The following is a 288,358-nucleotide window of genomic DNA, read 5'->3' as shown; positions in this document are numbered from 1 at the left end:
AAGTCAATTCTCTCATATAGGTTTTCTATTTCAGCCAGAAATGATAAGCAGAAACCCACAATATGACCTAAACAATATTACCAACATCACACTTTTTGTTTTTCCGTGTAATTTTTATTTTAAGTCAATACACAGAACCTGATATTTTAAACAGCAGTCTCGGGTTTTTTTCAACTGCTTCAGAATACATTTTTATAGATGAAGATTTGATAGCTTCATGGACTAGTATTACAAACTTGTGAAAAATCACAAGGAAAGCCCAAAAGGTAAAATAACTCTCAGTGACTTAGCTGCACTGGTAGCGAGCAGTAGCTGTTGACCTTGGACCTAGATCATGCTAAAGAACCAGTGGTTGTTAGAAAAAATAAATTAAGGAGATGTATGAAATCTATTTATAGGTAAAGGCACAGATGACCATGGCCTGAAATACACTGGTCACATTTCTCAGTGTTAATGTCTTTGCTGTGATAAGTTTTTTGTCAGGATGTAAATTCTGCTAGTATGATCTCTTTACAGCCTCATAGCACAGCTAATGAAGAGTTCCTTTAGATGTGTATTTTCTTTCTACTCATCCAAATTATATAATGTAAACTCCAAGCTATCAGGAAAATTAGCTGAAGTAAATAAAACATACTGTCTGCTAAAATACTTTTTGTATTCTCTCTTTAGTCTTAGAAATATTTAAATTCATGATAAATATAATATCTTTTGCAGATACTTATGAAAATGCAGACAAGCAAATTCCTTTCATGGTCAGATAGATGATTATAAAAAACAAGACTAAATTCAAACAAATATGGTTAGCTGGATCACAGTTTGAGTGAGGTCATAACCCTGAACAATTTTCTTAGGTAATATCATCAGTAATACTTCTAATATAAGGGCTGAGCATTCTTTACAAATGGTCACAGTTTATAGGAACAATAACCTACAATAAAATTGTATATATATGACCTTCTTTGTTGGTATAAAAGCAGGATTAGTTCATAATTGGCCCATGAGCTTCGAGAAGGTACAAGGCAGAACATGAAAATGTTGGTGTGGTAGACGTAAGCCTGGATAATTTGAACGGAAGAAGACGTTCCCTGGTAGGGTAATAATAAATATTTGCGCTAGGTCATGAAAAGGGTAAGTGTCCCTTCTCACTTACCCTTTTCTAGTTGATGACTAAATTATTCTCACACCGTTAGTTTGGAAGGACAATCTCTGGAGAAGTAAAATCACACCAATTCTCTGAGATGGATCTGTTTTCTGAATAAATGCTGTTATTGTCTGTTATTCTCTTATTCAATTTTTTCTAAGATTCAGTATTTACTGTTGACTGTCTCCACAATTTTCAATTTAAGCACTGTCTCTCTTCTCCTCTCTCCACACCGCCACCCACCCCCCATATACGTGTGTGTGTGTTTAATGTGTGTGTGAATGTTTATATTTAAGGCCTCAGTGAAGTGCCCAAGTCCAGAGTCACCAGAGCCACATTTTACTTTTGTCAGAAGTGGTGTAAGACCTTGAAGAGCATGTTGAAAATGTTGTAGATAGAGAAGCTCCCTGTGTAGATTAATTCAGTGCACAGCTGGGTCTGGGAGGGCAAGCCCATTCTAGGGAATGAAGAATGGCCGATCAGGGGTGGAGCTGCCCGCCTCCCTCTCCACAATGTACTAATCCTCAATTTGGCACTGCTTTAAAAGAAAAGAAATCTAAATTGAGGCCAGCTGATTTCTTACTGAATCAGCCAGCTGGATGTGGAGCCAATTTCCGCAGCTTCCACGCTGTGGTAGCCAGGAAATATTTTAATTGAAAGAACTCTATGTTGACAAATACCAAAGACAACCTATTTATAACTTTTAACCAATATTTATGGAATTCCCTGATTTAATAACATATTCCTTTAAACTCAATTACAAACTAGAATAATTGTTAGTCTAGAACCAAAGCTAAATGATGTGCAAACAAAATACAACAAAAGTAAAGAAAAAGGAAAGAAGAACTAGTAAATGATGTACACAAATCAACAGGCATGTGTAATTGAGGTTGATAATATACATATATTCAGCAAAAGTAGTTTCAAGTCATAAATCGTGGTGATTTTTAAAACACTTATAGTTTAGAAGATTTGATATTATACAGTCAGTGAAGGTATCTTTTTAAGCACTTATAGTTTTAACAGCTAGGTATAAATAAACATATTAGGTAGAGGTTTTTTTTTTTTTTTTTTTTGCTAGCCAATCTGAATGATTTCTTATTTCTTCCCCCTTTAAAGTGAAATTAGCTGTGCTTTAAATGACTCTAAAACAAAAACAAAATCCAATAGGAACTTTCTCTCTTCCTGAACATCAGTGATTAAAAGTGCTTAATTATATGGATGACATAACGTTATAAACTTTTAAATATATAGTCTCCTTTTAAAAAATTGTGATGAAGTTTATTGACCTTGCATCATAATTAAAGCTATTCAGTTTTGTAGTTGTTTTCCCATGAGTGATTTTTTAATGTTTGAAAGCAGTGCTTTGTCCTGGTAAGTTTTCTCTTCTTTGTATATTTTTTTCTTAAATAACTCAACTTTTTACAATGTTTAATGTAGTGCATGTAGTGACTTGTTTTTTTTTTCTTATAATCAGAGATATTATCATAAACTACTTTTACTCACCCGAGGAGAAGTGATGAATTAGAGTGTAAGAATGGTTTGCAACATGGTTCATTTCATATTAAAGTGGTAGCAAAGTGTAAATTGATGATTTATGCAGTTCTATTTACCTGCGAATCACATATAAAATCACACAATTATATTGGATTTAGGAAGATATTATTATCAAATTCATCTGTTTTGGAAAAGCTACTGTTGTTTTCTCCATTACTGTTACTGGTGATAGAGAATTATCAAATGTGGTAATGCTGATAGCTGTGGTGTGCTGTAAGGCAGCTCTCCCTAGTGGACACAGCTATACCCATGCTCAGTCTATGCCTCAAAAGTGAAGAATGTCCCCATGAACTTTTTGAGTATAATTATAGATAAATAAATATCAAAGTGTTAGGTATAATATATATGCATTTAAAAATATTGTTATCTCAAATGAAAAATTTGTTTCGTGGTAGGGATAGTAAAATTCAATGTTTATACATCTCTCAAAATAGAGAAAGTGTATTTGGACATCATGACCCACCAAATTAGTTATTTATTGAAGTAAATAATAAAAAGTGACAAGAGAAACATTTTACATTATTGTAGGAGAGATAAGAGGGTAAGAGGAATACTGACCTTTATGAAATCCAGGGTAAAAACATTAGCAAATAAAACCCAAGTGTAAATTTAAAAAGAAAATGGTGGAGAACTGTTGGGAATTAATCATAGAAGAATGTGCCTGCCACAGAATTTCGTAAGTAATTTTATTGGAGAAAAAGATGCACCTCATTACTCATTATCCATTCTTATGAAATGTTCATCCACCTGCACAATGATGCATTTGGAGACTTACACCCTCTTTGAAAAAAAAGGCATTTTGCATTTAAATTGCTCTTCCATTTCTAAAGTAGCTGTAAGGAGGAGAGTGTCAGCCTCAAAAGAATAATATGTAATAAAAATAGCTAAAACAACATTGAACATAGTTTGAAACAATGCATTGTGTTTTAATTTATAATAATTAATTTATTAGATTCTTTTAATTTGATTCCATAAAGTTATGGACAATAATTATAGGGGGAACAACCTCTCATACAGTACTTGAGGCAAAGTGATAGGTAATGGTCTACTGTCTCTGGGAGTATAGTCAGCAAGAAAAAGGCCCATTAGGCACATAATCTATGTCCATTTATGGATATTCACAACTTCTCATTTAAAAAGTAAGAAAAAAGAGACAGACATAAAAGCAGAATCACTCCATCTGCAACCCTCAACACCCATCTAATTGTTTTTCATTCCTGAAAACCTTAACCTTTGTTCTGAAAAAGCATGTAGAAAGGAATTACCCAGCTTTGTTTCTATGTCATTGTTAAGGGAAGTAAGATGGTGTTCTTAGTATTCTTTTAGGAAAGTGGGAGCTCCATCAGCCCTTAGGACTATCAAATAGGGTTCAAACAGTGGAGTATACACGCTTATTGAATGGTGGACCATTTGACCAAATCTATGAATAAGTAAACACTATGTAAAGAAAGGAGAAATTCCATTTCCCAATCCACCTCTGCCTCTATGTAGGTTTTTTTGTTTGTTTGTTTTGGATCAGTTTCAATTGAAGAAGAGATTAGAAGAACAAGATCAGGATTAAAGATGTAGCCTCTCATTCAAAGTAACATGGAGGCCTCCAATTAGCATGTCATTAAAAAAAACAGGAAACATAGTATTCATATTGTGAAAATGATCATTATTTAAAATTTGGGGCCAACAAATGTTTATTAAAAAAGAAGATAGAGAGAGAGAGGAAAGGTAGAGGAGGGAGGGGGAAAAAATAGAAATATTTTCGGAAGAGGAAACCAGCACTCGCTGGCCTGCCGTGGATTAGCTAAGATCTAAACCTTCCACAGATTTCTGAGGTGGTGATTCTCATATGGAGAAATTGAGAAAGGAAACAAAGCAGTTTCCTTATCACTTAGAAAGACTCAGGTGACTGGGGTGTGGGCACTCCTTAAAAAGGGATTTTTTTTTCTCTATCTACATGGACTAAAAGGGCATATCTGCAAAAAAGCTACATGAAAGTGGAATGTGTTCTGGTGTATACACGAGCAGGAAAATACATAATGCACTAGATAAGCACATTAGAAAAATAATTGTTACTGCACCTGTGAGAAGACTTCTCTATCCTGTGTTTATGCCAAACTCTCCTTTTCAGAGGGCAGGTTGGCGTTAAAAAAGAATCATTGATGCTACATATGCGTATGAAGTCTTGGGTTTCTCACTTTCTCCTATACTTTGTATGAGGTTAAAAAAATTAGCATTTTATCATCATATTAAACTTTATTATCAATGTGTATTTCCTGATTTAATTTTTAATGATTTCGAATATGAGAAGTAATGCAGCAAGTGAGCTTTAGTCTATATTTGTTATACATACAGATTAGCTACTATTGATTAATTTTCTTAATTGTCATTGTCAGAAAATTTAGAATTGTTCAATAATTTCTTGATATTAGATTATTAACTATATTAATATGCTTTTCCCAACTTTTAAAAAATAGTACTTGAATTGCAAGTATAAGAACATGGCATACCTTCAAAGTAACTACTTACACGACTATGATTATACTCTTCACGTTTAATATTTTAACCTGTTGTCTAAGTGTTTTTCAAGGCTATCATTTTATTCAATAATACAACTACTTCCTTTAGAAGTGCTAGATTTAGTAGTGATTTCTATATATCTATATTATTGTAATACGAGAAATGTAGCATTTCTTATTTTTTCAGAAATGTACATTTCATTTCTTATAAGTACTATTTACAACAGTAGGCATATGACGATCTTTAATAACATTGGTATTTTGCAGGCTCAATTATCTATGTTAAATATGGCAGCAACAGAACCAAAACTCTGTTCACCCACAGAGGAGTAACTCTTCTTGTCATTAAAAACAAAACAAAACAAAACAAAACAAACATACAAAAAACCTGCCTGATAAACTACAGTGCTACATTTTTATTTTATTTTATTTTTATTTTTTGAGACGGAGTCTCGCTCTGTCGCCCAGGCCAGAGTGCAGTGGCGCGATCTCGGCTCACTGCAAGCTCCACCTCCGGGGTTCACGCCATTCTCCTGCCTCAGCCTCTCGAGTAGCAGGGACTACAGGCACCCGCCACCGCGCCCGGCTAATTTTTTGTATTTTTAGTAGAGACGGGGTTTCACCGTGTTGGCCAGGATGGTCTTGATCTCCTGACCTCGTGATCCGCCCGCCTCGGCCTCCGAAAGTGCGGGGACTACAGGGGTGAGACACCGCGCCCCGCCCTACAGTGCTACATTTTTATTCCTGTGAAAAAATTTCCAGGTGTTCCCTAAATGAGCTGTATCCTTTCTCAAACAGTGAAAAGCAACATGCTATAGAATATGAGGTAGTGAAGCCCAGTAATAGCAAATGTTATAAATATTACTAAGTATAGATGATTGCTAATTGATTAATAAAAATATATCTAGCCATTGTTGTAAGCAAGTATTATTTTTAGATATGAGTCTAAAACTTCATTTGACATTATTTAAAGGTAATATAGTGTTTCTGTTTTAATATTTTCCAAATGTCTTAAAGTCTTTCCATACTATCGCACAAAAATTTTCAGAAAGAAAATTTAAATAGCCCTTAAGACCATGAAATTATTGAATGAATAACTTTGTTTTGACTATTAGCGACACTGGCCCTTTAAAGGGCAATAACACATAATCAGCCATTCCTTGACCATTCAAATAGAAATCTAAGTATGTTTTACAGTTGAATAGTTGCATTGCAATGTGAAATGGGGTGTATCAACAGAAATAACCCTTTTCATTTTACCTAATCCCAGGAAATAAAAGCTTTAGCTAATGATAACCCATCCTTACATTAGAAATGTAATTCTAGTAACGGAAAAATCTGAAATAGCTGACCACATACCATTCATCATAGAATGTCAAACAGCCATCAGTTCAAGAATAGAATCAAGTTGCCAAACTAGTAGATATGAAAGTACTTTATTTGCAGATCCTCTCTTTGTGAGAAGAGAACAACAGTGGAAGACTCCCAAGCCCACCCGCTTTGAAGTGTTGGCATTGATGTTGAAGTCAGAAATACCAAGCACTCGAATGTATATTGGATTTCTTCCATTTATCATTTTAAAATACTTATCTGACACATATGTTTTGTAACCCAGCTGAATTAAAGGAGCTTCCATACAGAAACATAAAAAAGACATGTTAAAAATTATCAGCCAACTTTGAACAAGGTATTACTGTATAACTTGAGAAAACAAATTTGCTGAAATAGCAACTGTAACTACCTTTCATCTCATTCGCAAAAGGCTCATAGATTAAACCACTGAACAGTAGACTATTTGATTTTTTAATATATTTAAGTATTATTTTTAATAGTTTCTATGACATTGTTTTAAGCATTTGATTTTATATGTGTATGTTTTCTAATGACTGCATGTGTGTGTGTGTGTGTGTATGCATGCCATTTATTGCTTTTAATTTACTGTGCTTTAAAATAAACATGCTAACCTGCACCCATTCAATTTCCATAAAGCAGTAAGTTAATACAAATTTGTAGAAGTAACAAAAGGGTATAATAAGAGATGTTACTAAGGTTCTCCACTTTAAAATAAGATTTATAGATTAAAATTTTACACACATACATAAGCAACAATTTAAGTAAATATGAAGGAAGGTAAAAAATTAAGACATTACCTACTGATTGGTAGCCTTGCCCATGTCTCTATTTTTGTCTTAATCTGTCTCCTCCCACCCACGTGCTGATTTCTACATTTTTTTTGCTTTTTTTAGAAAATGCTTTTTGCATTTTAAAATGTATCTATAAATAATGTGGTTTAATTTTTGCCTATTTTCAGAATCTGTAAAAAAAAGAGTCACAATTTAATTACTTCTTGTTTCTTGTTTTCCCTTTTGAAGTTATGTTTGTAAGATTCATCAATATTATTTGATATAGCTCTAGCTGATCATTTTACATTGTTGTATATGTACCTCCATTTAGTTATTTATTCCTCTGTTGATAGCCATTTAAGTTTTTTCCAGTTTCAGGCAATTGTTTCTTTAACTATTCTTATAGATGTATCCTAGAACCTGTAAGATGTATTTATCTCGGTTACATATTTGAGAGTGCAATTAATTAGGACATCTCAGCATACGTAGTTCTTTAATATTGGAATAAAGCACAGATTTTAAAGTAGTTGTGACAATTTTCATCCTTACTAGCAATATGAGTTCCTGAGATCAAAGTTTTGACAAATGCATAAACCTGTGTAACTCAATGTCTAGATTTTGAAATCTAGAAATCTAGAAATCTTGTCTTCATTCCAGAAAGTTTCCTCATGCCGTTTCCCAGTTGATGTTTAGTTCCACCTCAACAGAAGCATCCACTAATACGAATTTTCTTCACTGTAGATTAGCTGTTCCTTCTTTAGAAATTTATATAAGAGAAATTCTACAGTATATATTATTTTAGGCAAAGATATTTTTCTTTCTTTTACCTGGAATAATCAGTCATTTGGAGATTCATCCAAATATTGTGTGTATTAGAAGTTTGGTGATTTTTATTGACAGATAGTATTCCATTGTATGCATATACAAATATTTGATTATCCACTCTCCTCTTGTGTGGCAACAGGGCTCTTCTTAGTTCTGGAGCATTAGGAATAAAGTTACTGTTAACATTCTTGGTCAAGTCTTTTGTTTCTAATGTATGTTGCATTAATTTTTTCTTAGAGACCTAGATGTGAAGTTGTTGGATCATAGGGTATATACAGATTTACCTTTCAAAAAAGCACTTCCAGACATTTTACATAGTGCTAGTACCTCTTTACTCCTGTCAGTAAAGTATGAAATTTTGTATTACTCTATGTTCTTGCCAAATGTTAGTGTTGACAATCTTTTAATTTTAGCTATTCTGATTGGTGTGTTGTGGTAACTCATGGATATTAGAATTTGCAATTCGCTGATGGCTAATTATTTGACTACTTTTTATGCAATTACTAGCTATTGTACTTTTTATTTTGTGCAGTGCACACGCAGTTATTTTGGCCAGATATTTTAAAAAATGGGTCATCTATCTTCTTATTTCTAAGTATATAAATTCTTTATATATCCAAGATAGGAATCCTTAGTTAGATACCTATCTTGCAAATATCTTTTTTCCCAGACTATGAATTTTGTCTTGATTTTCTGAATGATGTTGTTTTAGTGTGCAGAGCTTTAAATATTTTTCCATTTAAAAAGAAACTGGGGTGAAACTTACATAATAAAATTACACATTTAAAATGGAAAATTCGTTTGCATCCAGCGGCATTCAGTACATTCAGAATGTTGCACAGTGACCACTTTTATTTAATTCCTATAGCCTAAAACAACAACAACAAAAAAATCCGTTTCCTATTAAGCACTTATTACCTATTCCCATTTCTCTTCAGCCACTGGCAACCATTCATCTTTTTTTTAATCTCTGAAGACTTACCTATTCTAACTATGCAGGCATAAAAAAGAACGAGATGGTGTCCTTCGCGGGAACGTGGATGGAGCTGGAGGCCATTATCCTTAGCAAACCAACGCAGCAACAGAAAACCAAATACTGCATGATCTCATTTAAATGTATAAGCTAAATGATGAGAACTCATGAGCACATAGAGAATAACGACAGACACGGGGCCTGTTGAAGGCTGGAGGGTGGGAAAAGAGAAAGGATCGGGAAAAATAACTAATGCATACTAAGCTTAATACCTCGGTGACAATCTGTACAACAAACCCCCATGACACAAGTTTACCCATATAATAAATCTGCACATGTACTCCTGAACTTAAAGGTTAAAAAAAAAAAAAGACTTAACCTATTCTAGATACTTAATATAAATGTAACAAGCAAAATAGTTGCCGTTTTGTCTCTGACTTCTTTCGCTTAGCAAAGTGTTTTCAAGTTTCATCCAGTAGCATGTATCAGCACCACATTTTTATGGCTGAGTAATATTCCATTGTGTGTATATATCATATTTTGTTTGTGAACAAAATCTGCTGATGGACACTTGGGTTGCTTCCACCTTTTAACTATTGTGGTTAGAAGCCTTTAATTTGGATAAAGCTGAATTTTTAATTTTCAGTAATGATCATTGTGTTCTGTTTCTTTTCTAAAAATTATTAGAGTGCCCCAAGAAAGTAAAATTCTTTTCTTACACTTTCTTTAAGCCTTTTATTGTTTTCCTTTCAAAGTTAGGCCTAGAATTCATCTCAAATTAATGTTTATGTCCTGTGTGAAGTAAGAATCAAGGTTTTTCTTCCTCCTCCTCTTCTTTCTCCTCCTTCTCCTTCCCTATATTCCAATTTTTCCAGACCCACTTTTGGAAAAGACTTTTCTTGCCCTTTGGGATGACCTTGGTTTTTTTGTCAGTAATCAAATATGAATCTACTTTTGGTCTGTCAATATCATTTCAATGTTTTACTCGTTAATTTTAATTCCCACATTATATTGTCTTGATTACTATAGCATCCTAACAAAACAGGTAATATGACATTTCAACTTTATTCTTTCATTAAATATTGCTCTATTGTATACTTTTTGAATTCCATATAATTTTTAGAATCAGCTGGTCAATTTCTCCAAAAATGTCTGGTCTGATTATGGTTGAGATAAAATGAAATCAATACATCAGTCTGTGGAGAACTGATTTTTTACAACATAAAGCCTTTTAATTCATAAACTGAGTATATATTTACATATATTTAGTTTTACTTTAATTACTTGCAGCAAAGTATTGTAGTTTTAATGTAGAATTCTTGCATATCTTTTGTTAAATTTGTTTCTAATTTTTTCATGTTTTTGAATACAAATGTAAATAAACTTTTAAAAAATTGTGCTTTTTTGAATATTTTGATGGTACTATATAGGAAAACAACTGGATTTTGTTACCTTGAGTATTAAAACTTTGCTAAATTTGCTTATTTTATTAACAATTCTTTTACAGATTTCCTAGGATTTTCTAGGTAAGAACTCATGTTATTCCAGTTAGAAAGTTTGACATCTTTTCTAAACTTTATGCTTTTTACTTCCTTCTCCTGACCTACTGCAATGGCTAAATCCTTCATTACAGTGTTGAAATGAAAGCTGAGAGTAAAAATTATGAATTTTTAAAGTAGTTTTGGGCAAAAACATGCAACATTGCATAATTAAGCATGACATTTACCCCAGAATATGTAGACAAACTTTATCAGATTTATGAAGTTTCTTTATAATCTTAGATTGCTGAGTTTATATCACAAACACATTTAATCAAAATGCTTTTTCCATATCTGTTAAAATAATCATATGGGTTTTCTGATTTATTAATGGGATGATTTATGTGATTTAATTTCAAAGGTGAATACAATATTGCATTGTTGGACCACTTGACATCAAGTATTATCCTTTTTATTTTTCTGGATTAAATTTCATATATTGTTAAGTATTTTTGCTTTGTATAAATATATATATATATATTTATACATATTGGTATTTCTCCTCAAATATTTGTTATAATTCACAAATGCAACCATTTACTCCTGGAGATTTCTTTATGAAAATGTTTGAAAACCAACTCTATTTACTTAATTTACCATATCAGCTATCAACATATGTTTTTCCTCATTATATAATATTTTGTTTTTATCAATCACTGCTTTAAAGAATTCCTGGTTATCATTGGTTTCAAGGAATTTTCCATGCAGCCAAACACCACCTGTTCCCCCAACTATGAAAATAAAAATATCAATAAATTTTAGTAGGATATGCTAGTTATAGTTCTCTTTATACTTACTCTGCTTGGTATTCACTGGACTCCATTAACTTAAAATTTAATAAATTTTAGGTACTTTTGGCTATATTTTTTCAATCTTTTTTATTCTCATTTCTCTCTCTTGTTCTCATGTGATTTTGATTCCATACCTACTATAAGCTGCTTGATGTTGCCCTCATGAAGCCCTGCTCATTTTTTTCTAAACACGTTTCCTCTATGTATTTCAGATTAGATGATTTCCATTACTGTATTGTTATGAACTGAGTGTTTATGTTTCCCAAAAATTTGTATGTTGACATTTTTTTAATAGAGACAGAGTATCTCTCTGTCACCCAGGCTGGAGTGATTGATACAATCATAATTTACTGTAACCTTGAACTCTTGGGCTTAAGTGATCATTCCACCTCAGTCTCTTGAGTAGCTAGGACTACTGTGCACACTACCACATCCAGTTAATTAAAAAAATATATTTTGTAGAGACAAGGTCTCACTATGTTGACTGGGTTGGTCTCAAACTCCTGGCCTCAAGTAATCTTCTTGCCTCAGCCTCTCAAAGGTGCTGTGATTACAGGTATGAGCCACCACACCTGGGCATATGTTGAAATCTTAATCCCCAATGAGATGGTATTAAAGGTCAGGCTTTTGTGTGTCATTAGGTCATAAGGGTGGAGTCCTTGTTGTGGGATTAGTGCTGTTATAAAAGAATCCTCTCTCACTTTTTCCACCATGTGAAGGTATAAGAGTTCAGCAGTCTTCAAGCTGAAAAAGAGCTCTCACCCAACCATGAGATCACGCTGGTTACCTGGCTTTCACTTTCCAGAACAGTGAAATATACATTTCCATTGATTATTAGCTACCCATTGGGTGGTACATTGTTATAGCAACCTGAACTAAGACTTTTATCTTTTAAATCATTGGCCCTTCCGTTCCCATTTTCTTTATTATGTTAAACCCATTAATTAATGTTTCATTTCAGACATCTTTTGTTCAGAATTCCTATTTTGTTTATTGATAGTATTTCCAATGTTATACTAGGTTTCTGTGCATTCATTTATTATGTCAAATTTTCCTTTATGTTTTGATATATTGTTAATAATAATTTAACATCTTTATCTACAAAATCTAATACCTGAGTCATCTCAGAGTTATTTCCTCTTAACTGTATTTTGTTTTTTGTCTTTGGATCACATTTTCCCATTTATTTAAATCTTCTGTATATTTAAAAATATATTTTGGACACTAGAAATAATATACTGTAGAGAATTTGGTTTCTTTAATTTTTCTATGTGAAGTTTTGACTTTTGTAACAACAGGCACTTAACTGATGTGAACCCATTATCCACACTGTTTTCATTGTAGTAGGCAGCAACTGAAACTGCCTGTTTCATTTAATTTTTCAGCTGCTCCTTTTGGCAGGCAAATTTGTAAATACATTTTAGCCTAGAGTTTGAGTTGGTGAATTATGTGCTAGCTGGATTTCAACTCTGACACTCCTTTTTGTCCAGTGCCCTCTTCCTGTGCCAAACTGCAAAACCATTTCTTTAGTGAAGGCTTAATAAAGTGATTTTACCATAAAATGAATGAGTTTGGTATAAATTAAAATCTCTCATTGGCCCCCCAATTATGTAAATAGATATTTATACTATATGATACGGTTTGGCTGTTTCCCCACCCAAATCACATCTTGAATTGTAGCTCCCATAATCCCCATGTGTCATGGGAGAGACCCAGTGGGAGGTAATTGAGTCATGGGAGCAAGCTTTTCCCATGCAGTTCTCACTATAGTAAGTGTCATGAGATCTGATGGTTTTACAAAGGGCAGTTCCCCTGCACACACTCTCTTGCCTGACACTATGTAAGATGTACCTTTGCTGCTCCTTTGCTGCTCCTTTGCCTTTCGCCATGATTGTGAGGCCTCTCCAGTCATGTGGAACAGTGAGTTCATTAAACCTCTTTTTCTTTATAAATTACCCAGTCTCAGGTATGTCCTTATGGCAGTGTGAGAATGAACTAATATACTATACTCTAGGTTTTAAGCATAGACTAAGTTGATCCCACACTTGGGTGTGTGTTAAGCCATTGTAATAGAAGACGGACTTTAAGTAGTAACTATAAATGCATAAGGATGTAAGGAAATGAACAGGAAATGTATAGTGGCCCATATCAGTTTTCTACGTAGGCTTTGCCCACATTTTTGCTCTTATCACTGATCCAGAAATGTTTCGATAGTGGCTTTTATTCAAATTGTCCTTTTTAGAGCTATTTTATGTATAGCTTTTTGTTAATTGTCACTGTAGTTAAAAAAGAAACCTGAAACATTTTTGTAAGATAAAGTTAAAATGATACTGATATTAATGCCATAGTAAGTCTGAAATAAACTCATTTTTACTTTCTGCTTTAAGATTTTAATATAAATAAATGACAAAACAAGAAGCAAATAAGGTTCTAAGAGACTTAAAGTATAGTCGCAAATCCAAGAAAAGTTTTCAAATATTGAAATATTTTCTTGTTTTAATTTTGTTTCTTTTTCACTCTTTCTGGGTTTCACACACAGCTAATTCATTAGGCTATTATGTGTGATTGTAGAGAGAATCTGGAAGTTATATCCTTGCTTTATATTTCAGAAATCAAAAGCCTTTGGTGTTGAAACTACATTTTTGAGATATATAAAATATGGTAATATATAAGACAGAACTATTAACACAGCTATTAGCTGTTGTTAAAAGCCAGAAAGAATGGTAGTGACTAAAAGTTAGAGCAAATGGTGCTTCCCAAGCACTGGTAATATTCTGCTTTTTGATATCGTTGCTCATTCCATGACCATGTTTAGTGTGTGAAAATTCATAAATTGGTGCAATTATATTTTTACTGTTCTACACGTATAAATAATGTGGTGTGTATATACATAGATATAACCTTATGTTTAATTAGAATAGATGCATGGATTAGAAGAAGCGAGAGAGACATGGATTAAAGTTGAAAGGCTCTTAAGATAATTAAGAAATAAATAATTTCAGATTGGCTAAAAATGATAGTAAAGGGGATAAAAGAAAGTGAATGACGCACTGTATATTGAAAGTAAAGTTCATAGGGCTTGGTAAGTTGAACTGGGAAGAATTAGTATTGTCTCAATTATCTCTGTCTTTTTTTTTTTTTTTTTTTTTTGAGTTAGAATCTCACTGTGTCGCCCAGGCTGGAGTGCAGTGGCACGATCTCGGCTCACTGCAACCTCCACCTCCCAGGTTCAAGCAATTCTCCTGCTTCAGCCTACTGAGTAGCTAGGATTACAAGCATGCGCCACCACGCCTGGTTAATTTTTGTATTTTTGGTAGAGACAGGGTTTCACCATGTTGGTCAGGCTGGTCTCGAACTCCTGACCTCGTGATCCCCCTGCCTTGGCCTCCCAAACTGCTGGGATTACAGCTCATGGTTTTTTATATGCCATAAGACATGACACTGCTATTTTCTGAGACTATAAAAATATATGGAGGAGTAGCTAATTTTGAAGGAAAAAGCAAGAATTTATTTTTATCTATGATAAATTGAGATGCATGAGAAAGTAAAAAGGTGTCAAGTAGTCAGTTGACAATATATTTGAGTTCAAAGTTAAAAAGAGAAGTTTTGTCTGGGAATAACATATTAGGAATTATTGGTCTATAGTTAATATTCAAATGTGGGGAGCAATGAGTTCACCTAGGAGATTATTGAAATAATAGTAATACTAAGACAATGCATAGAGAAAAATAAATAATAAAAGAGATTGGTAAAGGTACGGCAAGTGGTGGATTAGAAACTACCTGAATGTGCCATGGGAGTCAATAATATTTTCAAGAAAAATGGAATGTTAATTATATAGAATGTTGCTGAATGGTCAGGTCAAATAAGATATTAAAAATATTGTCTAAAGATTTTAGCATTGCCAGGTGTGGTGGCTCATATCTGTAATCCCAGCACTCAAGGATGAGGAGGCTGGCAGATCTTGAGGCCAGGAGTTCCAAACCAGCCTGGCCAACATGGTGAAACTCTCTCTCTACTAAAAATACAAAAATTTGTAGGGCATGGTGGCATGCACCTGTAGTCCCAGCTACTCAGGAGGCTGAAGCACAAGAATTGCCTGAGCAATGGGGCAGAGGTTGCGGTGAACCGAGGTTGTGCCACTGCATTCCAGCCTGGGTGACATAGTGAGACTCTGTCTCAAAATAAATAAATAAACAAACAAATAAATAGCATAAAATGGTCTATAGGGACTTTGGCCACAAGAGGTTATAGTGATATGTTAGAAATCAAATAAAAATAAGAGTCTGTTGAAGAAAGAATGAGAGATGAGGAAGAGAAGATGGACTATATAGATAAGAACTGTTTGAATTTTATAGAAGAGGTAGAGCTGTAGCAACAGCTTTATATGGGATACACAAAATGATATATAAGGGCTGGTAGGAGTAATTCATAAAAATGAGATGTTAAAAATGGAGAAATGTGAAAGGATAAGATGAATAAAGTACCTCAAAGAGATGGCAGGTTCAGGAATCCAGAACAAATATTAATGATCTTGCCTTTATTAGGCAGAGAGATAGTTATTACATTTGGGGTAAAAAATAAGAAAATACAGTCGGGGTAAAAAATAAGGAAAGCCCCGAAACCCAGTGCAACTGCAGGTGGATTATTGTAGATTATTGGAGGGAAAATAAGTAAGTTGCCATCTGAAGTCTTCTTAGCTTACAAAGGGATTCAGTGGGGAAAAGGATAGGAACTGGTTGTTTAAAAAGAATATAGACCATATTAAATAGAATCATAATGCTGACTGAATCCAGCATTGGCCTTAGCAGTAAATAAGTTAAACAAACTGAAGGTGCCTAGAGAGAATAAGGGCAAGGAACTTAGAGATCAGTTGAACCATGTGTGTTTACCATGGCCTTGGAAGCCCTTCATAATGATGACAAGAGCTGTGATGGAGAGATAATCACCATTATCTTCAATGAGCAAGGTGTAAGTTACATATTCCCTAGATGACAGCAATGAGGAGGTGGAAACTGGAAAAAGCCTGATAGAGTGGAGCTCAAATTTTCATTAAAATAAAGAAGACTTAATGGCCCGGGACAACAAATAGAAAAGATGACACCAATATTGCTTTCAGACTAAACGCAAAGAAGAAAGTTCCCATTTAAGAAGACCACAAGGAAGCAAGGCTTATTCCCACTAAAGACATGGTAGAGTTCAGAGAGTGTATTAAACTGCAGAAAAGTCTGAATGCTACAAATCAAGACTTCAGGGGATACAATAGGAGAGTGTGAGAGGAGGGTAAGTGTGGAAGGGTTGGGTCAATGCAACAGATGCCCAAAATATTATGGGATGAAGGATTACGAGTTCATTCTGACATGAGGCCTTTGTTTTGGCAACGACTAGTGTAAACGTGTTGAGGTTCAGTGGATTCAGTGGGGATAAAGTCTTAGAACAACAGCTTCTCTATCTGTGTGTTTGTTTCAGAGACAGGAGGTTTTGTTTTGCTTTGTTTTTGTGTAGTCAAGTTTTTCACTAATAGTATGAATGTGCAAGAAAAAGTATTATTGAGAATGATAAACACTGATAATAATAATAAGAAATTTAGGTATTAATGCCTAATTGTAATAGAACCAGTCTTCATTCTATATGTTAATTTTTGAAGTGATGATTGGGGGTGTCTGGTGAATGTGATGCTCTTTCTCTCTATATACAATTAGAGGTAGTCTTAGATTGAAAAAAGATGGACGGCATGTTAGAATAATATAGGTGCTACTCATGGGGAAACTGCTTTCTCTTAGAGGGTGAAATTCTATGATCAAATAGAATAAATATATCACTTTAACCTAACCCTATCCCCATCCCCCTGAGAGTGCTAAAAAAACATTTTTATCTATCCTCCTATATTTTGATATTTTAATGCAAAGAAATATTTATGAAGACATAATATCTTACAGATATATAAAAGGGAGTAAGATTTGTAATTATTTTTCCTAAGTCAGAAACACAAATAAATGTGATAAGTTTCTATTTGAATCTTAAATGTTGCCAAGAATCAGGTTTCTTCTCCTTCACTTCTTCAGAATTATCTATCAGTCTGACAGTGAAAGGACACTCTAATTCCTGTGTAATACCCTGGGGAGTGACATTTGTGTGGAATGTCAAGTTCTGAGAACTAGCTGTTAATTACTATGCTTTCCAAGATATTTTTAATTTAATATGAATTGGTAGATTTGTGTCAGTATCTTCCTTTTTTACATGATACAATATTATTTCCAACTTATTTCATGCTTTAGCCCCCATCAAATTTCAAAGTGACCTTTTGTTGCACTGGCAGATCTAAGATTATATCAATTACGAATTACAATGTCTTATCAATCAAAACGTTACATATCAGGCTAACTTTCTGCCATGATCAAATATATCCTTAGAAGGTTCCATACTATATATGAAAATATAATATGAAGAGTTTTATTCTCCTATCAATGAATGCACAGAAATTTTATTTCCACATATATTAATGGGAAAATTACACATTAGTGTCAAGCGTAGAAATAAACCTAAAAAGAATATTAGATAAAGAAAGATTTATTGTTACTTTTTTTAAAAGAGGATTAAAAGGTGAAATGCCTTAGCAGATTTTAATATATAAATGATTGTAACTAATTACAACTAAAGATGTTTATAATTTGACAAAGGCATTTTAAAATTATATAACTATTCCAGTTATAGTCAATATGAGGCTTCGTGTTAGCCAGTATTTCAAAATTGAAGCAAACACTTTACATATATTCATTGACTTAGAGACTGAAGATTTGGTTTCCAGGCAAAATTGATCATTCTGCCGAGATGCATGGTGGTCTACAAATGTTGGGTTGGAAGCATATTTTCTTATAAACAAAAATAAACAGAAGTAAATGTTATATTTCAGTGTTTTTTCTATTATTTTTACAGCAATTTTCTTGCAATTCAATGATTTTGAAGTTTGATGTGTATTGGAACATTCTGTAGAACTTCTTTAAAAGGCAAAGGAAAGACGGTCTCTCCAATCCTAGTTCTGTGCCTGTCTAGGGCTTTACAATAAATCTTTTGACATCCATTTGACATAATTTTGTACTTCTTGAATTCAAAGAAACGCCTTTTCTTTTTCACAATTTACACACATATTTAGTACAGTAATATTTATTTTCTTCCTCTGTCCAACCTGTTTTCAGCTCAATTATGCATTCTATAATCAGTGGTCATTAGGATTTAGAATATGAGGGAACACCCAAGGAAACACCGCTACTACACTTCACTACGCTTTATATATTCTTCCGGGCTAGGCTTCAAGTCTTGGTGAGGAAATATAACCGAACTTCATCCCCTACACTCTGTTGTCCAGTGCCTTTGCACAGTGACAGACTGCATAACCCGAAAGTGAGTGAATTTGATAAAAATGTACTCTTTTCTTAAATTAGGTAAATAGATACTTAAGACCTAATGTGGTTCTAAGTTAAAGTTTCCTTACCTGATTTCTCATTTTCTGCTTCCTGCTAGTCTCTTAGTTTTCCATATTGTCATCCTTTGTAGAATGATCTATTGAGACTGTCATGGGTATTAAGTTTAAGGTATGATAAACTTCTTCAGTGTCTCCAAATGCTTAGAAAGATATTATGTATGAAGTGCACAGTTTTCATAGCCTGAAATTTATTTCTGGACTTCCCTGGTGCACTGAATTGGTCCATCATCAGATACAGAGATCTGTTCCAGCAGTCAGATATCATGTGCCTATTATAAAACCTCACAGCAAACTCAGTCTCGGAGATGCAGCTCCATTATTTTATCCACTTGTCATGGTCTTTTTTTCCCCATAGTTTTGTGGTATACTCAGCCACTGCTACAGCCAACTGATGTGTATTCTTCCAAATTGTATACTTCAACTGCACATTACACTGGCTAATTCTGTCTCTTTTGAATTCCTTGATCCTCTTATTGTAGTCTCAAAACAACAGTGAGTAAGTAAGTAGGAACCCCATTCAAATACAAATTGAAAAAAAAGATATTGTTTTTGTGGATACTGCATATATACATTAAGACATTTATATAACAAACCCATGATCTTTGCTGACCTAAATGACTGATTTTACCTCAACCAGGCTCATGCCAGTGTTCTTAGAATGGGGCCTAGAGGAGACTGCATGTGCACCACCTGCGAATTTGGCACCAATAATAAATGTTGCATGCTAGTCATACAGAACTGGTAAGAGGCATGAACCTGTGACAGGCAAACAGCACTGGCAGAGCTACAAGCCGGTGGTTGTTTTCACGTATGTTTGAAAGGGCACTATTTGCAGGGTCCTCCTGAAATATATCTCTGACAGCCCACTCAAGACTTAATCTCCAGTGATGAATATAATATTGCATGTTACTGTGTGGTAGGCATTGACTGAATAATACCATGGATTTCCTGGCTCTCTCTCTCATGCCACCATGTAAAGAAGGTCCTTGCTTCCCCTTCACCTTCTGCCATGATTGTAAGTTTCCCGAGGCCTCCCAGTCATGCTTCCTCTTAAGCCTGTAAAAATGTGAGTTAACTAAACCTCTTTTCTTCATAAATTACCCAGTCTCAGGTAGTTCTTTATAGTAGTGTGAAAACAAACTAATACAGCTGGCAAATCAAGGCATTAAAAAAAAAACAACAACAGAGTGTTTTATATCCCCTCTTAGATGTGCTAGCATGAGACATGTCCAAAAATTGGATAAAATGGAGGAGAAGATCATTTGAGTGGCACCAAACCACCAGAGGTGAAGTGAAGCACCGTAAGATTGGGGAAATTTGAGGTTGAAACAGTTACAGCAATGTCATGCATTGAAACCTAAAAGGCAGAACAAGGAGAGAAGTAGGTGAACAAGTACCTACCAAAAGCAAGCACAGAATGAGAACAGATTTCGGGATTACATCCACAAATGTGATAGAGGATTTATTCTGTTAGCTGAAGCAGAGACTGGAGCACCTGTTTACCTTCTGTCCTGTGGAAATAGACCATATTGTCAAAGAAGCCATGCTAAGTTAGACACTAAATTGTGTCCCCTTTCAGACATTTTGGTCTTTACAGGCGACTTCAGTTTCTCCTTTTTAACTGAACTCTTCTCCTTGCAGATTGTTTCAGGTGATTCTCAGTGTTTTGGGTTCTAATTTTCTTCTCTTTGTCAAACTCTTATTGGATCCATTCGAAATATCAGTGATAAAATTCAATTTTTTCCCTTGTGTCTTTCAGTCAATTTCAAACCCAGGTTCCATCATTCAAAATATTCTTATAGCCCATATCCATTTTTCTCTCTTTTTTTTTTCTTAGTAACTTCTCTGATCAAATGTTTCTTTTTTCCCCTTTGCATATTTATTCTTTTTACTCCTGAGTAAATCATCTTTTTCCTGCACATCTGTCAAATGCTCTGTCTTTTCTCCTTTAGTTCTTTACTGCCACAGAGCTTAGTCTTACACATCTAACGACCAAGGTTGAGTCAGCAGAGACTGATGAGGAATCAAAGAAATAAGAGACCACACCTTCATGGACTTGTCTTTTCCATCTATTATTTTACTACTTTTTAAAATTTTTTATTTTATTTTTTATTTTTTGAGACGGAGTCTCGCTCTGTCTTCCAGGCTGGAGTGCAGTGGCACGATCTGGGCTCACTGCAAGCTCTGCCTCCCGGGTTCATGCCATTCTCCTGCCTCAGGCTCCCGAGTAGCTGGGATTACAGGCGCCTGGCACCTCGCCCGGCTAATTTTTTGTATTTTTAGTAGAGATGGGGTTTCACTGTGTTAGCCAGGATGGTCTCGATCTCCTGACCTTGTGATCTGCCCACCTCAGCCTCCCAAAGTGCTGGGATTACAGGCTTGAGCCGCTGCGCCCAGCCAATTTTTATTCTTTTAATCATAAGTCTATTAATCTTCCCATTGCTATTACTCATGGAACAGAAGAAGTTAGCATCATCCACTTAATTGTTTTTTTTGTTGTTGTTTAACGGCTTATATTAAAAAGTTTGTTTCTTTTACATGTTCATTTCAGAGGGACAAAAAAGAAAAACTCCAACATTTAAAAAGTGCCAAGCAAAATAAAAATGCTAAACCATACACAAGTAATGAGGAAAAATTTTGTTGTTTGGTTGAGTACAATTTAATAGCATGCTGGATTTGACAAGTTTTTTCTTTTTAAAAGATTATTCTCTTCAAAGCCTTTCTTCTACAGAAGAGTAAAAGAAAGCTAAGACAGATAAACGCTATATCTAAGTGGCTGGTATGAGAATCTGTTTCTCCTGACTTTAAACTCATTGCTTCAGAAAATTAACAACACAAAATTAACAACAGAAATAATATATATATTATATATATACTATAATACATTATATATAATATATGTAATATATATTATTATACATAATATATAATATATAATATATATTATACATAATATATAATATATAATATATATTTATTATACATAATATATAATATATACATATAATATATAATATATATAATATATACATATAATATATAATATATATAATATATTTATATATTATATAATTTATATAATATATAATATATAATATATAATATATAATATATAATATATAATATATATAATATATCTACATATAATATATAATATATCTATATATATAATATATATATATTATTACATATAATATATAATATATATATATATATATAATATATATTATATATATAAAATATATATTATATATAATATATATATAATATATATTATATATATTAATATACATTATATATAATATATATTTTAGATATTAAATTATTACATTAACAAAGTAATCTTTGAGTCAAATTTTACAAACAAATTTCACAGATAGGAGGTAAACAATGAGTTAGACTTATAAAGACTGGAATGCTTGCTTGAGTTCTAAAAATGATTTCAGGCAATATTAACTGAAAATTAATTTCTCTTAGCCTAGGTAAGAATGTGACAAGACCCAAGACTGACTAAAAAAAATGATAAATGGCTATTTATTGAGCTGAGGTGTTAGATACCTAGTAGGGTGATGCAAAAATCAATGTAAGATAGGTTTTATTTAATATCGTCATTATGCTTCAAAACTGTAGTAACAAAAATGACAAAGGATCTTCAAAGATCGATTCATGAGAAAAAGATTAAAATCACATAGTATTTATAGCTTTGCCAAGAATGACTTGTGGGGAACAATAAATATTTACAACGATTGTGATTAATTATTTAAAAGGATGAAGCTAGATAAAAATAAGCTAATTTGTTTTTCAATTGCTTTTAGTGTGCTAGAACATCATGTATCTTCTCCAGCCCCAAATTGTGAAGAACATTTTTTAAGATTAGAAATCATAATAACAGCAAGCATGCACTGAGCTTTTATTATGTGGTAGATATTGTTCTAAAGTGCCTTACATTTATTAACTCCTTTAGTCCTCATGACAATCCTAAAAGATGGGCACTATCATCTGCAATTGCAGAGAACACTGAGGCACAACATAGTAATACATATTAATAGTAATATGACTTCTTAAAGATGCCTCACACCTTGAACAATGTAGATGCATAATTTAAAACTAGGCAGGCCTACTCAGTGTGGGGATAACTAACCGTTACCCTATACTGTCTCAGATTCAATTTCACAGTAAGTATAAAGTAGCTGCAGGAATTATTTGGTACCAGATGTGGGAGATTCAATGCATTCCATTTCTATTATATTTATTGAGCACATAATACATTCAAGAATTGATGGGAGGAACATAGACTCTGATGGAAAAATCAAGTCTCAAGTTACATGTTTTATTTTCTTTCATTAAGAGAATATTAAGTCACACCAAGTCACATCTAGGAAGAAATGACTAATAATAAGTAGCATTTTTATTTTAGTAGCCCATAGTTGCTTTCCTCAGAGAAATAAACCCTCAAAGTCTTAGCATTAACTGCGGAGAGGTATTTTGAGTGAGAGTCTTTCCAAGGCCTGTATAGTTTATAACTTTAGCAGAAAAAAACATGACTTTCCATAAATAAGCCCTTCTTTCTTGGGGTGTGTCTAGAATTGTTTGAGACACCCAGGCATAGGCCCAGTTGAGTTCCTTTCGGTTTACCTTCTGTCCTGTCCTGCTTATTTGATTTGTGCACTTACATACCCCAAATCCTGGGAGAAAGGAGTTGTGAAATTCTTACAGAATATTATTTTTAATTGAATGTGCCCTCTTAAAAGAGCATTTTAATTGAGATTTAATAACTCCATAAAGGATAAATCTAGCTACCATGTAATAAATAGTAATTAATTAGTTAATATCAATTAAATACTAAAAATATTAATTTACATTTAATGTCCAACTACTGTAATTTGCTATAGCTATCTTATTAAATGCTAATTAAATTCTTGAATATTCTTACAAATTTAATGCATTAATAACAAGAACGTAAGTACATATTTACTGTATCTGCACTTCTGAGTTCATTACATGGCAACAAGATTTATCTCTTTTACAGTAATTAAATATACTAAGCAAACCTCAGTAACTTTTTCTAACACATACCATAGCTGTTTTATTAATTTCAAATTAAATGCTCATTTAGGGTTTCTAATCTACAACTGCCCCAAACAATTTTCTACTGGCAGACCAAAGGTTATTATATGTTTAATTAAGCTTTATTTTTTAAACTTTGGTTTGAAGCTGTCTCAACATGACTTGGTTTCTTATCGTAGTATTAACCTTTTGATAACAATATTTATTAACATTTTCTATATATACCATGATTTTCCTCTCTGCTACCTTTGTACCTTTGTTCACCTTCTACTAAGTCTGTAACTACTAGTGTCTTTTTTTCTCTGTTTAATACAAGCCAGCATTTTTCTTTCTTTATTTTCCATCATTAAGGAATACAGCTCTTACTAGCATCCTCTTCAGGGCTCTTTTATTTTCATTAATTACTACTTTATCTGTAGGTGAACATTCCCGTAAGAATTTTCTTTAAAAAAGAAGAAGGAAAGAAAGAAAAGGGTCATGTGATATTTGTAAGCAAAAGTGAGTCCAGTTGGAAAGGCTGCAACAGCAGCAACGCTCTGCCAAGGTTTCAGCCTCAGGATGATTTCTGAAAGACTAAGGAAAAATACAGTCCTTGCATGTATCAAATGATTTAGAATCTTCAGTCCTTCCAGATATGATGGGGGATGTCATAAAGACAGGAGACTGCTGTGCAGCAAGGAAAGCACATTAGCTATTAACCTTCCCCCAGCCGATCAACTTTATTTTGCAATCTTCCCTCAGAACCATTAGAATACCCTGAAGAAATAACTTTCCAATTAAAAAGGATCTCGGAGAACAAAGCCATTTTATCTCTGACTCCTGGTGTTCTTTATTCCAATAATTTAAATTGGAATTGATTTTTCAATTTAGCCGTTGACTTGCTATGGACACACAGCTGAAAAGGCCGAATGGAATTGCATGGCTGAAATATTTGTCTTTGTGATGCACTTCTCATAAATTCAGAGAAGCACCCCCCTCTCCTCCTTTTAAATGCATTTTCTTTCGCTGTTTTGCCTTAGACAACAGCTTTTTAGCACAGCATGGGCAAACTGAGAAAACACGTCCACCGTGACCTCGGGGGCCTCATCCTCCATTCCTCATAGATCTATCTAATTGTTACATCTCCTGGAAAATAAATAAATCCAGTCTATCCAAAATGATAGCAATTCTTGAAGCCTGATTATTTGTTTTCAAATATACATAGGAGGCTTAATTTCTTGAAAAAAGAGAATGCCTTTTTAGGATATTTCACCCCAAAAATATGTTGTAATGGAGACTGAACTCTCCTATAATTGCTTTAATTATTGGTAGCTAAAAATAATAGATTTTCAATTAACACTTAATAATTTTGAATTAAATACTCCAAATATTAAATTGTTCTTTATTACCCTTTTATATTTCATAATAAAAGGACTAGAGATATCCAATTATTAAAGCACTTGATTAGCAGGCATAACTTTCTTGTCTATTCACATTTCTGATGGTTTTCTCTGCGTGACCTTAGAAGAAATGCCAGTCTTTGTCATAGTCTCCTTCCTGCTTCCTCACCCTGTCACTCCAGCAGGTGTCTCTACTTTCCTTTGTCTTATAGGCTGAAGTCCTGTTCTGAGATCAGGACTGATGTGAATAGCAGGTATGGAAGGAAATCCTGAGCAGCTCACAACATTGTTTAATTTTTACCAAACACCGTCTTGCTTATTACTCACACCCCTTGAGGTTTTTGCTACTCATTGTCTTTTATATGGTTTTCTGAATGCATGATCTCAGAACCTGTCCTCGACAATTGGCACGACAATGTCTTTCACAATATCAAGAGCAAAAGAGAACATAGGACCCACTAGAAGGTAAATGCCATGATAACATGATCTTTATAAGTACTACTCACCATTCTCTTCCGTATGCCAAAACAAGGCTTGATGCCTACTTGGTATTTAAAAATCTGCTGAATGTATGTATGAATTATATTGTGTATTCCATCTGACTTTTCTTTCCTATCAGTTATAAATTAATGCAGTGAGAAAAAATACTTGTAGTAAACATGATAAATGTACTTTTGTATTCACTGACTGCTGTAACAAGTACATGTTAGTTATCACTACACATTTCCCATAGCAGTATGATAAGGTTTTGGCGTTGGTCCTGCACCTCTGGGTATCGCATGACCTACACTTTTAAATGCATCATGATTAAACAACATCAGCAACACCTGGTGGCGTTGGTCACATGCCAAGCAGGAGCATGAGTTTCTTGCCAACCAACATCAGATTGCAGAAGAAAAGGTTTTACAGCATTCATTCATTCAACACATTTACTGAGTCCCATCATGTGCTTGACATTGCACTAAGCGCTGGGGGACACCAACAAATAAACTCAACAGAAACTGCTATCTTTGTGTAGTTTACAACCTAATGAAATGAGGCACATATAAACAATCATAATTTAAATTATGATAGTAAGTTGAATCATTTTAAGAGATTACAGATGATGCAGTAGGTTAAAACGTGAATAGAGCAGCATAGGAGGTTCTGGAGTGGGACAGGGAGAGTTGCTGCAATTGAAAAATGTCTGGTCTCATGGCAAAGGTACTTGAGCAAAGCCTTGTGGCAGGTGAGCGAGGGAGCCTCTTAGATAATCTGGGGCAAGAGCCTTCCAGGAAGGAGCAGATTGCACAGGCCCTAACCCAGGAGTGTCCGTGGGAGACTTGGCAGCAGGAAGCCAGGGTGGCTGGCACAGAGTGAATGGAGCTAGGAGGAGTTTAGGTCAGAGTGTAACTGATGCCAGATTCTAAAGGACCTTGTAAGCCACTGTAGGGACTTTGGCTTTTATCCTGTGAGAGAAATGGAGAACCATTGCCAGATGCTCCCCAATTGATCTGGCCTACTTTGAGTAAGCAAAGTGTTCGCTGCCATAATACCTGGTTATGCACATCCTTGCCATAATACCTGGTTATTGCCATAATACCTGGTTATGCACATCCTTGCCATAATACCTGGTTATGCACATCCTTGCTTTTGCAGGAGGTGAGGGAAGGATTGAGACCATCTCTTAAAACGAGCTTGTATCTTCAGACTGATCTTAAGTTTTTCAGAGATTGCACCTTTCATACTCCTCGTCCCTCTTGGCTCTAAGCACCCACTTTGCCCAACTCTGCTCTTCTTTGTTAAACAGGAGGGAGAGAATCTTTTTACATTCTTTCCTCACCAAAATGGAGACTATTTGAGGATAGTGGCCACTTTTCATTTGTGAATCTCTGGGGTCTGACACAGAATAAGGGCTTCATATGTGTTTGATGAAATATTTATCCTATTATCCAAAAAAGAAGAAAAACAAATTGTGTAATTACTGCAACTTGGAAAAATTGTGGGGACTTCCTGCTTAAATTGCCTCACTAGATTTTTTTTCTCTTGTTACCCTAGTGAGAAAAATTTCCTGGAGTCTTCCTAATGTAGACAATAATTATATTCCAAGTATCGTTCAGCATTCATTCAGAATGCCGAAAAATTTACTAATTTAAGATTTCCCTAACTTCTGCCATTTCAGGAAGTTTGTTTGCTGTCTGTATTCAATCAAATTTATTCACTCTCATAGAAAACCTCTATTTTCCTGACTTTAGATTCTCTATTTAGTTAATGACAGAGAGTGGATATGAAACTTAGCTCATTCTTCTGAGGATTCTGTGAAAACTCCAATCTATAGAAAAGCTCCTTAACGCACAAGACAGATGAGGAAAGTGAGGAGCGAGAATCTTTCACCTTCTGTACATTAATATATAGAATAGCATACACACACACACACACGCACACACACACTTTGAAAATTCAGTCCCTGAGTTGCTTGTCCTGAACCTTTGTCCAATATTCAATAACATAGACTATCAGTGGATGGGAGGCTACTTGCTCAACATGACAACAGCGTGGCACATCATGTCATCATAATGACGTTCCACAGTGTCACAGGTTAAGACCCTTCATTATATTTCATGAGACATTTTCATCAGTCAGTTGGAGTTGCTGTAACAAAATACCATATGGTGATTTAAACAACAAACATTTATTTCTGACAGTTCTAGAAGCTGGAAGTCTGATATCAGGGTGCCAGTATGACTGGGTTCTTGATGAGAGCCCTCTTCCTGGTTCACAAATGACTGCTTTCTTGCTGTGTCCTCACATAGGAGAGAGAGAGATAGAGCTCTGGTCCATTTATCTTCTTATAAGGGCACTAATCCCATCGTGAAGGTTCTACCCTGACACCCTCATCTAAATTTAATCACCTCCCAAAGACCTCACTTCCAAATACTGTCACGCTGGGGAGTAGGGCTTCAACATATGCATTCTGGAGGGACACCAACATTCAGTCCATAGCAATATTTAACTCTATATAAAAGAGAATATTTAAAGAGCCATTTATAAATTGAGTTGCATGAATTGAAAAGATGCCCAGTTAAGAAGAATTGCAGCAAAATTCCACATTGACAATTTTATATATACATATATATGTATATATATATGTATATATAAATGTCTCCTCTAAATTTCAGTGGTATGTATCTAAGGGGATATATATATATATATATACATACACACACACACACACACTATACATATATATGCGTATGTATAGTGTATATATAATATATCCCAGGATATTAACTTCACCACAAGAAATTCAACTAGAAATAATATAACAAAATGGGTGTGGATACATATCTACTATCTACTACAAAGCAGCAAATCTAAACCATTATGGTGAACTGAAGATTCACCTGACTCTCTAATCTGCTCCTGCCTGGATCATTCATATTTCAGACTCTACTGCTCTTTATCCTTATATTTCATAATATTTCTTCATATGAAGATGTCCCTGATGCAGTATATCCTATCTCCTTTTGACTTCTCCAGGAGCATTGCTTCAACAGTCTTCCCATCTCTATTCCGTATAATCTTGTATATTTTCCCTCTTTATTGGATTATTTCTATCGGAATTAAAACGTACTGAAATTTCAGCCCAAAGCCCCAAATCTCTCTTGACCTTCCACCCTCCTCCAGCTACTATACTACTTCTTTGCTTTTCTTTACAGCAAAGTTCCTAATAAAAAGTCATTTACAATTTCTGGCCAGGCGCAGTGGCTCACGCCTGTAATCCGGCACTTTGGGAGGCTGAGGCAGGCGGATCACAAGGTCAAGAGATCGAGACCATCCTGGCTAACATGGTGAAACCCTGTCTCTACTAAAAAATACAAAAAATTACCCGGGCGTGGTAGCAGGCGCCTGTAATCCCAGCTACTTGGGAGGCTGAGGCAGGAGAATCACTTGAACCAGGGAGGCGGAGGTTGCAGTGAGCTGAGATTCACGCCATTGCACTCCAGCTTGGGCAAAAAGAGCGAAACTCCATCTCAAAAAAAAAAAAAAAAGTCATTTATAATTTCTATAAGCCAGTTGGCTTTGCCCTATTTTCTTTTTAAACTAATTCTAATAAAGTTATTATCCTAACTACTTTACTGAAAATACCCTTGTCAAAGTAACGGGTGGCCTACATCTTACTAAACCCAAAGCTTGAATTCCTATTACTGACCATCAATTAAACTGTGCTTGACCCAGTTGATTGCTCCTTCCTCATTAAACATTTTCCACAATTGTTTTTCCAGACACCACATACTGCTACTTCCCTTTTCCTCACTAGCCTCCTCCCTGACCTTGAACATTTGCAGTGATCCACAGCTTTTCTCTCCTTTACTTAGATGCATCTCCTTGGTGCTCTCATTATTTCTTGTGGTTTTAAGTATTCATGAACTGATGCTCCCAGCCTGGACTACTCCTCTGAACTTTAGAATTATATATCTAATTGTCTATTTGCCAACATTATTCCATTTTGATAGAAGACATCTCCATATTAACACAACAAAAACTTAAGATCTGATCTATCTGTCCAGATTGGGTGTTAGGGGACTCTTTCACAATCTCTCTCATCTAAGAAAATGGCCATTCTGTTATTCTAGCTGTTCATGCCAATAAATTTAAGTCATTATGGAATCTTCTTTCTCTGCCTCAATTTAATCTATCAGGAAATCATGCTAGCTCTACCTTCAAAATACATGCAGAATCCAACCATTTATCACCATCTCAGATGCAGCCACTCTGACGCAAGTTATCAGCATCTCTCATTTTGTCTACTGCAGTGATCTTCTAATTGGCCTCAGAATTCATCTTCTACTTTTAAGAACCTATTTGTAACAGAGCAGCCGGAGCAAACCTTTTAATATGAAAGGCAAACCACTTCCCTCCTCTGCTCAGAACTGCCAGTGGGTTTTATCTTACTTAGAGGGAAAGTGAAGTCCTCACAATGCCCTACAAGTTACTCTTGATAATACTGTACATAGCCTACATTAATGAGGTGAGAAATATTTAATGAGGGGAAAACCCAAGCTGCCACAATGTGCATTTGGCTTCTCCTCTTCACTTTCTTCCAGCTACCCTGATCTTACCTTTCTTTAAACAAGTTGGACAGGAGTCTGCCTCAGGGCCTTCACACTCTCTGTTCCTTCTCCCTCACCCACTTTAACTCACTTCGTCATTTTCTTCAGGAATTTTTTCAAATGTCTCTTCTCAAATACAGTGATATGTATACAAGGGGGACATATTCCAAGACCCCAGTGGATGCCTGAAACGACAGATAATACTGAGCCGTATGTTTTTATTCCTATATATGCTCACCTATGATAAAGTTCAATTTATAAATTTAGCATAGTAAGAGATAACAATAAAGTGGAAAAATTACAGCAATATACAGTATTGAAAGTTATGCAAATGTAATTTTTCTCTTTCTCTCAAAATATCTTATCATAATCTATTCACGCTTTTTTTCTTGTTATCATATGAGATTATACAATGCCTGTGTGATAAGATAAAGTGAAGTCAATGATGTAGGCATTGTGGAATACAGTAGGCTGCGATTGACCTCAAACACAAGCACTGCCATATGGGACAGGTAATCTTATAAGAAAGGTGGCTACTAGATGACTGACAAGTAGGTAGTGTACACAGTGTCATGTGCTGGACAAAGGGAGGACTCACTCCTGTCTCAGGCAGGATGGCTTGAGATGGTTTGAGATTTCATCACACTACTCAGAATGGTGCACGATTTAAAACTTATAAATTGTTTATTTTGGAAATTTTTCTTTTAATATTTTGGGACTGTGGTTGACTACGGTAACTGAAACTATGGAAAGTGAAACTGTGGGTAATGAGGACTATACAATACCTTCTCTCACCACATTTCAGTGTACCCCTTTCTCTGTGTCTCAATATCCACTCTCCTAATATATATTTTCCTCACATTTATCACCATCTGACATACTATATTTTTATTTACTTACAATTATTTGTCTCAGATCTCTAAAATATAAAGTACATGTAGGCAGAGATTTCTGTACATTTTTTCTTTGTGGTAAATATTTCCTGAAAGACTAAATGATTGAAATCAGTTTAAGAGCTTTTTTGTAGATAACTTATACTTGTGGCTAAAAAATAACTTCACATTTAATTTTAATTGATGTCTTTTTTAATTTCTTTGGAGATTTGTTCTCTGTTATGTACCAAATAAATGCATACTAAAATTTATATATTAACCTAGGAATAATTTATTTCTCTCTAATACTTTTATTTGAACTTACATTTGTGTTCTCTGTCATAAACATATTTTGACATGGAGAATCAAGTTATATTTGGGTTGGAACAAAATATAAACTTTTGAATTAAGCAGAAAATTATATTTTGGCATCTAATAAACTATTTCTCTCCAGATTTGTGTAGACTGTCTACTAAAAATTAATTATTTCCAATTTATTTTAATTAACCAATAATTTTGCAACATGGTTTTATGTTATGTCAGTGTGTTCTTTTTTTTTTTTTGAGGTTTTTTCTAAAACTATTTTAGTAATAGTTGTAAAGTGACTTAAGGCATCTAATATTAAGTGCTGGGCTCCAAAATAACAAATTCATCTAAATTTTTTTCAGGTGAATTTCTCTAAATGTAAAGCCATGGTGATAAAAACAGCATTATTGCTAATGTGAAAAAGAGACAGCATTGTTAACCTGAAAATAAAATTTTATACAAAAATACTTCCCTGTGTTTCCCAACATTTTGAGGTTTAAGTAATTAATGATGGGACCATTGCTTTAAATGCAGAGGTACTTTACCAAAAAATATGCCTAAGTGTAGAGTAAAAGCATTTTGGGCACATTATTTGAAAATGGAACTGATACACTCTTTAAAAATAAGATTATTCTACATTGCCATTTGGGACAGTAGCTCTTATAACAAAGATGACTACTATGCTATGTTTCCTGACTTTATGACATACTGTTATAAACAAAACTTGATAATTAATCAGAGCTAAAAGGAAAAAGTTCACTTTCTTGATAATGTAGATATAAGTGGCTAGTGGATAGAAATTGGGAAATAGAAGAAGAAATAAATGGTTAAGGGAAGAGTAAACAGATAAACATCCTCAAGAAAGATAACTTGAAAGAATCAAGACATTTTATTTATTATGGAAGAAGAAGAACATTTCTGGAAGTCTTGAAAAACCAAAATTTCACAAAAGCAAAACAATAGATCTATTAGAAATTAGGAGAAGGAGGCAGTGATAGTCCGAGTTATCTAAATCTTCCTTTATTTGGCCACAATATGATCTAACATTAGTAAATCTATGAATAAATATATAAGACTGTTGTATAATATGATGAAGAAAATCAATAAATAAAATCAGAAATCATTTAAAAATGGGTTACATAATTGAAATAGCAGTGAGATGAAGTGATTTTATCGTTATTGCTTCTGATATGGTTTGGTTCTGTGTCCCTGACCAAGTCTCATGTCAAATTGTAATCCCCAATGTTGGAGGTGAAGCCTGGAGGGAGGTGAATGGGTCATGGGGGAATATTTCTCCTTTAGTGCTATTCTTGTGATAGTGAGTGAGTTGTGGCAAGATCTGGTTGTTAAGTATATAGCACCGCCCTGAACTCTCTCTTCCTCCTGCTTGGGTCCTGTAAGATGTGCCTGCTTCCCCTTCTCCTTCCACCATGATTGTAAGTTTCCTAAGCCTCCGCCACCACCAACCATGCCTCCTGTACAGCCTGCAGAACTGTGAGCCAATTAAATCTCTTTTCTTTATAAATTACCCAGTCTCAGGTATTTCTTTATAGCAGTGCAAGAGCAGACTAATACAGGTTCTGAACTTTTTGTTTCCTATGTGCATACTATCATTTTGACAAAGATTTTAAAAGTAAATAGAAAAAAATAAGCTTTGTAAAGGATGGCATTAACTAAATCACACTCCCAATGTGTATTCAAAATAATGTGCGTTAAGAACTAGAAACCTATGTGCAAATATACATTAAAAGCATAGAAACTTCTTTTAACATGTTCTCACTTTAAGAAATATTTGTGAATGTATGCTAAAGTGAGAACTAACCTCAATATTTAAACGTTTTTAATTGTGAATTGTGTCTTTCTTTTCCCTCAGCTCTAAGTGTGGAAAGAAAAAAAAATCCCTACTTATTATTATGTTCACCAACTGCCAAGAAAAATATTGGATTTGGATCAGATATCTAGCAACAGAAAGCATTAGATTTGCTCCAGAAAAAATAATGATTTGGCAGGATATTTTTAGTAGAAAAATAGGAAATGATTTGGAAAATAAACATTAAAATAGAGAAAGCTGAAAACAACAGCTGGATTATTTGATCCTCAATGACTTTTCCATTGAAGTCTGAGTGACTGATGGAAAAGGAGAAGAATAAAGTAGGGCTGGGATATGAGATCAGGAGAGAAAGGAAGCTTCTATTTTTTTCACCTGAGTTAACTTTTGAAGGCTATTATGACATTTTCCTACAGGTAAATCTCAGTTCAGATTGAAAAATAAAATTCAGTGAATAAAACTCTTTGTATAAGACCCAAAACTATTCAAATCCCTAGAAGGAAACTGTACTTTCAAAATAAAAATCTTGGAATATTTCGATGTTTCTTCTAAATAATTTTAACACACATTTTTTAAATCATCAAGGAAGCAAGAAATGGCTGCTCTGATTCCACAGGGGTCTGCTTGTCTACTTCAAAATGCCTACTCTTCCAAAAACTTATTTTACTCTACTCGTTGTCTGTTGCTACACTGAAATTGACAGTAGTGTTAGTGAATAGCAGGCGTGCAGAATGATTTGTTTAAGAGATTGAATAATGTAAGAGAAAAGACAGATTGTGAGCATGTGTAAGATTATAAACATGAACAGATTAATGCAGTTAAAGATCTCCTTCCTGTGACTAACTTGGACTATCCTGGGAAATAGCTTTGGAGAACATGTGACATCTTTTAGTGGAAATGTGGAGACTTCATTTCCTGGGTAACTCCCTATTCACTTGCTCTTTCTATCTATAGGTAGAAAAAAGTTGGTTAGAAATCTAGCTGCTAATACTTGATGTTCCTTGACTCTGTAAATGTGGATCTAATGTGTCACCCTCCCAAATTTCAATTCTGTTGTAGGTTGGATTATTGTTTCCATCATTTTTTATTTTCTGCATAAGTGGTTTATATATCCTCACCTTTGCCATGGAACTTTGTAGTACCTTACCTCTAGGCAGAAAATGCTGGCCTACTCTACTGGTTTTGGGCATAGTCATCTGACTTGCTTTGACTAATGAAATGTGAGCAGACATGGAGCCAAACCAAGAGCAGAACTCAACTGAGCACAGGTAAATTTAGCCAAGCCTAGTCAAGCCTAATAGAGCCCAGCTAAATTCAACAGCAGCCAGCCAAGCTCCTAAAAGGGTACAGCTGTAATGTGACATCAGCCAGAAACCAAAGTTTGCAGTTACAAGCCACTGAGAACTTGGACTTGTTCATTGGTGCAGCAAATGGTGACTAATGCATGCTACTATTTCTGTAAATGATAACCATTGATACATACAAAAAATATATATTTTTTAATGAAATAGCAAATAATGAGTTGGGAATGGGGATCAATAGATAGAGACATAATTTTAAAAATTGTCAGAAATTGTTGCTCTTGGTCTTCACTCAAATATGTATTAACTGAAGCCTGATCTTGAAGTTTTCTTTCCTAAATTCATTCTTTGAGAATATGATGGCAAACTCTGTAATTCTAATTGGAAGTGAGCCTGCCCAATAATGTGTGAATTGGAAGCAATACCAAGTTATGTAAACTTTGACCTGAGGTGGATTTCAGTTTACAAACTACTAGGGTTGCACAAGCAGTCAGGTCACGTTGTCTAGCCTTGGAGTGATTGGTATACATACTTTGAACCCTCTTCTTAGGTACTTGATACAATAGGCATCCCTCGTGTTTTTTATTTCTTTGTCCATAGACTTTTTTTTTCCTTGATTCAATTCAATAAATATAAACTATCTATGGCTACAAGCCAGTACTCTTTTATTAGTAAATTACCGAACCTATTCATTCTAGCTTTTACAAAGCTGAAGTTTCATCAAATCACATGCTGGGGACATCCAAATGGCATCTAGACTCAAATAATGATCCTGATCACGCTTGCCTCCCAAATAACAGCTTTCACAGTTTTCTTAACTCTACGTCTTTTTACATGCTGGCCTCCTTCTTCCCTGACGAAATAAGGCTATCTCAATGTAATGTGAAAGATGGCTGCTGAGCCTCAAGCTAACACATGTAGGTCTACATTCCAAAAATAGTGAACAGTCTTGCTACCTAGCTTTAGAGAAAAGCTCCAGGGAGATCTCTGATTGGTTCAACATGAGCAACTTATCCCAGGGAGAGTTCTTATTGGCTCAACCTGGACCCTTTGTCTACCCCTGTGACCCATTGTTTTCCATGCTTTTACTAATTGTCCCAATGAAAACACATAGAATAATTAAGGATTGTCACAAATGAATCAGAAGAATAGACTTTATAAAAGACTCCTGCCTGTAATCCCAGCACTTTGGGAGGCCGAAGCAGGCAGATCACGAGGTCAAGAGATCGAGACCATCCTGATCAACATGGTGAAACGCCATCTCTACTAAAAATACAAAAATTACCTGGGCGTGGTGGCACACGTCTGTAGTCTCAGCTACTCGTGGGGCTGAGGCAGGAGAATCGCTTGAACCTGGGAGGTGGAGGTTGCAGTGAACAGAGATCACGCCACTGCACTCCAGTCTGGCGACAGAGCGAGACTCCATCAAAAAAAAAAAAAAAAAAAAAGACTCCCAAGTAGGCCAAATTTTAAATTATTCCTCTCTAACAAAAACCCACTGCCAATGCACTTAATCGGCTCCTGTCTCAGAGGGAGAAAAACACGTATCTTGCCATTATTCCCATTTTTCTTACTTTGAGTAGCTATGACTTTGGCCCTTGGGATTCTTGCCCTTACTTCAACTCTAGTCTGTCTATTTATTTTGTTTTGTAAATAACTTGCTCTAGCTAAAGCTATTTCTACCTTGGGTGATAAGAATAGTTTCAAACTAGTATATGGGCTTATGAAACAAGTGAGAAAATGTTCTACAATAACAATCATCAATTTCTTGTATAAGGTAATAGTATATGTGCTTGTCAATGAAAAGTCAGATGTTGGGGATTAGAGTAAAAGATATTTGACATTTACCAGGAAGAAAGAGGGGAAGAATGGGAAGAAAGAGAAAAGTTCAATGGGGCATTGGAACCAACCTAACTGCTTAAAGACACTATGCTCCTAAATATAATCCTTCCCAACTACCCCAGATCTTTACTATACTTATTAAAAATCAAGAAATGACTGTAATATGTGAACTTGTGCAGGAGAAAAATAAGGGACTGCTTTTTGCATTTAGATAGAGTCAAGCTAAGTTGGCACAACGGGCAATGGGGTGGTCCTCAAGGCAGGAAAGAATGAAGAAAAAATATGAACTATATGCAATTTTCAAAATGGTGTAGAGGACTGTGGCTTCTCCTAAGATGTACATCTTGGGGGGTCACCAAAGCTAACAAAATATCTGAGGAGCAGGAAAGCCATAATTGACTTCTCATTTAGCAATGTCTTAAATCAATATCTCTATAGACTGATCAAGGAAATCTGAAGTTTTTTAGTCTCACGACTGCAAACTATTTTTCACTACTATTTCCTGGCACCCCACAAAGTATAAACACCCTAAAATATTGGGTGAATGAAAAAGAAATCCTCTTGTGTGTATCACATATTGCTTCTATCACATAGTGTTTGGTCCGATCTACTCTAGTTTAATGTAGTGTTTAACTTAGCAGCTTGAAACAATCATTTATATTCTCATGATTCTGTGCATCAGCCATTTAGGCTGAGTTTCACTGTGCTCAATCATACATTTGGACCTCAGCTAGAATAGAGGAGACGTCTGGGACCTCTCTCTCCATATCCTTTGTTACCCTTTAATATACTAGCCCTGGTTGTTTTGTTGTTTGTTTTTCTTTGTTTGTTTGTTTTTTAATTTTCCACACCAAAACAAAAGGGTTCCCAAAAGCAAGAGAAAGCAAGGCGAAATGCACAGGTACTTTAAGTCTCTGCTTGTACCACAACTGTAATAGCTCATTGATTGAAACAAGTCTTATGCTCCGGCTCAGAATCAATGTGGGTAAGGACTAGACATGAAAACCGATAATGTAACAGTCTACCAAAAACATGTCATTACTGATTATGAGAACTTCTGAGTCAGTGCTACAAGTTTAGTTTCTTTAACGAAGACTATCTTTGAGGATAAGGGAGGGTTTGTGTGCGTATAGATTATCTGAGGCTAACATACAGAGGAAGAAAGTTGCATTAGCCTGTTCTCATGCTGCTAATAAAGACATACCGAGACTGGGTAATTTATAAAGATAAAAGGTTTATTAGACACACAGTTTCACATGGCTGTGGAAACCTCACAATCATTGCAGAAGGCGAAAAAGGAGCAAAGACACGTCTTACATGGCAGCAGGCAAGAGAGTGTGTCCAGGGGAACTGCCCTTTTATAAAACCATCAATTCTTGTGAGACTTATTCACTGTCACTAGAACAGCAAGGGAAAAACCCACCACCATGATTCAGTTACCTCCCACTGGGTCCCTCTCAAGACATGTGGGGATTATGGAAACTACAACTCAAGTTGAGACCTGGGTGGGGACACAGCCAAAGCATAGCAACAGTTAAGCCCTTTTGCAAAAGGCTTTACTTCTCCTTAGAGAATGAAATGAAAAATTGACCCTATGAAGTTTTTAAGACGAACACAGCAATAGTTCTGTGTCCACATATTCTTTCAGAACTTTTCTACTACTATCTGACCAAATGGAGTAGTCTCCCCTTAAAATTGGACTGGATTTTGTGATTGTCTCATGGATAAAATGCAATGAAGTGATGTATGTGACTTTTAAGATTAGGTCTTAAAAGGTGGCAGAGTATTTCTCTCTTTCTCTCTCCTCTCACCAATGAAACCTAGGGCACCATGCTGTGAGGAAGCCTCAGCCACCTGGAGAGGCCATATATAGAAGTTCCAACCAACTACCTAGCTAAGGTCCTGACCAGCGTTCAGCCCAGCCAACATGTAGTAACAAACACCAGAAATATAAGTCAATACACTTATATTTCTTCACATGATTATGTAACTTAGCTTTGGAGCCACCTCACTTGCTGCCAATTGAAACATAGTTGAACTCTCCACAAAGCCTTGCCCAAATTGCAGACTCATGAGCAAAATAAATGTTGGTGTTGTTTTAAGCAACTATGCTTTGGAGCAATTAGTTATACAGCATTAAATAACCACAGCAGACCACCTCTCTCTTTCTACAGTCAACCTTTCTGTGAAAATCAGTGAAAGATTCTTAGGATTAGGGTAGTTGTGAAGTCCACTGTTTATCTCCACATGTGTAATAACACACAAAGTATGAAAGTGTCTGTATTTTATGGAGAAAATAAAATAATGTCACACAAACTTAAAGCATGCATAGCATAAAATGCCATTAAATGCTACAAAATAAAGTTAAGGAAAGAGAAGGCTTCATCCAATAATGAAATTGTCAAATCAATGATAGGTTTTCAGAATTTTTGAATTTGTAAGTACAAATACATAAAATCATTGTCAAAATAAAAGATTTCTCTTTAGGTATTTACAATTTCTTAAGGTGTAATGAAGAGATGTACAGGTAATTTCAGAGATAATCTAGGTTAAAGAAGGAAAGTTGGGACACAGGGATGTTAAATCCTTGTATGATTACTAAAGCAGTAGTGCAAAAAACGAAATTCAGATCTTTTGCTTGATATTCATTTTGTTTTATGCTATGATACTTGTCTTTTTATTATTTTTCTTAATTGCTAGTAAGTATGATTTCCTTCTCTTTTTACTTGTGTGTGTGTGTTTGGAGGGTATGTTTAATCTCTACTAGGCTAGACATTACTTAAAAAATATAGAGCCTAAAATCACATTGACATTTACAATAATTATAAAGAATGAATGATTAATTTATAGTTTTATTGATCTTGTGTGATCTCCCTCAATTTAAGAGAGATGTGTTGACACAATTGGGTATTTTAAACCTATTTGAGGAATGGAGCAAGTCATAATTTTATTTAATGAGGTATAACCTGAGTTTTCTAATGTATAGTACTTTAAATACTTAGCTTTCTCACTGTAAGTGGAGTTACAGCAAGGCATCTGGCTAGGGGAAAAAAATCAAACAAGTTATATCGTGTGACATCGTTGGCCTTATGCAGAGACGTTGGGCTAGGTATAAGTGAGATTTGCTTAAGCAGTGCTTCTCAAAATTTGATGTATATACAAATCAACTTCTGAATTTTTAAACAAGAGTGTTCTGATTTAGTAGACATTGGGTGGAGCGTGAGGTTCTGACTGTCTAACAAGCTCATAAGTGACACCTATGCTGCTGGTCACTGGGCCACACTGTTAGTTGTAATGGACTAGAGATAGGAGGTCAGATACTCATCAGATACTTTATCAGTTGTATCTCAGAAGCAAACCTGACAAGTGGTTAAAGAGCTTCTGATCACCTATATGAGTAATGAAATGTTCTCCACTTGGAAGCCCTCTGAGTCAATTTCTGTGAGCAAGCTCAAGCCTTTTCAGTATATTCATACTTCTCTTGGTAGATATAGCTTTGCACTTGCCTTTTGGGGTACTGATCCTTGGAGGTCTTCAATTTATTGCTCCTACCATTACTCTTCTTCCTCTTCCTTTTTCTCTTCATTATGCTGTCATCGCACTTTGTTGTCAAATGAGAACAGAACATTTATTTGTCTTGGGTATTATGCTTTCACTGAGTTTGAATTCCAGGGTCGAAGTTTGTTTCTGTCCATTCTAATGGTCTTTCTTAAAATTAGAATCTTCCTTCTTTGAGGCCCTCTGCTATCTCCTGGCTTCACAGAGGTTAAATGTTGTAAAGGCTTTGACTGAAGTTTATGTTTTATTCTACAATTTTCCACTAGATATGAAGAGACTTATATACATTATAGAAAATACCTTAATGTTAAAAATATTATTTACAATTTAAATGTCTTCCTATTCTCTTCAGTCAGAAGTTGATCTTTAAATATATGGGCAAGACATAGACATTACATGTGAAGGCTTTTCTCTCCATTTTATGGTACATAGCACACAGCTTAGAACATGTTAGATGCTAAATATTAGCTTGAGCAAATGAATGAGTAAACTTATAAGTTAGTGGATGAATTATGGAATAGATTACAAAAGAGAATTATCTGGTCAGGTATTTAAAATATTCTATTTAAAAGAAACACAAGTAATTTGTTTTAAATGTAAAAATGTAATAAAACTGTTTTTAATCTCTAGACATAGCCTGAAAGCAATGCAATACACATGACATTTTATTTAACATGAAATTAGCTTAAAGACAAAATAAATTCTTCTGTCTGCTTATTTACCTAACATATACTTGCTTCCTTGGAAGTCATAGGCATCCACATATCTTCAGCCACAACTTGGTATTTCTAATATAATTCTTATTTTTGAACTCCTAAACTTTCTGGTAGAAATCTTCAGTTGAAAATATCCTGGCAAGTAAAATTAGAAACTTCCAGAAATGTACTTATTTCTATTATGTTGTTTTATTTCTGAACATTGTGCCCAACATTCTTTTCTACATACTTGCCCAAATCGGAAAACTAGGGTTCTGAGTTTCCGCCTCCATCATTGCCCACATTTAATTCACCCTAATAATACCTGACATCTTTCAAGTTCATTTTCTACTATCTATTCCCATGGCCATTATCTTGGTTTGAAACTTCATTATCTCTATAGATTAAAAACAAAAACAAAATGCATACAAACAAAAACAAATAACATACAAAAAAAACCCACTTAACTCATCTTTCTTTATGTAGTCAGTTCTCCCTCTCTAGTTTTTCCAGACTTCCTAAACCTAAATCTGATTGTGACTATCCCCTTCTAAATGTATTTAATCAGCATACCCCTTCAATAAATCCACTAACCTTTCTTGTTATCCAAGACAGTTTGTCATCTGTCTTGGATAACAAGTTGCAGACTCCATCCAATGCCATTTTCCCCTAGAAATACACATAACGGCACTATAGGAACAATGATCTTCACATGCCTCGTGCATTGGTAATTTTTTTTATTATACTTTAAGTTTTAGGGTACATGTGCACAACGTGCAGGTTTGTTACATGCATATACATGTGCCATGTTGGTGTGCTGCACCCATTAACTCATCATTTACATTAGTTATATCTCCTAATGCTATCCCTCCCTCCTCCCCCCACCCCACAACAGGCCCCGGGGTGTGATGTTCCCCTTCCTCTGTCCAAGTGTTCTCATTGTTCAATTCCCACCTATGAGTGAGAACATGCAGTGTTTGGTTTTTTGTCCTTGCGATAGTTTGCTGAGAATGATGGTTTCCAGCTTCATCCATGTCCCTACAAAGGACATGAGCTCATCGTTTTTTATGGCTGCATAGTAGTCCATGGTGTATATGTGCCACATTTTCTTAATCCAGTCTATCATTTTTGGACATTTGGGTTGGTTGCATTGGTAATTTTTTTAACCTTTGCTAGAAATGTTCTGCTCCACTCTACTCCTCCACCACCCATTCTACCCCGCCTTACACTACCTCTTTTCCCATTTAGATCTTCCATTCTATATCTCCTTGCATGAAATTGTCCATACCTTCTTAATACTCATCTCATTATTTTGTGATTGTGTGCATATCTGTTCACATGATTTCTTATGGAAGTTATTAAGCATTTTGATTTCTGTTTCAGTAAGATTTCCAACAGAGAAGTAGAACCAGTAGAAAATATATCTTAAGACACTTATTGCAAGGAATTATCTTACATGGTTGTGGGAACCGGCTTAGCCAACCTAAAATTTATATGGCTGACTATCAAAAAATACAGGCTGGAACTCTGAGGCACAGGCAGAAGTTGCTGTTCACGGGTGAAATTTGTTCTTTATCCTGGAAGCCTAGGCTCTGCTCTTTAGATTAGCAGCTGACTGAATCAAGTCCACCTAGATTACCTAGGGTAATCTTGTTTATGATTATGATTATCACTACCAGTTATCAACTGATTTTGAACTTCATTCATATCTACAAAATACCTTCATAGTAACATCTAGATCAGTGTTTGATTAAATAACTGTCAACTGTAGCCTAGCCATGTTGACCCATCAAAAGACCATCACAATTGCTGATATAAGTTTAATACAATTTGCAACATTTTCAAATGGAAGAATTGAGAAAAGGGAAGGGGGCTGACTTTTCACTTTAGAATTTATTACGCATTAATTTAAAGTAAGTAATAATTATGTAGGTGATTATTTAGATATTTTAACCTACTTAATTTAGAAAATCATTTAAAATCATTTTTGTTAAGACTACAAAATGATTTTGGGTAAAAAAAAATTTACCAAATATCAAGATCACAATAATCACTTAAAATAGTGACATGTGTAGAGATATATATACAGGAAAGTATGAACTAGGATCTGCTTTGCTATGCTAGAGAATTAAACATAAAAGTTAAATGTAGGATATAAAAAATAAAGATACAGAATTTTATCAAGTTTACAAAAAGGTTTTCATTGAAAAAACTTTTTACTGAAAACTTACTGACTGTGTGAATTAATTATGAAATATCAGGATAATGAACAAAGACATTTACCATTCTAAATAAGCTGATATTATTGTGAATAATTATATGTAACAATTATTTTACTGATTATGTGCAAAATGGCATTTTTTAGAAATAAATGTATCTTACCTTTGAACAATGTACACCTAACATATACTACTTGCAATGTGTCAAATTAGTTTTACAGCTAAGAATGAATCCTGGATTATAACTTTAGGCACCAAGATAATTAAATGGAAACATATCAGATCTATGTAATTTAAATATTCCAATGATTAATGATCTTGATAGTCTAATTATTATTTTTTTAAAAATTTAAAATCTTAAATAAATAAAAATACTGGTATACATTTTATTGCTTAAAAATACACATTTTACACCATACTAACACATGGCTATTGTAATACATGAATACATATTATAAATAATAGTAAAATAAATAATCTTGTGCATGTGTTAATTTTAATATCTATCACTGCTATAATTATGTCATAAATAACAGGGTGGCTTAATAGCAAAAATATTTGAAAATAATTTGAAAAGGGACCCAAAGAAAAATAAGTTTACAATTTATGTGTTTAAAAGTTAATGTAGACTTTTAGGGCATTCACAGGTAGAAGAAGGCAACAGATACACTCCCCTAGTCTAGCACATCCATACTCATAACATCTATTTGCTTTGCTTTGTCAAAACATATGAAAAATCATTAAAGTGTTTTAATAAATGTCTGGTTTTCCTGCTCATTCATCTTATAAATATTAATTAGCCATGGATCAGGCAATTAAAGTTTAATCAATTTGCACTAATTAGCACCACATACTTGCATAAAAAGATAAAACCAACTCCTGCATCTGGCTGTTATTTGCAGTTTTTGTCAAGTGCTGATGAGTTTAATCTTGAAGGGAAGATTAAGAAGAAAAGAAAAAAATAAATCAAGAAAGTAGTGTTAATTTTATTAAATTTTCACTCAAAGCAGTGGTCACGAGTATCATGGAGATAATGCCAGCAACATTACACTTTTTAAAAATCTAAACCTGATTCCCCCAACTGCTTCTTCATAGCCTTGTCCAATAAGGAGGGGGCCACATATCTTCTGTTTCTGACGCTGCTATTTGCTTTTCATTTAACCTTTTTGATAAATCCAAATCTGACTCAGTTCTATCCTTTGTGACTTAAAAATTTAAAAATGAATGGTCATCACAACCATAGCCTTTAAGGATCAACTCTCTTCCTTCAGAGTGAATGTGAATGTCCACATTGAAGATACAATTTAAACATTGTAGCTTTATAAATGAAATTGAAATGTTCTTTACTAAATATTATGTGTGAGTGTGATGGTAAGAGAGAACTCCGGAAGATTTAAAATTTGTATTCTGATTTTTTGTGCATATATCACAGCTCAACATGTTTTTGTCCCACATAGACTTTAGGAGACTGACTCCTGCTTCTCTGTCTTTGACTTCTGAATTTGATTAAATAAATTACACTGCCAATCTAGTAAGGAGACATTGTACAGTGCATTTGCATTACTATTTTGTGTTTTAATAACCAGAGAAAATAAAGTGTTCCATTACTGCCTATTCATATAATTGACAAGGATTATAGGGAATGGAACTAGTCTTTAATCACTGATGGAAATTCATCTTAGGCTTGGCAGGTAAAACTACACGTTTTTAAGAAGATTTAGCATTATACTAAAAAATAGAGCATGATTCATAAAAAAAGCTAAGGATCATTTATATAGGGATTTTTATTCAGTTTATGCAAGAATAGACCAGTGAATAGTTATTGATATTTTTCAAATAAAGTATGTATGATTCATTAAACTCCCTATTCCCTTGTGAAGCCACTGCTCTGTTAAGCCCTCCTGGAGTACATATCCCATAAAGAAAGCACAGGCAGAAAAGGAGAATGTCTTGCTTCAATGCCTTCTTTTTTAAAAAGTGCCTAAAAACGAGATCACTTACAGTAACAGATAACTCTCTAAACTACCATCTGGATTTTAATACATGCGATTTTCACATGGTTGTTGAAAAAGTGTGAATATGTTTTTTGTTAGTACATTACATGCATGCTGGTCTAGAGACATACACATCTGTATACACTTTAAAAGTAAGACTTCAAACCAAAATTCAATGCTCTAGAATCTTTCTGCTATGAATGAAATAGTATATGAATAAAATGCATATAAAATCTAAATTACTATTAAATAAATAGCTTCATGGGCAAAGAAAGAAGTTGTCACTGCTATGCTTCAGTAGCCTCCTAATGAACACATTCCCTATCTTCTTATATTAATAATATTTAACATCCCCAGCCTTATATTTACAGGTTAAGGGGAGCTAGAATAATATGCTAAGAAGATCTGAATTTTCATTAATTCTCTGTCCCCTTCAAGGCTAAAGACTTTAGGAAATGTTTTTACTTTCCTATCTTTCTAATTTTCTTTTAATTCCTGTCTTTTCCCATACACATAGGGGTTTATTTTCTACTTTGTTCGACAAGTATTTTTTGGCTTCACATTTGTGCATGGCAGTGGTATAGGGAACCAAAAAAATATCACTTGAGAAATGATAAAAGTAAATCAGTATGCTAAGCCTGGAAGGATGGATGTTACAATTTTCTTCAAATATCTAAGTATTTATAACATGGAAGAAGACTTAAATCTTACTCCCTTTTATTCCAGGAAGAAGAGATGGATAGAAGCCATAGGAAAACAAACATTTACTTTGTGTAAAAAATAACCCTTGAAGATAAATGTGTGACATTTAAATGGTTTGTCATGGGAAGCAATGACTCCAATCGATCCTTTACAAAGATGCTTTGTGAGGAATATCGCTAAAGAATAGAATTGAAGACCAGTTGTAAGATCCCATGCAAAAATTAAAATATGATATAATTATTTAAAACATCATTGGATAATATCCTCCCCTCAGAAAATAAATTTATAAATTGCTAAATATGATACACAAATAATGAGGTATAATTTCCCTATCCATTTAATTTTAACACAAAGAAATTCCCATTGACATTATTAACCTGGGTCTTCAAAATAATACACTCTCCTTTGTAAGTTGAGGGCCAGATACTGACGAGTTCCCTGTTTGGTGAGCTATCTCTGCATAGCCAGAATAAGCCAGTGTTTTTAAAATAGACGACGAAAAAGGAGAGCTAAGCACAATTAATGTAGCCCAGCTTTCTGACACTATGGGCCTTACAAATCTCAGATTCTACATTTCTCTGAGAGAAGAAAGTCCACGTAAAAGTAATGTTGGCTTTAATTTTTCTTCTCAGGCCATTTCCATCCATATATATTTTTGTGAGAATATAACTGAGAAATAATTGGATTTTTATAGCTTACTCTAGCCTACTCAATAGGTTTTTTTCTCTTCTGTTTATATACTATTTACTAGAGGGATCAAAACTATAGAGTGGAAGAAATCTTCTCTTCTCCAGACAATTAAAAATACCATTGTTCATTATCTGAAAAAAGTCATCAGGCACAAGTGATAAAATCAGATATATTTAAAGAAAGCAAATGAAAGCAAGAATAGTCAAAGGATAAAGATGGCACATATACTTGAATTTGTTGATATTTTGTCCTATTTTTAAATAATATAATTTGTAAGCATTGCATACAATTATTAATTATGAAGATATAAAATAACCTATTAAATGCTAGTAAAGTTGGTAGGTTTAAAAAAGAAATCCGTCTGTTGTAGCTTTTTATAAAACTGAATGGCATAATAATTCTTTTTTATCTGAATCAAATTTAAATGCACATCATAAAAAAATACAGCAGTTGTGTTATTTCTTTAAAACAGTAGAAATTATCTAACTTTCTACTTATTTCAAGAGATAGGTGAATCAAAATTGCTTCTCAGGACAGATACAGATGCAAATATATCATACCTATACATATCTTCCATATGAGTTCATTTTGTAATAAGTTTCTTCTGTAACTTATTACAAAAGAATTATACATATTTACATAACTGTCTTACATAACTAAAAGATTATTTGTCCTGTTATCAAATTATATTTTTCTTTTTAAGATTTCATGTTGAAGACTTCTTAAGTGAATTCTTTGAATATAATATCTTTGGAGTGTGAATGAATTTTCAAAATCACAAATGAAATCTCTCTGGCAACTAGTATAAAAGATCTTATTTGCCCCTTGGTACATACTTTTACATCCCATTAAGATGTAAGGAGGAATAATCATGCAGGGAAAAAATGTAATAGAATTTTAAATACAAAAAGATTTGTATTCCTCCCCAAATGATATTTAACTTGACTTAATTTCATTTTAATAAAATTTCATTTTAATAAAATATACTTAGTTTAATTTTTAAATTGTGCATTAATTAATTTTTGTTAAAGATAGTTTTGACAATTTTTGTGCAATCTAGTTTGAGGAATTGCAGGAGATGGAAAAATTTTGGCAGGAAGAAAGTATGTTTTCAGCAAAAAAAACCAAATTGACATCAAATACTATTATATTACAAACCAGCATCCTGACAGTCACCAACATTTATTTGAAATTCCACTGTGGGATTGTTATAGTTTGAATGTGTCCTTTCCAAAATTTAGGTGTTGCCAATGCAATAGTACTAAGAAGCAGGATCTTCAAGAGGTGATTAGGCCATGAATTTCCCTCTCTCATGAATGCAATTAAGGTCCTTATAAAAGAAGCTTCACAGGGTTCCCTTAAGCCTTCCCCCTACTGCCACATGAGAACACAGCATTCCTCCCCTGGGAGGAAGTAACCATCTTGGAAGGAGAAAGCAGCATTCACCAGATAACCACACCTGCCAACACCTTGACCTTGGTTTTGCCAGACTCAAGAACTGTGAGAAAATAAATTTTTGTTCTTTATAAATTACTAGTCTCAAGAATTTTGTTATAGCAGCACAAATGGACAGGTTCCAAATAGCTGTGGTTATTCTCCAGAATTTAATGGCTTCCCATGACTGGAAAAGCATCCTTCTTCATTCTTTTGTAACACCATTTATAATTTTTTTTTAGAATTCCCTCTCTTATTAATAAAAAACCAATTACTAAGAAATCCCTTTGGTCTTTTGTAACCCTTTCTTATATTTAAACATCATACTCTTTACGTACTCCATGAGTATTTTGCATTTATCATGTCATCCCATGAGAAAACATGCCTAATTAAAACAACTTGTACAGTGCCAAGAACTCCACACATACTTAAGAAACATGAAACATGTTAGAAATGATTGTGATGCTTTTCCATCCAACATTGCTTGAGAATGACCAGTATTTATAAGCAATTGTAATAGGAAAAAAAGTTTAATATGTTTGTAATGATTAAGGGAAACCTAGGAGCCAGATATGGTAATGAATCTAGAACAGACCTTGTTAAACATATTTTTTAAAAGTGGTTAGGAAGGATTATTTTTAATTGAGACCATTTGTTGCCTTAAATAAAAATCAAGAAATTCTGAAATAAAATACAATTGGTAGAAGGAATATGACTGCAATTTCCCTTCTTTTCAAGAAATAGATTAGTGTGTAGTTTTTGGTTACTATATTCAACTAAAAGATAGTTTGCAAACTGTTTACTTAATACATGAATCTGATAGCAGGATAAGCTTTTGAATGAATTCTGATGTTGGCAAAAGGTCTATTTAGGGATATCTCTAATTTCCTTTAAGGCACATGCCTCCTCAAAATCCCACATGCCTGTGGCCTGTCTAACCAGGGCCACATACTCTTTTTGACATCTTCTTACCAGTACCTGGTCTTGAAACATTTTATAGTGTTTTCCACCAAGCTCCAATCAAAATGTATCCCATTATTTCCCATTTCCATGAGACCAGTCTGCCCACAGTCTTATCTTGTTTCAGGTAAAACTTTCTCTTACCTCCTAGACAACTGGGGAATAGACTCTTATCACCTACCTGAAGGAACAACCTTTTAATTTTGTCAAAGAATTCAGGGGGGTGTATAGGGATGACTTGTTTCAGTTCCTCCACGCCTGGAGACTAAGCTGGGGAGCCAGTATAGATCAATTGGGGATATATACCTCTAGGGCCTCAGTTCTTACTCTTACTTTGGTTGGCTGGAAGGCCCAAGAAGCTTTCATTCATACGTTTGATATCTCAGTTCTTTCTACATAGTCTCTCACTTTCTGTGTGGCTAGGCTGGTCTTCTGAGTATGGAAGTGTCAAGGTAGTTGGACACGGCAGCTGTTTTCCAAGAGGAAGGAGCAGAAGTTGTCAAATCTTCTTACAGACATCAGCCAGAAAAGGACACATCATCACTTCCACTGTGTTTTATTGGTTAAAGCATAAAGCCAGCCCATATTCTGCCTCTGGAAAAGATGGGTGGCAAAGAATTTGCAGCCACCACCGACCACAAGTTATTTTATATTCTTGCTACTTTTAAAATGCACTCAGACCATCCCAAGATGCCAAAAGTCTCATCTTGTAAGACATCAGAAACTAGTCTGGGAACTTACCATCTAAATAGTTCCAAGAGTAGGTTAGCCTCTTCTGGCATGGTTTCTCATGTGTAATTCCTTAGGTGTGACTCCTCATGACCTGATAATTGTGAAAGGAGATTATCTGGCTTCTACAAATACATGCATTTTATAAGACATGGATGGGAACACTTCAACACATACCTTTATTCAAAAAGGGGGCAACACAAGACACACTGCTGTTACTAGTAGCAGTTCTCAAATCCTATCAAGTTCCTACTGCTGGATTTTTGGTTCTCTGTGCCTCTTGTCTCTATCTTCTGACTCATTCTTTCTTTTCTGTAAAAAAAGTGACCATGTTTGATGCTGAGTAGCTTTCTTATTCTATTTTATTGTTGGAGAAGTTCTGGAACCTAAATGCCCTCCTTTCGTTTTGAGCTGTCTTTGTCACTTACAGACCAAGTTGGTATAATTTCCTTAATATTTCTTTCTTCTCTTTTGTGTTACATGTTAATTCACATGCTTGGACAGAAGCCACACTCAGAAATCTGTTTTGAGACAGGGCTGTCTCTGCCTTGGGTTGAGAATCAGAGTGCTGTTGGGCAATGCCCTTATAATTCTTAGAAATCTTTCAGTCTCACTGAACAGATTGGCTATGCACTGCCATAAATATTTTGATGTATTAACAAAGAGTCTTGCTGGCTGAGGTTATTTCTTATCTGAGAGTTTTTCTAGGGGTGAGAAATATGCAATTATAGGGCAGTTCGTTTTGAATCCAGTAGGTTCTGTTTCAGAAATATTTTCTCTATATCTGGCTTGAAACTGAACAGCTCCTTCTTTAGTTCATGTCTCCCTGGACATACTTGATTAAATACAGCTAAAATAAATGCATTGGCACATTAAACACTCCGAGTGGCAATCTCTTTAGATAATTTCACTAGTAAATTAGGCTTATTTCTATTTTCCAGAGTTTTGCCAAATTTTTGTCACCATTTAACACGTCTCTTTTTATTCAGCCTCTAATGGCAATTTTCTCTCTGTCCTTTAGCCTTTAACTAATCTCTTGTTGGTATCTTATTGTTTGAAGATCACCATTTCATCCCAAAGACAGTGCCATGTATTTGAGGTTATTGTAATGGACATACTCCACATCCCTGGTAAGAAATCCTATTTCAGTTATCAATTGCTGCATAAACACCCCCATTGCCCAGAAAAAAACACAATACTAAAACAACTTATGATTCGCTTTCACAGTTCTATAATTTGAACAGCACAGCTGGCCAATTGGGAGCTCTTTATACAGTTCAATTAGAGGTGGTAGGAGTTGGAGTCATCTGGATGTTCAACTGGGCTTGTAGCTTAACTTATTCACACTTTACTCATGTAATGATGGACAGTTTTAGGTGCTTGTAAAATGTAGAGGCAAACTCTCTCTTTCTTTCTCTCACTCTCTCTTTCCCTCTGTTGGTCTCTCCTTTTCTGTCTTCACGTGGGCCACTGACACGGCTATCTCGAGCTTTCTCAAAGCATGGTAGCTAAGTTTTCCTGGAGTAAGCATTTCAAGAGATTTTGTCAGAAGCTGCACGTCATCTTATTACCTAAAATTGAAAGTCATGTGTCATACTATATCATTCTGCATTCTATCAAAAGGGAGTAAGCAAGGCCAGCCCAGGTTCCAGGGTATGCATATTGTGCGGCACTGCTCATTGTAGTAGGACTGCAGGGTCATCTTTCAAGGCTAGCTTCCAGAACGAGAATATCTATTTCAAAAAATTATTAGATCACCTCTAAATAAGCCGTTTTCTCACTTTCATACTTATTTTTAAACTAATCAAATTGTATACATTAGATATGTATAGGCTTTTGATGTTAATCACACCTCAAAAAAGTGTTTTGTTTTAAAAGAATTGCTTTGTCAGTTCTATAACTTAACAGAAGAACTTTCTCTTCAGGGTATAGCCATAAATTCCCATTTGAGCTAACCTATTTCACTGATGAAAAGCCCAGAACCCAATGCAATAGGTTTTATGGCTATAGTAATCACTACAGCAAGACCCAGATTTAGAGACACCAGGAAATGACAAATAGTGACACTGAATCACCTGTTGATTTGGAATACTGAAAATTTTGATAATTTATGTCTTTGAGATGGCATAAACATAATTTAGAAAATTTTTACATTAAAAATTAATTTAAAAATCTTGATTGTTTAGCTTTAGAATTTTGTGCTGAATCCAGGTTCAGATATATATATAGTGTTTTTGTGCTATGCTGTAATTCCGAAGTTATTTATCTGAAATGTTTCATGTAAACTAATAAGTGACCCACTCAGAATTGGTGACTATATAATGTTTATGCCTACAAAGACAGAAAGAATATGTTGATTTTATTTTAGTCAAAAGATTAAAAGGCTAATAACTCTCCTCTTCTTGCATTACTACTTTGATAATGTTGACAATTTATTGTATTCTTAAAATCACAGCTACCATACACAACACAGTAGACTCATCTGTTAAATTACTGTGCGTTTTTTCCCCTTTTGAAAAGAAGAATGAGATATTAAAATTCAATCCTTATGGTAGAAATAAATATAATGACATTTTTGATTACTCAGATAATTTTAGTTTTAAAAACAATTTCAGATCAGGAATTAATACAAGCAATCAAATGTGATAATAAAATTGCAAACTTTATCTAAAGTCAAAGTATACACATGGCATTTATAGAACATTTCAACTTATATAAAGATTACAACCAAGCAAATACTGATAAGGAGATTGTTGCACATGTTGGTTTCTAATCCATTCAGGGTGAATGAAATAATCAACGATATGAAAACACCAAAGGAGGAAGGAGAGAGAAAAAGAAAATAGGAGAGAAAATGCCATAGATGTACAGGGCACTTCTATTGGAAATCATGATATTTAGAAGTATTGACTATTACAACTGAAAGAAAGCTGTAAGGTTATTTTGCAAATCTTGATAGTGCCTCCAGAAGTAGTATCCTTGTTGTGGTCATCCTCTCATCCCCAGCTCAAAATTTGGTTTTGCTCTTAAAATTGGTGATGTGAAATAGCCACCAAGAGAGTATGAAAAGGTTTGCTACTGTAGTAATAATAGTGTGGATGATGAAAGCATCAATAGTGCAAGCTCTTAGCTTACCAAGTAACTTTCACAAATTTAATTAAGGTAAAAGGGTCTTGTACTATGTGGAAGGTAATATCCCATCCCATTTTTTTGAGCTACTGTGTAAGTTTAAAATGAATTTCCTTGGATAAGAATGTTATTGATATTGACATGAGGCAGGGAAATACTGAGTAGAAGAGGGTATTTCCCTGGCAAAGGCCCCACTCTCAGGCCTGGAAACCCATGGCCCTAAATGGGAGCAGGTATTCCTGTTATCATGCCCAAATGTTGCCTTTTCCAAGACCACTGGGGCATACCACTCCCCTATCCTGTACCCATATAAACCCCAAACCTCAGTCTCCATAAGCAGAAGAGTGGCGAGGCAGAGAAGGAGATAAGAGAAGGAGCACCTGAACGTTGAGAGGAGTTTGGCTGGAGATGGTTGGAGAGGAGACTGGATGTGGGACAGCCAAACTCCTGAGAAAGACCATCTTCCCACTCCATCCCTTTCCAGTTCCCTATCCATCCCAACTCCATCACTTAATAAAGTCTCCAAATTTACCAACCTTCAAGTCTGTGTGACCTGATTCTTCTTGGACACTGGACAACGACTTAGGTACCAAGAAGGCAGTGTGTAAAGGGCTGTCCACACTGACTCTCCACTAGCTGGTTTAACACTTAGCTGTCTGAGGATGGCAGATGCTAAAAGCATTAATTGTAACACACCCCTACATGTTACCATGGGGCTGGAGCCCAAAAGTACTTGCCCCAGCTTCTGCACCTGCCCATCTACATGCTCCCCATCCTTAAGAGGTTTAAGCATACAGCAGCTGAGCAAACAAGTCACACCCCTGTCACAAGTCCCATGACGGGGTCAGGGAACTCTCTCATCTCATCATCAGTGTGATCTCAGAATTGTACCCTTGAGAAAAGTTAGATGTGGCTACGATCTTACCTACATAATCTTGCCTGCCAACTCTTGCCTGCCATTTTGTGCAATGGCAGAGCCTTTGAGGAATCCAAAAGGGTAGCTGGGAAAAGGTATATTATGTTTCTTCAAAGATGAAGTCAGGCTGTGGCTGAGACACTGTTCAAATTGGTCTTGAACGGAACATACTAGCCATATCTTTTCAGTGGCTTATTGGATAGAGTCAGTGATTTCAATAATATTGGATATGGGATCTTAATTGACTGTTCTATGGCATTAAAGTTGGGATAATCCAGGGTGAGTCACTATTTGTTCTCTCCAGTTTTAAAAACAGGCCCACTTGGAATGTCAAACAGAGAAACAATGGGAATAATCACCCTTTCCTTAAATACATATTTTATAATGAGCTTCAATCCTCAAGCTAGTCAACAGGCAGCAGCTTAAGGTGCATACGGGAGAGCAGCAACAGAGTCAGTGAACAGACCAAAGAAAGAGAATAGGACTCCACTGATAGTGGGTCTCCCAAGACAAATTGCTCACTGTGCCAATTGTTATGGGTGACGGACTCTCCACCCAAACATTGGTTTAGATGTAAAACCAATGATGATGCCACCCATATATCCACACAGGCCAAGAGGAGGTTTCTGGTGAAAGAAGGGTGGACTTCAAGCAGCCCCCCCCACCCCCCAAAAAAAGAAAAAAAAAGCTTGAGGGAACAAAAACAAGGTAACTGGCTTGGGGTTTTATTATGATTGGGGTTGGGACTGAGGTGATGGTTTCCTTACAAGGGCTACGGATTGCATGGTGCAAGTTTCTTGCTGGTGCCAAAGGAGTGAGCACTGGACTTTCACAGCTTGTCCAGATGTGGGAAAGAAGTGGACAAAGGAGCACTGGGGCCTGAAAGCTGTCAGCAGTCAAATATAAAAATAGAGTCTCATTCTTTATTACAAACCTAAAGCAGTCTCATAACCTCTGCAGTGATGGGGTAAAAAAAGATGTGGTATCTACTTAGATTTACTGTTCCCAAGGTCATAAGCTCATTCATTAAGCTGACAGTATTTACACAGTATTTACAGAAATAATTCTTTTTTGTTTGTTTGTTTGTTTGTTTGTTTTGAGACAGAAGCTTGCTCTGTCACCCAGGCTGGAGTGCCATGGCGTGATCTCAGCCCACTGAAACCCTTGGGTTTAAGCAATCCTGCCTTAGCCTCCTCAGTAGCTGGGACTACAGGTGCACACCAACACGCCCAGGTAATTTTTGTATTTTTAGTAGGGATAAGGTTTTCCTACGTTGGCCAAGCTGGTCTCAAACTCCTGACCTCAAGTGATCAGCCCGCCTTTGGCTCCCAAAATGCTGGGATTACAGGCATGAGCCACTGTGCTAGGCCAAAAATAATTCCTTAAACTAAATAAGGCACACAAATTTGGAAGAAGCTATCAGGTTTAAAATTTAGAGAATCTCTCAAATTCCAATGGAAGCTCTAGCTTCAGGGTGTTTTTTAAACTGCAGCTAGTCCATTTTTTAAAATGTCAACTTCCCAAGAAGGAGTCGACTGCTTCTTGTATTCTTAGAATTGTGCTTAAAGTATAGTGGCAAGCAAGAGAGTGTCAGTCTTTGTACATACAGTTTATGTTGAAGAGTGTCTCAAGCTTCAGACTTCCAGAGAGTGGACATATACGTAAATACCTGAAGCAGCTTGGAATAAGATAAAAGGAAGTTGTAGAAACTGGTTAACTAGACAGCACGTGCCCCAGCTATAGACATTCCAATTCAAATTGCTAAAACTGTCTGACAAAACAAAACATAGCCTTGGAGACCCTTAATTAACAAGCTTACTTTGGAGCTTAATTCAAAAAGTTCTCAGATTTTAATTCTTGATGGTAGGATTTGAATGATACATATCTACTTCCTGTTCCTACCAGTTTTCTGGGGTCCCATCTAGAGAGCTTTGCCATATGATCTCTATTCCATTGTGCAGATTCCTTAAAATTTAGACTATTGTTCTTAGTGTATATGGCTATCAATGTGGAATTGTTTTCCTGGTCCAAAAGACGGTCCAAAGAAACTGAACTTCAACAATTTCTTCAAGATCCCTCAATTAGTTTGAAACCCCGGCTAGAATGGAACTAGGATATTTTACTTTCTCATGTCTATCAGTGCTGTGTTTTGCTCTTAGATCTGGGATAGCATAGAAATAGATAAATATGCAAATTGGAGGTTGAGGGGGCAAAGAGGGTAAATTCACCTATATTAATCAAATACAGTCTAAGCCTCTTGCTCTCTAGTTACTCTCTTTGATTTTTCACATCTTTTCTCATCTGTAATTTCTTCATCCTCTACTTTATATTTATTTCTCTTTGCTAAAAATTTTGTTTGACAGCTGTACACATACTGAAATTGCATCAGTAAGTCATTGCTTAGTGGGTACAGTGTGAAAGTTATCATAATTTTGCTTCATTGTACATTTCCTGCTTTGTTTTTTAGCAAACTGGGGAGAGGGTTTTATTTATATAATCTGCAAAAGACCTATGAAAGCTAGTAGCCTATTATCATTGTGTTGGTTTTTTACAACTGTTTAGTCACAGTAATAGTAAACAAACAGAACTATTTCAAGAGAATCAATAGCAAACACATTCGTTTTCTTTACAGGCCATCCAAATCCCTACAAATTCCTCCTTTGCTCGAAATGAACTAGACAGTCCCTGTGACATTTCTGGACATTATAGGATATTGCAAAAATCTTTCTTCAATTTTAGATGTAAAAAAATTGTAGATCAAAAATCAATATTTTCAACTCAATGTAGTAATAAAATACATTCAAATCCCATTTAATGTTAAACCTTTTGCTCATTTCTTTTATATATTAGTATATAATATATAATTATATTTAAATATATTTATATATATACCTTTTATTTATTTATTTATTTTTAAAATTATACTTTTAAGTTCTAGGATACATGTGCACAATGTGCAGGTTTGATACATAGGTACACATGTGCCATGCTGGTTTGCTGCAGTCATCAACTCATCATTTACATTAGCTATTTCTCCTAATGCTATCCCTCCTCGATCCCCAGACCCCCCAACAGGCCTTGGTGTGTGATGTTCCCCGCCCTGTGTCCAAGTGCTCTCATTGTTCAAGTCCCATCTATGAGTGAGAACATGCGGTGTTTGATTTTCTGTCCCTATGTTAGTTTGCTGAGAATGATGGTTTCCAGCTTCATCCATGCCCCTGCAAAGGACATGAACTCATCCTTTTTTTATGGCTGCATAGTATTCCATGGTGTATATGTGCCACATTTTCTTAATCCAGTCTATCATCGATGGACATTTGGGTTGGTTCCAAGTCTTTGTTATTGTGAATAGTGTCCTAATAAACATGTATGTGCATGTGTCTTTATAGTAGCATGATTTATAATCCTTTGGGTATATACTCAGTAATGGGATTGCTAGGTCAAACAGTAATTCTAGTTCTAGATCCTTGAGAAATTGCCACACTGACTTCCACAATGGTTGAACTAGTTTACAGTCCCACCAACAATGTAAAAGAGTTCCTATTTCTCCACATCCTCTCCAGCATCTGTTGTTTCCTGACTTTTTAATGATTGCCATTCTAACTGGCATGAGATGGTATCTCATTATGGTTTTGATTTGCATTTCTCTAATGACCAGTGATGATGAGCATTTTTTCATGTGTCTGCTGGCTGCATAGATGTCTTCTTTTGAGAAGTGTCTGTTCACAGCCTTTGCACATTTTTTGATGGGGTTGGTTGTTTTTTTAATTGTAAATTTGTCTCAGTTCTTTGTAAATTCTGGATATTAGTCCTTTGTCAGATGGGTAGATTGCAAAATTTTCTCCCATTCTGTAGGTTGCCTGTTCACTCTGATGGTAGTTTCTTTTGCTGTGCAGAAGCTCTTTAGTTTAATTAGATCCAATTTGTCAATTTTGGCTTTTGTTGCCATTGCTTTTGGTGTTTTAGTCATGAACTCTTTGTCCATGCTTATGTCGTGAATGGTATTGCATAGGTTTTCTTCTAGAGTTTTTGTGGTTTTAGGGCTAACATTTAAGTTTTTAATCCATCTTGAATTAATTTTTGTATAAGGGGTAAGGAAGTGATCCAGTTTCAGCTTTCTACATATGGCTAGCCGGTTTTCCCAGCACCATTTATTAAATAGGGAATCCTTTCCCCATTTCTTGTTTTTGTCAGATTTTTCAATGATCAGATGGTTGTAGATGTGTGGTGTTATTTCTGAGGCATTTGTTCTATTCCATTGGTCTATATCTCTGTTTTGGTACCAGTATCATGCTGTTTTGGCTACTGTAGCCTTGTAGTATAGTTTAAAGTCAGGTAGTATAATGTCTCCGCTTTGTTCTTTTAGCTTAGGATTATCTTGGCAATGCGGGCTCTTTTTTGGATCCATATGAACTTTAAAGTAGTTTTTTCCAATTCTGTGAAGAAAGTCATTGGTAGCTTGATGGGGATGGCATTGAATCTATAAATTACTTTGGGCAGTATGGCCATTTTCATGATATTGATTCTGCCTATCCATGAGCATGGAATATTCTTCCATTTGTTTGTGTCCTCTTTTATTTCATTGAACAGTGGTTTGTAGTTCTCCTTGAAGAGGTCCTTCACATCCCTTGTAAGTTGGATTCCTAGGTATTTTATTCTCTTTGTAGCAATTGTGAATGAGAGTTCACTCACAATTTGGCTCTCAGTTTGTCTGTTAATGATTTATTATTACCGACCTTCTGAAGCCTACTTCTGTGAACTCATAAAAGTCATTATCCATCCAGTTTTGTTCCGTTGCTGGCGAGGAGCTGCAGTCCTTTGGATAAGAAGAAGCGCTTTGATTTTTAGAATTTTCAGCTTTTCTGCTCTGGTTTATCCCCATCTTTGTGGTTTTATCTACATTTGGTCTTTGATGTTAGTGACCTACAGATGGGGTTTTGGTGTTTATGACCTTTTTGTTGATGTTGATGCTATTCCTTTCTGTTTGTTAGTTTTCCTGCTAACAGTAAGGTCCCTCAGCTGCAGGTCTGTTGTAGTTTGCTGGATGTCCACTCCAGACCTTGTTTGCCTGAGAATCACCAGCAGAGGCTGCAGAACAGAAAATATTGCAGAACAGCAAATATTGCTGCCTAATCCTTCCTCTGGAAGCTTTGTCCCAGAGGGGCAGCCTCCTATATGAGGTGTCTGTTGGCCCCTACGGGGAGGTGTCTCCCAGTTAGGCTACACGGGGATCAGGGAGCCACTTGAGGAGGCAGTCTGTCCATTCTCAGAGATCAAATGCTCTGCTGGGAGAACTATTGCTCTCTTCAGAGTTGTCAGACAGGGATGTTTAAGTCTGCAGAAGTTATCTGCTGCCTTTTGTTCAGCTATGCCCTGCCCACAGAGGTGGAATCTAGAGGCAGTGGGCCTTGTTGAGCTGCGATGGGCTCTGCCCAGTTTAAGCTTACCAGCCGCTTTCTTTACCTACTCAAGCCTCAGCAATGGTGGACACCCCTCCCCCAGCCAGGCTGCTGCCTTGCAGTTCTATCTCAGACTGCTGTGTTAGCAGTGAGCAAGGCTCTGTGGACATGGGACCAGCCAAGCTAGGCATGGAAGAAAAACTCCTTGTCTGCCAGTTGCTAAGACCTTGGGAAAAGCACAGTATTTGGGTGGGAGTGTCCCGTTTTTCCAGGTAGTCTGTCATGGCTTCCCTTGGCTAGGAAAGGGAAATCCCCTGACTCCTTGTGCTTCCTGGGTGAGGCGATGCTCTGCCCTTCTTCAGCTCGCCCTCCATGGGCTGCACCCACTGTCCAACCAGTCCCAATGAGATGAACCAGGTATCTCAGTTGGAAATGCAGAAATCAATCACCTGTCTTCTGCATTGATCACGCTGGGAGCTGCAGACCAGAGCTGTCATATTTGGCCATCTTGGAATGACCCTAATTTTTATATTTTTAGTAGAGATTGGGTTTCACCATGTTGGCCAGTCTGGTCTCGAACTGATGACCTCAAGCGATCCATCTGCCTTGCCCTCCAAAACTGCTGGGATTACAGGCATGAGCCACCGCACCCAGACTTAATAGAATTTTATGTTAATTCACTTTTATGGTATGATACATATTCTCTTAGGTCTTTCTTCTTTCACCGGACACACCAATTTTGAGATTTACAAATATTGTTGTGTGCGCTGGCACACAACATTCTGGGCTTTTTTTTTTTTTTTTTTCAGAGTAGCGTTCTACTGTATGGACATACCTGTGTGTAGACATTGGTTTTTCAGTTTTGAAAATTAAGCTGGTATGAACATTCATGAACAAATCTATGCATGGGCATATATTTTCATCATTCCTCCTGGGTAAATACCTAGAAGTAGAATGGCCAGGTAACTGAATATTATAATTTGAATAGGCTCCCAGTGTTTCAAAGTGATTGTAAGTTTCAGTTGCCTCGTATTCTCACTGACACTTAAAATTATCAATCTGTTTGTTTTAGCTATTTTAGTAAGTGTGTCATAACATATCTCTGAAAATATATTTGTCTTTGCCCTTGGCTGATTTCTTCAAATTGAATGGAATGTTTTGATGATTTTATATATTTTAGATACAAATCTTTCATCAGATAGATTTGTATTTTATTGTAAATGTTTCCCACCATTTTATGCTGACCTTTTCAATTTCTTTTATCTTCCTTTTTTTTTTTTTTTTTTTTTTTGAGATGAAGTCTCACTCTGTCACCCAGCCTGGAGTACAGTGGTGCAATCTCAGCTGACTGCAACCTCCACCTCCCAGGTTCAAGCAATTCTCCTGCCTCAGCCTCCCTAGTAGCTGGGACTATTGGCATGCACCATCATGCCTGGCTAATTTTTGTATTTTTAGTAGCGATGAGATTTCACCATGTTTGTCAGGGTAGTATTGAACTCCTGACCTCAGGTAATCCACCTGCCTTGGCTTTCCAAAATACTGGGGTTACAGACATGAGCCACAGCACCTGGCATTCATTTCTTTAATAATATTTTTTGAAAAGAAAAAGTCTTTATTTTGAATAGTTTCTAGTTGTTAATTTTTATGTGTGGTGCTTTCTGCACTTTAATTTTAAAGATAAACATTTGCTTAAATAAACATTTAAGACAAATATTTATTTTAAAGTATTTGCTTATCTCAGGTTGCAAAGATGTTCTCTTGATTTTTCAGTATTCTTATACTGTTAGCTTTTATATATAATAAATTTCTTGCTAAACTGTGTGTACTATTGACATGGACAGGAGGCAGGGAAATATTGGGTAAAAAAGGGCAGTCCCTGGTGAGGGTCACACCATTAAGCCTGGACCAATGGCCCAAAGTGAGAACATGCAATCCTGTTTTCCTGCCCAAATGTTGCCTTTTCCGAAACCAACCTAGCCCAACCCACCCCCTATCATGTACCTGTAAAATCCCCAGGTCCCACTGGTGGAGCAACAGAATATCAGAGAAGGAAAGAGAAGAAGCAGCCGGACATTGAAGAGAAGCAGCTTGACTTTTAGAGGGATCACTTGACAGTGGGACCTCAGAGAGGGTTTGGCCAGAGATGCCCAAACTCCAGAGGAAGACCACCTTCCCACTCTATCCCCTTTCCAGCTCCCCATCCAGCTAGAGCCATTTCCACCACTCAGTAAAATTTTCCACATTCGCCACCCTTCAATTCATTCGAGTGACCTGATTCTACCTGGATGCTGGACAAGGGCCCAGGTGTGGGCCCTTGCAAGAGGCATGTTTAACATTTAAGCTGTCCATAGATGGCAAAGCTAAAAGAGCACTCTCTAACACATGCCCTCTGGGACTCTGGGGATTGTGAGCAATCCCCAGACACTGCTGTGGGCCCACACAGAGTCCTGCTCCTGCCAATTGCCCAGATATGCTTGTCCCAGCCTCTGCACCCATTCACTTGCACGTTCCTCCTCCTGCAAGGGGTTGAGAGCAGTGCGCTAAGTAAACAAGCCAACCCCTTTGCAAATCTCACAAAGGGGTCAAGGGAACTATCCTGTTTCACTATGGTCTAGGGTTCATATTTATCTTATTTCATATGAATATCTAGTAGTTCTAATAGCATTTGTTGTAAAGACTTTTTTGCCTTTGAATTACATAGGGACCTATGTAACTGTTAATTTTCCAAATACTTCGTCTATTTTAGGTCATTTGCAAAATTGAGTTAAGACAGCAGGAATGATTTACTTTATTCCACTCTTGTGAGCTGGCAATACAAAATTGTAATTTGACAATTACAAAACTAGATACTATTTGTGAATTACACAAGAAAAGCCTTCTGGGCTTTTTATTAGGAATCTGTTAAATGTAGATCAAATTAGGAAGAATTAACACCTAAAGAATCCAGAAACATAATCTCTCTTTTTATTATTTAGGTCTTTTAAAAATGATTTTAGTAAAGTTCTGTAGGTTTTATAATAGATGTCTCACATTTCTTTGTAAAAATTTATTTGGAAATATTTTATGTTTTTGGCAAGACGACAGAATTTTAAAATTCGTTTTTCATTTTTTCCTGCTAGCATATAAAATACAAATTATTTTTTATAGTAAACTCGTATTATGAAAACTTGCCAAATTCATTTATTCTAATAGCTGTCTTGTAGATTTTTAAGATTGTATAGGTAAGCTATCATGTCAATAAGAATCAATTTTACTACTTCTTTTCTGCTACTTATGTCATTTATTTCTTTTACATGCCTATTTTGCTATAGCCAAGACTACTAGTGGAATACTGAATAAAAATAGCCATTCTTGCATGTTTTCAATTTTAGGAGGAAAGCATATGATATTTTACCATGAAGTAGCATAAGTGCAGGTTTTCCATAAATGCCCTGAATCAGAAAGAAAAAATCTTGTCTGAAAGTCTATATCAAAATGGTTACTGAACTTTGTCAACTTCTTTATTGCATCTTTGAAAATGAACATCCGTTTTTTCATTTGATTCTGTGAATATGGTTAGGTTATATTATTTGATTTGTGACTATTGCACCCATGTTACATTCCTGGAACAAATTCTATTTAATCATGATGCATTATCATTTTTACATATTTTATATTCAATTTGATAATATTTTGTTAAGAAATATAACTATGTTTATGTAGGAAGTTAGTCTGTATGCTATTTTTTGCAATGTCTTTTTGGGTTTTATTTTTAGGTTCATGCCAACTTTTTATATAAAAATGGTAAACAACCATTCTTTCTTGTGAAAGAGTTGTAAGACTGAATTTTTTTTTTTTTTTTTTTTTTTTTTTTTTTTGAGATGGAGTCTCACTCTGTCGCCCAGGCTGGAGTGCAGTGGCGCAATCTCAGCTCACTGCAAGCTCCGCCTCCCGGGTTCACGCCATTCTCCTGCCTCAGCCTCTCCGAGTAGCTGGGACTACAGCCGCCCGCCACCACGCCTGGCTAATTTTTTTGCATTTTTAGTAGAGACGGGGTTTCACTGTGGTCTCGATCTCCTGACCTAGTGATCTACCCACCTCGGCCTCCCAAAGTGCTGGGATTACAAGCGTGCGCCACCGCGCCCAGCCAAGATTGAATATTTTACTGTGAATATTTATTAGAATTTGCCTGAAAAACCATGAAGTCCTAGAAAATTTTTCTTTTAATGCAGAAAGATAATGAACTCAATTTCTTCAATTGATATTGAAATATTCAGACAGTGTGTTTCATCTTTGTCAGTTAGGATATTTTATTTCTCAAAAAAACTATACATTTCATCAAAGTTGTGAAATTTTTTGGTCTATATTTATTCACATTATTCTATTATTACTGTTTTCAAATTTTCAGGATCTGTAATAGTAACGCATCTTTAAATACTGATATAACTACTTTCTGTTATATTTTCCCTTGGTAATTCTAGACAGGGATTTATTGATTTTTTCTAAATTCAAATTTTTGGCCTTGTTCATATTCTAGATTTTTATCTTTTTTATATTCCACTGTTTTTCTTTTTTCTTTTTTTTTTTTTTTTTGAGACAGAGTCTTGCTCTGTCGCCCAGGCTGGAGTGCAGTGGCGCAATCTCGGCTCACTGCAAGCTCCGCCTCCCAGGTTCACGCCATTCTCCTGCCTCAGCCTCTCCGAGTAGCTGGGACTACAGGCGCCCGACACCACGCCCGGCTAATTTTTTGTATTTTTAGTAGAGACGGGGTTTCACCATGGTCTCGATCTCCTGACCTCAGGATCCGCCCGCCTCGGCCTCCCAAAGTGCTGGGATCACAAGCATGAGCCACCGCGCCCGGCCTATATTCCACTCTTTTTCTATTAAATATTTTATTTCTGTCTATTTTGGCTTTATTTTGATTCTGGGACTTTAAGAAACCTACGTAAGGTATTATGTCTGGATTACTAAGTTCAGCCCTTTCTTCCTTTTCAATATTATCATTTCAAGCTAAGATTTTCCTCTGAGCACAAATTTAGATGCAGCTATCAAATCTTTATATTTTTATTTTATTATAATTTAGTTTTCATTATTTTCTGCTTTCCTGGTTTATTTTTCTTAACTCGTGAATTATTTAGAAGTGTGTTGTTAAATTTTCTTACTTTTTGGGCAGGAGTTTCTTAAATACCTTATTTGTATTGTTTTCTAATTCAGTTCCATTGCAGTCAGAGAATATACTCTATATGATACCAAAAATTTTAAGTTTATTATTACTTGCTTTAAGATTCATTATATGGCTTACTTGGTGAATGAACCATGTATGCATATTTACTTGAAAATAATTATTCTGCACTTATTGAGTAGTGCTCCATACGGTGCTTAATAGTACGGTTTAGATGATTTATGTATTTGCTGATTTTTTTTATCTAGTTCTTCCATTGGTTGCCCAGAAAGAATTGTTAAGATATCCTGTTATAATGATGAAATTGTTTATTCTATGAGTTTTTGCCTCATGTATTTTTAGGCTCTGCTTACATATTTATAATTATTAGCTCTCCCTTATGAATAAAGCCTTAAACTTTATATAATGTTCCTTTTTATCTCTAGCAATAATTTTTATCTTGAAATATGATTTTTGCTAATATTTAAGTAGTCACTATATCCTTCCTAAATTTATTATTTGCAAAGTGCATATTTATTTTTTCCACCTATTTTCAACTTTTAATTTAAAGTGGCCCTTATAACCATTTGCTTTGCTCTTGCCTATTTCATCTTTTTGGTAATCTGGTAATCTGTGCCTTTAATTAGGGTATTTACTTGATACAATTAAATGTAGATCCTTATAGAGTTGGATTTAGAGCTATCACTTTATTACCGTTTTCTCATCTGATTTATCTTCTATTTCGCATTTTCTAACTTCAACTGAATTACTGAAATAGTTTTAGAATTATATTAATTTGTTGACTTGTGTGTGATACTGTTAATCATAATCCTTTGGAATACTGTAGCATGAGAACAACTTCAAAGGAATGTTTCAGCTTGATGAATTAGGGAAGGATTCTTACAGAGGTTTACTATGAGTGGTCAGCTGAAGTCCCACTAGTTAGGGAAATAATTGTCTAAAGATGTTTCTCTAAGACAGAGGGATTATTCTGTGGCTCAGCAGCCATTCATTGGGCAGTTAGGAGGGACGGTTATGACAGCCAAAGTCATATGTAGGCTAGCATGAACAATTTTTAGTATGTTGGAGTTTTTACATTACCCTACTTTATTTTGACTCAATCTATTTCACTTGTACTCGTAGTATTTCCATTCTAAATATTTTACCTACTTATTCACTTCCTTTGTATCATTTGTTTGTCTCTTTGGAATGGAATCTTCATAAAAGCAGAGCTCCTGTTTATCCTGTTCTAAGTGTTGCCCATGTCTACATCAGTGCCTAGCACTTAATAGAAATTCCAGAAATATTGCTTGAATTAAATTGCCTGAATGAATGGATGATCTTTTGTTACTACTCTCAGATTCCCTATCATGCACAGAAACTAACTCTTTAAATTTTAGATAAATTCTTTCTTTTATTGCCTTCCAGTTCCCTCAAGTTCTGACTTTTTACAACATGAGGACTTAAGTTCAATTATATTTTTTCTATTCAGTAGACAGTGGTATACCAAGGAGACAGCAAACAAGCAAATAAGGAGAAAGAAACAAATGGGTATAGACATTAGGATGCAGAATGTGCCCCTCCTTCACAGGGTATTGGGCTCATTCCGGTTTGAAGTAGAGTCCAAGTTTGTTTTAAAATATCTGGAGGAATGAGAGAAGAAACTAGATGGAAAGGTAATAACTTATCTCCTCTCTGATACAGATGAGATTTGTAATTTCCATTGAGCTTAAAACACCTTTTTATACTTTGAAGTCAAAATTATCTTTACTTGCATTCTAAATTATACATTACTATAGACCCATATTTGCATTTTAAACTAGACAATGCTACTTTCCTATCCTAATCTTTATAGTTTCACTTAAATTTGCAGTCACTTTTAAGGGAAGTCATACTTTCTCATAGTAGTTTCCCCCCGAGAAATTTATTCTATTTCAAAACACATTTTGAACTGTGTTGTTATGTTTTCTCTCCTATGTTCATTCCTTTCTTCCTCCAGGACCAGATTGTGTGATTCTATGCCTGCAACCCATTTCTTACATTCCTTAGCTCCTTCTTTCATACTTTGTGTGGTCATATTTAATGTTTCATACCATTAGATTTTAATTATACCAAAAAGCAAAAAGATTTTAAAATGGAGATACAGAATTCTGAATACATAGCTAGTGTCCTATTTTAACAATTCTTAGTAAATAAATACGTTGCAACACAAATTTGCTTACAGTATAATTGTTTTTATCAACGTTGACGCTCTAGACAAGAAGTTCTGAAAGAAGTTCCTCGTTATTCCATTTTGTCTGGCAAATGTCTTTACATTGTAATTTTTCCAAGTTTGATTAGACACCTCTAAAGATTTCTGAATAATTAAAATCTTTTTCTAACACATTTTCCTCAAGTTATATTTCTATTTGTTTACAGGCTTGATCTCGGTTTGTGACTTGCCTGCAATGTTTTCCATTACCGTGCACTGTTTGAAAATGCCTTGGTGGTGATAATCACTGGGCTCCTGGAGTGCGATTGGTGTGGTGAGCATCGCTGACTTGCCTTTTTAATTTTCTTCATTTTTCCACAGTTAAACAGATTTTAGTCTTTTTTACAACTGGCCTCTTGCTTTTAATTTTTTTGTCAACTGAGTGGTGTCATTACTTTCAGTATAATTTTGTAATATGTGATTTTCATTTTCTTCAAACTTCTATCCTATGATTTTTTTCTAACTGCCAATTGACTACTGAAACTAATTGGCAGTAAAACGTAGGGATAAATTTCATGAATTTTATTCATGCAAATTTTCTTGCTGTCTCTTTTCATATAATCCTTTTGCCTTAAATGGTAATGTTGCTATGCTTTATGTAAGATAACATTTTATTTATATTACTTATCTTCTCGTCCCAGTCTATGATTCTTTTAAGCAATACCTATAAGTTTCTGTGTGAGAGAACTGTTAAGCCGTTTCTAAAGCAGCAATGCATGTGCAATGCATAAAACAGATCCAATCATGCTGACCTCTTTACTAATTCTTTCCATAGCATCTTCAAGCTAATCTTTCTTAATTCTTCTGTCTAAATCGCATTGCTCCAAGGTTTCTTCCACAGCATTGAGATATTCCTTTATGTAACTCTGCATCTACAATAAGCCAATAACTGTTCAAATTATAGGACTAAGTATGATTTTCATTGCTTTTCTCTGTTTGATTTTGAATTGTATACACATTAAAGTGCTACATTTTATTGGTTAATTTTATGAACTACAAATTACATTCCAAAAGTCATATTCAAATTGACTTGTTTTAAAAATTGTACTCTTTCTTTAGTTGTTCAAAACATGAAAGAACCAATTCAAATGTTTCTTTTTACACACACACACACACACACACGTGATCATTTATGCTAAATAGGTCATTGACCTAAATAGGCTTGTGATAATAACAAGAGAGACCATTTAAAATAAAAGATTACTATTATTTTATACAAGTTTATTTTTTTCACAGTAAAGTCCAGCTCTGTTTTGGCAAATATTTTGTTGAAAGTTCTGTTTTCTTATGAGGCATATTCAAATGCCTTTAAAAAATTTTAGGTAATTTACTGAGTAAGATACCAAAGGAGTCTTGTAATTTTAAGAAGTACGTTGTCTTGTTTGTGGATCTCAAAGGCCTATTTGTCATAGGAATCCTTTTGAGCCATCTGTACCCAGCCTGTCTGTGAGAACCCTGAAATTTTATTAAGCAGGTAGGCACAAACTGTTAGGTTGGCAAGATAGGCAAAATCAAGAGTTTTATAGCAGGTGTATATCAAGAAACATCCAAGCAATAACAATAGTGTTACCAATTTACAGGCTCTTTAGCTTCCAGGTCTGATAATTTGTTTGATTTTAGACATGATTCATACTACCTACAAATATTCTCTTTATATAGTACACTTGTAGAAAAATGATTTGACAACTTCTAGAATTTCTCTTAAGGGTGAGATACAAAACATTGAGGTCAGATCTGATTGGCTGGCAACAATAAGAACACTGTAATGGTGTCATTTGGAATAAACAACAAAAAAACTTTTGACAAAGAAGAAGGAGACTTTAGAGGACAAAATACATATTTGTTAGTAACTTTCCATGTGTTATTTAACTTATTCCTCAGAAAACCCCTACAAATTAGGTATTCCCATTTTACAGATGAGGAAAGATTAATCAGTCAGACCCTGCAGGGATGGGGCCTCAGTGGCTTTTATTATTAATGTATGTATGTATGTATGTATGTATGTATTTATTTATTTATTTATTTATTTTGAGATGGAGTCTCTGTCTCCCAGGCTAGAGTGAAGTGGCGCGATCTCGGCTCACTGTAACCTCCGCCTCCGGGGTTCAAGCGATTCTCCTGCCTCACAGTGTCGCAGCTGGGACTACAGACGCAGACCGCCATGCCCAGCTAATTTTTGTGTGTTTTTAGTAGAGACGGTGTTTTGCCACGTTGGCCAAGCTGGTCTCGAGCTCCTGACCTTAGGTGATCCACCTGCCTTGGCCTCCCAAAGCGCTGGGATTACAGACGTGAGTCACCGCGCCCGGCCGGTTTTTCTTTCTTTTCTTTTCTTTTTCTTTCTTCTTTTTTTTTTTTTTTTTTTTTTTGAGACGAAGCTCACTCTGTCGCCGAAGCTGCAGTGAGATGGTGCAATCTCGGCTCAGTGCAACCTCCACCTCCTGGGCTCAAGTGATTTTCCTGCTTCAGTGTCCCGAGTTGCTTGGACTACAAACACTCCACCACGCCTGACTAAGTTTTATATTTTTAGTAGACACAGGGTTTCCCAATGTTGGTCAGGCTGGTCTCAAACTCCTGACCTCTGGTGATCCGCCAGCCTTGGCCTCTCAAAGTGCTGAGATTACAGATGTGAACCGCCGCGCCCGGCCCTCCAGTGGCTTACTGATTCTCCCATGCAAGCCCCTGTGTCCACCCGCTGATAAATGTAATTTGAGCCCAGCCTGAGGTTCCTGATGGGGAACTGGACACAGTGGAGTGGGCGGAGTCAGAGACATGATGAGGCCTTAAAAAGGTGAAGCTAGGATTTGAGCCCAGGTGTATCTTGCTTCAAAGGACTGCATTTTAATACACCGCCTTCTGACCGAAGTAAAAATCAATTTATTAATCAAGTTAATGGTCTTTTAAACTTGTAATACGTTATAAAAGTAGTTATTGATCATATGCTATAAGCCAAGAGCTCTGAAGGATTATCGCGTATGTGTTATTCTTCCCTTCCCAATTTCCAGTTCTCAGTAAAGTGTGTATGTGTGTGTTTGTATGTGTGTGTGTGTATATATATACACACACACATTATGTATATACATATATACCCACATATGTGTGTATATATGTGTATGTATACATATGCATGTACATACATATACACATACATATATGTGTATGTACATATACATCTGAGAGATTGTGTATATATTATTCTTCCCTTTCCAATTTCTGATTTTCAGTAAAGCATGTATGTGTGTGTATATATCTACATACATATACACATGCATGTGTACATATCTGAACACATATATGTATATTTATTGAATCTTGTGTACATATACATAAATATACATATACATACATATATACACACATGTATGTCTATACTTTCATGTTTTTTATGTGTGTGCACATGAGCATATACACAAAAAATAGCAGAATGAGGAAATAACTTTCCAAATTTCAATCCCTCGGAAGGTTGAGGCAAGAGCCACAGTGACCAAAACATCATAGGTAACCTCTCATCCTCCATCTCCCAACTTCTAAGAATTTGAATGAGTATCAGGATAGCTGTGGACTTACCACAATATTTGGAGTAAATATTTTATTTAATTTTGTGTAGGCATTAAGGGATAAGATATTGAAACTGAAGTCTGAATTATAAATATTTTAGAACTTGCCAGTTTCTAAAAAATTGGTATGTTTTGCACTTCACTGATTAATCTGCATCTTAATTTGAATTCATTGATATATTAAGATTAAGAAGATTAAACTGATATCTTCTGCTGCTGTAAATAAGTAGCCCTTGCCATCCCAAAGGAAAAATTCTGTAGGAATATCTGAAAGGATTTCTACAGACAATATACAATTTTATAGTATAATTTAAGGAAATAATTAAAAGTTAATAAGAGCAAGATAATTTGGTATTTTAAATGGCAGAATGAAACTTCCTGTCTACAACTCTTAGCAAATCAAAACTCTCTCTATGCCAACTAAGCAACATATGTGTGGTAGTCAGAGCAATGTCCCAATGGACTAATCCCCAGAACCCATTAATAGGTCAGGTTTTGAGGTAAAGGAAATTAAGATAGCAGACGAATGAAGTTCATTGGTCACCAAATCTTAATATAGGAAGATTATTTTAGATTATCTGAGGGCTCCAATGTAAACCTTGTCCCGAAAAGTGGAAAAGAGAGCAGAAGCATGTTAGAGTGATGGAGTGTGAAAATAGTTATTGATAAATTTGAAGATGGAAGGACACCACTAGACAAGGAATGCAGGGGGCTTCTAGAAGCTGGAAAAGACAGCAGAACAAATTATTCTGTAGTGTGTCCATAAAGGAGCACAACCCTACCAACACACTGATTTTAGCCCTATAAGACCCTTTTCTTACTTACAGCCTCAAGAACTATAAGACAATGCATTTTCGTGGGTTTTAGCCACTACGTTTGTGGTAATTTGTTACAGCGGTAGGAAGCTAAGTTCCTGAGTAGTGCTCTGAAGTATTGTGTTGCATAGCTGCTGAACATGTGTTCATTGGCTAAAGACAGAGAAATTAGGCTGGGCGAGGTGGCTCACGTCGGTAACCCCAGCATTTTGGGAGGCCGAGGTAGGTGGATCACTTGAGGCCAGGAGTTGGAGACCAGCCTGGCCAACATGGCAAAACCACATCTCTACTGGAAAAAAAAAAAAAAAAAAAAAAAAAAGCCAGGGGTTGTGGAACGCGCCTGTAATCCCAGATTCTTGGGATGCTAAGGGACGAGGATTGCTTTAATCTGGGAGATGGAGGCTTCAGTGAGCTGAGATTGAGTCACTGCACTCCAGCCTGGGTGACAGAGTGAGACTCTGTCTCAATAAATATGTAATATAAATAAATAAATAAATAAATAAATAAGACAGAGAAATTTAGTGCAATTTTGGAAATTTTATAGAAAGACAAATTTATATTTTTTGATTTTTTGTGTCGTGTTTTTAAACCTCAGAGATAACTTTTTTGCCACGTGAGTAGTAATGAAACACAACCAATTTTCATATCTGTTTCTATCTGTATGTGAATATATGGGCTTTCAGAAAATCTGGAAAAACCTTAGATTAAGAGTTCCAGAATTCACATTTGTTATGGTCAACTCTCTACTGTATCCACTTACAGCCCCAAACGTCAGGTATTAAACCATGCTGACACACAATAAATATCCAATCAACTTTTAGCATGGTTCATTCAGAACCTTGCAACAGATAATTAAAACCTGATTATCTCTTCTTTGAGGTTTTATTCAATGCTTCACTTCAGTGCCTAGATTAGTGCTTCACATGTGGTAGTGTCTCAAAAATATTTATCAGCTGAATGAGTGAAGACAGGTACTGCTGAGTGTACTAAGTATTCTCTTTAGGCATTTTCTTGAGGCAGCTTTTGTTCAGGCACCGCCAGGGTCCCTGATGACTGTGTCTATTCCTTGGCCTTCCACAACACATTTCAGAAGTGCTCAAATGTATGCAAAGGCTTTCATTTCCACATTTTGCTAATTTAAGTTCTCTTCAGGTATTTATACTCTCAATGTCTCAAAGGTTTTTGGTGTGTAATGGCTCTTTCGGTTTTCACCTATCCTTTTCTGAGCATTCTTACCTAAGACGTAGCCATCAATCCATCCAATAACTGGACTGGTATTGTACTGTACTAACAACCACTTTCACTCTAATTCAAGATTTTTTTTTCTCAAAAACAACCTCTCCAGTTCCTCATTTTAGTAGCGCTCTTTTGAGCTTACCTCAGTAGTCCTCTAAAATATAGCCCTACAGTGTAAAATCAAAGTATAAATGTAGGTTAGGTGCAAGCTAATACTACCATTGCTTTAGCTTCAAGTGGATTCTTTATTTACCATTAGTAACCTTGAAAATACTCATGCCATCATAAAATGCCTTTAACACAAAGCCTGATACAAAGTAGACCTTGAAAAGTATTAATTTTCCCACTCTTTTCTATGAACCATTAAATACTGTAGTAGAGTAATTATGCTTATATTCATATGAATATAGTGTTTTGAATTTTTAAAGTCATAAACCCAGTGAGACAACTATTTAATATGATTTTCTAACAGATCTGTAGTTAATTTGAACAAAGTATGTAAAAAGATGGAAGAATTTCTGTATATAATAGCTTGAGCTTTTGAAGTCCCATTGCAGAATTCTCCGTCGTTACGAAGAACAGAAAGATTATCCTTTATGTTAATTCACCACTAAATTAAAAAAATAGCTTTGGCTCTAAATTACAACTTCAAATTTGCAACTGAAGCTAATAATTAACTTAGTCAATACAGTTTCTGTAATAAAGTTTTAAACTTTATTCTTCTAAGAATAGGACAATAATACAAATATGTTTGTTTGAAGATTTGCCTTGATCTTCTTACTTTATTTCAAAAGTACTCCTTTTTTTTGTAGGAGTGGTCAAAATATATTAGAAGTTATGAGAGAAAGCTTTATTTAATTTCAAGCCTTTTATTGAGTGTAAGCCATTTAACTTTTTTAAAAAAGCCCACAATCTAAAATATGTTGACATATATAGCATTTTTTTATATTCTAATGGGATTAAGCATACTTTTTGTGAAAATAAAACTCCTAGACCCCAGGCATTATAAATATAGAGAGTTAGTGTTTTATAAATATGTTAGCAATTTTTCCACTATTTTAAATGTGTTTCAAATGGTGCCTATGTTTAATCATAGAGAAAAATAATAACTTTACAGTGAAAAAAACTGGTGGACACCATCTTAACCAAGTGATAGAAGTTATCATTACCAATAAAAGGACAAATCAATGTCATGTGCCTCCGGATGTGATACACTGAAAAAGACACTTTGTCATTTATGTGATATTCCTGAGCCCATATTCATTACCTGAATCCAGTTATAAGGATATATTACACAATCCAAACTGAGAGACATTCTACAAAATAACTGCCTGCAGTCTTTGAAAGTGTCAGGGTCATGAAAGTAGAAGTACAACTGAGGAACCGTTCCAGACTGAATGAAACCAGAGACCAGACAGCTAAATGCAATGTGAGATACTACATCGGTGGCTAAATCAGGAGAAAAGAATAGTTCTAAAGGATATTATTTGGACAACTGATGAATTAGATTTGAATACAGAGTGCAGATTATAGTATGGTATTAATGTTATATTTCCCAATTTTGAAAATTGTACTCTGGTCATATAAGAGAATGTTCTTGGTCATAGGAAATACACAAAAGACTTTCTGGCTGGAAGACACCATGTTTCCAATTGAGCTAAATAATATTAAAATATATAGAGAACTAGTACTAGTAATGATAATTACAAAGCAATTGTGGTAAAATCTAAGCAATTAGGTGCAGCTGGCTAAAGAGGGCAGAAGCTCTTTGTACAATTTTTATAACTTTTCCCTAATTTTGAGATATCAAAATAAAAAGTTTAAAGAATAGGGAGTCTGGGAAGTGTACATTATTTAACCTTATAAGGAAAGTGTAGTGTATATATTTAAAAAATAAAGATTTGAATATTAGATAAACTCATTTTACTTTTTAGAAAATACGTAGTCTGGAAGATACGTTCCAATAGAGAATGTGTATTAGTATTCTACTTGCTTCTAAACAGCAGGTGATAACAATTTTAGTAAAAGCGCTGTTGTTTGTAATATTTTTGTTCTTTTCTTATTTCAAAGATCAAGGAAATAGCTCTCTTTTAAAACAGTTATGAGTCAAGGTGAATTCAAACCAGATGTTTAGAGAGTCTCATTTCACTTGAAGATTTCTGATACACTCTGTAGAGAACGTCTAAGACATAATGACCAGCCAACATTTTTTATTTAAGATTGGATATTCATGGGTCAGCCTTCAATGTTTGTTTTTCTAACTGTTTTACAGTGAAGTTTGGTTAAAAGACTTGGCACAGTGCTCTTCAGTTTAATTTTCAGCCTGACAGAAATGCTGGCCTCAGTGTGTGTATGTGTGTAATTTAGTTGCTGTGCTACTGGAAGTCTATGGAAGATTAATGAATGGTGAGGCTCCGTGGCAGTTGTGAGGGGATGCAGGATACAGAAAACCAGCCACCATCTGTTCAGAATGCCTTTTGTAGTGCTTTTAAGGAAAACAGTTACCAGCAGGAGACAGAGGCAAACAATGGCTTTAAATATTAATGTTTCTGTTCTCACAAATATTGTAATTGTTCTTCTATTATCTTAACAAATAAATATGCATATTAGGTTGCAACCATGTTGTATATTCAATTCTCCAAAGCAGGAAAATTACCAGTAATTTAATATACTTACCAATACTTCCTTTCAATTAGGATCTTCAAGGTATGATATATATAGAATCCAAAGAAAAGCTCAGTAAATCATCTTCTGCTTTGGAATTAATGTTTATCCTTAGAAGCACCTCCACCATCGTTTCATACAATTTATACAATATGCATTAATTATGTTCTCATAGATTCATTATCCCAATCACACCTTCAAATCTTTTCAAAAGTGTCACTCTATACCTGGAATGCTAACTGTTATTTATTAATATGCTCACTAGGAAAACTCCAGACTAGTGCTTTTCAAACTTTAATTGAAAACAAATCACCTGGGGTCTTTTAAAATGCAGATTCTGATCAGTAAGTTTTGGCTTAAACCTGACATGATGAATTTCTAATAAACTTCCAGGTGATGCTGATGTTGCTAATCTATGGGTTACACAAAGATTAGTATAGATTAATCTGTCTGATGTTTTTTGCTGCTAAGAATAATGGAGGGGTTCATTCAAAAAAGGTAAAAATATACACACCCACCTGAATGTTGGTATCTACTTGGCTCGGTCATTGCCAGTGGTGGTGGAATGTCAACCACCTATTCTGCAACTGGGTCGTTAATATTCACCCAGTCACCAAATAACAATAACGACAACAACAACAATAATAATAGGAACTCCTTAATGCTAATCGAATGTCATTAGAATCAGTATTGGGTGCTTTTATCGACACTTTTTGTTATATCAGGAAGTCATAAAATATATACATAAAAACTTGTACATTTTATCTTAATTAAAAAACTTAAATGTTAATTCTTTCACCTATATTTGATCCCAGGCCAAGGTATTTTATTTTAGTATAAGTCAGCAGATTAGATTTCCTTGTCATCTTTCTTACATAAAAGGGACCCATAATTCATCACCTCAGATTTCCAGTTTTCATTTATTTCAAGTGGAGCAATAACTTAAGTGCACTTGCAAAGAACTGCGATTAGAAGATTTACAGTAACTTTCAGTTTGTTACAATTAGCTTCTGTATACCTAATTCAAGTGTAATTATTTTAGAGAAGTCAACTTTATTAGGAGGATCCAAATCACCCAACATAATTACCATAAAAACAAAAAATTATTCTTCTTTTTGTTTTACTTGTTATTATTGCTATACATAATGATTAATTAAATTATAGCTTCAGGGACAAATATAGCCAAAATTTTTAACTCATTACTAAACAATGGTAGCAGAACTATGTGCATAAACTATGCAACTGATTAGCTATAAGTGTAATTGTGCCATTAGTATCCATCAGTTTGTTTTACAGAAGGTAGAGAGAATAATAACTGATCAAGAAGGTGGTGGATAGTTAAGAAAGCTTCTAATCTTCAAGAAAATCCAAAGCATATCTGCAACATTTAAAAAACATTAAAGGGATTAAATTCATAATCTTCAGAAATGTTTCTCATAATCTCTTCTGATACTTCCCAATTCTGTCGTACATTTGGCTCATTTTTTCTTCCCATATTGAGTCATATTTTCTTTTCCATCACCCTTTTACCACTGTCAGGCTTTATTTTGAGTTGTGTTTGTGTGTTTCTGTGTGTATATGTGTGTGTGTGTGTGTGTGTGTGTGTGTGTGTATCACTTTAGCCACTTTACATTCTTAAACTTTTTCTCCATTTTCTCAAGTCTCACCTCTAATTCTTCTTTAGAATCATGAAATATCTGGGGGAAAATGGGAAAAAAGGGCAGTCTAAAATTATTTTCTTGGTAATTAAACTTTTATATCTTACAGATATTTGCCAAATTTATTATTTGCCTGATCCATCAACGAGCTAAGGTAGTAGTCTTTAAGGCTCCTGCGTCCCAATAGAGTAAATTAAAGCAACACTGCTGTTTGCTAGTAGAGAATGCCTTATATGATAAAGATCATTCAAATAATATAAAATTGGAAAGTCATTAAATACAACACAAATAAATACATATGAAAGAATTGCCTGGAAATAAAAAGCCAGCCTAGGAGGTTTTGTTCTTAATATAATTACCTTAGTGCCACCAACTAATGTTAAGATCATGAAATATGAGCAAAATATAACTATATTTTTCACTCTTTTCTCTTAAAAATATGTGATTTTTCATTATTCACGATTCTCATCAGAGAAAGTAAACAAGAGCAAAATTAATTAAAAAAATGAAAGTATGCTATAGTCAAAATTTCAATAGAACTATGCTAGAAAAATATTACCAAAGAAACTTCAAATATTTGGAAAAAATACATATATAAGTTAGCTTAATTACTACTTATGCAAGAGATTGGTTGTAGGTTTTTTTTTTTTTTTTTTTTGGGCGGAGTCTTTCTCTGTCGCCCAGGCTGCAGCGATCTTGGCTCACTGCAAGCTCCGCCTCCCGGGTTCACGCCATTCTCCTGCCTCAGTCTCCCGAGTAGCTGGGACTACAGGCGCCCGCCAACACGCCCAGCTAATTTTTTGTATCTTTAGTAGAGACGGGGCTTCACCTTGTTAGCCAGGATGGTCTCGATCTCCTGACCTCGTGATCCGCCCACCTCGGCCTCCCAAAGTGCTGGGATTACAGGCTTGAGCCACCGCGCCCGGCCTTGGTTGTAGGTTTTATGTCTACCTAATAATGTCATGATTTAGTGAAAAAAGTATTGAATTGAAATTCTGAAAACTTCAATTATGTGCCTTTTAAAATTTTTATTTTCAGAATAAAATCTGTTGTAAAATATTTAAAAGATAAAACAGACAAAAAAATTTTTAAGGAAAGATTCTTATATTATTATACATAAGCAGAAATTTAGGTTCTAATTAGAATATGGAAAACAAATGGTTTTAATCATCTATTTTCCTGATAAATAGCAAAATAGTTTTGTAACATTAGATGTTTTATTCAATATCTTTTTGTTAATGATTAGAAGAAGTTAAGAGGAAGCCTCTCTAGGTCCAGAAATTAGACAATTACAGTATTTATCAGCATACAGTTGTCTTTCTAAGGCTTTTGATGTACAGCCAGCCGTACACACCAAGAGACACACAAACCTGCAAACACAGACAAAGCTACCAACTGATGTGCCTATGAATGGATGATATTCTACTTTATTCACTATTGGTTTGATCTCTTTAAATAAGTCATGCATTGTTTACAGGGCACTGTATTAGCAAAACTGATTCAATGTGATATTCAGGTTTCTATTTCAGAAGTCATAAACAGTGCAAATTTGGATTAGTGAAACTGTTCTTGCCTATAAATGATTTTCCAATAGAAATAGCTCAATCAAACAGTAAATCAAAAGCAAAAACTACCCTCAGAGAATTATCATCCTCTAACATAGACACAGCATTAAGGAAAAGAAACCCACCAAAACCTCTTACCAGATTTAATATATTTTCTTGTAGAATATTTTTACCAAGTTTTCCATGTAAATTGTGCTTATTAAGATATAGATATTTAATTGAAATCTAAATGTAGAAGAATTTGCAATCATAGTTATGTCTACCTTACCTTAAGAACAAAATAAATATTGCATAACAATAAAATGAATCTAAAAATTCCTAAAAAAAAAAAAAAAAAAAATGTAAGCAACTGGCCGGGCTCAGTGGCTCATGCCTGTAATCCCAGCACTTTGGGAGGCGAAGGCGAGGGGGGATCACCTGAGGTCAGGAGTTCGAGACCAGCCTGGCCAACATGGTGAAATCCCGTCTCTACTAAAAATACAAAAATTAGCTGGGCAAGATGGCAGGCACCTGAAATCTCAGCTACTCGGGAGGCTGAGGCAGGAGAATCACTTGAACCTGGGAGGCAGAGGTTGCAGCGAGCTAAGATTGTGCCATCGCACTCCAGTCTGGGTGAAACGAGCAAAACTTGGTCTCAAAAAAAAAAAAAAAAAAAAAAAAAGAGTAAGGAACTAATGTTAAAAATAGCTTAGCTAGCTCACACTGTCTATGACCATTCTACAAAACTGTAGACATAAAGCAAAACTAATATCTGATGTTCTCAAGTTCCTTTCAAAGATTGCGTTATCTTGGTGTATCCCTCAAGAGACTGTACATTTAACTGAAATCACTCAATATCAGTAACTTTAGAAGTACTTTTCCTACATTCCGAAAACAAAACTATTTATATTAGTTAGAACCTGTGAATATGATTTCTTACATGGCAAAGTGTAATTAGGTTTAGAGACCTTGAGGTGAGAAAACTAACCTGATACCCAGGTAGACCAAATCTAATCACATGATTCCTTCAAAGCAGAGAACTGATCCCAGCTGTGTGCAGAGAGATGGCAGCATGAGAAGGATTGGATTGGACCACATCCAGTTGCTGCTTCTAATATGTATGGGGCTGTGTGCAAGGAATTGAATTGTGCCAACAACCAGAATGAGGGAGGAAATGGATCCCCCACTCTCACCCCGAGTCTTCAGAAAGAAATGCGACCATGCCAAAACTTTGGCTTCAGCTGGAGTGAGATTAGTATTGAAATTCCGACCTATAGAAAATAATACAGTTGAGTTATTTTAAGCAACTAGGTTTGTGGTCATTTATTAGGACAGCAAAAGAAAACGAATACAATTCCAAATCATATGTCTGGTTTAGTTGCCATGTCTCTTTAGTCTATTTCATTTGGCAGTTTTTTCAGTCTTCCATTGACTTTCATGACCTTAACACTTTCGAAGATTGTAGACAGATTAGAATGTCCTTCAATATGGGTTTCAGTGTCCATACTATTAGATTTAGGTTATGAGCATTTGGCAGATTACCACAGAAAGAATACTACAAGTCTTCTCATTGTATTTTGTCAGATAGAGAATGATTTTGATTCTGTCCATTGCTGATGATATTCACTCTGACCACTTAAATAAGTTATCTGCCAGGATTCTCCAACTGTGAAGTGACTATTTTTCCTTTGGTAATTCTTTAAAGTTTTGGAGTGAGCACTTTGAACTATGTAGTTATCACATGTGTCACCAGACTGTCACCAGACTGTTAATTAATTTATGTATTAAAGTATGGGCTCCTGGTTTCCTCTTTAATTCGAGGGTTACAGTCATTGCTTTTATTTAGATGTCTCTATGTCTCTCCAGTGGATATTCTCCTGACTGTTTTTGGATTCCCCCTCGGGCTACCTGGCTATGAGGATATTCTGTTCACACCACTGGGTTCCATGACTCCACACCAGGTTACCCCAGATCATGCCTTCCTATGGACATCACTTTCACTACTTCTTGGGCTCTGATGTTTCTCACCAGCCACCCCCACCCCCCACATAGATACCCACCTCACTTTACTGGGCTGTGACTCTTAATTTTCACAATTTTTAAAACTAAGTTAAAACTTCACTTGTTCCTTATGGAACCCAATAACTTAGTGTTGAAAATGTATCAGTTACTAACTGGTACATGGTTTCAGGATACCATGGGATCAGTTGCAAAATACTATGAATAAAAATTAGATTATTAATCTAATTTAATCAGTGATTAAGGGGAGTTGTTTTTAGTTTTGCTCATATATCCTACAGAGTTAGAGTGAAACTTTTCAAATTATTTAATGTGATACAAACATTACATTCTAGAAAATTTCACAATTGCATTTGGTAAACTTTAGTAAGAAAGTAGAGTATGAATGTTTATTCATCTCTTACTTAAAATGTTAACATACAACACAAAAGAATCATCAGCGTCAACAAGTTTAAATGAAAAGTATTCTAAATGCTTGGTCAGAAACCCTAGATTCAAATATATACCCTCTAATTTACCATGGGCAAATTAATTACTCTTTTTTTCGCATTTATAAATAGAATAATCTTTGTCTTGTTCACAGTGGAAAGCTTATGAGCTTTCAAGTCAGATAAGTTTGGGTTTGGGTTTGGATCTCTGTTTCGACATCAATAGTTATGTGACTTTTGACAAGTTATTTAATTTACCACATCTTCTATTTCATCATCAGTAACATGAAGATAGTAATTGCTACCTTAGCAATCAGTCTGAAGTAGGAATGAGATGGGACAATATGTGTAAATACCTAAGCCAGTAGCTGTTAGGTGCTTATAGTGTGTGACAGTAGTATCAACAATTGAACAAAAAAAGAGAGAAATATCAAAAATATTTTGTGAATTTTAAGATGTTATAAATATGTTATTTATTTTATTTTTAAAAATATTTTCCTAACACTTTGCATTTCTCCTTTTAGGCATTATGGGAAAGGTAATAATTTATTTTCTAGTATTTTTAAGGCCATATTCCCTACTGAAATTTAATGGAAGAAAAGAACCACGTTTGTGCTCAATGTCCTAATATTCACCTATAACATTTTATCATAGTTATTTGTGTGCATCTGTATCTTCTTTCACTTGAGAGTAAACTCTCTACAGGAAGTGTCTGTCATGAGGTTTAACTTATGAGTAAGTGTCAAATGGATGTGAAATAAAGAAACGAAAAAAGTATGTGTTAAGTTCACATATATTGATAGAAGCAAACAGCAGTATTGGTTCACATTCAGAACCATCTTTCTAGTTCAGATCTACTGAACATAGAATATTTTAATAAAACCATAGAACATCTGTATTTTAAAAAATCTGTTTGAATATGAGAAAATGCATGTTATCTTATAAGAATTTCAAACTAATTTTGAATATGTAAGATAATCGTTTTGTATTTAATAAAACTGAATTCACTTCCATTACTAGAAATAAAAACAAATAGGCCAGGCGCAGTGGCTCACGCCTGTAATGCCAGCACTTTGGGAGGCTGAGGCAGGTGGATCACGAGGTCAGGAGATTGAGACCATCCTGGCTAACACCGTGAATCCCCATCTCTACTAAAAATACAAAAATTAGCTGGGCGTGATGGCGGGCACCTATAGTCCCAGCTACTCGGGAGGCTGAGGCAGGAGAATGGCGTGAACACGGGAGGCAGAGGTTGTAGTGAGCCCAGATGTGCCACTGTACTCCAGCCTGGGCGACAGAGCAAGATTCCGTCTCAAAAAAAAAATAAATGAATAAAAAATAAAAAAATAAAAAAATAAAACAAATAACTAAAATTAATGTGTACTTTTTTTAAGTTAAACAGTTTTTTTTAGAGACAACATCTCAGGTGTATCACTATTTGCCCAGGCTGGAATCAAACTCATGAGCTCAAATAATCCTCTCATCTCAGCCTCCCGAGTAGCTGGGACTACGGGCATTTACCATTCTGCCTGGCTTGTACTTTAAAACCCAAAGTGAATGTCTAGAGACAATTAAGGAACTGTGTCCAGTTCAAAACTGTAAGAAAGGAGTAGCTTGAAAAACAAGTTTGTTATTTCCACTAATCATTTTATTAAATTCCTCAATATTAGCAAAACTGAAAATCCTAATAATTTTATCACTACTATTACTGTTAGAAGTGTTTATAGTTTTCTTGCTCTTAAATCTTTCCCTATAAAGTTGTAAAAATATTGAGATTTTACTTTAGTTACTTTATCTGGAAAAAGTAGTACATGTTAAATTTTTGAAAAGGGCATGTAGCATTGGCCCAGAAAGCTAAATAACTTGTTATCCAATATGGTTGAGGAGAGTGAGTGTTGGGTATCTAAGTGAATGTTGCAAATTCCAGAAATGGAGCCAGAATGAGAACTTAGGGTCACCAGAGTGAGAGAGAGGTAATCATTATGTCATACATCATACCCCTACTACAACACTAGAATGATCTTTCAAACATTTCTAGGAATCATTTGGCCAGTGGAGCATTTTTAGATGGACTAACCTAAATACTAGTAATTGCTGAATAGCATATAATACTGGGTACCTGGAACCTAGTTTTAAAACCCAGTTTATATTTTAATGAAATTTATTTTATTTATATTTTAATGTTACCTTATGACAAGGTAACATTATTTCTTTGATCAAAAAAACTGACATTATAAAATAAACTACTTCTTTCCCATCCATGCTATTATACAAAATTATTTTTAAAAATTCATTTTTGCTATCGTGTCTTCTCTGATATTCCAAACTAGTGGCAAACATTGTCAAATGCATTTTAATGTAACACGATCATTTACAAAGTAAATCTTGTTTTTCAGAGAGATGCATTGATATCTAGAAATAATTCACTCGACATGTGATAAAAGGAATTTAGATAGTTTTGGATTTTTAAACAAGGGCCACTGACATTTAGGGATTTCTATCAAGTGCTCAAGGAAGTCCATTTAGTAATGAGACAAATTATGAGTACTACACATGGGAATATCATTTGTAGTCCACAAGGACTTTCGAGTCTACCTAAAAATAATAACAGTTAACACAGGTTGGAATTTAATTAAAAGACCGATGAGAAGCAACAAGAGCAAGCGGGAAGATGGAAAAAAGATCCCTTAGTGCTTAAGAGTAAAGAATTACGTGTAGCATTTTAGGGACAGTGGTTTGAAGGGTTAGGATGGTCCAGGACAAATTCAAGGCCGTCATACCCTTCTGCCTCTGCATCTTTCCACTAAGACTGGAAAGTGAAGTATCTTACAATCTATGCTCCCTGCTTCTGGTGCTTTTCAGTGATAGCCTGAAAATTATCAAGCTTCCCAAAAACCTAGTACAAGAAATTTCACTTAGTTTTACTGTGATTTGGATCATTATTGCACAGAATATGTTATTGAAAGCATACAAATACTTGTAAGTTGTTGCTAGGCAATTGACATTTAAAATGAATGTCTTTAAATTAGTTTTCAAGACTACAAGTGTCAATAGTGGGGAGAGAAAATGAGGAGTTTAGGTTTTAAGTGATCCATTTTTTCACCTGCAGTTTTAAGTTTCCCCAGAAAAATCTTCCAAATTCTTTAAAAGGCAAACTTGTTAATATAGCCTTCCTGGTTAATATTCTTCTATGACTCTTAATTAAACAAGATAAAACCCAAATTCCTCAGAATATAGTCAGCAGGATTCTGCCCACTTTCCTGTTTCTGTTTAGGCATTTCTCACCAACCCTTTGAAAGTCGATCTCAGCAAGCTGCTTATTGCTTTCTTTATGCATTTTATGTGATGTTCTCTCTGCCTCGACTAACCCATTTATTTACTCAGTGAGTGCATACCCATAGGAAAACACCTCAACTCATAGCCCTGTACCTTTGTGAATGCTTACAAGCTCAGGCAGGTGTGGCGCTTTCTCCTTTGTGTCTCCCATGTCTCTAATGACATTCCTGTAATTATGCTTAGGTGTTCATGTCTTCCGTTAGTCTGCAAATGCCTCAAAAAGAGAGATCATGTTCTATACCTCCATGATCCTCTCGTGCCTAGACAGAATACGTGTTTTGTAAAGCATTGTTGGAAAAACGAATGAGTGACATATACGGAAGAGAAATATTACTAAGATGCCAAATAGGTTCAGAACATAGACAAACGAGACGGTCCTAAGAATAACAATTCATTTACTTGACAATTTTCTTAGGGCCAACGAATCTAACTTTCCTTGCAAAACCACCTTCCCCATTCCATGCATAAAGAGTAGAATAAAAATGGTGCCATTACATTCAGTGCACCCTAGTGGCTACAGAGAATCGACAGCACTTAAACATAGGGTTTCACTCCCCTAATACTTTATCACACCTCATCTCTACAGCTCAGCCCACTCCTTAACAATTGAAAAATGTTTGAGTGATTTTGTTTATTTGAATATTTATAAGATCTGCCATTTGTAATTTCTTGAGGTTTTTTATTGCTTATATAAAATGACATCTATAATGCTTTTAATCAACTTCTGTATCTAGCGCTCAAATGCTGTTGACATTAAGGTAAACAGTATAATTTGTACTAACACTATGGAAACCTTTAAGTTCATATATACACAATATGTTATCTTCTGCAAAATTTTATGGAAATATCTTTTTTTATTTTAACACAGTAGACAGGTACTTGAACAAAAATGACCTTTTTATATCCTAAGTTCCTCAAATCCTCTACTGTGATTCAGTTTTGCATATTGCACCTGCTGAGTTCCTAATGCAAACCATCACAGTGTGTGGTCCCTGCTACTATAACATGAATTCTCTCATTGTGATTTCATATCTTCAGCACTGATTATAATGATTCTTTGTCAGCTCAAAACTGTCAACATTGTTCTCAAAGGACTACAATCTTAGCTAAAAAAAAATACTGGGAGCTAGTCACATGGAATTAAAGGTGGACTAGTGTTCTCAAAAAAAGAAAAGGAAGACAAATGTTTCTCTACTTTCTCACTGACAAGAAAAAAATGAACTGTACAGTTTTGGTTTTGTCATATCACCTTATTAATGAAACTTAATATTTTTTAATGAAACACGACATCACTTCTATTTTTTCTTATCCTACTACAGCAATATTCTAAATATAAGACACTGATAGTTATTTTTCTGCTTAATCCTCCTTAACACATTTCCCTTTTCATAAAAAGTGATAAACTACACAGACACTCAACTGCCTGATTACGCAAATACCTCTACTAATTTGCCAAGGTTAGCAGAAATGGTGCGTACAGTATTTTGTTGGCTATGCATGGATGAAGGGTGCAGAAACAGCACAAGGCTATATATTTCACACTCCATAAACAAAATGGTGAAACATACACTAGAAAGGTGCAATACTTATCTAATTTAAATTCAGGCAACATCAGTAGCTTTGATCTCTATTAGGTTAAATCACTGTCTCTTCAAGGAATGACCAAATCATTAACCCAACAAACCAGTTGACGAAAATACTCACATATATGAATACTGAGTAAGCAATATTTCTGATACAGTGAGAAATAACTCCACATAGTTGAGCATAATAATGACTGGAATAGCTTTAAAGTTTTATCCTTTTTTTTCCATTTATTTGTCTATTCATACAAAAAATGTATTAAACATCTCTGAACTGAGCAAAGTGCTAGGCATTAAAATAACAAAGATAAATAGCAATTTTTAATGCAATTAATCTCATAGTTTAGTGGGAAGAGCTAGCTCTATAGACAAATTAGTAATACAGAACATTGTTAGAACTCTTATTAGTAAGGATAATCTCAGGCATAACAAATGACTCCCAAATTGCAGTGGTTTACAAAAACTGATATTGTCTTCATCGTTGGGTTATGATTCTCCTCTATATTATATGCACTATGGAACTCAAGCTAAAAGAAATATTCTCTGTGAAATATTTCTGACTCTTTATTTTTATCTGGAAGGGACACATGCCGATTTCACTTATATTTCACTGGAGAGACCAGATAACATGGCCAAGACTGACATTAATGTGGTAGTAAAGTATTATTCTCACTCCACAAGGGGCAAGAAAAAAATTGGAAATAACTATTCAGCTCTAATAGTACTATAAAACAGAGGTGGACCAAGCACTTTTGGAAGACACTGGGCAAATCAGTGTTAGTTCTGGAAGAATCTGAGGTGAAGAGGACATCACGGAGGAGGTGACAATTAAAGGACAATAAATATACCCTGTCAATATTACCTTCTCACATTATTAAGAGGTTCGGGGGTGTAATTCTCTACAGAAATTTAGTGGTCTAGAAGTACAAAAGAGAATGCTATGTTTGGACGGGAGTGGAAAGTTCAGGACCCAAAATACAATATTTTGCAGAGTAGGAGAGGTAGTGACTTCGGGGGAAAAATAAAATGTCTTCAAGACTAGATTATGGGGACTGGACTACATTTTATTAGCTCTGGAGAGTGGGAAATATCTAAACAAAAAAGGGACATGGACTGTAACAAGGTCCCCGAGACCTTCTAGGGGAATGGGAAATACTGAGCAGTTAGATTGTTCTCAAGAAGAAGATGAAGGCCTAAAATAGAAAGGAACAGTAAGAATGGGAAAAGGTGACTTGCTGCTTCCTGGGAAGTTTTAATTTCAGATGTATTAGTTGATAATTGGGACTTTAACTAGTCTGTCTTTGATAATAAAATGAAATACAAAGATATAAAGACATTTATTGAGTGACTGCAACTGATTTTAAACGTTATGCTAGTAAAACGTTATTATTTAATGTTTTAATAAATTATGTTAAATGTTATGGGAAAATATATATGAAATTTACCATTTTCACCATTTTTAAGTGTATAGTTCAGTGGCATTAGGTATAGTCACATAGTTGTGCTACCAACACCACCATCTATCCACAGAATATTTTTCATCTTGCAAAACTGAAACTATGTACTCATTACACAGCTACTCATTCCATCCTTCCCCAGTCCCTGGCAATCATTATTCTACTTCCTGTCTCTATGAATTTGACTAGACTAAATACCTCATATGAGTGTTTTAATTGTATTAAAAGAAGGAAAATTATAATTCTATGAAGTATATCTTTTTTGAGAGTACATCACTGATTATCATAAACCAATTCATGAAATTATTATGAAATGTGCTATTTTGTAGACCAATGACTGCACAAGCTCACTAATTCACTGGAAGGACTCATGTAACTAAACATAAAGTTATATACAATAGTTAACAGTTATTGCAGCAAAGCATATAGTGAAAGATTACAGGAAAAAGACACGCAATAGGCAACAGGGAATGGTCACAAACACAGGCTTTCTTGCCTTCACTTTATGGGTATCACATAATAGATGCATCATTTTCTCCACCTGCAAATTGTAGATTATGTGGGAGCAATCTTCACCCAGGAAAGCCCACTTGAGTCTTGGACTCCAACACAGTGCAGACCCCAAACCAGGCATTAGATGCACATCATGAATCTTCATGTTTACTCTGAACACGCTGACAGCCTGGTCCATCTTTATGCACTTGGGATGCATAGATGTACAGAATGCTTGGGATGTATAGAAAGAACATCACTACTCAGTAGCTACAAAAAAAAAATTCAAGTTGTTTTGTTCTCAGAGTTTGCATGTAATCACGATTACCTATAGGCAAGAATAGAATAAAACAAGACTGCTGCATTAACTTTTTCCATATATGTGTATGTATATATGCATATATCTTTTATAACAAAATATACAAATATTTCAAAGTCTAGCAGCTTTCTTATTTTTAATTTCATTTAGTCATCTATTTTTAAAAATATTTAGACAAAGACTTTGCAAATCATTTTTGATACATGTTGGATCTCTTGAAAAATTTTTTGAGTTCCTGGCATGACGTTCATTGTGCATGTAAGTCAAGAGGACTTTGACCACTAGTCACAGAGACAAGTTTATCTCATTAATTAATAGTTACTCCAGTCAAAAATATTATTGTATAGTCCAACTTTCTCTTCAGAATATAGAGAGAGCAAAGGGCACATGAAGGACAATTCCGGGTGCAGAAAGTTGGGTAGGGAGCATTAGCACAATATTCCTTGGAGCCTCAAATTTCAAAATTATGCCACTGAGTCTTCCCTCATTACTATAAATAAAATGCTTCTCTTTGCCTAGCCAGTCTGCCTGTGTTAACTTCTCTCTACCACATTAAGGTGATGTGAACAAGAAATTTCGGTGCATTGGCTTATGATTTACTCACAAATACAGATTTTGGGGGGGAAATCAAAGTAGAATCACAGACTTTTACTTTATTTCTTTTTTTTTAGATGATGTGGAAGCTTACTATCAGAGAGACTTGTCCAAGCAGTGTCATATAATCAAAGGCAAAGGGCAGGATCTCACACTAGCATTGGCTGGAGCCAGGTTTACCAGGAAAGATTAGCTCCAGGAGGAGGAGGAGCTGTGGCACTGCTGTGCACTGTATTCCAAATAGTGCTCAGAGATCTGAAGAGGCTCGCTGTCAGCCTGCGGAGGAGAGGCGCTGACCCTTGGTCTATCGAGTTTTTGAATTACAGCCTTCGTTGGGAAGCAGTAGCTCCACCTCTGTTTTGATCGGGGGTTAGTAGCATTATGAAGTGGCAGAACCTTGGCTCCTGCTCTAGTCCATTAGAACAGCAGTAATGATTTGGTGAGCACCAGGCCTGCTTCTGGAGTGATCAGGAGCTCAAATTCAAAGCTTATGAATGCAATTGATATAACCTAGGGGGTGGATAAACTGGATTCCATCTTGATACCATTCCAGATTGATTTCACAGAACATCACAGGAGGCCAACATGAAGACACTAGAGTTACTCCTTATTGCTTACTTCTCAGTCACCCAGTTAATTTGAGAGCTGGATGAAAATTCTTCTTATGTCTGTTCATTCAGTCTTTCAAGTAAATATAATATCTGATGAGCCCCAACCATGTACTAGGCAATAGGAATATGACAATGAATAAACATTGTCTCTATCCTCAAAAATTTGATGTCAGGTGTTAAATATAAATAAGTCACCAGGTGATTTCAACATGGAGTATAATAGGGACTATGATGAAAGAGGGATACTGTAGCACAAAAAAAGAGATACCTACTTCAGTCTCTGAGAATCAAGAAAATTAGAGTGATTTTTAACAGCTGAAGTACAAGTTATTTCTGTTAGAGTATGCTTCTTCCTAGTAGCTGTTTTGAGCTAGGAAGGAGCTAAATGTTAAGAATTAATGAAGATAAAGAATATAACAGACATGAGGGTCTACTTGAGGATAGAGGGTGGGAGGAGGCAGAGAACCAGCAAAGATAACTATTGGGTAGTGGGCTTTATACAGGGTGATGAAATCATACGTACAACAAACTCCTGCTACCTGTGTTTACCTATGTAACAAACCTTCACATGTACCCCTGAACCTAAACTAAAAGTTAACAATTAAAAATAAACGATTGAGAGTTGGGAATATAACTTATTGAAGATGATTGTTGGATTTTCTATTTCAACTTTCAATTCTGCCAGTTTTTGCTTCAACTATTTTGGACTTTGTGATACAGAATGTATCACTGTGATTTAGTTTTTGTTTTAAAATTTCCATTATGATCCTCAAACATTGTCCAGTTTTTTGCATTTATGGTTAGATTATTTATCTTGGTAGTGGACCATTCCTAGTTCTCAGGAGAGTAGATCAAGGTTATTTTCCCAGTTTCTAAATTATTTTTATCACTCACTAGCTTTGGCACCACACTAACATGTTGCCAAAAATTTGTTCATAGTGTCCCTCTATTATTCCTTTATTATCTGTTTGGTTGTTAATAATAACATTTTCTCTTTTATTCTTTTGCTGGTAATGTGTGCCTTGTCTCTTATTTTCTTGATCTAACTTGCTAAAGGTTTGTCAGTTTTGTTTAACATTTCAAAAAAAACAAACTTTTGGTTTCATTGATTTCTTTATTGATGCTGTTTTCAGTTTTATTAACTTATGCTCCGATCATTATGTCTATGCTGCTTGCCTTTGCTTGCTTTTTACTTAGTTTGCCTTTTTTTCTAGTTTCTTAAAGCAGGAGCTTGGCTATTGATTGAGGGTTTTTTTTTTTCTTCTTTACTGATACAGGGATTTCAGGATATAAATTTACATTTAGATACTGCTTTAGCTACATCTCATAAGTTTTAAGGTGTGTTTTAATTTTTGTTCAGTTCAAAATCTTATCTATTTCCTTTGTAATTTATTCTTTGAGCCATTTTTTTAAAATGTTGTTTATTTTCCAAATGTTTAGTATTTTTCAGATTCTTGTTTCTGTTGTAGAATTCTAATTTAATTCTGGTCAGAAAACATATTTTATATGATTTCAATATTTTAAAACTTATTCAGACTTATTTTGTGGCTAAACACATGGTCCATCCAGGAGAATATTTCATATGCAATTGAAAGAACTTGTATACTGCAGACTTTGGATTGTGTTAAAAATTTTAATTTTTACAATTTATCAATTTAGTTGATAATGTTGTTTAAGTCTTGTGTATTCTTGATGATTTTTAGTTGAGTTTATAAAAGAACCTGAGTAGCTAAGGCAATTCTAAGCAAACAGAACAAAGCTGGAGGCATCACATTACCCAACTTCAAACTATACTACAAGGCTACAGTAACCCAAACAGCATGGTACTGGTATGAAAACAAGCACATAGACTAATGGAACAGAATAGAAAACCCAGAAATAAGGCTGCACATCTACGACCATCTTACAAAAACGAGCAATGGAGAAAAGACTCCCTATTCAATAAATGGTGCTGGGTTAGCTGGCTAGACACATGCAGAAGATTGAAGCTGAACCCCTTCCTAACACCATACACAAAGTTAACTCAAGATGGAATAAAGACTTAAGTGTAAAACTCAAAGTTATAAAAACCCTGGAAGACAACCTTGGCAATACCATCCTTAATATAGTAACGGACAAAGATTTCATGATAAAGACACCAAAAGCAATGCCAAGTGGAATATAATTAAACTTAAGAGCTTCTGCACAGCAAAAGAAACTATCAACAGAGTAACCAGACAACGTACAGAATGGGAGAAGATTTTTGCAAACTATGCATCTGACAAAGATCTAATATCCACCATCCATAAGGAACTTAATCAAATTTATAAGAGAAAAACAAACAACCCCATTAAAAGTGGGCAAAGGATATAAACAAATATTTCTCAAAAGAAGACATACTTCATACAACAATCACATAAAAAAGGCTCAATATCACTGATCATTGGGGAAATGCAAATCAAAACTGCAATGAGATACCATCTCATACTAGTTAGAATTAAAAAGTCAGAAAATAACAGATGCTGGTGAGGTAGAGGAGAAAGGGCACTGTTGGTGGGAGTGTTAATTAGTTCAACCATTGTGGAATGCAGTATGGTGTTTCCTCAAAAGCTAAAAGCAGAATTACCATTGGACCTGGTAATCCCATTACTGGGTATATACTCAGAGGCATATAAATTGTTCTACCATATACACACCTGCACGTGAATGTTCATTGAAACACTATTTACAATAGCAAAGATATAGAATTAACCTAAATGTCCATCAATGACTGGATAAAGAAAATATGGTACATATATACCATGGAATACCACACAGCCATATAAAAGAATGAGATCCTGTCTTTTGTGGGAACATGGATGGAGCTGGAGGCTATTTATCCTTAGCAAACTAACAAAGGAACAGAAAACCAAATACTGCATGTTCTTTCTTATAAGTGGGAGCTAAATGTTAAGAATTAATGAAGATAAAGAATATAACAGACATGAGGCTCTACTTGAGGATAGAGGGTGGGAGGAGGCAGAGAACCAGCAAAGATAACTATTGGGTAGTGGGCTTTATACAGGGTGATGAAATCATACGTTCAACAAACTCCTGCTACCTGTGTTTACCTATGTAACAAACCTTCACATGTACCCCTGAACCTAAACTAAAAGTTAACAATTAAAAATAAACGATTGAGAGTTGGGAATATAACTTATTGAAGATGATTGTTGGATTTCCTATTTCAACTTTCAATTCTGCCAGTTTTTGCTTCAACTATTTTGGACTTTGTTGTTAGGTGCATAAACGTTTATTTTCCTCCCCTGAGTTTATCCTTTCATCATTATGAACACTGGACCCTTTTGTCACTCTTTATCTCTTTATCATAATGTCTCTTTTCTTAAAGTCTCTCGTATCTTAATGCAGCCACTCCAGCTCTTCTGTGGTTATTTTTTGACAGATATATGTATATCTTTTGCCATTCTTTTATTTTCAACTTATTTGTGCTTTTGAATCTATGGTATGTCTCTCAAAAACACCATATAGTTAAATCTTGATTTTTTTAACCCAATTTGATGATCATTACCTTTTTACTTAACTTATATTGTGGAATTTACATCTATCATTTTCATATTTGCTTTCAATTTGTCTTGTGTCTTTGTTGTTCTTTTGTGATTACTTTACTGCCTTATATTGAGTTAAATAAATAGTTTTATTTCTCTGTTGATTTTTTTTTTTAAGGCAGAGTTCACTCCATCGCCCAGGCTGGAGTGCAATGGTGTGATCTCGGTTTACTGCAAACTCCGCCACCCGGGTTCAAGCGATTCTCCTGCCTCAGCCTCCCGAATAGCTGTGATTTTTTTAAACTATATAATTTTGACTTTTCTTAGTAGTTGCTCTAGAGATTGCAATAGAATTTTAATTTAATTCTGGTAAAACACCCAACCTTGGCCCCAAGTAGCTCAACTTCTCTCCTCCTTTGTGCTATATTGAAATCCCAGGTATTAATTGTTTAGGATAAATATAATTGGAAGCCACGGAAGTGTTTTGAGTAAGGGAGAGCTAAGTTCAGATCTGCACACCCATGTTCATAGGAGACCACATTTATGAAAAGGTCCTTACACACACACACAAACACACACCACACACACACACACACACACACACACACACACACACTTCCTGTTACCTAATAGGTGCATTTCATGCTGCTGGAAGAGCAAGAATTTCTGAGTGAAAAAGTACGGTTCTATTCCAGCTGTTATATTGTTAAGTCATATAACATTGTAGAGTTAGTCCTTCTTGTAAAAAGGAGCTTGTGTTCCATAGACTTTTATGGCTCAGTCTGTGATAACATATATCAGCTTATGCTGCATCTTTGGCTGAAATATAATCATCACAGAGGTTAGTGCCCATATCCCTAGGTACCCAAGCAGCAAGTGCTAACTGCTCTGTTCTGTCAGCCAGATCTTGGCTCTTGCCCTGAACCCTCTTCTTTTGCCAGCTTTTGTATACAGTGTAGAAAATGACTGAATTAATTTGTTACCCTGAATATGGTGGGTTTTAGCCTTACTGGTAAATCGTCTTTAAGACAAATTTTCTTTTCCAGAAGAAATATCATTTCTTCTATGTAAATATTAGTAATTACATTTCAAGGAAAGAACAATTTGTTGGATGGCTATGTGTTATCAATGAGTAATTACAAAAAATTGTTAATTTCATTCTCAGTGGTAGACATATAATTCCAAAATAATATTTTGGTTTTTTTGTTTTGTTTGAGACAGAGTTTTACTCTTTCACCCAGACTGGAGTGAAGTGGTGTGATCTCAGCTCACTGCAACCTCTGGCCCCCCAGGTTCAAGCGATTCTCCTGCCTCAGCCTCACAGGTAGCTGGGATTACAGGCGCCTGCAACCATGCGCAGCTAATTTTTGTATTTTTAGTGGAGATGGGGTTTCTCCATGTTAGCCAGGCTGATCTCGACCTCCTGACCTCAGGTGATCCACACACCTTGGCCTCCCAAAGTGCCAGGATTACAGGCATGAGCCACCGTGCCTGGCCAATTTTTTTTTATAACAAAATTTTCAACAAAATCAGATTGTATATGACAAGTTCTCCATTGTTCTTTTCATAAAGTAACTTGCAGGAACTGACTCAAGAGTCTCTTCATACGAAGAAAAATTGCATGTCAGAGCTAAGGACAACCAGGACATTGAGGTGGAGGATGAATTACAGTCAGAGAAATCAAGTGATTAGCCATTTTCAGATGGACCATAGCAGATCTAAAATCCACATAAAAAAGTAGTATTGATATAAAGGATTTATGGGAAATAACAGACAGAAGTCAGGAGGAAAATAAACTCAGGATCCAGACTGTTTCCTTAAATGTGTTATTTCTGCTGACTATCTGAGCCCTAAATATGTACAGGCAGATTCTCCTTTAGGGAGTATTTGGGATTCTGATCTGTTGCATAATTTAGTGCATTTAATATGACATATAAAATGAGTAAAGTTAGACATTTATTGTGCTATGTCCACATCATATTTAGAAATTACAGAGTCCTACTTTTAATAGGACAACATCAGGGATTGTATCTACTAAAGACAGAAAGCCCTTCTTACTATAATCTTTTCCTTAGAGAATTATGAATCATATGACCCATTGGAATGTCTGGAAATGATACATTCCTATATTTTAGTTCTTATTGTGTATACTAAATAGATTTTAGAGAAGAAGTTTAAAAAGAAAGAAAGGAGTTGTAGAGTATTCACTCTAACCATGAAATTAGGGTGATGTGTGGAACTGAAATAAAAGAAAGAGGAGCATATGAACTGGAATGTAGATTACTCTAATTCCTTCAATAGCAAGAATGCACGAAATGATGCCAACACTGACCTTCTTCATTTTACCCATTTCCTGCAAATGAGAAACACACTAAAGAAGATCTTTGAATCCTGATCAGTAAGAGGTAAGAACAAAGTAGGAGAAGACATTAGAACATTTGATCATATTAGAGGAGGTGGACTTTCCAGTATTTCTGTGAATTCTTTGTAAATCAGAGGGCTTCACATCTTCTTTCCTGTGTATGGTGTAATTGTCTAGATGTGCCAGGATGAGGCTCATCATTTTACAAGCACAATATATAAACATATAGGATAGTTAGAGTTTTTAATGTGAAAAATAAATTAACATTATATCACATAATTTATGGGAAATGTGCAATATATTTTATTGACTGCTTGTAGAACTTGGAAATATGATTTATATGAATTTGCTATTTCAGCATGATGAATTGATTGTCACATTGAGGATTATGGAATTATCTGGAAGAACAGATGATTAACCACCACAGCATTTTGGCTAGTGAAGTTTTACCTTCTGATTTTTGAACATTAATAAATCATACTTCAGCATATGGGATTATTTTGGCAATAGAGTCACTTATCAATTTAATCATTTCAAACTAGAGTAATGTGTAAGTTGCAAATGCTGCAGACATGAAAACCAGTTCCTGAGAACAATTGAGTATTATTCTTATAGTCACATTAATTACAGCTGAAACAAACCTTGAAGAGCTAAGAAAACTTAGCACAACTTATCTACTATTTACTAGAAAAAAAAAAAAGAAATCGATACGGCCATTAATTGCACAAATAGCAATAAATACTTTGGCTGCTCTCCAGGAATTGTACCAACTGAGAGAATTTTTTGTACTGCTGGTTTCATTACACAGATCATAGTCACAGTAAAGTGGGCAATGGACTGCTGTTCAATAAACTAAATTTAGTGTTACTCAATTATGATCATCGTGCTCAGATATAATACTAATAGGAATGTCAACCGCTATTACATTTTCAGATTTATGTAAAATAATTCAAATGCCATTTGCTATCCCTCAGATACAAGGTTCCTCCGGTTTTTTATGCAGTTGGTTGATATTGATCGTGCACAGCAGGTAGCATAGTAGAGGCCCAATGGCAAGTATATATAACATCCCCTGTGCCAACAGCTAGGGTGCTATGCCAAGCACCAGGGGCAGCATGCCAAGTCATCAAGCAGATAGCGCACCTCTGCAAAGCTGCCTTGTTTTTTTTTTTTTTGACAATATTTCTTTGAATTGCTCACATGTGCCGTGAATAATTCTTGCCAACATTACCCAGCATGAAACAGAAATGAAAGCAGGAAAATGTCTTTCTTAGAGAATTCTTTGCAAAGCTAAATGAATCCAGAGAAGATATCACTCTGGCATGATTATATGTTGTTATGTGTGGCTGGGGCTGTGTCATTTAGCAAAAAATGTTGCAAAAAACAGTTCAGTGGGCTGAACAGCTCGTACATATGATTTTGTATACCACCTGCAAAAAATATGCCAAACCATATAATCAACCACCTGGCCAAGTAAGTAGGGTAGCTAAACACTGCTTTGTTGTTGTACCCACATTTTCAGGAAGTTTGAGAACATAAACAGACACAGGCACAATGAACATGTGTACACGATAAGGCTTGTTAAAGCTTTTCTGTTCAATAAAGCATACAGTGCCTGCTGTTCGGAGTACTGTTGAACAGATTTGCTTTATTTCTAATGAAGGTGTTTGGGCATTTTCCTGGCACAAATGGAGTGAAATTATGTACTTAAAACAACATTTTAAAACAACAACACAACAAACCACCACTTCTATTGCACTGCAACAGATTGGAAAAATTGAAAACAGATATAAACTGAAAGTCAATAATGAATTAGTGTTGTTACTATGGATGAATCATTCATTTAGGAGAATCTTGCTTAGTTTTGGACAACCTACATGTCTAGCAACTTCCACTGAATTCCTTGCTGCCTAAAACATGTGTTTATTATAACAGTCTCCATACCATTGCTCGTGGGGAAAATACTTTACAGGTGGCCTCTTTACTTATTTGGCTATAAGTGAATATGAGAGTAATTTGATTGTAAACTAATCTTTATATCACCAGATTTCCAGTGTCAGCAATGTCAATCTCATTATCTCACCTTTTCAGTAGCTCAGCACCAGCTTGCTTTCTGTGGCGATGCACCTTTTAAAATTCTAGTCCCTCATTGTTTGACAGATTACTGGAGGAAGAACTAATAACTAGATGAGGGTATTCAACGTGAAACAAAGGGAGTTGCTGCTTACAGACCAAGGTCTCTTGCTCTCATTATCTCTGTGGCTCTGAGTTTAAGCTCATTAGATTCTCCCTTTTGTCTCTTTTTAATACAGAAAGACTGATTTGGGACTTGTTGACTCCATCCCAACTCCTTAAGAAAAACGTTAGGATTTTGAACATATAGAGAAGTTCTGCTGTGTAGTATTAGTTTTCTACTTAAAAATCTTTTTTATTTTGGGTGATTTGGTTACCTCTTACCCCAATGTTTTTCCATCTTTCATTTGAGAAGAAGTTTCCCACATGGGAGCTTTTAAAAGTGCATTTGCTTTGTGAGAATATATAGAGGTATTTTGCTAGTCATTTCAAATGTTCATGTTTACTTCTATTTCTTCAAGAAAAAAAGAAAATAGAAAAGAAAAAAAGAACTTTTAAAACCGATTAATAAATATACTGTGTATATTAAATGAAAAAACTAGAATAAGGACAACATGATTTTCTTTTAATTCAAAATGATCTCTAGAACAGAAGAGTCTAAGAATAAAATAAATTTCTTATAAGCATATAATTAAAATGTTACATAATGTTCTTAAAATTAAAAAAATCAACTTGGACATTTATGTTTAATGCTCAGTATGAGATAAAGAATTTCTCCTCATTATATAACCTCCCATCTTTCCTCCTGTCTACATTTTTTTGGTTTTGTTATGTATATTTTCACTTTATAATTTTTAACTTCTGCTGTATGCTTTGAAATATTAAGAACATTATCTACTTTTTAAATTTTTGGTTGACATTGAATATATTATGCTTGAATATATTATGATGTTGAATATCAATCACTTCAGAGCCCTGTATTACAGTTAGACTAACTTGAGAAAAGAAAATAATCCATAAGTCCCTAAACTTTGCCAAAGTACATTTTTCTAAACATCCAGGACAACTACTTTTCAAAAATGTATTTTCACTTATTTTTCTTCATCCCAAAGTCATTCTGTCAGTATTTTTTCTGCCTCATATCAACGTTCTCATATTCCTACTTCCACTTTTTTTTTTTCTTTTCCAAGATAATCTTTCAGAATATTTAATTTTGTTTTTTTTCCGGAGTCTCACTCTGTCACCAAGGCTGGAGTGCAGTGGTGCCATCTTGGCTCACTGCAACCTCCGCCTCCCGGGTTCAAGCAATTCTCCTGCCTCAGTTTCCCGAGTAGTAGGGACTACAGGCGCATGCCACCACACCCAGCTAATTTTTGTATTTTTATGATTTTTGTTTTTTTGTAATTTTGTATTGTTAGTTTCACCATATTGGCCAGGATGGTCTCGATCTCTTGACTTCATGATCCGCTCGCCTCAGCCTCCGAAAGTGCTGGGATTACAGGCATGAGCCACCGCACCCGGCCAGAATATTTAGTTTTATATAAGATAATGGTAATGAGCACTCTCATTACTTTATGACTGAAAATGTTTTTATTTTGCTTTACACTACAATATATTAACTTAGAATTTGAAGTTCAAAATTGTTTGCTTGCACAGTTTTCAAAACTTTCAAGACCTCGCTACACAGATTTGCAGAATCTGGTGTTATAAGCACTGTATTAGGTCAGTCTGATTTCTAACCCTTGTGGGTAGCATATTTTTGTATATACATTATTTCTTTTATCTTGCTTCCGTAATTTGTGAACAGTCAAATCTTTGAAGACCATGTTCGGGAGATTTTCCGGAGATTTTGTGTTTTCTATTTTGTTTGTAGTATTTGTGTTTTCTATCTTTTTTCTATCACATTCTCAGCTCTAAACCATAGGCAATTGTTAAACAACTGGAAGTAAGTCTCCTTGTTAACTCTTCTCTTACGTCTGCTTTCTTTTTTCTTTTTTCTTTGGCTCTTTATATTAGGATATGTTTTCAGTTTATTGTTCACGTCAGTAGCTGGCCCTTTAAACTTATCTCTTTCTCTTATCTTTCTAGCTATATATTGATAATATTGTTAATTTCCAGAAACCCTTTGTTACTCTTGTTACTTTCTTTCCTTAATTCCTTCATTATTCCATCTCCTCCTCACTTCCTCCCTCCCTTTCTCCTGTCCCCTCTTCTTCTATTGTTTCCTTCCTTTCCTCTTTCCATTCTTCCTCCTTTCTTTCCTTTCAAATATGTAGTAGACTATTCTGGTTTTCTCGAAGTAACTACCTATCATATTTCCCTGATGATGTCAAAAGGAGTTTTTTCAATCTAGATGCAAATATTAATGTAAAATGTTATTTTCGTTCTTTATTCTGTTACTGAAAAATATTTAATTATATTTAGACAATCTTGGGGATCTGAATCTACTTTCTCAATTTGTTTTATTATATGTAAATAAATTAAGTATTTCTGATAAAAAGTTAGCACCTGAAATTGAGATAGAATATAAGTGTAAAATCATGCTGGATTTGGAAGAACAGTAAAAGAAAGGAAAATATATCATTAATAGTTTTATATTGATTTTATTTTGAAATATTTTAAATATATTTAAAAATGAAATATATTATTAAAATTACTTTTACCTTCTTCTTTGTGCTTTTTATGTGGCTACTAGAAAATTAAAATACATGTATGTTTCTTATATTTTTGCCCGACAGCACTATATATACCACAATATATACCACATGGCTGGTATATATTTTTATATATATATATATATATATATATATATATATATATATTCCTATCAATAAATTCAATCAATCTGAAACCATGTTATGTCTATTTTGGTCTAGTGTTCCCAGAAATTACTTTTACCCACAATTTTTTTTTTGCCGTATATGTATTAATATTATAATCTTTTTTATGGTGTGTAAATGTTCTGATCCTTTGGGACTCAGCATGCTTAATCTGACCTTAGTAGAGGCCCTGTTAGCACTGACAGGCAGTGGAGGTGGACATGAGGTAATGCCCCTTCAGAGTCTATAAGCAAGGCGTGACTCTGCGGGCAAGTGAGGCTTCGTGGGAGTGGGAGTTTCAGAGTCACTTAAATCAAATAAATCATTTCAAATATCATCATTCTCAGTATCAGTCTCCAACTCTTTACAAATGAATACTATAATTAGTGCATAAGATACTAGAAGATTTTGTGAATTTTATGTATGTTGTAATTTCTCAACCCAGAGCATCTGGCTCTGAATTTTTTTAGAGTAGTCATAGAAATGTTTTTCTTCCTACCATGGCTTTTTTTTTTTTTTAAATAAAAAAAAGACTTAAAGCCTGTCGTTATTGCCACTTTAAACTCACCAGTGTGTAAAACAACCATTCATCCTTATGGTGTTATATTCCTCATTTCCAGTGTGATGGTATGGCAGCATCCATTCAGTCTGCCAAGGAGAGACTGCGAATGATAATTTAAGCAAATCATTTGCAATCTGCATGTAGAGGGTACTGGTACTCTATTTGAAAATAATTTAATCACTGCCATGGAGATCAACAAGGAATCAATTCCAGATTCCTATCACCAGAGTGGTGCTGTAAGTTACTGCATTATGTGAGTTGCATGACAGATAGAATCTACTCTAGATAGTTTAACAAGAAAGAAATTTAAGAGAAGAAATTAAGTTTAACATTGTTGGGTGATACAGTGTAATATCCAGAAATGACTGCCAGAGCAATGCTTCAGAACTGCCTACCCATGGGAGCTATAAACTCTACCACTTCTGAAAATGTAAGAATGAAGGAGCTATCATCACAACTTCTATTTTCTAATTACATTGTCATTGTTGTTACGAAATAAATATCTGCGTAGGGTTTTGTGAACCATCTGCAGTATTTCTTCATACTAGTTTCCAAGAACAGGAAACTTAGAACCAGAGAAGTAAATTTGTGAGCAGACGCTGTAGAAATTCAGGAAAAAAGGTACTAATATGAAGAATATTATTATAGATAAAGAGAGGCACCAAATAATAGCAAAAGCATTTATACAGAAAGATATTATAATTCTAAACTCGTGATTAAAATATGCAGCACAAAAAAGATATAAACACATAGAGAAATAGACAAATGTACCATCAGAGTGGATGATTTAATATACCTGTCACAGTAATTGATAAATCAAGCAGGCCAAAAAAAATCTATAAGGGTATAGGCAATTTGAATAACATAATTAACAAGCTTGATTTACATATATAAATACATATATTCCGAAAAGTAACCTTAATATAAATAGTAATGAATATACATTTTTCTGAAAAGAAATAATAATAATAATTTGTTGTTCAAGCACATATGGATATTAAGCTTTAAGCATGCTTGCCTTTTACTCCACAGGGAGACATTACGTCTGTCTTCCAAGGCTGTTTACTATGCAAAAATCATTTAAAAGATAATCCTGGACAAAGGATAGTCATTGCCTTGCTTGCATGACATAAAGACCCATGGAGAATTGCCTACTAATAATGGCATGACTGAAAGATGGCAGTTTTGAGATTACTCACTAAATTTCTTAAATGCATATCATCAAATGTGTCTTATGTTGCCTTTGAACTCTTAAAACACTTGCCACAAGTAGTTTTACAATTTTATTGTGGTAAAGTAGTACACCGGTGCACTAAATTCTCTTTCACCTTTGAGGGTTTACTGGGCAGTATCATGTGTTTAGAATTCTCCTTTTGCCTTTGCTCTTGCTATGGTTTATAGTGGGTGTAGTATAATTCCCTGCCTCATTGGCATTGGGCTTGGACATATAATTTTCTTTGGCCAATGAAAGATGAGTTAGCTTCACACATGCTTCTGTGGACCTGCCCGGTTTAGCTTACACTCTAGGTGCCCTGCTCCGTGCCTTGAAAAAGAAAAATACCTTAGATAGTGATCGCTTCTTCAGCTTAGACCTTGTTTTAGTCCATTTAGTGTGGTAATAACAGATAACCTAAAACTGGATAATATATTTAAAAAGTTTATTTGGCTTATAATTCTGGTGGCTGGAAAGTTCAAGACCAGACAACTGCATCTGGTGAGATCCTCTGGCTGTTCCAGTTCATGTCAGAAAGCACAAGAGGATCTCTTTGCATGTGCAAAGAGATCACATGGACAGAGGGGAAGGTGGGGAAGTGTCAAGAACTTTTTCATAACCAGCTCTACCAGAAACGAATAGTGTGAAAGCTCCCTCACCCCCAGGGAGGACATATTCATGAGGGTTCTACCCACCTGACCCAAACACTGCCCACCAGCCCCACCTCCCAACATTAACACATAGGAGATCAAATTCCCACATGAGGTTCAGAGGGCACAAACATCCAAACCACAGCAGTCCTAAAATGAAACATAAGCAGAACTGAACTGAGCCCATTCTTCAGGCTGAAACACAGGTGCTGCAGCCCCTCCACAGAGCTGTGTACCAAAGAAAAAAAAAAAAAAGAAAAAAAACGCTTGTGTTGTAAGCCACTGAGATTTTGGAGACTACTATGCAGAATTATCGAAACATAAATTGACTAATTTGGAGGGAATGTTTTGTTATTTCCCAGACCACTGGACACCCAGAACATTTACTTAAGTCCAAATGTCTGAGTTTTCATGGGAATTAGCTCATGTATTGTTCCAAATAAAGAATATTTCAGAAATTTTGTCTAAAATTGGGCATGGTTTTCAGTGCTCAAATCTAATTACTTCATTGGGTATGTTGTGTGGCAATTTTCTTCACCTCAACTCTCACACACATAATATGTGAAAATTGAAGCCTCTGTATCTGAGGTGTGGCTCATAAGCAGAGCAATTAAATTCCAACCTCAGGACCTCCTACTTAATTGGGGAATTCACTAACAATATCCATTAAAGTGAGGCTTTCTTACTGCTAATCCAGTTCCTGGGTAATTGCTTTGAGTTCTACAGAGGAAATCTTCTAATCCTCCAATTTATAGTAGAAATGATTTGTTTCAAAGTAATTTCATATGGCTCTTTCTTTTTTAAAAAATGTTAATCATAACAATATTATACAATAATTATTACTTCCATTTTATATATAGATTATTAATATAATTCATAATATTTTATTAATAAATATTTTCATTTTACGTATAAAGTATAATGAAAAATTACATCATACCAGTGTGAGTGTGGGAAATATTCTTTGGATAATGAGGGAATATTTTTTAAAAACATGCTATCAATGGATAAAACTCTAACTTGCAAATGAAGATTAAAGAAATGTCTGAATGAAACAGATTTGAGTTTTGGTGTTTATACAAGACTTCAATTTCATGAACTATCATTATAAAATATTTTTTTGTAAATAGGTTGGAGTCTATATATCTACATATTTACATCTATATCCTTATGAAACTCTCTAGAATTTTCAAAAATATTTAATATATATCCATTATCTATGTCTTAAAGAGTTCATCTAAAGTAAGAAAAAGCAACTAGTAAATAACTAATGTCAGTAAAGACCCACCTGCTATTACTTAATCATACCCATATTCTGCAGCAAAACAGCCATGTCAGGGTCATTACTGAGAAGAATGTCAAATTGGCCGATTTAATGTTACTTAGGGCTTACTTTATCTATATAACTGTCTCAGATAAGAATTGCAAGCTAATAATAATTACATTAGTGTCAGAAGTGTAGGGGACACCTATGGTTTATTTAGTAGGGAAAGATAGTTTTAATGTTTAAATTGAATTTTACTGTCTACTTTAAGATAGTTAAAATAGCATATGTAAAATATTCAGCACCCCCCTTTAATGGTTGATAGCTGAAAAATACAATATTGTTTGAAATAGCTTGTCTGCTGCTACCTCAGTCAAAGTTGCTTGTCTAAAGGCATGTGGTAGCTTAACTTGGTTATTCACAGATATAAATAATGTTACTATATTTTTATGAAGTACATTTTTAAAACATTATTATTATTATTAGAGACAGAGTCTAACCCTGTTACCCAGGCTGCAGTGCAGTGGTGAGATCTTGGCTCACTGCAACCTCCCCCTCCCATATTCAAGTGATTCTCCTGCCTCAGCCTTCTGAGTAGCTGGGACTACAAGTGTGCACCACCAAGCCTGGCTAATTTTTGTATTTTTAGTAGGGATGGGCTTCACCATGTTGGCCATGCTAGTCTGGAATTCCTGGCCTCAAGTAATCTGCCAGCCTCAGCCTCCCAAAGTGATGAGATTACAGGCATGAGCTACTGAGACCAGCCACATTTTTAAAATATCTTATTATTAAAAGTTACCAGCCATCTGTACTTCATTTGTACCCTGTGAATTTAAAAACATTATTCCTTTTGGTATAATGATGCATTTTCCAAATTCATATACCTAATAGGGAAAAAACTTTACAAAGGTAAATTTGTATATAATAACCTTTAAAGTAATGTGATCTACATATGATCATGGTTCTGATGCACAGAGACAACACACACACACACACACATACACTCACACATTCCATATTTGACATCGAGCCACCAGAAGCAATTATGAAAGAGTAAAAAATAATACAGAAAACTGGTACAACCTGAAAAACTATTTTGGAAATGGAGCTTATCTATATAATTTTTAGAAATTCTTAATTTTCAAAGTCAGTTAAGATTCCCCAATATATATGTATCACTCATACAAACTAAGTAACAACCACCTTAAAAATATTTGCCATCGCCACAATAGTAGGTTGTTTTTGTTTTAAAACTTTCCTATCTTTAAAATGATAAAAATGATTTTTTACCACATCTTCATTCATAATAGAAATGTTGAATGTGGAGAATAGCAACAAAATTTATGTTGATAATAGGTAAAGAGAAACAATTAGATGTACATGTGATTGATTCAAAGTTAGCACAAATCTATACTAAATAATCTAGCACGGCAGAGGGCAGTGATACCAGAGGACTTTTGGAGGATGTTGCTCTTTTCTATTTGGAAAAAAATACATTGGAATTGACAGCAAAGAGAGACTTTGTTTCCATTGCTACATCAACCAATTCAGTAGTAGTTAGAAAGATTAAATGCAAAGATGTCTGAGGGGGTCCATGTTAGTCTTTCTCCTTCATGTGAAGCTCAGCTGTCAAATCTGTCAGAATAACTGGTCCAAATGTCCAGCGAGTGCTTGGCCAGGAACAACAGTTAACAGAACAACATATTTATGTAGTGTTTTATAGTTTACAAGGTGTTTCGCTACACGTTATCCTCTTTGTTCCTCACAACCACCCAGAGAGATTGATACATTGAGTATTGTATTTTTCAAGTTCAAAGCTAAAAGCTGAATGAGTTTAAGTAATTCACATATGAGCACATAGCTTCTGATAGCATATTCAGTACCTAGATCAAAGTTTTCTGATTCTAATCACAGACTTACTTCGATTGCATCTGCTCTGTGAGAAGATTCAAATCATATATTTCATCAAGACATAAGGTATATCATAAGTTTGTTAAATGTCAAATATGTGAAAATTTTTCTAGATGACTTCAAGTTGCCCATGAACTTATTTTGCTTAATATTAATTAACATCGTGAAATATCGATTCTGCAAAGCATATGAAAACAAAACGTGCATACAATGGGCTTCCTACTTGAATGTTAGCTGTGTTAGTGGTATGATAAATTGTTTACTTGGGGTAAGATAACTTGCAACGTTTTTTACAAATATACTTAGGGAAATCATTCTAAAAGCAAAAACAAACAAAATGAAATGTAAAGATATAGGTGTTTCTCTGTGAGTGTGTGCACGTGTGAACATTTCTCACTTCAACCTATAGGGTGCTTCCTATACCAAGTTTCAAGCTAGACCCTGGAAATGCAACAAAAGAGTGAGTTTTATTAGCCGTGAGTTTTATTAGTAGTAGCAAGTGCTACTCCTACACATAAGCTCAGTTTCATAAGGGAGACTGATATTAATCAAATAATCATTTTTTTATTTGTTCTTTAATTCAGCTAACATTATACAGCATTAAGCAATGGGAAATTACTCTAAGTGCTACAGATTCAATTGCCTAAATATAAATGCATTACTCACAGATATGAAGTAACAGAGTTTTTACCTTCATATATTCTATAACTGGAACACACAACCGGATCTGCCTGAAAGCAGAGGCTCGTGAAAAGTTCACCATACCACAGCCCTTTTTCGCATACCTAGAAAGTGCCAACTCAAGCTGGAAATTTATTTGAAGCATCTTTTTCGGCTCAAAAAATGTATGTAAGTTTGCATTATTAAAATATATGTAAATATGTATTTATACCATATAATAGTATATATATATTATTATAGTATAAAGACATACAGAATTTACCTCCAAATTTTTGAGTAAAATTGATTCTTGGAGTAGATGTTCTACTGAGACATATTTGGGGAGTGGGAAGCAATTATTTCCTTTGCAATATTGTTTTAAGATATATTTTTAAAAGTACTGGAATTAAGACTGAGAGACATAGAATAAGAAACTGTTCTGAAGACCCAGAAATGCAAAGATGGAATAACATACTCAGAAGGACTTATTGCATTCTTTTTTCATGGTATTAGAGTGATTAATACCTATCTTGCAGAAAACCAATGAAATAATATATGTAAAGGCAGTTCTCAGAACCTAGGACATATAATAAAAAATCAATCAATATTAAAATATATTCTTGGCTGCTTTTTGCAATAGCTCAGTTTGGAAGTGATGAGGCGCTCATTAAAGAGAGAGATATTGGGGATGTAACATCTCTGGCATATGTCCTGTCTCTTCTTCTTCAATATCTGTGCCCCAATTCAATATAAGAACAAGGAAAAGATAACCCCATTGTTAGGAATCAGAGTGACTGTACAAAAGATAATGAATAGAATTAAGAATGCCAGTGAGCTGGGTCCAGTTTGCTGGTATAGGTGAAAAAATACATGTTGTTTTATTTAACTCTTAATAAGAAACTTGTTTTTATTTAATAACAAAGTAAAATACTGAAGTTCCTCCTATTATTTTTGAAAACTATTTGGAAAAATTATTTTCATCATTATCCCCCCAGGTGCAGCATGATAGCGGTGATGAATGCTTGATCTGTAATAAATGACCACCTTTTATCTCACAGGTAATTTTACATAACCAGAGAAAGCTGTCAACATTTCAAAATGGGAAGTATGATGATGTAACAGATATTAAGTCTTACAAGGGTTAATTATAAACATGGTCCTACAAGTCTATGGTTCAAATATAAAATCAAAAAGTCTTTGTTAGTTATTTCCAAAAACAAAATTGTAATTCTTTACTAGGTGGAAGTATAAAGTGGGACTTTCAAAGTTAGTGCAGCAGTCATGTGTAACATGACTTGTACTCCTATGCATTATATAGCCCAATGTCATAGAACGCTGGATTGAATTTTGTTTATTATTTTTATATTATTTTATAGTTTATACTGCCAGGCACATCTGGATATGATATTATCCTTTATATCCTATCTAGATTCAAATATCACTTATTTCTTTAATATTTCTCTAGTTTACCTAGACGTATCATTACTGATTTCTCTAACATTTTTAGAATATTGGCACTTTCCCCTTATCATTTGATTTTCTCTAGTTATTATAATTAGAGATTTTATCTTCAATCCAACTTTCTCCTTTAGGAGAGACTGCTAAAAATTGGAATGGCTTCTCTTTTTGCCAATTCAGATTTTCAAATGGCTAACAGTTTACAAGTATTAAACTTATCAGAATCCTTTAATTTCTCGAAAATAGTTTCCTTCATATAGAATAGCCTCCTATTACCTCTGAAAAAATCAGTAGCCTCAATATTTTGTAGACCAACATGGAGATAAAGGGGTCCGGAATATTCTTCAAATTGTTTTCTAATTGGTTCTATGGTGGTGGTGGTGGTGATGGTGTGTGTGTGTGTGTGTGTGTGTGTGCACGCGTGTTTGACGTACACACAATAGTGTTCAATCTCTGTCTGTTGGTGGTGGTAAAGTACTTCTTTCTCCCTTTTCAAATGAAAATGTCTTATTGTAAAGAAGACACATAAACTATCAAATGTAATGTGATGTTTTTGTTAAATAATAAGCAACAGAAGCATACAGAAATAAATATTTCTCATGGAGCTAAAATATATACAACTATAAAATCATAAATATACTGGAGAATTATAATATGAATTTGTAAATTGTATGCAAATAGCTTGAAACCAGATCTATAAAGACATAAATAAAGCAACAAGACTGAAAGGTTTATATGTTGGCTTGTTTATAGAGTAGCACAAACATTTTTCTTTTTTAATTGGCAATTAATTTTCGGCAGCCATCTAGGTACTTTCATGTCAAATTACTTTCCCTACACTAAACAAGATTAGGCATCCAAGCAGCAAAGCACTTATGTGAAAGTGAGAAACTGACTGTCAAGTAGATATTTTCCACCTATAACCAATTAAAATGTTTCCTTTTTGATGAATGGGTGCTGTAATATCACATTTTGTATTTTTACCTAAGTACATACCTGTATAACGTTCTGGTTCACAAGTGTTAAAAAAGATGGGTACTGAGATTTCTGTTATTTTCTTCATGCAATTTACCTTCAGAATAAAATGAACGAGCATTTTCCATGGAGGTGAAGGAACACTTTAAAAGACAAGCTTTCTCACACTGCTGCACACAAATATACAATAGAACATATATATAGGTTTATGGGTTTGTGTAAAAACATATAGAGAGATGCATATATATTTGTTTTAAGCAATAAACTTCAAAAAATATTTTCATCAAATGATTTTAGCCTCTCAGTTCCTTGCAGATTATCATTTTACATTAAAATGTAAATATGCCTGTATTTAAAAATTAGATCACTGACACATAAGGTAAAAAAAGTAATGTATTATTGATAATCTTGAAGTGAATGACATAAAAAGAAAAATATTGATTTTTTGAAGATGTCTCATTTTTCTTACTTCACAGAAGACTGATGCAGGTTCATGAGCCTATCAATATTATTTGAATTAATGCATATTCCTTACTATTGATTGTTTTAATAATGATTGTCATAACTGATTTATGGGCACTTATGCCTGTTAAATATTTTAAAAAGTAAATATCAAATTTGTATATATAAGTAGATTGAGTTGAATAAACAACAAAGTTAGATGTTAATATTATGCCTTTTGATTCAATCCATGTTGTTATACATTATGCAAGACGCACTTTTAAGATAGTAGCAAAAATCCAACTAAAAGTTGATATTTGATCACACTGCTCATTAGAATTAAGTATAATGAAGTATTTTCAATTTTGAGGCAGTGGTTCTCATGTTACTTGAAAATATACTTATCATCTGTGAGAACAGCTAAGATTTATTAAACCGAAACATAAAATTTCAGCATACTCTTAATATATTTAAAATGGATTTGTTACTATAGCTTAGAATAGAATATAGGATTACAATTCTTATTTTCAGCTTTCTGTGAAGACTGATACCCAATACTTCCCCCATTCTCCCATTCAATGGGCTGTCTTTTCATGCCCTTGATGACATCATTTGCAGTACAAATATTTTAATTTTCATTTAGCTAGATTTGTCTATTTTTTTATCACTTATGTTTTTGATATCAAACCTAAGAAATTGTAATCTAATCCAAGGGCATAAGGACGTATTTCTAAGTATGCCTCTAAGTGTTTTATAGTGCTAGCATTTATGTTTAGATCTATGATCTATTTTGAGTGAATTTTTGTATACGGCGTGAGGTAGGAGTTTGAATTCATTCTTTTATATGGGAATATTGTCTCAGTGGTAGATTTCAATCATTTGTTGAAATGATTCATTTCCCCAATGATTTGTTGTTTCCCTATTTGTCTTGGTGTCATTGCCAAAAATTAACTGATCTAAATATAAAAGGGGTACCAAAAGGCTGTCAATTCTACTCCATTTATTATATCCACACACACACACACACATATGCACATATATATACACATATATACACACGTATATATATATACATATACACACATATATATACATATATACACGTATATATGTACATATATACGTATATACATATATACACGTATATATGTACATATATACGTATATATATACATATATACATATATATGTATATATAAAATCATCTGTATCCTTATACTGATACTACACAGTCTTGATTATCCTGGCTGTATAGTAAGTTTTAAAATAGAGAAATGTGATTTTTTTCAAATATATTCTTCTTTTTCAAGGTTATCCTCCTTATCTTTAGTAAAAACTTTTGTTTGAAAATCAAAAACTTTTGTCAGAGAGTAGTATAGCCACTCCACATCTTTTTTGATTGTTATGTTTATAGTATCTTTTTAAATCCTTTTACTTTCAATCTATTTAGATCTTTGGATATAAAGTGTATACCTACAGAGAGCAAAAGGCTGGTTCTTATCTTTTAAAGAAATACAGTCTGTTAACCTCTGCATTTTGACTGATTGTTAATTCATTAACATTCCTGTTATTACTGCTATAGTTGAATTTGCATTTGCCATTTTTATTTTTGTTTTATATATGTCTTATGTCTTTTTTGTTCATATGTTCTTACTTTACTGTCTTCTCTAATTTTAAATTGATATTGTCAACTGTCACAATTCCATTAGTAATTTTATAATTCTAATTTGAAATTATTATCTTCAAGTTTGTTCTAGGACATACTATAAATATCTAAATTTTTGAAAATCGACTTCAGATTTATACTAATTTAATACCAATGAACACATAATCTTCATTCTTATATAGTGCCCCTCCTTCCTGTTTTTTGTGCATTTTTGTTAAACGTATTGTTATGAGTGTTTTCCTCCAAAAAGATATATTGATGTTCAAACCCTCTATACTACAGAATGTGATCTTAATTGGAAATATAGTCATTGCAGATGTAATTAGTTAAGCTAAGATAAGGTCATACTGCAGTAAAGTGAGAGTTTAATCTGATATGACTGAAGTCCTTACAGGAAGAAGGTGTGATGACATAGATTCTCAAGGGCAATGCCAAGTGATGACAGACACAGCCATTGGAGTGATACAGCCATAAGCCCAGGAACACTAAGGATCCACGACCACTATCAGAAGCCACGAAGATGCAAGAAAGGATTCTGTGCTACATGTTTTGGAGGAAGCGTGGTTCTGCAGCCACATTTATTTCAGACTTCTAGTTTCCACAATTATAAGAATTAATTTCTGTTGTTTGATTTTCTTAACTATATATTAGTTGTTTTTACTATTATTCTTAGAAAAATTCTTAAGGAGACATATTTTTTAATTGTGGTAAAGTATATATAATGTAAAATTTACCATCGTAACCATTTTTAAGTGTACAGTTTAGTAGTGTTAAGTGCATTCATACTGTGGTGCAAACAATCTCCAGAGCTCTTTTTATCTTGCAAACCTGAAACTCTTTATACCCATAAAACACTAAGCTCACATTGCCTCCTGCCTCCCAGTCCATGAGAGCCACCATTCTATTTTCCATCTCTGTGAACTTGCCTGTTCTAAATACCTCATATAAATGGAATCATACAGGGTTTGCCTTTTTGTGACTGGCTCATTTCACTTAGCAAAATGTCCTCAAAGTTTACTCATGTTGTAGCATGTATCAGACTTTCCTTCCTATTTAGGATGAATAGTATTCCATTCCATGCGTATATTGCATTTTGTTTGCTTACAGACGTTTGGGTTAGTGCTATCTGTTGGCTATTGTGAATAATGCTGCTGTGAATATGAGTGTATAAATCTCTCTCCAAGACTCTAGTTAAATTATTTTTGGTATATACCAAGAAGTGCAATTGCTAAATAATATAGACGTCAACAGAAAGAGTCAAACTTCTTTTTTCTGTTGTTTTAATCAACTCAGTTTGTGGTATTTTGTTATAGCAGTCCTAGGAAACTGATGCACATGTTATGTCTATGTATGTTACAAATCTAATAATGAATTGTTATAACTTTATGTATTAGTAACAAGCTGCCATAGATTTAGTGGATTAACAGTTCATATTAATTATCTTATTGTTCTGTGGGTTAAAAGTTGGACATAGGTATCATTATGCTAAAATCAAGGTGTTGGCTGAGCCACATTCATTTTTGTAGGCTCTTGGGAACAATCAATTGCTTTCCTTTTTCTAGCTTCCAGATAACACCTGCATTTCTAGGCTGATGGCCTCCTACCTCCATCTTGAAAACCAGTAGCAATGAATTAACAGTTTGTGTCTGTGTGTGTCTGTAGGTTTGCATTCCCATGTGTTGCCACTGGTTTTAGCCTGAAGGACTTCTTTAGTATTTCTTGCAAGGCAGATATTTTTTAGTGAAAAATTCAGTTTTTGCTTATCTTACGATGATTTTATTTTGTCTTCATTTTTTGAGAAATAGTTTTTTCTGGGTATTAGATTATTTATTTCCTCCTTTCTCCCTTTCTTATTCTCTCTTTTCTCCCTTCTTCTCTCCCTCTTTCTCTCTTAGACTTCAAATAAATCATCCCACTGTCTATTGTCTTCTGAGAAGTAGCTGTTAATCTTAATGGAGCTTTCTGGTATGTAATGAGTTCTTTTTCTCTTAATGTTTAAAACGTCTTATTTTTACCTTTGGCTTTCAGCATTTTGGCCGTTATGCCTGGCTGTGGATCTTTGCATTTTGGCTGTTATGTCTGGCTGTGGATCTCTGCATTTTTTCTAATTGAAGTTTGCTGAACTTTTTGAATATGTAGATTGTTATTATTTTTAATCAAATCTGGCAGATTTTCAATTACTATTTCCTCAAAAAGTTTTCCTTCCACTTTATTTTCTTCTCTCCTTCTGGCACTCCCAGAAGCATTTGTCAATGCACTTAATGATGTCCCACATTTCTCTAAGAGTGCTTATTTGTCTATATTTTTTTTTCTACTTGGTCTTCAGATTGCATAATCTCTATTGACCTATATTCAAGTGTGCTGAGATTTTCTTCTGCCACTCCAAATCTACTATGAGACTTCTACTATATTTTTTATTTTATGTGATTTTCAACTACAAAACTTCCATTTGTTTCCTTTTTATAATTTATAAAAGTTCATGGATATTTTCTGTGTGATATTCTCTATTGAATGAGACATTGCCATTGTAGCATCATTAATTCCTTAAGCATGATTATATTCAGTTCTTTGAACATATTTATAATGGCTGCTTTGAATCTATCTGCTAATGCCAACCTCTGGGTCTATTTTTTCTATATACACATTTCGTATTTTCCCTTTTTCATGTCTTATGATTTCTTCTTGAAATCTGGATGTTTTGGGTAATATATTGTAACAACCCAGAACCATAACTCTTCCCACCCCTTTGAAGTTAATGTTTTGTGTTTGTTTAGTTGTCATTATTTGTTTAGTGATCTGGCTGAAATTACTCTGTATAGTCTTTTTCATTTCAATGTGAAGTCTCGCATGACCTTCCTTAGGTTTTGTTTCATTTTTTTCTTTGGCTGACTACATAGGGATTGCCCAGGGACAGCATAAACCACTTATTGGTCAAATGTTGCGCTTAATTCCCACTGGAACTCTAGATGTTTACTCTTTAAAATTTAATGTATATGTAGGTGGAAGCTGCTCTCCGAGGTCCAGAAGTTTACATCTCCTCCACCTGCCATTTAGTCCTGAGGTAGTAGCATAAATTTGTCACTCCTTAGAGGCAGCCTTGGGTATGTACACATTATTCCAGACTGACAACATTGTGTGAAATTTTATTTTATTTATTTATTATTTTGAGATGGAGTTTTGTTCTTGTTGCCCAGGCTGGAGTGCAATGGCACGAACTCGGCTCACTGTAACTTCTGCCTCCGGGGTTCAAGCAATTCTCCTGCCTCAGCCTCCTGAGTAGCTGGGATTACAGCCGCCCACCACTGCACCCTGCTAATTTTTGCATTTTTAGTAGGGCCGGGTTTCACCATGTTGGCTAGGCTGGTCTCAAAGTCCTGACCTCAGGTGATCCACCTGCCCCTGGCTTCTTAGTAATTGCTTCCGGCTCAGAGTAACCTATGTTCAGCTAGTGTTTGGTCAGAGGTTATTTTTAATCCCCTAGGTCCAGTGGGGCTTTTGCCCTGTTATCTGTGTGTAACTTTTGAATGTTTTCAATTTTGTCTGCTTCCCTGTTCTTAATGTGCCTCAGTTGGATTAGCCTAGGGCTTGTTCATAGTTTTCCTGTATCTCACAGTTAAATGTGATATCAGTAGATATTTTTCTTGGATATTTCCTTCCCTGATTCTTTCTGTTACATGTATGATTGCTGTGCCATTTCACTTTTTGCTACTATTATAATAGAGCTATGTGTGCCCTCTTAGTTGCTCTTTACCAAGGTCTCCATTGTTGTGGACATCTCCCCTTTCTCCCATGGGCATGGAATCCTTCACACTGTTACAAATGAAGTCATTTCTCTCATGAAGACCTGTGAAGCATTTTGTTCTTATGACATGTCTGTCCTGGTGGGCATAACCTCTACAGAGCTGCCAAAGAGCTGGAAGCAGAGACAATGGCTCATTTCTCCTGGAGTTACACAACCCTGCTCTATGAAAACATGCTGCGCACATGCGGGGTATGGTCTCCAGTCTCCTTGGCTGCCCCCCCCCCTGTGTAACCTCCACCCTAAAAGCAAGATGAAATGGAATGATCAGGCCCCAGTATTCTTATCCTGTGTTTTCTGCAATAGACATTTTGCCCTGTGATTGGGACTGTGTGCTAGAAGGGAGCCCTTTGGCTATGCCTACCCATAATAGAGTTTCGGCAACATAAAGTTGAGGGAAATGAGAAATACCAGTAGTCTCCCCATCTCATGGTAAAGCAGTTGCTGAGACTGAAGGAAAGGGAGCCCCCATAAAGTAAAGCTTGTTGAGTATGGGGAAGAAATTGATTGTGACTGAAATGCTGTGACTGAAATGTTCATTGTAGTTACTAAAATTAAGGAGATTTAACTGGACGAATATTTTCCCATTTGCTGTACGCCCTTAGAACAATTTCTAGAGGCATAGAGGAATTGTTCTTCATAATTTTATATATATATTGGCGTGAGAATCTTCTATATTCCTTATTCTGCCATTCTAGAAGTAAGTTTCTCATGGAACCAAAATCATTCTTGACATAATTTTAATTAATAATTTATAGTCTAATTGCTAATCTCATTCTGTACTAATTTATAATTCTACCTATGCCATAAATATGAATGGATAGTTTCCAATCATACAATATCAAGCATTCATTCAAGGACTTCCTTTAATTACTTCCATTATTACCGATCCTGTGGTGTAGGTGGGAGAAATTTGGGCAACCCTTTGGATGTTACCAATGTTTTATGTGTCAAAATTGGATTAGATACCATGCATAACGCAAATAACCATGTAATTATTTTGAATTTACAATGTATTTACTATGTAATTGCATAGTAAGTACCATATAATTACAAGATGATTACATGATTATTTCTGCCTTTTACACAGCTTTAAAAGCAAAAGATTTTGTTGCAATTATTATTGGCATTTATTGGTGAGTGTTACATAGTAGAGAACAAAATATTTATCATGCAATCAACCAAGCAAGCGACTGTTATTGGCTCCTTTCAGTTGCAAATTTATATTTAAAAGTCATTGTTGTGAATTTAAAATTACTCTAAACATAAAGGTTATTGATTAAAAAAGTTATTGTACTTGAGAAGTGCAATGCGCAATTTGTTATCTCAAAAATAACAGATTATTCTGTACATTATTGTTTGACTATTATGACTGTATAATTTGAAGTTCTGAATTTCAGATTTTTAAAAAAATATCCGAAGAAAATAGTTTCTTAGACTTTTTACACACATATACAATAATGCCATTACTGTAACTGCTTAGCATATAAGTAATGATTTCATTCAAAGTTGAAAGATGAGGCTATAATTTTTATTTATGTATTAGAGCCAAATATAATAATTCTAAGAATAATGAAAAATGTAGACTAAGATAAGAAAGAAAATAAGACTGCTATTTAAGGAATCTGTTTAGTTCCAAAAAAACAAACAAAAAAACAAGTCAAAGATTCAGAGTAAGTCACTCCTATTATATACACATAATTAAAGACACAAGAGAGAGCTTACTATTCTTTTGATTTAAGTTCTTGTGATGATTTTTAAAAAAACATTGCAATGTGAGATCTAATTAGATAACATATCTGAAAGTAATAAAAACAAATCAACAAAATAATTTAGGAAATGAAAAAAGCATTAAGAGAAATAAAAAAATAAAAGAGATTCCATCTTGGGGAAAATAGCTATATTCTTCCCCACCTGGCAACGCCTACTCAAATGCCTGTTGCTGACTCTGAATGCTGAATGCTTCTCTATTTCTCACATTGTATTCTGAGTCATTCGGCAACCTTTTAAATACATACAGAATTTAAGCACTGCTCAACTATCCACACTACTAATACCATAGGCTAAACAACATTTTCTTTTACCTGCCTTGCCATAACTGCTAATATGCCCCTTCACTTTCCCCTACACCCCCAGGCAGTTTATTCTCAACATGGCCACCGATTGATTCATTTCAAACATCAGGTAGATCACATCACTGCTCTATTCAAACTTTTCAGTGGCTTTTTACCCCACCCAGAGTAAACTCTAAATTTGTACTAGGTCCTACAAGACTTTTCACAGACTAGCCTCCTGTTCCTTCTCTAATCATCACACTTCTATTCTTGTCCCCTGCTTATCCTGGTCCTCAACCTGACAGCCATGCCCCACGCTCAAGGGCTTTGGTGTTTCCCAGGCTGCTCCTCCAGAACTCCACAAGTGTTGCTCTCCTACCAAATTCAGGCCTTTGATCAAATGTCCCCTTCACAGTCAGTCCTTTATTGACTGTCCTAAAGTAGTAACCACCCTTTCCCCACACTTCCTCTTCTCCTCTCTTATTTTGTCTTTCTCCATAGCCCTTATTATTATCTGACATGAAATATATTTTTCTTCTTTGTTGTTGATACTATCCTATGTTAATTTAAGCTTGAAGGAAACATGTTCTTTTTAAGGGATCTTTTTGTTTATTTCTGTATGCCTAATACTTGGAAGAGGGCTTGATAACTCAAAACAAAAATACAAAGGATCGGGATTATCACTAAAAATAAAGTACATCTAAAAGAAAAATTCAGATAATCTTACAATAAAATTATAATAGTTCAACAGCAAAGAGAAGAAGATAGGAGAAGAGATAATAGGCAAAATAAATTCCTATAATGTTTTTCAGATTAAAAGTCCACATCAAACGCCTGGCACATTCACAAATTTATAAATAGATTTATAGACTGTAGCAATAAAAAGAAAATTCTAGAAAATTCTAGAATAGGTTATCTACATAGAACCAGAATTAGACTGCCATAGTTTTAAAAACTGAAATTTAAAATACCTATAGCAATCTTTATGGACTTATAATAGAAATAACTGTGATTCTAGAAGACTATGAACATATTTATAAGGGGGACTAAAGCAACTGAGGAAGCTCCCCACTTGTGATGGACACTACTACCAGCCACTTCCATAGTGCTAAGTTGGTACCTGGGCCATGCATGCACACCTGCCCTCACCCCCACCCTCTGGTTAGCAGATGCCATGTAACTGAGCTATTGACAGTGAGATAAGAATCAATGTGATATGTACTGGATTTATGGCCTAAGGCCTCCGGGTGTGCTTTGTTCACCACCTTCTTTTCCTTCCCAGTTTCTACTTTCTAGAAAATTCATTGCTAAACAGTATTTAAAAGGAACCTGGATTTTTGATAAAATTCAAAAGGCAGAGATCCCTTAAACTTGCAGAAAATTCACATCAATGCAGCAAAGAAGAAACCGTCCAGAAATACGGAACCCTTGTTTCCGAGCTTCAGTGGGCAGATCAAGAGCCAGGCAAAATCAAGGATGAAAATACACACACAGATATATGTCCAGGTATAGTTCTGAAATCCAAGGCAAGAAAAATACAATTTTCAGTTGTTTAGCCCCTGAATTTTGAGTGTTTCCATCATAAAATATAGTCTTCCTGGAAAATAGTATGCTCCCCATTTGCCTTTCTCTTTATAAAGATTATTTAATCAAATGTTTCATGGGAAATAAGAATAACTTTTACTTTTAAATATACTCTTCTAACATTGTCATGATGTGAGTTATTTTTTACTTTTTTTCTAATAATAATATTGACTGTAGAAGAAAGTTAATAATCCATAATTCTAGTATAGGATGTCTAGTCAAATAATTTAGCTGAATTGGCTATTAAAAAGGGAAAATAACCAAAACAATCAATATTTCAGAATGCTTCTTGTGGCTCTTGCATACTTAAAATAGTCTATTCCCTCAATCATTCAGCCTCAAATGATTTTTCCTTCCTTCTCTTTTTGATCTATATTTATATATCAAATATGTGTGTGTATATATATACATGTATTTTTCCTTAGCCTATGAGACTCAATTCAAATATCACCTTCACATGATGTTAAGTGAAATAAGCCAGGCACAGAAAGACAAATACTGTGTGATCTCACTTATATATGAAATGTAAGAAGTCAAACTCATATAAGCAGAGAGTGGAATGATGATTACCAGGGGCTATGGAAATGGGAGAGTTGGGTGAGGTGTTGGTCAAAGGGTACAAAATTCCAATTAAACAAGAGGAATAAGTTCAATAGCTGTATTGTACAACATAGTAACTATAGTTAATAACAATGTATTATATATTTTAAAATTGCTATGACAGTAGATTTTAAGTGGTTTCTTTCTACAATTAGATAAGTATGTGAGGCAATGCATATGTTAATTGGCTTTATTTAGCCATTGCACAATGTATAAATATTTTAAAGAATCATGTTGAACACTGTACATATAGCCATTTTTATTTGCCAATTAAAACTTTACGAATGCAGAAAAAAAACATAGATCACCTTCTCCCATAATGTTCATACTACATTATAACTTTTGTAGCACATGATTTTATAATAATTTGTTTAAATGGTACTTTCTCATTCTAGCTGTGGAAACCTTGAGACAAGAAATGTATCCTAGGATGACATCAATGCCTACAGTTTCAGTTTCTCTCCCAAAATTGAAAGGATGACCAAAAGGGCGTTAAATTAAGTATAGCTTAAACCTGCCTCTTTACATATTTTAAAGGTTTCTCCATACATAGTGAACTATAACCTACCTGGATGTATAAACAGACTGTAATCTACTCTTGTGTCAATCACCAAATATTAGCCAATTTTAGTCACGGACAGCCACTGTTTAAACTGTGTTCAAACAAGGCAAACAATCCAGCCCTTTCTTTACCTCCCTTCTGTTTTCTGTACATCACTTTCCTTTTTTTTGTCCATAAATCTTCTTCCACCACGTGGCTGCACTGCGGTCTCTCTGAGCCTACTCTGGTTTGGGAGGCTGCCCCATTCATGAATCTTCTTTGCTCAATTTAACTGTGTTTAATTAAAAGAAAGAAGGAAGGAAGGAAGGAAAGAAAGAAAGAAAGAAAGAAAGAAAGAAAGAAAGAAAGAAAGAAAGAAGAAAGAAAGAAAGTCCTGTGCTGTTATTTAATGAAGAAATACCCTTGACAATTATGTTCACTGTGCATACCTACTATTCCTAAGAGATACATTATATCATGTGCTATAAAAACTAAGCCAATATTGGTAAGACAAGAATAGATGAAAAACGTAAATTCTTATATTTGAGTTCAAAATAGCAATTTTACAAGCGCAGGAAGAATTGGGCCTAGGTTAACCACAGTTCATATAAAATGGCTTATGAGATTCCGTTAAGTACACAGCATGTGAGTCAACAATGTACCATGGCTGCCAAAATAAGCAGTAAGCACAATAAAAATGTTTCCTTCTGCCAGATTCAATAAACATTATTTTGCTGTTCTGATGTTCTCTAATTAGGATAATTAAGGACTGAAGTGTCAACATTGGCCTCATCTACTCATTTCCTGATTGTTCATGGACTTTAGCCACTCGACATTCTGTTGCTCTGCATTCTGCCACGCTGATCTTTTTACACTGCCTAAGAAAGACCTATCACTTACTTACTTGTAGCTGTTTCACTGCATTTGTTAGACAGTTTTCTGTCAATGTCTATATAGACGTGATAAGATATACAGTTCTAAGAGCTAGCAGGAGATAATAAGAATTTTGCCTTAATATCAGTTGCATCTTCTGTCCAACAGTGGCTCTAAGACTTTCTGATCAGCACTAAAATTGACATGATAGATAGGAAGTATTCATTAAGACAGGATACAGTGTTGTTTGATAGGGGTCTAATGGAAAAGTAGAAATTTAAAAATTGGGGGAAAATTTTTTAAAATTACATAGTGAAAGGAAAATGTGAGAGATGTGCCTAACTGTGGTGTTGAGGAACAGGAAGTCTACATATCTGCATGTATTTCAAAGCTAACAGGCTCTCTAATGCCTAGTTATTGGTTATACAGATTGCATAATGCCACTCAATTAATATTTTTATTTAAAGTACCTTATAAGCATATTAATTTAAAATGATGGGTGTATTTTCTAATAATCTAGATTGTAATAGAAAACAAAAATGAATCAAAAAAGTAAATTTCAACTAGGACTTCTAAATTTTTTTAAAAAACTTAATCTACAAGCCAATTGCATTTTAATTGGGCCCTTGGAGTCATCCATATATATGTGTGTGTATATATATATTTATATATACATATACGTGTGTATACATATATATAGAGATCATCCATATATATGTGAGTGTATATATGTGTGTGTGTGTATATATACACAGACACTATGTTTATATATATATATATATATAAACTATGTGTGTATGTGTAGTGTATTCATTTCCACAAGATACTGAAAATTTTGTGTCATCTTTGTATCCTTATATATTTCCATGTAATTATTAATAATACAGAATTGTATCAGGTGAGTTAGAACAATATTAAAACATGAGCCATACAAACACACACACAATACTCTTATTTTCTCTACTTTAAACCATGAAAAACATATTGACCTTTAGAAGCAACTGCAGATCTTCAACTCCTACCTCAAAAATACCTTTCTAAGCAAAACACGACTTACTAGAAACTACAAAAACAAGCTAATGTATTTTGACTAAAGATTATTGATAAAACTAAGACAAACTGAAATATAAAATATTCATTTCACTCAAATTAGCTTTTCTATTGCCTTGAATCATAAGGTATATTGAAATGTATTGGTTCTTTCTTTCATAACCAGCCCAAAATCTTCTACCCCTTTCTTCTGATTTGACCAAATCTTGAATATAATGACTGGTCTTTAATTTGCAGCTCATTTCATAATTTTTAAATTCAAAATCATAATGATTTCAAGGAGTTAATTCACCTACTCATGCATAATTGGATACAAATGAAAAATATACTAATTCTACAAATAAGTACTAGAAAGGTCCAAGGAATATTTGTTAATGTCTTTCATTTTATGGTGCTTCTTTAAAGGTGACTGATTAATCCTAAATCCTGGACAAATTCTAGTCCAATTTGATATATGAACAATAAATACATTTAAAATATTTATAGGGACAGACTACATTCCATTCTGAAAGACAAAACAGGGTGGTTAAGAACATCAAGTGTTCTGAATCACTTCAACTCTATTCACTTCAGATCTGATCAGTGACTTCCATTTATGTAATAATTTGCCACTTGTGCCTGTGGTAACAACAAAAAAAGATGTTGTCTACATGTTTTAAATATAGTAGATTAATCATATGGTAATATTTTTAAAACAAGTAAATCTTTTCAAAGTCACACAGCTAACTGAAAGTATAAAATGTTCCTTGATATATGGCTTATTATAGTTGTCTGCCTAAATGTTTCATTATGTCATCATTAATTAACACTTGTTGAACTCTTTAAAATGAGTTACCTTATAATCACTACACGTAAGTGCATACATTTAGAGAGAATAAGGGCTTTTCCAAATTTGTGAACCTGGAGCTAAATGAATTAAATTTGTTTCTTATAATTATTTTACCATTGGGTAATACTCAAAATGCCAATTAAAATTATATTAAATAATGTCCCAGTTCAAATGATAAAATAATGTTTATCCATCCTAGAAGGTCAAGAGATCAATAACTCAGAGAATACCTTTCATGATATTCTCAAATTGTCATTCTTCCATCTTTGACCAAAAACTCCCCCTCTTTTGAAGCACAGAAAATCTACTTACACTATTATGTATAAATCTTTGCCATTAAATTTGTCAACCTTAAGAGCCACTCTTCCAGATAACTGAAAATTTGGGTTCTTAACTCATATTTATCTCCCCTAAAGTGTTTGCCCTCACTTCAGCAAATTCAAAAATTCAAATATTTTGGATAACCTATCAACATCCTAAATATAGCATATTGATTTTCTCAGGTCCAATACAATTTATGCAAATTATACATGATATAGCCATTGTAATGTACACGTTTTTGACCTTCTTAATATCTAAGAGTTTTCTACTTTTAAATTTTTGAATTATAATGACCCAATCTCTAACTTATATATTTTTTTCTCTTTCATTTTCCTTCTTCTCCTTTATATAACCAAACCTCCATTTCCATTTCTATAAGTCTTTCTGTCACACGGTTATCAGTTCTTTCTAGATTCACTTTATATCTTCTTCTGCCAAAAATGCCATGTTCTGTTTTTTGAATGACTGTATTTTCATTGGCTTCCCAGGTTTATTTGGTGTCAATATTTTTGTGGCACACCTACATATACATCAGCAGTTCTAAAAAGTCTGTTTTATAATCTGTTCTTACTGTGATTCCTGCATTGGGTCTCTTGTATGCTCCAAGAAAAGTGTGACTAATGGAAAGATTATAGTGTAACTACAAATTCATATCATTGTTCACATGGGCCTTCATTGTTACTTTCATTTATTTACTCACTCCCTTAAGCTTTCTCTCAGTTTCTGCTTTCTTTTCAATTAAAGGGATGATCTTGCTTTATCCGTTTTGTCATGAAGACAGAGAAGAACTCTTCCAACATATTTTGTCCTTAAATTTTAGTTAAATGTCTTATCTAAATCAGAGTAGAAGGTATCTCATCTCCTGCCTGGGGATCAATTTTTACATGTTAACTTCTCCAAAATCCATAAACTACTTGAAGTTTTTCCCATATTAGAAACAAAAATTCTTTATTTTCCCTGACCTGCTCCCCGATTCCAGATGTATAAGTCTTAGGTGGGAAACATGAGACAAGAAACAGAGCCTGAAATACGTGACTGGGGACACATAATTTATCAAGGAAATAATTTTCAAGAAAACCTCAAGGGAGGAAGTAGATGAGGATAAAGAAAGGGAAAGTGCCAAACAGGAATGTGGATTCAGGCCAAACCTAGTCTTTGCCTGACCTACATGGTGAAAGGAGAGAGATTAGGAGAATAAAGGGCTCTGCTGCATTGCCCATATTTGAGCCTAGAGGTTCACCGTTTAAAACTCCATATCAGGTGTTAATTGATTGTGATCTTCCCTCAGAGTTTATGCAAGGATGTATAACTTCCAAGGACAATTTTCCATAAAACGAGTGACATCTACTTGTGACAGCAGACAACATACACAGCAGCTCAGAAAATAGTCCATGACCACAGCAACAAGAATTCTGAAAGAAGCATAGCTTTTTCAGGATTTTGTGGTCAGTATTCCCGAGACATTTACAAGAGGACAGTTCCTGGCATAACTACAGTCCACCAACACCAATGCTGCAGTTAGTGCTAAGGCTGTAACTAAGTTTGTAGTTTCCCTTTTTTACAACCCCTTCAGATCACCCTCTCTCAGATAATACTGTTGCTGGATGAGTGACTTGCAACACAGGATGACTCACACCCCAATACTGGAAGATCTTAGTGTCTGTGCCTCAGTTTACCCTGCTCTTGTCAGATATAGATGTGCTTGCTCATTTACAGTTAAAATTGGCCAGGTGGATACCACCAGTTGCCCAAGTGCATCATTTGAATATCAGATATATTTTTTCCTTTCCTAATTTTAAAGCAGCAGTCTTACCTCCGATAATAATCAGGATCAATTATCCCTACCAGCCTGTATACTGGCATAAGGAGTCCAAAGTGATACTGCAGCCACCCTATTGGGGCTCTTATTGTGTCCCCTGTTAGAAAGATCACCCCTCTGAGAATGAGGAAGAGACTTATACATTCTTCAAGAGGTACTCATAAGTAGGGTGTTACAGGCTAAATTGTGTCTCCCCAAAAACGTGTATGTTGAAGCTTTTACCAAAGTACCTCCGAATGTGACTATATTTAGAATAGGCTCTTTGAAAAGGTGATTACATTAAAATGAATTTGTTACTGTTGAGTCTTAATCAAATCTGACTGATGTCCTTATAAGAAGAGGAAATTTGAACACACCAAGAGACACTGGGGATGCTTGCACACAGAGGAAATGCCACGTAAGAATGGTCCCGGAAGCAATCATCTGCAACTCAAAGATGGGCCTCAAAGGAAACCAAACCTCACAACATCTTGATTCTAGCATACAGAATGATGAGAAATAAATTTCTCTCATTTAAGCCACCCGGAAAGGTGGTATATTGTTATAGCAGCAACACCAAATGAATGCATGGGGAATACTTTTTCTTTTACCCCCTTATTTCTAGACTCACATATTCTGTCTACAGGGGACACAGTGACATAATGGTTAATGTTTTAAGGAGTATATTAGAGTGGTGCCTTTTCTGGGCAATGCATTATTTCTTTCAGGCAAGCATCTTCTGGGTGATACAGTGGTGGTGAGACCAGTGGATTCCATGGTTGTGAGTGTGCTGCCATATAATTTTACTGTGAAATGGGTGCCTTTGTCTAAGGTGACATCAGGTGATATCCCATGTCAAAGAGAAATGACACTTGCAGAATGGTGGAATAAAGGGATGTGCAAAATAGCACTCATTAAAAAAAAAACTCACAGTAAACTGGAAAAAAATTACTTAAAGAATAAAAGAAAAATATTTCAATTCTCTAGAATTAAAAAAAAACCCAACAAATTGCAAAGCATTTGTTCAAAAAACATCAGAAATTTGTGTAAGAACAGTGAGAATCCATGGGGTTTTAGCCTGAGATTGATCACATCCTATCCCTTTCACCCAGTCTCCCTCAAAAGTAGGTCTATTGAGGCAGGGCAAGCCATGAAAACTAGCAGTCTAACTTTGTTGCCGGACAGAGCTAACTTGATTAGAAATAAAGCATCCAAAACTCCATGGCCAAGATTACTGTTGAAAATAATATTGTTCTTGACGCAACCAATCAGGTAAGGCCAATCTTGCAGATGTCTGAAGTTGCAATATTGGTTGGGGCAAGAAATGGACAAACTGATATGCTAGGAGTTTATCAAGGAGATCTGTGGAATGAGACAGCCATAGTGGGCTTGATATGCTACCACCTATCCTAAGTGGTCTTGAAGGCTGTTCAGACATCTCCACAATGGTGCACACAAACCTAGGGGAGAGTATGTGAGACTATGTGCAGGTGCGTGAAAGACATAAAAAGACCCAGCAAGAGGTAAAAACTGAGGAACGTTCGTCAACTGCCCGAGATACAAATGTGTGGGCCAGTCTTCCATAAATTCATTGACCAATAATGGAAATTTTACTGAATCTAGATATTGAAGCACAATCTCTGGCCCATCATTGCCTGACAACTAAATTACGTTAACTTACATCTGACCACTAGCATCCCAAACTTAATAATAAAAATAAACAAATAAATAGATAAACTAAGAAGATATTTCACTGCCTACATACTCCAGAAGAAGCAAACTATAGAATTATTCCAGGTCAGTCAATAAAAATATAAACATTAAACAACAATAACCTACAGATGAAAAAGGGATGGATGACAAAATCCAGAGTTGCTGAAATATGTTATTCAAAATGTTCAATTTTCGACAAAAATTATTAGATATGCAAAAATAATGAATGTGATATATATGTAAGAAAATAAATAAATATAATTGATTATGTAAAAAATAAATATAATTGAATATGTAAAAGTCTGGATGTTGGAATTTACAAAAGTTTCAAAAGAGCTATTATAAATATGTTCAAGGAACTAAAGGAAACCATGTATAAGAAATGAAAGAAAAATAAGACAATGATTCATCAAATACTGAATATCAATAAAGATATTGGAATTATAACAAACAAACCAGTAGAAATTCTTGCATGGAAAAACACAAAAACTGAGATAAAAAATACACTAGAATTATGTGAAATAAAGATACAAATTATGAAAATCTGTTATGAGATAGGGATCTACAAACCCTTCAGAAATGAAACAACTATAAGGGAATAATAGGAAGAACTTTTTCCCAACAATTTGAACAAGTTGGATGGAATGCAATTACTAGAAAGACTCAGATTACTCAAATTTACTGAAGATAAAATAGAAAATTTAAATAGACCTTTAACAGCTAAACAAATTGAATTAATAATTAAAAATCTTCCCAAAATAAAAGCCTAGATTTTCCTTTAAATGACATCATATATTAAAAGCATAAACAAAAGTAATCATTCACAAACTCTTGTAGAAAATAAAGGAAGGACTACTTCTCAAGTCATTATGAGGTCAATAGAATTCTCTCAATATTAAAGCTAACCAAAGTCATCACAAGAAAAAAGCAAATCTACAGACCATTATCACTCACAGAGAGACAGAAAAATCCTCCAAATATTAGCAAATTAAGACCAGCAACATATAATAAGCATTATATTAATATACTATGACCACGTGGGATTTATCTCAGGAATGTGAGATTGGCTTAACAATAGAATACACCATACTAATAGAATAAGAACAAAAAAAGTATGATCATCCCATGCATAAAAAGCTTTTGACAATATTATTTCTTCATGCTGGGTCATGTTTTCTGCATTTTTATATGTTTGATCATTTTTTTTTTTTTTTTTTTTTTGAGACGGAGTCTCGCTCTATCGCCCAGGCTGGAGTGCAGTGGCGCAATCTCGGCTCACTGCAAGCTCCGCCTCCCGGGTTCACGCCATTCTCCTGCCTCAGCCTCTCCGAGTAGCTGGGACTACAGGCGCCCGCCACCACGCCCGGCTAATTTTTTGTATTTTTAGTAGAGACGGGGTTTCACCGTGGTCTCGATCTCCTGACCTAGTGATCCGCCCGCCTCGGCCTCCCAAAGTGCTGGGATTACAAGCGTGAGCCACTGCGCCCGGCATGTTTGATCATTTTTATTTCAATGATGGAAGTGTGTCTTCCATTAGTCTTCTTGTGTGAAGGTCGGGTCAATGCATTCGGTAGTTGAACTGGTTCTGGAATTTGTTGTTTCTTTGGTTAGATTCAGCTCACCACCACATGCTCTAAATTACATGAGGATAGTATCCAGTCTTCCCTTTTCAAGGATCTGAGTGGCTGAAAGGTTGATTTCTGTTCTCATGCCTTCAATTTTCAGCCGACCTTGTTGTTCACCCAAGAGGGGTTTCTTCTCAGCTCTCCTCTTCCTGCCACTCTAGTTGCTGTCACTTCTTGTGGGCTGCCTCTCCCAATGTAAGACCTAAAATGTCTTTTGATTACCTTTCAGTTCTCCCTTTTTTTTTTCCCTCCAGGTTTATTGAGATACAATAGACAAATCAAAATTCAAGGTGCGATGATTTTATATGCATGTACATCGTGAAATTGTTACTAGAGTCAAGCAGATTAACAACTGCATCACCTTATATAATTACCATTTTTTTGTGTTAAGAACACTTGGATCCACTCTCTTAGCAAGTTTTAAGTAAATGGTACACTATCATTAATTATAGTCACCATGATATCCTTTAGATCCCCAGAACTTATTCATTTTACAGCTAAAAGTCTGTACAATTTGACCAATATCTCACCCACTTTCTGCACCCAACATCCAAGTCCCTGGCAACCATCATTCTATTCTACTTCTATGATTCAACTTCTTAAAATTTCCACATAAAAGTGAGACCATAGAGTGTTCCTTTTTCATATTCAGAATTTAGGGATGCTCCAATGCTATGTCTCAGAGAGTTTCTTCTCAGATCCCTTGTCTCTCTGCCAGACATTGATGGTAACTGTTGGCTACTTAAATAAGACCCAGAGTGCTTATGAAGTTTGTTTCTCTTAGTTCTCCTTTTCCACCTTAGAATTCTGCATGCCCTGAAAGCCTGAACCATAGTGTCAATCTCTGTCAGTCTTCCTAACCTGACTGAATTTCTCTTAAAAACACTCAGTGAAGCATTCTGGAGAAGTTGACAGATAGAAGTCGATTCACCTTGCATCATATCACATTATATTGAGCTTTTAATTTTTCTGTTAATGTTCAGCTTTTTTCTTCTTACCCCTGTCTATGGCAGCTTTTTGGCTTCCCATTAGTTTGCAATCGTCAAACAGCAATTATTGACTTCTCTTTTAAGAGGTATTCATCATTTTTCCCTTTCATTACATTAGGATTATTTGTTATGTCAACATTCTAATGGAGTTTTTTAAACTATGATTTTTTAAAAAGGCTATCTGCTTTATTCCAATGGTCAGATTCGGAGAAAAATTCTCTCATGAATTTCTACATCCTAAGTGGAATGGAAGTCCTGTTTCATTGATTTTTGCTCTTATTTTTCTTGTTTGTTTTCCTTCTATATGATTTGGGCTTCCTTTGATTATAACTGTTTAGCTTCTTAAAATGAGAATTTAGGTCATTCATTTTTGTTTCTCCTAAAGAGCCTTTGTATTATGGTCCTCTAGGAAACAGACCAATAGAATCTATTATCTATCTATCTATCTATCTATCTATCTATCTATCTATCTATCATCTATCTACCTACCTATCCATCTTTCCATATAATGAGAAGTCGGCTCAAGTGATTATGGAAGCTGAAAAGTCCCACCATCTGCTATCTGTTAATCTGCAAGCTGGAGACCCAGGGAAGCCAGTGATATCATTCAGTGTAAGTCTGAAGTCCTGAGATTCAAGGGAGACAATGGTGTAAATAATAGCTCAAAGGCACAAAGGGATGAGATGAGATGTACTAGCTCCAGCAGTGAGGCAGAAGAAAAGGGGGCAGGAGAATTCCCTCCAAGATTGGATGATGCCCACCCACACGCACACATTGAAGAGGACCATCTACTTCGCTCAGTCTACCAATTCAAGTGCTTATCTCTTCTTAAAACACCCTCACAAACACATCCAAAAGTAATGTTATCTGGGCATCTCATGACTCAGCCAAGCTTACACATGAAATTGATCATCACGGTCTATAAATTTTCATTTTAGCACAAATTTATCTACAGTCCATAGCTTCTTTGTGTTTTGCAATCATTTAGTTAAAAATATTTTTATAATTTTCTTTAACTCAAATGATTTAGAAGGCTCTTGCTTAATTTTAAAATCAAGATATATCTAACTTATTAATTTTTAATTTAATTGTCACAGAACATAACATTTATGATTTTAGATATTTTTTGAAATATATTGTCAATCATTTTAGGGTCCACTTTATGATGTATTATGGTGAATGTTCCATTTGTCTATGGAAACAATTTTTCCTGTAGTTATTGAGTGTTGTGTTCAGTAAATAACAACTAGGTAATCTTGGTTGATAGTGTTGTTTGAGTCTTTTATAGACTCATTAACTTGCTCTTCTAGTTTTATTGGTTACTGTGACTGGGATGTTAAAATCTTCAATGTCGTGGCTAATGCAGTGAAACCCCGTCTCTACTAAAAATACAAAAAATTAGCCGGGCATGGTGGCGGGTGCCTGTAGTCCCAGCTACTCGAGAGGCTGAGGCAGGAGAATGGCCTGAACCCAGGAGGCGGAGCATACAGTGAGCCCAGATCACGCCACTGCACTCCAGCCTGGGCTACAGTGCAAGACTGTCTCAAAAAAAAAAAAAAAAAAAACCTTCAATGATGATTCTGTGCCTATTTTTGTCTTTAGTTCTCCCAATTTTTATTCACGTTTTGAATCTTTGTGCAACCACACTTAGAACTATTAAGTCTTCCTAATGTAGTGACCATTTTACAATTAAAATATATTATTCTTTGTCTTTTTAAATACTCTATGATTAGATTTCTATTTAGCTTCTTTTTTGTGTTTATGACTATTGTGGTGTGGCTTTGCCTTTTTTCATCTATTACTGTTTGATTTAGATGGATCTATATTTACTGTATGTCTTTTGTAGAAAGCATATGGTTGTTTCATTGGTTTAAAATCTGGTATAACATCCTCTGCTCCATAATTGAGGGGTTTAGTCCCTTTACATTTAATATCATCATGGATATAATCTGATTTAAGCCTACCATCTCACTATTTATTTTCAGTTTTCCAACCTGATTTGTGTTCTTCTTTCCTTTATACTTTCTTGGGGGTACTATTTTTTTTTAGTACAGTTATATGCCTCATAATAATGCTTTGCTCAATGACAAACTACATATATGACAGAAGTCCCATAATATTATAATACCATAGTTCTAGTGAACATTTTCTATGCTTAATTACACAAATACTTACAATTTTAGTACAGTTGGCTACGCTATTCAGTACAGTAACATACTGTACAGGTTCATAGCCTAGAAACAATAGACTAGGCTATACCATCTAGGTTTGTGTAAATACACTATGATTTTCACCTAACAACATATTTCTCAAAACATATCCCAATTGTTTAGTGATACATAACTATATATTAATTTCTTTATTGACTGGCTTTTGAACTATACCTTTTTCTATCATTTTCTCAGTGTTTGTTATAGGAATTAAACATGCATTTTTATCACAGTTTATTTAAAGTTAATATTGTTTCACTTCACCTACAATGTAAAAACATAAAACCTGCATAATTCTATTTAATACCCTCCTGTCCTTTGTACTAGTTTATCATATAATTTACTTTTTCATGCATTATAAAATCTACAATATAATTATTATATTAAAAATTGTCTTAAAAATTTTTAATGATAAAAAGTAGCCTGTTTACTTACCCAAATATTTACTATTTCTGGTGTTCTTCGCTCTTTCCTACTAATTAGTTCCTTTTTTAAAAGTGATTTCTCATCATCTTTCTTTAACTACTTAGGCGTAATCTTTAGCATTTTTTAAGGAAGGGCTTGCTGGTGCTGTTTTTGTTTATTCAATATTTTCATTTTGCAATTACATTTGAAAGATATTTTTCCTGCATGTGGAATTCTGGGTATACTTTTTTATTTTTCTTTCAACAATTCAAAGATTTTTTTCTTTGTATTTGTGACCCCATTTTATCAGATGCTTTATCAGTTGTCATTTGTTTTTGTACAACGTGTATTCTTAAGCTGATTTTCTGATGTATTTTTTATCTATTGTTTTCATCAGTTTGATTAAAATATTCCCAGGTGTGGCATTCTGTTTATGTATACTGATTGGCTTCACTGAGCTTTTTAAATTAGCAGGATATTTTTCACCAAATTTGGGGAATTTTTGGACATTATTTGTTCAAATATGTTTTATACTCTTTATCTCTTTCCTTTCTCTTTAGACCCCAGTTAATCTGTTAGACTGGTTGATACTGTTTCACGAATCACTGAAGCTCTATTTACTTTTATTGTATGCTGTTCAGATTTACTATATCTTCCCATCTATCTTCACTTTCACTACTTTCTTCTTCTAACTCCAGTCTACAGTTAAGCTTATTCTTTGAAAAAAAAATATATATATATGTATATGTGTGTGTGTGTACATATATATATGTGTTTGCGTGTATTTTTAGACTTCTAGAATTTGCTTTTTTTCTCTTTCTAATAGTTTTCATTTATTTGATGATATTCTCCTCTTTTCACACATTATGTCTTCATTTTTTATTTTTTTTTTTCTTGAGACAGGGTCTCACTCTATTGCCTGGGTTGAAGTGCAATGGTGCAATCATAGCTCACTGCAGCTTCAACCTCTTGAGCTCAAGTGATCCTCCCACCTCAGCCCCTCAAGTAGCTGGGTCTACAGGTACACATGAACACACCTGACTAATTTTTGTATTTTTTGTAGAGAGGAGGTCCCATTATGTTGCCCAGGCTGGTCTCAAACTCTTGAGCTAAGTTGATCTGCCCACCTTGGCCTCCCAAATTGCTAGGATTATAGGCATGAGCCACAGCACCTGGTCTATATCTCCATTTTTAATAACATTGAACCTATTTATCATAGCTGTTTTAAAGTCATTGTTTGATAATTTCCACACCTGGGTTTTCTTGAGGTCTATTTCTATTGATTACTCCCAGCTGAATTGATTACAGGGCACATTTTCAGGCTTCCTCAAATCAATAGATATATTTTATTTTATGTTGGTGATATGGGTTGAACTGTGTTCTCTAGGAATTTAAATGTTGATGTCCTAAATCCCAAAGCCTCAGAATGTAACATTATTTGGAGAAAAAAATGTTTACAGAGTTAATTAACAGAGTTAATTAATGTAAAATGAAATTATTCAGCATGTATGGTATTTTTACAAAAAAGGAGAAATTTGGAGAGAGACACACACTCAGGAAGAAGACCAAGTATGTACTGGTGATATGCCCACAGCCCTTAAAAGGAACTTATCGTGGGATGTCTTGATTTTGACCTAGCCTCCAAAACTTTGATACAAAGTATTGTTTTTTTAAGTCAATTAGTTTGTGGCACTTTGTTATAGCAAACTAATGACAGCTGAACATTGTGAATGAGATTTTATAGAGAGTCAGAATTATTTTAACTTTTTTTTGTTGGTGGAGACAAGTTATTGCTATATTTCCCAGGCTTGTCTTGAACTCTTGAGCTCAAGTGATCCTTTTGCCTCAACCTCCCAAATACTTTTAAAAGGTATCAATTTTTGTGCTGACAGTTAAATAACTACTGGATAATTTTAATCTTAGTGGGCTTAGTCCATTTTGATTCTGATCTTATTCTGAGTGCAGTAACTACTCTAGAGTACAGCCCTTCTAATGTCTAACCTTTCCAGGGCCTCAATTGATTGCCTGATGTACCCAGCATGTTCTGTACACTCTGGCTGGCTGCGATCTACACTTTTTCTCAACACATATGTCCTCTGTTAGCTCTTTTGAGCTTTTATTCCTAAAGAATCTTCTTTCTGTAAAGCCTCAGGGATTATCACTCTATATATTGATAGTCTAGCCCTTAGCCAAAGACCTGTAGAAGGCCTCCTTCAGCCACCAGATTTGTAGGCTTTCTTATCCTGGGAAGTTCCTTCCTCTCAGACACCTTGACTCACGAATTTCAGTCCATTCAGAAGCCCTAAACTTTCATCTCTTCCTCCTCAGGTCAGCATGGCATTTGTACTCTAATTGTACTCTAACAACCTGCTCTGTGATCTGAAACATGTTCCAAGGTAGAAATTCAGATCCCCTTCAGAAGGCCTAATTCCAATCTCTTCTTCCCCAGATCAGCATAACAGCATGTTGCAAATGGGAAACACTTTGTGTCATGGTCCAGAAGGTGTTCCAGGATGAAAGGCGGATCCAACATGTGTTCACCTTATGGAATTCCCTTTGCTTATGGATAACAGTCTCTTCTCTTCTGTGGACCAGTACTAAAAATAGTTGCCCGTGTAATAGCTGCTCATGATTGGAGGGTAAAATATACCAATTATTCCACCATGGTAGTAGAAATCTGCCTATTTATTGTCTATCTGTCTATATCTATATCTATCTATATCTATCTATCTATCTATCTATCTATCTATCTATCTATCTATCTATCATCTATCTATCTTTTATCTATCCACATATCTAGATATACCCCAGCTCAAATGTTTCAGCCCAAATCTCTCAGCTCCAGAGAGAGAGAAAGAAAAAGCGTGAAAGAGAGAGAGAGTGAATGTGCCCTGTTGAACTGTTTTTAAGCTGAGATATTGGTTCGGTCATAGGACTTTAACTGAAACTTCACACATTTCTGGAACTTAAGCCTGCCAGCCTTTGAACTTGAACTATACTACTGGCTCTCTTGGGTCTCCAGGTTGTCTACTGCAGATCTTGGGTCTTGTCGACCTCAATAATCATATGAATCAATTTCTAGTACTTGTAATAAATCTCACATTATATTGGTTCTGTTTCTCTTGAGAGTTCTGACAAATACAGATTTTGGCACTGGGAATGGTTCAATTCAGATTTTTAAATTAAAAATTTTAAAAAAATGTATTACTCCTCCATAAAAATAAATGATAGAAACAGAATATTTTTAAGGATGAATTTTCTGATTTAGTTCTAGGGTTTCTGGAATTGGCTTTCTAATCTAATTAAAGACAATAATGACTGTCTTTCCAGCATTAAAGAGAATGCTGAAAGTCCATGGCATGTTCTAGCGGTGGAGGTATACAAAATATCAGCCAGTTACAGGAAAGAAGAATCTGGGTGACTGTGTATTTGTGTCAAATTAATGAATATAATAAGATCGCTTAGTTAATTCTAATATCACTGGACAAAATGGGGCAAGAAAAAGATGATCTCAGAGATTTAAATTCCCAAATAAAGTTCAGCAAACATGACCTGAAAGTTTCTATGTGTGCTCTGAAGGAGACCTTTATCTCCTGGAGCTGCAGTGCTCAGACTGTTCAAAGTTAAATGCAGAATCTCATCCTTCTACTGGCTCAGTTACAACAATTTGAGTTCCCCGCAAGAGTGTCTCACTTAAAGTGAGAGCAGTGATTGGGAAGGAATTAGGTGCTGAAAGTTGGAACAGGGATGTGTGGAGAAACTTAGAGGAAGCCAGGGACATTGAGCCTCTAAGTGGATCAGAATCTCAGAATCCTTCTTACTGGTGGAAGCAGTCTCGCTACCCCTAGTGAAAGAAATGTCTCCACTCTAGTAGAAGTGGTCTCACCGAACACTTGGACACAGGAAGGGGAACATCACACACCAGGGCCTGTTGTGGGGTGGGGGTGGGGGTGGGGATAGCATTAGGAGATATACCTAATGTAAATGACGAGTTAATGGGTGCAGCACACCAACATGGCACATGTATACATATGTAACAAACCTGCACATTGTGCACATGTACCCTAGAACTTAAAGTATAATTAAAAAAAATAAATAAATAAGAAGTGGTCTCACCACTCCCGTTGGGAGGATTAGCTCTGCATTGCCTGAGGAAACCGTACAGAATTGAGGATCTTTGTAAATGTTTCCAAAGAGGCCCTGTGACTCTCAAATTCTACTTTAAAGTTAGAATAATTACTCTCAACTTGTTAATATGTCTCTTAATATCTCAATGGTGCTCCAAAAGAGCCACTGATTTTATACTCCTTTTTATTACCATTTATCGCATACAATTCAAATACCAGTGATATTGTATTAACCTCTTCTAATAGGGCTGCCAGATTAACAAATAAAAATAAAAGACATTCAACTAAATTTGAATTTTAAGTAAATAATGAATAGATGTTTAGTATAAATATATCCCATATGTAAGTATATATCATACATGAAATAAAATATACATTTATTAGACATATGTATACATGAGTATAAGTATACATATTTATGAGTCACACATATAAGAGATGTATATTATATATTAGGATATACTTATGGGACATACTTATACATAAGATGTATTTATACTAGAAAAAATGATTGTTTACCTGAAATTTGAATTTGGTTGGGTGTCTTGTATTTTATCTGACAGCTTTGTCTTGTATCTTTATTTCTTCCCAGTTGACCAAAGATAAAAGCACATCTACTTTCTGCTAGGGACTATCAGTAGTTTACCTACCACAGGTGATGTTGTCATTATGATCTGGGCATTGAGTTATCCAAAATGAAATCCTTTCCTTGTGATTCCTCCTAACAACAATTATCTGAAGCTTGGATAACTAAAACCTGAGCTTGTGACAGGGATTACATGCATGTGATTTACTGGAGGAGTGATCCCCATAAAAAGAAAAAACTTGTAAGAAAATGAATGAATCAAATTGGTGAGGTAGGAGAGAGCTAAACAAAAATGCCAAGTCAAGTAAAGTCCATCCTTAGCCTGATTCATGTGGGGAAACATATAAAAAGTATCACAGAGTTGTTCCTAGTAAGCCCACTTCCATCTGATATAAGCAGAAATTATCTATGGGCCTTTTCTGAAAGTGGGGGAAGGAACGTATTTCTAGCTTTCAATAGCTGAGAGCAATTCTCCGGAGAAAGGAAATGTCAGGCCTCTGAGCCCAAGCCAAGCCATCGCATCCCCTGTGACTTGCACGTATATGCCCAGATGGCCAGAATTAACTGAAGAATCACAAAAGAAGTGAATATGCCCTGCCCCACCTTAACTGATGACATTCCACCACAAAAGAAGTGTAAATGGCCGGTCCTTGCCTTAAGTGATGACATTACCTTGTGAAAGTCCTTTTCCTGGCTCATCCTGGCTCAAAAAGGGCCCCCACTGAGCACCTGGCGACCCCTACTCCTGCCTACCAGAGAACAAACCCCCTTTGACTGTAATTTTCCTTTACCTACCCAAATCCTATAAAATGGCCCCAGCCTTATCTCCCTTCGCTGACTCTCTTTTCGGACTCAGCCCGCCTGCACCCAGGTGATTAAAAGCTTTATTGCTCACACAAAACCTGTTTGGTGGTCTCTTCACACTGACACGCATGAAAGGAAACACTTTTGTACTGTTAACAGTCACAATGGACAGCAGCTGGAAGATGGGCACGGAGTCCAGGGAAATGGGATTCTGGTGTAATAACACAGCATCTGCTAGGACATCATCGTCTTGGTGGGATGCCATGGCTCGAGGCTATAATTCTAGCACTTCGGAAGGCCGAGACAGGAGGATTTTTTGAGCCCAAGAGTTTGAGACCAATCTAGGCAACGTAGTGAGACTCTTCTTTACAAAACAAATGAAAAAATTGGCTGGACACGCACGGTGGCATATGCCTATAGTCTCAAGTAATTGGGAGGCTGAAGTGGGAGGATGGTTTGAGTCTGGGAGGTGGAGGTTGCAGTGTTGCAGTGAGCTGTGATTGCACCACTGCACTCCAGTCTTGGCTACAGAGTAAGACCCTGTCTCAAAATAAAAAAAAAAAAAAAAAAAAAGACTATCATTGTCTTTTATTCCATTTTCATTCTTACTTCTGAAAACATAATTTACTCTTTCCCTAGTATTTAGAAATCAATGTTTTGTTTTCCTTATTCAAATAAAAATGTTTTGCTAAATTAACGAGTCACCTTATGAATTGGGAAATATGGTGGACACTATTGAATCCTTATTTCACATCATTTATGATATAGAATATTTTCATATTCATGAAAATGTATTTAATATATTACATTCTGGTTCTCATCCAGCTTTTCCCTATCCCTTCATTGAGAGTTTTCTAAGCTGTATCTTTTATCTTTCTATCTTCTAAATGTCATCCATCTTGTACTTAGCCTTTTATTCTACCCACCACCCTTTGGAAATTTCAAAGAGGTACTTCCATTATTTTACTACCATTTACTTACAAGCCTATTATTGCCAATTCTATTTTTTCTTTCCTTGCTTTTCTTTCTGTGCTCAAAATTCACACATAGACCCACCTAATGAATGTTCTACAGACACTTCAAATATAAAATAAAACATTTTCTTCACAATTCTTCACAATGCCTGCTCTTCCTTCTTTATATTAGTTAACAGCATTTATACAATTCAGAACTGTAGTTTTATGAATATCCTTTCTGATCTTCTATCATAATTAATTATGTACTTATAAACGTATTTCAAATTCACCATAGGATTTACATTCCCGCCCACTATTACCATCTAATATCAAGCCTTCATTATCTGTTGCCTGGGTTATTTTAAGAGACATCTAGTGGTTTCTATGACTTCAGTTTGGTAGTTCTTCAAACTATCTTCAGTGCAAGGCTAGCCGCTTTAACAACAGAAAATCTTGATGGCTTTATGTGATAAAATTTAGTTCTCAGGTCAGGTGGGTAGGAATGGGGGATTGTATTAGTCAGGGTTCTCTAGAAGGACATAACTAATAGGATCGATGTATATATGAAAGGGAGTTTATTAAGGAGAATTGACTCACACAACCACACGGTGAAGTCCCACAATAGGCTACGCAAGCTGAGGAGCAAAGAAGCCAGTAGTGGATCAATCCAAGTTGCAAAACCTCAAAAGTAGGGCAGCTGACAGTGCAGCCTTCAGTCTGTGGCCAAAGGCTTGAGACCACCAGGCAAACCAGTGGTGTAAGTCCAAGAGTCCAAAAGCCGAAGAACTTGGAGTCTGATGTTTGAGGGGCAGGGAGCATTCAAGATAGGAGAAATATGAAGGCTGGAAGACTCAGCAAGTATGCTCATTAAACCTTCTTCTGCCTCCTTTTTCTAGCCTCCCTGGCAGCCAGTGGTATGATGCCCACCCAGATTAAGGGTGGGTCTGCCTCTCCCAGTCCAGTGACTCAGTTGTTAATATCCTGTAGCAACATCCTCACGGACACACCCAGAAACAACACTTTGCATCCTTCAATCCAATCTAAGTTTGACACTTAATACTAACCATCACAGGGATCGTGTGTTATTGTTCCATGCAATCATTAAGGGAACCATGGAGTCTCTGCTATTTTCAACCTGTGGCTCCGCAATCCTTTTTGGTATCAGGATCCTCTGCTGGAATATCTGCATGTAGCTAGTGGACAGAGAAAGAAAATGGAAATGGCATACCTTCGGTTTGGGTACAATCCACTGATATGGTATTTGTTCACACATGGCTACGAGAAAGGCAAGAACATATTGTATAGCTGTGTACGAGGATGGAAATGCTTTAATGAGCAACATAGCCCACGCTTCATGCTAAAAAAATTTTAATTTTCTCCTCTTTCCATACATGGAACACATTCAACTTCCTTTATAAGAGAGATGGCTCAAAGTCCCTTGTAATCACAGCACCTAGCTCAAAGTCCACAATATCTACATGATGCACAGTGTTTAATTTGGTTTTTGGTATGTGATGTCAATAATTCCAGGAACTAAAAATGAAGTATCTTTGTTCTTGCCACCACTCAACACACACGCAGACGCATGCACACGCACACACACACACACATACTCTTCATTTGGAAAGACTAAAATGGGAGATACTAAAGTCATGGTGCTCAATAATCTTGAAATTCTTTTTGGTGGATATCACTAAATCCCGTACCCTGAAGACAGGGGAAGGCTTTGATTGCATCCTGATTATACTTTGTGGGAAGAATTCTTTTATCTGCTGTTTTTTCTCAAGCCAGTATGTTATTTCATGTCTATTACCCAGTGTGGCCATGACTGAAATGCATGTTGAGAGGCATTCCTCTGAGAACTGTACAGTGTTTTAGTCATTATTTTTAGATAGCTTCTTGCCAGTGCAAGTTTGAGATCAAAGAGTCAAAATGTGTTAGTGTGAGTTTATAGTTTCATTGATAATACACTTTTCTCAAGTACTTACTGGGTTCTAATCTATCTACTTCCAGCAAGTTTCAAATCCCAGAAAACACATCCCGAGTTATTTCCCAGACATAATTTTCCAACCTGATTATTTGTTTCCTTACTCCCATGCCTCTGTCTCAACTTAATGGTGTTAGCCTTAGGCTATCTGAAATAATAGACTTGATTGGAAAGGCTAAATCCTTAATCAGAACTTTTCGGCCAGGGTCTTTTTCTCTTAAAAATCTTACTCAATTTTATTTTTTTATCATTTGGATTCTCAAAGAATACTTTTTGTTTTCTAATCCAGCAAAGCTGCACAAATCTGAACTCTATCATTCCTTTGTATTGTTCACAAGCTAAACAATTCTTACACAAGTTTTTGTTTTTTTACTAATCATACCAATGTCGTGTATTCGGATCTCTGTTGCAGTCCCACCCAGTTTTAAGGTACTAATGTCTTTACATAGAGAAGTAGTGCTAGCTATTGTAAGAGATACATTTCCAAATTTCAGTGGTTCAATACAATATGTTTGATTCCTGATTACATAAAGTCCAACGCATGGAATGGGCAAAACTCTATTGAGTTAAAGTGACCCATATTGATAGAGACCCTGACAGCTTCACCATATTTGGCAAACAAATATCCTGTTTCTGCCAGTTTTCTTTCTGAAATGCAAATCTAACAATATAATTTTTATTGTTGAAATCTTACTATAAATTTCTTACCGTCTTGAGAATAAAATCCAAGACCCTTAATATACCACAGAAAAATTATTTTGTTTTGAACTCTTCTACGTCTCATACAAATATAGGCCCTGCAGTATAGAGCAGCATAAATATATCTGCATTTCCAAACTCTTTAGCTTATCATATAATGTTCCCCTTCGGAAATTTCCTCCTCCATGACTGTTATGCACCGCCATATTTGTCCAGCAGAATCTAGCTCAATGTCCTCTCTTCCTGGATAGCTTTTCCAAAATCCACATCTGCCAAAGACAATTGACTTTTCTTTGTATAATCTCTTGAAGTTAGTTTTTGTTTTGTGCTAACAATGATGCATTCTCTACATTTTTATAATTTCTTCTTATTGACCTTATACAAGTTCTAAAATTACACATTTTCCTTAACATCTAGCTTAGAGCTGAAGTGAAAGAAGCCGAAGAGATATTTATTGCGATCTGCTGCATTCTTAAAATTTTCTAAGATACATTATAGCATTATTTATTTTGCACTAAAGGTTTAATACTTTTAAGACTTGTGAATTATAATGCTGAGATTCAGAGTACTTATATTTATAAATGTAATTAATCATTTGCATTTTATTTAACTCCATAATAATTTGTCTTGGAGTTCAATGTCTTTTGTTTGTTTTTCAGAATAAAGAAATGTCCCTGTTTTCTTGTAATTTGCTTTAATATTATGATAAATTGCAAAATTTAAGGCTGTATATATCATGGAGATATTTGTATATGTAGTATTTTAACATGATTTTTGAAGCATTTTTACATGTCTGAATGCTTCAGAAAAGTTAATTCTGAGTCAAGAATAAGGCTGGGTCACTGAGATTTGGCTGTGTTTGAATTTAGTTTCAGAAATGCATTGATCTGTATGATGGCCAGTTTTATGTGTCAACTAGACTAGTCTAAGGGATGCTCAGATATCTGACAAAACATTATTTCTGGGTGCATCTGTGAGGGTATTTCTGGAAGAGATTAGCATTTGATTCAGTAGACTGAGTAAAGAAGATCTGCCCTGACTAATGTTGGTAGGTATCTTCCAATCCACTGTGGGTCCAAAAAGAGCAAAAAGGCAGGGTAAGGGTGAATTTACTCTCTATTTCAGCTGGGACATCTATCTGCTACTGCATCCAATATTAGCACTCCTATTTTGGGGCATTCAGACTCAGACTAAATCATGCCACCAGCTTGTCTGGTTCTCCAGCTTGTAGATGGTAGGTGGTGGGACATCTTGGCCTCTGCAATGGGGTGGGCCAATCCCTGTAATATATCTATCATCTGTCTATCTCTTATTGGTGCTTTTTCTCTGGAGAACCCTGACTAATACATCTGTCTTCTACTAGATATAAAGAAATATGTTAGGCTCTTAGAGAGATAGAATAAAACATTTCCTGCTTTCATGATGTTTTGGTGCGGACCATATTGGATTAGAGGATTTGAGAACAAGAGTCAATTTGTCTTTGATATTTTCAGAGATGACTCTATGGCTCATACTTTTAATTTTCTATCTCCAAAAGGTTAATTTTGATTTTCACTAATTATTAAGATGCTTCATAACAAATATTTTTTTTTCTTTAAAATCATCCTTCTCAGAGATTGAGCTTTGCATCTTTCATTTCTGATTTACTACTGACTAAATCAACAATACAAATACTGAAAGGATAGCATGGTAATTCTTGTCTCTGAAGTGTCTGTGTGTGATGTTATGTGATGGATAACACATTTTGCATCAAGAGACCTGACTTTCCTTTCCTACTTCTTTATTAACCAGTTATATAGTGTCTAATGAATTGAGTCACTGAATCTTCATTTTATTATCTTGAAAATTCAATGCACAATGACTAAATTGCAATAAATGAGATAATATATAAAAATGTTATGCATATATTCCAGCAATATGAGATATTTTTGGAAGCTGATAAGTCACTTCAATTTCATTTTGGAATTAACATGAAATAGCTGCTAAATTGATAAATAAATGAATATCAAATATCAAAATTATTGGCCACATATTTCTGATTCTCCCTCAGAATGAGAAATTGCTTATCAATAAGTGTTTTATGATTTGCCATGTTTTTTCTTTCAATATACACAAAAATAACATACAAATAAATCAAATATTTTTCCCCTCCCTTTCTGGTAATATGCTATAGACATAAATCTAGCTTATTGAACAGCTCTTCTGTGTTAGGAGGTACAATCACCCACGTGTGACTATGGTTCATTCTTCTCAAATATATACAATATTTCCCATAAAACTCTTTGAAATAACAGAAATGAACCAGAGATTTTTTAAAGACTATGTTTCCTTTGGATTTTTAAGAAATGATAACAAACATATAAAGAGAAACTAGGTGACTATTAAGTTAATTAATTTTAAGTATATTATTTAAAGACTACTCTTTGTTCAAGAAAACGAAGCTTATTTTATATGTGCTTCAATTATCTATAAATTATAGTGGAACTGATATTGGTAGCACTTCACATACTCTTAAACCGGTCTTCTTTGTAGCTTTCAAAATATTTACACCTCTAATATGCTATTTAGTCATCACAACAACTAAACAAGAAATATTTTCTCCTTACATGTGAGAAAAAAGATATTTTAAAAATCAAGATTTTTTTTATTATATATTGAGAAAATTGTAGTATAAGGCATCAAACATACATCTTCCAATTCCAAACCTTCACTATTTAAACAAAAAATAAACAAGAACTTCAAAGCTAATACCAGGAAAAGACTAGTACTCTCACTCCCTGAGGCTTCGAAGATGAGGACTAAATCCTGCCAATTCTAACCGTCTCATTTATTCAAAGAGCTAGAATAGAAAGTTCAGAAATCTTTGGGGACCCACTCCAAAGGCACCGGATTTGGCACTGAAAATATTCCTAAAGCACAGATTGAAGCAGGAACAAGAAAAGGGAAACATTTGCAGTGTGTGACTTGTATTTTAAGATCCATTTTATTATGATTTTATTAAAGTATTTGCAGTAGCATCAAGGATCAGGATAAACTCAAGCATAAAGACCTTTGGGATAAGGGTTACGGCAAGTTAAAGTCTGGCCTATGGACAGCAAAAGCATCTTCCTTTGTAAAAACAATAAAAACAAGTCAGATGAGGCAGTGGGGGATAGTAAATCTAAGGCCTGTATCTCTGCCAAAAGATTCAATACAAACAGCCACATTTCTCCCAACTCTGCTGTTTGTGTTGTTGTTGCCAAATTCACCAGTGTAATGTCCATTAAAATAACATCTTTGGGAAAATAGCACAGTATCAGTGTTGTCTATGAAAATGACAAAAACAGAAAGAAAACGGCACTTGTGACAATCTCTAGATGAGTAACTGCGGGGAATCAAATTTCTAAAGAAAAAAAATAGTGGTAAGAAGTGGATAAAAGGAAACAATTGTTGCAGAGGTCAAAATAAGTTTTAAATTATCCAGCCTTGGGTTTTTCTTCATAGCAGCATGAGAACGGACTAATACAACTTCATTGAATTTAATCACAGTTCAAACATCAAAAATCGGGTGGATCACCATCTCATTGATTTATGACTCAGTTACTTCCTTCATTTTTCAAAGCAATAATACAGAAACTTCTGTACATCAATGGTCCATGAGAATCATCACTTACTATATGATAGTTATTCAATTCAACATCTTCTGACTTTTCAAAATTGCTCACATAACCATCACATGTTGATGAAGTCACGTCTCAAACGCTTGAGCCAATTCTTTCTTAAAAAAGCAAGGTTCAGGTGAGTAGCTCATGACATCAGTAGTGACAATTTACTCTTGAATCTGCTCTAAATTTCCTCAGAGCCATTGTTGTCTCTGGTTCCCCAGTGACTACATTCTTCCTGAATTTCTACTCTTCAAAGCAGTGTGCCATGCTGTACCAACCCCAATACGTGCTTCTGACCATCTATCCTCTTCCTCTATCAAAACCTACCTTGTATTTCAACACAGTCTAGGATTTTGACAAATATTTATACTAATATTATAATTTTTCAAGCTATATCTAAAAATTCATATTTTCCATATAATTCCTTGCCATCCTGTGATCTCTGCTTGACACGCTCTCATAGTTCTGTTTCCCTTCTCAGCCCTGACCTTCCAGAGTGCCCACTCCAGGCAAGTTTCATTATTCAAGTCATAGAGAAATATTTTCTCTTCGAGGTAAGATAGTATCTGTGATGATTAATTTTATATGTCAGCTTGCCTAGACCATGGGTTTCCCATATATTTGGTCAAAAATTATTTTTGGTATTTCTATGAGGGTATTTTTGATATAGGAGTTAAAAAGAAATGACTTAGACAGATAGTGAGGGTATGAAGTCCTTGGTAAGGTGTTCCTTTTAGTGAAAAGCAGCCCCAAATCATTTTCCTTTCTAACAAGGAGCAGCCTGTAAAATCGAGCCACAGATAACAGATGCCAGCAGAGGAATACTACTGGGGACTAGGCATGTTCAAAATGGCGGCTCCATCTTCTCTTCTTGCCAGCCATGTGTACAGTAACGAGCAGATAAGATGGTGCTGGTCAAGTGGAGGGCCCATTTGCATAATAACATTGGGTGGGGTGGCCAGCCCTCCATGCAGGCTATGTAAATGGCACACCTGATCAAACCAATCTGTGAGCCCTATCTAAATCAGACACACCGCCTCCTCAAGCCTGCCTATAAAATCTGGCAAACTCCACAGGAGGCCTATCTTTCCCTTCCAGAAGCCCCTGTCTCTCACTAAAGAGAGAGTTGTTCTCCTTTCTCTTTCTCTGCCTATTAAACCTCTGCTTCTCAACTCCTCGTGTGTATCCATCTCCTAAATTTTCTTGGTGCAAGACAACGAACCCTGGATATTTACCCCAGAAAACATAGCTGCTTCATTTTGAATGAGATTAAACTTTAAATCAGTGGACTTTGAGTAAAACAGATTTCTCTCCATTGTGTCGTGGACCTTGTACAGCAGTTGAAGGTCTAAATAGAACAAAAATGACAGGCTTCCCGCAAGCAAGAGAAAATTTTCAAGCAGATAGTATTTGGACTTCATCTGCAATATAGGCTTTTGCTGAACAGCCTTTGGACTTACCTGAAACATTGGTTCTTCTGGGTCTCCAGCTTGCTGGCCCACCCTGCAGATTTTGGTCTTGCTAGATTCCATAATCATGAGAGCCAATTTCTTCTTATAAATCTCTGCCTATATGTATATATAAACATCCTATTCTGCTTCTCATTCTGTTTCTCTGGAAAATGCTAATTACAGTACTTTTTTTTAAAGCAATGTATTCATATTCATACAAAATAGTACTATAATAACATGGAAAACCTTAAAAATTAAAACCGTACCACTCTTTTACTTTCATGATCATTCTCCTATAGCACTTTCCTCTTGGTCTAAATTAATATATTTTTATAAAATTATTATAGGTACTGACAGTTTACATTATAATGTTATTATAAATGTTTTCTAAGTTCTGCATTCAACATTATTTCATAAATAACACATTGGATAGTTTTATTACAATTAGTGTTTGTATAACTACTAGACTTTATTATGGGTTTTGAAATATGTGGATTTAATTTTTTAATATTTAAGAAAAATTGATGATAAATTGCCTATATATGCAATTTCAATAAGTAGAATTATTAGATTAAAAGTTATGAGCATTTGAATTATTTTCTAAAAACTGTGATAATGCCTGTACATGTGACTAAGTATTAAACTGTCAGCAGTATGCAAGTACTCATGTGACACAGAACACTAATATATATTATATATTGTCATCTATGAAATTCATTTGATAGATGAATGACAATGAAATGCATTTAAAATATTATCGAACGTTATTACCAAAACGTCACAATACCCCATGGTCTTTACTTTTTATACTTAAGTATTGCATTATCTATAATTTAAATTGGAGGTTAAGTGTTAAAGATCAAAGCCTTTGTGAATCTAATCAATCGTGTTAATTTTTTATAGCTTCTAATAAATTATAGTGATTTTTTCCTCTGAGCATTGTTTGGTTTATATCTAATGTATTCACATAAAATTTATTACTGTTATTTTTAAAATATTCATTTATTTAGGCATTGATATCTTTTTTTTTCATCTAAGAAGGCTGTTACTTTTTTGTTCAGTTTCCGAGTAGCAGGGGTTTTATTTTCTTCTAATATTTATTATGATTTCTAGGTTTGTGCATTGATATATTATTATCTAATCAATTTTTGTGAATGGTCAATGAGTGCTTTGTACTCTTACATTAATATTAAGGCCATAAAGAAACTAAAACTAAAAGTGAATTGGCAAACAATAACAGGAACAGAAGCTTTTTAAAGCCCAGGTATATAATTCTTAATGGTGATTAAAACTGGCTTAATTACATTTGTGCAAATAACATAGCATAAAAATACACAAATATCAATAAAAAAATGCACAAATAAATGGACAGAAATAGGATATTGTTAACAGACGTCTTACCTTACCATGTAAGCCCGTGAAACAAAAGTAGATCAACAACAAATAATAGTAAGGAAGATACGACATAGCCATAAAGCTAATGACGATAATTCACCAAAACGATCATTTTCATAGAATTATTTCTCAGTTATTTGAATTACTTAACAATTTGAGATTTATGTATAACACCACAGGAGTAGTACCATGCAGGAGTATAATAATTGATGCCTAATTTTTTTAAAAGTGATAAATATTATGCCTTTGTTAAGAAAAGACAAAATGATGTGCTGATGCACTGTTTAAAGGTAGGCTCTGCAATAAATCAAATGGAGACCATTTCTGGGAGAATTGGGAAACCAGCCAGAAAATGGTTGTGTAATACAGACCCAGAAATTGGTTGTATACTATAGAATTAATTACTTTCCAAAGCAATGGGTCCAGACTAACACTACAAACAAACATAGTGCCCAGTTTTGTGTTTTGTATATTTCTCCATCCAACAATTCATTATAGCAGATTTAGTAGTATGTTCACGAAAAAAGAATAATTGGTAAATTAATTATATTTTTAATTTTTAGTATTACTTTTTTGTTTAATAATAAATTGGTGTTTCAAAATAATAGATGACAAGTAAAAACAATTTGTTTTAAACTGGGGACATGTATATGAAAATACAGAAATGTTGACAACATTAGATTATATAGTCCCAGTTGCTCAGGAGACTGAGGAAGGAGGATCCTTTGAGACCAGGAGTTCAAGGTTGTACTGTCCTCCAGCCTGGGCAACATAACGAGACCCTATCTTAAGAAAAAAAAAAACCTAATATTCGAAAAATATTTATTGTGTGTCTTCCAAATACCAGCCTATAAATAAAACCGAGAAAACCCCTGTACTTTTGGGAATTATATTCTAAGTTTAATGACAAGAGGAGAATGAAAAGTAACAAACATTAAAATGAAACAAAAACTAAACTGGTATGGATTTTTCTGTAAATGAATGTGGGTTATTTCCCATTCCCTTTCTACTTTACTTATGTTTTATTTATTTTTATCTATTAAAATCTCCATTAATAGATTTTGCCAATTTCTAAAATCTGAAATATGTGGAAAGTAAAATTTAAAAACTAAAATATGAAGCTTGTCAACTTCCTTTCTTTTAACAGAAATTTAAAATATATATTTTTGCTGAAACAGAGACACAACACATTTCCATGTTATCTCTTAGATGTTTTATGTATTTTTAGCTACAGCATTTCAATGCCAATTGTTACATTTTATAGGTGTCTCCTTTTTACAGTTATAATTGTATATATCACTTGAAATAATTATATTTTCAAAACAAAATTTACACTATGTGACAAAAAGACTGGAAACAAAATGGTGTATTGATATAAATATATAATCGAAACTAGTATTTAATGGGTTTTTAAATATATTTTTGTTTGCTAATTTTCCCTGGAAATTAGATTTCCATATATAAATCTGCAACTTAGGAAACTGGAATTTCTTCCCATTAAAGATACAGTAATAACTTTGTAATTAGTGAGATCATTGTCATACTGCATAATCAGATCATTGAACACATGCATTATAGTAAGAAAATAAAAAATAAAAAATCCTTGATAGTAACATAACTGTCCCATTAAAGTCTTGATTAACTTTATAACAATAATACAGTATCATTCTGGTTTTGTAAATTAGCAGACAAATTGGAAATATATCATACAAGGCTCCCGTATCTTTACAGAAGAGAAGGATGCTTAATGAAAATAATATAATGCTGTCAACATTAATTTCTTATTGTGAGGACTTAGCAACTCGCTTCAGAATATGAGGCCAAAATTATATTTCAGCAGTTTTATGTTAAATGTTTCAAGGAAAGCCATACGGCCCCTGGGCACTGCATGACATACAGTAGTATCAGAAACAATTGATGTGTGTAATGACAATTGCAAGCATCCTTTCCAGATGAGCTGACCCACCCTGATTCCACCCTGCTGCTCCTGTTTGGTCAGCAGGTACCTTTCACCATCTGTTTCTCTCCCAGCAGCTGAATCGTTTCTCTTATTGTGTACCTAAATGGTGAAGCATGTTTAATATGAAATATAGCTTGTAGGCCATGGGATATTCTAAGTATTTCTATTTAATTTGGTTAGACTAATTTTAGCTTGAAATGCATTTTTCCTTTGGTAGCATGAAAGTCGTTTCTATCCTGAGCATAATCAGATGAAGGCATGTAAATTTTTAATAGGGACTGTACATATAATTACAGAGATTGCTGTAATTTGCTCTTTGTATTATTAACATGCTTATGATGATATAATAATCATTCCTTCTAACTAAGTACTTTGCATGATTACTAAACTGGCCATGAAACTATAGAGCCTCTAGGAAAACATGTATACTCTGTTGACTTAAAACGTAGACATCATTTTTGCATTGTTCTTTGTCTTTCTTCCCAGAAGATCAAAATTTGCATTATGACTTTTTATGTTGTATTAATTTTTTAAACATTTTAATAGAGCCCAAAATGTTAATGTTACACCCAGGAGATTCACTTATGCTTCTTTGAAGCAATTCTTGGTTTAGGAAAATGGGAGATAAGAAATTAAGTCATTCTGGGGGACAAGCCTAAACCTGTGATTCTCCTAGGAAAGGACTGGTAGGGGCCCAGGAAAGAAATGCATAGTAGAAATCCTTTATTCCTGAGAGAAGGGAGAGGAGCTGAAACCTGAGCATATTATAAGCAAATGTTATAAGCAACATTTCCAAATCCATTCAAGAAACAAATATTTGTAAAATGTTCTTTTCATCACATTATTCTTTCTTTCTTTGATTTTTTTTTCTTACAAAACAGCTTTTTTTAATTTGGCCCCTGAGAAGGAAGAATGGTATATTAATATTCCAGCAGAAACTCTTACAGAATAGAAGATGATAGCGGTGAAAACTGCAAAGGCAAGTCTTGTTCTTGGCATCAAGTTTACAATTATGGCGAATTCTTTAGGCTTTAGTAGGGGAAAAAAAGATTATTTAACCTAAGCCTATTTTTCTACAATCTGACTTCAATTTTAATAAAATGGAGTTTTTTTGCTACTCATCCTCTTCCTGTATCTGGGCCATGTAAGGAAGTGGTTACCATGTTGGTCGAGTTGTCCTGTCATCAACCTAACAAAGGTACTGATCATGCCTGAATTCCTCTAGGCATGATCAGTAGATGCTCTGTAAATCACAATGTTGTAAAAAAAATCTCCATTTGACTGTGATGTGGCATCCACTTAAATAGACACATTGATAGGAAACTTTAAAGACCACACAAGTGAAATGTTACTTTAAAGACAATTCCTGACATTTGTTTCCTTTGTTTGCTAGTGTTATTTCTCCTGAAGGATTAACTTGTTTACACCACACCATTTCCAAAATGAATCAAGTGACTCAAATAATAAAAAGTATCTATCTGTTAAGAAAAGCATAGAAAAATCAAACCCATGTAAAGCAATCAGCAATGCATATGTTAACCAAGAGAAATAAGCCAATTGTTGTTATTAAACACTAAGTTTGTTCCCGTTTCTAGTATTTAGGGCAAAATGAATAACATAGTAGGTGACATAATTTGTATCTTCTTGGATAAAGCTTGCTAGTTATTTTAAATAATAACTGTTCAGAAAAAAATCAAGAGTGCTGGTTTGGAGTTATTCCATTAGTTACTTCTATGACCTTAGAGAATTAATTCAAAATCCAATTTTTTTCCAGCAGCCCACCAGGTTCTACATGATCTGGGCCTGAGTAAATCTGTGAACTCATCTTCAACTCTTGTCTTTCCCATTCACTTGGCTCCATTCACAGTAGCTTTCTTGCTGGCCCTTGAACGTGCCAAACACACTCCAGCCTCAGCTTTTGCAGTTTCCTCTGCATGGGTCATTCTTACTGCAGATGTTTTCTCTGTTGCCTCCATCACTTCATTCATTTCATTAATCTAATGAAACCTTATGAGTTAGGCTTTTTTGACCACTTAATGTAAAATAATGTCCACCCACAAGAACGTGCTTTTTTCCCCTTATCCTGGCTTTTTATCCAAGCCCTTCCTAGAAATCTTGCACGAAGTTATAGTCATTTTCTTATTCTCCTTCTTAAAATATAAATTCCATGAGGCATGTAATTTGTCTGCTTGGCTTATTGGATGATCTCCAGATTTTATAACAGTACCGGGCACACAGTAGGCAATACATAGTTGTTTCATGAAGGATTTAATTCAACAACCACTCAATCAATGGCCTCTTTGTACAAACATTATACCTAAAGATGGGCTAGAGATATAGCACTGAATAAATTCTTAGATACAAATTATTCACAGTATAATAAATATGTACATTTAAACTTTATCTGTTGTTCCTTAATGAAAGATTGAATTGAATCATCTCTAAGTGTGTCCAGAATTGGTGGGTTCTTGGTCTCCCTGACTTCAAGAATGAAGCCGCAGACCCTCGCGGTGAGTGTTACAGTTCTTAAAGACGGTGTGTCCTGAGTTTGTTCCTTCAGATGTGTCCGGAGTTTCTTCCTTCTGGTGGGTTCATGGTCTCACCGACTTCAGGAGTTAAGCTGCAGACCTTCAAGGTGACTGTTACAGCTCTTAAAGGTGGTGCGTCTTGAGTTGTTCATTCCTCCTAGTGGGTTCATGGTTTGCTGGCTTCAGGAGTGAACCTGCAGATCTTCTTGGTGAGTGTTACAGCTCAGGCAGCGTGACCCAAAGAGTGAAGAGCAGCAAGATGTATTGTCAAGAGCAAAAGAGCAAAGCTTCCACCGAGCAGGTTGCAGCTGCTAGTTCGGACAGCCTGCTTTTATTTCCTTGTTTGACCCCACCCACATCCTGCTGATTGGCCCATTTTATAGAAAGCTCATTGGTCCATTTTACAGAGGGCTGATTGGCCCATTTTACAGAGAGCTGATTGGTCCGTTTTGACAGGGTGCTGATTGGTGCGTTTACAAACTTTGAGCTAGACACAGAGTGCTGATTGGTGCATTTACAATCCTCTAGCTAGACACAAAAGTTCTCCAAATCCCCACTAGATTAGCTAGACACAGAGCACTGATTGATGCATTTACAAACCTTGAGCTAGACACAGAGCACTGATCGGTGCATTTACAATCCTTTAGCTAAACATAAAAGTTCTCCAAGTCCCCACTAGATGAACTAGACACAGAGCACTGATTGGTGCATTTACAAACCCTGAGCTAGACACAGAGTGCTGATCGGTGTGTTTACAAACCTTGAGCTAGACACAGAGTGCTGATTGGTGTATTTAAAATCCTTTAGCTAGACATAAAAGTTCTCCAAGTCCCGACCAGATTAGCTAGATACAGAGTGCTGATTTGTGCATCCACGAACCCCGAGCTAGACACAGAGTGATGATTGATGCATGTACAATTCTCTGGCTAGACATAAAAGTTCTCCAAGTCCCCACCCGACTCAGGAGCCCAGCTGGCTTCACCTAGTGGATCCTGCACCAGGGCTGCAGGCGGAGCTGCCTGCCAGTCCCGTGCCATGCACCTGCACTCCTCAGACCTTGGGCGGTCGATGGGACCATGAGCTGCGGAGCAGGGGGCAGCGCCCATTGGGGAGGCTCAGGCTGAGCGGGAGCCCACTGTGGGGGTGGGGGACTCGGGCATGGTGGGCTGCATAAGGTTTATTTTTTTATTTGTTGAAACTTATTATTGCTTTTATTTGTTGGAATTTGTTTATTGCTATATCCTTTTTTTTAGCTTTTATTTTAAGTTCAGGGGTACATGTGCAGCTTTGTTACATAGGTAAACTTGTGTCATGGGGGTTTGTTGTAGAGACTATTTCATTATCCATGTATTAAGCCTAGTACCCATTAGTTATTTTTCCTGATCCTCTCCGTCCTCCCACCCTCCATCCTCCAACAGGGCCCAGTGTGTGTTGTCCCTTCTGTTTGTCCATGTGTTCTCATCATTTAGCTCCCATGTATAAAAGTGAGAACATGTGCTACTTGGTTTTCTGTTCCTGTGTCAGTTTGCCAAGGATAATGGCCTCCAGCTCCATCCATGTTTCTGCAAAGGACATGATCTCATTCCTTTTAATGGGTGCATAGTATGCCAGTATACCACATTTTATTCACCTAGTCTACCATTGATGAACATTTAGGTTGAGTCCATGTCTTTGCTGTTGTGACTAGTGCTGCAATTAACATACCCGTTTATGTGTTTTTTTATGGTGGAACAATTTGTATGCCTTTGGGTATATACCCAGTAATGGGATTGCTGGGTTGAATGGTATTTCCGATTTTAGGTCTTTGAGGAATCACCACATTGTCTTCCACAATGGTTGAACTAGTTTACACTCCCACCAACAGTGTAAAACCATACGTTTTTCCCCACAATCTCACCAGCATCTGTTGTTTTTTGACTTTTTACTAATAGCCATTCTGACTGGTGTGAGATGGTATCTCTTTGTGGTTTTGATTTGCATTTCTCTAATGATCAGTGATATTAAGCTTTTTTGCATATACTTTTGGGCCTCATGTATGTCTTCTTTTGAAAATTGTCTTTGACAAACCTGACAAAAACAAGTAATAGGGAAAGGATTCCTTATTCAATAAATGCTGCTGGGAGAAATGGCTAGGTATATGCAGAAGATTGAAACTGAACCCCTTCCTTACACCATATACAAACATTAACTCAAGATTGACTAGTGATTTCAATCTAAAACTAAAAACTATAAAAAACCCTGGATGACAACACAGGCAATACCATTTTGGACATAGGAATAGGCAAAGATTTCATGGTAAAGACACCAAAAGCCATTGCAACAAAAGCAAAAATTGACAAATGGGAGCTAATTAAACCAAAGAACTTCTGCACAGCAAAGGAAGCTATCAAGAGCGTGAAAAGACAATCTAATTTTGCAAAGTATGCATCTGACAAAGGTCTGATATCCAGCATCTATAAGGAACTTAAACAAATTTACAAGAAAAAAACATTAAAAACTGGGGAAGGGACACAAACAGACACTTTTCATAAGGTTTCTTTTATCTGGAAAGTTTTATAATACTATAATTCAAAGGTCAAGCAGGAGTACAGATGCTCTTAACCTTCATTTCAATGTTCTAATTTGTCCCTCTAAAGCTTCTTTTATAAGTACCAACTTCTATTTATAAAGTACACCCTTTAACTTACAGATTCTGAACTTGTGTCAAATTCTTTCTTGTACTGAGATTGCTCTCTTAGCTCATCTCTGCCCATCTACATCACACTCACACTGAAGGCTGGGACAAATCTCTCTTACAGGTGAACTTTAGCTTTCCTAAACCAGCCCACAGTGATTACAATGGAGAACTTGCTGATCAGTTTATTCAGCCTCATTTACAGTGAAAAAGTAAATAAACTGAGTCCCAGAGACATTGCTTATTACTCAAAGCTTTTAGCTAGTTGATGACTAATTTTGCTTGTGTCCTAACTTAGATATTTCTTGCCTAGGTTTGGATATCAGATATTCCTTTGTACTGCTATCTTTTTATTTTTAATGCCAAGTGAACACAAATTAGTTAAAACATAAGCTTCATGTTGGAAAAGCCAGAGGTTTTTGGCTTCCAATAATATTCAAAGCTCTTTCTTTTTTAATATATCTGATTCTTTTGTAATATTTTCAGGAAAGATATTATATAATGGGATCTCAGCTTATATCACAAACTGCAGTATTGTGTTTCCTTATAAAGAATAGCTACTCTACTATGTGTATGCATGTATAGGTATATGTTGTCATCTAAGTTCTTTATAACACAAAAGTGAGCACAATATAGATACTGCATAGATCTTTGCATTTTTACTTAACACTTGAGGTTTTTTTTCATATTTCAGTCCTCAGTGTTTCCAATGTTTACAGACTATTCCATTATATACAGTGCCATAAGTTATTTAGATAAGCATCTAAGCATCTCTCCGTAGACACTGTAGGTATTTCCATTGTTTTGCTTTGCTATTCCTAATAACAGTGTAATGAATAGAATACACAAATATTTATAAATTGTACATACACATACCATATAAATATAAGTAGTTTTTCATAAATTTATGGGCTGTTTATCTTTTTTTTGTGAACTGCAAGTTCCTATCCTTGGATTTTTTTTTTTATTGATTCGATCATTCTTTCATTTTAAATTTGTATAAGCTCTTTGTAAATTGAAGGTATTAACTTTGTGTCAAGTGCTGTAAATATGTTTTGCCAGTTGTCATTGGTATTCACTTCTTTGAGATTTAAGACAACTCATGAAAGTAAGGCCGTGAAAGCTATTCAAAATTAAGTGGATATCCGAGGCAATTATTCAGCACAGTCTAGCCCAGAAAAAAATACTCAGTTATTTTAATATTTCAAAAGGCAATGTTAATTTTGCAAATTTTTTAGGAAAATAAAATAAGTGGCGTGGTAAAATAATTTTCTATCTGGAGTACAATGACATAAATAATATTTAACAGCTCTGCAACATTGTTTCATACATAATTTAGATATTTTGCAGGTGTCACAGGGAAACTTTTCTCTCTGCAGTGTTTGGTCACCTCTTGAAAATAGTCATTTCTGGTAATAAGGACACATGTTGTAGCTCCTCTACACCACAAGGCCATTAAAAGTTAACTTTATTTAATGTAAAAAAGTTGTATCTTGAGAAGGAAATATTTAGGAAAGAATAATGATGTTGATTATATTGACAAACAAAAGTCATTCAGAACATGTGCCGAAGAAGAAGCAGAATTCTTTCCTCTATATGTGTGTGTATATGAATACATGTATGTTTATAGATATATATGTCTATATATGCATATATATGTCTATATATGCACATATATATACACACATGTACCTGTTTGCATCTATAAATAGATCGACTCAGAGAGAAGGAAAGAAAAATAATACAAATTCTATTTGGTATATTCTCTATAATCTAAAAATATTCAAAAGACACTATTAGGGAAACTGTGATGTTTAAAAATGTAGGGTATCTAGAATAAGATCCACAAATTTTATCCGAACTACAGATAATCAGAGTAGCTAAAAGAAACTTTTACCATCCTCTATAGCCAAGATTTTAGGTACTTCTGGGGAACCAAAGAATGAATGAGGAGTCACATGGTGCAGATATTAACAGAGCAGGCTGCAGATGCCTGGTGACTTGGTTAATATCTGTCTCTAAGGTTCACTGTTGCATTTCATTGGAAGGGACATAACTATGCTATATCTCAGTTTACTCACTGACAAAACAGGCCTCTTAATAATGTCTATGCCATAGGGTTTTGTGAGGATGGAATAAATTAATACATGCAAAGTTCTCCAAGGAATGCTTGGCATAAAATAAATACTCAGTGAATATCTGGTTGTAGAACTGTCAATGTCCCATTTTAGACCTGTAGAGGAGACGTTTTCCATACCTCTTCATTTCCAGAAATCCCTGTTCTTTATTGGAAGTTGAGGTGTAAGTTGGCTTTTATTTAATGGAAGAACGCAAACAGAGTGAGAGTGAGGAGGGGCGCACTACTTATTGGAATGGCAGCTGCACAAATCAGGCATGATTGCTCCCATGAGACTAGATCCGAAGGCACATGGGAGAGATGGAAATAAGGTGAGGAAGGGAAGCTGGTATTAAACTCTGACTGGTGTAACTGCCATACTGAAAAAAATGTAAAGTCCCTGCTATAGAACCAATTTCTACTATGCTCCCTTTGATAATGACCTTTCTTCCTGAATAGCCTCTTGATTAGATACTACAAATCTTACAAATTTGTTTCGTAAATGAAGAATGTGTTAGACATGGTAAAATCTTGTGAAGACTAAATGACATTAAATTTAAAAATTTTATGTAGGATAGAAACATTCTGTAATAGTAGTAGCAGTAGTTTTAAGTATTATTATTAACAACATTTTTATAATTAGTATTGTTATAATTTAACAAAGAAAAATTATGAAGGGTCAAAGTTATATGTGTTTATATATAGAGAGAAATAAGGAACAAGGCAAAAATATTTTATTTTCTTAAACTACAAGAGGAAAAATGTGAGATTTGTCTCATCTGGCTGGCACATCTTATGTAGACAAAAACAATTTCAAAATTTTGATATGGAATGTTATATCACATATCAATCATGCTTCCCAACAAATTTTGTTTATAAAAGATTGTAAGTTTGAAAAATGTTTCAGGTGGGGATAACATAAGAAAGCTAAAAAGAATAGCTTCCAGGTGAATAAGATATCACATCAGCGTCCTAACCATTTCACAGCCTGAAGACAACTGTTATGCAGCCAACACAAGGGCAAACACAGGCTGCCAAAGAGCCAGATGCTATTGCTGGAAAGAAAATTTTCTCAACTCAGCATCTGGGTCTTGTAATGCAATCCAGAAAAACGAAGGCAAGCCGAGTTTTGCAAAGGGGAACACAGTGGCCTTACCTAAATGCTGTAGATATTATAAAATAATATTTATAATAAATGTCTATTAATTTTAAAACTCGAAACCAGATTTGACTTGTACTCAATATTCCTCCAGGTCAGTGATCACATCCATTAACATATTTATCCATTATAAAGTTTGTAATGGAATATTTTGTGTTGGTGTCTTGGAGGAAAGCAGGGTTCTATAAAACCATGCTCCAGTATAACTTCTTGTGGGTAAAGACATCTTAAGTGGAAGCTTCTGCTCTTTGCACTCCAATATTTATAGAAAGCTGTAAGACTTACAAGCTTTGGAATCCTAGTATTTGCCTATTATGTATATCATCTCCATAGGGAAGAACACATCAATTGGAAAACACTGAATAAATCAGACAATAAATGGACAAGGCATGAGTTTATATTGACACCCAACAGAATAATGTGCTTATTTATCTGAAATGATTTTATAATCCTTATTTTTTAAAAGAGTATTTCTGTTTGGACAAGGAAAAAGTACATATGAAAAAATATATATATATTATATATATAATATATATGCAAAACATACCTGTATATATTAAATAATTCTATTTTACTGTTCAGGATTTAAGTCGTAATATTTTACAGGAATATTTTATCTGTGTATCTAAATGTCTGAGATTGGCTATAAGACTGTCCTTTGGTGATACATCTTCAACTAATTTTAAAAGTATAACTAAATATTTGGTAGTGAAAGCATAAGCTTCAATTTTATAATATTATGTATCTGCTATTAGATAATTTGAAGTTCAGGAAGTTGTGTATTAAAAAATACCATTTATCCCAATAGATCCTACTTAATGATCTATTATGTTTAAGGCATTAAGAAACTGCTGAAACTTATTCAAAGATTAAGTATGGACATTTTTGCTGTCCAAGTGTTTACTATTTTTGACATAATTACACTTATGTACCATTTATATTTTGCTATCAGTTTTATTAAGGGCAACAACCAGATACTAATTGATAAAAGGAAAAGAATGAAGTTATAAAATACAAATGTACTTCTGCTTCCTTCCATTTTAGAGATCAGTTGGATTCCTATTACTTTCAGGTTCTCTGCTCAGTAATAGAATTTATGTATTTGTGTGTTTGTTTGTTTTTTTATTTATGTCTACCAGATCAATTTTCTTTCCTTTAAAAATGTGCCAGTGTCCAGATAATTAAGAATAATAATAATACTATTTTGCAATAATAAAATAAGTAAAACAGATAAAGCTTTTTATGGAGAATATCATAATTATTGTTGTACTTGTAAATTCAAGTGTATGCTGAGCATTAGTGGTCCTCCTATTAATTTAAGTGGTTTTTAATTCAAATAACTAAGAATAAATAGACCTACATATTATCTCTTAAAATGTAAACAAGTGTGCTCATCTACTTAGAGAAATAATATGAATGTGACCAAGTCCAAGGTCTAAATCTCCATTTAAACTATATAGCATATTATTGGCCAATGAATACATTGCTAAATTTAGAAAGTGGATTCAGAAACGTGGTACCTCAGTGATAAGATATACTTGCCAATCTAGTATGAATTCAAAGCTGTTACGAATTAAATTAGATCTTCCCCCCTTCAATTTTTCCCTCAGATAGGTCAGTATCATCTTTATTTTAAGATTATAGATTGTGTTTGCCAGGCACAGTGATGTGTGCTTGTAGTTGCAACTACTCTAAAGGCTGAGGATTGCTTGAGCCCAGGAAGTCCAGGCTGTCGTGAGCTATGATCGCTCCACTGCTTTGCACCACTTCAGCAAAGGTGATAGAGAAACCTTGTCTCAAAAAAAAAAAAAAATTAATTAATTAATTAAAAAAAAGGTTCTTGATCATGTTTATGTTCATGTGTGCTAACACAGTAGATCAAAATGAGGTAGAACTTAAAATACATTTGAAAAATGAAAGAAAACTTTATTTCATGTCTATTTTTTGTTACCAGTTCTATTAGCAAACTCTCTAGGGTTTTCAAAGACGATGAAGAGAAGCCCAGATTAGATTACTTGAATCAACAGTCTTGTGTCTATTCATATTCAACTTCCTGCTTTTCATTGGACAAGAATTGGTCCAAATTTTCCAGTTTTGTAATCTCTACATTTTGAACATGAACCAAAATCTATTAGGTGTATAATAAGGATAGGACCTCTAGCCACGTTTTGTTCTTAGCTGTGTTCCAAGTAGTGTCCACAAATTACTCATGTAATTACCCCAGTATTCAGCATTGTCTATATTGGCATTCACCAAAAAAAAAAAAAAAAAAGTTGAATGAAGGAATAAACGAATGAACAAGGAATAAACGAATGAACAAAAAATAAAGAAATAGAATATGAGGAATTTAAATTTCCCTGGGTGATCCATAGAGATCAAGAGGCCAGTGAGAAAATGGCAGAACAATATATTTGGACAAACAACCTCACTTATTGGCAAGAATATCATAGCATTAGCAAGAAAACTAGCATTGTGCTAGCTCTGAGAGATGGCTTTCTAGCCACAGTTCTTCTGTTTTTGAGCAGTCAAGTATTTGGTAAATCATGCAGCTTCTCCAGGCCTCAGTCTCCTCATCAGTTCTGGTAGGTCATGAACTGCAACTAGAAGCATAGTGATTGCAAGCAACAATCAATTAGTAATTGCTTCCTGGTGCCATATGAGATTCTAAGTTCCCTTCTGTATGAAATGAGTCATCAGGAGTACTGTGGATAGTGAGTAATGGCTGTCGTGGGCCTGTGGGAATATTGCATCCCTGAGCTAGAAGTTTTCTAAGGGGTTTCCATGATTTTTCTGGATTCTTAAATAATCTGTTTATCTTGGCTGAAAATGCTTCCCTTACCTCTTTAACCTCTTGCCAAAAACCATTACTTTCTAGTTTCACTTAAGCTTTTTCAAGACAATAACTCTAACCTCATCAGTAGTTAAATGACTATGATCCATATTCTGTTATCTTTTCCTTGTTGTTTGACTATCATAGATCAGAAATTGTTATTTTATGTCCTAGATATAAAAAACTTAATGTAAGATAATAGTACATTTTTAGTACTAAAATGTATTCATTGCATATTTATTAAGAAATGCACAATTATTTAAGATCAAATAATGCTTCCTCAGACAAAGCTAAACATATGATATTTGATATGATATAACATTTAGCAATGGATAATTCCAATATAATATGGAGTTTTTATACAAGACTAAACAGTTACATTCAGATTTTACTATAAATGATTATATTCCTGAAAGGTATACCCTAAAATTCCATCTATTTATTTCAAGGCACTAATAATCTAGGGATCATGAAATAAATATGTTATTTACTTTAAACAATCCAGTTAAATGTTTTATGTGTAGGTACTTAAAAACCTACAATTATAAGCAGCTTAGTCAATCTTGTTAAAAAAAAAAAAAATTCTCTTCTGAATAACAGACAAAACAATGTACTTGATCTAATGAATTTTAATTTATCAGTTTAATCAACTTTGGTATGCCTGTTGCCAATTTCTTTGCCTTTAAACAAGAATATATGGCAATTGATCAGAAAGAATATGCTTTCCGTGTGACTTTGAAACTACGCCATTCCTGCTGCAGTTGTGTTGCTGCGATGGATGACTTTCACAACAGGAAATCAGGCCAATTTAAAGTCCAGGCACCAAGCAATTTGAGAACCACCAGCTTTATGCAGTAATATAATTATTCCCTCCGAGGCTCTTAATTGTATTCATCACACCATGATTTCTGCACAAATTAAGCATGCATTTATTGCTATATATAACTTGCTTTGCAGTTAACATTCTGGAAACAAATTTCAAGGAGATAGAATTTTGGACTTATTCATCCCATGAAATCACAAGTTCCAAATGTTAGGTATACTTTAAGGTCACGCTTTCTTCTTTCTAGTCTCTAAATAAATGAGATACCAAACTGTGCAGAGAGATGAAATATCTGGAACTGGATTTATGCAAATACATATGTTTTTCATTACCCTGAAAATTTGCAGAGAACCAAATTCTAAATATTTCCTGCATCCATACTGTTTTTCTGAAAGGAATTCTGAGTTAAATCTAAGTTACATGTAAAATCATTCTGAATCAAAAACTGTTTGAATGTATGCTCACCATTAAATATCAATTACCCATGAAACAGACTGCACATATTTAGGACTAAAATAAAATAATAAAAATGACCCCAATAAATATACACAAATAACATCATACCTTAAAAGTAAGTAGTATATTTTACCTGACATACGTAGAAAATAAATTTATATTTATGAGTTTCTAAAAGATTTTAAACCAGAAAAAACAAGTTTCCTTTTATTATTTTCTTTAAAATATTTTAAATGATGCAGTATGCATTCCTATAGCATTTGCTGCTGGTAGCTTTTATTACACTACTTCCCCTTATGCTGAATTTTTATCTATATTGGAAACATCACTTTCTAGTATTTGATATAATATACTTATTTTCTCTATTTTTTACCAGATTGTAAGCTCCATGAAGGCAATCACTTTTCTATCTATCCATCCATTCATCCATCTGTCTATCATCTATCTTATACATATGTAATCTATCTTTACTGCTGCATATTCAGTGTGCCTAATAATTGTGTACAACACAGTGGGCATTCAATAAATATACACTGAAGGAAATGCTAACTAATCTCCGCCTGTGTTAGCCCTGTCACATTCATAGACTGTAAACTCCTTGAAGGCTGGTGCTAAAGAGAGGCAGCATAGTGATCTGCATTCTCTCAGTCATACACTGTTGAGCAGAGACCATGAGCTGGGCAACAAACTAAAATGTCTAGAGTTTTTGCATTCACAAATTGTACTTGCATTTTCAAATGGCTTTGCCCTGTTTTAGTTGAATAACATAAAAATATTTAAAGTCTCTAATAGTTCATTTGTAAAAGAAGGCTAATGAGAATTGTTTAGAAATCATTAGGACATAGTACAACATTGAATGTAAAATGCTGTAAACATAAGCCTAGCAGAAAGGAAGCACTTATTAGATGGGCACTTATTAGATGGTAGCTGCTACTTCAGGAGGATTTTTGTCTTCTATATTTGTTTACTTAGTATCTTATACATAGTAGGTGGAGGATAGATATTTTTGGAAGGTTGAGTGACTTCTTTCTAGTTCCCTAAGTCAATCATCCTTAGGTCACGAGGATCTGGAAAAGAAAGAAGTCCTCATTTTAAATACAGCTCTGAGACAGGTATGAAAAATGGTGTCTGTCAGAGATGGGACCTGATTCATACAGCCATGAAAGGACCTGAAGGGAACTAGTGGCCAAATGGGATGGGTTTAGGTTTCTCTTAAGGACAACCAACATATCTGTGAAAAGTGTTAAGCGATTTCACAAATAGACAATATCTCTGGATATTATTCAGCAGGTCAAAAGATAAGATTATAGAAAACTTGCTGACCAGAAAAACAATTTTAAACTTTCTTATTAATGCATATTTGAAACAGTGAAAAATTGTATGAGGGTCATTGCAACAGAATGGAAAAAGTGAGAGAAAGACCTATAAGGATTAGATGATTGGGTAATAGAGCTTACCTGTGGGGTGCAGATGAAGTAGAAAAAGTAATCAAAGATAAAATACAGACTTCTAAGTGAATATTTATGTCATTTGCTGGGGTAAGAGTTATAGAAGAAGAAATAAATACCCTTTGCACACATTTTCCACACGTATTTTAGGCAGAAAAATTATGCTGTGTTGTTATTTGACAACATATTAATTTCCTCTTTCTACTTTCTCACCTAAATTTAATATAAGTTTTCTTTTGCTCATAAATTTAGTCTGCTCAGTGATCCACAGACAATTCAAGGTTAAAATTATTATTTTCTCTGTTGTTCTTCTTACAAAAATCAATCTGCAATTTAACTAATTAATATTTCTATTAATTTATAGAAAATACTTATGCAAGGGTGGAAGGATCAGGAAGCTTAAGATTGTAATTTAACATCAAAATAACAAGTGATGAAAACTACACCTTTTCATATGCAACATGCCATTTTTACATTAATGATTGACAGTTGAAAATTAGAATAATTGATTTTCTGTATATGCACTTAATTGCAATATTTGTGACCATATTATTGAACTGAATATTAAATTGGCATTTTGCAAAACCTTTCATTTGCAGATTGTACGCTTTTAAATTCTGTGTTCTCATCTATCAGCTTCAAGCCCTCAAGTCTATATCCTTCTTAAATGGTGTTAACACAACCTCATTACATAGCAATGTATACTATACAAATGTTAATTATGTATTTGACCTTGTTAATAACATGGCAATGTTACAATTTTGATTTGCTTTTAAAAACTATAGATAAAAAATTTATGTAAAAGGATATAGAAAATAATCAGTAATGCAATTAGTTGCAAGCCTATTTAAACATGTAGGCATAAAATGTCCCCAACATGTTATTAATTTACTCAATCTATTTTTAGGAGAAAGCAATAACATTCATGATACACAGTTAATTTTTTAGAAACTTTATGTACTATAATTCTTATGGGCTAATTAAAGAAAAAGTAATATAATAACATGACATTGTTTAAAAGTACCTCAAAAATAATTTTACGTGTTGTACTAAGCAATATTCCATTTCATATGTATTTCCTTTCTTTGGAAAATCATAACAAGCACAATACTTTGAAAACCATTATTATCATGTTTGTGTCTTTTAATAATAAAATACTGCAGTCAATAAATTTTGCATACTTCTAAATTCATGCTATCTACATGTCTTGTCATATAATAAGTAACATAATGATAAAGTGGGCAAGAATCAGAAAGATGGAGAGAAAGAGATAAAGGCAGACAGAGACAGAGAGACTAGGAACTGATAGGTAATATTTATGCAAGTAAAAAAAGAAATCAACTGGAATAGATTCATTGGTGTTTTATGTACCATCTTCTTCTAATAAGATCACATTTCCAGAAAATCAAGTCTGCATAAATATGGCAAAATCAAGAGCTACTGAAGTCACTAAGCTCCAGTTTTCTTAAATGACAAACAAAAGTGAAAAGCAAAGAAACAAACAAAAAGATTCTAAGGGAATTAGTTGTCTGCAACAAGAGAAATAGAATTAACAGAGAACAAAACAGCATTTTACTAAAGTACCAAGAGAGAACAAATTACTGGCACAGCCTAAATGGCATAAAAGGAGCGTTTATTGTCATGAATATTCATGTCACTTGTGTTTCACTTGCAAGAAAACTTTAGCAAGAGCTTCTTGAGTCTTCCTGGCATCGTAACCAACAGTCCAAGGTGAGTCCTGAGAAGAAAACTAAAGAAATACAAAATTTGGCACTAAGTAAAGATAAAGTTTGGGGAAGAAAAGGGGATATACGTTCTCCAAGTGGCAGATATCAGTGTGTAATATCCCCTGATAATGGAACTTGTGATGAGAAAATTCACTCTGCCTTGCATATTCTAGGTTTACTGAAGCTCTTGATGGGAATGGCAACTGGAGCCCCAAGTGAGTTTGTATGAGCTGTATTACTTTTACACTCTGTGCCAAAAGTTAGGCTAGAAATATATTTGTAGTAAATTCTAAAACAGTTAATTCACTACACCTCATTCTTGAAGGTGACTTGCTTTGAATACTTCTATACATTTCGGTAGGGAGGTAGTGAAAGTTTAAATGATAAAAATTCAGATAAAATGCTGAAGAATAACTCTATAAATACTATGTGAGCCTAGATTTTCTTTATATTATGACAATTTATTAATTATGTCATTGATTTCCTAATTTTTCTTTTCTTATGCAGAAAAAGAAATATGTAATTTCTTTCATTATATGATTTTTATATTTTTGTGATCTATGGGGATGCTTTTGTACTTTAAAAATACTAGTTACTTTCACTGTAATTTGTATTTGCCTATAAAGTTAGTGAGTAATCTTTTATTGCTTATGAAAAAGATAAAAGTTCAACTTTGTGGGTTTTGGTTTTTGAAAATATGCTGTCAGTGTGCATAAACCATTATTTTTTTCAGGTGTTCATTATACACCTTTAGAAATAATGTCAGTTTATCTTAGGACTTTTACAATCTGTATAGATGAGTTTTAATTAATTAGAGAATAAAGGCATGAATGACAAATTTAAAGATTATTCACTCAAACAGAGAATGTTTCCATATTAGGAGCCAAAACCATATTAGGAGCTGAGAATAGAAGCATAAATAGAATGCCAAATCTGCCTTTGGGAATCTCCAATCAGATTAATAGCTAAACACAACACACTATATTTCTGCCTTTACAAAATTGGATGTAACACATTTTACAAAATTAGTGAAAACTCTTATTCATGGGAGGGAGTTTCTCTGTGCATACAGCATAGAAGAGCTAAGTTTTTTATTTAAGAAAAGAAAACTTGTTTTAAAAAGTCACTTTCTAAGGATGCATTGCAAACACGCTTTGGTTTGGGATACAAGAATGACGTAAGAAGCATAACAGTGCAGATGTGGGGGGTTGAAGTATCACACTGCCATTTGTGACAAAAAATACATATAGCACAGCATTATATGTGATTTTTACTTTGAATTTTCAAGTTTGTACTCTAGATAATTTTAATACTAATAATAATGTTTTTAAAAAATAAAGGTATGCAAAGAATCTTCTACTTTTATTCTTTAAAAATACATGTGTGTAAATAATCCTCTATTTTTTACAGGAGACTTAATTCTCTGTGTTGGCAAGGATAACGAGAAGTTGAAAGTTACACGGTGATAGGAAGGGACAATGAATCTGAAAGCATTATCTTTTTTAAAAATTATTTTTTAGAGAGTCTAACTCTGTTTCCCAGGCTAAAGTATCGTGATCACATTTCACTGCAGCCTCAAACTCCTAGGCTCAAGGGATCCTCCTTCCACATCCTTTGGAGTGGCTGGGACTACAGGTGCATGTCACTATGCCTGACTAATTTTAAAAAATAATTTTAGAAATGAGGTTTTACTATGATGCTCTGTCTGGTCTTGAACTCCTGGCCTCAAACAATCTTCCTGCCTTAGCCTCTGGAGTAGCTGGGATTACAGGTGCAAGATATGACCCTGGCTTGGGAAGCATTATCTTAAAAACATTGTGCCCTACTAAGAATGGACCAAGAGCCTTATGTTGTGCCTACACTCCAAAGCCTTCTCCTTATTTTATACTCAAATTATTAGCGAGGATATTAACTAGAGAATATTCTACAGATTGAATAGAGGTGTGCTGAATTTTCTCTAATAAAATAACTGGTTTTTCCCTCACCATTGCTGATACAAAGAGGTTACAAACAAGTTTAGATTTGAAATTGGAAAAAGAGGGAGAAAGAAATTAACAACAAAGAGAAAGCAAAGGAACGGATAAGAATGAAAAAAACAAATAAACAAAAACCAGAAGACTGAGTACAAATGCTGATAGTGGTTTGATTTTGGATGAGCTTCAAAGGGATGATGATTTAGCATGGTGAACCTGGAAATGTGGATTTAAAAAAGGCAACAGGTTTATGCTATACATGGGGGCAGATGTGGGCATCACTGGTTTCCTGCAATCTAAAGTTACAATAAAATGAAATAAAAAACAAAAAGTGCATCTATATCTACATCTCCATCTATATCTGTATCTACACACACATACATTTTGCATACATATTTCCCGTATATATTTAATATACTTATTCTCCATAATGAAGGTATTTCTAATGGTATTTTAAAAAATTTTTTTGCTATTCAAAGGGGTACAAAATAAAGGCAAGAACAAGCAATCTGAGTCAAAACCTCTGGGTTCTAGAGCTGTCTGTCTTGGAATTAGATTCATGTTCTTAATAAGAGCACTTAACCTCTTTAAGCCTTTTTCCTCAATAGTCTATGGGGGATTAAACAATAGCCTTGTTTAACCGTACGGGCTTTGCTTTAAATTTCTCTGTAACTGGGAATCCTGATGCTTCCAGAGTTGTATACACGAATAGTCTGTAAGCTCTAAAGGACTTTACAACTGTTGAGAATGGTAATGAGAATATGCTTTAGAAAATGTTGATTTACATTAGCTTAAATGTGCCCTGCACAAATAAGTTAACTTCATGACTAACAATCATTTTTGGTTTTGTGAGTGTGTAATGCATAAAGAACATGAGGCATTATAAATTTTTTTCCTTCTCAACAGATTTCTGCACATAGAAAAAATACATGTAGAGGGAAAAAATTAGCCTTTCATGTACTCCAGTGCTTTGTATGTTGAAATAATTTATTTTAAAGAGAATTTATAAAATAGTACAGCATTAAAAATGAAAAAAGAAATTTACTGAGTTATTCTTTATCACATGATTGCTCATGGAAACTTGGTTTAGATCACAGCCATACAAAATATCGGACTTTATTCAATGCTCTCAGGAAAAAATGTAAAAGTCAAGTTTGCTGATGTCACTAAGTGCTAGAAATCATCCTTTTTGATCTCAGTCTTTTGTTACACTTAAAAGAGAAAAAGAACTCTTATAGAGAAATTCCTGAAACAAATCAAGTTTCTCAAAAAGCTCAAAATTAAAAAGAACTTAACAGAAAAACATTTTCAAAATGTAATTGACATAAGAGGGATCTCTGGGAAGATGAAGGCATAGGAAGCACCAGGAATCTTGCTCCTTATCTAAACAAAAAATGACAGTGTTAAAATCTGTCTAATATAACTATTTTGGAGTTCTAGAGTCTATTGAAGTCTTGCCACATCCAGGGGAAGACTTGGATGGTAATTGATAATTAATTTTGGTTGATTACAAAGTTTAGCACAGTATCATCTCTCCATCCCCCACCCCTAGTCCCATAGCAGCCAGCTGTGCATGTTTCTGAAGCAGCCTGTACACAACTTGCAGGAGCCAAGGTGGGCAAAAAGGATCCTGCTCTTTACTCTCTGGGAGCTGTGCTCTGATCACTAATTTCAGCTGTTGGTCACAGAGATGCAAAAAAAGATGTGGGCAGACATTGTTCTTGAATTTATACCCATTATTGAAAGCCTCTTCTCTTCCAACTGAAGTGAATTCCAGGAGATTTAAAAGGCCTGCATTCTTTCTTCTCTTCATTTTTATCTTTTCCCCTTTTGGGAAGATAAAAATAAAGACTAAGACATTCAAAAGCAACTGCATATATAATGAAAATTAGAAAATGACTGTGTATGCCCAGGAAAAGTTTTTGACGCAGAAAAGACGTAAGAAGACATCAAGTTTGCACCTTAGGCTGATCCTTGGTACAGAGACAGCCCACAATGATCAAAACCCACAAAAACAATATACAAAAACAAAAAGAAAAAAAAAATAAATCCTGGAGAAATGAGGGAAATCTGACTTCCAGGGTTACCACATTGGATCTAATAAAGATTCAAGTAATTTAACCTTTAATAAAGATTCAAATAATTCAATAGTAATTAAAGATTTAGTAATAATTAATAATGTAATAAAGATTCAAATGTTTATTGAGATGAGGCAAAACAAGATTGCAGAATAGAATCCTCCAGTGGTTATCTCCCCTCAGGAACACCAAATTAAACAACTAGACACCCATATACACAATTGTTTAAACTTGTCTTTAAGAAATAAGTATTAAGCTGGGCACAGTGGCTCATGCCTGTAATTCCAGCATTTTAGGAGGCCAAGGCAGGCAGATCACTTGAGGTCAGGTGTTCAAGACCAGCTGGGACAACATGGTGAAATCCTGTCTCTGTGAAAAATACAAAAATTATCTGGGCGTGATGAAGCACTCCTGTAATCCCAGCCACTCAGGAGGCTGAAACAGGAGATCACTTGAACCTGGGAGGCAGAGGTTGCAGTGAGTTGAGCTCACGCCACTGCACTCCAGCCTGGGCGACACAGTGAGATTCCGTCTCAAAAAAAAAAAAAAAAAAAAAAAATCAAAAGTTTGAAAGACAAAGAGAGAAATTTGAAAGCAGCAAGAGAGAAATGATGCGTCACATATAAGGGATACTCAATAAGATTTTAAACAGTTTTTCATCAGAACGCTAGAGGTAATAAAACAGTGGGCCAATATATTTAAAAGCTAAAAGAAGAAAACTGTCAACCAAAGTTCCTATGTCTGGCAAAGTGTCCTTCAAAAATAAGGAAGAAATTTCAGATAAACAAAATCTGAGTGAGTCATTATCACTAGATCTGCTCTGTAAAAAACGCTCAAGGGAGTCCTTCAAGGTGAAAGGGAAAGACACTGGACAATAAATTGAAGCCATATGAAGAAATAAAAATCTCAACAAATGTAAATACATGAGTAGTTATAAAATCTAGTATTATTGTAACACTGGTTTGTAATTCTACTTTTTGTTGTCTAAATGATTTAAAATACTTGTACATTAAAGGAAAACAATCAATTATTAATCTAAATGTAGTATTATTGTAAGTTTGGTTTGTAGTTCCACATTTTGTTTTCTACATGGAACTAAAAAAAAGTCCTGAATAGCCAAGACAACCCTAAGCTAAAAGAACAAAGCTGGAGGTATCATGCTACCTGACTTCAAGCTGTACTACAATGCTACAGTAATCAAAACAGCATGGTACTGGTACAAGAACAGACACATAGACCAAGGGAACAGAATAGAGAACTCAGAAATGAGACTGCACACCTACAACCATCCAATATTTGACAAACCTGAAAACAAGTAAGCAATCGGGAAAGGATTTCCTGCTTAATAAATGGTGCTTAGAGAACTGGCAAGCTATATGCAGAAAATTGAAACTGGACCCCTTCTTTTCACCATATACAAAAATCAACTCAAGATGGATTGAAGACTTAAATTCAGATCACCTGAGGTTGGAAGTTCAAGACCAGCCTGACCAACATGGAGAAACCCCATCTCCACTAAAAAAAAATACAAAATTAGCCGGGCGTGGTGGCAGGCGCCTGTAGTCCCAGCTACTGGGGAGGCTGAGGCAGGAGAATCGCTTAACCTGGGAGGTGGAGGTTGTGTTGAGCCAAGATCATGCCACTGCACTCCAGCCTGGGCAACAAGAGTGAAACGTACCCTAAAACTTGAAGTATAATAAATAAATAAATAAATAAATAAATAGGACCCTAAAACTATAAAAACCTAAAAACCCTAGAAGAAAACCTAGGCAATACCATTCAGAACATAAGCACAGGCAAAGATTTCATGATGAAGATGTCAAAAGCAATTGCAACAAAAGTCAAAATTGACAAATGGGATCTAGTTAAACTAAAGGGCTTCTGCACAGTGAAAGAAACTATCATCAGAGTAAACAGACAACCTACAGAATGGGAGAAAACTTATAACCTATCTATCTGACAAAGGTCTAATATCCAGCATCTACAAGGAACTTAAACAAATTTACAACAAAAAAAACCAAATAACCCTATTAAAAGTGGGCAAAAGACACGAAGAGACACTCCTCAAAACAAGACATACATGTGGCCAACAAACAAATGAAAAAAAAAAAAAGCTCAGCATCACAGATCATTAGAGAAATGCAAATCAAAACCACAATGAGAAAGCATTTCACACCAGCAGAATAACTATTATTAAAAAGTCAGAAAACAACAGATGCCAGTGAGGTAGTGGAGAAAAAGGCATGCTTTTACACAGTTGATAGTGTAAATTAGTTCAACCATTGTGGAAGACAGTGTGTCAATTCCTCGAAGACCTAAAAACAGAAATACCTTTCAACCCAGCAATCTCATTACTAGATATACACCCAAAAGAATATAAATTGTTCTACTATAAAAACACATGCACACACATGTTCAGAGCAACACTAGTCACAATAGCAAAGACATGGAATCAACCTATAAGTCCATCACTGATAGACTGGATAAAGAAAATGTGGTACATACACACCATGGAATACTATGCAACCATAAAAAGGAACACAACCATGTCCTTTGCAGGGACATGGACGAAGCTGGAAGCCATTATCCTCAGCAAATTCACTCAGGAACAAAAAACTAAATACCAAATGTTCTCACTTTTAAGTGAGAGCTGAATGATGAGAAAAAAATGGGACACTTGCGGATGGGGAACAACACACACTGGGGCCTGTTTGACGGTAAGGGGTGGAAGCAAGGAGAGCATCAGGAAGAACAGCTAATGGATGCTGGGCTTAATACATGGGTGATGGGATGATCTTTGCAGCAAAACACCATGGCACACATTTACCTGTGTCACAAACCTGCACATTCTGCACATGTACCCCTGAACTTAAAAGTTGGAAATCAAAAAAAGAAAAAGAAAATAGGCATCTTAAAATGCAGTCATAAAGTGGCAAAAACTTTTAGACAAGCATTAGCTGTCCTCATGGAAGAATAGATTAAAATGTCTAGAAGAAATAGAAATGTTAAATGCTCTAATTTTGCATCAAGTAAGTAATTTATTTTTTATTTTGTTTTATATCCAACCAGTTGAAAGCTATAAAATAATATAGCACAGATTTCTTTTCGTTGGTCCTATAATACTTCCCCTGGAACAATTATGCATGCAATTCAAGGACTGTCACAGCCAAACTGATGCTTTCCCTTGGGACCACAGCAAACAATTGCTCTTCCCCATGGGGTGGCTCTAAAAACTGAGTCTAAAAGCCGAGCCTGTTTGATGAATAGCAGCAGCCCTCTGGACTGTGCCTCTCTTTGTGGATGGGAGAGAGAGGCTACACCACTGGGCCAGAATACTTCCTACCAAATGGTCAGCTCCAAATTATGTGACTGCTGCAGAGCTCTGTAATCAGCAAGGAAGGGAAAGCACGACAACTTTTAAAAATTAGGAAAGACATGTTTGTTTGTTTGTTTCTAAATCCCTAAGAGATTTAGAAAGCTGGACTCCAGGCAATCCAGACCCAGGACAGGTTCTTTCTGCTTGGAGCAAGAAGAAGGAAGAGTACAGAAGCCTTTGTCTTGTGCTTTGTGTACCAGCTCACCCACAGGAAAACAAAACACCAGGTAGATTCTAGAAGCCCCCAGTTTCAGGCTTATTCTCTTGGATGATGCTTTTATACCCAACCTGGGCCATGAAAGAATCCACTTCTGTGATGCGATGGTCAATCCATGTAGGATTCACTACAGACTGACTTAAGTAACCTTGGGCCTTAAATAAATGTCAGAGGCAGCCAGGCAGTAGTGGCCACAGGTCTTAGGCAAGCCCCACTGTTATGCTGGTCTGGAAGGTCATAGGCATGAGGTGTGACACAGTGCAGTGCTAGCTGTGGTGGCCATAGGATTACTCATGTCACCCCTACCCCATCTTCAGGCAGCCAAACACAGAGACTCTTTCTGGATGGAGGAAAAGAGCAAAGAGAGTAAGAGACCTTCACTGGTAACCCAGGGAATTCTTTATTGCTCCCAAGTTCACAAGGCTGCATATCCAGGAGCTTGCAAGAGTCATAGTTTTCCTGGGCTTAGGGTATCCCCTAGTACTGAAACAGCTGCAGCCCACAGGCCTAGGTCACAACACTCAATCCCTGTTGACTTCTTAGAAAGCAGTCTCAAGAAGGATGAGTATATCTACCCAAAGGAAAAGAAGTCATTATATGAAAAAGACACTTGAACATGCATGTTTATAGCAGCACACTTCACACTGCAAAAATATGGAACCAGCCTAAATGCTTATCAACCAACAAATTAGTAAGAAAATTTTATATATATATATATATATATAGGAATATGACTCAGCCATAGAAAGGAATGAAATAATGGCATTCACAGCAACCTGGATGGAGTTAAAGACCTTTATTCTAAGTGAAGTAACTCAAGAATGGAAAAGCAAACATGGTATGTTCTCACTTACAAGTGAGAGCTAAGCTATGAGGATGCAAAGGCATAAGAATGATATAATGGACTTTGGGGACTCAGGGGGAATGGTGGGAGGGGGGTGAGGGATAAAAGACTACACATTAGGTACAGTGTATTCTGCTCGGGTGACAGGTGCACCAAAATCTCAATAATTATTCCATGGAACCAAATACCACCTGTTCCCCCAAACTAACTGAAATGTTTAAAAGGAATACAAAAAAAGAAAAAAGAAAAGAAAAGAAAAGAAAGAAGGAAGGAAGGATAAAGGGGAGGGGAGAGAGAAAAAAAAGAAGAAAAAAAGAAGAAAAGAAAAAAAGAAAGAAAGAAAGAAAGAAAGAAAAGAAAGAAAGAAAGAAAGAAAGAAAGAAAGAAAGAAAGAAAAAGAATTTTTTTTTTTTGAGATGGAGTTTCACTCTTCAGTGCAATGGCATGATCTCAGCTCACTGCAACCTCGGCCTCCTGGTTCAAGCAATTCTCCTGCCTCAGCTTCCTGAGTAGCTAGGATTACAGGTGCCTGCTACCACACCCAGCTAATTTTGTATTTTTAGTAGAGATGGGGTTTCACCATGTTGGTCAGGCTGGTCTCGAACTCCTGACCTCTGGTGATCCCCCCACCATTATCTCCCAAAGTGCTGGGATTACAGACGTGAGCCTCCACGCCTGGGCAGATTTCTTATTTTAAATACACATCACACAAAATTTGCCATCTTAACCATGTCTAAGTTTACAGTTTGGTAGTGTTAAATACATTCCCTTTTTTTAAGCTTTTATTTTCGTTTTGGAGGTACACATGAAGGTTTGTTACAAAGGTAAACTTGTGTCACAGTGGTTTTTGCACTGATTATTTCATAACCCAGGTCATAACCCAGTATCCAATTTTTATCTTTTCTGCTTCTCTCTCTCCTCCCACACTCCACCCTCAAGTAGAAGCCAGTGTTTGTTGTTTCCTATTTTGTGTTCATAAGTTATCATTTTGCTCCCACTTATAAGTGAAAACACGCAGTCTTTGGTTTTCTACTCCTATGTTAGTTTGCTAAAGATATGGCCTCCAGTGACATCCATGTTCCTGCAAAAGACGTGATCTAATTTTTTATGGCTGCTTAGTATTTCCTGGTGTATATGTACCACATTTTCTTTATCCAATCTGTCATGGACGGTCATTTAGATTGATTCCATGTGTTTGCTATTGTGAATAGTGCTTCAGTGAACATTCAGGTACATGCGTCTTTATGGTAGAATGATTTATATTCCTCAGGTGATATACCCAGTAATGAGATTGCTGGATCAAATGATAGTTCTCATTTTAGCTCTTTGAGGAATCTCCATACTGCTTACCACAATGATTGACTTAATATACACTCCCACCAACAGTTTATAAGTGTTCCCCCTTTTCCACAACCTTGCTAGCACTTTTTACTTTTCCTCTTTTGTTTGAGACGGAGCCTCTCTCTGTCACCCAGGCTGGAGTGCAGTGGCACAATCTTGGCTTGCTGCAACCTTGCCTCCCAGGTTTAAACAATTATCCTGCCTCAGCCTCCCAAGTAGCTGGGGTTATAGGCACCCACTAACACATCCGGCTAATTTTTTGTATTTTTAGTAGAGATGGGGTTTCACCATGTTGTCTAGGCTGGTTTTTGAACTTCTGACCTCAAGGGATCCTCCCGCCTCGTAGTAGCCATTCTAACTGGTCTGAAATGATATCTCTTTGTGCTTTTGATTTGCCTTTCTTTAATGATCAATGATACTGAGATTTTTCAAATGCTTCTTAGCCACATGTATGTCTTCTTTTGAGAAGTGTCTGTTCATGTCATTTGCCGACTTTTTAATAAGGTTGTTTGTTTTAATCTTATACATTTCTTTAAATTCGTTATAGATGCTGGGTATTAGACCTTTGTCAGATGCATAGCTTGCAAATATTTTCTCCTATTCTGTAGGTGGTATGTTTACAGTTTCTTTTGCTGTAAAGAAGCTCTTAAGTTTAATTAGATCCCACTTGTAAATTTTTGCTTTTGTTGCAATTGCTTTTGCCATCTTTGTCATGAAATCTTTGCCTGTCCCTTCGTCCAAGATGGTATTATCTTGGTTGTCGTCCAGGATTTTTATTGTTTCGGGTTTTACACTTTAATCCATCATGAGTTGATTTTTGTATATTTGTATATTGTGTGAGGAAGGGGTCCAGCTTCAATCTTCTGCATATGGCCCAGCATCAATTATTAGTATTTTCTCTATTGCTTGTTTTTGTCAGCTTTGTTGAAGAAGATCAGATGGTTGTAGAAATGTGACCTTATTTCTGGGCTCTGTATTCTGTTCCATTGGTTTATGTGCCTGTTTTTATTCAAGTACCATGCTTTTTTTTTTTTTGCTTACTGTAGCCCTGTAGTATAGATGGAAGTTGGGTAATATGTTGCTTCCACCTTTGTTCTTTTTGCTTAGTATTACCTTGGCTATTCTGATTCTTTTTTGTTTTTGGTTCCATATGAATTTTAAAATAGTTTTTTTTTTGTTCTGGTTCTGTGAAGAATGTCATTAGTAAATTGATAGGAATACCATTGAGCTAGAAAACTGCTTTGGGCAGTATGGCCATTTGAATGAAATTGATTTTTCCTATTTGATATGATTTGGCTCTGTGTCCCTACCCAAATGTCATTTCAAATTGTAATCCCCACATGTTGAAGGAGGGAGCTGGTAATCCCTACATGTCGAGGGTGAACTAGGTCCCACCTGGTTTGATTGGAATAGCATTGAGTGAACAAGATGCCTGCTTCACCTTTGCCTTGCTCCATGATTATAAGTTTCCTGAGACTGCCCAATCATGCAGAACTGTGAGTCAGTTTAACCTCCTCTCTTTATTAATTACCCAGTCTGAAGTGGTATCTTTATAACAGTGTGAGAACAGACTAATGCAGAGAATTGATACTGAGAGTTGGGTACTGCTACAAAGATAAACTGAAAATGTGGAAGCAACTTTGGAACTGGGTAACCGGCAGAATTTGGAACAATTTGAAGAGCTTAGGAGAAGACAGAAAGATGTGGAAAAGTTTGGAACTTCCGAGAGTCTTATTGAATGGTTTTGACCAAAATGCTGATAGTGATATGGCCAGTGCAGCTCAGGCTGAGGTGGTCTCAGAGACTGGTGGCATTTGCCCCGTCCTAGAGATCTGTGGAACTTTGAACTTGAGAGGGATTATTTAGGGTATCTGGTGGAAGAAATTTCTAAGTAGCAAAGCATTCAAGATGTGACTTGGCTGATCCTGAAAGCATTCAGTTATATGCAGAACTGTGAGTCAATTAAACTCATTTTATTTATAAATTACCCAGTCCCAAGTTCTTTATAGCAGTGTGAAATGGACTAATATACCATTCATGAGAACATGGAACATTTTTTCCATTTGTTTGTGTCTTCTCTGGTTTCTTTGAGCAGTGTTTTGTATTTCTCATTGTAGAGAACTTTCATCTCCCTAGTTAGCTGCATTTATGGGTATTTTATTCTTTTTGTGGTAATTGTGAACAGGATTGCTTTTCTGATTTGGCTCTCACTTTTGCTGTTATTGGTATATAGGAAAGTTGCCTTCCTCCTGATCTGGCCACGTGAAGACATGTCTTGCTTCCCCTTTGCCTTCTGCCACGATTGTAAAATTTATGAGGCCTCCCCAGTTATGCTAAACTGGGAGTCATTTAAATCTCTTTCCTATATGAATTACCCAGTCTCAGGTATGTCTTTATTAGCAGCATGAGAACAAACTAATACAGTAAATTTGTACCAGGTAGTGGGTTGTTCTTGTAAAGATACTTGAAAATGTGGAAGCAACTTTGGAATTAGGCAACAAGTAGAAGTTGGAACAGTTTAGAGGGCTCAGAAAAAGACAGGGAAATGTGAGAAAGTTTGTAACTTCCTACTGTCTCAGAGTGCTCAGACAACGGGAAGATGTGGGAAAGTTTGTAACTTCCTAGAGACTTGTGGAATGGCTTTGACCAAAATGCTGAAAGTAATATGGACTATAAAGTCCAGGCTGAGGTGGTCTCAGATAGAGATGAGGAACTTGTTGGGAATTGGAGTAAAGGTCACTTTTGCTATGTAAAGAGATTGACAGCATTTTGCCCCTGCCCTAGAGATCTGTGGGACTTTGACCATGAGAGAGATGATTTAGAGTATCCAGCAGAATAAATTTCTAATCAGCAAAGTGCTCAAGAGGAGGCAGAGAATAAAAGCTTAACAAATTTGCAGCCTGAGGATGCAGTAGGGAGAAATTTGAACCTACTGTAGAAATTTGCATAAATAATGAGAAGCCAAATGCTAATCTACAAGACAATGGAAGAAATGTCTCCAAGGCACGTCAGAGAGCTTCATGGGAGCCTGACTAATTACAGGCCTGGAGACGTAGGGTGAAAAAATGGTTTTCTGGGCTGGGCCCAGGTCCCCAGTGCTGTGTGCAGCCTAGGGGTTTGGTACCCCACATCCTAGCCACTCCAGCTGTGGCTAAAATGGGCTAAGGTACAGCCCAGGCCATGGCTTCAGAGGCTGAAAGTCCCAAGTCTTGACAGCATGCACATGGTACTGAGCCTGCAGGTGCACAGAAGTCAAGAATTGAGGTTTGGAAACCTCCTCCTATATTTCAGAGAATGTATGGAAATGCTTCCATGTCCAGGCAGAAGTTTGCTGCAGGGGTGAGGCCCTCATGGATAACCAATGTGGGGTCAGAGGCTTCACACAGAGTCCCCCACTGGGGCACTGCTAAGTGGAGATGTGAGAAGATGGCCACCATCCTCCTGACCCCAGACTGGTAGGTCCAATGACAGCTTGCATCATGCACCTGGAAAATCTGGTCTCTTTCATGAGACCAGCTCATGAAAGCAGCTAGAATGGGAGCTATACCCTGCAAAGCTATAGGGGCAGAGCTACCTAAGCCCATAGGAGTCCACCTCTTGCATCAGTGTGACCTGGATATGAAACACGGAGTCAAAGGAGATCAGTTTAGAATTTTAAGGTTTAATGAATGACTTACTGGATTTTGAACTTGTGTGGGGCCTGCAGTGTCTTCATTTTGGCCAGTTTCTCCCATTTGAAATCAGTGTGTTTACCCAATTTCTGTACCTCCATTGTATCTAGGAAATACCTAACTTGCTTTTGATTTTATGGGCTCATAGGTGGGAAGGGACTTGCCTTGTCTTAGGTGAGACTTTGGACTTGGACTTCTGAGTTAATGCTGGAATTAGTTAAGACTTTGGGGGACTTTTGGGAAGGCATGATTGTATTTAGAAATGTGAGAACATGAGATTTGGGAGGGGCCAGAGGCAGAATGATATGGTTTGGCTGTGTCTCCACCCAAATCTCATCTTGAATTGTAGATCCCATAATCCCCACATGTCGTGGGAGGAACCTCGTGGAAAGTAATTGAATCATGGGGGCAATTCCTTTATACTACTCTTGTGATAGTGAGTTCTCACGAGACCCAATGGTTTTATAAGGAGCTTCCCCCTTCACTTAGCTCTCATTCTTCCCTCTCCTGCCACCATGTGAAGAAGGACATGTTTGTTTCCCTTCGACCATGATGGTAAGTTTTCTGAGGCCTCCCCAGCCATGCTGAAGTGTGAGTCAATTAAACCTCTTTATAAATTACCCAGTCTCAGGTATTTCTTTATTAGCACTGTGAGAACAGACTAATACACCTTGGGAATCATTAAGATAATTGCTACAGAATATACACAAAAGAAAGTGAGAAAGAAATTTAAGTATTATAAACAAAAACTCAAGATAAAAGTAGACAGCAATGCAGAATGTAAAGATCAAAATGGTTATAAGGAATATAGGAAACACCTAGCAAAATGACAGATATAAGGCCATATTTATCAGTAATTACTTTAAATGTATTACAATCTTCAATCAAAAGACAGAGATTAGAAGAATAGCTTAAAAAAAAAAACTTAGTTGGTTGTGGTGGCACACACCTGTAATCCCAGCTACTTGGGAGGCTGAGGCTGGAGATCGTTTGAACCCAGGAAGTGGAGATTGCAGTGAGCTGATATCATGACACTGCACTCCAGCCTGGGTGACAGAGCGAGAATCCATCTAAAAAAAAAAAAGAAAAGAAAAGAAAAGAAAAAAGAAAGAAAAAAAATATGACACTAAAAAGCACAAGCAACAAAGAAAAAATAAATAACTTTGACTCACTTCGACTACATTAAAATTAAAAAAAAAAACTTTAAAACAAACAAAACAAAAAATAAGTCTGCCTACAGGAGACTTATTTTAAATCCAAACACACAAGTAGATTGAAAATGAAAGGATGGAAAGATATTACATGAAAATTGTACACAAAAGAGAGTAGAAGTGGCTATGCTATCAAACAATATGAATTTTATATTGGAAATTTTTTTTTTTTTTTGGGATGGAGTCTCACCCTGTCACCCAGAATGGAGTGCAATGGCTCAATCTCAGCTCACTGCAACCTCCACCTCACAGGTTCAAATGATTCTCCTGCCTCAGTCTTTCAAGTAGCTGGGATTACAGGCACCAGCCACCATGCCCAGCTAATTTTTGTATTTTTAGTAGAGACGAGGTTTTACCATGCTGGCCAGGCTGGTCTCGGGCTCCTGAACTCGTGATCTACCTGCCTTGGCCTCCCAAAGTGGTGAGATTACAGGCGTGAGCCACAGCAAAAAGTTCATGAGTAACAATGAAGAACATTACCTATTAATAAAACATTCAAATGTAGCAAGAATATGTATCAATTATAAATATTTAGGCACCTAATTGCAGGCTATCAAAATATATAAAGCAAAATGAATAGAATTAAAGGGCAAAATAGATACTTATGCAATAATATAAACCTGAGTACATTACTTTCTATAATGCACAGAATAATCAGACATGAGATGAACACACAGAGGATTAAAACACATTATACAAGAAATCAACTAAATCAAATAGAAATATACAGAACACTCTATTTAACAACAGCAGTACACATGAGACATTTTCCAGAATTCACCATCTGTGAGGCCACAAATTAAGTCTTCATACATGTAAAATGAGAGATTGCATACAAGGTATCTTTTTTAACCACAAGATAGAGTTAGAAATTGGTAACAGAAGCTAAACTGATACAGTCACAAATTTGTGAAAATTAAACAACATAATATTAAACAACCAAATGGATTGAAGAATAGATCAAAGAAGAAATTATAATAAAATTAGAAAATACTTAGAGATGAATGAAAAATAAAACACAACATACCAAAACTTATGGGATGCAATGAAAGCAGTTATAGGCAGGTAATTTGTAATCATAAATGCTTGAGTTAAACAAGTAAGAAAGATTTGAAAGCAACAACCTAACTTTGCAACTTACTAACTTGGCAAGATACTAAAAACAAAATAACAAACTAAACCCACTACTAGCAGAAATAAAGAAATAATAAATATTTGAACATAGACAAATAAAATAGAGAATAGAAAAACAGAAAAAATTAAATGTAACCCTAAGTTGGTTTCTTGAAAAAAATCTCCAAAATTGTCAAATCTTTAGCTAGATGTACTAAAAAAGGAGAGAAGACTAAAATTACTAAAATAAGCAATGAAAGTGGAACATTACTTTGCATTATACAGAAATAAAATGTATTATAAGAGGGTATTATGAATAATTATACACTAACAAATTTAATAATCTAGATGAAATTGATGAATTCTTAGAAATACTAAAGCTACCAAAAATAAATTATGAAGAAATAGAAAATCTAAACAGACCTATAATTAGTGCAGATATTGAATCAGTTAAAAAAGACAAAAACAACAAAAAAAAAACTTTCAACAAGGAAAAAGACTTGGACCTGATAGCCTTATGGGTGAATGCTCCCAAACACTTAAAGTAGAAATTATTTAAATATACCAATCCTGAAATATTTCCAAAACATTGAAGAGGAGGTAATACTTCATAACTCATTCTATGAGGCCAGAATAATCCTGACACGAAAGTCATACAAGGGTAAGTCTTACAAAATAAGAAATCTATAGACCAGTCTCCTTTATGAATACTGATGCAGAACTTCTAAACCAATTACTAGCAAACCTAATTCAGCATCATATTAAATGGATTATATTTCATGACCATGATTTTTCCTGAAATGCAAGGATGATTCAACATATGAGAATCAATCAATGCCATATGCTATATTAACAGAATGAAGAAAACAAACTATATGATCATCTCAATTAATGCGGGAAAATCATTTGGCAAAATTCAAATCCTTTCAGGATAAAAATATTCAACAAACTAGAAAATACTTCAACACAACAAAATTCTTATAGGCAGAACTTACATTGAACATCATATTCAACATTGAAATATTGAATATTTTCCTCTAAGATTAGGAAGAAGGCAAGGATACTTGCCTTTATCCCTTCAATTCAACATAGTACTGGATGTTCTAACCAGAGCAGTTAGACAGCCAAAAAAAAAAACAGACCCTTCAATTAAAAAGGAATAGTAAAATTATCTCTGTTTGCAGATGATATAATCATATGTGAAAAAAGTTCTAAAGATCTTACAAAAATATGTTGGAACTAATAAAGACACTTAAAAAATAAGCAGAATACAAAGTCAACACATAAAAATCAGTTGCATTTTTATGTACTAAGAATAAAAAATCTGAAAACTAAATTATTAAAACAATTTAGTTTACAATAGCATCAAAATGAATAAAATACTTAGGATTTAGCAAAGGAGTTGAAAGACATATATAATGATACTTCAAAACACTGCTGAAAAAAGAGAAAACATAAATAAAAACACATCCTGTGCTCATGAATTGGAAAACTAGCATTGTAAAATGTCAATACTGCCCAAAGAGATCTACAGATTGACAGTAATCACAACCAAAATACTAATGACTTTTTGTCATTAGGATTAAAATTTAAAAATCTATCCTAAAATTCATATGGACTCTCAAGTAGTTCTCAATAGCCAAAATTATCTTGAAAGAGAATATTAAGCTTGTAGGACTTATACTTCTTTATTTCAAAACTTACTACAAAACTGTGGCCATAAAAACAATGTGGCACTTGTTTAACAACCACACATATAGATCAAAAATAGAATAGAATCGATAAATCAGCCCTGGAATATATGGTCAAAATATTTTGGGCAAATATTTTAAGACCATTTACAGGGGAAAGGATAGTCTTTTTAACAAATTATACTGGAAAAAATGGATATCCATAATGAAAAGAAGGAAACTATACCCTCATCTAACATCATACACAAATGTAAACTCAAAATGAAATCAGACTTACATATAATACCTAAAACTATCTTAGAAGAAAATACAAAATTAAAATCTTCGTGGCATTGAATTCAGCAAAATTTATTGGATATGCCAGCAAAAACACAGGCAATGAAATCACACAAAACAAGTTGAAATAGAAATAAAATTGTTTTAAAAAGTGCATCAAAAGACAGTATCAACAGAGTAAAAAGGTATCTAAGAATGGGATATAGCATTTTCAAATTATGTATCTAATGAGGGGTTATTATCCAAAATATATGGAGACATTCCAAAATTTAAAAACAACAAAATAAACAAATTCAAAATAGGTAAAAGATTTGAATATATATTTCTTCAAAGAATATATACAAATGAACAATAAGCTCATAAAAAGAGACTCATCATCACTAATCAATAGGAAAATGCAAATCAAAACTCCAAAGAGATTCCACTTCACACCCTTTGCAATTGTTACTATAAAAAACACACAGAAAATACCAAATATTGGCAAGAATATGATGCAATTGGAGGACTTCGCACCTTAGGTGGGAATGTAATATGGTACAGCCACTGTGGAAAACAGTATGGCAGTTTTTCAAAAAAACTTAAACAAGATTCAGGTTCAAGATGGCTGACTAGTGGTATCAGATACATGCCCTCTCCAGAAATAACAAATGTTATGAATAGATAATTTTATCTCAAATAGAACATCTAGGAAAGAACACTAGAGTCTAACAGGGAAGTCACAGGAAATATCTGAGGCACAGAAGAAAGAAACAAGTAGCCAGTTTTCTGAGATCAACCAGCAGCCTGGAAGGGCTCAGTGTTTTAGGTAAAGATTAAGTGAGAGGACTTCAGGAGTCTACATCCCCACCCAACCAAAGGAGAACCCTTCTACTCACATAAACCCTGACCCACATGAGCAGTGATTTGGAGCCGCTGCGAGAGCACTGCAACAGACAGGAAACTCATGCTGTGTTGCTTACTCTCCTGCCCGCCCCCGAACTGAGACCTAAGTGGCTGTAGCCAGGTGCCATTGTGAGAGCACAGCCATCAGGGGACTGCACCCTGCCTGGAGAGCACAGCTTCCATAGCTTCACAGTACTGACTGGACCTAAAGGTGCTGTGGGGTCCCCAGTATTCTAGCCCACAGGAAATACTACTGCCCAGGGAAATAACAGCACAGTACACCAAAAAGACAGCCCCTGGCAAAAAGAGATCTAAAGCATGTGCTTTCCAGAGCCTAAGAGTTACCTGTCTGGGACTGTGAGATGTGGCCTTGCCTCCAGCAATGGCACAAACTCTGTGCTTGGCCTTGTAAGTGGAGAATATGATACCCTTCCACTGGTGCTGTAGTTTCTGTGCTCATGCTCACACATACAGCGCGAGACCTCTCCTGCCCCTTCACACCCTCACTGTAGACACAACTGCCATTGATGCTGCCACCAGAGGAAGGGGAAGAAGAGCTGGAGGGCTGCCTGTCTAGATATGTGAGTAGCAACTCTACACCCAGTGACAGTGTGGCTTCTGTGCCTGAGCTCACACACGAAGGCCAAGACCTCTCTCCCTCTCTGCAGTGCTGGGGTGCTCCTGCCACAGAGCCAGAGAGTTGCATGCCTGGTGCTGTCAGTGGTGTTGCCACACCACAGCCACTGCCACTACCTGTGCACAACAGATGGGACTCAGAGGGTTTTCCCACCACTGCTACCACCATTGCCTACATCATTTTGGCTTTCCAGGGCTCCAAGAATATTCTCACCCACCTGGACCACTGCTGCCACTACTGGCATCTTAGCAAGTCACCTCATGGCCCAAGAATTCGGCTTTCTGGTTCTGCTAACATTGGTGTCAACATACAGTGCCTTAGGGCTCAAGATCAGGCATCAGCCTTGCTCAGCCCAGTGATGCCACCCCTGGGTCCCAAAGACTGGCCCACTTGGCACCCCTGTCCCCAGTAAAACTTCACCAGAGCCTCCACTAGTAACCACTTGTTAAACCACTGAGGAAATCACAGACACCACTGATGCTGTTGTTTATAGCCAAAAAAATCATACAGAGACTACACTACCACATGCACCCATAATCAAAGCTAAAAGACCCTATCTAAACAACACCATTGACAAATCTTCAGGAAAAAGTCCTCTTTTATGAAAGCAAATTTAAAAACTGGAAGAAGAGACTATTAGACCAGGTGTACAGATATCAATGTAAGGAAAAAAGCAATGAAATATGACACTTCCAAGGGAACACATTAATTCCTCAGCAACAGATTCACAAAATTCCAGAAAAGAATAAAAAATGTAATACTAAAAAGCACAGTGAAATATAAGAGAAATTCTAAAAAAATACAAAAAATCAGAAAAACATTTCAAGATATGAATGACAAATTTATATATCACAAGAAAAAGAGAAAACATAGAAAAGCTGGAACTGAAAAATTCCTTGAATGGAATACAAAATATACTTGGAAGCTTCAACAATAGACTAGACTAAGCAGAAGAGAGAATCTTAGAGCTTGAAGACAGATATTTTCAGATAACTCCATGAGACCAAAAATAAAAAAGCAACATCTTTGTGATGTATAAAATACATGAATTATTGGTATCCCCAAAGGCAATGAGGACAAAAGTGAAAATTTTTTTGAGATAATAGATAAAAATTTCCCATGTTTAGCAAGATATTTAGACACCCAGATATAGGAGTCTCAGCAATCTCCAATTTGATAAAATGCAAACAGTTCTTCTCAACAGAATATTAAAGTCAAACTGTCTAAAGTCAATGACAAAAAGACAATTCTAAAAACTGCAAGATAAAAGTATCTAGTCACCTATAAAAAAGCCCCCATCAGACCAATAGCAGACTTCTTAACAGAAGTCTTACTGACCAGGAGAGAATGGATGGATATATACAGAGTTATGAAAATAAAAAGAACTGCCAGCCAAGGGTACAATATCCAGCAAAATTATCCTTTACAACTGAAGGAGAAATAGTCTTTCCACGACAAGCAAATGTTGAGGGACTTTATTATCACTAGACCTGCCTTACAAGAAATCCTCATTGGAGTCCTAAACTTGTAAATTAGAGAACAACAGTTATTATCATGAAAACACATGAAAATATAAAACTTACAGGTAAAGCAAACACACAAATGAGGAAGAGAAAAGACTCAAATTGTACGACCACAGAAAATCAGCAAACCACAAAGACAATAAGAGAAAAAGAAAGGAACAAAGAATATGCAAAAGAACCTGAAAATAAAAAACAATATGACAGGAACAAAACCTCATTTATCAATAATGACCCTGATTGTAAATTGATTAAAATTTTCAATTAAAGATAAGAGACTGGCTAAATGGATTTTTTAAAACAAAAAAACATGATTCAGCTATATGCTGCCTAGAAAAAAATGCATTTTATCTGTAAAGACACATGTAGATTGAAAGTAAAGGGATGAAAAATGATATTTCATGCAAGTAGAAACCAAAAGTGAACAAGAGTAGCAAAATTTATATCAGATAAAAATGACTTTAAATCAAAAACAGTAAAAAAAGAGACGGAAGTTCACTGCATAATGACAAAGATATCAATCCAGCAAGAGAATATAACAATTGTAAATATATATGCACACAAATATTAACACCCAGGTTCATAAAACAAATTTTACTAGATCTAGTAAAGATCTGCCTAGACAGATCTTCTAGACAGAAAATAAAGAAACATTAGACTTAAACTGAGTAAAAAATATTTACAGAACATTTAATCTAACAGATACATTCTTTTCATCAACAAATGACACCTCCAGTATTGACCATATGTTAGACCACAAAACATATCTCAGAATATTACTAAAAATAAAAATCATATCAAGTATCTCTTCTGTTTACAATGAAATGAAACTGGAAATCAATATGAAGAGGAACTTAGGAAAATATTTAAATTCATAGAAATTAAACAGCATGCTTATGGACAACCATTGATTTGATGAAAAATTAAGATGGAAATCTAAAAATGATTTGAAACAAATGAAAATGGGAAGACAACATACCAAAACGTGTGGGAAACAGAAAAAGCAGTGCTAAGAGGAAAGTTGACAGTAATAAAATCCTATATTTTGTTAATAAACAGAAAGATTTCAAATAATTAATGATGCACTTTAGAGAACTAAAAAAGCAAGAACAAATCAGATACAAAATTAGCAGAAAAAAAGAAATAATAAAGATCAGAGCAGAACTAAATGAAATAGAAATAAAAATAACAATATAAAGAATCAATCAAATGAACTTTATTCTTTGAAAATATAAACAAAAATGCTCAACATCACTAATCAGTAGTGGAACGTAAATCAACCACAATGAGATATTATCTCACCTCAGTTAGAATGGCTATTATAAAAAGAAAACAAAATAACAGATGCTGGCAAGGATGAAGACAAAAAGGAACCCCTATACACTCTTGGTGGGGATGTAAATAAGTACAGCTGCTATCAGAATGGAGATTTCTCAAAAACCTAGTAACTACCATATGACCCAGCAATCCCACTAATGGATATCTATCCAAAGGAAATCAGTATATCAAAGGAATAGCTGCATTCTTATGTTCATAGAAGCGCTATTCACAATAGCAAGATATAGAATCCACCTAAATTCCCATCAATGGATGATTCAATAAAGAAAATGTGGTACATATACACAATGAAATACTGGCCATATGAAATTTGGCCATAAAAAGAATGAAATCATGTTATTTGCAGCAACATGGATGGAAATGGAGCTCATTATGTTAAGTGAAAAAAGCCAGGCACAGAAAGATGAATACTGGGAAAGCTGAAAACCTTGATATCATGGACTGATAGAAACCAGAAACTGGGAATGGTGAGTGGGAGCAGGTCAAGGAACAAAAAACAATGTGACAGGAACAAAACCTCATATATCAATAATGACCCTGATTGTAAATTGATTAAAACTTTCAATTAAAGATAGTGACTGGCTAAATTGATTTTTTTTAACCAAAAACATGATTCAACTATATACTGCCTAGAATAAATGCATTTTATCTGTAAGGACGCATGTGGATTGAAAGTAAAGGGACAAAAAACGATATTTCATGCAAGTAGAAACCTAAAGTGAACAGGAGTAGCAACACTTACATCAGATTAAAATGACTTTAAGTCAAAAACAGTAAAAAAAAAGACAAAGAAGTTCATTGCATAATAAAGAGAAGTTGGTTATGGGTGCAAACATACATTACATAGAAGGAATGAGTTCTAATGTTTTAGAGCAGACTATGATCACTATATTTGTCAGCAATGTTATTTAATTTAGAGTAACTAGAAGAGCCAACTTGAAATGACACCAATATGAACTTGTGATAAACACTTATGGTGATGTACACCTCGGTTACTTTGAATTGATCATTACACACTTTTTGCATGTAACAAATACTCAAATGTACCCCATAAATATGTAACTTATTATATATTAGTAAAATAGAAAAAAATAATTAAAGAAATTAAACCTGGAATTGCCATATAATCTAACAATTTAACTTCTCAGTATATACCCAAAAGAAGTGAAATCAGCATCTCAAAAAGATCTTAATGTACACTCATGTTTATAACAGCCTTATCCACAATAGCTAAAAACATAAAGCAACTCAAGTGTCCATCAACAGATGAATGGATAAGCAAAATATGCTATATCCATACAATGGAATATTATTCAGTCTTAAAAAGAAAGGGGATTCCGGCATATGTTAGAACATGGATGAACATTGAGGACATCATGCTAAGTGAAATAGGCCAGTCACAGAAAGATAAATACTGTGCACAGTGACTCATGCATATAATCCCAGAAATCCCAGAACTTTGGGAGGCCAAGGTGGGAGGCTGCTTGAGCCCTGGAGTTTGAGACCAGACTGGGCAACACAGCCAGACTCTGTCTCTACAAAAGGTAAAAATATCTAAGTGTGGTAGTGCACGCCTGTAGTCCCAGCTACTTGGAAGTCTGAGATAGGAGGATTACTTGAGCCCAGGAGGTCAAGGCTGCAGTGAGCCATGATTGAAGCATGGCACTTCAGCCTGGGCAAGAGAGCAAGACCCTGTCTCAGAAAAAAAAAAAAAAAAACTGTGTATGAAATACTTAAAGTAGTCAAAAGCATAGAGACAGACAGTTGAATAGTTGTTGTCAGAGCCTGGAGCTAGGGAGAAATGGGGAGTTTTTGTTTAATGGGCATAGAGTTTCAGTTTTATAAAATGAAATGAGTTAGGGAGATGGATGATAATTATGGTTGAAAAGTGTTATGAATGTATTTAATACCACTGAATTGTATACTTTAAAAAATGATTAAGATAGTAGATTTTATATTACGCATATTTTACCACAATAAATAATAATACTTTAGAAGAATTTACTACTCTGAGAGATTTGGGAATATATGCATTTGTGTGTGTGTGTGTGTGTGTGTGTGTGTGTGTGTGTGTGTGTGTAGAGGGAGAGAGAGAGAGAGTAAAATCATATACAGCAAGGACATTTCCTGGGAGAGTAAATTAATTAAATTTTTTAAAATTAAAATATTTATCAAGAGTTCTAAAGGTATTCAAACTATTAACAATAGCTATATTAGGAAACAGAATTACATGGGGAAAATGAACACCTACATGAACTAATGTTACATGCGTAATAGGAAAATTTGGCTATACCATATGTCCACTACCATATTGTACTCAGATAATATTTAAGGATAGTGGAAATTCTTCCAATTCTGAAAGGTTAATAGAGGCAAAATATAAACTATTTGTAATATTAAAAATATTTTTATATACAACATGAAAGATTATAAAGATATACACCACTTCTGGTTGAATAATAGTATTACGTGTAATGGGTAACTTTCTTATTAAAATTTTTTCATGCTTTGCAGATGTCTCATATTTTACAAATCCAATTTTTTTTAAATTGAGCCCTTATAAAATGCTTAGCAATGTGTGTGGAACTTCAGTTAAAATGGTAAAAAGCTGCTAATTATATCTGGTAAAATATACCGTTATTAAATATTATATTAAAATTCTCTTTAGATGTAACGAAAAAGCTAGTTTGTATTTCAAAGGTGTGTATATGTGTTGCTATTCTGTTTTTGCATTAATTGATTTGAATTCAATTAATTTTGCTATAGTCTAATGCTTTTAAAAAGAAGGATTGATGTCAAACATAAGGAATGACCTCCTATTGGCAGAAGTTTTATTGGATGAAAGAACTGGGAACAATCCTCAAAATGTAGAGTTCAGTGTTACAGAAACAGCACTGGTAAAATAGATGTTTGGGGGATTTTTTGTTTGTTTTCTTTTGTTATTGGTTTAGCTATAATAACTTGCAGTAAGGCTTTAGAAGCAGTTCAGAGTTCGCTATTATAACAACTCCTTTTTCAAAATTCTGATAAGTTAAATTTTTTATTTTTACTGTAATAAAGGATGTATCCATTTAAATACGCCTTCTTTTGTGAAACACAATTTAGTTCTGCACAATAATCTGAATCCAGTAAAGCACACATGTAAGAACCATTATGCCTTTCCCCTACCTGCCTCATTAGACTGAGCATACAAAAGAGATCAATGACTAGATGGAATTGACAAAATATGCATTTTCCCTTTTCCTGATGTGCTGTCTAAGACAGATAGAAAATACTGCTTTCGTTTTTTTTTCATTCCTCTGAAGCATTTCAACTTTCATTTCTGTAAGTGTTATCACATTCAATGACTTCAACACACTCTCCATTTCACTAGCAATCTGTTAGTGATCTGCTCCTTTCATCTCTCCACAGATTTGTCCTAATGAAATTATTATGGCTAAGCTGCTGTTCTTTATCCACCTTTATTCCATCTCTATATGATAATAATGATCTCATTTTATTTTCAGAAACACTGACACACAGCTATGGTTTTGAGTCATTATTTTTATGTTTCTTAAAAGAAAAGTAATTGATTCTCTAAATATTCTGTTTTGTGTATATATCGAAAGTGAATACAAGACAGTAGCACTGCATTTATTCTGAATGGAGACAGAGTGGAGTGGTTAGGAGATGACTCTGGCTCCATAATAAACTGGGTTCAAATCTTCTCTCTGCTACTTATTGCTATGTGATCTTAAACATGTTGTTCAGTCTCAGTAAATGTGCTAATTCATAGGTTCGCTATGAGCATTAAATGAGAGAATGCGTATAAAGTAATTAGCTCAGTCCTTTGTACATGGGAGCAAAGCTAATGCTTTACAAGAATAGAGACTGCTCTTACGACTCAAGGCAGTTTGTATGGATGCATGCAGCTATGTTTTACTTCAGTACATAGTATAGGTACATTTATGCATATTACAAGTCTTTATGTGTCAATATCAACTACTCTTTTTTAGATCTTCTACCACCCTACCTAATTATGAAAAAAGCAAAGGATCTTTAATCTGTTGCAATTAATCTTTAGTAAACTTAGAAACCGATAATCATGTTTAGGTAATGAATATTTTGAATAAATTAATACCATGCGGAATTTGAGTCTAAGGATCTGGTTTAAGGATAGAGGCATGAGGATACTCATAAGCTCTTTTCATGTAAATCTGATTTTTTTCTTTTTTAACATCTGTATATATTTAACAGGTATAATTGATGTTAAAATGCTTAAAGTGCATTGAAGTGTAAAACTTGTTTTAATATAAGCATACAATTGTGAATACATCACATCCATCAAGATGGATAAACATATCTATAATTCCCCCAAATTTTCTATTGCCCCCTTGCAATCCCTCCCTCCCACCCATATCCACCCCTACCATGTGCCCATTCCCCAGGCATTCACTGCTAGGCTGTCTGTCAAAATAACTTAGTTTGCATCTTCTAGATCTTTATATAAACAGAATCAAACACTATGTACTGTTTTCTTTCTGATTTCTTTTGTGTAATTATTTTGAGATTTATCCATGTATGCTAATATTTCAATAGCTCATTTTATTGCTAAATAGTATTCTACTGACAGATAAATACAACTTTTTATTTAGGTTGTTTTTACTTAGGTTGTTTATCTCGTTAACATATTGATGGAGGCTTAGGTTATTTCCAGTTTGGGGCCATTGCTAATAAAGCAATAGCAAAGAGTTGGAACCAACCCAAATGTCCAACAACAATAGAATGGATTAAGAAAATGTGGCACATATACACCATGGAATACTATGCAGCCACAAAAAATGATGAGTTCATGTCCTTTGTAGGGACATGGATGAAACTGGAAAACATCATTCTCAGTAAACTATCGCAAGGACAAAAAAACCAAATGCCGCATGTTCTCACTCATAGGTGGGAATTGAACAATGAGAACTCATGGGCACAGGAAGGGGAACATCACACTCCGGGGACTGTTGTGGGGTTGGAGGAGAGGGGAGGGACAGCATTAGGAGATATACCTAATGCTAAATGACGAGTTAATGGGTGCAGGAAATCAACGTGGCACATGGATACATATGTAACAAACCTGCACATTGTGCACATGTACCCTAAAACCTAAAGTATAAAAAAAAAAAAAAAAGAGATATCTACTGTCATCCTTATCTTTTTTCCTCTTTGCATAACATGTATTTTTGTTCTCTACCTACTTTTAGCATTTCCTCTTTTGTTTGTTTTTTCATGCTTCTTGTGACGGGGGTTTGTAGAGATTCTGGGATCCCTATGTTTATTTTTTCTACAATTGAAAAATAATTTTTCAAAAATATTTTTTCATACTTCCTCCCTGCTTAATATCCCGATTACTGAATAGTAGTCTGCCTAAAGTTGTCTTACAGCTCACTGATGCATTTTTTCACTGTTTTTGTTACATTTTTTCTGTGTTTTAGTTTGGATAATGTCTATTGTTAAGTCTTCAATTTCATATCCTTTTATTTTGCCATGCCTAATCTGGCATCATTCTTGTCCAGTGTATTTAGACATTGCAGTTTTTCTCTCTAGAAGTTTGACTTCTATCTTTTTAAATTTTCCATTCTTAATTTTTTGAACATATGGAGTTCATAACGACTGTTTTAATACCCTTGTCTATTAATTCTACCATCTGTGTCAGTTCTAAGTTGATTATGACTGACTGATTCGTTTCCTCATTATGGTTTGTATTTTCCTATGTCTTTACATGTTTGGCAATATTTGACCGTGGGTTATATTTACAAATATGTTGCAAATTTTACCTTCTTAGGTGATGGATATTTTTGTATGCTTCAATATTTTTGTGTTTCTGTCAATATTCTTTTAGCATTGTTCTGGGTCATAGTTAAGTTACTTAAAATCAGGTTGCTCATTTTGGGTCTTGCTTTTAAACTTTGTTTAATAAGACTAGAGCAGTGTTTAGTCTAAGGCTAATTATTCCCTACTACTGAGACAAAATGTTTCAGAGTACTGTCTTCAATGCCTTGCGAATCATGTTTCCCAATCACTTGGTAGGAAAAGACACTATTCCTAATTTTATGTAATTGTTGGGAACTGTTTCCTCTAATCCTTTCAGACTGTATCTTGGGCTTTGGCAGTTTAGTTACACAATATGTACTCAATAGTACTCAGTTGAAAACTCAAGGGGAACCCTCTGTAGCCACATTTACATGTTTGTACAGTGCTCTTCTCTCTGATTCTCTGCAAACTCAAGCCACCTTGTTCTCCCCAAATCTCAACTCTGCTTTCTTAAGTCATTCAGTCTACCCTTTCCACCTGGGTTCTCCTTCCCTGCTGCTTAGAAAGGAAATTCTTTTAAGATGCTAAACTGGAGCAATCACAGGACTCAATTAGTTTGTTTGCTCTTTCTCAGGAATTATTGTCTTTTAATGTGTTCAAAACTGTTTCATATTTTTGCATTTTTTTTTGGTTGTTTAAAGTGGGAGGTAAATTCCAGTTGCTGCTACTCCATCTTCTAAATCTGATTTTGAATGTGCATTTTGTTTGATTGTTTATTGCATTTAAAACCAACACAACAGGGGTTAATTGTATTTCATTTGTGGGTCACTGGTTGTTCTTTGGTGTATGTTACAAATTTTACCATGTTCTAAAAGCGTTGTAGACATTAGATTGATTTTTGTTTTTTGAAATGTGGGTGCTACTTATGGCCATCTTTTGATGGTTGATTTTATGAATTATTAAAAACATATGAAGTTAGATGTAGATATTATTAGGAAACATTTTATCACACACAGAATAAATACAGCTTGAATTTTAAAAAATCATTTTTCTCAAATGTGTCATAAAAAATCTGAACTGAGAATTTTAATGCATTATATATCTAGAAAAAATGAAAACTTCAGTCACATTTTGTGATTACTCTAATGACCTAGATATATCAAAGATATATATATCTACATATCTTACATGATTTACTAAATATTTCCATTTCTATCTGGAAATTTGGTATTGGCTATTGACAAAATGATCTTCAAGAAAATATAGAAAATATCTGATACCAATTGAGTTGCTAATATTAAACATTCTCATTCTTGGTTTGAAGCAGCAAAAAAATACTAGTTTCTGGAACTTAATCTTAGAGATAATGGTAGAGAATTTATAAATAGTGAACATAATTACAAAGTGCAGAATAATACATACACCTAATAAAGATTTTTTAAATTACACACAGATAGTAGCTATAATTAAAATAATTTAAAGGAAAGAAGAAAATATTAGGGACTGTATATTACTATATTTGTTAAAGATGACCTTTTCCTAAGGAAACAAACCTTTTCAGCCATTTGGTTCATTTCTATTTGCTCTTTCTAAAATGTGGATATTCATTTATATTTATTTAACAATACTGTTTTAGAATAGCACAGATGATAATGTTTGGCATGATAACTATTTCAAGCCAAGAAGTAGTCTACTTAAAACTGGCTTCAGTTTTCTTTTCTGTTGTATATTTTTACTACATTTTCATAGTATGTTCTGCTTAAAATACAAACACACAGATGGCAATATATTGCTGCCAGCCATAAGGTTGAAGTATATTTGTGTGTGTTGGTTGGGAAATATCTATAAAATGAAGTACTGTAGACACTAAACAAAATCTACTCTCTGTAGATATTTTATGTTATAGCTACAAATAGAGCACTTTAATGATCACAATATACGCTTCCAAAATTAGGCTTGTTTACTTCAGTGAAAAATTATGCAGCCTTTGAAAGCAAAATCCAAGTTGCCTCCAATTTTTCACCAAGATGGAAGAATTTTTGCCAACTATAACCTAAGGAGGAATGAAAAGAAAACCGAAGAAAGAAAAAGGGTTTTGAGTTGAAGCTATTTGACGTAATCTGATATACGTTTAAAATATGTTGCAGTGTCTGTGCATTTACTTAATGTAAACAGCAACTTTTAGACAGAAACTTATACTTCAAAAGGAATCCATTGTCCTTAACTTGATGACAATAAAACATGTTTTTTAAAAATATCGGCTTATTTACTCATTATTTTCTAATCCAGTACTGATTGTTACCATGAAGAGACAGTTCCAGAAGGAATCTACTTTTTTTCCTAAAACAGAAAACTAATTAAACATTTGAGTACATGATTCCAAACATCTGGGTTGTTTCAAAATGATTTTTTTTAAAAGAAGAAAGATAAGAAACAACTCTACTACATAAAAGTGATGCTTACTTCCATGGAAATTCATCAGTATAAAATTTGTACTCCAGATTTAAGGTATTGACAAATGAGATACATAGGGGTAATTGATTCAATGGCTGAGAGAGAAACTACATTGAGAGATTCAGTGGACATATTGGATTCAGGCCTTCTAAGTGTAACACTGAAATATGAACAAAAAATCAGATCAGTCATCCTTGCTAAAAATATTACTATTATCAACTTGCATTTGAACATCCTATAGTTTGGTACAGTAGCCCTAACATTTAATAGTAAACTTTTCATTTTTATTCCAAATATTTATCTTTGTCTCAACAACAAATAATGCAAAACAACTCATTGAGATATTTAACTGTTGTTTCAATTTCTTTGATTGTATCAAATATGTCCCTAGTTTTAAAGGTCAAGTTTCATCTTAGAAATAGTAAATTATTTACTTCTTTATAATGAACTTCTTCCTTGATTATCTGTTTTATCTCAGATTTTAGCTACACAAACTGTGTTTCATTTGAGTGTGTTTCTGGTAACTAAAGTAGTTAATATATAAATAACTAGATGTATTTCAGAGTAAAGAGTATATAGTAAGTATTATTTTGATGGAATTAATAATTGCTTAATTGTGTCTAGAGGTGATCATTCTATTTATTTAAATGTATGTTTTCTTTTTTCTTCAAGTTTTTGTTATGGACTATGTTCATCTCTGGGAGTTTGAAGAAAGTATATTTTAATCCTACTAATTGCTATTTTCCTTAAAGATCATTCCTCCTTAAACTCAATAATTGACTCTGAGAACCATCCTGCAGTTTGAATGATGTACTGATACTGAGCTGCAATTGAATGATAAATGTTAATTGGTAACAAAAATAAAAATCAAAAGTCAGCAATTTGTTTTTTCTTAATTTGGCTTAGTTATGACCTCTCAGAATTACAGAAGTAGGTAGGACATCTCCCCATCCTTCTACTGTATTTTTATTTTCACAACTTACATCGGTTTTCAGATATAAGCACCATAATCAAACCCTGGAGCAACAGTTGAAGGGCTCAGAATGTGGTAGTAGCCTTAAAAGTAAGTGAACTAGACAGTCATATATGAAATGATTTGAAAGACTCCAAGGATTTTCCCCTACATCTCTAGAAATTCTACCATTAGGCATTCATTGCTTTGCCTAAATGGTTGTCTCTTCCCTGTTTTCCCCTTTCCCTAGGACTTCCCTTATGAAAGTTTACTCAAAGGAGCTGATGTCACTTTGCAATGAATTAATTTATCATAGCATTTATCCGTTGCAAAACAACGAGAGAGAGAGACAGAAAGCATGGCAAGTCTAGATTCATAAGAAAGAGAGAAAAAGAAGGTGTTTGATAGCTGAAAAGAATAGGCAAGCTTTCCTTTCTGATAATTTTGTGAAATCACTTCCTTTATATGACTTAAAATTGGATTATAATATTTTTCCATTTGATTCTGTAAAACTGAGATAACTTTTGTATACAATGTGACTATAAAGAAAGGCAGCAGTCCTGTGCAGAAGAGGAGGGCTACTGAACTGTCCTCACTCTTTCTACCTCCTGTAATCCTGGCCCAGAAGGAAAAAACAGGCTTCATAAATTAATATATTTATTTCGATTGTATCATATAAAATAATCTAAAATTAACCATTTCTGCCCATAGATACATGCCTCTTTTAATTAAGGCTGTGAATGATTACTTTAATCATCATGATCATCCTCCTTACTATTAGTGAATTTTGCATCCACTTTTAGGACCACATGCATTGATTGTCAGCCTCTGTACTGATCCATGGAGGCGAACAGCCTCTCTGACAATGACCGTAACCCTTATAATACCCCTAACCAATCGTGCAGGAAGTCATTCTCTCCCAATTTCTGCAATGAGCAACTTACTCCCTAAAGTGTGAGATTTGATTACCTTTTCTCAGCATGCGTTCAGACAAATGTTATTATTAGTCATAAAATTATTCAGCCCAGTGACCTATGGTGACAGTGAATTTCACAAGGTGACTGCATGCTGAGTGAAGCATCTCTTTTTATTTGTTTTAAATATTTTATATAATGGAGCTGGAAAAAAATACGAAAATAATTTCAGATGTTTGAATACAGCGATACTGACATTATGCTAGCAACATTTTGAAATATATATATCTGTCACTTGTGTTCCATTGAACGCAAGCGACAAATTTAGCAAACAAAACTTACAAGATATGTAGTTAAATTTGAATTTAAGATTAAAAAGATTTTTAATATAGCTGTTTTCCATTCAATATATGGGGCATCTTTATACTAAAAATTGAAATCTTTTGTTATCTGTAATTCAAATTTAACTAGGTCTGTATTTATGTGGCAACTTATTTTTGAGGGATTCATTTGATCTGTGCTTCACTAAAGCTGTTTATATTACCATAGGTTGTCTTTTTCTAAATTACTGATTCAGTGAAGGTTTTAAAAATGCTCTACACAAAGAAATGTTACAAGTTGTTTAAGATTCTCTTTTGAGTCACTCAAAAGTTTGCTAAGGTGGATGCTTGCTAGAAATATCTTAAGGTCAAACCCTAAATCTATTTGTTATAAAAGGAAGAGAATGGGCAATAGCCAAGCAAACATGATTTTATTTTTTTAATAGATTCTTTTAGACAGACAGAGAAATGCTCTAAATAAAAATAACCACTTTCCTTTTCTCCTCACTTGGAACTATTCTTGTGCATGAGTTTGTATGTAAAATTCATAAATGACTGGTGAACTGTGTCTTATTGCATCACTGAATCTAGATTTAAATGCTGCCAGAATGCAATTGTCACTATATAAGGAATCTGTGTTACACTGGAAAGGTCATGAAAGCACCTGCCCAGATGTCAGCACATTGCAATTCTCCATACTGCAACGCTGGCCGATAATCTGTGCAGAAACAACACACACGCTGTCTCTCTCTCTCTCTCTCTCTCTCTTTTTCTCTCAGAGGAAGTTGCCTAGCAAGGAAGCTCTCTTGCATTAGGTACACTATTAGCCGTGAATAAAATCAGTGTGCAAACATTTCCTACCTAGACAGAAAAGGACATTTCATTCCTCTTAAGCAAGATTCTTTAAACAAAGTTCTTGGAGGGATAGAGATAGAATTCCATGCATACCTGTGTGGGAGAAAATGGATTTCAATGACTGACTATAAACCCTTTTGAAACATGGCTAGAAACCTTTCTCTAATACCTGCAAGATTGCAGTCAGTGCCTTTCGTATTGTCAGTGTCTTTGGTATTGTCAGTATAAGATAATCACGATAGAGCCTCTTTGGAACTTGGCAGTGCAGATACTTTCAAGATTCCCTAAAGAAATCCTGACTCTTGTGTGTAATTTTTTTTTTTTTTTTTTTTGTCGAGTGTGTTCCCTATATCAACTTTAGCCATAAATGAAGAAACCAATAATTACTTTGAGCAAAGGATGCTGAATACTTCATAAACATATAACAATAATTCCCAGTCCTGACTCAAAGTTAGACTTAAGGAGAGGCACAGTTGGTCCCCAATTACATTTTTTTGTGTGAGACTTGGGATTTCTATATGGCTTTGAATCTACAGAATTCTATTTTAGTATAAAAAATGGTTATAAAAAGGAACAATATATCATGCATATTGTGGTGGATGTTATTGAAAAGAGATGAAAAGCAGACTGACATCCCTTGCTATCAATGTAGCTGATGTTACAGAGGCTTGTGCATGTATAATGCTATATAGATCTGTGTGGAAAAGATTTTAAATAATCGTAGTTCTTTTCCATAGGAAGTCGCAATCTATAACCAGATTGTGGAGAACTCAACAGTCAAAAGAAGGCCTCCCAGAACTTAAAGTATAATAAAAAAAATTTTTAAAAAAGAATTATATACACACATACACAAATAAATTCATATAAAAACTGGCAAAATCTAAAGTACTGTATGTAGGTTGTACCAATGTCAATTTCCTGGTTTTGATATTGTACTAGAGTTACATGTTACCTATAGAGTAAACGGGATAAAGAGGACAGGAGACTTCTCTGCATTATTTTTGCAACTTCTTGATCTGTATTTATTTCCAATTAAAAGTTGAGGAAAGATAAAACATAGAAAGAAATAACTAAATACCTCAAAAATTTCAGCACAAATGAAGAAGATAAATAATACTTTTGTTTACTTTGTTTATCAAAAATAATGACTATAGCTCATCTTTATTAAGGACATACTGTAGGCTTTGTATACATCTTTTTTACTGTCTCTATTGATATGGACAGGAGACATGGAAATACTGGGTAGAAGAGGGCAGTTCTCCAGCAAAGGCCGCATCCTCAAGCATGGATACTTGTGGCCCTAAATGAGAACAGGCATCCCTGTTTTCACACCCAAAAAGTTGCCTTTTAGCCCACCATACCCCCATCCTGAAGTCATATAAACCCTGAATCCCAAGCTCCAGAGCAGACCAGCAAGCCAGCAGACCAGCAGATAGATGGTGGAACGATGTAGCAGAGAAAGGGGGAAGAAGAGGAACATTTGAACACCAAGAGGAGTATGGCTGGGGGTGGTCAGAGAGGAGTCCGGCTACTGGACAGCCCAACTCCAGGGGAGGATCACCCACTCACTCCATCCCCCACTTCCAATTCCCTGTCCATCCCGCTGAAAGCCACCTCCACCACTCAATAAAACCACACGTTCATCCTTGAGTCCATGTGTGACCCAATTTTTTCGGGACGCTGGGCAAGATTTAGGGATACAGAAAGCTGTCACACTGGCCGTCTGCCCTTGCAAAAAGGCAGAGGATCCATTGAGCTGATTAGCACTCAAGCCATCTGTGGATGGCAAAGCTGAAGGAGCTTTGTAACACTGGGGTTGCAGGCACCCACCCCTAGACACTACAACAGAGCTGGAGCCCAAAGCACTCCCCCAGACTGTGCACCTGCCTGTCTGCATGCTTCCCCTCCCTCAAGGGGGTTTGAGCAGCAGGGTGACCAAACAGGCGAGCCACATCCCTGCTGCACGTCCTGCAAGAGGAATCAGGATCCTGTTTCACTATCATTGTCAGAGGTAATGCAGGTAGAGATGAAGTGTCAAATTGCTATTACTATTTTACAAAAGAGTATCTGCTTTGAGTTCAGATAATACACAGATGCTCCTCAACTTATGGTGGGGTTATGCCCTGATGAGCCCATCATAAGTCAAATATACTGTAAGTCAAAAAATCCTAAGTCAAACTATCATAAGTACAATTACTTCTCAACTTTCGGTAGAGTTACCTGCTGATAATCTCATTGGAAATTTGAAAAATTGTTAAGTAAAAGCATCACAAATTGGGGAATGTCTGTATTACATTATAGAATCAAGAACAAAAGAAAGACCAGAGTAACAAAAACAATCAAACCAAACAAAGCAGAAACGTGCTCATAAATTTCAACTGTTCTCATCGCACACACAAAAACACAAATAAGTATTTGAGATGATGGATGATGGATATGTTAATTAACTTGATTTAATCATTCCACATTGCATACCTGCATCATATTATCACTATGATTCCTTTTTTATCCTTTTTTTTTTTTTTTTTTGAGACAGGGTCTCACTCTGTCATCCAGGCTAGAGTGCACTGTGCGATCATAGCTCACTGCAGCCTCTAACTCCCAGACTCAGGTGATCCTCCTATTTCATTCAGCCTCCTGCACTTTGTATCCCATAATTATATACAATTATAATTTGTCAATATGCAATAAAATTAAAAAGCAACCTAGCTCTTTTTACCATATCTACTAACTGGTAGTTCTGAAGAGGTGATACTTTTGCCCCCCAAGGAAGATTTGACAACATGTAGACATATTTTTTTATGTTGTAACTATAGAAAAGAGGGAGAGGAGTATTAGGCAGCTATTGGCCAGAGGCCAGAAGTGCTTCTAAATATCCTAAAACACAAAGAACATTTCCCTCAACAAAAATTTGTTTGGCCCAGTTGCTGAGGTTGAATATGCCTATTTTAGAAGAAGACTGAAGCTAAGTTACTTTGGTACTGTGGTAATTTTATCATTAAGAAAGAGAAAATTATCTCTTATACTACAAATTACTTAGTGAACCATAGAACATAAAGCACAAATATCTCTGCTATTCTACCTACCCAATGTATAGACTTGGGTAAACCTTTCCAAGGTACGTGGCTGATCCTGCTGTATTCAATGCATTTTTAATTTATTTTTATTATTTTTTTAACTTTTATTATAGGTTCAGTTGTACATGTGCAAGTTTGTTATACCGGTAAATTGAATGTCATGGGGATTTTGTGTACAGATTATTTCGTCGCCCAGGCAATAAACATAGTATCTAATAGGTAGCTTTTTGATCCTCTCCCTCCTCTCACCCTGTAACTTCAAGTAGGTCCTTCATTGTGTTTATGCATTCTCAATATTTAGCTCCCATTTACAAGTGAGAATATGTGGTATTTGGTTTTCTGTTCCTGTGTTAGGTTGTTTAGGATAATGGCCTCCAGCTCCATTCATGCCACTGCATAGGACGTGATCTCATTCTTTTTTATGGCTGCATAGTATTCTATAGTATATATGTACCATCTGTTCTTTATTCACTCTACCATTGCTGGGCATTTAGGTTGACTCCATGTTTTTACTATTCTGAATGTTGCTAGAATGAATGTATGCCTGCATGTGACTTTATAGTAGAATGATTTATATTTCTTTGAATATATATCCAATAATAGGATTGCTGAGGCTAACGGTAATTCTGTTTTAAGTTCTTTGAGAATTGCTGCACTGCTTTCCACAATGGCTGAGCTAATTTACATTCCTACCAGTAGCATATAAGCATTCCCATTTTTCCACAACCTCACCAGCATCTGTTATTTTTGGACTTTTTAATGTAGCCATTCTGATTGGGGTGAGGTGGCATCTCATTGTGGCTTTAATTTGCATTTCTCTAATGGTTAGTGATATTGAGCACTTTTTCATATGCTTCTTGGTTGCATGAATGTCTTCTTTTGAAAAGTGTCTGTTCATGTTCTTCGCCTACTTTTTAATGGGGTTATTTGTTTTTTGCTTGTAAATTTGTTGAAGAGCCTTATAGATTTTGGATATTAGACCTTTGTCAGATGCACAGTTTGCAAATATTTTCTCCCATTCTGTAGACTGTCTGTTTTTTTGTTTTTGTTTTTGTTTTTCTTTGAGATGGAGTCTTGCTCTGTCACCCAGGCTGGAGTGCAGTGGCACATCTCCGCTCACCGCAAGCTCCGCCTCCCAGGTTCACGCCATTCTCCTGCCTCAACCTCCCGAGTAGCTGGGACTACAGGCGCCTGCCACCACGCCCGGCTAATTTTTTGTATTTTTTTAGGAGAGACGGGGTTTCACCACGTTAGCCAGGATGGTCTCTATCTCCTGACCTCGTGATCCATCCACCTTGGCCTCCCTAAGTTGTCTGTTTACTCTGTTGGTAGTTTCTTTTGTTGTGCAGAGCTCTTTAGTTTAATTAGATCTCATTTATCAATTTTCGTTTTTCTTACAATTAATTTTGGTGTCTTTGTTATGAAGTCTTTGCCAGCTCCTATGTCCAGAATGGTATTTCCTAGGTTATCTTCCAGGATTTTTGGAGATTTAAATTTTAGATTTAGTTTTATATTTAAAATTTTAATCTACCTTAATTGATTTTTGTATATGGTATAATGAATGGGTCTAATTTCAATCTTCTGCATATGGCTAGTCAGTTATTTATTGAATAGGAATTCCCTTCCCCAGTGCTTATTTATGTCAATTTTGTTGAAGATCAGATGGTTATAGATATGCAGCATTATTTCTGGGCTATCCTGTTCCATTAGTTTGTTTCTGTTTTGGTACCAGTAACATGCTGTTTTGGTTACTGTAGGCTTGCAGTATATTTTGAAGTTGTGTAACACAATGGTTCCAGATTTATTTATTTATTTTTTCCTTAGGATTGCCTTGGCTCTTTAGGCTCTTTTTTGATTCCATATAAATTTAATTTTTTTCTAATTCTCTGAAGAATGTCATTGATACTTTGATAGAAATGGCATTAAATCTATAAATTGCATTGGGCAATATGGCCATTTTAACAGTATTGATATTTCCTATTCATTAGCATGGAATGTTTTCCATTTGTTTGTGTCATCTCCGATTTATTTGAGCAGCGTTTTGTAATTCTTGTAGAGATCTTTCACTTCACTGGTTAGCTGTATTTTTAGGTATTTTATTCATTTTGTAGCTATTGCGAATGGGATTGTGTTCTTGATTTGGCTCTCAGTTTGGACATTGTTGGTATACAGAAATGCTACTTCTTTTTGTACACTGATTTTTTATCCTGGAACATTACTGAAGTTGTTTATCAGATTTGGAGATTTTGTGCAGAGACCATAGTTTTTCTAGGTAGAGAATGATATTATCTGCAAACAGAGATAGTCTGACTTCCTCTCTTTCTATTTGGATGCTATTTATTCCTTTCTCTTTTCTGACTGCCCTGACTAGGACTCCCACTACTATGTTGAATAGGAATAGTTATGTTTATGCGTTCTCAATGTTTAGCTCCCACTTGGAAGTGAGAACATGTGGTATTTGGTTTTCTGTTCCTGTGTTAGGTTGTTTAGGATAATGGCCTCCAGCTCCATCCATGCCACTGCAAAGGACATGACCTCATTATTTTTTATGGCTGCATAGTAGTCTAAATCTATTATATATATATATACACCATCTTTTCTCTATTCACTCTACCACTGCTGGGCATTTAGGTTGATTCCATGTTTTTGCTATTGTGAATGTTGCTAGAATGAATGTATGCCTGCATGTGTCTTTACAGCAGAATGATTTATATTCCTTTGAATATATATCCAATAATAGGATTGCTATCACCACCCATTAGAGAAATGCAAATTAAAACCACAATGAGATGCCACCTCACCCCAAGCAGAATGGCTACATTAAGAAGTCCAAAAATAACAGATGCTGGTGAGGTTGTGGAAAAACGGGAATGCTTATACACTACTGGTAGGAATGTAAATGAGCTCAGCCATTGTGGAAAGCAGTGTAGCAATTCTCAAAGAACTTAAAAAGAAAGAAGGCATCCTTGACTTCTTTCAGTTCTTAAAGGGAATGCTTCCAGCTTTTTCCTATGCAGTATGATGCTAGGTGTGGGTTTGTCACAGATTGCTCTCATTATTTTGAGGTATGTTTCTTCAAAGTCTAGCTTGTTAAAGGTTTTAACAAGAAAGGATATTGAATTTTATCAAAATCATTTTATGCATGTATTGAAACAATCATGTGGTTTTTGTTTCAGTTCTGTTTATGAAATGAATCACATTTATTAATTTGTATATGTTGAACCAATCTTGCCTCCAAGAGATAAAGCCTACTTGATTGTGGTAGATTAGCTTTTTGAATTGCTGTTGGACTCACTTTGTTAGTATTTTGTGGAGTACTTTTGCATGTATATTCATCAAGGTTTTTGGTCTGAAGTTTTCTTTATTTGTTGTGTCTCTGCCATGTTTTGGTATCAAGATGCTGCTGGCTTCATAAATAAGTTGGGAGGGGTCTCTGCTCCTCAATTTTTTGCAGTAGTTTCATTAGAAATGGTGTCAGCTCTTTCCTATACATCTGGTAGAATTTGACTGTGAGTCCATATCTGTTCATGGGCTTTTTCTGGTTGGTAGGCTTTTTATTATGAATTCAGTTTCACAACTCATTGTTGGTCTACTCAGGGATTCAGTTTCTTCCAGGTTCAATCTTAGGAGGTTGTATGTTTCCAGGAATTTATCAATTTCTTGTAGGTTTTCTAGTTTCAAAAGGTGTTGTCTCTCTGGGTTTTTTGTATTTCTGTGGGGTTGTTGGTAATGTCCCTTTGTCATTTTTGATTATATATATTTGGATCTTCTCTCTTTTTTTTCTTTATTATTTTAGCTGGTGAGCTATCTATCTTATTTATTCTTTCAAATAATTAACTCCTGAATTCATTTATCTTTTGTATGGCTTTTTGTGTCTCAGTTTTCTTTAGCTTAGTTCTGCTTTTTGTTATTTCTTGTGGTCTGCTACCTTTGGGGTTAGTTAGTTCTTGTTTCTCTAGTTCCTCTAGATGTGTTGATAGACTCTTAATTTGTTGTAACTTTTCAATAAGTGTTTACTGCTATAAACTCCTCTCTTAACTCTGCTTGAGTGTTCCTGAGATTCTGGTAAGTTGTATCTTTGTTCTCATTAGTTTAAAATAATTTTTTGATTTTTGCCTTAATTTCATTGTTTACCCAAAAGTCATTCAGGAGAATGTTGTTTAATTTCCATGTAATTTTATAGTTTTGAGTGATTTTCTTAGTATGGATTTCTATTTTTATTTTGCCTTGGTCCAAGAGTATGTTTGGTATGATTTCAGTTGTTTTGAATTTGCTGAAGATTGTTTTATGTCCAAATACGTGATCAATTTTAGAGTATCTGCCATGTGCAAATTAGAAGAATGTATATTATGTTGTGTTGGGTGCAAAGTTCTGTAGATATCAGTTAGGTCTGTTTAGTCTAGTCGAGTTCAGGTACCAAATATCTTTGCTAGTTTTCTACCTTTATGATCTGTCTAATATTGTCAGTGGGGTGTTGTCTCTCACTATATTTATGCGTGTATGTGGTTTTCTAAGCCTCTTCATAGGTTTCCAAGAACCTACTTTATGAACCTGGGTGTTCTCGTGTTGGGTATATATATTTAGGATGACAATTAGGTCTTCTTGTTGAATTGAATCCTTTATTATTAGGTAATACCTTTTCTTGTCTCTTTTGATCATTGTTTGTTTAAAGTCTGTTTTGTCCAAAAGTAGGATAGTAATGCCTGCTTTTTGCATATTTTCTGTTTGCTTGGTAGATTTTTCTCCATCCCTTTATTTTGAACCTGTGGATGTCATTGTATGTGAGCTGAGTGTCTTGAATACAGCGTATAGTTGGCTCCTAGTTCTTTATCCAACTTGTCACTCTGTGCCTTTTAATTGGGGAATTCTGCCTATTTACATTAATATTGTTATATGCAAATTTGCTCCTGTCATCATGTTTTTAGGTGGTGATTATACAGACTTGATTGTGTGGTTGCTTTATAACATCATGGTCTATATTACTTAAGTGTGTTTTTGTGGGGACCGGTATTGGTCTTTCACTTCCATATTTCTCTCTCCCTCAAGTACCTCTTACAAGGCAGGTCTGGTGGAAATAAATTCCCTTGGAATTTGTTTGTCTGAAACGGATCCTGTTTATCATTCACTTATAATACTTAATTTGAATGGATATGAAATTCATGGGTGAAGTTTCTTTTCTTTTAGAATGCTGAATATAGGCTCCCAATCTCTTCTGGCCTGTAGTGTTTATGCTGAAAGGTCTGTAGTTATCCTGATGGATTTCCCTTTGTAAATGAACTACCTCTTCTCTCTAGCTGCCTTTAATATTTTTTCTTTCAAGTTGACTTTGGAGAGTCTGATGATTATGCATCTTGGGAATGGTCATCTTGTATAGTATCTTGCAGGGGCTCTTTGCATCTCCTGAATTTGAATGTTGGTCACCCTAGCGAGGCTGGAGAAATTTTCATAGATGATATCTGCAAATATGTTTTCCAAGTTGCTTGTTTTCTTCCCCTGCCTTCAAGGGATGCCAGTGAGTCATAGATTTGGTCTCTTTATGTAATCCCATATTTCTTGGAGGTTTTTTCTTTTCATAAATCCTTCTTTCTTTTTTTTTTTATCTGACTGAATTAGTTCAGAAAATCAGTCTTTGAGCTCTAAGACTCTTTCCTCAGATTGGTATATATTTTTTTGAGATGGAGTCTTGCTCTGTCACCCAGGCTGGATGCAAGCTCCGCCTCCCAGGTTCATGCCATTCTCCTGCCTCAGCCTCCCAAGTAGCTGGGACTACAAGCACCCGCCACCACGCTGGCTAATTTTTCGTATTTTTCAGTAGAGACGGGGTTTCACTATGTTAGCCAAGATGGTCTCGATCTTCTGACCTCGTGATCTGCCCACCTCAGCCTCCCAAAGTGCTGGGATTACAGGCGTGAGACACCACGCCCGGCCACAAAGTATTTTTAGTGTTGAAGTTTGAGCTATAATCCAGTAGATGGTGCTTAACCATAATGGCCTGTAGGTAGGCTCTTGCTCAGCTAAATGGTTCCTCTGCATTTTGTTAGAATTGCAGCACGCTCCCTGTGAGTGCTGCAAAAGTGCAGGCTCCTCTCCTACTCCAGTCCTGGCTGCAGATCTCGGCTTGACACTCAGGCTGCCCACCACACCCCTGGGGTTAGCTCAGGCTTTATGTTCCCTCCCCAATTTAGAGGCAATAGAAGGGACCTTGGAAGTGCTGTGGCAGAGGGCCTTTCCCTTGTCTCTTGGGACTTCACCTTGGAGAAAAGCAGAGCCACTACCAATATTTGCAATTGGCCCACAGTGGGGCACTGGCGTTGTGGGCCCAAGCCAGGGGCCTCTGCTGGTGGTGAGCAGGGGAGCTTGTGGGGGAGACAGACTGGCCTCTTCTTATTAGGATGCCTGTGGCTTGCTGGAAGTGTGGGTAAAGCACTCAAGGCCTTTGTTCCTTCCCCTGTACCAGAGTAGCAAGGGAAGTATCACTCAGTGGTAATGGCAGAGGGGCTTTTGGTTGCTTCTGAGAACTCTCCCTCAGAGAAACAGTTAATAGCCACAGCTAATGGCAATGTTCAGCCAAGGGATGGAGTGGTTGCATTGCTGGACTGTGCCAGGGGCCCTGCTTGGTGAAGAACAGGAGGGAAAGGGCTCACAAGGAGGAGGGACTGCGCTCCTCTCTGCATGGTACTGTAGTGTGCTGGAAGCAAGAGCAAATCCCTCAAACTTTTTGTATCTTCTCCAGTCTAAGGGCAGCAAAGGCAGAACAGCGGAAGTGGTGGCAGCAGAAGAGCTGTCGGTTGCCTCTAGGAGCTCCACTATAGGAAAACACAGAGCCACTACAAGGGGAATGCTCAGCTGGGGGTAGGGTGGCTGCTCTTTGATTGTTAACCAGGGACCCTGCCTGGTGAAGAGTGGGAGGTAGGTGCTCACAGGGAAGGAAGACTGGGTTTCCTCTCCACATAGTGGCTGCAGTGTGCTACAGGTGACAGTGTAGCAACCAGGTCCCATGTTCTTTCCCCAGAGGGGACTCACATGGGTGCTTTTCTGTATAGCAGCTGCACTGTGCTGGGCGCCCACATTAGTCCTGATGACTGTACTCCCTCCCAAGCCTGAGGGCAGTAGGAGTGGGGGCTGTGTAGCTGTAAAGTTGGCAGGCCTGCTTGCTACTTCTGGGAGCTCCATTCCAGGAAAATGCAGAGCTGCTACTAGCCAGAAAGCCCCAGTTGGGGGTGGTTGGGGTCCCAGGTCAGTAGGTCCTGCCCAGTGAGAAGTAGCAGGGACAGGGACCTGCATGGAAAAGAGTCTGGCCACTTTCCCATAAGGCAGCTGCACTGTACTGGGATCCACATTAGTACCTAATCACTGTGCTTTCTCACAAGCCTGAGGGCAACAGGGGCAAGGGCTGTGGAGGAACTAAAATGGTGGCCTGCCTGCTACCTCTGGGAGCTCCATTCCAGGGAAGGGCAGAGCTGCTCTCAAGCCTGAGAGTTCAGGTGATGCTGGGGGGGCCATGCTCAGTTCTCAGGCCAGTGGGTCTTGTATAGCTAGGTGCACTGAAGGCAGGCCTGCAGTCAATCTGTTACTCATCCCTGTGGATTTAGTCCCTATCCTGAGGGTGTGAGAGGGAGCCTGACCTCCCCTGTTGTCAGGGAGTTGCAGCCACTGGTGCCCCCATTGCCTGGGGATGAGGATCCAAGGCTCTTGAGACTTTGTGTGTTCCTTAGTAGTGGCTCTGCCCAGACTCTATATAGCTCTCTGTGTCAGTCTGGAGGCCCAGATCAGTGGCAAGTTATGAGTGATCTCCTGAGCCCAGGGTTGCAAAAGTTTGTGGCAGAAGTGTGGGTCCCAGGGACATTCATTGACTGTTTCCCCATGGTGAGGGGCCTCCTCTGGCTCCACACCACTCCTCAGTGGGAGGTTGTCCTCTCTCCCTCTTCTCCATTATCATGTTGTTTCCTTGATGAATCTCAATGTGTCTACCTGGATGTGGTAATTGAAGAGCTAGTGTTTACTCACTATTCCTCCTGCTCTCCGGTCAGAGTGGTACACACTAGGGACTTCTAGTCAGCCATCTTGGCTGGAATCTCAGTTTTCCTAGTTTCTTGGTTTCTGTTTTCCAATTTCTATTATCTAGCTGTTTTCTTTTACCTTTAAGAAAGAAGACTAATTAAAATAAATAAAACTGTAGTCATTGTATAGCCACCCTAATCAGGTTATACACACACATGCAAACAAACTTATCTTTTCCCCAAACTTAGAGACTTCAGTATTCTTCTAATCACCTAGAATCAAAATCATATATCTACTCATCCCATCCTTCAAGCATATTTCTTATTGTCATCAGTCTGTTTTTAGAGCCTCATTATATCTTTTATTGTATATTGACAATTATAATGTATGCTTTTTCAAAAGCTTCTCATTTTATCCAGTCTGGTCTACACACACACAAATTCAGACTATGTTATTCCTTGGTTTAACAAACAAACAAAAAGACAACCTATGGATTAGTTTCATCTTCAAATGACACAAAACCCAATACAATAGTGGCTAAAGCAGTTCAGATTTCTATTCCATAAATTTATATCTGGGATTTAGACCACTTCCAGGTCACTGTTTTGTCATCCCTACAATTTGGCTTTTGTCTGCTTGTCCAAGATGAATAGTCCAGACTCAGGTTTCTGGCCCATATTACACCCTACAAGAATGAGGGAAGGGCAAAAAAAGGGCATGGATACTTTCTTTGAGAACACTTCCTGAAATTTGCACAAACTTCTGCCTTTTTCTCTTCAGGAGTAACATGGTCATATAATGGCACCCAGCTGCAATGTAAGCCAGGAAATGTAGTTTTTATCCTGGGTAGCCAAATTTTGGGATCCAGTTGCTAAACAAAGAAGTGGGGGAATGGGCAAGGAAAGACAGTCATCAGTCTCTGCCACACAAATAAGAAAGCAATTTACCATTGTCAAGAGAGTAAATTTCAGATTATTCAATATAATAATTGAGGCATCTAAAATAACTATCACCCTAGTGCTTCAGCCTCCTTTTCCAGGTTAAAATCTCTGCTACTGCCAAAATATAACTGAACCAGTTCACTCTGATTCAACTCTATGAGTAACAAAATGATGAATTGCTTTTCAGTTACAAAGGACCACCAGGTTGCAAGTCACATAATCTGGGCAGGCCAAGATGAACCAAGTATACTTGATTTGTGACCCTGTAGCCAGCTGGAGCAAAGATAATCAATCACATGTGAAAACTAAGTACTTGTGTAGGAGATCAGTCAGGGTGGTGGGAAAAGTAATAAGAAAAGTTATAGGGAAAGACACAAACCTTCATGGAAGGCCAGGAGGTTTTGCAAAGCTTCAGGAGAGAATAAAAGCTGAAGGCAGCTAAATTATCTTACCCTGAGACTAAGGACAAAGGGTAGTAACAAGGGAAGGTAAAGGAACTTATCTAGATGAATTTGTTTACTTTCGTCTATAGAAACCAACCTTTGATCATTCGCATGCAGGACTGCTCTCTACTCGGGGGGTCGACAATGTTAATTACCCACAAACTGTGTTTACCCCAGGCCTTTGTCATTTAATATGTACTAAATAAATACAAATGGCTCCAGCTTATCGAGGCTGCACTCTCATCTGTGTTGCTAAGCCGTGCAGTACCCTAGCCATGCTCTCAGACAAAATACCTGTGTCTGCATACTTCTTTCAGCCGTCGCTCTGCCAGAGTCTGTGGGACAGACTTGGCAGCTGGTTCCCCGTGTAAGGAATGCTGCAACGGATCATGACAGCACCCTCGAAAATGAAGGTGAAGAGACTGCATAGTCAGTAAGTCATTGGTGCCTGCTCAGGATTTCCAAGTTCGCGGGTCAGGCTAGGGCACAACAGTTATCAGATCAACAGAAACAGTATATAAAAATATTGAAACAGCTGCTTAAAGCTAGTGGAGTCATGGGTTCATAGGCTCAATTAAGGGACCTAATGCAACTGTTGTTTCCCATAATCCATGGTTCATGGAAGAAGGGACATTAGACCTGGAGCTCTGGGAACAAGTGCGGATAAATCTTAAACAACATCATGCACAAGGGCAACAGGTACCAGTAACATCTTTAATGTTCTGGGACTTAGTTAGGGCTGCGTTGGTCCTGCTCTACACAGAAGAGCCTAAGAAGGGAAGGGAGAAGGAAACATCACCTAACTTACCACCTCCTCCTTCTCCCTCAGCCCTGCCATAACTGGGTAAAAACACAAAAGAGAAAATGGAGATTTCCCCTGAGCCTCCTCCTCCAATAAATTGAAAGAAAGACAAGGGATACACTAAAGCTATGGGACCCTGTCTTAGGCAAGCAGTATTAGAAGGGGAGCTCTTAGCCTGCCCAGTGATGCAAGATCAACAAGGCAATCAGGTATGAACCCTGTAATATGAATTACAGGTATGAATCAGTAATATGAACCCATTACTTTCAACACTTATAAAGAGATAAGGAAAAGCATTAGAGAAAATGGAGATGCTAGCCCATTTATGAAAAGATCAATTAAGGCCATGGCAGACAACATCCATATGACCCCATAGGACTGGTCAGTGCTAGCAAAAACAACTTTAAAGGCCAGTCATTACCTCCTCTGGAGGGCAGAATTTGATGAATTATACGAATAACAAACCCTTTTGAATAATGGCCCCTATTGTTATTCCTCCCCTACCCCTGATGTGGCTCTCTCAAAATTCTATTTGAGTAAAACATTGGCCTTTAAAGGGAGAGAAGTTACAACAAGCCCATAAATTAGCTGAGCAATTAAAAGCTGGCCATATAGAGCCATCAAAGAGCCCTTGGAATTTGCCCATTTTCGTCATTCCCAAAAAGTCTGGTAAATGGAAACTTTGCATGACTTACATGCTATCAATGCTAATTTGCAACCTATGGGGCCCATTCAACAGGGGCTCCCTTCCCCTGCAGTGATTCTATGAGATTGGCCTATAGTCATTATTGATTTAAAGGACTGCTTTTACACTATTCCCCTTGCAGAGTAGGATAGAGAAAAATTTGCGTTTACAATACAGCTATCAATAATGAAAGTCCAGCTCACCAATTTCATTGGAAAGTACTTCCTCAAGGAATGCTGAATAGTCCTACCATGTGTCAGTATCACATTCAGGCTTTGCTCCCCAGTAGAAAAGAATTTCCTAATTGCAAAATTATTCATTTTATAGTGATATTTTACTAGCAGCCCTAACGGAGCCAGTATTTTTAAATTTATATGCCTCTGTCCAAAGGAATACACATTTAAGAGGTTTAATCATAGCAAAAAGTAAAAATGTTCTCTCCTTGGAAATATCTTGGATACATACTAACTTCCCAGTCAGTAAGACCTCAAAAGATTAAATACTAGCAACTTAACACACCTTAAATGATTATCAAAAATTACTGGGCAGTATTAATTGGCTCTGCCCCACCTTGGGCATAACTACTGATAAGTTACAAAACCTATTTTCTATCATAAAGGGCAATATAGCCCTAGACTCTCCCAGGTATTTAACTCCTGCAGCAAAAATGGAAATTTAGGAAATGGAGCAAGCTATTTCTCAGACATAACTAGATTGCATAGATGCACAATATTCAGTCCAATTGTTTGTATTTCCTACTAAATATTACCCAACAGGATTAACAGGACAGATGGCCCCAGGGCTGCACTTTCTAGAAAGGGTTTTTTGCTCACATACCAGGACAAAAACACTATCTCCCTATATCCAGCTAGTTAGTAAAGTCATCTATACAGGCCACAGACAATGCAATCTATTGCTAGGTTATGGCCCTGATGTCATAAGAATTCCCTTGAGTAAAAAGCAATTTGAAGCAGTCTTGCTCTTATCTGTAGACCTGCAGATAGCACTCTCTTATTATGCAGGCCATATAGAACATGCCCTTTCTACTGACAAACTACTTCAGTTCTTATTTCATACTACTGTAGTTTTGCCTACAAAAGTAGTTCACTCCCCAACACCTAACACTTTAATGCTTTTCACTGATCACTCTGGTAAAAATGGAAAGGCAACTATCTGGTGGTAACTGCATAACTCCCTCACTCAATCTGGATTTACTAGCACTCAGAGAGCTGAGGTTGGAGCCTTAATATTGGCCCTGAAAATCTTTCCACTCAGCCCATCAATATTGTTAGTGACTGCTTACTCTGTTTATTTATTGCAGAACCTTGAGACAGTTCTCATTAAGTCCACTCTTGATCACACACTGTGTGCACTTTTTCTTCAACTTCAGCAATTGTTGGATCAATGTACACATCCTATTTTTATCACACATATTTGAGCTCACAGCTCACTACCTGGCCCGTTGATTTATGGCAATGATCAAGCAGAGCTGCAGGTTATGACGTCCCTCCCTGACCAAGCCACCCAATCACATCAATTTCTCCAAAATTGCAGAAACTTATCTAAACACTTTCTACTCAGCCAAAAACTATCTAAACAAATTATTTTACAGTGCTGAGATTGCCAGCTCACAGGCACGTCCCCTCCTTCAACAGGTGTTAACCTTAGAGGACTAGAACCTAATAACTTATAGCAAAGAGATGTTACACATGTCCTTGAATTTGGAAAACTAAGATATGTATGTGGATCCATTGGTACCAATTCCCACTTAATTAGCACTCATGTTCTTCCTGGAGAGTCTGCCCAAATGTCTCCTCTTAACTTTTGCATTTATGGGGCGGCCCATAAAAATTAAAACTGATAATGGTCTGGCTTATATCAGCTCACAATTTTAACAATTTTGTGACACGTGGAACATCCAACATTCCACAGGCATCCCTTATAACCCCTAAGGACAGGCCATAGTAGAACATGTCCACTCCACCCTTAAAAATATGCTCAAAAAACAAAAAAGGGGGAATATGAGTAGGGACCCTGCAACACTATTGGTACAAGCCATATTTACCCTTAATTTTTAAAATTTAGATGAAAAATTTCAATCAGCTATAGAGAAGCACTTTTTAAAAATACTCAAGATATACAACCTTCAGTTTTATGGAAATATATAAATAGTAATGTATGGTGTGGTCCAAATGATTTGCTAACATGGGGAATAGGATATGCTTGTATTCACACCCCCTCACATCCTCTTTGGATTCCAGGACAATGCATCAAACCATACCATGGCATGGCTAAGACCCAACCTGGTAACAGAAATAAAGGAAATGACCCTGCAGGACCCATAGCCCTGGATAATGTGGCTTCCTTGGAAGAGGCCCCAGATACTACGCTAAAGAAGACTACTCAAAAGACTGAGTGAACCCTTTTCCAGACACAGAGACCATTCCCTTCAGATGATTTGTTTCTTGCTATGCTTTCTGTTGTATATTGCAACTCTCTTAGGGTATTAACTTTTCTTATTCTCTCACTCTGCCTACAACCTGCACCTCTTACTGTCTATTAGGCCCATCTTCTAGATCTGTCTTTCTTCCACCCTGTTACTTTGGCAGACCTCTCACATCCGTTTCCCAGCCTCTAACAATGCAACTGCTTGGCTAGGAGGGATTGACTTACCCCTAGTAGGGTCCCTCATTAATGGCACACATTGGACTAAGGTGTCAAGTAACACTACATGTCACTCCTTGATTGGAAAAGAATATTATTGATTATACTCATGTTTGTCTCACGTTATTTACTAATTCCAGGGTGCAAAGCTGGAATAGTAGCAGTAACCACTATGGCAGACAAACCTGTTGCTGCACACATCTGTACTCTTCAACCAACAAAACCTGATGCAAAAAAAAACAGGAAAGGGGGAGACGTAGGAGATCAGTCAGGGCGGTGGGAAAAGTTATAAGAAAAGTTATAGGGAAAGATGCAAACCTTCTTGGAAGGCCAGGAGGTTTTGCAAAGCTTCAGGAGAGAATAAAAGCTGAAGGCAGCTAAATTATCTTACCCTGAGACTAAGGGCAAAGGGTAGATAGCAAGGGAATGTAAAGGAATTTATCTAGATGTATTTGTTTACTTTTGTCTATGGAAACCAACCTTTGATCATTCACCTGCAGGACTGCTCTCTACTCAGGGGGTCGACAATGTTAATCACCCACAAACTGTGTTTACTCCAGGCTGTTGTCATTTAATCTATACTAAATAAATACAAATGGTTCCAGCTTGTTGGGGCTGCACTCTCATGGGCGATGCTAAACCATGCAGTCCCCTAGCCACGCTCTCAGGCAAAATACCTGTGTCTGTGTACTTCTTTCTTCAGGCCAGAGTCTGCAGGACAGACTAAGCATACTTTGATGGACAAAATTAAGAATCAAGGCATGCTCTGTTTTTTGCAATATGAACTTAAAAGCCAAGAACATGGCATTGCTTCTTTGCATGACCCAGTCAGATCACACATCGTTGCATTTTCCTGTCTCCCTCAAAGTTATTCTCTGCCTTGGAAACCTGCCACCAAACCTCAGCTTGAGGAGACAGATTTGAATGTTACTTACTCTCTGCCTTGGAAACCTGCCACCAAACCTCAGCTTAAGGAGACAGATTTGAATGTTATTTCCTATCTTCTTGCTGGTCAGTCTTGCAAGAAAACTTCTTTTCTCAAAAGCTGGTGCCACAGCTAAAGAAATAGCCAACAGTGGCTGGGTGCGGTGGCTCATGCCTGTTATCCCCACACTTTGGGACGCTGAGGTGGGCAGATCACAAGGTCAGGAGACTGAGACCATCCTGGCTAACACAGTGAAACCCCATCTCTACTAAAAAGACAAAAAATTAGCCAGGCGTGGTGGCAGGTGCCTGTAGTCCCAGCTACTCGGGAAGCTGAGGCAGCAGAATGGCGTGAACCGGGGAGGCAGAGCTTGCAGTGAGCCGAGATTGCACCACTGCACTCCAGCCTGAGTGACAGAGCGAGACTCCATCTCAAAAAAAAAAAAAAAGAAATAGCCAAATAGCCAACAGTGTGAAAACACAACCTGCATATCTGGAGAAAATATTTGCAAACTATATATCCAACAAAGGCCTAATACCCTTAATCTATGAGGAACTGAAACAATTCAACAATCAAAAAACAGCCCAAATAAAAAGTGGACAAATATATGAACAGGCATTTTTAAAAAGAAGACTTAAAAACGGCAAAAAAACATGAAACCACAATGAGATAGCATCTTATACCAGTCAGAATGGCTATTATTAAAAAGTCAAAAACCAACAGGGTGAGGATGTGGAATAAAGGGAACCCTTATACATTGTTGGTGGGAACATAAATTAGTACAACCTCTATTGATAAATAGTATGAAGATTTCTTAGAGAACCAGAAATAGAACTACCCTTCAATCTAGGAATATTAATACTCATATCTACCCAAAGGAAAAGAAATCATCATATCAAAAAGATACCTGCACTTGTATGTTTATCACAGCACCACTCACAATAGCAAAGTCACGTAATCAACCTAAGTGTCCATCAATAGATATTTAGATAAAGAAAATGCTTTCTCTCTCTCTATATATATACACATATATATGTGTGTGTATATATGCATATACTCTCTCTATATAGAGATACATATAGAGAGAGATATATAGATATATCTCTATATATGTATATATATGTGTGTATATATCTCTCTCTATATATATAGATATATATATGGCAGCAACAGGGATGAAACTGGAGGTCATTGTCTTAATTGAAATCATTCAGAAGCAGAAAGTCAAATACTGCATGTTCTCACAAGTCCATGTACATATGGGCATACAGAATGTAATAATAAACACTGAAGATTCAGAAAGGTGAAAGGGTGGGAGGAGAATGAGGGGTGAGATATTAATCACCTAATGTGTACAGTGTACAGTATTCAAATGATGGTTACACTAAATTTCCAGACTTCACCATTACACATTATATCAATGTAACAAAATTACACTTCTACCCCCAAATCAATAAAAAACCCCACTAGAAATAGATAATTATAGCAAAGAAGAACAAATAGAAATTGAGTTACCTTAATTCTGTTATTGTATGTGATCAGCTGGAGTTTTTATCTACTTAGAATGATAAAACATAATGCAAGCTGCAAAAAGAAAAAAAACAGCTGGTACCATAGTATTGGCCTTTTATGCATGTCAGGCAGCAAGCCTATTGCTTGGTAAAAAGAACCTTCTTCAAATGTGCCATTACTGTTGTAGTTTCTTCTTTGTAGCCTTCCATTCTCATTATTTATTATTTTTCAGTAACTATACCATTCATATTTTGAGGCTGAGCTTGGATTTTAACCATTACCTCATTTATCTTCCTATTATTTCCAAGTAGAAAGAATGTTTTTTGACTCTGTGTTCTTATAACTTTTTGTGTTCTCCTATTGTGCTGTCATTGGCAGGAAATTTTACACTCTCTTATTCTGTCTACTCAACTATAAACATTAAGACTTGCTTAGTCAATGTTTTCATGCCCCAGTAGTCTTTTCTGAAAGCATTATTTACGTTAAACAATTAATTAAATATGTAAACTTTCTGCTAAAAAAGTCCTTTGTCAAGGTTTGGCTACTATGAATAGATGTTGAATACTCTGGAACAAATAAATGCTTAAATTTACTTATCATTCCTTCAGTTAACCAACTTAGTATCTCTTTCTCCTTTGCACTTCTCTTTGACAGCATACCAAAAAAGCCCATAGAATGTCTTCATCACAGTTTTATTTTTGCTCTCTCTTAACAGCTCTGAAGAAATCCACATAGCCTATAACACCCTTTCATGCTTAACCAAAAAAGGTCATACTTTTCTACAAATTTCAACTCTGAACTCAACTTCTGACTTCAAGGTATGCACAGCTGAATAAATGTAATGGTGACAGTTTTCGCTGGATTAGGAAATGTCATATATTTGTTTAGGCTTCCATAACAAAATATCACAGACTGGGTGGCTTAACCAACAAAGGTTTTCTTTTCTCACAGTTCTGGAAGCTGGAGAATCCGAGATCAAGGTGCTGGCATATTCAGTATCTGGGCAGGGCCCTCTTCCTAGGTTTAGACAGCAGACTTCTTTCTGTATCCTCACATAGTGAAGAAAGATAGCTTTCATGTACCTGTCTGTATTATAAGGGCATTAATTTCATCACGATAGTCCCACTCTCATGATTGAAATCAACTTTACTTGTCAAAGGCCTCAACTCCAAATGCCATGACATTGGAGATTAGGTTTTCAACATATAAATTTGGTGTGGAAACAAACATTTAGTCGATAGCAGGAACATGTAAGTTAGAACTGAAGGCTGTCTCATTTCACATTTCAAATTGAGAGTTGATAGTCATTTGCTTAAGGCATGAAGGTGCGAAGTTTAGGGGCACAAGGATAAATAGATTAGAGGAGATAAAGTAGGGGATGGATTTTTATTGTTCTCAGATAAATATTGTTATTTACAACTTACAGTATGTCTTAATTTTCTGATTCATGATATGTGATAATATGTGTCCAAAGAAAATTGGTTTTAGACAGAGACCTAAATTTTTATAAAGACTTCTACTTTTATTAATCATTTAAAATTTTATAAAATGTTTTATAGATATGTGAATTGTCAATTTAAGTTTATAGTTTTTCTAGATTAGGTTTTTAAAACTTGTTTTCATTATTGTACCCTAAGGAGATTTAATTCTTTTTTTTTAATCATCCTCACCTTTAAGAATTTTTTTTTTTTTTTTTTGAGACAGAGTCTCGCTCTGTTGCCCAGGCTGGAGTGCAGTGGCGCGATCTCGGCTCACTGCAAGCTCTGGCTCCTGGGTTCACGCCATTCTCCTGCCTCAGCCTCCAAAGTAGCTGGGACTACAGGTGCCCGCCACCACGCCTGGCTAATTTTTTGTCTTTTTAGTAGAGACGGGGTTTCACCATGTTAGCCAGGATGGTCTGGATCTCCTGACCTCCTGATCCGCCTGCCTCAGCCTCCCAAAGCGCTGGGATTACATGAGCCACCACGCCCAGCCCACCTTTATGAATTTTAATGCACCAGTAATACTGTATAACCATGTATGCACTAAAGCCATTTGGAGGGCCACAAACCATTATAATATTGATATAGGTGTTAAGCAATTACTTAGGCAGATAAGGAGGGTACTGGAGTCCTCAGTAAAGGTTTTCTTTTTAACAAAAAGCAGGACCAAAATAATTTTCTGACAAAGAGAAGCCTGTAAAATTGAGCTTCAGGTATAGATGCTGGCAGTTGTGACAATCATGTTCAAAATGGCAGCTTCATCTTCCCTTCTCTCTTTGCCAGCCACTTGTACAGCAGTAAGCAGACAAGGTGGCACCAGTTAAATGGAAAGCTTATTTGCATAATGAGATTAGGGTGGGGTGGCCAGCCTTCCCGGTACCCTATGTGAATTTCATACCTGATGGAACCAATCTCTGGGCCCTACATACATCAGACACCACCTCCACAAGCCTGCCTATAAAATCTGGTTCATCCAGCACCAGCTGGTCTTTCCTTTTGGAAGCCCATCTCTCTCACTAGAGAGAGAGCTGTTCTGCTTTCTCTTTCACTTGCCTATTAAACCTCGCTCCTAAACTCCTCGTGTGTGTCCATGTCGTAAATTTTCTTAGCACAAGATGACGAACCTCAGGTATTTACACCAGACAACTAAGCCATGTCAATATCTGGAATTTTTTTTTTCTCCTGCAATAACCACTTTCCCCTTTTCAGGGGCAATATTGCCCCAGTTACAAATTGATGTTCTCAAGGGAAAAAATTAAATAAAATGGCTCATATGTGTAACATTTTTTAAATCTAAACATCTTGACCTAACACGTAAGCCTTTCAAGCTCTTTCTTCAGTTTCTTGTCCAACTTTACTGAAGTGTTTCAAAAACTTTTCCATAGGCAATGTATTAGGTGACATTGGGTTTGTGATTTTTTTTTTATTTTATTATTATTATACTTTAAGTTTTAGGGTATATGTGCACAATGTGCAGGTTTGTTACATATGTATACATGTGCCATGTTGGTGTGCTGCACCCATTAACTCATCATTTAGCATTAGGTATATCTCCTAATGCTATCCTTCCCTCCTCACCCCACCCCAAAACAGTCCCCGGAGTGTGATGTTCCCCTTCCTGTGTCCATGTGTTCTCATTGTTCAATTCCCACCTATGAGTGAGAACATGCGGTGTTTGGTTTTTTGTCCTTGCGATAGTTTACTGAGAATGTTGGTTTCCAGTTTCATCCATGTACCTACAAAGGACATGAACTCATCATTTTTTATGGCTGCATAGTATTCCATGGTGTATATGTGCCACATTTTCTTAATCCAGTCTAGCGTTGTTGGACATTTGGGTTGGTTCCAAGTCTTTGCTATTGTGAATAGTGCCACAGTAAACATACGTGTGCATGTATCTTTATAGCAGCATGATTTATAATCCTTTGGGTATATACCCAGTAATGGGATGGCTGGGTCAAATGGTATTTCTAGTTCTAGATCCTCAAGGAATCGCCACACTGACTTCCACAATGGTTGAACTAGTTTACAGTCCCACCAACAGTATAAAAGTGTTCCTATTTCTCCACATCCTCTCCAGCACCTGTTGTTTCTTGACTTTTTAATGATGGCCATTCTAACTGGTGTGAGATGGTATCTCATTGTGGTTTTGATTTGCATTTCTCTGATGGCCAGTGATGATGAGCATTTTTGCACGTGTTTTTTGGCTGCATAAATATCTTCTTATGAGAAGTGTCTGTTCATATCCTTCACCCACTTTTGGATGGGGTTGTTTTTTCTTGTAAATTTGTTTGAGTTCATTGTAGATTCTGGATATTAGCCCTTTGTCAGATGAGTAGTTTGTGAAAATTTTCTCCCATTTTGTAGGTTGCCTGTTCACTCTGATGGTAGTTTCTTTTGCTGTGCAGAAGCTCTGTAGTTTAATTAGATCCCATTTGTCAATTTTGGCTTTTGTTGCCATTGCTTTTGGTGTTTTAGACATGAAGTCCTTGCCCATGCCTATGTCCTGAATGGTATTGCCTAGGTTTTCTTCTAGGGTTTTTATGGTTTTAGGTCTAACATGTAGGGAACCAAGTTGGTATAAATTTGAAGGCATTCTCTGGGTGCCCTGTTACATGCAACTCTTATCTTTGCTGAATCTACTTCAGTCAGAGTGGCCTTCCCACTCCTTTCTGGTCTCTACTGGACATTTTCTTTTTACTCTAGAGAAGTATCTCTCCTCTTTCGTTTTTCAGGTCATTATCTTGGAGTAGAAAATGGGTTAGTTATCCTGTGGAATGTCTCACATTCTGGATTTGTAAGTATGCTATTTTGTGGTTTATTTACCTTCTCTGTCTTCCATATTTCATAAAATGAAAAGCCTTATTGTAGAGGTTTGGTGTTGATTCATATTTGACTTTTTCTTTTTTTTTAAAGAAAGAACACCCTAAAGTATTATTATGTGATTCATGTTGGCTTGTTGCAGAAAGCACACAATATCTGATTATACTACACTTCCAAGGATGATTAATCAGAAGGTTCTTGTAGCGAGAAACTGATACCCTTTGTATTAGAGTTTCTCAGAGAACTACACACACACACACACACACACACACACATTATATATGAAGAGAGAAAAAATATATAAAGATAGAAAGAAAAGGAGAAACAAAAAAGTAAAGAATTGGTTCACGTGTTTATGAAGGCTGACAAGGCCCAAGATCTATAGTCAGCAAGCTGAGGTCCCAAAGGAGGCAAATGGTGTGCATGCAGTCTGAATCTGAAGACCTGAGAACCAGGAGAGCTGATGGGGTAAATGCTGGCAGGCTCACAACCCAGGAGGACTCAGTGATTCAGTTCAAGTGCAAAGGAAGAAAAAAAAGCATGTTCTAGCTGGAGGGCACTCAGGAAAGAGGCGTTCCTCTTTTTCGAAAGAAGGTCAGCCTTTTTATTCTATTCAGGCTTTCAACTGATTAGGTCCACTCATATTAGGGAGGACAATTTTCTTTATTCAGTAAAATGTTAATCACATCTAAAAACACCCTTAGAGTGCACCCAGAAAAAGGCCTAGCCAAGTTGACACATAAAATTAGCAGTGGCATTTTTATTGTAAAATTATCTATAAACCTTGCATTTGTTGATTGTAACTATTGATGCTCATTGGCTGAATTAATCATTCATTAAAAGTTGCAAAATTGTGACTTGCTAGTTTCAGCACCCCTTTTCTAAAAAAGGGATCTTTTCTTCATCAATTAGAGCTATTAGGTTACTCTGAATCACAATTCAGAAAAATCACTCGAATATTTAATTGTTTTCCTTTATTTGCCATGTCTTAACACAGGTGTTAGTTCCCAAGTTATGTTCAATGATATCAATGAATTGTATTTGTCTTTTTTGCTTTCTCTATCTACTTTTAAGAATAATTATAAACTTCTGGCTTTTATTAGTGAATGCGTTTCGACCAATTACATTCATCACTGCCTTTGATGTTCAAATTGTCCCTCTTTGGCTAAAGGGAGCCCCTTTAAATTGAATTCTGTGGGGTTTTGTTGTTGTTGTTAATTTGTTTGTTTTTGCATAATCAGCTGGTATTTGGAAATTTTTCATGCTTTTTAGAGGAAAAATATTTACAGGTCTTATATATTTTCTCCCTCAGTCCTGAAATCAACCACTTGTCAAGGAGTTCTGGTTCCTTAATATTTAGGGTCAATAGTCTGGATGTTGATTGTATTTGTTACTACGAGGTAGTCATTACTTTTAAGACCTTGTAGCAGCAGACACAATTAAAGATACACATCTATTTTAAAAGAAACAGATAGGTTCATATTAATATTTGCAATTCGAATCCAATATAATAATATTCTAAGTATATAGAAGAGCCAACACATGTAATTTGTCATTCTTGCCTGGAAAGAGAAATCCATAATAATAGCATAGTTTTGGTTTTCTTTCCAGTTCCTTATTTCAGTCTTCTTTGCATGTTTTTTGTTCTTTACTCAGGCTATAAATATTATAGCATTTTAAATATCATTATGGTCCAATGAATTCACATTTCTATTTCCAGCACAGACATCTCTTTTGAAATAAATACTTATGAGCTGAATCATTCATTCCTCTATTCATTTATTCACTATTTATTAAAATCCAACTTTGTGCCAGGCATTGTTCTAGATCCTTGGAATACATCAGGGATCAAAACTAAATGTAGCATTCTCTTGTTTTATTTTTTTAACCATCTTTTCTATATATTTTAATTTTCTTGGTTTCTCTGACATCTGGATAATTTTCTGACATACTGTTTCCATTATTACTATGAAATAATTTTTGAAACACCTAATCAGGATTTTTTTCATGACTGTGTTGTATGTTGACTCTCAGTAATAGGTGTTTATTTTCTCAAGTGTTTCATAATTTGGACTTTTTACTCATCTTTAGTACTGCCTGCATAGAAGGATGTTGTTCCAGATCAGTGTTACATAATCTATGGAACTTATGCACCCTAAATGAGTCACAGAGCCGCCACTAGTGTTTTCTGGCAAGGAAACTGCCAAATTTCAAATTCTAAGTGATGAGTTTCCTCTAAAATACAGGACTGAGTTTTCAAATTCTCCAAAAAAAGCTTTAAAAATAATACAGATCTTAGAGAGAAAGATAAGTTCTGTGGTTATGTCCTTATTATATGGGGAAGATTATTTATCTCATTCATTCTTTATTCTTTCCCGAAGGCACAAATGTTTGTGTGCCCAGGCCATTACTCCCACAACCTCTTGGTCATTCAAATAAAAATTTCAGAGTACTTCAACAGAGCCTCTCTCCCCATCATTTTGCAGCTTCAGTGTCAATTAAATGTTTAATGCTGTCTTTTTCTTGTGTTTTTATTCTGATTATTAAACATTTAAGCCATAAAGGAAGCATAGGAAATAAGAAAATAAACCCCCAAATACCACATATGCAAATTAAGCATAAAATATCAGGGAAGTGAGAGTTTTCTGTGAAACTCCACTCAATTCTATTAACCTTTTACTGTTCAGACATAACCTTGATTACAAAATTATCACTTATAAATTCCATGGAGATTGTATAATTTCACAAAACATTTATATGCCCCGAAATATATTATCTTTCTATAATAGTAACATATAATGTATATCATTCTGAAACTGTAATTTATAAAAAATATGAGATTAAATCAATATATGGTCAACCGGCCACAGTCACACCTGTAATCCCAGCACTTTGGGAGGCCGAGTCAGGCAGATCATGAGGTCAGGAGTTCGAGACCAGCCTGACCAACATGGTGAAACCCTATCTCTACTAAAAATACAAAAGTTACCTGGGCGTGGTGGCATGCATCTGTAATCCCAGCTACTTAGGATGCTGAGGCAGAATAGCTTGAACCTGGGAGGTGGATGTTGCAGTAAGCCGAGATTACACCATTGCACTCCAGACTGGATGACAGAGTGAGACTCCTAAAAAAAAAAAAAAAAAAAAGTCAGTATATAGCCATTTATTTTTATTTGCCATATTACATTTCATTGTATAAGTACACTAGAATTTATCAATCAATTTTCTTGTATATAGACATTTAGGATGTTACCACAGTTTGATATTTAATGCTGTGATCCAGGGTACAATCTTATATAAGTCTCTTTGTATACGGGGTTTCTCTGGTATTTATAACTAGTAATTACTGAGTCCTAGAGTACATACATTTTAAACTTTACTAGCTGTATTAGTCCATTCTCACACTGCTATAAAGATACTACCCCAAACTGGGTAATTTTTGCAAAGGAAAGACATTTAGTTGACTCACAGCTCTGCATGGCTGGGGAGGCCTCAGGAAACTTACAATTATGGTAAAAGGCAGAGAAGCATGCACCTTCTTCACCAGGTGGCAGGAGAGAGAGAGTGAGCAGGAGAAATTGCTACTTTTAAACCATCAGATCTCATGAGAACTCCCTCACTATCAGGAGAACAGTAAGGGGGAACCACCTTCATAATCCAATTGCCTCCCACCAGGTCTCTCCCTCAACATGTGGAGACTACAATTTGAGATGGGATTTGAGTGGGGACAAAGAGCCAAACCTTATAACTAGCTATTTCTACATTACTCACCAAGGTTGTTTTTAAAACCAGCTTACACCTACAAACCAACAATGCATACAATTTTCTATCCATTTACATATTTATCAACATGGTATTGTCAGACTTAAAATTTTACCAATCTGATTAATTTAAAATACTACTTTTTGTGGTTTCAATTTGTATTTTCCTAATTGCTGTAAGGCTGATCATTTTGCAATGCTTGTTTGTTTATGTGGTTGTCTATTTTGAATATCATCTCCTTTTCATTGCTAATTCATCTCCTTTTCATTGCTAATTCATGTGCTTTACTCACTTTTTCCATTAGAATGTTTATATTATTTAGATTACCAATATCTTCATAAATTCTTCATAAATTGATAAACTAATTTTTATGCATTTTAAATATTTGTCCCTGATTTTTTTAACTCAATTTTTGTCTGATTTTATTACTAAGAGGTTTTTAATTTCAAAGCAGTCAGATTTATCATATTTTTTATGGTTTGTACTTATATCATGTTTAAGAATTCCTTCTTTTTTTTTTTTTTAAGACGGAGTCTTGCTCTGTTGCCCAGGCTGGAGTGCAGTGGCGTGATCTCGGCTCACTGCAAGCTCCGCCTCCCAGGTTCACGCCATTCTCCTGCCTCAGCCTCTCTGAGTAGCTGGGACTACAGGCGCCAGCCACCACGCCTGGCTAATTTTTTGTATTTTTAATAGAGACAGGGTTTCACCGTGGTCTCAATCTCCTGACCTCGTGATCCGCCCGCCTCGGCCTCCCAAAGTGCTGGGATTACAAGTGTAAGAATTCCTTCTTATCCTGAGGGCATCAAGATATTCTCCCGTTCTTTGCACAAAAGTTTTAAAGATTAACATCACACTTAGGTCCTCTAATTCATATGGAATTTATTTTTGCCCATGGGTTGAAACAAGATTCCAAATTTATTTAGTTCACATAAATAACTATTATTGACTAGCTCATTATTTTCTCACTGATCTCTAATACTAAGTCTTTTATTTACCAAGTTTCCATGTGGACAAACAGATCAAAGAATCAAATCAGACTCACACAGACACAGAAATATAGTTGACCCTGCATCGAGCTTCACAAATAATTTTAAGGGCATCAACAATTGCGAAGCCCAGGTAGCATAAGCTACTGATACACAGGAGGTACTCTGGCCCTGATCATTATATGAGATCTCTCAGAACAGTTGCAGTCACATCACTGACAAACATGACAGCTGTATTAGGTATGAAACACCATCAGTTAATACTTTAATAGTTGCAGTTCCTAGGGCTCTATGGCCTCCAGAGTCGCAGATTCCAAATTGGCTGTTCATAAGGCAACATAAAACAGAAAGTAGCATTTCCTTTTCCATGTGCTAATATTAATAATGTTGCATTAGAATGTTTCTGAGAAAATTGGATCAGATCATCTTCCTTCTTTCTTTTATGGAACCATCCCCCTCATTAGTTTAACAATGCATCTCAGTCCAGCTGTTAACCATTTCTTCCTACCATGAATAAGGAGGTGTGCTTCTGGGGTACCTATTACATTCTACCAATCAATTTGTCAATGTCTACACCAAAATCACACTGAATTAATAGAGACACAAGAAAGTGTAGCACAGTAGTTAGGAGTGAGAGCTAAACTGACTATATTTATTCCTGGTTCTGCTATTTAATGCATAACCTTGGGCATCACTTTTGCACTGATTTTTTTCATATCTTTGGGTTACTTTCAATACAAATCCGTTAATGTATACAGTTTCTTAAAACAGCACATTGGATTTACTAAGCCCTCAATAATATAAGCTATTGCTACTGAGGACTAAGCTCTGATTTTTTATCTCACCCTAATTCCTATGTAAGGGGTCTAGGGAATCATGCCCTACAAACCATATATTCTCATAAGAGGGGTTTTATTTGACCTTGTATATGGTGACTGACTCTCCAATTTGATTCTGGCATAACAAGGTAGAAAATCGAAATGTTTTGCACCAAAATATATTTCCTTGCCATACCTTGAAATTGCCCTGCAGAGGCCGGGCGCGGTGGCTAACGCTTGTAATCTCAGCACTTTGGGAGGCCGAGGCGGGCGGATCACGAGGTCAGGAGATGGAGACCACGGTGAAACCCCGTCTGTACTAAAAAAATACAAAAAAATTAGCCGGGCGTAGTGGCGGGCGCCTGTAGTCCCAGCTACTCGGAGAGGCTGAGGCAGGAGAATGGCGCGAACCTGGGAGGCGGAGCTTGTAGTGAGCCGAGATCGCGCCACTGCACTCCAGCCTGGGCGACAGAGTGAGACTCCGTATCAAAAAAAAAAAAAGAAATTGTGAGACTGTTTTGGGAAAAATTCACATTCTATAGAGAATCCTCTTTCCCCTTTGTTTTCCTTCCTTCCCAGATCCAGGAGATAATCAACTAAAAGCCAGGCACCCTTTTAGGACCGATAAGAAGTATTTTACAACCTGCTCTCTCTCTGAAGTCTGCTATCCAAGAGATTCCTCCACACAATAAAACTTGGTCTCCACAATCCTTTACCTTAACCTGAACGTTCCTTTCCATTGATCCCAGGTCTTCAGATAAACTCAGCAAATTGTCAACCAGAAAATCTTTAAATTTACCTATAGCCTGGAAGTCCCGCTTTGAGTTGTCCTGACTTTCTGAACCAAACCAATATATTTCTTTAATGTATTTGATTGGTGTCTGATGCCTCCCTAAAATATATAAAACCAAGCTGTACCCTAACTACCTTGAGCACATGTTCTCAGGACCTCCTGAGGGCTGTGTCACCAGCCATGATCACTCCTATTTTGCTTAGAATAAATCTCTTCAAATGTTTTACAGAATTTGACTCTTTTCCTCAACATTTCTGTCAGAGGCGTGTAAACCAGAGCAACTGCATCTCGAACAGGAACTGGGTAAAATGAGGCTGAAACCTACTGGGCTGCATTCCAGACAGTTGTTAAGGCATTCCAAGTCACAGGATGAGATAGGAGGTCAGCACAAAATACAGGTTATAAAGACCTTGCTGATAAAACTGGTTGCAGTAACGAAGCCAGACAAAAACCACCGAAAACAAAATGGCGATGAGAATGACCTCTTGTCGTCCTCACTGCTGCACTCCCCCCACCCCACCCCCCGCCCCATGACAGTTTACAAATGCCATGGCAACGTCAGGAAGTTACCGTATATGGCATAAAAAGGGGACTCACGAATAATCCACCCCTTAAAATGGGCAACCAGCAGCCCTCAGGGCTGCTCTATGGAGTAGCCATTCCTTTATTCCTTTACTTTATTAATAAACTTGCTTTCACTTTACACTGTGAACTTCCCCTGAATTTTTTCTTGTACGAGATCCAAGAACCCTGTCTTGGGGTCTGGATCCAGACCCCTCTCCTGTAACACTACAATTATGTAGTTTCATAAAAAGACTTCATATCTGGTAACATGATTATCTTACACCCTCCCTTTTTATGTCCTTTCTTATTATTCTTCAAAATTATATTGGCCATGTTTAGCCTATAGATCTTCTGTATATATTATAGAATCAACTTTTCAGGAATTTCAGCTCAATTGTAATGAATTGATATCTTCTATGATACATCTTTATTTCATCATAGAATCTCAATTCATTAAGGTCTTTCATGACTTTTGATAATTTTTGTAAATAGTATTCTTCATAAAGGACATGTATATTCTTTGGATTATTTTTCTAAGTACCATGTATTATTGGCTGCTATGACTAAATATTCATTTTATTTAGAAAAATATATTTTAAGATTTATTTTTGGTGCAAAGTAATTAAATGTATTTTTGCATATTGTTATATTCACCAATTTTGTTGAATTCTCATTAGTTTCCTAATTTTCTGTTTTCTTTGATATTTTAAATAAAAACAACCATTATTTATGAACTACTATAGTTTTCTTTCATTCTTTCCAATTATTTTACATTTTATATATTTTCTTTGTTTTCCTGAGTTTTCTGGGACTTACAGTACATGATTTAACAGATTTTTCTTCTTTTACTGTTACGTATATAGTATGAATTTGTTGTTGGTTAATTTCTTCTGCCAGGTTAAGAAGACTCTTTTTACTCATAATTTTAATGAGTTATAAATATATTTTAAATTATTTCAAATATATTTTCTTTATATTCTGGATATGATTATATATATTTAAATTGTTAATGTAATAAATTTTGCTAATAGATTTTTGAATTATATGCTATGTTGTATTTATGGATAAACCAAAATTAGTTGTGCCATATTATTTCATATAAAATACATACTGGATTCTATTTGCTAATACTTACATAGGATTTTTGTATCTATGTTTATAAATTCATGCTTTAAATTTATTTTTTATGTAGTGTCATTCACTGATTTTGTATCAAGAGTACACTAGTTTTCTAAAACAAATTGAGGAGCAATTCACATGCCTGTTATAAGAAAAAAGTTATGGCTGGGTGTGGTGGCTTACACCTGTAATCTCAGTAATTTGGGAGGCCGAGGTGGGTGGATCACCTGAGGTCATGAGTTCGAGACCAGCCTGGCCAAAATGGTGAAACTCCGTCTCTACTAAAAATACAAAAATTAGCCAGGCATGGTGGCATACCCCTGTAATCCCAGCTACTCTGGAGGCTGAGACAGGAGAATCACTTGAACCCGGGAGATGGAGGTTGCAATGAGCTGAGATTATGCCATTGTACTCCAGCCTGGGCAACAAGAGCGAAACTTCATCTCAAAAAAAAATTATTTAAATTTAGTATTGTCAACATCTTGAAAGTTTGGGAGAGTGTGTAATCATTGTGCCTGTTAAGTTTATATGTAACAATAGTAAATTATTGACTCAACATTTACCAATTGTGTTATTTTTAGTAAGTTACAGTTTTCTCGTTTGTATATTTTTTGTAAGTTTAACAATTTACTCATAGGAAGTGCTTCATAGCATTCTTTTTAAAAAATATATGTCTCTAATTATGAGCCATTTTCACTATTAATGCTATTTATTTGTAAAATCTCTCTTTTCTTGAGCTAGTATAGTACATGATTTTTAAAATAAACATGTCATATGAACTGGAATACAGGTACATTCTCCAATTGTTTTGAACTGGGTTCTCATATTCCATTAACGTGCTTGTTCATTTTTAAAATTTTCAGTGAAAAGTTTTAGTCTTACTTATATATAGATACATGAGAAATTTATATTAAAATCACACACCATAATTATTGCTTTAATTTTTTTGGTTATAATTTTCTTGAATTTTGGTTTTGCTTTATATTTTATAAGGCTTGTTATTAGGTGCACACAATTTCAGAATTATTTTATATACATAGTGACTTATTTTATCAATATGAAGTAACTGTCTTCATGTCTAATATCACTTTATGCCTTGATGTATATGAAGTTTGGTATTTGTCTGGATATCTGATTTGCCTACTATATATTTTCATATCTCTTAATCTGTGTTTGTTTCCTTATATTGTGGGTGTGTTCTTATGTATTGTGTATTTTTATAAATATTATATTGATTTTAGCTTGCTGTCTTCTCATTTGAAGTCTTTTACATTTAACTGGATTAATTTATTTCTTCAAATTTATTGTATGGGGGCTTTCGAATACAATAGGAGTATAGATTTCCTTTCGTATATGGGCCAAAGTCTACTAAATGTATGTTGGTAAATATTTGACAACGACCTCTGAGAAAAAAAAGAAAGGAAGAAAGAAAGAAGAAACTTTGTAGTATTTGCCAATTACTGTGATGTAAATACTTCCATATGGTTGATTTTAAACTATCAACATCACTGAAGAGAACTCAGTGTTGGTTCACAAAAGCCTGTGTGGCCCCTGTTTTGCCCACAACCATATATCTTGTACCTAGTAAATTGCTGGACATACAGTAAACATTTGGTTAAAAATTGTTGAACAATGAAAAAAATCGTAGAAAGATGTGAGATTCAAAATAAAAAAGATAAAAGCATAAACCTTACTTATAAGTGAAAATAATTGGATTTCATTCCAAATAAAGAGGATTGTCATAAAAATGCCAGCATAAAGCATCTGAAAATTATTTTTTAAAAATTATCATGTATTTATTCATTGAATATCTTAGTCCTTGCAAGAGCTTATGTCATAATGCAGACATAAATAAACAATTTTTCTATCAGATGGTTATGTTATCATTTAAGTTCTCTTTAGACTCTATGTATCACCTAGATGAATTACATTGTCTTTGCAAGCCTCACTTTCTTTATCTGCACACTGGGCTTATTAACAAGTACCTCACATATTGTAGCAAAGAGTAGACGGGATCAAACATTAAATTTTGCAGCACCTTACTTGGCATATTACAGATGCTCAAAGAAGCTAGTTCCCTTTGCTTACTCTTTCAAACTAGTTTGGGAGTGTGTTGTAGTCATCCTTACACATAATCTGGAATATATTTATTCAACCCTCATTAAATTTTAAATATATACAAAGTTCTGTGAGGCTGCTGTGTTTGGGTTCCAGGCATAGCGTATCAGTTTTCTAATGGCATAATAACTTTGTTGTAACAAACTATGCCAACACTCAGTCTCTTAAAACAAAAAGCATGTATTTGGCTTACAAGACTGCAGATTCATAATTTAAGCTGGACTATCATTCTGTCCTTGGCAGGGTTTACTCACGTCTGAGGACACACGGCTTACTAGTTGGAATCTGACACATCTGAATGTAGGCCAGGTGGAGGACAGTTACATGGCTCGCTCTTTCGTTGTTTCAACAAGATAGGCACGTTCTTTTGGAGGTAGCAGGAGTCAAATCTGCTCAAGTCACTCCTGGCCACTGCTCCACTGGTCAAAGCAGTCATACTTCCAGACCCAGAAGGGCACTGGTAAATGGCTTGGATAGAGGCAGGTGTGAACAATTAGAAACATTAGCAATATCTATATAACAAAAGTAGGATTCAAAAACAAAATTTTGCCACTGAGATTTAGGAATTCAAATATGCTTAGTATATAGGACATCTGTATAGATCATTCAAATGCAAAACGGTATGAAGAATTTAGAAAGAAATGATGACTTTACACAGAAATAATCATGAAAACCTTTATAAAGAATTTGTAGCTTGAGATGAATAATGGAAGAAGAAAAAACTCTCATTGGATGAAAATTATATAAGAGGAAAAACATGAGGACAGAACAAGTATGGTATTTGGAGGTGAGAGTGGAAAGCCTGGCTAAATGGGTTTGTGTGGGAGTATGTAAAATGCAACACCTCAGAACGTTTTGGATTAGGGTGACCTACAAACGCCAAGTCCAGGTGCTCAGAATTTATTATTTATAAGATTGCAAACAGCTTCTAATACAATCTAAAGAGAAAAGTGCCCTTTATACACTTTTATGCACACAAGAAATTAAATACACGTGACCCCTTAGAAATAAACCAGCGATCAGAGAATAAAATAATATCATCTTGGATTGATGACAGTAAGTTAGAAAAGGAAAACATATGAACACAACCTTAATTTTAAAGGGAAAATAATAAAATTTGCTGAAAATTGTATGTGTTCACCAAATGAAAGGATGGAGGAGAGAGGGCTACGTTTGGAAGTAGACTGATGCATCGTCAGAAAGAGAAGGAGGAGCAGAGTCACTAGATGCAAAGTAACATGTAAGTATTTTCCTTATGAATTATTAGAAAATCTAATGGCAAATACACAGTAGAATTTATATTGGTGATTTAATTACTGATCATATATTTTTATAAAAACACAGCAGTTAGAGAATTTCTATGTGTAAATATTCTAGAATCAAGTTGTTTTACATTTTGTGACTAACAACTGATTGAGTGATATACTTTAAAATAAAACTTCAGAATGTTCCTATAGCAGACCACTATTTGTTGTTTTTCCTTTCAAGGGAAATATAACCATGTACAAAATACATTAAGTATCTACATGTTGAGAGGGAGCTATTTGTAGAAAGTAAAAAAATAAATAAAAATAGTAGCTGGGAATGGACCTGTATCAAATTATATATAATACATGAATAAATCCTTTAGATAATTAAAAAGAAAATGGAATCATAAGCCTAATGTTATAAAATATCCACAGGGAATTAAAACGTCAAATGCATCAGACTTTATATTTTCAAAGTATAATAAAGAGTTGATATTATAATTTATGATATATCAGGGTAAATCAGATGAATTTCTGAGTTGAGTACTAAACATAAATACATTAAAGATACATATGTCCCTTGACTATTTTTTCCTAATAGAAACAATATTACTTTTACAAGTGCTCAGCTAATTTATTTATTTTATTTCATATTTTAATATTAATTAACATATTTTTCAGAAATTCCATAATATTGGTAAATTTTCAGTTGAGAGATATTTTTCTGTCACTCAGCTAGGTATTTTTTGTATAATGGAGAAGGAGAGTGAGAGACAGAAATGTATTAAAATTATATTATATAAATTTGTTTCCAAATTTATTCACCTTGTCCTATATTTCTTACAAGTATGTAATTCATAAAATTTACTTTTAACTGCACTCTCACATAAATTAGAAACTATCTAAAGGTTCAGAATTTAGCTTGAGTAAAAGTATCAATAACATTCTCTCAAACACATTGGCAAAACTGATCGTTGCAGTATTTAACTTCTAATAGTAAATTTCATTTTGTTTTTTCTCTGTTAATTAATTTACCCCCCAATACAAAAATTAGCTTTTCTTGCGCTATGTGTTCACATAAAGAATCACTGGTAAAGCAATACATTTCTACCTGTACGGTGACCACATTTTTATTAGGTGAGTGCTCCAGGGTGTAAGGGAAGCAATTTGGGTTTTTGAGGAATCAAGCTCACAACTGTTACAGTAAGATTCAATCAGAAGTACCCTATCATTGATACCAATGTGAATCATTAAGACAAGCTTCATTCTGAAATATAAAATTACTTTTTTCTTTATATTAATTTACTAGGTCTCCCTAAAATAGTACATGCATATTCTTGTATGGATTTAGAGCACCCCAAATAGATTCTGACATAGCATGGGAGACTGGAGATGCAGCATTAGTATCTATGTTTAGTTGACATTTTAGGGTCAGTGAATAAATTCCGTCAAGCCCCAAGTGTTTACTCTCGAGTTACTTCATGTACATTGACCTTGAGCCTACATAGCTTCTTAGGATTGCTTGCATTTGTGTCTCAAACCAGTTTGCTCTAGTTAACAGTATCATTATAAAGTTAATTAAGTAAACTCTTTTGTAGAATGTTTTTCTCCTTTCTCCTATTATTTTTGTAAACCAATTGGTCCTTGTTTTAAATAATGTATGGCTGCAATTCTTAAACTTTTGGTCTTAGGACCCCTTTACACACTTAAAATTTGTTGGAGACCCTGAAGAGCCCTTGTTTATATGCTAGGTATCTATTAATATTTACCATAAACAAGTTAAAACTGAAATTTAAAAATATATTTATTATTTTGAAATAAAAATAAACCCATTAAATGTTAAATAAAAATAGACCCACAAGATGTTAGCATATGTAACATACTTTAATGAAAAATAACATTTTACAAAAAAATGAGAAAAATAGCATTCTTTAGCAAATATTTTAAAAGTCTTTCTTAATAGAAATTGACTGTATTCTTACAGTATGCCTTTCTGCATTCAATCTATTGGGATTTACTTAGAGATAGGGTCTTTCTCTGCCACCCAGGATGGAGTGCATTGGCACAATCATAGCTCAATCAGCCTCGAGCTCCTGGACTCAAGCGATTCTCCCACCTCAGACTCCCCAGTAGCTGGGAGTTCAGGTGCCTGCCACACCAGTGTAATTTTTTATTTTTTGTAGAGATAGGGTCTTCCTATGTTGCCCAGGCTGGTCTTAAACTCCTGGACTCAAATGATCCTCCCACCTCAACCTCTTAAAGTGTTGGGATTACACGCATGAGCCACTGCACCCAACTGTAATTTTTTTATTTTTTAATTGAAGTTTATGAAGAAAATTCAGCCTTACAGATATATATTTGGACAAGATAGACTTCTTTTAATTGCCTTTTCAGAAAACTGTGGATATTCTTATATGATACAACCCCAAACTCAACAAATGGCAGTTTCCAAAAGTTGGTTGCAATGTAGAATTTTAAAGCGTAGTAATGACCTTTTCGCATCTACATTGAAATCTAGAGTATATTTTGCACTTTGAATGAATTTTCTTTTCACCCAAGCATGATTTATAAACTATGCTTTGATGTTTTAGAAAATATTGGTGCATAGATATAAGCAAATCTTCTAAGTGTTAAAATATTTCATGATACAATATAGGAAAGTAACATTCAGCAATAGCAGCAATCTCATCACTGTTCAGAATCTGCTAAATTCAAAATATAAGGTACAAATTCCCCAAATTCCTATTTCCATTTGAAAATTTGAATTTATCATCAGCAACAATTATTATTATTTTTTCATTGATTATCAGGTTTTCTTTGTTCATTGTCAAGATACTGCCTAACAAACGCCCAAGCTTGAATAGCCATAGTTTTCTTCTTAGTTGCTCTTTCAAGTAAAAATGATATTCCATGACAAGTTAACATAACAAAAGTTTGGCTCATGACTCAGACAATTACACAGGAGCTTTTTCACTTTGTTGTAGAGCAAAAGTGCTGTAAGTCTGTTTCTTATTTATGCGCTCAGAATATTTAAAGAGATGTGATTCAAGAAGATTTAATAAGACCAATAATGTTTCCTACATCATCAAGGTGTTCTTCGATGAAACTGGATTTCTTTTCCTGTGTGTTTGTATAGTAACCATTAATTTGATGCCACTTCTCGATGCTAAGGAGCCAGCAGTTTAATCCATCATTGTTTTGGCACCATCTGTGCAAATACCAACACAGTGAAAAGGCAAATAACATTATAAAATTATTATAAAATTATTTTTGACTTCAAGGACCCTTTGAAAAGTCCTCCGTCAACCTCCAGCAGTACTAGTAGATCCACAGACTGAGAAATGTTGATCTATTAACTTAACATCACTTACTTGTGAACACAGATTGAATTATTCCATCAATGCTATCCAAAATTCAAATTATTTGCATGGTAGTGTTTTCAGATGTAAAATATGTGTGAATTCATAGTATTTTTCATCATAATTTCTAAAATTTCAAATAATCAACATTGAGTAAATATACATTATGGAATATAGATAGACAGCCAAGCATAAAAGCTGCTCCAAAAAAATGTCTACAATGTTTGCAAACTCTGAATATTCAAAATTATCAATTATCTATAAAATAAAAAATATTAAAAAAATCAAAGCCCATTTATTCTTCTATAACAAAACACTTTAGACTAGGTAGTTTATGGACAACAGAAATTTATTGCTCACAGTTCTGCAGGCTAGAAGGTCCAAGATCAAGGTGTCAGCAGATCCAGCATCTGGTGAGGACTTGCTCTCTGCTTCAAAGATGGCAGCTTCTCACTTTCTCCGTACATGATTAAAGAGATACGCAAGCTCCCTTGGTCCTTTTTTATAAGGGCACTAATCCCATTCATAAGGGCACACCCCTCATGACCTAATCATCTCCAAAAGTTCTGACCTCTTAATGCTGCCACAATGGAAATTAAGTTTCAAGATATGAAACTTGGGGAGACACAAACATAGCATAGCAGAACATGCATTTAATTTCCCATCTCTCAAAGTATATTTTCATAAATGTGCAAAAGCTGCTTGGATCTCTATCTTTCAGTTGTATTTCTGACAATACGATATAATAGAAAAAGCATGACTTCATTTCCAGGCATTGTATATATACACAAACACATATATGTATATAAATATTTGATTTTCAGTCATACCTTTGAAGAACTTTAATTCCAGTTGCTATAGTCTGAATATGCATCCTCCCATTCATATGTTAAAACTTAATCCCCAGTGTGGTGGCATTAAGAGATGCAGCCTTTAGGAGGTCGTTAAGTTTTTAGGATAAAGCTCTCCTGAATAGGATTAGTGACCTTATAAAAGACATGCAAGGAAGCTGCTCTTTCTGCCATTTGATGAGGATGCAGCTATAGGCACCATCTATGAATCACAGAGTGATCCTTCACCTGATCCTGAATCTACTGGTACCTTGTTCTTGGAATTCACAGCCTCCAGAAATGTTAGAAATACATTTCTATTACCTATAAACTACCTAGTCTGCAGCATTTTATTACAGCAACCTGAACTAAGACATCAGTAAAATCAGATTTTTTTAAGTTTGTGTTAAAATTTATTGCAAAATAATAGCAGTTCAATTAGTTCCTCCACCAACCCAAATTATCTATTTTAAGACCTTTTTTTCACAATATTAAAAATTAGTAGAATTTTAGATGTTTTATACCTAACTCTTTCACTTATGATGTCAAACCTTTTGTCATATCCTTATCATCTTTTATCTCATAGACTAGAATCAGAAAATATCATTTATTTTCCTTAGCAAAATTCTTTCTCATAACTTTATTTGTCATTTTATGACTCTTTTATAAAATCATTTTACTGATGGAATGTCCCCATGAATTCTATTAATGACTTAAATTATACTTATTGAGCACATATTATGTATCAGGGACAGTCCTAGGGATGAGAAGACCAAATGGCAAACAATTCAGTTATGGTATTTCGTCTCCTAGAGTTTAGTCTTGAGGCATAAATAGCCAACTAATAGGTAACTCTTTGTGTCACTTTTAAAATATTTTCAACAATTCTTTGATGGATCTTCTCTATAAGAGGTGGAGCCTAATTCTCTTCCTCTTGAGTGTGGGCTACACTTACTACTCATTATTAAAGTATAAAATAAAGTACAAGTGATGGTGTGAGACTTTGGAGAGTAGGAATAAAAGGCCCAGCAGCTTTGTTCTTTCACTCTTTCTTGGATTGCTCACTCTGGGTAAGCTAAACGGCCATGTCAAGAAAGCCCTGAAACAACTCTATGAAGAGAACCATGTAGCAAGGGATGGAGGCCATCTGCAAATACTTATGGTAGTAAGCCATCTTGGAAGCAGATCCTCAGCGACAGTCAAGCTTTCAGATGACTACAGCCCTTGCTGATCTCTCAACTGAAACTTGATGAGGGTCTGTCAGTCAAACCTCAACTAAACCATTTCCAAATTCCTGACACATGAAAACTGTTACAGAATAAATTTTCTCTGTTATCAAATATTGCACTAAGATTTGAGGTTTTGTGTATTGCAACAATAGATAAACACTACTGTTGCTTGGATAATTCTAGTTGGAGAGGTAAGCACAGGATATAATGGGAGCTTGGAAGTGCAGCATTTAAACCAGTGTAAGGTTTCTGAATGTAAGAAATATTTAAGCTGAGACCTGCTGAAAGAGCAGAGTTTACGTAGTATTACTGATTATTTCCTTTTGCCTCAGGCTCTTAGAAGCCCCAGCAGATACTGTCTTAATTTAAAATACTGATATGTTTTTCATCATGAACGTTTTGTATTTATTTTGAATTTTAAAAACATTTTATTAAAATAATATTCATCTCAATTGCTTTTTTTTCTCATTCCCTTAAATTTTGCACTTGGGCAAGGTCTTCATTCCCTTTAGCCTAGTCTCAGTATGATGGAAGAAGATAACCTATCAGGAAGTGAAATGTGAACGTTTAAAAATTGGGAGTCAAGAAAAATATAGAGTTTGTAGTGTTTTCATAGAGTCCCCACCACATATTTCAAAGGACTTTTTAGGTGCTGGCAAAGTTCACTTATCTTAGAGAATGGCTAGATTTGTTGTGACGCAGAGGAAAGAAATTCCTATTTTATTCTTAGATTTGCTACTTGTAAATTTATGATTTTTGACAAGTCACTTAAGCTCTTTGAGCCTCAGTTTTCTGCAAGGTGGCAACCATAAAGCACATGTCACAGGTTGTTGTAAAGATCAAGTAAGATAATAAATATGAGACCACCTAGTTCATTAGAGATAGATCAGTATGCAATTAATAATTCATTTAATGACTGCTGGCTTGACTCTTTTGGTTATTATAATTGAGATGAGTACAAAACCTTCGTGTTAGAAACTATTTCTATTTTAATATCTTATTTTTTTAAATTGAATAATAATATAAAAGGTAAAATGCTAGCATAGGTTTGTGTTTATGCATACCAACATCTTATTTTATTGTTACAAGAGAGATGCTATTATTAACCTTATTATACAACTGTGAAAACTGAAGTCCTGAGAGTTGAATAAAATGCCCAGGGTCACGCAGTTGATAGAACTGCATGCAGTTGATAGAACTTGGATTTCCCTGCAGTGACCCCAAATGGAGAGACTCTGCTCCACCATTCTGTTCCACTGCCTCCCAAGACTTACCCACACACATCTTCCTTTATTTGACTTAGAAAGCTCTTAATAGACTGACACTAATTTCATCTGGAAAATGCCTTCTTTGGTTTACTTTGTTCTCCCTAATTTAATGCTGTTTAAAAAAAAAAAAAAAACAGTCTTTTAGAAGTAACCTTATCAAAGACTTTAAAATTTCTAGATATATGACATTTACTGGTTGTCCATTTAACATAACTGTTTACTATTTCAAATAAATTTATTAGATTTCCAACACACATTTGCAGGATTCAAGGGAGAATAATACTTGTTGTTTATATGTTTTTATTTTATTTTATTATAATTTTTTTTGAGACACAGTCTTGCACTGTTGCCTGGGCTAGAGTACAGTGGTGCGATCTCGGCTCACTGCCTCAGCCTCCTAAGTAGCTGGGATTACAGGCACCCACCACCACGCCTGGCTAATTTTTTGTATTTTTAGTAGAGATGGGGTTTCACTATGTTGGCCAGGCTGGTCTCGAATGCCTGACCTTGTGATCCACCCACCTCGGCCTCCCAAAGTGCTGGGATTTCAGGAGTGAGCCACCGCGCCCAGCCAAGAATATAGAAAATATAGAACAGCACACTGGCTGTTGAATGACTTGTCAAACTATTCCATGTGGTAGTAGTCTGGTCTATAGCATTCTAATAATTTTTCTTAAAAGTAAATGCAATACTTTTAAAAATATAACACTAGATGGAATTATTTTAGATGTCTCATATTTTAGGACAACTCTTTTTATTTTTATTGTTTTGCATCATCCTTGCTTTCTTTTAATCTACTTTTATTGATATAAATATATATTTATACATTTATATAGATTTATCTTCATTCAAAAATTTTAAAGCACAATTTTATGTTTAATTAGAGTTCCTGCTTAAACTAGTAAATGCATTAATTTTTCATTATGTATTTGTGCATATGTTCAGATTATACAATGATTTACATATTGCAGAGAAACGCTGCCGGAGGAATATATCTTTAGTTTACAATATCCTGTAAGTATTGACCTGGGCTATGTTCAGCTGATGACCTTAGAATGGATGAATTGTTACTAGAATAATTAACCATGACTATGTGAGCATAGAGAGATTTTGCAGATATTGGCATTTTTCTCATGATCAAAAGCACTTGCTAATATTGCTACAAATATTTGGCAGACTTTCTTAATAAAACTTAATATTTACTATTACTTATATTTTTAATTCCCTTTCCTTACACCTGAATTTATGTTACATTTGACAATGGTAAACCCTTCAAAGGTATCCATAAGAACCATGTTCTTTATTGTATTTTAATTTCAATTGCCATTGCAAGTAATTTTACTAAATTGGTTATTTCAAGGTTTTCTATGTTCCAATAAAGTTTCTAACTTTCTTAGTGTCTATAACTAACTTTCTTAACAGACGCTATTAATTTTTCTTGAAATGTGTTGCATTCTCCCTAGAGCACTATGCACTTTTCTAAAGTGGTGGCTAGTACTCTACTACACAGAGTGGGGAAAACTGATTAATTGCTTTTAGAATAGTAAATGAAGCCTTTTAATTTAATGAATATTTCAACAGAACCAATTCACTTTGTCTCTCTAAAGGCAAAATCCCATAGGGAGAATTTCTTTGGGGTGACCTAAAGAGAAAATTGGAACCTCTGTGAGGCTGGCATACAACCATATGTTTTCACAAGCATGTAGATTGTCTGTATACCTCTAATATATTACTCCTAACCTAAAATACATCCGCTGTCAAGAGTTTAGATTTACAAATTATCCTTCAGTATTGTGAGTTGTGAGACCAGGGCATGGGTTCTCTCTATTTGAGGTCTGTTTATACTAAGTACACTCCTGAAGTTGTATTGCTTAAAAGGCAGGAGGGCATAATGGATATGTTGGTAGACTAAGAGCATGTCTGTGTGTGGTAAGGAGAATGAACTGCATCTTAAATCCTGTGAGCTTGACATAATGCAACTCATTTATGTGACACAGCCATTTGGATCTTTGAACTAGCTTGATTTTATAATCATAGTCTTGGATTATAAGCCAAACATTAAGGCAATTTTTTTCTCTATTTAACACTTTCTTATATTTTTGTCTAGTCTGTTGGGCCTCATTTTCTGTTCTTTCTTTCTTTTGAAAATGTAATAGCCACACTGATTATTAAGTAGCTTTATGAACATTATTTTACTCTGACGGAAAGCAGTATAATAATAACAATGTATAATTTTATTTAATTTGAATAAACTCTTATTTTTTCATGAATGTATATACTTATTTGGGAAAATTTTAAGACATTAAAAAACTCAACCTCAGAGGTAGGTTCGATATTCATTAAAAGCATATGGAGTTTTGTTTTTCTGATGCTCTTAGCAATTTAATTTTGTTTATTTTTATGAAACTTTAGACATATGCTTCATGATTGCTTAATACAAATGTTCTGAGAGCAAAGCAAAACAATTTAAGAATTGTAAGACAATGAATGTGAACATTCTACCACTCAAAAATTAGCTTTTTTATATCCATGGTATGCTAACATTGAATTTTTTTATTCACATATGTTTATTTTAATATTTGTTTATGATTATTTCTCTCTTGGCTGCCAGTTTGAAATTAACTGATACTTCTTCAGTCCTATAAAGTGTTCTAAGTATATTCATTAAATTCAGATCAATGGAGATTTATAAAACGTACCAAAGTATTTAAATTAAGAAGGCCAGCCAACAGGGCATTAAGTTGAATGATAAAACACCATAGAAAAAGAAATTACAAAATCATCTTCAGAAGTCTTGTCTTACAATAAGCCTAACCACAAAGATGTGAAAACTAAAAAGAAGAACATCGGAAATGTCTAGTAAGCTGTTTGATTCTTTATATATTAGCATAAACAAAATTGGCAGTGTTATAAACTTATTTCTAATATTTAGACATTCAGAAATTAGAAACTCAAGTAAATAGTTGTTTGAGGACAGAGTAGAGCAGTATTTTTCAATTCTTTTGACCCTGAACTTACATTTACAAGTAATTTTATAGTGAATCTAAAATAGTAGGTAAATGGATAAAGATGGATTTCCTATGTTTGAAGCTTTTATGAAGTATTGGGGCCTCCACTTGGCTTCCCTTTGTCCTTACTCTTCCTCCCCAGCAATCTTAAGGAGGTTTTCCTGAGGGTCAGTTCAGAATATCTGAGGAAATTTGCTGCATGGAAGCAGAAAAAATTAAAAGGTTCAGTGAACATTATTTCCAAAATCTAATTTACTTTCAGTGTAACAATAGAATGTCATAACAAATTTTGTATTCTTCAACTGAATTGTTTTATATTTGGTTTCATCTCAAAATATATCTATATTCTTTCAAGACACTCTCAAACACTCATTTTACAAGAGTTGTCATTATCTATGAACTGCTTTAAGTTGGACAACTCATATTTTTCCCTTTGAAGGTAATTTGAACAGCTTGGTATAGAAGATTTATGGGAGACATGAATATATGGATATACTGAAGAAGACTAATGCAGCACGTTTATACAGTCTGAAGTTTATAACTGCCCTCATTAAACAGGTGGTCAGAACTAGGCTTCCAGAACAATACTTCCAAAATCTAGTGACTCTAGATTCTGTTATACTTCCAAAAGAGTTTTTGTGGCTACAATGAAAATTGTGTGCAATCCTTTAGGGTCAATCCCAAAACTAGTTAAGATGCATCATTTTATGTCACAGTTTTTCATAGGCAACAATACAAAAGAATCATTAAAAAAATGAATAGCTTCGGCAATATTTATTTAAATTATTATTTATTATACCGCACTTATTGGTAGTATATCTGTTTGCTAGGCCTGCCATCACAAAATACCATAGGTAGGATGGCTTAAACGACAGAAATTCATTTTTTTTAAAGTTCTGGAGGCTAATAGTCTAAGATCAATGTATCAAGGAGTGATGATTTTTTCTGAGGGCCATGAGGGAAGTACCTGTTCCAAGCCTCTGTCCTGGCTTGTAGATGGCCTTTTTCTCCTTATGTCTTTACATTGCCTTCTTCCTTATGTCCAGTTTCCTTTCCTTATAAGAACATTAATCATATCAGATTAACGGGGCCCACTCCAATGACCACGTTTTAACATAATTTCCTTTATAATGCCCCTCTCTTCAAACAGAATCACATCCTGAAGTACCAGAAGTTAGAACGTTAATATATGAGTTTTTGGTGTGACACAATTCAGCCCCTAACAGATAATGAATTATAAATTACATTTTCTGTGTCTACCTTTTATTGATAAAAATTTACATACAATAAAATACATCCATTCTAAGGTATAGTTTGATCCATTTTGACAAATTAATATACCCATGCATACCTATACAGCATCAAGACACAGAACATACTCATCACCCCTAAATTTCCCTCATGCTCCTTTTTATTAATCTGCCCCAACCTCAATCTGAGCTTTAGTTAAGAACTGATCTGCTTTCAGCCACTAAAGATTAATTTGCATTTTCCTATATTTCAATTAAATGAAATGATTTAATATGTCCTCTTCTGTATCTTGTCTGGTTGCACTCATAGAACATTCCACTATAATCCAATATATTATCCTATCATACTGTCCTTTCCAAGTGCTTCTAGAAATTGAAATATTATCCCCTTCTTCATTCTTGATATTGGTAGCATTTTTTCTCTTCTCTCTGTATCTCATTGTTTGAAAGCAAAGCCACAGGTGTGTCAATTTTTATGAATATTTTCAAATCAACATCTTAAGGTTTTATTAATTTTATTTATTGTTTATACATTTTCTACATAATTGATCCCCATTCTTCATTTTTTTCTTCCCTTATACTTACTAACTTTGGTCTTAAATTGCTCCTGTTTTCCTAGACTCCTAAGGTAGAGCATACATTTTTGTTTTAAACTTTCTTTTACTAATATAAACATTTAAAACTATAAATAATATTCCAAGAATTGCTTTAACCACATACCACAAATTTTGATATATTCTGGGTATATCATTTAAGACACTAATTTTATCATTCAAGACACTAATTTTCCTTATCATTTATTCTTTGACCCTTGAATTGTTTAGAGATGTCTTGCATAATTTCCAAATGTTTAATGCTTTTAAAATTTAATTTCAAAACTAGAATTTGTCAAGGAATATATGCTGTATTATTTTTATTCTTGCAAATGTAGAGACTTACTTATAAAACAACATATGATCTATCTTGGTGAATGCTCGTTTAAAAATAAAATATATCATACAATTTATGTGGTGATCAGGTAAAGGTGTTTTGTGTAATCTGGCTGATCTTTTGTTTAGTTTTTATATTAATTACTGGAACAAAGGTGATAAAATTCCCAACTGTCATGTATATTTCCCTTTAGTTCTGTCAGTTATTATTTCATGCATTTAAAAACTGTTATAAGATATATTCATATGTAATTGTTAAAACTTTGTGATACAGCTGGGCGCAGTGGCTCATACCTGTAATCCCAGCACTTTGGGAGGCCGAGGCAGATGGATCACCTGAGGTTAGGAGTTCAAGACCAGCCTGGCCAACATGGTAAAACACCATCTCAACTAAAAATACAAAATCAGCCAGGTGAGATGGCACGTGCCTGTAATCCCAGCTATTCGGGAGGCTGAGGCAGGAGAACTGCTTGAACCCAGGAAGTGGAGGTTGCAGTGAGCCGAGATCACGCCATTGCACTGCAGCCTGGGCAAAAAGAGTGAAACTCCATCACACATGCACAGACACACACACACACACACACACACACACACAAAGACACCAACTTTGAGACACATCAACATTTCATTATAATTTAATATGCCTGGATTATTGTCTCTAATAACATTCCTTATATTTCAGTTTTATTTTCTGATATTAACCACTCAAGATGTTCATACTTTCTGATTGCAAGTTATCTTTTTCCATCTTTTTACATTCAATATACTTAAATATTATACAGTCATGAGCTGCTTAACAACAGGGATAAGTTCTGAGAAATGCATCATTAGATAATTTTGTTGTGTGAACATGATAGAGTAAACATACACAAAACTAGATATACATGTGCACACACACACACTTTGTTTCTATGGTACGACCTATGGCTCCCAGGCTAAAAATGGAATGATGCTATACTAAATACTGTAGACAATAATGACACAATGGTATCTAATTATGTATAAATATAGAAAAGGTAAGTACAAATACAGTATTAAGCTTTTTAATATTCTTCCGAAATTCCTTATTGACATCCTAGAGATATCCATTTACATTACATTTTTGTGTTTGTTTTGGGAATTAGGTTATGTTTCTTTAATTTAGTGTATTCTCCTTACACTTTATATGTAATTATTTCCGGTAAATATTAAAATGTGCTTGCAACACTCTATTTCCGTTTACACCTTCATTCTATTACTATTTTTTCATTTGCATTTTATCTACCTGCACAACTATATAATGCTATAATTTTTGTTTTTAAAGTTACATGATTTTGGGAAAGAAAAGGCAAAATATGTGTGTGTGCTATGTGTGAGTGTGTGTGTTTGTGTTTATTTATATATATTTGCCCACTGCTTACCATTTCCTGTGCTCTTCATTCATATTCATCTCACCATCTGGCACCATTTTCTTTAGCCTGATGCTTAGTTCTTTCAGCTTTTGGTTTATATGTCTGTGTCTACGTCATTTTCATTTTCTGAAAACAAATTTGCTGGATTCAAAAGTTTTAGTTGACAAATTATACTTTTTCTTTCAGAATACATCGCATGTTGTTATGTTACAATTGTTTGTCATTTTAAAAAGCCATTAATCATATTGTTTTCTTCTGTAAACAAAGTATTTTTGTATATAAAAGGATTTTCTCTAGTGACTATTATGATTTTTTTCTTAACCTTTCAGTAATACTAAGGAGTCATTAACAAAATTTTAGGGAAATTTTCAGTCATTACTTTTTTCAGATATTTTAGCTTTCTCTTTCTGTCTTCCATCATTCTGGGATTTAAATTTTGCTTAAAAATCACCTGATACTATGTTATACGTCTTTCAGACTCATTTCAGTTTTACTTCCTTTTCCTCTATTTTCTGGATTGAATAACTTATTTTGATTTATCATCAAAAACCTCATTCTTTATTTGGCCATTTCCATGTCTGTCATGACTGTCTGACAATTATTTTATTTCAGTTATTGTACTAGTCAGCTTTAGTGTTTCTTTTTGCAACATTTTATCTATCAAAGTCCTCTATTTGTCCCTGCATTAGGGTCTTTTTTAAAAAAAAACTTATAAAAGCTGCTTTAAGTATTGGCTTGCTACCTGCAATGTCTGGATCCACTTGAAGTCAGTTTCTGCAGACTGCCTTTTATCTGAAGTACAGGTCACACTTTTCTGTTTCTTTGGATGTCTATGTAATATTGGTTGAAAACTAGACATCATAGATAAGATCAGTGACTCTAGATTCTGTTATACTTTTCAGAGCATTTACATTTTTTTATTCTGTTAGGCATTTGACCTCCTCAAACTATAAACTCTGTTTTCTTCCATATTGTGTAGAAGTTGATACATCTGCTAATTTCTTATTTTCTGCTTATTTTATTCTAATACGATTTTACTCTGGTCCTTAGAATTTTGCCCTATAGCTGCATAGTTTGATAGTCAGCCAGCTGTTTGGGTATAGTTTATACACAGATTTTCGGTCTTGGCCTCTCTTTGTTCTCTTTGTTTCTATATAATGCCTCATAAATGTCTAGCTTCTCTGATTGTCTTTGTCTCTGTCTTACATCTCAAAGAGTCAGGTTTTAGATTCATACTAAGCTGTGCATAGATTTGAAATGCATTTAGTTAAAAACAAAACAAAACAAAACAACAGAAAAAAAATAGCCAGTAAATGTTTGTCTTTCAGGAATACATCCTTCTCTAGATCCTGTTTATGGAGGACCTTTAGAGTTCATAGTGAAAAATAGTTCAAACCTCTAGTTGTATGACAAGATGAATTATCTATTAAATTTGAGGTTAACAAAATACTATTTTCAGACATGAGAGGTCTCAAAAAAATGTGCTTCCCTTATGTTCTATCTTAGAGAACTACTGAAAGATGTGTTTCCCCAAGATGAGTGATCAGATCAAGAAAACCGTGAGAGCTCATCCAGGAAAAAGGGGGTCTATCTTCAGAAAGTGAGAAAGTTACCCCTGAGGGTGATAAAGAAGGATGAGTCTATATTGTATGCCGTGCATCAAAAACAGCAAGTGAGATCCACTCTTCAGAAAGAGATGAAATGATTTAATACTTGAGGTATTTGAGAGATCTAAGAGAAAATTCAATGTACTAAAGAGAATTTGAGAATACATCAGGTTTAAAATCTAAGCATAAGCAAAAGTAAGGTCATTCGAATTTCAGGGAAGCCATAATGTTGTGCAAGAAAGGTTGATTTTAAATATTTTGTTTTGTTAACAGATGAGGAAACACAGACACTTTAAAAATGTAAGTATGTTGTGGTCAAAAAATCGACAGAATTCAAACATCTAGCCAGAGGCTGATAGTTACACACAGAAGTGTCTAATTTAATTTTTTTTCTTCTCTTGGGTAAGGTTGCTCCTTTTGAGCTATTACAAATGGTTGCTTTTCGAGAGGCTGAGGCAGGAGAATTGCAGTAAGCAGAGATTGCGCCATTGCACTCCAGCCTTGGCTACAAGAACAAAACTCCATCTAAAAAAAAAAAAAATGTTGCTTTTAATTTAATTATGCAACTCTAATCAGTCTTGAGCAAAAGCCCATCACTACATGTTATCTTTGGTTTAGTGTCAATACTGTTGCTTTCTGGTACATTTCAGTAATATTTTCCATTAAGTTTTATCCTGAGAAATTCCCAAAAATAAGAGACATTTTAGTGGAAAAAAGTATACTTAAATATACATTTAATGTTAACTATATGGTGAAATCATTACTCTTAATTCAGACCTCTTTTTCTCCCAATTAATTAGGTTTTGAATCTAGCATAATTCCAAAAACTATTTCTTAAAGATTATTTTTTCTTGTTTTCATTTAAATTTCTGAGGCTTTTAGCCTGCATAGGAACAAAAATATGGGAAGGTTAACTGCCTAAATGTTTATCGTTTTAAGGCAAAATCATAAACTATAAAAGGGACAAAGTACGAACTTTTACATACCACAAGATTATCTACTTTCAATATAATAACCAAAAGTGAATCAGTGCTGTATGTTTGGTTTACATCTGCCTTTTAAGTATTAGAAAATACTTGCTTCTCTCAACCACTCCTATTTACTTCATCTTTTCAGTGGGAAAACACTTTTCTCTGAATTGATGACTACTTATTTTTCAGCTAAAGTAAATACAGGTCTATATCTCTTTTCATTTGTGTGAGAAGCTGTCACATTCTGTCACAACATAGCTTGAGTAAATGGGAAAGTGACAGCTTCCTGGCAAAATTTTAAAGAGATAAACATCTATTTTTGTTTAAACAGCCACTAAAAAATCAGAAGCTTTCCAAGTTGAAAGGATAAAGAATGCATGAGCAGTGTAAATTGGTAAATTAATGCATACAAGAAAACTTCTGATGTTTGTCTCTATGATTTTAACCACAGCACACTATTTTCTGAGATTAAATAATAAATTTTTAAGGAATAAATTCCATCAAGATAATATAATTATCAAAAAAGATTCATAGAATTTTAAACAAATCCAATATTAATATACTTTGGGGTATTTTCTATTTTTAAATAGCAAATATTTGCTTTTTTTACTGAAGTGTGTTTCAGTTTTAGTCAAATAATATATTTCTAACAGTATATTATGTGATTTAAAAATGGCTCTAATAAAATTATTGTTACTTAGTCTTTATATAAGACTTTTGAAATCACACATTTTAGAAAAATTTTTATGGCTAGTTTACAATTTTCACATAAACATTCTTACTTTCATTCAGGCTTATTTTTCTTAGAATCTATTCACATAGTATGCCAAATTATTACCTCAGACACCAGTATTATTTATAACACTTGCAGTTTTTCTCCTGTTTGAAAGAACTTTAAAACTTAGAGCCTTATAATTTGTCATTAATTTATGTAACACAAGGTGAGTGGATACATCATAGTAAATTTAGTATAAAGAATTTAGTAAATAAGAAATTTGTGTTAATTATTGAAACAAAATAAAATTAATGTAAGTCAGAGATATATATTAAGTCGTATTTATAATTCCTGTGGATATTAATCCTCTTTATATCACTGCAAGATTATTCTTCAGCGTGTTCTTGAGCAAATAAACTGGTGTTTAATCCTGTTCATTCTCAGTTGCTCTAGTAACACTCACCGAGCACGGCACTGAAACAACAACAGTGGAGGGCTGCATTTTGGTCTCATCACCCTCCACATCTCCCCAGAAAAAACACTGCACATTTTTTGAAAAATAAGAATGGCAGGAGATTTCCATTTACTGTTCACTTACAAAACAGAGATTGACAGTACTGAAAAATACTTGCATACACTGCTACTGATTAAGTAGAATCAAATATTGATAATCGATGTTATATAATTAACACAATTGGCAATTAAATGAAACAATACCATATTCAAATTATTCCTACAGTTTGGCTAAAATGAATTTTTCATAGAAGGTGATTGAGAAGGTTTCACAGATTACAAAATGTAGTTGCTTTAAACAAAATTATTGTACTCAACTACCAAGTAAATTTGAAATACTTTATTCCTTTAATTTAAAAAAAAACAACCAAAACTCTAAAATATTCACTTTTTTTCTGTCTTACTATTCAAAATTTTTTTGAATTTATATTATGGAAAAAATGTCACTAGTTTACATTTATGTAAGCATCTAAACTTGAACTTAACTGTGGACTTTGTCACTGTCCTTTTCTCTGACAGTCTTTCTGATTTACTTACACAGAAAGAATTTGGGCATGTAGTTAAGATGATCAGAAAAAAGCAGAAGTGCAATAGCTAAAATATTGACTCTGTGATGGTTAGAATTTTTGATATTTGGACCTTAAAATTGACCTGCTCTGAAGGAAGAAGCGAGAAAGTTAGGCTAGATTTAAATAAACAGCACGTTCATTTTACATTGAAGTCTCTTGATTAACAGTAGAAGACATCGCTCCTGAAAGCATCTGCAGTGTCAGTAATTCCATTAACAAAGAAGCCACTTTATTATCAACATACTGTAGATTCATTTTAATGTGTCATTTGCACTTCAAAGTCACATAACTTTTATTATGGTAAATCAATTAAAACTATTTCTCATGATAATTTATCTTCAGCAGAGTTTATCATCTCAGAGAATGCAATATTTCCCAATTTAACTTCCAAGACAAAAGTGATGTAATTTGAATGCCTTTTACTGAGCTTATTAAGCATAAAGATCACAGAAATTTCAAACCCTGAAAGATAACTGTTTCATCTATGTGATAAAATGGAAGCCACATTTTTTGTAGTGTACTATAGGTAGTGAAGACAGTATGCTAATTAGTAATATAACCTCATTTACTGACTTTCTGTGTCTCACATTTTAAAAGATAATACAGTAAAAGCAGATAGTTGCTTTGATATTAATTTTAAAGGGAACATAAAGATTTATATGAAAACATTTTATTAAAATTGCAAATGAACTGAATTTCAGAATGATGCAGTCACCTGTTTTGTTAGTTTTAATGTCTTTGTAAGAATGTGCTCCAAGGATTTAAATCTATTTTCTATCTTTGAAAACTGCCAGGATTTTTGCACCTTTATTGAATATTCCTGAAATAAACAGCCTTAATATCCACTTGCAGCTTGAAAATGTTTGATGTAAATGAGATTTTATGCTTTTCTAAATTGAGTATTTAAACTTAGAGGACATTTTAAAACATTTGCTCCATTTTTTAGCTTTATAATCCAACTGAATTTAACACAAAACTTTTGTCAATAGAGACAGAATAGAACAAAAAAAATTGTAATTTTTAAGTGGCAATTAGAATATGTAAGTACTCTACAAAGCAGTACAGGGTATGTTTGCTTAATAATGTGATTTTGATAAGGTTTGTTTTATTTTACCATTAAAAACTACCAATTTAAATAGCTTTTTTTTTCTTCTGAGATTGCATTTATTTTGTCTGGAAAATTTCACCAGGAATGGGTGCATTATTCATTTTCTTATCAACATCTCTAGTTCCTCAGCTTGTTTCCAAATATTGTGAAATGTGTGCCTAACAAACACTTTTGTATCCATTTATTTAAATTCTATGAGATCATTTCTAGCACATACAGGAGAATTAGGACTTGCAAAGCATTGGGTTACCATATTTTACTGGAAAGAGAACCCCTTATTTCAACATTTGTAGTGGGAAAATCTAATATTGAAGAGAATTATACCTATAAAAATGACCAGAGAGTAAAATCAAGTTAATTATAATTTACTACTACCTATCATTATTGCAGAGTTTGAAGTATTTCCTGAGGACCTTTGTGTTTTGGCAGAATGGTTTGAGCGCTATTGAAGTCGTTGAAAATGATGAGGATTAAAGCTGGGGAGAGATAGACTCAAACTGTACCTATGTTATATACTTGTATTAGTTTGGAAATATACAATATCACACACTTTTGTTGTTGGTGGTGGCAGTTGTAGAGAAATGGTATTAATATTATCGATTATTGTAAAAGAGTATATGTAAAGCATTTGGAATCCAGTATCTTCCTAATCAAAGAAAATACTTTAAGCTGTAACTTTGATCCCTTTACACTGTCTGCAGCACTAACGTAAAGATTTTTAACATCTCTGAACTTTCTAGCTATGTATTTGAAAGGAGAATTAGGTTTTCACATCAAGGTGGTCTTACATTTGATCAGTCCACCCTTCTTTTCTTCTCACTGCCATAAAATGTAACTGTAAATATGAACCTATACGGTCCAGATGCAGATTTGCAAATTAACTAAATTTCAAGATGATGGAGTTACTTGTTTGGATAGTTTTAATGACTTTGTAGGAAATTACTTGGAAGTTTTACATCTACTTCTTATCTTTAGAAATGACCAATATTTGCTTTACCGCATTTTTCTGTAATAAACAGTTTGAATATCCGTCCACAGTCTGAAAATGTTTGCTTGAAAATGAGAAATTTATATATTTCCAAATTAGGTTTAGGTATTCTAAATTAGTCTCTACACTTTTAGATTACACCTCTCCAATATAGTATGTGTATATTTATTGAGGTATAGAGTGTATACATGAACTTCTATACTAATAGATTATATATCTAATAAGGCATTCACATAAACATAAATTAGTAAGATATCTTTCTAATAGTAGTGGCATAAAATTAATGATAACTAATTTCCCAAAGAAAAATATACATTTTAAGGTAAGGCTATTAATGTCCATGAGTGTAAATCTAATTTTCAAACTGTATTTCTGATAATATTAAATTTTATTTATAAAAGTTGATAGATACAGTTATGCTACAAACATTTTACCTCAGAATGAGGCAGACAAAGATAGCTTTGAGCGGTAAATTGTCTACTCCAACTATAATCTTGTTTTCTGCCTGTGCTTAAATCTTTGAGACTATTAACAACCCATATGTTGTAGAAATCTTTTTTAACCTACTTGTCCATTTTATGTGGGTTAGTTTAGTTAAAACTGAGTGATTAAGTCTTACATCTATTAATTATTGAACTACACATGAAATATTCCTCAGTACCTGAAGCCCATGAAGATGCTCCTTCAGCTCTTCTACGTTGAAGAGATTCTGCTTTTCTGGCAAATCCTCCATCATAAAAGCAACAACTGATATGAAATAGACTAGAGTAAGATTGACATGTCAATTAGTGCACTAAAGGCTTAAACAACTCAATGGTTATATTTTAAAAATAAAATAAATAGAAATAGACATTTTAACACTTTCTTTATAAGTCTATGTAGTTTTCTTTGCACAATCCCTGGAATGTTTTAATTCTGCTTTGAAATGAAATCATATGATGCTGCTATTTGAATGCTGAGGTTCAATTTTCTTTGTCCAGATACCAGAACACAATACAAGAATTCTTACCCCTGGGAGAATGATCTTCCTCGTTCATTGGTAACATGTTCAAACGCCTTGGCATTGCAGTTCTGTGTATCCAGTTATTTCAGTTCCCACTGCAATCATCTTCCAGGGAAGCTGCCAACCAGAAGAGTCTGGACTCAGAACTGGTTACTTGCTTGAAACCTTAAAGGGTTTTGTTTCTCCCTTGGAGAATCACACCTAGCTTTTTTTTTTTTTTTAAATAAGATTGCACATGTATAATTCTGTAACAAATCTGCATGTTCTGCACATGTATCCCAGAACTTTAAGTAAATTTTTTTAAAAAAGCTTTTTTATTATCTCAATGATTTAAGAGTAAATATCCTGAAGTGTACCATGTTCTTAGAATAAATTCAATTGATTCTAGGAAGGCAGAGACAGAAGGTGAATGAGGTTAGGAATTTGATAGAGTAAGTTGCTGGCATCTTTAGAGTGAGAGAGTAAGACTTTTCCCCTTCAAAGTACAGCTGGGATTTCTCTGTTGGTCACATGGGATTGTAGAGGAGTAGGCTAAATGAATGCAATGAAAGAAAAGAGATTTCACAATTAATCACACTTAAAAGCAACATTAGGTCTTTGTAAACCCATGGTTTACTAGAAGAGAATGTGTATTTTATTTATTTGTGTTATTACTAGTGAAAGTGAGTAGGCCTTAAAATGTATAGCTTCTAGAAGAAAGACCACTTGGATATTAGCAAAATGTAAAAGGTCCAAACCAGAGTAGCCCAACTATACCTGGCAATTTATGTGGTGCCCTTCTGTACACACACTGAGATTTACTTTCAAGGATTATTTGTATAGTTTGTCTTACATCACTTTTTAATAATTAAAACAAAGGTTCTTTTTATCTTCAGTTCCATTCCATTCCCATTTAGAACCAAGGAAAGACTCCTTAAATCACCCAAAGCATGTAATACATGCTTCCAATTGATCCTCCACTTTCCTTCTCAAGAGACCCCATTCTATGAATTCAATGGTTACATTTTTTGTTTGTTTGCTTGTTTCTTTTGTAGTTGTCATTATTAAAGGGAAGATCTTCTAAATGATTCCAATATGTCACTACACTAAGGTGACACATGAAGGATCATTGGTCATCACAGGATGCTCTTTATGTATCCTCCCTCAGGAAAACTGTCCTTAGTGAGTACAACATTATATTGTATCATATACTCATAAACGAGTACAACTGTGATTTCTGGAAGAATCAATATAGGAGAAAGAGAATCCAAGAAAGGTTTTTGTCATCACATAGGGCAACAGTGACAATCTAGAGACCAGGATAACCTACACGTTTGACCTATACGTACCACCCTTTGCTCCACAAGACGTTTTCTTTGTTCTAAGACTATGCAAAGCGTTGAAAGGCTGGGTATAAAGCTTCTGAAAGTCAGAGCAAAATCCCCTAGAGTGTAAAAGATAGGTGTTTAAAAACCAAAGATCCATTTTTGCAATTGGTGAGGGGAATGGAGACCTTAAACAAAGATGACTTTAAAGTCCTAGACTCTGAGGAACAATAGTCACTTTTCCTCTGGAGGTAACTTCCTGATTCCATGTGTATGTAGAGATCAAGAATCGAGACTTGGTCTCTGACAGAAGAGGGACTGATAAATCAGCAGAGATTTTGCATTTTCTCATGGTTACAGAAATAAAATTTGTGACAGAATTGGCCAGAAACATGTGACACATCTGTTGACCAAGGTATTTGCCAAATTCTGAAGATGAACTAAACTGAAAACTTCTGAAAGACATAACTGAATATCTTATTGTCTTTCCAGGGCAAGGAAACAAAATAATAGCAATTTCTAGGAACAGAAATAAACAACTGCAATCCAGTGTCAATCCACCAGCATCATTGATTAGATTGAGAATATCAATTTAATACTTTTTAAAAAAGTCTAAAACCAAATGGATAATGATGGACTGGAGACAATTTTTCTGGTTTTAGCCTATTATCTGAGGTAGGTGGGAGACATTGGAGACTCCTTACCAAAGAGCTCAATAGATGAAATAGGAAAAATGATTCACCTGCAGGAATAATTATGGGAGGTATTTATTCATGTTACCCTTGGATATTAGTAGATACTTTTCAAAGTCCTATAATCATTAAATATATAAAAGAGTAATTAAATAGTATCACCAAAAATACCAACAATAGATGAATTTACAGTTATACTTTAGCAAATATTCAAGAGCTAGGTCATTTTACTTTTCAGACAAAATTATACACAAATGCTCAAAAAACAAAGCGAAGGATTAACTTCTAAATCTCTTTATGCTACCTGAATCCAACAAGAGTAATACAAGAAAAGAAGGATCAATTTCCGCTTATACCAATCATATTTTCTATATTCTCTTTCAAGGATTTAGAGCCTAGAAGTGATGCAAGATTTTTCTTGGCCACTTTGCCAGCCAGGAACCTCCACTGCTGGTGACACTCCCCCATCCAGGTCTCACTTGGCCCAGGACATGCTCAAGAGGTGCCCCACCCACTCAGCTCACCAGGCTGCACCTGGATCATGCACTGGATCAGTCTGTAGCTGGGCTAGGTGTGCACTCATACCCGGGTTTGGAGGTTCCCGAGTTCTTTTCTCACATCCAAGAAGAATGAGGTTACACTGACGATTGAAGGGTAATGAGGACAGAGAAGAATGTTATTGAGTGATGGAACAGCACTCAGTGAAGAGGGAACATAACAGTGGTTCCCTACCCGAAGTTGGGTGGTTTCTCTCTCCGTTATGACTGGGTCCAGGGCTTTTAACGGGAGAGTGCCTGCTGATTGATTTGTGAGTATGAACAACAACAACAAAAAGGCTAAAACAAAGGCACCACTTAAAGTTGGGCATGGCAGTATAAAAATCCAAATTAGGGAAGAGTTTTAAAGATTGGGTTTCACTGGGGACTCACTCCTGTCTGCCTAGGATTTGTCCGCCTCCTGCCACTGTCATAATGGTATCATAAAACAAATGCATATGAAAGCCAGTGGTATGGGTTGCCTGTGTCCCTACCCAGGTCTCTTCTTGAATTGTAGCTGCCATAATTCTCATGGGTTGTGGGAGGGAGTCAGTAGGAAATAATTGAATTGTGAGAGCAGTTTCTCTCATACTATTCTCCTGGTAATGAATAAGTCTCATGAGATCTGATGGTTTTATAAGGGGAAACCCTGTTGCTTGGCTCTCATTCTGTCTTGCATGCTGCCATGTAAGGCATTCCTTTCATCTTCCACCATGATTTTGAGCCACCCCACTCCAGCCACATGGAACTGTGAGTCCATTAAACCTCTTTTTCTTTATAAATTACATAGTCTCAGTTATGTCTTTATCAGCAGTGTGAAAATACAGTAAACTGGTAGAATGGGGTGCTGCTGTAAAGATACCTGAAAATGTGGAAGCAATTTTGGAACTGGGTAACAAGCAGAGGTGGGAATAGTTTGGAGGGCTCAGAAGAAGACAGGAAAATGTGGGAAAGTTTGGAACTTCCTAGCAACTTGTTGAATGGCTTTGACCAAAATGCTAATAATGATATAGACAACAAAATCCAGGCTGAGGTGGTCTCAGATGGAGATGAGGAAATTGTTGGAAACCAGAGTAAAGATGACTCTTGCTATGTTGTAGCAAAGAGAATGGCAGTATTTTGCCCCTGCCCTAGAGATTTGTGGAACTTTCAACATGAGGGAGATGATTTAGGGTATATCTGGTGGAAGAAATTTCTAAGCTGCAAAGCATTCAAATGTGACTTAGGTGCTGTTAAAAAGCATTCAGTTTTAAAAGGAAACCAGGGCATAAAAGTTTAATAAATTTGCTGCCTGATGATGCGATAGAAAAGAAAACATTTTCTGATGAGAAATTCAAGCTGGTTGCAGAAATTTGCATAAGTAGCTAAGAACCAAATGTTAATCACAAAGACAACGGGGAAAATGTCTCCAGGACATATCAGAGATCTTTGCAGCAGCCCCTCCCATCACTGGTCCAGAGGTCTAGGGGGAAAGAATAGTTTTGTGAGCCAGGCCCAGGGCCCCACTGCTTTGTGCAGCCTAGGGACTTGGTGGCCTACGTCCCATCCACTCTAGCCATGGCAAAAGGATCCAGGGTACAGCTTGGGCCATGGCTTCAATAGGTACAAGCCTCAAGCCTTGGGAGCTTCCACATGGTGTCGAGCCTTCAGGTGAACAGAATTCATGAAATGAGGTTTGGAACCTCTGCCTGGATTTCAGAAAATGCGTGGAAATGCTTGGATGTCCAGGCAGAAGTTTACTCCATGGGCAGGGCCCTCATGGAGAACCTATGCTAGGGCAGTGCAGAAGGGAAATGTGAGGTTGAAGCCCTTACACTGAATCCTCACTGAGGCACTACCTGGTGGAGCTATGAGAAGAGGTCCACCTTCCTCCTGACACCAGAGTGGTAGATCCACTGCTAGCTTGCAGCATGAGCCTGGAAAAGCCACAGACACTTAATGCCAGCCTGTGAAAGCAGCCAGGAGGGAGGCTGTATTCTGCAAAGCCACAGAAGCAGAGCAGCCCAAGACCTTGGGACCCACCTCTTGGATCAATGTGACCTGGATGTGAGACATGGAATCAAAGGAGATCATTTTGGAGCTTAAGATTTGACTGCCCCACTGGATTTTGGACTTGCATGGAGTCTGTGGCCCCTTCATTTTGGCCAATTTCTCCCATTTTGAATGTGTGTATTTACCCAATGCCTGTATCCCATAGTATCTGGGAAGTAACTAACTTACTTTTAATTTTATAGTCTCATACTGGCCTTGTCTCTGATGAGGCTTTGGACTGTGGACTTTTGAGTTAATGCTGAAATAAGACTTTGGGGGACTGTTGGGAAGGCATGATTGGTTTTTAAATGTAAGGACATGAGATTTGGGAGGGGCCGGGGTGAAACGATATGGTTTCGCTGTGTCCCCACCAAAATCTCATCTTGAATTTTAGCTATCATAATTTCCACATATTGTGGGAGGGATCCAGTGGGAGGTAATTGAATCATGGAAGTGGTTCCCCCATACTGTTCTCCTGGTAGTACATAAATCTCACGAGATCTGGTGATTTTATAAGGGGTTTCCCCATTTGCTTGGCTCTCATTATCTCTTGTGTGCTGCCATGTAAGATGTTCCTTTTGCCTTCTGCCATTATTGTAAGACCTCCCCAGCCACGTGGAACTGTAAGCCCATTAACCCTCTTTTTCTTTATTAATTACGCAGTCTCAGGTATGTCTTTATCAGCAGCATGAAAATGGACTAATACAGCCAGCTTGTAGTTACAGATTGTCTAAATATTCCAAAGATTTGTTCCTGTCCATCTTGTTTCAAAGTTGGAAATAGCACAAAATAGTTTTTATCTCTCATTAATCAATTTTTTAGCAGATATAAATAACTCTTTGATGTCCTAGTTTTATAGAGATGTCTCCGATTAGAGATTCCATCTTATTTAGGTCTGGGGATTTATTTCCTTTTCCCCTGTAGTCTTTAAAATAATAACCAAAATAGAAGCTTAGGGTCTCCAGTATACATCAGATACCCTCAGATCGCATAATTAAGATAAAAAGTAGTTTTGGTTCTTATTTCACTTTCAGGGTTCCCCTTTAGAGAGCTCTACATAGATCTTACATTTTTTTTGGTCAAGCTACCAATTTTATTTATATGTAAATATTTTTGACTATCTTTTTCGGAATTTATTTTCAATGTGGAGAGTAACATGAGATATATAATCTCTCAACTAGGTATCATACACGAAGCTGGGATTTGAAGCCACTAAAAATCCCAAGAACAAAAACAGTAGACTATATCAGCACAGAGAAAAAAACTTGTATTTTTAAACTCATTCAACACATTTTAAAATTGTATCACATAATATTTTTAAGGATCATTTTAAACTTTTCAATGGTAATTCAAATTTGGCAAAGTATCAGATTATTACATTTGACTCAATTTGCCTAATTAAATCAACCCGCTTGCCTTACTTCTTTTACACACAAAGTTTTTCTATTTATATAATGTAACAAGCTAGTATATTTCTATTGAAGCCACAGATAACTGCATTTAACATGTATTAATTATATCAAAATGCCTTCTGAAACTGATTTTTATTTCCTAGCCGAAGCATTTAAGAAGCATCTGTTTTGGGGTTCTTTCTCTTTTATCTTAATTTTACTAATCAATTCTCTGTGGTTTATGATAAACTAGAGTGTTTCTCTAATTAATGAAAATAATTGTTTTCATTCATCAACGCATATAGATTATATGACATTTAAAAATTGAAAAAATTATTTTTAATATTATCATTTTATTGTACTTCCAAAGTCATCTACCAATAAACTGGCAATTTTCTTCTTTGAGCATGGGTGATAGTAGTCAAAAGAGGAATGTTTGTCATTAATATATACCAGATATTTCAACTCTCTAGCAACTGAGTACATGGTAAAGATTGCATTTCGTTGTCTCTTTCCATGGGCAGAGACTTTTGAGTTATTTTGGTGAACAAATTTTGAGCTGCAATAACGTGTGTCACTTCTGGGATAGAGTTTCCCTTTCCTGGTGTAGAAACCCAAACCCCACAAGTACTTTTTACTATCTCATAGCAACAAGCAATGACATAATAGCTGCCGTGTCACACTGCGTCACAGAGTGATGTACATTTGAATGAAATAAATCTTAAATTTAGGGCTTCTTTGGTATGGCAGCATAACCTGGCTGATATGGAGGCCATTACAGCCTAAGAGATCACTTTTGTTGTTGTTGAGACAGAGTCTCAGCCTCACTCTGTTGCCAGGCTGGAGTACAGTGGCACAATCTTGGCTCACTGCAACCTCCGCCTCTCAGGTTTAAGCAATTCTCCTGCCTCAGCCTCCCAAGTAGCTGGGACTACAGGCACGCACCACCGCACCCAGCTAATTTTTGTATTTTTAGTAGAGACGGGGTTTCTCCATGTTGGCCAGGATGGTCTTGATCTCTTGACCTTATGATCTGCCCGCCTCAGTATCCCAAAGTGCTGGGATTACAGGCGTGAGCCCACGCACCCAGCCAATAGATCAAATTTTGCATCAAACCAATGCTTCCAGTATTATTGATTGAGGTAGGTAGAATAATGGCCTTTCTTTTTTAGTCCCAACCCTTCAATAAAAATGCTCATGTTCTATTCCCTGGAAACTCTGAGGCTGGAAACTGCAGCTAAAACCTATTAGGTCACATGGCAAAGAGGAATTAAGGTAGTGGATACAATTAATTTTGCTAATCAGTTGAATATAAGATGGAGATATTTCTTGGAATTACACAACTGGGCCTAATGTAATCATAAGTGTCCTTAAAAATGGAAGAGGGTGGCAGGAGGAGAAAAATAAGACGAAATGATGACTATAGTACACTGGAAAAGGAGATGCAATGTTAGCTTTGAAGATGGAGGAAGGGTGCTATGATCAAAGGACTGCAGGTGGCTGCTAGAAGCTGGAAAAGGAAAAGAAATAGAATCTTTCCTACAGCCCCCAGAGAAAGCTGCTCTGTGGATACTTTGATTTTAGGCAAGAGTTATCTGTGATAGACTTCTGACCTCCAGAACTATGAGGTAATACATTTAAATTGGTTATTTTAAGCCATTAATTGTGTGGTAACCAGTGACATTTACTGGTGTTCTTTGTAAAACTTATACTTTCTGTATTTTACATATTTTATCAGCATTATACAGAAATGTATTAACAAACATTTATAGAGTAACCATTGTGATACTAGATTCAAAACACTTAGCTGTAAATTAAAGGTACAATAGTGGATAAGACATACTCCTTATAATCATAGAATAAATAATAATATAGAATTTCCAGCATATAAGCTTTATTATTAACCATAAAAGCAAGTTCATTGAAAATACTACTCAACATAAAAAGATGACAGTAACATTTCCAAAATAAGTCATTTAATTTATAAAATTTTGTTTATCTAAAGAAGATTTATTGGAACAAATCCAAGGATGCTAGGCAGCAAACTCTTTGTCACATTGAAGTTCAATTGCAAAGTAGGCCTATTTGCATATCGTTCATCATGCTACATTTCATTTGCTCTTCTAGTTAGGTTCTCCAAATAAATGATGCTGTAAGCTGGTGTGGTGGCTCATGACTGTAATCTCAGAATTTTGAAAGCCCAAGGAGGGAGGATGAGAACAATGGTTCCAGACCAGTTGGGCAACAGAGTGAGAGCCAAAGAAGAAAGAAGGAAAGAAAAGAAAGAAAGAAGGAAAGAAAAGAAAGAAAGAAGAAAGAAAAAGAAAGAAAGAAAGAAGAAAGAAAGAAAGAAGAAAGAAAGAAAGAAAGAAAGAAAGAAAGAAAGAAAGAAAGAAAGAAAGAAAGAAAGAAAGAAGGAAAGAAAAAGAAGAAGGGAGGGAGGGAGGAAGGGAGGGAGGGGAGGGAAGGATGGAGGGAGGGGAGGGAGGAAGGGAAAATAAATTAACTGGTCATAATGGTGTGCACCTGTAGTCCCAGTTATTTGGGAGGCTGAGGCAGGAGAATTCCTTGAGCTCAGGAATTCAAGGCTGCAGTGAGCTGTGATCACGCCACTGCACTGCAGTCCTTTTATGTTCTGTTCCGTTTGTTTGATATTCTCTTCCTATGCTTCATATTTCGCAATCTCTTATGCATTCTTCTTTTCCATTTCTTCCCATATTTCACTTCTTCTAAGAGACTTCCCTGACCCTCTTAGTAGCCTAGGTTATCTAGTTATGTTTATGTTCTGGTTTTTGATGCTCACAACTACCACATTTCAAAATAACATTAAAACGAAACATTTTTATGTGATATATAATAGAAAACAGGTATAAAAATAAGTGGAAGACATAAGTGAGTATTCCGAACATACGCAGGAAATATAAGATAATTGGTTCATGACTAAATCGGATATAAAGACCATATTTAAAAACATTTATGACATTGTATAACATGTGTTAAAGTATGCCAAAGGAAGGATAATTAGATAAAAGAATTTTCTTGGGAGTAGTGTTGACATTCTCTGATGCTGAGACCATCTCTCAAACCCAGGAAGAAAGATAGAAGTTGCTATCCTCCTACCCAAGAAGTGAGAGGTTTTCTTTCAGGAGACCACTCAGGGAAATTGACATGCATCCCCTGGAGCTGAGGCACTCTGCAGGCTGGTGCCTCACTCATGCCTAAGCCAGCCTGTGTCGCCTATGTGGTGGCTGAATGGACAGGTAGATGCTAAGTTTGGCTATAGTATATTTCTACCAGTGATGAAGCAAGGGACTCTGGAACTTCTCTGGCTGACCAAGTATTTATTGCCTTTTGTCTTTACTAACTCCTAACTCCCTTCTCTCCACTAGAATCCTATAGATAGGTTACCTGTAACACATGACTGGCACATAGTGAGCACCCAATAAGTTGGACATTGAAGGAAGAATGAATTAATGTAAGAGGAGTTGACAAATTGATTTTAATCCAGAAAAATAAAGTAATCAAAAATAGGTGTTTTTTTTAAGCCAGAGACTTACAAAGCAATCATAGATAACATATTTTTTCTAATTTTCCTAATACTTACATTAAGTAGATTAGTCATATTATTAGCGCTGTGTCTCAAATCAGATAAACAGCTCAGAAAGAAATAACTATGTGTCTAGTAACAACAGGATTTGTTTTCTATTTTTTTGTGTTTTCCTCCTTTATTACATCATGCTGACTTAAAACATCAGTTGAATTAAGTGATATAAAGGTCACTATTTTGTGTACACGGAAGTACTAGATGAAGCTTTTTTGAAAATTGGCATCTTTCCTTAATTATTCTTATTATTAATTGACATAGATGTGTGTATATCCATATAATCTATTGACAGAAAGTTGAAAACAATTAAAAGCTGAGAACTTAATTTATCAGTCATAATATCTCAAAAATACACATGACTGATAAAGCCCCACTTTAAATATTGTTTTCCATATTTTTTTTCATTAATAGCATAGCTAATTTAACAGCCACACCTTGACCATGCAGCTTTTTTATGGAATCCACTTTCATTACTAGTCACAGTTTTGCCAAGTAAGCTTCAGGGGGAAGTAATTAAATTTAATAGAAGCCACCTTCATTTTGAATCTGCCGTCAATTTAAAGCCATGGGGAAAGGTAATTACATTTAATAGACACCATAGCTTCTAGACGAAGATGTACGGTATATGACGTTAATCATTAGCCCAACAGTCTGAAAAGTAAAAAATCACTTAGAACAAACTCCTTGCAAGTAAACTAGACCATCGTTTTCCTTTTCAACTTATTAGAAATAAAAAATGTTGCTTATTTGGTTCTTAAATATGTTATTGAAATTTTATTCTGAAGATCCAGTTCATTGATTTCAAGCAATGAAATGAAGGTAGATGGCATTTATGAATCCCATTGCAGTATTATTAACTCTTAAAGAAATACATTGATATAGTCTTTATCAAATATTCTTTAGGCTCAATAACATCTTTCTCCTTTCTAATTGCTGAGACTGGCACAATAAAATAAACTGCTTTTTAAATCCATTTTTATTAGTTTTTTTTAAAATGTGGTGCTTTATGTAAATTAAAGATGTTTGCTGAGTTTCAGTATATAGGAGTTTTAAATCAGTGAAAGATCATAATAAATATGAAAGCAGAACATTCCCTTTTGATAAACACATCTACAAGCCTGACTGCATTCCACTAAGCATTTTATAGGTTCATTATGCCTTTTGGCTCACATTGAAGTCACCTTAGGTTTAATTTTTATTTTTTTCTTCATGGTGTATGAATAATTTTTGGCTTCTGTTTAGACATTTGATTTCAGAAATAGTTTTTGAATCAGATTTGGGTAATGAGCTCATATAAAGTTCTCATAAAATTAGAAGGAATTTCCCGAGGGTTCATGAAATTAAAGGTGCACCTAGAATTAGTAAAATTTACAGCACTATTTTAGAAACCTAGGATTATTACTTTCCATTGTCACTTCTATTCAACATGTTGTTACTTGTATACATTCTGGCTAACATACACAGAGGGAGGCAAGGAACAGGGAGGTAAGCGAATGAATGAGAATTTTTTTTAGGATTAAAGACAAGGCAAAGATTTCAATCAAAAATAAAATTAATCCAAGTAACATTTTTCCACTTACCTAAAGCATACTAATAAAGATAGATATTTGCCAATTATTTAAGTAAATTGCAAAGGCATTCTTTTGTAGAAATAAAATACTGTAGAAAGCATTTTAAGAAAATTATTTAAAATAATACATTCATCATGTTTTAAGTTCAGTCATTTTTTTTATATCTACACTTCCCAGTTATTCTTCTATCAGTCTTTTATGAAATACCAATGTGGACTTCATGCAGTTATCAAGTACATATTCAGAATCTATTGGTAAATTATCTTTAATAATGTCACTTACAGCTCTCAAGGGATATATTTATAAGAGTCTCTCTAAGACTGTAACAAACAATTATTGGAGGTCAGGTTTTACTGGATTTTTAAAAACATTCATCATCACGTTTAGTGAAGTAAATAGTTAAGATTAATCACACCCGTTGCATTGGTTAGGTATCTATTGACATCCCTCAAATTTTTAAAAAAGACATCCAAATAATTTGCTTCACATTTTCAAAAATTTCTAAATTTTCAGTATTTCATTTACCCAAAAGAACAAAATCTGAACAATTAAAAACAAGCCCTCTGGTTTTCTCTTTAAATTTAAACATTACTTGTCCTACATGTTTGCAACAGCCCAAGGAATCATTAGAAATCCATACATATTTAATAGTAGTAAAATAATTCTATTCAGCAAACTTTCCAGAAATCAAATTATGTAGTCTATGTATAAAGGGGAATTTTACGTTACTATTTAAAAGTTACTGTTTAAAAGTCTTTAAAACTTGTTCATATTAAAAAAGCTTTGTGTAAAACAAGAATTATATTTAAACATGTAATTGAATATTTTTTCATTTAACTCACTATACACAGATTTTTCCAATTTTCAAGTATTGGAAGATAATACACTTTTGTTGAATGATCGCTATCTCAGAACTACTCTTTAACAGTTAAAAGCTTACCCTTATTTATTTATTTATTTATTTATTTTTGCTTTTCCCAAATACTCTGTGAAGAAATTGCTATTAAAAACAAATAAAGAATCACCGAAAACGATTTGTTAACCACATGCATTTATGAAATCCCTTCGATTTAAAATAAAGATGACAAAACAGATTATTTCTACTAAAATTACACAATGATAATTTAGGAATAACAGTAATATTTTAGAAGAGCATTGTTGGTAATTACTTTTTAGTATTGACAGATATTGCTTAAAAACCAACATTCAAATAAGGCACCTAATATCATTATATGATAAAGATATATTTTACTTCTAGTGCTTTGCATAAATCCTTGACACCTGAAGCAAGTGCATCCAAGGTGCCTCATATGTTCTTAAGTTAGTTATCTTATGAGTATATTGGAACTGAATAAAAGAAAAAATATAAATTTGCTAATGTTTAGCCCATGCCTGCTCTTATTCTTCCTTAGTGTTAAATATTTTCTGCTATCACTTCTATGTGAATATTGTCTTTAAGATGTCTGCCTACTATGTCATGCTGATATATTTCTTTAGTGCTTTGCATGTATCTCCGTTGGTCATGTACATCATATTTATTCACTTCACAAATATTTATTGAAGACCTATTATAAACAGGAACTCTCACAACTATTGACTACTACAATAAACAAAATAAAATCCCTTCTCACATGGATCACATAAGTATTTTAATACTTTTAATGCATCTGTTATCTCATTCTTTGAAGGCTAATCTATCTTTGACTGCTATCTTATTTATCTATTGTGTTCATTTTTGACATGATTACCCCTCAATTATCTATATGTGAGTTAGTATACAGTATAGTGTAAATGGGTACAACGAAGAGTTCCAAGAATAAAGTGCTCAAAGGAGACAGTAGTTTATTTTCCTGGTAAGTAATAGTGGAAACGACACTGGGCAATTCTTGGCAAGTAGGAGATTTTGCTCCACAAGACTATCCAGAGACCCAAACTCTACATATACTGTTGCTACGCTATTATTCTAGAGAGCATCAAACATATAATGCAAGGCATATGCAAGCCAAATATGAAATCAAAAATTTTTCTAGTAACCACATTTTAAAAAGTAAAGATGTAACATTTTAATAATGTTTTATTTATCCTCATAAATCCAAAATACTATAACGGAATTATTTTACCTTTTTTATACTATGGTACCAAAACTGAGTATATATTTTACACTTACAATCTTTGTAAGTCTGAACTAGCCACTCAGTTCAGAACCATGTCTGCCATATTGGAAAATGCAGTCATAGAGCATTGCCCGTATCTCCTTCGTTGAATCTGGCTCGTTATCACTGTATTTAGTGACACCTTAGATCTGGGCAAGTGGGGATGCTTTGTTGGGCTCTGGGTTTTCGAGGGTTTTGCTCTGGACTTCATTACTCTATGCTCCTGAGCACATGGAAGCAAACCCAAAACCAATATCCCCAACTGAAATATCTCCTCCTAATTTGACATTACTGTTAGAGTACTTGGGATCTTAGAACTCCCTGCCAAAAACTGTCTAAAACTGTCCAAGGCTGTCATTTTGAGGGTAGATTAGACACAAATGTGTGTATCAAAAAAACAAGGATGACCATTTACTTGGGATGTAGATGGGGCTTGGATATGTGGTCTGGGACATCCTTGCATGTTTGGTACAGATTTCACTGTGTAGAACAAAAAAATGAGGCAGAAATAGGATAATAATTATAGGCCTTGGGCTAGATGCCAGGTTTTCTAATATTCCCATGTTCTTATGTAGAACTCATATGAGTCTGAAAAATTCTAAATTTAAATCTAGCCTTCCAGGTTGTTAGAAAGGTAAATTGTCAAGGTAGGAAGATAGAGCACATAACTTTGTTATCTTGATTTATATCTTTTAAATATTTATACGTGTTAGGTGCATCTCCATTTGTATTCTTATCCCTGCTCCTACAAGTGTTAAGAAGTGTTTGGCTGCATTTGCATTAAGTAGGCAGAAGAGGGACAGAAAAAGAGACAAATGCATCCTCAATCATGTTAAGTATAATATCCGGAAATTTCACCTATGATACCTACTCAAAACTCATGATAAAAAGCTCAATTACATAGCTTCATTTAACTGTGAAAGAGGTAGAAAATATAGTATCCAGGTGAGAAGCCATGTGCCCAGTTAAAATATCTATAAATGCATTACTAAATGCGTAAAAAGAAAATGAATACTGAGGGACATTTAGAGGTATCGGCCATAGCCCACTGTCTACTTTATATAGCACCAGACAAACTGTGATAGAAAAGATATCATTAATGCCCTTAAAAAGTTTAAAGGCCTAGTGTGGACAACTAAATAAGCCATTATATTATAGCATAATAATTTTTAGAATAGGGTTACCATAATCCAAGCTTCTTTGAAGGGCCGGTAAGAACAACAGCCAATATGTTGTTGGCAGGGGAAAAATATGTCTAACTATGTTGTTATAAACACATAGCTGTACTCAATGAGTATTTTATGGGTAAGTTAGCTCTGATCAGACCGATTAAAAATATGCTATACCTTTCTGTTTTTGCATTAAGTCATTTAGTCATAGATTCTCAGAACATGTTGAAGATTGAAGAGACATCCATTAAATAAAATATACATTACCTCACAGTTATAATCTTAATCAAAAGATAATTTTTCTCTATAGTGTTTGTTATATGTCCACCAAATTTTCTTTTAATTTCTCCAAACACTTTTATAAAGTGCATTCTTTTTATTGATTATTCTTTGTTCTCAGAGTGTTTTATATATTCTGCTAAGAAGGACACATTATATTGTGACACACTTAGCTCTCCAAACAACTGTTTTCCTTGCTTATGGAAAACTTGAGAACAGAGCTATATCCTATTCATTTTTATTTTCCTAGCATATTTCCCTTACTACCTAGCATATTTATTTAAATAATCCGTAACAGATAGATCTTTCACATCTGAGAGTGTGAAGGGTCTGATATATGTCGTACTTGCACCCTAACAGATTATCCTACGGGAATAGCAACTTCTGCATAAGAAAGGAGAACTCACAAAGCAATCTTTTCTTTTTTCTTTGTAAATATTTATCAAGTGTTTGCTATATGTCGGGTGATAAACTTTGCAATATAATAACAAACAAAACATATCTATCCCCTCGAGTAGTTGTATGTTGCCGATAACATTTCTGTGATCTTATATTTTTCACGTGCCTTTTTATGAACAACATGGACTTTCCTTTTTTATTTCTGTCAAAACTGAAAAATTTTTTAATTGGGGAGTTTAGATCATTTACATTTATTAAGATAACTGATACATTTGGTTTTATGTTGCTGTAACAGAATATTCAAGACTGGGTAATGTATCAAGAAAAGAGGTTTCTTTTGACTCACAGCTCAGGTGGTGGGGATGTTCAAGATTGGGCAGTCACATCTGGTTGACTTCAGGTGAGGGCCTGTTGCTGAGGAATTAGAGAAACGAAAATGGTCCTAGTAAGATTGCTTTGTGATAACATCTGATTTCCCATGGGACAATGTGATGAGGGCAGATAGCATATGTTTGTGTATGGGTCAAATCGTGGGAGAGGGACTCCAATGTTACAGCAATCAGAGCTTATTAGGGCATCTGGCATATCTGTTCCTCTGCTTCTCAGGAGAGGGAAAGAGAGACCTTGGCTCTGGAATATAAACACATCATCTCTGGAGAGGGAAAGAGAACATATCTGTAGCTTTCCTTCACCACCAAAGAATGTGAACAAATGGCTCCAGGGGAGAGGACACTTTAAATCTCTTCAGAGGAATGCTCAATCTCCAACATTTAAGACATGCTTGCCATTAAATCATCCTTAGTCTAGGTGCTGGATGGAGTCCTTTGCTCAGAAAGTCCTGACTATGCAAAAATGTGAAAAATACTAGTTTTCCATCCTAGTTTTTAATGGCTCTAAATTTCATGGGTTTTTTTTTTTTGAACTTTCATACTTTTTTTAATGTTTTCTGAAGCTGCAGAAATTATATTTAATTAATCATGTATGTTGTAACTTTATTTGTTTGAAACTGTGAACATATTTTTACTTTGATGGCTTAAACACCACCAGCTCTTTCCTCTACTTTTCACTTAAATTAGTATTCAGAGTTATCCCTATCTTTGTAGACCTCTTTCTGCTTATTAAGTTGTAAACAATTTATGTAAACTATTACTGAGATATAGTTATTCGTTCTTTCTGAGTATTCAATTTGTGGAGACATTTTGGTTTCTTAAGATAAACATAGAAATGAACAAAACCAAAGAGTTTTTTGTTTTTGTATTTTTATCAGGTTTCAAAGGTCTTCTCAGTATAGGTAACCCAGTTGTTTTCAGTGTGACATCCCCTGTCAGTGTTTAGATTCTCTTGCAATGCTTCTTTTATGCCACTAGGTAGCTGAGAATTCTCTGAAAAATAATAAGCATGTAAGCTTCTACAACAGCAAAAGTAAATTTAAAAATCAAACAAAATGAACTATATCCTTACCATTTCTGGGCTAAATTCCTCAGTTGTTTTCAGTATTGGTTACCTAAATAGCAGTAGGTAGTCAATTGATGAACTGACCGTTTGTCTTTTTTAATCTTCCTGGGGTTAGGCAGCCAGCTCTTTGGTGCAATGAAACATGGGGACCTAAGTTGATTATTCATGAAAAGGAGATTCTAACTTGTGTCCTCAAACTCTCTTCTTTGGAACTCAATAAATGGGTGCCAATATTACCTTCTTTTCCAAAGAGATGGCAAAGGAAAGGAGCTATGAAAACTCTCCTGTTCTACAAAGAAACATATTCATATAACAAATCACAGTAATTTTATATTTACACAAATTAGTTTTTGCAGCTTTTTACTTTCTCTTATGTTGCTTTTATATAGTCCATAGAAATCTCCTAATGATAACAGTAATGGCACAATTGGTACAATATTACAATTATGTTGTATGGTTTTTGCTAAGTATGAAATTAGCAAGTAATATATTTCAAAAAAGAATAAAGGTAGTATTGCATTATGATAGTGTACTACAGTATTATAATCCTGCATGCTAATTTTTATGTCACTACAGGAACAATTTAAAAATAGAACTATTACTTCAAAAACAAGCTCTAAAATATATCTTGGAAGATATGTTTATTACCAGACATTGATAATGCATATTCTCACTCGAATAGCATCTCCAATATATTAGTACCCCTTCCTTTATCAATGTCCTTAGGTGGATTGAGTACTCCATACAGAGAATGTCGTTTCTTACTTTTTCTATATGCGAGTTTTTAAATTATTAATTGAATTTAAATACTCAGGTCTATTTTGATATATTACAATTCTAATTTAAAATGAATGTGTAGGTAGAACCTGACTTTAAACTTCTTGCCATTTAATTAGTTTAACAATACTAAATAATGCATTGCTTTTTTAGTTGATAACATATAATATTCAAGAATCTATTTATTATCAAGTATTCTAAATGTTTTAGAATAAATTATGAAGAACACCTTCATCAAGACAAAATGTGACTTAAGGTAAAGGAAAATATATTTTCTTCTTATTGAACCGGGAAATATTTATATTTAAAAATATCAGTAAAGATTTAGAGCCAATAGCCCTATAGTAGCTCCAAACCTTAATATTAAATAATAGCACTCATAAATCTATCAATGCCATAAATAACTTTTTAGAAAGCTTAAAAAGTATAAAATGTTGTTCTTTCAATTGTTCAACACTGGTGAATTAGAAAAGCTGGTTGTGCAATTAGCTGCTAAACTTATTGCTGAAACATCAGAATTAGTAGTGATAGCTTTGTCCTAATCTTACAAAGTGAGATGACACAACCATATTTTCTAAGAAACGTATTAATAATTCAAAAATATGCATCATTTTACTTTTGAGAAAAAATTCATTTGATTAATATAGGCTAATTTCTTTCAGCAGAGATGATAAGAGAACTAAGATATACACAATGGTAAAACCAGTTTATAAAACTTTTCAAATAATTCCATTTATATAGAGATATAAAAGCACATGGTATTCATAAATATACTTACAATTCAAGCATCATTGTTGTACCACGTTTTGGGTCTTATAAAACGGGGTTTTCTAGGTTAAAGATAGCTTTACCTATGTTTTAATAAAGTTGAACACATGTCATTGATTTAATAAATATTCGTTTGTAAATAAAAAGAAGGGTACACTTTAGAATCCAAAATTAATTAAACAGGATTTTTGTGACTATTGAAAATTTTTGTCAAATAATTGAGTTTTGGCAAATTCCCTTTACTGTTAAAGGCCACTAATATTTTATTTAATTATTTGCTGCTGTAGAAATAATAGCAAATATTCAATAGTTTTCACTACTAATTCTGAAACAGAGAATACACAGATTAAAAACAGACAAAAGTCGAAATATTCTCAGGGATACAGGTCACATTGGTAATCAGCAATGATTCAAAATGTAGAAACAAACACAACTTTTGTTTTAAGGGCTTTCTACTGTGTATGCATGTATAAGTAAGCATACATACACCTATGTACATAAGTATAAAATATACAAAAAAAGTAAAAAAAAAACATAAGTACATGTGTATTTTATACAGGCATTCTTGTGTGTGATCGTGTGTGCGTTCTTATACATGTGTTCTTTACATGTGACATTATATGGCAGTGAAAAGAACAGGATAAAGGTGATACCTTTATTTATGAAGAGAAATGTATATGGAGTTAAAAAAATATTTATCATTTGGAATAACGAAGGGTGAGAAATCCAGGTTAAAAAAAAATGTAAGGAAGAAAAATCACCCGAGAAGAAATGAGTATTTACCTAAAATGGTATCTACCTAAAATGGCTGTTATAAATCTGTCTAGAAGAGAAGCAGAATGGTAGAAGATAAAGAGAAATGATAAGGCACTAAACGGTTTAAAAGTGAATTTTGAAATCAGGCATTTGGAAATCAGACACATCTTGATTTTAGCTCTTGCTTCTTCACTTAGCAGCTATGCACCCTTGGACACTTAGCTTAAGCTGTTTAAAGCTGTGTTTGCATGTGTACAATGGGGATAATAATGATACCTACATCACAGTGTGGTATAGGGGGAATAAATAACATTAGTAAAGTGCTAGTTCATCTCTTGGTAATCCTAAAAGTAGCTTTTCGTCTTTTGTATGTAAGGATAGCTTCAGAAAAATAAAAGAAGATGGCCACATATTCACAAACTCATCCCTAGTAAGCATGGACATTTTTTTCAATCTGGAGACTAAGCATTTGTCCTCAGTACCACTTTTTCTCACAGAAAATCAGGCAAATTATTTCCGACAAAGTACTTGCCAAAGATTGTAACTACATTCCTACGTTGAAGATATTCTTGACACGAGTATTAAAGAAAACTTGGAAGAATTAGAAGGAGACTAAAGTTGCAAAGGCTGGGTAGCAAAGACATAGGGTATTATCCATCAAAACAGGTGAATATAGCAACTAGCAAGAGATGAATTTCTTGACTGATAGAGATTTTCAAAGTTTAAGCAGGGGCGAGAAAAAACCACAAAGATATTTCAAATATATGCATCATTGTAACATTGAAGAGAAAAATGAACAGAACCTCAAATTATTTTAAAATGTAATAGTTTCCTAGTGATTTGTTGATTTATTCCTCCCAAATTAGCTATTCGTTTTAGTATTATCTTTTATTAAATTTTAATTCTATTTGTATCATTTCCTCAAGACACCTGACGTCAGTTTGTAAACATGATAAAATTTGTCTGCATTTTTATAATTGAAACACATATAGTAGAATGACAGAATTACTTTTTTTAGCCTGAAACTCATGCATTTTCTTTCTCCTTGAAAAATGGGACTTCTAACATTTTAATCATTTTTCTTTTTGGTAAATGTCCTATATCAGCAACACATATCCACATGCAAATTGTATTAAATTTTCTTTAGTCTTTATCAGCAGAACACTCTTCACTCTTGAAGAATTGAAGGATTATGTTAACTTCTAAACGAGATTCCTGACATTAGCAGGGTTGTGCTGAACAGGTCTTGTCCCTCTCTGCGTTCTGTTCTGTCAGAATATAATTAAGCAATTAGACATGACAGTATGTATTGTAATGTAGAAATAACACAGATTCTCAGATACGTTATTCAGTACAAGTCTGAATTCCATTAGGAATTCCCCCAAAGCAATTCATTTACAAAAATAAAACGTATACTTAACTGGGAACTGCAACAACAAATCTATGGCAGGACATGTTTAGTAGATGATGGCAATGTTGCAGAAAAGCAAAAACTACATGCTGGTGGTGGAGTTGTTTTTTACAGAAATATTAAATATGGTTTTTGTGCCTCCAGCTATTATGAAAATCAGTTCTCACACTAGAGACACTACTTTAATTCATTCCACATCCAAGTGTGGATTTTCTACAGTTTCATAGGTTTCCAAGTGTACCTTTTAGGTATAATAATATAAATTGCCGTTCTTAAATCTTAAATCATTGGATCTTTTTCTTTGAAGGCTTGATTTTTATCCTGGTAAAAAAGCTATTAAAATATGTATCATTGAATTATGTTCCAAGCATGAACCATAACTAAAATAATATTTTATATGACTTTCTTATCAGGCAGATCTGTTAAGAATTTTTAAATTTATACAATGAATATATGCATTCTATAACTTTGGTGAGATTAGATATATTTTAACAACATATGTATGTCCAAATTTTACCAGCTCCTGAAAAATAGCAGTGTGAAAATTATGTAATATTAAATTATCAGGGAGAAAAATAACTGAAGCTTACATTTTTAAACATGTAAAACTTTAAATTTAATTATTATATTATTTAGTTGCAATAGAAAAGTATGAGTATTGATAAAGCATTAAAATAAAATGGCTTCTTTGAAATAAAATATTCTTTTCTGAAACTTCTAAATAATATTTCCAGTTAACTTATTAAAAATAAAATAGACAAGAATAAAATTTAAATTGACTTCAAAATTAGCCAACAAATTCGTATCTGTGTGTGTGTGTGTAACAAGTGTTTATATAAGCATACACATATTTCTGTATTTGCAGGCAATATATGGCCATATTTGTATATAAATTTATACTCAAGGAGAAAACAGTTTGACTGTACATATACATATTTACGTATATTACTATGTGTGTGCCCATGTAATATACTACAGATTGAAAAAGATTCGTTAAATATATTTACGCTAAATAATGTAATAATTCAAGTGCATAGTTATTGTTCATACTTAAGATGAAAATAATCTTCTAAGATCACTGGCTACTAGTGATGGGACCCTGAGTCAGTTACTAAGCCTCTCTGTGTCATGCTTTCCTCGGTTCTATGGGAATAATAGTATCTACCTACCTAGAATAGTGACTGCAGATACTAGGAACCGAGACTACTTCATGGGCATTAAACAACAGTACAATCACTAAAAAGAGATACACACTTGTTGTTTTATGCTCTCTAGTCATGTCTTGAAATGCTTAACATTTTTCTCTTTGAATTGTGCTTTGTACATGGAGCAGGATGAAAGAGCAACAGGGAGGAGCATTAGAGCCTCTACTGAGGTACAATCTGCCTCTTTCCCACTTCCAGAGATGGGTCCTTTGTCTCTTGCTTCTTCCCCGCCTAGAATGAAAACCCTGACCAGCCTCCTCCCTCTCCCTGTCCCCCCCCGAGAACTACTAGGGGTCCCCTTTTCCTTCAAGTTATTTGAGGGTGGGCATAGTGAGGGTCCAGGTCAGGCATGTGAGCCAGGCTGCATCAGGATGCTTGGGGAAGGGCCATGGCCGCCCCTCCAGGCTGGCAGCACTGCTGTGTATCTGGTGGTCTGCCTGGAAGCCATGTCAGGGCAAGGACTGGCCTCTCTCCTAGCCCAACCAATTTAATGGATCACTTACAGCTCAGAATTTGAAAGATGCTTTAGGCTTGCCTGTCTGCCCTAGGTTGGGGCGGCAGACCTGTAGGAAGAGAAAAGGGCTGGTTCTACACCCTCAGATTTATTTCTGAGCCTAGGCACAGCTGATGAGACCAGCGACTGGTGGGACGATATTTAAGGCTGGATGTATTATGGCATGGGCCCATGGGCCTATGCAGCTCTGCAACCACCTAGGGAATATATCCATGCCAGGAGTACTTTCTGGTTCTTTATCTGGGAAGAGCCTCTCTTTCTCTTTAAAACCCTCTTGAATCTGGCTTGTGCTTGTCTCTTTTGCTCAGTATGAGGCAACAACCTCCAGCCATGGACTAAGAAAAAGAATTGTGTCATTTCGATAATTTAGCATACAAATACTCTGATATTTTCATTTTAAACTGTCATTGAACAATATAAAGATGAAAGGTAAAATCCATGTTAATAATTTAAATTTTTAATTGCTTTTTTCCTTAGAACAATTAAGTAGCTAATAATAATAATAAAACACCATGACAATTTGAGAGAGGGAGGAAAGAGGAAATGGGAGAGAGAAAAAGAAAGGAAACAAGTTTGTTTGTTTGTTTGTTTGTTTTAAAGATGAAGTTTCCTTCCTGTTGCCCAGGCTGAAGTGCAGTGTCGCGATCTCTGCTCACTGCAACCTCCTCCTCCCTAGTTCGAGTGATTCTCCTGCCTCAACCTCCCGAGTAGCTGGGATTACAGGAGTCTGCTACCACGCCTGGCTACATTTTTGTATTTTTAGTAGAGACAGAGTTTCACCATGTTGGCCAGGCTAGTCTCAAACTCCTGACCTCAAGTGATCCATCTGCCTTGGCTTCTCAAAGTGCTGGGATTACAGGCATGAGCTACTGCGCCAAGCGAGGAAACAAGATTTATTTATTTATGTTGAGATGAAGTTTTGCTCTTGTTGCCCAGACTGGAGTGCAATGGCGTTATCTCGGCTCACCGCAGCCTCCGCTCCTAGGTTCAAACAATTCTCCTGCCTCAGCCTCCCGAATAGCTGGGATTACAAGCATGCACCACCATGCCCAGCTAATTTTGTATTTTTGGTAGAGAGGGGGTTTCTCCATTTTAGTCAGGCTGGTTTCTAACTCCCGACCTCAGGTGATCCACCTGTCTCAGCCTCCTAAAATGCTGGGATTACAGTCGTGAGCCACTGTGCCCGTCCCCAGAAAATAAGTTTTATACATACATTTAATAATACATCCTTGCTGCTTTTTGAATAAGAAGCTAGGCATAGGTTCATTTTGCATAGGAGCCCACAGTTTATGTAGCTGGCTCTTGTAAGAAACCGTATTTGTCAGCTCTTATTATTATAAAGGCTCTTTTCCTTATTTAGGGCACATTTTATGGCAAATTTGCACAATTATTAGCACAATATTTATAGTAAAACTACATACATCTTTCTTTTCAATTTGATTGTTTCAAATTTAACACATTTTCTTAGATTTTTTTATTTCTAATTTTGTGAGAATTAATGAATTCATTGTTGTATACACAAATGTATAGTTGGAGTAATAACGTTTCCCATTTATACTTCTATTGAACACTGAAAGTTGGTGATGAGAAAATGGAAGATAAATATGGAATAAAGCCATAAGTATGCAATGCAAATTATGAATAGTAAATTGGACACATTGATTAGATTCTTAGAAGATGTAATATATTGAATAAAGAAGTCTGTCAACTAAGTTTTTGACAGGTGTCAAATACACAGAACTATTTTTTAAAATGAGATTAAGTAATTGGCAGAATATGCTATGTGCATTTTTTATATTAAGTATAATTCTGTAACTTTATTGAAATGAAGACTACTTCAGCAATTGATAGGTTTTCAAAAAAAAGTTACCTTAAAGATTCATCTCTCTCGTTGTGGTCCAAATTCAGCCATGTATTCAAGATTTATTACATGGTTACCTTTATTTTGTAAGACCATAGTAGCATTGCGTTCTCTAAAATAAAGGACTGATGCATTCCCTGTAGGCTGAGGATACAAGGCCATACTTTTTCTGTATTTTTTTTTTTTTTGAGACGGAGTCTCGCTCTGTCGCCCAGGCTGGAGTGCAGTGGCGCAGTCTCGGCTCACTGCAAGCTCTGCCTCCCAGGTTCACGCCATTCTCCTGCCTCAGCCTCTCCGAGTAGCTGGGACTACAGGCACCCAGCTTGCAGTGAGCCGAGATTGCGCCACTGCACTCCAGCCTGGGCTAATTTTTTGTATTTTTAGTAGAGACGGGGTTTCACTGTGGTCTCGATCTCCTGACCTCGTGATCCGCCCGCCTCAGCCTCCCAAAGTGGTGGGATTACAAGCGTGAGCCACCGCGCCCGGCCTTTTTTCTGTATTTTTAATATGGCCACGTGAAAGAATCAATTGTTTTGCTGCTTAGAAGTTTAACATTAATATAATAGGAAGATTTGTAGATATGGGCTCAAAAGCTTCTTGAGTTAAAGTTGCAACCCAAAATCTTATGATGTAGGTGACTTCAGGAAGGAAATTAACATCTCTGAACCTCACTTTTTATAATTGTCACATGGGGATAATAACACTTACTGTGTGGTACATAGGTTGTGGGAAGCTATACAAAAAATAGTAAAGAGGAAAACATTCTCCACACTTTAATAGACTCATCAAATGAGAGTTTCACTAACATTAATGGAATGACTTTCACTGTGGCTTGATTTGTACATATCCAGAAGAATAACATTAGTAGCCCAGTATGCTTCTATGACAATTTAGTGTATGCCAATCATTTCACTTTTATCAGTTTCTCTCTTTGCCATTGGTATGTGAGTGGCAGAACAGTTATCTATATTAGATCTGTGAGGAAACTGGGTTACAAAAAGTGAAAATATTTGCCTGAGATCATAGAATCATTGAGTTTCAGAAGCGGAAAAAATAGTGAATATGTACTCTAACTTCCTCATTTTGCAGATAAGAAAACTGAAGCCTAGAGAAAATCAATGAATGCTTCATGGTATATTGAAAGGGCAATTACATTACTACATGTTTTCATCTGATCATTATGTTTTACTTTCTTATTCATCAAGTCCTTATAATGATAATAATTCAATTATATAATATCTTCTTCAGTTGAAACAAAGTTTATCAATCAGCAAAATAAAATTATGATATATGTTGGTAAAACACAAAAATTAATATTCATAAGTTTAAATGTTGTATTCATTCACTCATAACAAAAAAGTAAACAAATATAAGACTTGCTGTCAATTTTAAGAAGTGCCATGAAGAAAATTAATCAGTTGTCAAGACATGGAATAAAGGGATAGAAAGAAATAAAGTTGCTCATTTAAAATGGGTGGTCAGAGAAGGCTTCTTTGATGAGGTGTCATTTGAGTTATTTTGGATGAAAGGGTTAACCATAAAAAGTGGACTTTAAGTAGAAAAACAGTTATTGAAAAGATAAGATACATTAATTGTATTTGAAATGCAATGGAAAACTATGGAAGGGTTTTACATAGAAAAATATTATGATGTGTAGTACATTTTTAAAGTAGACAGTGATCAGAGGCAGCAGATAAAATAAGAAACTATTGGAGTAGTTCAGATGAGAGGTGATGGTGACTTGGTGTGTATGTATGAGTGTGCAGTTTGTGTACTGCACACCTCTAGATGGTGCCATTCTCATAGACTGCAAAGTGTGTGGTCTCCTAAAGAGTTGTACAATTAAAACCTGTAAAACTGTACACAATGATGCTGTTTACAGGGGCCGGGGGACGCAGCAGTGGTAAATGGACAGAATTGGCAGAATCAATACACAGAGCAGAATAAATTATGCCTTTAATTGTATGGACATTGGTGGGGAGAAATGGGAGAATTTATATCTCTTTTACAACTTAGCAGATATTGGTGCTATTACATAACTCTTGACTGCTTCTATAATTTCCTTTCTATATTCATCGTTTTCATAAACCATTGAATACGTTATAAAATTCAATTGTTAAAATGGTTTCTAAATTTTTTAGAAGCCCTGGACTAATTTTTGCCATATGGATATGATATGAATTTCATTTGTTAACATGAAAAAATTCTATAAAAGATTAGCTTAACAAATCGGAAACAATATGATCTTTCAAAAATTCAAGCTATACACAGTAAGTGGGCAATAGCTATTTATTGATGGTGATGATGTTGTCTGCCCTTTGAAGGGCTGTTAATAATGCAATGAAAACAATGTGCTGTTAAAATAACTTGAATGGGTTATTTAATAATATGATTAGACTAATTTACTGCAAGATTGAAATTCTTATCTGGCATTAATATGGACACTAGACTAGGCCTTGAAAAGAGTCACATAATACACAGTACGTTTTTCAGAAGATTTGCTTTTGTATATTCATGTAATTTGGCATTGAAATATCGGTTTAACCTATTATTGAATTCAAAATGTTGTGATTGCAGCCTCCTCTATCGAGAAGTCACTTTTTTTCTTCCCAACAAAGCAAAACATATTGGATCTTTGTAGGGTTTAACACATTAACTCGGTCTTAGAAGGAAAACAAATAACTTCATTGTAAGGAGAATCTTCAGGGCTCTCTTTGAGAGGATTGGCAATTCATCCAATATTTTACTGCTGTCACTCTGTAATCTGTTGATTGGTGTTCATAATTCTTCACAGAGATATTGTAAAGATTAATGAAACAGAGTTTGTAAAGTATTTTATCTCCACAAACGCTAGTTCTGTGAGCTGAACGTTTAGAAGCCTCATTATACACAGGCTATACTGTGCCAGAACTCTTAAACTGTTAGTAAAATCTCTTAAGTGTTGTACTTTATCATTGCTGTCTCGATAATGCAGGGCTGTGCCTATCATATCAGTTTTTGTCTCTTCAGGATTGTTTAAGCATAGTACTATTGATACTTGACATTTATCAGAGTTACAGTGATCCTTTTAAATTTGGAGGGTATAGAATTTGTATTTTATATTTTAGTATTATCTAATAATGTCAAGCTCTATATAAGCACAACCCAGAATTGCATAAAGAGCAATGCTCTTTAAAGTCTAGCCTCTGTATCATGAACCTCCCAAAGGTTTGCATTAAAAAATAATGCAGTATGTTCCTCTCCCCAAACAGCTTCAAAGTATAGAAAACTTAATTAAAATGCCAAAAAGGTAGTACCTCATATCAATGCAACTTCTTACATCAATAATTCCGTAATATAATTTCTTCTGGAAAAATCTTTAATTTATAGGAGAAAGCAAACATAAACTTCCTTCATATTATTTAAGTCTACCTTGGAGTAGAAGAGATGAAGCATAGAGAGGTGAGGGAATTCTGGAGTAACCAAACACTATTATTATGAGTGATAGAGGAAGTGGTTGGATCTTCACTCACAGTTGCTCATAGGTTTCTAGGGACGGTCATGCTTAGGAGGGAATCAATACCACTGAGAAGATACCAAGATACAGTACAATGTTCAGTCGCTTACATGATAGCGTTTCTTCGGAGGAAGAAATTTAAGCTAATCTTGTATAAGTCTAATTTTTGTTGTAAAATTTGATTTTTCTTGCTATGGTTGGAAGAATGCAGTAACATATGTTCTGAAAAATGTAGCTCTTTAAATTTTGTCATACAATTCATATAATGTATTTGTTTGGCTTTATGATGTAAGAAATGTCGTCCTATTTCGAATAAAGAATTTGTGTAACTTTCTCATAGTTTTCTGACTTGTTATACACTTGACAAAATATTTTCTAATGTAAGAGTTTCTGATATATATATATACATATCAGAATATATATGTATATATTTCTTTCCCCAAACAGCTTGCATATATATGCGGGTGTGTGTGTGTGTGTGTGTGTGTGTATACCTAAGCAAACAAACTGAGGAAGAAAAGGTAGTGAAGAAACTGGGGAAAATAAGATGAGACACATAAAAATAGATATAAAATGTGAAGATCTAGGCATCCTAATTTTGTTATACATTAAAATAATGCCCTTGTTGTAGTCAAATGTTTGTGTTTAATAAAGATATATTTTTAAAATACAAACTATCATTTTAATTAGAAAGTGATCATGTTGCTTATATTTTAAACCACTATTCATGCTGTAATCATCTTTTAAATAATCAAAAACAGAGATTATGTTTCTATAGTACATTATCTTAAAAAACAGTATATGTTTAATGTGACTACCTGCTTTTTGTGAGAAGAGAACATTTTATAAACATGTCTTTTTAGTGTAAATTTAGATAAATTTATTCTAAATAAAATATTTTTATAAATACATCTGTATTTCAAATTACAATACTATCAACTACCATTTACAAAGATCTTTGATTGCTTGTAATCCTCAGATTTAGTTAAATTAAAAGGACTCAGTGTAAATAAATAAATCCTCATAAAAGCAATCCAGATACAAAATTCTGTTTTCTTTTGCTGAGATATTCTACTTACATTTACTATTTTAAAATATGTATTCTAAAAGCATTTTGCAATAGTATAAATGCATGTTTCATTTTTGATAAATTTCCTGTAAATCTTAAAGTACGTTTATCATGATATCAATATTTGAAGGGACCCTATATCAGATATTCCAAAATGCTACTTTCCAGAAGTTTTCTACCAGGATAAGTGGGGAATAATTTAAAATTAAAGAAACTGAGTGATAATTTCTGAATATCGCTACAGGACAAAAGTTGAGAGTTCTCTTTGAGTATAATCACTGGTAACAAAATTTGATGATGTATCAAAGGATAGTTTTTAAAAGCTGGCAATAATTTAAAACCTTATAAGCTTGCAAAAGTTAAAAATCAACTTTTACTAGTTAGACTATTTGGCATTCTATCGGTAATATTGAAGATTTGTAACACTTAATAAGTTTGACTCTAACAGGATTCTGAAAACAAGACTGTCAGAAAGGGGAAAAGCGCCACCTATTGATCAGAATATGCAAGTTATGTATCGGTTTTTGAAGTAGCTATGTAAAGCAAAAGAATTTTGGAGGTTTGTTTGGAGCAAAAAAATTTACTAAGTTGAAAATTTTAGCTCCTTAATATAAAATTACTTAAATCGTAGTCATTCTCCAGAATATGATCTTTCATTTAAGGATATATTAAATACGTCTTGAAACACAGTATTTACTGGCCTTCTTCTTATGTTATCTTTGTAAGCAACAAATCACAACCCTCTCAGCAGTGTTTTTGATGAATTTTCTATTGAAATTATGAAACATAGGCATATTTTTAACTCAACAATGAACGTTGTAATTAGAATGAAATTAGTCTTCACAATCCTGAGAAACTTGTGTTAAAAATCAAATTTTAGTTTAAGAGTCAGATGTGGTCAAATATGAACTGTTTGACATGACATCATGCATGTAGCTTAATAAATGGTCTTAATATATGTAATTATAAATAGTCATTAGTTACATATTTCACTTTAGAATCTTAGAGCTTGATAATGAATGGTTAATTGATTGAGTGACATTTTAACAAATTGTGGTGAAATTCATGGACCATGTAGGCTGAGTGAAAAGGTAACTGTTATTATTTTAAAATAAGATTTTATGTCTTCATAGAATTGAGAAAGATTGACCTTCACATAAGATATCTCCATCCTTCTATTACATCTCCAGTATCAATAGAAAACTGTTTTTAATTTGCACAAGAGTGTCTTTTATCCTTTCAATGCATGGAAGATTATCAGGCTTAAATCCTGAACGTATCTACAGGCAGAAACTGCCCCCAATCTCTGAAGTTATAGGGAAACAATTTGGAGTAACATTTTGGAATAGTTCTTGCTCAGCAAAATGTTAACTGTGTAAAATCACTTAGCCTTCAAAAAAGAAAAAATACTCTTATGTAGTTAAAGGAATTACAGAATTGTAAATACTGCTAATTAGATTAAAATGTGCTAAAAATTCCCATCAAATATGATTTCATATGTGCAGTATTAACTTATAAAGAAAGGGGATGTCCAAATTTCCATATTTTCTAAAGATGATGTATAAAAATTACAGTTTGTGTATCTGTTTTACTAAAACATAATTATAATGCCTCCATTTTACTAGCTTCACTGTGAAACTTTACAGGTTATCTTTGTTCTTTTCCAAATCAATAAAGTAACAGCAGATAACTATTAATATATTTCTTTGCATCTGCACAGTGAAAACTTTAAATATTAAAACGAAATATTGCAGCCCATATATCATCTACTCTTACAAGACAGGAATGACAGTATTAAGATGCACATTCAGGATAGCACTCTTTCTACTTTGAACGCTGTCAAGAACAAAGTGCTTTACAGACTTAAAATAAATCTAGGTACTAATCCATTGAATTTCTGACAACAGGACCCCAAGGTTTCCATGCACTTAGCTGAGTACTGCATAAGAGCTTGTGCATTATTTATGTCCACTAATGGTGTTGCAATGTGCTTTGTGTGAAGCAGTGACAGTGCAATCTGCTAAGATAGCTACTGCTGTGGACAAAGCCATACATTTTCTTGAGCTGGAATTTTTGACACAATACTCTATTAATGCCAATTCTGCTTAAGTAAATGCTGAACAGGGGTCAGTTTTTCCTTTTCCCCCTTTCTCTTATTGTTTAAGAAAACAGTGCCATAAAATTGAAAATGATATTCTAAGGTTTACTGAATTTTTCAATACAATAGTGGCCAATAAAGGTCACTCTACTTTCTTGTCTACATTTATGATTTCGTGTGATGGTCCACAGACTCAATAGGAAAGCTCTTAGCACTGGAAAAGGGAGGTGCTATTAATCCCAGTTTCAGTGCCGTTATACTCTTCAGTGGATCAATAGAATTAAATGAGCTGAGATATTAGGAAAATATTGAAAAAAAGCAGGAGGGCTGTATTGTTTGACCAGGGTTGGGATGAGTTGAAAATAAAGAACCATCTAAAGCAGCTGTCAATAAATCATGAAAACTATACTCTGAACCAAATGGAATACAGCCTGAAGCCTCAAACTTTAAATGCCCATAATATCTGTTGTGGTTTTTTTAATTAAACATTTTATTTGAAATATCCTTTGCAGTTCTCTTTTTTCAATCACATATTTTTTAAAGAAAAAATGTTCTTAAGCTGATATTTAGATGAGGAAAGTTCCACTCATAAATTACAAAATATATTTTGGTATATGAAGCACATTATAAAAGAAGTGGAAAGAGATTTCAAATATTGAAAAATGAAATGCAAAATTCTTTTCACCTCTGAACATCTGTATTGGTCTCTCTCTCTCTCTCTCTCTCTATATATATATATATATATATATCCATAATGCAAGAACTATATATATTTCTTGCATTATGGATATATGGCAAATTTTTCTCTTTATTGTGGCAATATTTTACCATTTGATTAAACAGTAATATTAAACAGTAATAAGTCAACACATTCTAGTCTTCTTAATAGCAAAAATAGCTTGTATTTTCTTTACCTTAGCCAAGAATAGGTATATGTTACATTGAACGTTAGTAATATAATGGTTTCTTCTTTGAACAAATAAGAGTAGTAAAGACTTATCAATTCCCACTAAATGAAATTGGAAGCCCTAGATAAAGGTTTCACAATCATATGTTTAATTCTTGGTTATTAAGCCTGATCAGATGTTGCCACATTGTAAAATTACCTTGCAGCTAATAAATTTAGGATATTGTAGCATCTTTATTTTCAAAGCTAATCTCTAAGAAAGATCTTTACTTGAGAAAAATATTTTTAATCTCTGAATAATGTGATGGAGACTGCAAACTGTTCATTTAAATTTATGTCCTCTTCATCCTGGACACACCAGACCATGTGTTCCTTCCTCCCTTGCTGTTAGGTGTGGCTATTTCTGGAAAAAAGAATGTGAGAATGAGCGGCATAGCCCATTTCTAGGCTGAGGCATTCAAAAAGTGGCCTTGCCCCCTCTGTGTCTTCTTTCCTCCCTTCTGAATGAGTGCAGATTATAGGGATTATAGAAATAGTAGGGTTACAAAAAGCAAGAAGCATGGACACTGGAATAGCTGCAAAGAAATCGCTGCAAATTGGGAACATGTGCCTACGTGGTGAAGCAAGCAAGAATGATCATCAATGATGTAGGATTCATGATACCTATTGGGCCTATTTGTTACCACTGCTTAGGCTTCCCAAAACAATACAGATATCATTAAGTAAGGGTCAGTAATTTTTGATACGTAATGGCTGTCAAAGATAAACACACTACTAACTAGAGCACAAGAATTGCTTTTCACTTCTCTTCCAACGTTTCAGATTGATCTATATGTAGCACTCTAGTCTATAGTCTGTTTTGCTTTTGACGATCTAGAAGAAGACTTCTCACAAAATGACAAATTTTACTTAAGATGGCCCCAAAATGAGTTTAATTCAATAATAGCCTTATTCAGTTGTGTATATCCATTGCTAGTAGAATACAACTTCATTTGACTATCCTGCATGAAAACAATATTCTTATTTTAATAAACTATTTCATTGACTCAGAAATTATGGATCTATCCCTTGAGCAAAAAAGAGAAGTTTTTATTTCCCTGAGAACAACTTTTGCATACTGAGCACAAGATTGAATATTGAGAAGATTCAATAAGGATTTGGGGTCTTATGTGATCTGTCTGACTTCATGTTGATACAGTCTAATCTCTGTTAATTATTATTATTATTATTACTATTGAGACGGAGTCCCCTTCTGTCACCCAGGCTGGAGTACAGTGGCATAATCTCGGCTCACTGCAACCTCTGCCTCCCGGGTTCAAACAATTCTCCCTGTTTCAGCTTCTCGAGTAGCTGGGATTACAGATGCCCGCCACCACATCTGGCTAATTTTTGTATTTTTAGTAGAGACGGGGTTTCACCATGTTGGCCAGGCTGGTCTCGAACTCCTGACCTCAGGTGATCTGTCTGCCTTGGTTTCCCAAAGTGCTGGGTTTACAGGTGTTACATCGTGACCAGTCCAATCTCTATCGATTTTTGTTAAGAATTCTTCAAGTTGCTAAAGAAAAATTGGTTAATGTGAATGATCTTGGAACATTATACTAACTCTCACTGATTCATCTTAAATTGAAGAGAAAATTTGAAGGGACAGATTGAACCTTTAGAACTCAAGATCAATTAGATAACTCAGAATTATTATTTAAAACAAGTTTATTTTTCTTCCAGTTTTAGAAAGCAATAATTGTATAACAGAAAAGTAAACCCTAAAATTCCCATCTCCTTAACTTCCTCCCTCAATCCCTAATATTCTTTTTGTATGTACATCCTCAATGTCAGTCCATATGTACTTTTATACAAATGGTAAAATTAATTTTTAATATGCATTTACATAAGTTGTCTTATGCCATATTTATAACATTTTCAGATTTCTGATCATAAACAATTAATACATATTTGTAAAATAAATGAACAAATTTATAAAATAATATTGGCATGAACAAGAGCACTTGGGTCCAAAGAGATTTTGCTCCCCTATGAAGTTTAACCCTTAAACTTCCATATCTCAGAGTACAGAGTCAGCTTAACATCTTAAACCTTGTTGTTAATCGAATGAAATATATAAATTTCTAACAGAGTCTTTTTTCAGTCTGAAACTCTGCAACAAAGTGGAAACCGAGGATACAAGCATTCCTGTGCCCCTAATAACTTCTAATGTGGTATAGCAACTGTCAGTCTTCAGAATGAGGAAATATTATTATCCCCCTTTACATTAGCCGAATTCCCAGACATATAGATATATTTGGTAGATTCCAAAGAAAGAGGAATTTTAGGAAAATTAAGCAGAGGCTTAGAATAATTGAGATTAGTTAAGATTACCTAATTTGTGAGCAGGAAAAGCAAAACATGACTGTCATAAATTAAACAGAACATGACTGTCATAAATTAAAGGTGATACTTTTTGGAAATACACTAGACTATTTTACAGATTAAAAGAAGAGTTGAATAAGAGAGATTTGAGAATCGAAGAAGCCAGAAATAAACAGGGTTCTGGCAACAATGCATGAAGATTTTACCAAAGTAATATTGTTGGTCATCTCCCATTATTGGCTCCTGAATTCTCTTTAGTGGACTATGAGCAGCACCTAAAATAATAGTATGCAATAGAAACTACAAAGCTATAATTCCCAGGGTAATTATTGACTTGTAAAACATTTATTTTTTTCTGAATGTATTTGTGTATACTAAGTCTGTTGTGTTACATATTTCTTACCGTGGTCTCAGTAAAAAATTTAAAAGTCGGAGGTTCCAAAGCACTGCATTTGATGTAACTCAATTTCACTGTATTCTAAATACCAAGTTGCTTGGGAAAACATTTGATTAATTTATCTTGGGCCATATGTCTTCCCAAATGTATTAATTCAAGCATGACTATGTATACAAAGTCCAATAATATGGACATGGGGGTGGCTCCTGAATTTCCCCCCACCCCCCAGGATAGGTAGATATTCCAAAATACCTAATTTACTCTGTTAAATTCAGGTTTTTGATTTTATGAATTATTGAGATGATGATGATTATTACAATCGGCATTGTTATTGGAATACCAAATCTATCGAACAAAATTGCTCTTTTCAAACGTGCATTTAATAACTGGGAGAATAGAACCATGGGTATATAGCAATGGTTAGAGTAACTTATTTTGAAGTAGGAGAAATCACACTCTTCCTGTATTAAGTGAAAGGTAATGAAAAATATATACATGCTGAGCATCTATTTTGTTTTCCTGAAAGGGGCTTAGAGTGTAGCTAAACTCAAGAACATCTGGAATCTTGTGGTTGGAGATAAGAGTTAAGCTGCAGACTGAGAAGTGTGATGGGCAAGCTATTTCCACCTATCCGCCTCATGATAATCAATAGATAATTAATAGGTTAAATTAATATGGTGTCAGTATTGGTTAAATCTACATGGGAGAATAAGCTGACATTGTAAAAATTATATTCTAGAAAAATGCTCAAAAGTATAGAAAGTTTTAAATGATTTAAAAATTGAAACAAGCAAGTCAAAATAGTAGAGTATAATCATGTATTTAAAACATATGTGTGTGTGTTGTGCAGAAATATGACATTAATATGCGATCATTATTTATAATGATGCAATTGTGCTTAAAACTTATTTTGCTTATGTCTATTATAACCAAATTTTCTACAGTAAACACCTTCGTAGAGTAAGAAGAAAGATAACTTTACTTAAAACCATATGTAAACCATACATACAAAATTGTGTGTGTATATTTATTTTATTTAATTGATAGCTTGAGTGGTCTTTAGAAAGCAACTAATTCAAAACTCAAAATAGAGAAATTAAATGATTTCCTCAAG

The 288,358-nt window shown here is 35.0% G+C and overlaps 1 long non-coding RNA gene across 4 annotated transcripts; it reads right to left on the bottom strand.

The window, feature by feature from the left end:
* Window positions 1–50,877: 50,877 nt before the first annotated feature.
* LOC131383405 (uncharacterized) lies at window positions 50,878–227,733 on the bottom strand. 4 transcript variants are annotated; one of them, XR_009213403.1, is made up of 5 exons: window positions 227,577–227,733; window positions 223,882–224,017; window positions 216,592–216,660; window positions 138,262–138,390; window positions 50,878–51,128 (listed from the first exon to the last, which is right to left on the bottom strand). It is a non-coding gene; the product is annotated as an uncharacterized LOC131383405 (long non-coding RNA). The 4 variants fall into 4 exon arrangements; XR_009213402.1 differs by lacking the exon at window positions 50,878–51,128 and having other exon boundaries at window positions 138,085–138,390; XR_009213405.1 differs by lacking the exons at window positions 138,262–138,390; window positions 216,592–216,660.
* Between the last annotated feature and the right edge of the window lie 60,625 nt (window positions 227,734–288,358).

The sequence above is a fragment of the Hylobates moloch genome, unplaced genomic scaffold (genome assembly GCF_009828535.3).
Source record: "Hylobates moloch isolate HMO894 unplaced genomic scaffold, HMol_V3 SCAFFOLD_4, whole genome shotgun sequence".
Taxonomy (NCBI): Eukaryota; Metazoa; Chordata; class Mammalia; order Primates; family Hylobatidae; genus Hylobates; species Hylobates moloch.
Note: the sequence above shows the minus strand (reverse complement) of the source record. Positions and strands in the feature narration are given on the sequence as shown.